At 37.6% G+C, this 270,629-nt stretch overlaps 1 protein-coding gene across 1 annotated transcript; it reads left to right on the top strand.

Annotated features, from left to right (window-relative positions):
* The first annotated feature begins 23,003 nt into the window (after nt 1-23,003).
* On the top strand, nt 23,004-243,210 carry Cep97 (centrosomal protein 97kDa). The gene is made up of 15 exons (XM_090380233.1): nt 23,004-23,016; nt 42,043-42,182; nt 57,268-57,370; nt 72,804-72,859; nt 76,908-77,009; nt 77,312-77,425; nt 91,585-91,667; nt 121,983-122,066; nt 151,702-151,813; nt 159,785-160,022; nt 171,928-172,903; nt 196,269-196,344; nt 204,784-206,298; nt 213,964-214,048; nt 242,921-243,210. Exons 1-15 carry the CDS (start codon nt 23,004-23,006, stop codon nt 243,208-243,210), a joined length of 3,987 nt encoding a protein of 1,328 aa, XP_090236359.1.
* The last annotated feature ends 27,419 nt before the right edge of the window (nt 243,211-270,629 follow it).

Genomic DNA, 270,629 nt, shown 5'->3' on the forward strand with positions numbered 1-270,629 from the left:
TGAGATTTAGTGGGTCTCTTCATACTTTGATGACTATCACAATGAGCTGGATTCTACAGAGGTGGCGCTGCTGACTGATGCTTTAGAACTTGATGCTTATGCTCTAGTTGTTATTTTAAGGTAATGTTTGCATTATAAACTGAAAGAAGGCTTTTCCTATAGCTAGGTGGACGCTATCTAACTTCCTGTGCAAGTTTTGTCTATTTTATCAGGTATTTCCTTTACATATTATAAAGTTTGTCTCATTAGGCTTAGCATTCTGCTGACCGTATGCTAATACGTTATGTCACGGGTTGTTTCACCGTAAACGCAGTGATTAGGCTTAGCGTGTTCGCTACTTGCTACTGCTTTAATACCAGTTATTGAGTCCGCTGATGTTAGTGAATCACTACCACATCCTGCAACATTCCAAAAGCTCAATCCTGACATAGTGGTGTAACCCTGATAATCCGAACTGTTCTCGATTCACCGGATTACACCAAAATGGAGGGAAAACAAGGTAAAAACGGCGATAACCAGTTGCAGAGGAAGAAGGATGATCCTGTCATCATTTACTTGCAGGAGGAGGGGGAGGAGATCCCATCCGGGCTCACCCCAATGAAGCGGAAAAACCGCAAAGAAAATGTCCCAATACCTGAACGGGAAATGCGCTCCAAGACTTAGAACAGGGAGCTGCCAGAAGCTACTTCGCTGCAAAAGAACACCAATGAGGACAAGCAGCAGGACTCACCCCTCGACTCTGCCCTACCACAGGGAACTGTTTACAAGAAGACCCTCTTCCTTAAAACGGCATTAGAAAATATATTTAAGGAGAATTCAAACAGAGTGTCCTCCGGACTTAGATCTCAAATTGTGACAATTTTCCACAAGATGGAAACAATACTACATGACCAGCACCTTGAAAGTGAGCGAGCCACCACTCGACTTCATGCTTACATAGAATGCGGGGCAAGTAAAATGCCACAGCGCGCCCCGACATATTCTGAAGCGCTGAGACATAAAGGCGCCACTGCTGCCGATACCATGACCACTACAACCACAAAATCAGCAACTAGGAAGACGCTGCTCCCCACCCCACATCTCGTGCAACTCAAACCGACCAACTCAGATGCGCTGAAAACAAGTGAAGATGTCAAAAAAAAAGGTTATTGACTCGCTAACGCAGGAATTTAAAACAGCCAGAATCCGCTCCATACGGAAAACTAGAAACACTGGTGTGATAATCGAAACGGAAAATAATGAAGACGCTAAATTGATTATCAACAACACCAAGATCCCTACACTCGGTCTCATGGCGGAAACTCCTAAAGAAAAAGGTCCCTCAGTCATCATATTTGGCGTAGACCCGAATCTGACTCCGGAGACAATCTGTAAAGAAATCTTCATGCGAAATCTGCAACAAGACTTCCCCGACGGAGACTACAAAAGTTTAGTAGTGCCCAAACATCAAACCAGGACCAGGGATGGCAGCTCGAACAACTGGGTGGTCGGATTGACCCCTGAAGCGTGGAGAGTCATCACAAAACAAGAAAGGATCTACATATGCTGGAGCTCCCACCGCTTTAGGGAACACATCGCGGTGCCAAAATGCTCCGATGTTGCCGATTCGGTCACACCACCCACACATGCGCCCAACAGGAACCAACCTGCGGACACTGTGCCGAGAAGGGGCACAACTATGCTAACTGCCCGAACAAAGGAAAAGAACCAGCCTGCGCAAACTGCAAGTGGCAGAAGCTTCCCCACACGCACTCTGTTCGAGACAACAAATGCCCGGTATACGTAAAAGCAAGAAGTGCACAACAAATAAGAATAAATTATGAGAACTCTCCCTAAAAGGTACAATAACAACTGTATCAAATTTCTTCAACTGAATGCGCAGCGGGCTATTGCCGTAGCAGGTCAAATTAGACAAAGCTGAAGAAGAGAACCTGGACATCCTTCTGCTGCAGGAGCCCTACACCTGCGCGGGTGCTGTCCGGGGTTACCCACTCAGCTACAAAATTGTTCAGGTAGAGGGAGCCACCCCCTGGGCTGCGGTGGCTGTTAGGAATCCCGACATAACTGTGACAAGAATAACACACCTGTGCTTGGAGTGGGCGGCCTGCGCTCACATTGTTACTCCACTGGGAGAGCTATATATCATCTCTCTGTACTGCTGCCCAGGAGCAGACATCCAACCAGCCATCCAATACCTTAATCAAGTACAAACAGAACTTGTGGGTTCTAGAATCCTCGTATCTGCGGACCTAAACTGTCGATCGCCATTGTGGCATAGTGAGACTCCTGGACGTCGAGGAACTAGGAATGGCCAATATATGGAGGAATTCCTGGCTAACAGCAGCTTCGTTGTCCTAAATCGACCAAACAATCTCCCCACATTTAGTTCCACTCTCTGGGAGGTCACTCAGAACAATGGCTACCAGATCCCTTGCTGGGCACCTAAATGATTGGAAGGTATAGGAAGACTGGACCTCCTCAGACCACAGGGCTATCACCTTCACGATGCACAGATCGCTTCACCGGGCTCCAACAAACAGCTACAAACTCAACAGATATGCCGTTGATAAGGCCAACTGGAACAACTTTAAAGAAGCCATAATTAGGAACACAGAGAACCTGTCTTTCAATAACCTACACAACCAAACCCCCGATCAACACCAGCGTGCTGTCACTAATGCCATTCTACAAGCAGCGGACCAGTCGATCCGGAGAAAGGTCCCCCCCGGCCAGGCGCTGTGCCGCGGTGGTCGCAGGAACTTGACCTACTTAGGAGAGATATGAACAGGAAAAGACGTGCCTTTCAAAGAGCCAGACGGTCCTGGCCTCCTCCTGAGGTTGAACCCCTCAGACAACAATACAGGGAGGCCAGGAATAACTACACTGTGATGATCAGGCAGCGGAAGAAACTGTCCTGGGAGCATCTGGTTTCCACAGTCGGCAATACAAACCCATGGAGCATTATATATAGAATAACCACAAAAAAGTTACGAAGGGGAGAGGTCACGCCTTCCACCATCACCCCACAAGGCACCATGACAAAAAACTGGCACGACACCGTCAACAACATTCTCAATGCCACCTTCAAACCCATCGAAGAGGACAACACACCTCAACAACATCAGCTGTGCCACGCCAACAAAACCTACCATTCGGCCCGAGTGGACAACCATTCACTCTGCAAGATTTACAAACTGCCATACAAAAAATAAAAAAACAAAAGAACCTCAGGACTGGACATGCTTGAACCAGAACTGGTAAAAAAGGTGGCCGAGTATGTCCCGAACTTGCTGTTAGACTTATATAACCACTGTCTTCGTCAGGGCTGGTTCCCCTCGGACTGGAAGGTAGCCAGCATAAAATTAATCATAAAAAACCCATCAAAGCAGCAACATATACCGGAGTCCTACCGACCTATATCCCTCCTGTCTGTACTCAGCAAAGTCCTGGAACAACTTCTTAGACAGAGGCTTGAAGTACATTACACCGCAGCAAATTTAACAACAGACAAACAATTCGGATTCAAAACGGGGAAATCCACTCTGGATGCACTAGAATATATCATGAATGCCGCGTCAAACTGCCAACGAAAATACCTTCTTCTCATCTCTGTGGACTTTGCAGGGGCGTTCGACGCCCTCTGGTGGCAGAGCATCCTCGCAAGACTAAGAGCAGCCAACCTGCCATCACACCTATATGGATGCATTCAGAGCTACCTGAACAATAGGAAGGTCCTAGTGCAGGCTCCCTACTGCAAGGTTGAACGTCAGGTACACAGGGGCTGCCCTCAGGGCTCTGTACTGGGTCCCCTCCTTTGGAACTACATGCTGGATGAGTTCCTCTCCCTGGAACTGGGGTGTGTGCAAGCGCTCGCATACGCAGATGACCTCTCCCTAATCCTCTCTGCTGATTCAAGAGCACAACTGGAAACGCTTGCCAACTCAGCACTTTCTACACTAAGAGAGTGGACCGAAACTCATCTACCTTAATATCTCTGCCACCAAAACCCAATCTATCCTACTAAAGGGATATCTAACTCCTACCAGACCACCGCAGATAAAAATCTACAACAGAACGATCAAGTTGGCCACAGAACTCAAGTACCTAGGAGTGATCCTGGACCGAAATTTATCATTTACACCCCACTTAAAATACATCCAGAAGAAAATGAAAAACTATGCTGCCATGCTTGCCAGGATTACCCGCCGCGACTGGGGGCTGAAAAGAAGAACCCTTTCAATACTTAACAAAGCAGCCATCATCCCTGCGATTGCATATGCTTCTGGTGTCTGGCACCATAAGGCCTCTACGGCGGTAAATCGTCGGCTACTCAACATCATTCACCGACCGATTTTATTAACCCTCACCAGAGCGTGCCGCACTGTATCTACTCATGCGCTGCAAGTACTCACTGGGACCCTCCCTCTTGATCTTGAATTGATTCGCCTAGGCATGTTACAGAACCTTAGACGCGGAAATCCAACTACCTTCCAGGATCACACCACAGACCCAACTGCAAATCGGACAGTGGAGAAGAAAAGACTCCAGATCTATTTGCGATCGATATGGCAGCAGCGCTGGACGACTTCCACAAAAGGGGAAGTCACGCGGAGGTTCCTCCCCGATCTACAACAAATATACCCACAGTATCCGGTATGGCTTTGCCCTGGATTGTACAGCACGTATCTCCTAACAGGACATGGAGCGATCCGCCACAAATTACACCTTCTCGGACTCGAAAACAACTCAATGTGTGCATGTGGCTCTGTGGAGACCTGGGGACACCAGATGTATGACTGCGGATTTTATGAAGATCTTTGTGTTGAATTAATCATCCAAGTGCGCCTTAATCCCAAAAACCGGGAACACTACTTACTGGAAGATGAAGCCTCTTATATAGCGTTCACCAAGTTTGCCCAGAACCTGTATGCTAGACGCTTGACCATTCCTCTGCCTGCAAACTTCGAATAGATGTGTCAAACAAAGCTTCTCAGAAACCCCCAACCAGATGTCAGGTTTGACTGCTTGATCCTTCATGCAAGACAAAACTGGAACTCTTATGAGAAGTGAGAAAACTCCACTTCCCAGAACATTGACTACCGGACGGGACAACAGTCCCATGAATGACTCACAACTGTGACATTTTGCACAACCTGTTCAGCCAAACCAACATTGGATCGCCTCTGCTGGGCCTCAGGTTTTTCTGGATGGTGCGGACCTCGGACCTGACCCTGCGGTCTGGTTTGCTCCCACCCATGCACACAGGCCACATTGGCAACCTGGGCCAGCTCTCTTGTCTGGCTCACTGTCTCACCTCTTCCTGGCAACTGTCCCCTCCCCACCCTGCCACCCTATTTCTTCCCTCTGGTGGGGCATGGGTATGCCCCACTGTAAACTGGAGTTGCCTTCCCTTTCGGCTCCATATTTCTGTCTATTTGCCCCCCAGTCTTCAGCCTTCACCCCACTCTATCTGATAGCAACGTGAACACGCCCCACACAATCTAAAATCACCAATCTAAATTAATTTTGCCCAACATTTTGGACTTCTAGCGCTCCCCGCGACGCGTACGCGATTTTTTTTTTTTTTTTTTTTTTTAAGGTCCTAGCCACTGAAATCTTAGGAAATTATGTGGCAGGACCTGCCAGAGTGAACTATACACTAGTGAGTACCTGGTCTGCCTCCACGGGACTAAAGTGGGACAACGTCGGGCCTCAGTAGGGGTCTAGCGGCTAAATGACCAGATGAACAACGGTACAAGGCATCAAATATATACAAAGTCCATACACTTTTAAATCTCTGGCTTTTCCAGTCTACTGGTTCACCCACAATGTAAACTACGCGGAGATGGGGGAAACCCCTGGTGCCGCTTGACCCTAAACACACTTTACACTTTACCAAGTTAGGCTTAAGATCAGAAAACTGCAGCGGCAAGAGATTATGCACATGAGAGGCGATCTGGTTCAGGTGTATAAGACTTTGAATGAGTTCACCATACTGAATTCTGATTGGATTCTTCCGCTTGCACAGATTAGAACCTGAGGGAGCATAAATTTAAATTGAAGAAAGACAGTTGTAGAATAGGTGTGCAGAAACTTTTCCTTTTGCGAGTTGGTGAAAATTGCTGAATCAAACTTCCATCTATCGTTGTGGAAGTTAACAGCTTAAATACATTCAAGGAGGGACAGGACAAACTTTTAGAGGGAATGGATGTATGCATTTTTTTTTTTTGGTTGATGCTACATAAGCTCATGGAATTACGTTTTTTGCATCACATATCTCCATTACTACTCTGGTGTGCAAAATTTAAGGACCAGTCATGTTTTCACTTGTAGTTTCTCACAGGAGTGACCTAAATATGGGAAAAGTACACGAAAGGAACCTCATGAAGTACAGAACTGATAAAGGAAACAACACCGACACAACAGCGGAAACAAATCGGTTCAAAGGAACTTTATTCGAAATGTCAACATAGCATTGGCTGCCACGATACAGATGCATCACTGCGAAAGACGGAACAAAGGGAAGGAGTTGTCCTCAGTAGGAGATTGGGGTACCCCTAATATCGATGCAGGCTTTGCACCGCCTGTCCATAATTAGGACAATGTTGTTGATAAGTTCTTGCAGTAACATCGTCCATTCTTCTGTCAGCGCCATTTCTAGCTGGTGAACATTTTCTGGTGGGTGTGGACATGCCACTAGGTGTCTCCCCAGAGCGTCCCATATGTGTTTAATGGGATTTAGATCGGTGGAACGGGCAGGCCAATCCATACGAACAATGTCCTCACTTTCCAAAAGCATATCAACAGCTGCAGTGCATAGGGGTTTGGTGCTATCATTCATAAACATGAACTCGGGGCCAATGGCACCTCGAAACACATGGGGAAGGATTACCTCAGTAACTTTAATGGGCACGGGTTACAGTACCGCCTTCCTGTATCTGGAGCTGTGTACGTCCATTCAAGATAACGCCTCCCCAGACGAGAACACCTCGACCGCCATATTGACTCCTTTCAGTGATGTTTGCAGGGTGATATAGTGTGCCAACCTCTCGCCAGATTAGCTGACGTTCAGAATCGCTGCTGAGACTGAATATACTCTCATCAGTAAAGAGTACATTACCCCATTGTGCTGCTGTCCAGTCCTTGTGTTCGATGCATCAAAAAAAAAAAAAAATAAATAAATAAACTATTATATTTAGGACACCCGAATAATTAAATTTATCTGCCATGCTGTATCTTATATCTATTGATTGCGTGCGTTCTATGATCGATTAGTCTGTTTTCTGGACGAAAAACCCCAGTTTCTTGGGGGGGGGGGACTTTGCTATCTACGCCTGAAGCCACGGAGTGAAAAAAGCCCATTAAAGTTCCTCGCGCCATCGACAGGATTCGAACCCGGGCCTTTTCCACTCGGTATGTGTATGACGGTGAAAATACCTTTGTGCTACTCGCGCAGACTGTTCGATGCACCGCTGTAAAGGGTGTTTCCGGTTTGTTAAAACGGACATAGCGTACTGGCCGTCGCAAAAGAAATGTTAAAATTAGATCTTTACGCACATTTAAGAATAAAGGCATTGTTCAAGAAACCGCTAGTCCTGATGATCTAGACAAGATTGCATCTTCTGAGACAATTATCAAACAAGGTCTCTCTACAGCGAAGCCGAAAATGAATGATCCCACCATACTTGTGTGTGATGTTCCCAAAGAATTATCAAAAGATGATATCATATCTGACATATACCATAAAAACCTACAGAATTTTGGCTTCAAATTTGATGAAGTCAAAGAATCCATCAATCTCAGGTTTAACACTGGATCTAAAGCCAACTCAACAAATTGGGTCATTGGCTCCCTGCAAAATTTCTAAAATGTCTTTTTGAACAGGACAGACTTTATCTTGGATATCAAGCCCATAAATCCCGTCGGTTTACAATAGTTAACAAATGTTTTAGATGTCTGGCTTTTGGTCATTCATCCCACAACTATAATCAAAAAGTAATGGTGTGGTCATTGCGCCATGGGAGGACATGTATACGCAGACTGTCCTCAAAAACAGGATACACCAAAATGCATTAACTGCAAGAGGTGTCATAAGGATTACGATCACTCTGTAAAGGACAATTCATGTCCAAAATACATTAGAGCACTGGAACAGGCTAAAACAAGAACTATTAATGAGTAACATCAACCAGACCTCTGCTCTTAATGTAACTATTCCTAAAAATCAGGATATTACCATACTGCAACTGAATACTCATTGTTCCAGGAATGTCACATATGAAGTCCGAGTTGCCATCACTGAGCATTCCTATGATTTGCTCTGCTTACAAGAACCCTACTTTTCCAGAAGTCTCCATGGATACAACTCAAAATTAATGGGTTTCCCAATCTCTGCCTGGATCATACATGCCGACCCAGAAAATCCAAAATCTGCAATAGTGGCATTCAATACCTCACTTAATATAACAGCTATTTCTTCCCTGTGTAGACCAAATGCTGCCTGTGTACAAATCTCGTCACTTTCTATTTGGTATCACTCTACTGTCCTCCATCTGAAGATATCCAAATCTCCCTGAACTATACAGATTCTGTCATTGAAAAACTATGCTCATCACCAATCATTATAGCTACAGACTCCAATGCCAAGTCTCCATTATGGTTTAGTATCTCCACTGACCACAGAGGACGACAACAGGAGAACTTCATATTGTCATATGACCTACACATCCTAAATAAATCCCATCAACCTAGTACCTTCTTCACAATAAATGATGAGTCTAACATCGACCTGACTCACAACTGCAAACATCACTAACAAAATATCAAACTGGGCTGTGCTTGAGGATCTAACATGTAGTGACCAGCGTGCAATTTCATTTAAACTAACCACCCACAAATTTACAAAATCGAAGGTTACCTCCTGAAGACTTGAGAAGATTTGCTATAAAGCATATAAAATTGCCACTGTTCTCGGAATCAGTTACACATGACTTCCGTGATAAAATTTTAGATTCATTTAATCAGTTTAATGCAGAAGTACAAGCCTTCTATATATCCAACCTCCATTACTACGAGCAACTGAATGCTTGACTAAGAGAATGGCTCCAAAGAAATCATTTGTTCCCTGGTGGAATCCCCAGCTAACAGTTTTAAGAAAAGTGTTCACGGGGCAAGGAAACTGTATCAAAGATGATGCTCGTGGCCTCCCAATGAAGTACAAAGACTGAGAAATGAATACAGAGCCATAAAACATCAGTATAATCTCGAAATCTCAAAGCAAAAAATCCCTACCTCGCAGTCTTTCGTCTCCACGTTGGGCAACTCGAACCCGTGGGGACTGTTCTATAAACTTAGCAGAGATAAAGTGAATACGCATTTCACAAATGGTTATCTATTACGTGCAGAAGAACCCCCAAGATGCCAAGTATGCAATACTATCCAAACAGTTAAACATATACTTATAGAATGCCCAACATATGAAAATGATCGACACCGAATTTTTTCATCATTATATAAAGGAAACCAAAACATCACCCTTAAAGATCTTTTAGGTGACAGGGAACACGTGTCAGATATTTTTAGATTCATACAAACAATGAACATACAGGGTGTTTCAGTTAAACGTTTCAGAACTTCTAAGAGGGGTAGGGTACATCCTGACAACTCGAAATCATATAGCAATGTGGGGTCGGAAATGCTTTCCTGAAGCGGTGTTGTACACAGAAGCACCATAAAGAAAAGAGACCGTAAGTGAGAAATCGTTTTAATAATACATGAAAAGAAGCACAAGGTACATGGATTAAAGTAAGTGTTCGAAGTTTCTTCCACGGGCTACAATGCACGCCTCACATCTCCGACGCATGGACATCCGAACATTCTGAATACTCCAGGCGAATTTCGAATTTCTTGAACAAGAACGCCAAGTTAGTAGGATGGATGATTACACAAACGCAGAGTTAGCCGATATGCATTTGGCGTACGGGGCTGCAAATTGTAGTGGGCCGGCCGCACAGCGTTTGTACGCGGAACGATATCCGACGAGGCGTACTCCCAGTCATAATTTCTTTGCAAGACTGCACCAGAGGTTAGCTGAGAGAGGTTCATTTGAAAGAGCTGACAGGGACAGGGTAAGAACAGCACGGACTCCAGCTGTCGAACAGAATGTGCTGCAGCATGTACAGGGGAATCCAAGAACGAGTACACGAAGTCTAGCAAACGCAGTCGGGGTTTCCCATTGCAGCATCTGGAGGATTCTCCGAGAACAAGACATGCATCCGTTTCACGTGCAGCGTGTCCAGACACAGCAACCGGAGGATTATGCACCTCGTATTGCTTTCGCACAGTGGTACCTTGGAAAATGTGCTACAAATCCCCTTTTTCCTGCTGAAATGTTGTTTTCCGATGAGGCATCCTTCACAAGGGAAAGAATTTTCAACACGCATAACGACCATATCTGGGCGGTCGAGAACCCGCATGCAATACGACGTCGTGCAGCACAGATTCGATTTTCGGTCAATGTATGGGCCGGTATTATGGGAGATCACCTCATCGGCCCTTACCTGTTACCGTGTCGTCTAACCGGACCTATCTACTTGATCTTTCTGCAGCAAGTATTGCCACAACTTTTGAGAGATGAACAGATTTCTGCATCGACGCAACAGACAATGTGGTTCCAACACGATGGAGCCCCTGCCCATTATAGCGGAGATGTTCGTAACTACCTGGATGTCACATTTGGTCAACAGTGGATCGGACGTGGTGGTCCCGTGCGTTGGCCTGCTCGGTCAGCCGACCTATCATGTCTTGATTTTTATTTCTGGGGTCATATGAAATCGCTAGTTTATGACACCCCTGTTGACAATGCTGAGGAGCTGGTTGCAAGAATCGCAGTAGCTGCCGAAGAAATTCGAAATTCGCCTGGGGTATTCCAGAATGTTCGGATGTCCATGCGTCGGAGATGTGAGGCGTGCATTGTAGCCCGTGGAAGAAACTTCGAACACTTACTTAAATCCATGTACCTTTTGCTTCTTTTCATGTATTATTAAAACGATTTCTCACTTACGGTCTCTTTTCTTTATGGTGCTTCTGTGTACAACACCGCTTCAGGAAAGCATTTCCGACCCCACATTGCTATATGATTTCGAGTTGACAGGATGTACCCTACCCCTCTTAGAAGTTCTGAAACGTTTAACTGAAACACCCTGTATACTTTTTGCTGTAAATAATAATATAATACCACAGAAACAGTTAACCTTTTACATTCGAACAAGATTTATATAAAGAGAACATTATATAGCAAATGAACTGGCGCACTATGATCTCTGTTGTCAATGCGCCAATAAACACCAAAGCAACGACAAAACAACTCTCACGATGATCAGTCAACAGACTCTCCCACTCAATCCATAACAAGAACCCTCAATCTTCAATACTCCTCCACTGTGGATACTGACCTGTTTACTCAACAAGAGTTTCAAACAGCTTTAAATAAAATCAATGTCCTAAAATGTCCTGGACCTGACTTGCTGGAGAATACTGTCATTAAGAAGTTCGGAGAAACATTCTAACATCCTGTTAAATCTCTTCAACAAATGTCTTCTCTGTGGTACTTTCCCCCGTCTCTGGAAGAATGCACTAGTCAAACTACTAAGAAAACCCAACAAGCCCCCATCAGAACGCAGAGCCTTCCGTCCCATTTCTCTCCTACCAAATTTGGGAAAACTCTACAAACGACCCCTGGCCCCAAGAATCTATGATCTTTTCCAAGCTCAAGACATCTTTTCACCTCACCAGTATGGATTTGTTAGGGCAAGTCTTGTGAAGATGCACTTCCTGCGTTAAAAAATTACATCCAGAATTCCACATCAAAATATGAAATGGCCTTCTTCATAGACTTTGAAGGTGCTTTGGACTCCCTCTGGTGGGAGAGTGCCCTCGCAAGCGTTCGGAATATCTCATGCTCCTCTCAGTTGTACCAAACTATCCGAGCCTACTTTGTTGACAGATCTATACTGGTTACTTCAAAAACCTGCAGCATAACATGAGCTGTCAATAGAGGATGCCCTCAGGGCTCTTTTCTGGGGCCGCTCTTCTGGATCATTACACTAAATACGTGCCTAACCATGCATTTTGAATTTGCTACTCCATTTGCATATGCTGATGAGCTTGTCATTGTCTTCGCAGGCGGCTACTGCTCCTTAGATTGCTGGCTTGCAAATGTGCTGCAACTTATGTTTATTATTTGTTGTGTTTTCTAGATATAATCTCATAATACCTGATAGACCTCTCCCTCCTAACAAGCACAATCCAACAAGCATGTGACAGAACTATGAAAAAAACGTCAGAAACACCAAAAAGCAGTCCCTTGGTGGTGCAGGGAACTAGAAAACCTAAGGCGCCAAGTCCACACTGCCCGAAAAGCCTTCCAGAGAGCGAGGCACTCCTGGCCTCCTGCTGAGGTCCAGGCTCTACGGGAAGCATATAGAAGATATCGTAACGACTACACAAGCCTCATTCGGCAGAAAAAGAAAGTGTCTTGGCAGAACCTTGTGACAACTACTGGAAACGCAGATCCTTGGGGGGTCGTTTATCGCATTGTTATGAACAAGCTGCCCAGTGGAGAGATGTTAAATGCAACCCTGACTCCTGATGGCAATCCAACACACACATGGGCTGAATCCGTGAATAATATTCTGAATGCCCTACTTCAGACTGATGAGAGTCCCCTCAATGATGAACAAAAACAAATTAAACAACAACCAGGCCTTCTCCAACAATAAAATAGAACCTCCTTTCACCTCTGAGGAAATGAACAAAGCACTAGACAGAACTGAAATAAATAAATGCCCTGGTCATGATAATATTGAGGCTGAGGTCATCAAGAAAGCAGCAACACATCTCCCAAACCACCTATTAGCACTGTTCAACAAATGCCTTGCGAAAGGAATTTTCTCAGATTCTTGGAAACAGGCAGTGCTTCGACTCATCCTAAAAGGTCCAGATAAAGATCCTACTCTACCCAAATCTTACCGCCCCCATTGCTCTTCTCCCGGTCTTGGGAAAGGTAATGAAGCAGCTTCTTCAATCCAGATTATCCACCTACTACCAGACAGCCAACTTAGACTCTCCAAAGCAGTATGGCTTTAAGCCAGGATGCTCCACTGAAGACGCTATGAACAATCTCCTCAACACAGCAAACTCAACCACAGAAAAATATCTACTGGCTATCTCCATTGACTTTGCTGGTGCCTTCGATTCCATCTGGTGGGCCAGCATTGTCAAGAGATTACGTCAACTCAATATTCCACTCAACCTCTACCGCTGTCTCCAGAACTACCTCTTCAACCGCTCAGTAACTGTTCACACAAATTTTCAGAAAACCTCCCGACCAGTTGTTAGAGGGTGTCCACAGGGCTCAGTTCTGGGGCCCTACTTCTGGAACTTGTTACTAGATGAATTCCTTCTTATGGATCTAGGTCCTGTGGAGTGCATGGCCTATGCAGATGACCTAATCCTCCTTATCAAAGCTGATTCTAGAATTCAGCTTGAGCAAATTGCCTCCCCTGCCTTAACGATCCTCCAAAATTGGGCAAACAACCACAAGTTAGTCATCTCTGGGGAAAAAACGAAGAGTATCCTCCTCAAAGGATCCTTGGACATAAGAAGACCGCCCCAAATTAAAATCTCTGGGCAGACATTGCAACTCAAAACAGAACTAAAATATCTAGGAGTAACCTTCGACTCCCGATTAACATTCTTACCTCATCTTAATTACCTCTCCAACAAAATACGTCGTTATACTGCCATGATCGTAAGAATTAGCAGAGCAGACTGAGGTTTGAAGAGGAGGACTCTCATGCTACTTTACAAAACCATCTTCTTACCAGCTGTGTTCTATGGTGCAGCCATATGGTTCCCTCGTGCCATCATTGCCCGTAAAAAAGCAAAGCTACATACAATTCAACGCAATATCCTACTCACTGTGACTAGAGCTTGCCGCACAGTCAGTAATCCTACCCTGCAGGTCTTAGCAGGTACTCTTGCTCTGGACCTGGAGGTTATTCGTCACGGCCTTGCTTACCGCATAAACAGAGGAATTCCCACCACCATTCTGGATATAACACTCGATCTAGCTAATGATCCAAAAAACGAAATGAAACAGATTTATTCTAAGCTCTTCCAGCATTGGCAAAGATCTTGGGAGCAAACAACCAAAGGTGAAACAACTAAAAGATTTCTTCCACAAGTTATGATAACTGCACCAAAACCTCCTCCGTGGTACTCACCAGGCCTTCACGTCTCGTTCTTCCTCACTGGTCATGGATCGTTTCGGGCCAAGCTGCATGCCCTGGGTCTCACCGATTCTCCTCTCTGTACATGCGGTGACAATGAAGACTGGATTCACCTCATGTATAATTGCCCTCTTTATGATTTACCCAGAAGTCTCCTAATTACCAGAACTGGAAATATACCAAGTGGGCAGGAACATCTCTACATAATTGACGAAACCAACTACAAAGCCTTCACTACTTTTGCCCAGACTGTATTTCAAATGCGCCAAATTCACCTACAGCAAACTGTTCAACGCACCCCCATCTTATAATGAACCCAAAACTCAATTCACAGAACATATCCTGAATGGAATCAAAGAAAACACAAACAGGATATTGATCTTTATCCTGACCTTACAGGAACCTCTTGACGTTCACAAAGGAAACTATCTGACAAACCCACGAACCCAAAAAGGACTTTTCTACAATAGACACAAGAACTCCAAGCACTCCTCGAGCTTCATGAATCCATGTGCCTCCTCTTATCCCCTAAGAGAAGATTATCCAAGTCCTCTACCCAGTGTGGGACACTGCTCAATGCCTACAAGTCACCCTTGGATGAAGAAGATTAAATTGCTGACACTGGGCCCCATGCCCAATGTGGGACCCACTCACTTGCCGGCACCTCTTCTCTTCAAGTTGTAGGACAATATCTGATTTTCCTACTTGTGTAGGAACTCATAGAAATACTCCTCTGGGAGTGGGACTGGCATTTGACATCAAATGCAGGGTCATGCTATTAGGCAATCTGACTTTGTGGGTCACTTGACCTCACAATCTTTTCTCTTCTTTCTGAGGTAGGGTGGTAGGGTGAAGGTAAGCAGAAGAAAGAGGGCAAGGTAGGGTGGGCTCCCCCTTTGGGGAGCCCACCCTACCTTGCCCTCTTTCTTCTGCTTACCTTCTTTCTTCACCTCAATCTCTCACCCCTTCTCCTATTTGAAAAAAAAAAATTTTTATTTTATTTTATTTTATTTTATTTATTTATTTATTATTATTTATTTATTTTTTATTTTATTTATTTTTTTTATTTATTTTATTATTTTTTTTATATTTTTTTATATTTATTTTATTTATTTATTTTATTTATTTATTTTATTATTATTATTTTTTTATATTTTTTTATATTTATTTTATTTATTTATTTTATTTATTTATTTTATTATTATTATTTTTTAATTAAATTTTATTTTATTTTATTTTATTTATTTATTTTTTTTTGGCTCTCCCTGGGAAGCTCAGGCGAACCCCAGGGTCGGCAAGCCAGAGTTCTCTTCCCACATACCTGGTCCGGCTCCCAGTGCCAATGACGGTAACAAGCGGTCTGTGGTGTTCCACGAACCCTAGGCCAAGCGGCCAGATGAACAACATAACTCGCACTAAGCAAACATGAACATACACTAACATATGCTATCTGGCCTTGACAGTACTGTACTGTCTTACTTCACAAGAGATTCAAATGCGGAGTTGTGCGAAAGCACCGGTGCCGCTTGTCAAAAAACACTATGTCACTAATACCTGATAGTCAATGGAATCAGCCATAGAAGTGCTACAAATGGAGTAAGTTAATTTTAGTTTTTCTTGTGGGTTTAACTTAGTTGTGTCCATTCTTGTACTCTGCGTTGTCGGCTACGGATTTGACCACGCGGTCGCCGCAGCGATAATTTAGGGGTTTTTTGATTTTTTTTTTTTTTTTTTTGATTTGGTAGTTATTGGCGCATCGGCTTCTGTGGCCATATTGCACCTCCCAAGGTTTTTGCAGTACTTTGATCCAAGCCCGAGGCGGGAATCGAACCCGCGACCTTTGGGTTGCCGGGCAGGTACTTTACCCACTCGGCTAGCCCGGTCGGCTATAATTTAGGGGAGGCAGCTGTCTTTTTAGTTAGCTTGCTACGGTTACAGCTGAGTTTTTACTGGGGAAGGGATTCTCCCTGTGTAATTTGCATTGTACTTGTACTTGTACTTCAAGATACTTTGCTTACTCCGGCGAACGAACTCGAATAATAGAATTCTCAAAGAACAAAGACTTCGATGGCCGCCATATTGCATCGGTTAGTGTTATTACTGCAGTGCCTCGTGGTCGGAAATAAACTGAGTGCCGCTACGAGAGCAAATCAAACTGATTGGAGGGTACCTGTTACGGTTCCTACTTCCTCAAAGTATTCAAAGTATTATTGTAGTATTGCGGTTCCCTGGGTTTCCCCTATTACCTACTTCCTCAGCGGATTGTGCTGCTTTAAACTTTTTTTTTTCTCGTTGGACATATTCAAAGCCCTTCCTGAAACAGAGAACTATTCTCTTTGATCGCCACCATGATAAGCAATATGTCTGAGGAGAAGAACAAATTGTGCAACCCCGTAGTTGTGCTGTTGAAGGCCGCCGAACTGGGACCTTCGGATGAAGAACTTAAAAAAAGGGAATCACTGCTTTCCTCCCAAACGCATACTACAAGGTCTATGGCAAATAAAAAACAAAACAGGCCTGTTTTTCAAATATCTCCATCCAAGGAAGAAATATTGGAACAGCACGAGAATGACTCTATCCAACAAGTAGAAGAGACTGACTAGCCCTGCAAACCTACCTTTCGAGCGCGCATTGATACAGACGCTACATATCCTAATGTCCTTAAGATTGGCACTAAGGGCTACAATGAACCACCACCACAACCACCACCACCACCACCACCAGAGACAACCCAACCAACAGAGGCCAATTTACCTGGAATCATCTTCGATATGTCCACCCTCCCCGAAGGATCCATTATGGATCAAGTTTTCGCCCTCAAGTCAGAGATAGAAGCACTAATGGCCAAATCGGATAATCAAATCACCGCTACTCTCAGAGGAGAAATAATTCAAATCTGGGGTACGATGGAACTCGTTTTACTAAATTGCCACATTGAAAACGAGAAGGCTCAAGCCAAGTTAGAGGCATATCAAGTAGAGCGGAAATTTTAAAAGCAACAGCACTCCTGCTCTTATGCTGATGCGCTGAGGAATTTAAAACCCAGTTTATCTAACATAAATAGGGGACCAATAACAAGAAAGAAGACTCTCATAAAGGAACCACACTTGGTTGTTCTCAGACCCACACACAAAGAAACTACAAAATCCAGTGAGGAAGTAAAACAGACAGTAATTACAAAATTGACAACAGACTTCCAAAACACTAGGATCAAGTCAATTAGAAAGACCCGAAATGTGTGGGTAATCATAGAAACTGAATCTGGCCAAGAAGCTACTGATATTATGAACAACCCGAAGATACCAATGCTTGGGCTCGTAGCCGCGCCACCAAAGAAAAGAGGACCCTCCATTATTGTCTTTGACGTTGACAAAGATCTCACCGCTACTCAGGTGCGGTACGAGCTATACGGAGGAAATATCCAGAGAACACTCCCACACTTCAACCTGGAGGAAAATATCACCCCAAAGTACCATGCAAAGTCCAGGAATGGAAACAGTGTAAACTGGATTTTTGAAATTGCCCCTATTGCTTGGCAAACAGTCATTCACAAAGACAGAGTTTTCATAAAATGAGGGCAGCCACCGTTTCAGGGAGCACTTGGCTGTACCAAAATGCTCTAAATGCTGCAGATTTGTGCACACCACACACACCTGCACCCAGGCTGCTGCTACTTGCGGCCATTGTGCTGAAAAGGGACACGAGTATAATACGTGTCCTAATAAATAAAAGCTGCCCGTCTGTGCAAATTGAAGATGCCCCACGAACACTCTATCCGTGAAAACAAATATCCGATATATTTAAAGGTGAAGAGTTTACACCAATCAGACCGATTATGGTCCAATGTCTTAAACCATACAACACCAGCGTCCTGAAGATACTCCAAATAAATGCACAACGGGCAAAAGCAGTAGCTGAACAGCTAAGAATAAAAGTAGATGAAGACAACTTTGATATTCTGATCTTGCAGGAACCATACACCTATGCAAATCAGGTCAGGGGTACCCCCTCACCTATAAAATTACTCAAGTTGATGTAGAGCCCCCCCCCGGGCTGCAATAGCAACTAGAAACCCTGACATAACTGTCAATTCCCCCATTTATGCACAGCCTGGGCGGCATGTGCCCACATCACATCATCAGCTCCCTGAGAAATTTTTATATAGTCTCATTATACTGCTGGCCAGGGGTGGATATCATTCAATACACGAGGTATCTGGAGATCGTCCTCACAACTCTCCCAAATGAGAAGATCATCATCGGTGGTGAAGCCAACTGCAGGTCGCCTGTCTGGTTCAGCCCTACTGCTGACAGGCATGGCTGTAGGAATAGCTAAAAACTTGAAGATCTTCTGGCAAATTTCCAGCTTACCGTTCTAAACAGGCCGAACAACCTTCCTACCTTTTGTAATACCCTGTATGAATCCACAATTGATGTCACCTTGGCTACGAGAAATACATCAAACTTCATTGTGGGTTGGGCCATCCAGGATTCCTGGACCACCTCAGACCACAGGGCCATAACATACCATATAATGAGATCCTTGGAGTTGGATAGAGTCCCAACTCCAAGATTCACCCCTCAAAGGTATGCCATCTCCATAGCAAAATGGGACATTATCGCGGAGAAGCTGCGCTCCTTAGTCCAGCAGCTGCAAGTTAATAATTACCGTCCCACTAATCCTGATGTCTACAAGAGAAAAGTCATAAATATAATTATAGAAGCTAGCAACTGCGCCATTCCTAGAAAGAAACCCATTTCTGGTGCTGTCCCGTGTTGGTACCCCGAACTCCAGCGCCTCCGGCAGGAGGTAAACTCCCGAAGAAGAGCCTTCCAACGAGCGTGACAGTCCTGGCCAGCTGCAGAGGTAGAGGCTTTCTGCCAGCAATACAGAGAGACCAGGAATATATACATGGCTACTATCAGGAAATGCAAGCAAACATCATGGGAACATCCAGTTTCCACAACCGGAAACATCGATCCCTGGGGTATAGTCTATAAAATCACAGCCAACACACTCCCAAGAGGGGAGGTAATGACAGCAACAATAACCCCTCAAGTTAACATAACAACCTCATGGGACAGATCCATCAATAACATATTGGATACAAATATCCAACCAGCAATGGGTCCTAGTACAAGTCAACAACAACAACTCTGCCAGGACAACAGCATATACAGTCCAGAACATCAAGAGCCGTCTTTCACTATTGAGGAGCTGCACACCGCAACTCATAGACTCCGCAACAATAAATGTCCAGGACCGGACCTACTTGAACCAGTGATTATAAGGAAGACTGTGAGCATTCCCCATACCTCATCCTCAACCTGTTCAATCACTGCCTGCAGACAAGAGTCTTTCCATCTGGTTGGAAGACAGCTAACATACGCCTGATTCTGAAAAACCCAAACAAGCCTCCAGAAATCTCATCTTCTTATAGATCGATTGCCTTGTTATCTGTGCTAAGCAAGCTTTTCGAATACCTACTACACAGTAGAATTACAATACATTATAATGCAGCAAATTTATCCTCTACATGCCAATATGGTTTAAAACAAGGATGCTCAACAGTTGACACACTCCAGAATATCCTCACAACTGCCACAACCTCCAATAGAAAATATTTCCTGATTATTGCCATAGACTTTGCTGGGGCGTTCGACTCACTCTGGTGGCCAAGCGTCCTCGGCCGACATTTTTTTTTAAATTATGATTTTATTTATTAATTTTTTCTCTTTGCTGGTACCCTAAGTTTGGGTAGCTGTGGGTACGGGATTTGCTGGTGCCCACTGGTATAGCACTATCTCTAGTGGGTGCGGGACTTCGCCCTCTTCAGGGCAGACAAAGATTGTAATGGTCTATCTCCGCTTGGCTAAGGACATATCTAGTTGTGGCCCACCTCCTCGTGGTGTAGACGGGCACCGGGCACGCTTTCCAGGAGATCGCTTGCCCGGTGGCAGACGCCAGAAACAACTAAACAAAACATAATATACACAAAGATAACACTACACGTTTTTAGCTGCTCTACAGAGTTTTATATCATCACAGAGTTATAGGGAGGAGATGAACTTATGTTCCTGGAGCCGCTATACAGAAGATACTATATATATATATATATATATATATATAAAAAAAAGTCCACCTTTCTGGAATCGCGACATCCTGTATCATGTGCAGCTGGTTTGCAATGGAACACCCTGTCTGGAGTCGTTCCCTCTTAGCCTGTAGGACTATATGGCGGTCATCCTTGAGCGTTGTTTTTCGTGGACGACCAACACTGGTCCTTCGAACAGCTATACTTGTCGTTCTGGAGACCGACCACTCACGTGAGACGATTCTACTGCCGGTACCGAACTCTGCAGCCACACTCCTCGCACTTCGACCTTCATTGAGCTGCCTAATTATTCGACCTCTGGTAAAGACATAGTGATGTTGTCTACTGGCCATTTCGTTGTCTATGGCACTGTAAGAAACCAATCGAACGTCTGTAACAGTCGTGTTCACCATTCGATAATTTGCACATAACTGCTGAACTGCTGCATTTATCTGTTTATGTGAGCTTTCTCATCACGATACAAATGTTTGCAAGTGCACCAGCTTTCTACTGAAGGCCACAGTTATGCAAATCGCCACAGGCTGTTTCGTTTGATTTCGTGGTTGTAAACTTTAGAAATAGTTTTGGTCTTTAAGTTTTGCACACCAGTGTACTACTACCACTACTACTACTAACTCCGGGAGCCTTACTTGCCTTTATGCTCAAAGGTTTTTCTAATAAATCTGTAATTACGACATCAATAATTTCATATGGATCAGAGTCACTGGCACAGCATCTCAGCATGAAAGGTCTTTCGTTAGTAAAGACCGATGCAAAGTACCTATTTATTTCAATGCCAAAATCAGCTGGGTTATCTAAGAGTTTCCCCACACGGATCTGATTAGCTCTCTTTTTCTCTGTATTCATATACATCAAAAATTCCTTGTCCCCATTCTTGTTTTCACGAGTAGCACAATGGTATCGTCATCGTTATCTCCACATTGGTGGAAAAGGTCCGCGTTCGAAACCCGTCGATGATGCAAGGAACATTCAGGAACATTCAAAGAAGTACATTCAGGAGATTGGCATTTAGTGTTATTCTGCCTCCTCTGTGTGTTTCTTGGGTCTTCCTTGCCTTATCAATGGCCATTGTCTGGAGAGGTTAAGTCCAGTTTAATTGCCTCTAATAGGACTAAGTCACAGTTAGATGTTGATGGTCTAAGTTTCTATTTCTCAAGGACAACCATGGTGCATCTCCAGTGACTGTGCCTGCTCCCGAGTACTACAAGTACACATGTTCACAAAGTAAACGTTGTGAATATTTTATCTTCATGAAGATTAAAATAAATTGGAGGGAGACAATTGCACTCGCCTTGTAAGTAAAAAATGCGTCCACGGTCCTGAGAAGCCATGTCCGTCTTTGAAAGGAATCACCAAAATTCGTCCATGTACATTGGCCACAAGATAACATTGATTTTTCTGGTTTCCCTTCTACGCGGCAACTCCGAATTTTTTGACTCTAGTTGAAAGTAACTTCACTTCATTTTTAGATTTGGCTTCGAATGATACATTTTTCGTTACTTCCCAATAATGTCATCCCAATATTGAGTCCTAGCCCATTTCGAATTGTTTACCACCTTCGGAAACTGGGGGAGGGTTGTCTATATATACCCTAATAGGACAGTGGGTTTAGTTTCATTTTTGTTTTTACTATTTTGCCTATTTAAATTATTAGAAAAATAAACGCACAAGGCGTAATAAACTACGAATTAGAAATTCACTACAGAATTGCCAGTGATATAAACTCAATATTTTGTTCGTAGTAGTGAAGTACAGCAGTAGTGTAAAAGGCATCTATTTAATTTTATCTCATATTGTGACTGCCTTCACAACATGTTACCATGATATTGCACTACCTCGAATAAGATGCACTTCACCAGTGGAGAAGACTATTGTTACTTATTCTCGGACACTACCAAGAAAGCACCGTTTCAAGGCTTATTGACCTATCCCCGGTGGGTGGGTTGGTACTCTGGTGTTGCAATCATGCCAACCCAGTTGTGAGGTATAATTTCACAATATGAGAGATGCCAAATGGTGTTCGTAGTAATAGTACTAGAAAAATAAACGCACAAAGCGTAATAAACTATAATTATCAATTCACAACAGAACTGCTAGTGATATATACACAATATTTTGTTTGTAGTAGTGAACTACAACAGTAGTGTAAAAGTTATCGATTTAATTGTATCTCATATTGCGACTACCTTCACAACGAGTTACCATTTCTAGTAGTAATGTATACCATTCGGCATCTCTCATATTGTGGAATTATATTTCACAACTGGGTTGGCATAATTGCAACACTGGTACCAAAACCCAGGATAGGCCAATAAGCCTTGAAACGGTCCTGTCTTGGTGGTGGTATCCTCCGGAATAAGTAACAATAGTCTTCTCCGTTGGTGAAACGTTACTTATTCGAGGTAGTGCAATATCACGACAACTCGTTGTGATGGTAGTCACAGTATGAGATACAATTAAAGCGTGCCTTTTCCACTAACTGTTGTAGTTCACTACTATGAACAAAATATTGTGCATATATCAATAGCAGTTCTTTATATTATATAATTCTTCTGTACATTATTTTCTATACTCTGTAACCTGGCGGAACTTTTAAAATGGCGGCTGAAGGTATGTTTATGATGTTCAGAAACGCTGATTTTTCGGTGTATTTTGTGTTAGCCGTATTTATTTTTTAGCAGTTTAATTCATTAAATTTTTGTTTGCGGCTGACAGATCACACTAAGTAATTTATTTTTTTAATTCAAAGTTAGCATTCTTTTTATATGAGGAGCAAGCTTAAAAATTAGGCTGATATTTAGCTATATACTATGTAAATATTTATAGTTGTAATTATTTATCACTTCGATTGTCCTTTCCATATAGGCAGTATTTTTAATCATTTCAATTTTTACAAATCTTTGACCTAAACCAAATTTTGAACCAGTGTTCGTGCACCTATTGATCTGACCAATTTTTCCGTCAAAAGAATCTACCAGAGAGATGGGAACCTTGCTTATAAATGTTCTCTTGGTCGTTGAGCGTGAATATAAAATATATAATAAAATGAATGCTCGCTCATGGAAACCTGGTGGATTATTTAATTGAAAAATAAAGTTTTCAATTCTGTACCACGTGTAGCTGTTATCTAAATAGGAGTAATGTGGCATTAGGTCACTGTTATGAATACAGTGATGGTTAAGTGGTTATAAAGGGCCAGTGCTCATAATGAACTAATGTGATGAATGGAATTCTACAGGAGTCGTTGTTGGACCCAGTAATGTTCTTAATTTATTAATGATGATGATGTAGGCTTATCAATTTTAATGTTTCATTTTGCTAATAATAATATGAAGGTGGTCAGGGTGTGCTACTTCAGGTAGATCTAGATAAACTGACAGATGGGCTGAAAATTGGCAATTGACTTTTAAAATTGATAAATGCAAAATACTGCATTTGGGTAGCACTAATGAAGGAATAATTACAGACATCTAAACTTGACTTCTGTTCCAGGAAAAATAATATAGTCACTGGTTACAAAAGGAATGTAGGACAATTACAGCTTTAAACAGTGAATGCAGTTATATGGCAGTCGTGAATTTGTGATGAATGCTGCATTAAAAAAAAAAAAAAAAAAATGGAGGTGACTTTGAACAGCTGCTGTAGAGGTTTGTTTCATATCCGAAATAGACTTTTAAGATTAGTTTATAGGAACTTTTACAAGAAATATGCTTCAACATTTCTTCTGTGCAATTTCGAAACACCCTATATATAAATGGAAATATAGTATAATCTGTTTTAATTTCTTAAAGAGTAAAGGGTTATAGATTATTCTCAGCTGTTTTCTGGTACTTCCTGTATCACTCCTTTTTAATGAATGCTAAAAATGCTATCCTTATTATACTATCAGCCTCACATACCAAGTGCTTGATATGCAAGGCTGATGGTGTAATATAAGGAAAGCAGGTCTTGGTGTGTTAGATTGATGCAGTGTCAATTTGTTCAATTTGACAACTTTGTGGGAAAAAAAATCATTATTTTATGCTATAAATTTGTGGTTTTAGTTCTTAAAAACTGATATGGGTGATTGTGCTTCCTCATTGGTCACTCAGCTTCCCATTTTATGCTGAAAATTTTTCATGGTACATTGAGATCTCCCTTAGAAGACACCACTCTAAAAGGGGCAGTTCGTGTTGTGGACACTAAGGCTTGGGTCCTAGCCAGAAATATTAGAAATTGATGTTAAATGATGACTCCAATATAGACATTCTCTAATACAGATGCAGACACTTTAATAGGTGTCCTTTTGGTATTTTCAACCTCCTTAGATGGAACATTTTCAAGGATAATTGACACACATTTGCATTTTCAGTGGTTGACAGGCATTTGCAATAAATGCAAGTGAAAGTCAAGTTATTTACAGTAACACACTAATTAGATTTACGATGATCATGGATTACTCACAGAGCAGATGGAACAATATTTGTTAGTATGCTCCAATGCATATGAACAAATATTGTTCGTTAATGTTTAGTGGAGCATATTAACGAAAGCCCTACTGCTGGTAATGAATGTTTACAAACTTTTTTTCTTTTCAATGCTGTTCCACTATTGCACATTATTTAGCAATGCAATAAAATAGCACACATAAGAAATGCTGTTTCCAGAATTTTATATATAAAAAATTACTTTTAGCAAGTCTGAATAAGGTGATATGTATATAGGAAAAAAAAAAATGTTTGCGACAGAGCTATAATACATTTCTTTCTAAAAGAAATTCCACCACTGGATGGCATAGATAATTTTGACCAGTATCTAATGGTAATTTTCTGTGTCCATTAATACAAGGTATTCACAAACCTCCTTTACAAACCCCAAACAATATTATGTAAATAACATTAGTAGAGGCATATGATGCAAGAAAGCAAGCTTATGCAATATCAGCCAAGAAAAGAAAAGAAAAGAAACATCTCCCATTTAATCCCTCCGTTCGTTCGAAATACCTGTCCAGCTGAGCCTTAAATTTATTTAGGCTATCAACTTCCACAACAAAAGATGGAAATCTGTTCCACCAACCAACTACCCGCTGGCTAAAGGCAAACTTCCGCACATCTATCCTACAACTGTCTTTCCTCAATTTGAATTTATGCCCTCTCAAGTGATTATTCTGAGCAAGAGGAAGAATCCCATTAGCATTGAGCATGTTCAAACCATTCAAGGCTTTATACACCTCATTCAGATCACCTTGCAGGTGCCTAGTCTCCAGACACTGTAAACTGAAACATTTAAGCCTTTCTTCGTAAGAGCAACCCTTCGTTCCATTCACTACTCTTGTTGCCCTTCTCTGTACTTGTTCCAACAGCTCTACATCCTTCTTAAAATGTGGTATCCACACCTGTATACAGTACTCAAGGTGTGGCCTGACCATTGCCTTATACAAGGGATTAATCACTTCCTTATTCCTGCTAGAAAAATTCCTGTATATCATTGACAAGACACCATGAGCTACTCTTGCAGACCATCTGCACTGCTCAGAAAACTTCATATCTGCCTGCACAATATCACCAGGTGCTTTTCATTCTCTACCACAGAGTTAGGCGCCTCCGTAGCCAGGTGGAAAGGAGCAGCAGTGCGTAGCAAACACTTCTTGATTAGACCGGGGTTCGAGCCTGTCACCACCAAATACAGAGGATGCGGAAAGGTCAGGGAATGACCACCGCATATCCCGGAGCAATATGGCCTTAGTTGCTAATGCTCCTAAAAACCAAATAACAAACAAACAACAACCACAGAGTTGTTATGTTATTCTGGGGTTACTGCTTCCCATATGTAGTACTTATACATTTGTCAATGTTAAACTTCATTTGCCACCTCTCAGCCCATCTGCTCAACTTTTCTAGATCCTATTGCAGCAGCTTACTGTCATTAGTGTCCTTAACAACAACACTGCCAACCTTCGTATTGTCTGCAAACTTGGACATTAAGTTTGATATACCATCATCAATATCATTTATAAATACAGAAAACAACAATGGATCCAACACTGTACCCTGAGGGACTCCACTAATACATTAGTCCACGATGAGCAATGTCTATTGATTACCACTCTGTCTTCTTCCAATCAACCATCTCTTTATTCTTAGCAGCAATTTGCCTCCAATGCCACACTGCTCCAATTTGTGCAACAGTCTTCCATGTGCAACAGAATCAGAAGCCTTTCTAAGATCCAAATATATAATATCAAAGTTATTCCCTGCATCCAGTTCTTTTGTGACTGAATCATAGTATCCAATCAAATTGGTCAGGCAAGACTTTCCCTTAACAAAACCATGCTGTGTCCGAGCTATAACCGAAGTCTTGTCTAGATTATCCTGCAGTGCTTCTTAAACCAGTGCCTCCATTAAATTTCCTGGAAGAGAAGTTAAACCCACAGGTCTATAATTATTTGTGTCAGCCTTTGATCCTCCTTTGTGAAATGGCGTCACATTTGCACATCTCCAGTCTATGGGTACCTCCCCTGAGTCCTAGGAAGCTCTCATAATTATGGCTAAAGATTTGCTTACTTCCTTTGCTGCCTCCTTTAATATAACTGCATAGATCCCATCCACCCCAAGTGCCTTTCTTGTTTTTATCTTCAACAATTTCTCCTCCACTTTCCTCTCAGTTAATTACAAAATCATCTAGCTCACTGCCAGAGTTTAATTCACATCTGGCATTGCCCTCCCGGAATAACTCCTCATGTGTGAATGTAGATGTAAAATACTCATTTAGTTTGTTAGCCACCTGAGCAGGATCATCAACAGTTGAACCTTCAATATTCAGTGGACCAATCTGATTCATCCCTTTCCTTCTAGAGTTTACATAGGTAAAGAACTCTTGGCTGTTTTTCTTTGTATCCTTTGCCAAAGATTTCTTATAATCTGCCTTTGCCTGACTAATCTCCTTTGTGACTTGGTTACAGACCAGCTTATATCTATCATAAGCTTCTATGTCATCCATTAATTTATATGTATCCCATGCATTTTTCTTCTCTGCCATATGTCTCATTAGTTCATCTGACATCCATTTAGGCCTAAACCTTCAGCAATATTTCTTAGTTGGTATGTGAAGCCTAGTAGCTTCCTAGATTAATTCTTTGAATGCCTACCATTTTCCATAGCCTGGTGGGAAGCAGCAGCAGTGCGTAGCACATGCTTCTTGATTAGACTGGAGTTCGAGCCCATCACGACCAAATATGGAGGATGCAGAAAGATCAGGGAATGACCACTGCATATCCCGGAGCAATATGGCCTAAGTTGCTAATGCTCCTAAAAACCAAATAACAAACATAACAAATCCCACTGCAGCACACTGTGATCACTGCCACCTAGTGGTTCCTTTATCTGCAGATTCTTAATGCACGAAGAATCGCTACTGATAATCAGATTAAGAGTATTACTCCCTCTAATTGCCTCCCGAACATGCTAATGTAGAAAACAATAATCCATAAATCCACAAAAGCTTTACTAGTGTGTGAGTGACCAACCCACAAATTCCAGTCAATATCTGGGAATTTAAAATCCCCCATTAAAGACTCTGATTTACTGGTCCATCCTATTTCCCTGTACAGTTTCTTATTATACTCATCAGGGTCATTAGGCCTATAACACACTCCTACTCTCAATTTTGATCACCCAATGCTTATGTCACACTAAACCGACTCGACACTGCACTGTCCAGCGATGTTGACTGGCTGTACTTCCTTGGATTTTGTGTTTCTTAACTAATAGCATAACCCCTCCTCCCTTCCTATCCTGTCTATCCTGCCTGTACACATTGTACTCCCCAAAATCCAGTTCTGCCTTCCTTATATCTGTGTGACACCACATATCTATATCCCAACAATATCTTCCTTTGATGTTTTGAGCAACACCTCAAATTCATCAAATTTATTTACCAAACTCCTAGCATTGGTGTACACGGAAGTATACAAATACCTGTTCCTGTTCTTAGCTACCCTAACACAACCCATGTGTTTACTTGTACCGCAGGTGGGCAGGAGCAGCAGTGTGTAGCACACGCTTCTTGATTAGACTGGGGTTTGAGCCCATGCCCACCAAATATGGAGGATGCGGAAAGGTCAGGGAATGACCACCGCATATACCCGGAGCAATATGGCCTTAGTTGCTAATGCTCCTAAAAACCAAATAACAAACAAACAAACAAACAAACAAACAAACTTGTACCGCAATGACTCCCAGCAGTCTCTGAAATACCCTGCATCTTGTTTTCCAGGTTGCTGCTCATTCCAATAGAAGCAGTGCAAGAATCACTTTCACCTCTGCCAGTGTCTACTGTTAATCTATTAGTCCTTGTATATCCCCAGGCTAGCAGTTTTCAGACCCACCTAACACTGCCTTTATTGCATCAGCAAATATTCTTGCACCCTTTCTATTTAAGTGTATCCCATCCCTGTAGAAGCAGTCTCTCCTGTTAACAGGGTACATTGGGGTACCCTGTAAATAAGGTACATTATACTAATCTGATATCACTTCCTGGTGATACAGAATGGTGTTATAATCACAAAACTGTAACCATAGTGGAATTTACCAACCTGTTTAACGAAATTATCAACACCAAGAAGGCACACTGCATGGGGTTGGTAAATTTGGTTCAACGAGTTGCAGTCTGCCACCTTTGCTATGCATAAATTTCAAACCCAGTTTAAATAGAAGCCACCGAGTAGACCTAAAATTCTGCAATAGTATGGAAAATTCTTAAAGGACACCTGTTTTTGCAATTATTCTGGCAGAGGTGGTGCTGGAACAGAAGTCAGTGAGAGTGCAATGGAGCTGGTTTGAGGAAGTTTTACACACAGCCCAGGGAAATCCATACAACATGTCAAAGTCAGCAGTGTTTAACATGTTATGTCAATGTCTGAGGATGAAACCATACAAGTTACCACTTGTACAGAAGGTTATCGATTGATGACAAAACTAAGAGGATGGATTTTTTAAAAATTTCTCCATTGTTATAGTTTTGTGATTATGTTGCCATCTACTGCAGCCTGCACATTTTCTGATTGGTGAATAAAACTTGAAAATATCCTCGACCACTTGAAAGTTGTTTGAGATTTGTGACATGATTTGTAAAGAATATTTGTAGGCAACTGTGCATTCGATATTCCTGTAATGCTATGGGATGTTTTGCATTACTTGATTAACTGTTTTAGTGATGGTGGTGTCCAGCTTTTTGATTGCGCAACAATGACAGTATTCTCTAACCATTGCATACCACTTTTCCTTGGCAGTAAGAAATAGCTGTCATTTAAGTATCTACATAAGAAGTGTTCATGTATGCAGATTTTTCCTTGGAATATCAAAATTTTTCTTAGGCATTACATTTATCAAAGATTTTTATGACCTAAAGCCTAAAGTTCTTAAATTATTCAACAAATGCTTAAATACTGGAACGTTTCCCAAACCTTGAAAACACACCCTTAATATATTACAAAAACCTGGTAAACCTCCAGACAGTGCCAGATCCTACCGCCCCATAGCCTTGCTCTCTCACCCTGGAAAAGTGTTAGACTAATCGGTACTAAAATTTACCACACTGCAGGGAGCTACAAGCTCCACCTCCTCTCTTCAATACAGTTTTAAGCAAGGGCTTGGATGCAAAGATGCCTTTTAGAACTTCATCACCTCATCTTCCAGGTATGTTCTGGCGATCTTTATCGACTTTGAGGGGCTTTTGATACCTTATGGTGGGGGCGCACCCTCAGTAGACTTCATTCCGATCATTGCTCTCCTCATCTTTATTATTATTATTAGCCATACGGTGCAAGGAAGCCTGAGGCTTATACTGTAATAATGAACTGTAACAATTCATTATTACTGAAACAATAGTAATAATGAATTGTGCATGAATAGGAGTCTAGTCTAGTCTCCATTCCCTGTCTGGAGACCAGGCACCGGCGAGGTGATCTGATAGAGGTGTATAAAGCCTTGATTGGTTTGAACATGCTCAATGCCAGTGGGATTCTTCCTCTTGTCCAGAATAATCACCTGAGAGGGCATAAATTCAGTTTGAGGAAACATAGATGTGTGGAAATTTGCCTTTAGCCAGCGGGTAGTTGGTTGGTGGAACATACTTCCATCCCTTGTTGTGGAAGTTGATAGCCTAAATAAATTTAAGGCTCAGCTATTTGAAATGGACAGGTATTTCGAACGAACGGAGGGGTGAAATGGCAGTTTTTTTTTTTTTTTTTTTTTTTTTGTCTGATGCTGCATAATCTTGCTTTTTTGCATCACATGCCTCTACTAATGCTATTGCTAATAGCACAGTAAGCTCTTGCTGTTTCTCATGGTTATGTTCCTCAGAACTGTGATGAATAACAAAATGAAGGGGCCAATCTGCCTATACAAAGGGTACTAGGAAAGTTTTGCAATATGACACAACAATGAATCACAGGAAGCTGCTTGTTGCTGCATGTTGAGACATGTTCATACGTGCATAGTAGCCGCTTAGAAGAAATGACTCTTGCACTAGATGATGATTGTCCACATCGTACAACGATATTCAGGTGGTATAGAGAATTCCAAAGGGGAAATTTCACTCTGGAGGATTCTGAGAGGCCGGGAAGGCCACGAACGTCAGTTACGGAGGAAAACGTTACTGCTGTGAGGAAAATGCTTGACGAAAACAGGCGAGTGACCTACCAACAGATAGAGGATACTTTGGGCCTAAATGCACCGCAATTCGTTCGATTCTGCAAGATCATTTGCACGTGAAGAAACTTTGTTCTCTCTGGGTGCCGCATCAACTGACTGAAGAGCAGATGACATGACGTGTGACTTGGTGCCGGGAGATGTTAAAAAAGTTTGATAAGGGACAATCTCGTTATGTGAACAACATCGTGACAGGTGACGAGACTTGGCTATACTATTACGATCTGCCGACCAAGGCTCAAAACAAAGTTTGGGTCTTTGATGATGACGACACACCCGTAATTGTCAGAAAATCCCGATCTGTAAAGAAGAAAATGATAGCTGTATTTTTCAAATCGAGTGGAATTGTGGAACGCGTCGTTTTGGACACGCAGAAGACAGTCACAGCTAAGTGGTATACTGAACAATGCCTGCCTAAAGTCATTGGATCTATGAAGAACCTGCGGCCAAAGTCAAGAATGGACACCTGGTACCTCCATCACGATAATGCTCCAGGTCACCGCGCCAAAGCCTGCACCGAATATTTGACCACGACAGGACTGAAACTTCTCGAGCACCCTCCCTACAGTCCAAACCTTGCTCCCTGCGACTTTGCACTGTTCCCGCATGTGAAAATGAAGCTAAAAGGGAGGCGGTTTTCCAGTGATGAGGACCTTCTACGGGCTTGGGACAACGAGTTTGCTTTACTCCCTAGTGAAATGTGGCAGAACTGGTTTAAAGATTGGTTTCAGAGGATGGAGAGGTGTATTGAATGTAGAGAAAATTACTTTGAAAAAATTAAATAAACAAAGCTGTATTGCAAAACTTTCCTAGTACCCTTTGTATATGTATTGATTTGGATATGATGTGTTGCACAAAAGAAATGTTCCAAAGACAAAAAATAAAATAAAATTAAATTAAAAAAATAATTTTTATTACTAAGGAAAAAAAAAAAATTGGTGGCTCAATCTCTCTTGATAGACCTTGAGTTACCATTTTATCTTTAATATAAACTCTGTGTAAAGTAACCTCTAAAATAAACCACCAGTTTATTTTTGCGAGGACTCAGACACTGCTGCCTCATTGTTTTTAAAGAAAGGACTGCTTTTCAGTTGTTTAATTTGCTTTTCTTTCTCTATGTAATGTTCTTTGTAACAAAAAATTGCATGTTCAATCTTCCTTGCCTGCTACGTTTCACATTAGGATCCTTTTCTGAGGCAATTTTCACTTGATTTATTGTATGAAGGAGTTCCAATAGCACTTTGCATGCTGGGACTTTTTCCTGGTTCATCTTCTTCACCTGTATCACTTGTAACCATGTCTTCTGTTTGTCCATTTGCTGGTCTAGAGTAATGTGTATGTGTGTGTGTTTTTTTATAAGCTGTAAAATGTATGTCACAGGTAGTATTCCTTAAACACAGCAATAACTCCCAGGTTTGGGAGCTGCAATAATGATGTATTGGGTAGAAGAAATGCAATTTCAATTTTAACATCTATTGCCAAAGATATAAAATCAGTTGGGTGACTAGAGATATTCTCAAGGAGTTGCAAAACCTTTTTTTTTTTTTTTTGGAAGGCAATTTCTCTTACAATATTGTAACAGTTGGGCAAAAATCGTATAATGACCACTGTTTAAAAATATCTTGAGTAATCCTTGCCCTTCAGCTTGAACACCATATTACAGGTAAGCTTCTAGGCAAAAGGATATATCTCTTTTGGGGATTACCCTGACTTCTAATCTCTCTTGGCACAAGCACATTACAAATGTTGCTTCCTCTGCATCTAAAAAACTTGGTTTTCTCTTTCGCTCTCGCCGTTACTTTTCTTCCAAACAGCTGCTCACTCTGTATAAATCGCAAATCCGCCCTGCCATGGAATATTGTTCCCACATTTGGGGTGGTGCCCCAAAAACCTCTCTCAGGCTTCTTGATTCCATTCAGAAGAGGGCAGTTAGGTTAATTAATGACTCATCTCTAACAGAGTCTCTCCACTCGCTTTCTCATAGACGCACTGTTTCTGCTGCTTGCCTCTTTTACAGATACTTCCATGGGCACTGTTCTTCTGAATTGGCTTCTATAATTCCCGCTCTCTTTCAAAACAGTCCGAACACGTGCCGCCACCGGCCAACATCCATTTACTGTCCAACGTCAAACCCACAGAACCAACTTTTCATTTTCCTCATTTATTCATTCAACTGCCGTTTTCTGGAACAACCTTCCTTCATACGTATTTCCTGAAAATTACAATCTACAGAAGTTCAAGTCCAATGTCAACAAATATCTTCTTTCGTCTTCTCAACCTCCAACCCAAGCACGGTACTGAGTACTATAGGTTCTAATACCTCTCATGTTTGGGGTTCACATAAAAAAAAAAAAAAGCTTTCTTTGTTGTAAGCTCAGCAATGATTCTTCATGCTTTAAGAATCTGCAGATAAAGGAACCACTAGGTGCTCTAGGATTTTCTGCAGGAGAAATGAATGTGGGTTTTAATTTTAAATTTCCTGTTGAGTTTTCTCCAAACAAAATAGTAATGTGATCTGTGGCTACCTTAAAGCTGTGCACACGTTTCTCCTCACAGGCAACAGATGTTTCCAAAGGACATCTGTTTCATCTGCACTGACAACTAACTGAGGAAGATGTCTTTCCTTTTTTGGCATATTAGCATATATGCATAAAGCACATATCTTTGCCATATCCATCCATCCACATGTAATTGCTCAACTCCTAATGGATGGATTTTCATATGCAGTAGATGCACAGAAATGAAAAAATACTCTTAGTTTGCACAATAAATCATTGCATTTTTTTTTATATAAATCATGAATTATTACTATTTGTTAGCATGCTTGAAATGTAATGCACTGCATATATTAACTAATTTGTTTTTGTCCTTAAAAGTTCTAAGATATTCCTCAATTGTCTGTGTGCACTTGTTGCCTCTCCAGAAATTTTGAAAATTTCTCAATAGCATCAGCAAAATTTAGAAATTTTGCTGATGCTATTGAGGCAGTGTTAGGTGGGTCAGGAAACTGCTAGCTTGGGGGGGGAGATTCACAGACTAATAGATTAACGGTTGCCACAGGCAGAAGTGAAAGTGATTCTTGCACTGCTTCTATTGGAATGAGCAGCAGCCTACAAAATGAGGTACTGGGGATTTCAAGGGCTGCTGGGAGTCATCATGGAATAAGTAAATACATGGGTTGTGTTAGGGTAACTAAGAGTAAGAATAGGTGTATGAATACTTGTATGTACACCAATGCTAGGAGTATAGCAAATAAATTTGATGAATTTGAAGTGCTGGTCAAGACATCAAAAGTGGATATTGTTGGGATATCAGAGATGTGTCACCACACCTCCGATATCCCAACGATTTTGGAATATCAGAGATGTGTCACCACACCTCCGATATCCCAACAATATTGGATATAAGCAGTGCAGAATTTGAATTTGGGGAGTACAATGTGTACAGAAAGGTTAGACAGGTCAGGAAGGGAGGAGGGGTTATGCTGTTAGTTAAGAAACATAAAATCTAAGGAAGTGCATCCAATTGATATTGGTGGACAATGCAACTTTGAGTCAGTGTGATGTGACATAAGGACTGGGAAAGGGAAAATAAGAGTAGGTATGTGTGTTATAGGCGTAATGAATCTGATGAGTATAATGAGCAATTGTAAAGAGAAATAGAGTGGGCCAGTAAATCACATTGTGTTGTAATGGGGGAATTTTAACTGGTCACTTGGTTGGTCACTCGCACACTAGCAAGACTTTTGTGTATTTATTGGATGACTGTTTTTTTCAGCAACATGTCCGAGAAGCAAACAGAGGGAGTAATACTATTGATCTCATTATCAGCAGTTATTCTTCATGTGTTAAGAATCTGCAGATAAAGGAACCACTAGGTGGCAGTAATGACAGGGTATTGATGTGGGATTTACTTAAAGATGTAACTACCATCAGGAGTAAGAGAAAGTTTTTGCTTTCGTAAAGGTGACTACAGTGGTCTCAGAGAGTCTTAAATTCTGTACAGTGGGATCAACTGATGATGTTACCAATGGTGAATTCTAAATGGGAGGCCTTCAGAAAATTAATCTTGGAGAGTACTAGGCTTTTCATACCAACTAAGAAATGCTGTTCAAGGTTTAGGCCTAAATGGATATCAGATGAATTAATGTGGCTCGTGGGCAGAAAAGAAAAATGCATGGGATGCATATAAATTATCAGGGCGACACAGAAGCCTATGGCAGATGTAAGCTAGTCTGTAACCAAGTCACAAAGAAGATTAGGCAAGCAAAGGCGGATTACGAGAAATCTTTGGCAAAGGATGCAAAGAAAAACAGCAAAGAGTTCATCTAGACAAGACTGCAGTTATAGTTCAGAAGCAGCATGGGTTTGTTAAGGGGATGTCTAGTCTGACAAATTTGATTGGATACTATGATGTGGTGACAAAGGAATTGGATGTAAAGATTAATTTTGATATCATATACTTGGATTTTAGAAAAGCTTTTGATACGGTGGCACATGGAAGAATACTGTACAAATTGGAGCAGCATGGCATTAAGGGCAAGTTGCTACAATGGATAAAAGGATGGTTGAGTGGGAGAAGACAGAGAGTGGTTATTAATGGACACTGCTCTTCGTGGCCTAATGTTATTAGTGCAGTCTCCCAGGGTTCTGCATTTGGCCCATTGTTTTTTTTGGTATTTATCAATAATATTGATGAAGGTATATCATTGCTAATGTCTGAGTTTGTAGACGATTCGAAGGTTAGCAGGGTTGTTAATGACAGTAATGATAGTATGCTACTTCAACAGGATCTGGAAAAGTTGAGCAGATGGGTTGAGAGGTGGCAACTGAAGTTTAACATTGACAAATGTAAAGTGCTGCATAAGGGTAGCAGTAACCCCAGAGTACCATATCAACTAGGTGGTACTACACTCAGTGTAATGGAGAATGAAAAGGATCTGGGGGTAATTGTGCAGTCAGATATGAAGTTTTCTGAGCAGTGTAGACGGTCTGTAAGAGTAGCTAATGGTGTCTTGTCAATGATGTACAGGAATTTTTCTAGCAGGGATAAGGAGGTGATTATCCCCTTGTATAAGGCAATGATCAGCCACACCTTGAGTACTGTATACAGGTCTGGAGGCATCATTTTAGGAAGGATGTAGAGCTGCTGGAACGAATACAGAGAAGGGCAATGAGTTTGGTGAGTGGAACTAAAGGTTGGTGTTATCAAGAAAAGCTTAAGTTCTGCAAAATGCAGCTTCTGGAGACTAGGCACCTGTGAGGTGATATGCTCGAGATGTACAAGGCCTTGAATGGATTGAGCAAGCTCAATGGTAATGGGATTCTTCCTCTTGCTCAGATTACTCACTTGAGGGTGCATAAATTCAAATTAAGGAAAGACAATTGTAGAATAGATGTGCGGAAATTTGCCTTTAGCCAGCGGGTGGTTGATAGTTGGAATAGACTTCCATCTGTCATAATGGAGGTCAACAACTTAAATAAGTTCAAGGCAGAACTAGACAAACATTTGGAGTGAATGGGTAGGTGAAATGGGAGGGGTGTTTTTTTTTTTTTGGCTGATGCTATATAAACTTGCTTTCTTGCACATATGACCTACTAATGCTAAAGTGATCAAACCATACATAACCAGCATTAAAAGCTTCATTTGCATTTTCAAAAAATTGTTGCTTTACATGAATATGTAGACTTATGCCTTGTCTATAATTATTCTCATGCTGATGAATGCATGTTGTTGATCTGTATCCTCAATCCAGATGGCCAAAAGGTTTTCTATTCCTTCTGTAACATTGCTTCTTGTTCTTGTTACTTTGGTAGCACACATGGAAGTAACATTTTGTGCAGTACTTCTAAATAGCACTGCTTTTTTTGCAAACAGGTCTCATTGTAGTTTGCTGATAAATTTCATGAACTGTCCACCACACATTCACTGGCCTGCAAATAATGGTCATCTTTTTGCTACATTATCATATTTTTAGCCACTTTCTTTTCTAACAAAAAAACTGTCGCTTGCTGTTGCAGGTCATTTAGATATCATAGTATGATTTTCACACTTACGTAAGCTCATTGTTGTAAGTTATGGCCACTTTTCTTGTATAGCATTAAAAAAACTAAGTTTGTTACTTAGTGCATTGATCTCATTGTGAAGGCATCTTTACTATGAGTTGCAGTTGCATTGGCATTGCAGTACTCTAAATAAAACTCACCGCTCCAGTGGAGAAGTACTGTATATTGCTGTTTTTTTTTTTAAGTGTTTACTGCTGTCCAGACTCAAGTTTTAACTTTGTTTGGAGTTGCATTGGTGAGCAGGTAGGCAATGTTGAGGACCTTAGCAACCCACGGATGAGAAATATCCACAATGGATGAGATGCAAGGGGGGGGGGGTACCTTGGATATATTTGCCATCCAGAAATAGCAGTCATATGCATTACAAAACTTGGCGTGACCAATGATGTTATTCTTTAGGATCTGTGTAATTTCCAAAAATATAGCAGAATGGATCTAGCCATAACGTAGTTCTTTGTTTGGTAGCAATAGCAAACTGCAGAAGGCGAAAAAAATTTATATGAATATTACTGGCATTTATATATCACAGTAGTGGTGCACAAACAGGTTGTCCTGCTTGTAGAGGCACAATAGATCATAAATTTCGTCAAATTCATCACTGTGGCTACTTGTAGGAGTATAAACTTGAATAATTTGAAGAGAATGGTAACTATTTTTGCTATTAAGATAAATAGTTGCTATTCGCTTCAAATTATCAAGCTTATGCACCTACAAGTAGCCACAATGATGATGAAGTTAAAGAATTTTATGAAGATGTATTGAGCCGTTACAAGCAGGACGACTACCACTATAAAATGGAAAAAGAGATGATAAAGGCAATCTACTAGTTGAATTTGCGGAGAAACAAAAAATTTTTTAATCGTGAACTTTTTCTTCAAGAAAAAGGTCCGATGAAAATGGACGTGGAAGACCCTTCTTGGAAATACTTAGTGAAATTGATTTCATACTGACAGACAGTAAAACTATTTACTGACTGCTCAGTCATGAACCATTTTATTGTTGGAAGCAACCATCAGTTACTGAGGGCAAAAATCAAAATTGATTGCAAGAAAGAAGGAAAGAAATTGGTCAAGTCAACCGAAGTGAAGAAGACTGTCACTAACCAGCTATTGAAAAATGATCAGTATTTGATGATTTTTCAGTCAATATTTTTCAATCAATATTTTTCAATCAAATAATCAATATTTGATGATTTTTCAATAGCTGGTTAGTGCCAGTCCAATCATTTTCATGTGCTGTAAGACCTTCCTGACACAGATATTTCAACTGATAATGACAGTCCTTGAGACTATCGTAGTCACTACCCACACCCTTGCAGCTACTGTAAAATAAGAAAGACCAACCAGAACATCAAAAGAAACAATTGTCACAATGAAAAAGCGACAAGAAATGGATCCAAGTGGTAACATAAGGAATGAAGTAGAATATGTAGAAATGTGCAAGACCATAAGAAAGTGCATAAATGAAGAAATGTGCAAGTTCAACATTGATCTTGTCAGAAGAACACTAGAAGAAAATCAAGGGCTAAAGGAAGCAAAATGAAAAATGGTTACATACAGCCAAATGTTTTCTTTGAGGATGAGACAACAAAAATGCAACAACAAATACTAAAACGAGAGGAAGAATTTTATTCAAATCTTTATAAGGATAAAAGACGATGACTGGATCCAATACCAGATGCAGAAGCTGTACTAGAAATTTTTGTAGAAGATGCTATAAAATCAAAGAAAAATGGCAAAGCAGCAGGACCCGATAAAGTCACTGTTGAAATGTTGAAAACTGGAGGCCAGCTGGTATGGTATGCAAAGCTCTAGCCAAACTATTTTTCAAAATGCCTTCTGCTTAACAAGGTACCTGTACCATGGAAAAATGCAGAAGCCGTTCTGCTGCACAAAAAAGGTGGTAAGGCAGATTTAAAAAACTGCTGACCAGTAAATCTATTGCCAGTTGTCTACAAGGTTCTCACACATATTTTCAAGAAGAATAGGCACAATACTTGATGTCGCACAATTGAAAGAACAAGCAGGATTCAGAGGTGGTTTCGGTACAGTGGATCACATATAGGTAGAAGTAACCCCCAGAGAAACATACATTTGTGTGGTACCACACTTAAGGTGGTAGAAAATGAAAAAGACCTGGGGATAATTGTGCAGTAAGATATGAAGTTTTCTGAGCAATGCAGACAGGCTGCCAGAGCAGGTCGTGGGTTCTTGTCAATGATATACAGGAATTTTGCCAGTAGGGAAAAGGTATAAGGCTTTGTATAAGGCAATGGTCAGGCCATGCCTTGTGTACTGCACACATGTCTGGAGGCCTCATTTTAGGAAGGATGTAGAGTTGCTTGAGCGAGTACAGAGAAGGGCAACAAGCTTGGTTAGGGGAACAAAGGGGTCCTCTTATGAAGAAAGGTTTAGTTCTGCAAATTGCAGCGGAGACTAGGTGCCTGCGAGGTGAGCTGATTGAAGTGTATAAAGCCTTGAATGGGTTGAGCAGGCTCAATTCTGATGGAATTCTTCCTCTTGCTCAGATTACAAACCTGAGGGGGCATAAATTCAAATTGAGGAAAGACAGTTGTAGAATAGATGTGTGGAAATTTGCCTTTAGCTAGCGGGTAGTTAATTGATGGAACAAACTTCTCTCTGTCGTTGTGGAAGCTGATCTCTTAAATAAATTCAAGAAGGAACTGGACAAACTTTTAGAGGGAATGGATGTGTGAAATGGTGTTTTTTTTTTTTTTTTTTTTGGCTGATGCTACATAAGCTTGCTTTCTTGCATCACATGCCTCTACTACTACAACATCCAAACAGTGCAGCAAATTATAGGGTGGCACAATGAATACAACCTTCCATTATGCGTAGCCTTTATTGACTATGAAAAAGCATTCAACTCGGTCACAAAACAAGCAATAATCAATGCCTTAATCGACCAAGGTGTAGAGAGAACGTATGTCAATATTTTACAATCAATATATGAAAAGGTGGCTGCATCACTATGAGTCAACAGTGATAAAGTTAAGATTAATATAGAAAAATGCATCTGACAAGGGGACACAATCTCCCCAGTGGCATAGCCAGGGTAGGGTCAGCAGGTACATTGTACTCCCTGATGCAGAAATCTGGTATTGTGGCACTTTTTAGTATTAGGCAATTGCCGCCTTTTTTGTGAGTTACTTGCTGACAAAAAATCCTGGCTACGCCACTGAATATCCCCAAAACTATTTTCTGCCTGTTTAGAAGAAATTTTTTGCAAGATAAATTGGGATAATAAAGGACTCAAGATAAATGGAGATTACTTTACTCATTCACAATTTGCAGATGATATTCTCTTTCCAATGATTTGGAAGAATTGCTGCAAAACATTGAAGAACTGCAGAATGAAAGCAAGAAGTTTGGCTTAAAGATTAATATAAAAAAAACACAGGTTATGTTCAACAAATTTGCCAGACCAAAGAAAATCATGACTGATGGATAAGAAGTGGGAAAGGGAAACAAAAGGTACTAGAAGAAGTGGGAAACTTTGGAAAAGAAATTTCAACAGGTGGAAATTAAATGGTACATAAAATTGGAATGGCAAGCATTTTGAAAGCTTAATATAGTCTTCAAGACAAACTTGCCACTCTGTCTCAAACAAAAAGTTTTTGATCACTGTATCCTCCCTGTCCTAACGTATGGTTGTGAAACATGGACGTTGAATGCTAAAACTTGACAAAGACTGAGGGTCATATAGTGAAGTATGGGGGGGGGGGGGGGTGCTGAATTTTGAACATAACAAAGAGAGACCAAAAAACATGTGAATGAATTTTCTAACAGACCAAGGTCTATGACGTTATTTATTGAAAGAACAAAGTGCTTAAAATGGAAATGGGCAGGTCACATATCAAGAACTGACAATAGATAGGTCAAACGAATTTTGGAATGGATATAGCTTAACTCTAAATGCCCAAGAAAAAGACCAAAGAGGAGGTGGATCAATGAAATTGTGAAATTTGCGGTGCACAATGGCAATAGGAAGCACAAGACTGAAGTTGCTGGAAACTTACTGAGGAGGCCTTCATCCTGTATTGATGATGATGATGATTGGTGCGTTTATGTATGTAATACCTATGAAATTTACAAAAAAAAGAACCCCTTTAATTGCCACTATATTGACACTAGAGAAAAACCAACGACCCCTGTTGAGATTCAACACACAAAATACATATAAGAAACAATTAAACATATAACGGAAACCTTATTATTACATAGTATTATGAATAAGATAATTTCTTTAACAAAAAATAGTATTAAAGATCAGAAAAAATACAATTCCAAAATATGGATTTTAATATTAAAGACCAGAAAAAATTCCTGTTGATTATATTTGCATGTATTATTATAAACTTCTAAGTAATAGATAGTATGTGTAAATTAGCTTGCACAACTGAATGTCAGCAGTTAGGTTACAAATAAAAAAACAACAAAAAAAACTGTACATTAAAATATTAGAATCATGATATTGTAATTATGAGTGTAATTGTTAATAGGCCAATAAAAAAAATTGATAACTGACACCTAATTGTTATAATGTTTTTATGCAAATATATTTGTGTGGAGCATTGACAACAACATAGTTCTCTTTATTGTCCTGCTTCTTGTTCATTGTTCAGTATTCAAAATTTTGTTAGTTATGTGTACTTGTAGTCGAGGCTTATAAATCACATCAAATTTCTAGTTTGATATCCATGTTTTTGGGTACTTATGGTGTGATTAGTTAGTGAAATATATATGAACTTGAGAAATGTTACATGAATTTTAAAAAAAAGTATTATTTTTAAAAGCTGTATGAAATTAGTTACCTAATTTGTAAGATTTTTAACATTAAAGACTTTATTTATTGTGTTTTAGAGCGACATGTTTTAGACCTGTCAGGAAAAAATCTTAAGAAAGTTGAAAAACGAGATGGTATTGGAATTAAGAAGCTCATATTGGATAATAATGAACTTTCCAAATTGGAAAACCTTGATTATTTTCAAGATGTTGAAAAGGTAAATTTTATGAATAAAATTAGAATTTGATTCACACATACAAGATTATGCGTGATTATGTTGTCATCTTTATTTACACCTATTGCTTCATTGTGTAGCTAAGAAAACAAACAAAATTTTATGTCATTTTACTCACACTTGTATTTTTGGTCATTCACTTGTCATGAATTCATCTGGATTCTGTTGGGCATATCTGTTTTTATATATGAAAGGTGTTCTGCTAGGTAAGAAAGGTTAATTGATATTCCAGTTAATTTGATTATTGGTTCTTTTTTCAGTCAGAATTACATTATTGATATACACTGTCCTTCCAAAATTAAGTGTAGCCTTTGCAAAGCATACCATCAAACATTTCTAAGGTCAAATTAATTTTTCAAACTAATCAGATTTCTAATTGGAAAATTCCTGGTGAAAGCACTGCCAAAACAACTAAATAGGATAGTGTAAGTTCAGGTCAACCATCACTAATCCGGCAGCGTTGGGACCTGTGGGGTGCTGGATTAGTGAGTTTGCTGGATCACCAGTGGTTATTTTAGCACATACATTTTACCCAACAGCTAACCACCTCTTTCTACCTTTAACACGTTGACTGCCAAGCTAGTTTAAGAAAAAAATTCCCCAGGGGCCAAAAAATATTTAGGAAATAATTTGATTAGTAATTCTAAAATAAATATTGTAATGTTAGTGTTGTCGTTTTTTCGCTTAAAATATATATATAAAAAAAAAAATTTTTTTTTTATGTTGCATGTATGTGGCCAACATGGCCACATATGTTGGTTACTTTATTTTTTGAGAAGCTGTGTCTGCCACATACTTGTGATGCTATTATGGCATACATATGAAGGTCGTTTGTGATTAGTTTATTGCACACGCGGCGAGTGCCGCAATAAAACTAATTACGATAAAATAAACTCTTAAACATCGCAATTAGTTTGTTAGTACTGTTAGAGATTTTGTGAAAACAAGTTCATTAGCGCGCTGTATTATCTATCATATTGTGTTGTGTTTTTCCGCAAGTTTGTATAAGTGTGTTGTAAAAAAAAAAAAAAAAAAAAAAAAATGTAAAAAGCAATGGCTAAAATAAAATTACTAAGATAAGAGGAACTGAGAGAAATTGCTGGAATTTACAATTAAGCAGAGTTAAACTTCTCACAGACACACCGCTGTCGAGTTTTTTCAGAAGTTCAACTCTATCTGTTATGGACAATGTATGGTGTTTGCGCTTTACACCACGAGAGGCACTTCCTTTATGCACTTGAACCATGGCTGGGGCTAAATGTGAGCAGGTTATAATAGTAAATGCAGAAAAACAAGTGGGAATGGCTTGCCAGTGTTTACAAGTTCGCACCAACAGCTGATGCTGCCACCAAAACAGCAGTGGCAGGTCGGTGCGCTGACCCGGGAAATTTGAAATTACGTTCGCGGAAATTATGTCCGAATTAATGGTGGAACCGGATTAGTGATGGTCGACTTGTATTATGATACAAGGATATAACCTTTTAAAGTATCGGCCATTAAAAAAAAAAAAAAACCTTTTCTTTTCTCACCCATTCTAATAATTTGCCCAGTCCTTTTTAAATTATTGATGTACTGTATCAAAAGGTTTACTAACATCTATAATATAATCACAGAGTTGTTTCTTACATGTTTTATGACTTTATATTAGTAATTAACCAGATTGGTCAGAAGAGTTTCTCTTCATGAACATACTTATCAAGGTGGTGCTGTGTCCAGTTAAGAATCAGTATGGTTCACTGGAAATTATAGAGGGGCAATCATATAGGTCATGTTCACAGCTCTCTTCAGAGCCACATGTAGCAAGGATCATCAATGAAGTCAAGGCTGAATAGTTTTGGCTTTAATGAGCTATTCTTTATAATCAAAAGGTCATTTGGAGGCCAGGAGAGAACCATGGATATGTTTTTTTAGATAAGTTATACCTACACTGGGAATTTTTTGTGACTGGGCCTTTAGTAGGATCTTGCCATATGGCTTGCCTATTTTGCTGTAGTTTAGTGCAGATCTCTTTTTTCTCTCTAATCATATCATTTATCAGGCCAATGGTTATGTCCAAGATATTTGTTGGAATACTATGTAGGTGGTGGACAAGGCCATTAAAGATGACTTCCTGGTGTAAAGTGTGGTTAGGGTGTAACGGCACCAGGAGTTTCCCCCATTTCCATGTAGTATACATACATTGCTGTGTGTTACAGTATGCTGTAAAGGCCAGAGATTTAAAAGTGTATGGATATTGTTAAGTGTAGTGTCATGTTTCAGTACAAAATTCATCTGACCATTTAGCTGCTGGGCCCCCTGATGGGTCCCAACTAGGGAAAGCTCTCTGGGTAGGCAAGGTAGGCAGTGCCTAGCCAGACTATTATAAAATAGTCCGGCAGAATTACTTAGCAAGTACAGGTCACTGTTGAAAAAAAGCCGGGAATTACGGTTGAATTTGAAAGTGTCTGCAATACTGCCCAGACACGATAGGAGGGAGTATATGATGAGAGCCTTGTCGATCAATTCGGCCCTGGAGGGATTGTGCAAGGCTCAAGGGGTAGAATTTTTTTCAGCCTGGTCTGTACTTGTTAACAGGAGAGACTGCTTCTACAGGGATGGGATACACTTAAATAGAAAGGATGCAAGAATTTTTGCTGATGCTGTCGAGGCAGTGTTAGGTGGGTCGGAAAACTGCTAGTTGGGGGGGATACAAGGACTAATAGATTAACAGTAGCCACTGGCAGAGGTCGAAGTGATTCTTGCACTGCTTCTATTGAAATGAGCAGAAGCCTGAAAAACAAGATGCAGGATATTTCAGAGACTGCTGGAAGTCATTGCGGTACAAGTAAACACATGGGTTGTGTTAGGGTAGCTAAGAATAGAAACAAGTGCATGCATACTTGCGTGTACACCAATGCTAGGAGTTTGGTAAATAAATTTGATGAATTTGAGGTTTTGCTCAAAACATCAAAGGCAGATATTGTTGGGATATCAGAGACGTGGTGTCACACAGATATAAGGAATGCGGAACTGGAATTTGGGGAATACAATGTGTATAGAAAGGATAGACAGGACAGGAGGGAAGGAGGGGTTATGCTATTAGTTAAGAAACACATAAAATCCAAGGAAGTGAAGCCAGTCGACATCGATGGACAGGGCAGTGTCAAGTCAGTTTGGTGTGACATAAGCATAGGGAAATCAAAATTGAGAGTAGGAGTGTGCTATAGGCCTAATGACTCTGATGAGTATAATAAGATATTGTACAGGGAAATGGAGTGGGCCAGTAAATCAGAGAGTCTTATAATGGGGGATTTTAATTTCCCAGATATTGACTGGAATTTGTGGGTTGGTCACTCGCACACTAGCCAGGCTTTTGTGGATTTATTGGATGATTGTTTTCTACATCAGCATGTTCGTGAGGCAACAAGAGGGAGCAATACTCTTGATCTGATTATCAGTAGTAATTCTTCATGCATTAAGAATCTGCAGATAAATGAACCACTAGGCGGCAGTGATCACAGTGTGTTGAAGTGGGATTTACTCAAGGAGGTAACTACCATCAGAGGTAAAGGGAAGGGTTTTTGTTTTCGTAAAGGCGACTATGATGGTCTGAGACAGTATTTAAATTCTATATAGTGGGACCAACTGATGATGTTACCAACAGCAAACTCAAAATGGGAAGCATTCAAGGAACTAATCTTGGAAGCTACCAAGCTTTACATACCAACTAAGAAATATTGTTCAAGGTTTAGGCCTAAATGGTTGTCAGACATGTGGCAGAGAAGAAAAATGTATGGAATACATACAAATTAATGGGTGACATGGAAGCCTATGATAGATATAAGTTGGTCTGTAACCAAGTCACAAAGGAGATTAGGCAGGCAAAGGCAGACTACGAAAAATCCTTGGCAAAGGATGCAAAGAAAAACAGAAAAGAGTTCTTTACCTATTTAAACTCAAGAAGGAAAGGGATGAATCAGATTGGTCCACTGGATATTGATGGTTCAGCAGTTGAGGATCCTGCTCAGGTGGCTAACAATCTAAACGATTATTTTGCATCTACAGTCACGCATGAGGAGTTATTCAGGAAGGAGAATGACGTAGGTAAAGTAGACATTGGCAGTGAGCTAGATGATTTTGTAATAACTGAGGAAAGTGGAGGAGAGATTGTTGAGGATAAACATAATAAAGGCACCTGCTGTGGATGGGATCTATCCAGTTATATTAAAGGAGGCAGCAAAGGAAGTAAGCAAACCCCTAGCCATAATTATGAGAGCTTCTTTGGACTCAGGGGAGGTACCCATAGACTGGAGATGTGCAAATGTAACCCCAATTCACAAAGGAGGATCAAAGGCTGACACAAGTAATTATAGACCTGTTAGTTTAACTTCTGTTCCAGGAAAATTAATGGAGGCACTGGTTAAAGAAACACTGCAGGATCATCTAGACAAGAATTCAGTTATAGCTCAGACGCAGCATGGTTTTGTTAAGGGCAGGTCTTGCCTGACCAATATGATTGGATACTATGATGTAGTCACAAAAGAACTGGATGTTGGGAATAACTTTGATATTATATATTTGGATCTTAGAAAGGCTTTTGATACTGTTGCACATGGAAGACTGCTGCACAAATTGGAGCAGTGTGGCATTGGAGGCAAATTGCTGCTATGGATAAGGGGATGGTTGAGTGGCAGAAGACAGAGAGTGGTAATCAATGGACACTGCTCAACGTGGACTAATGTTATTAGTGGAGTTCCTCAGGGTTCAGTGTTGGGTCCGTTGTTGTTTTCGGTGTTTATGAATGATATTGATGATGGTATATCAAGTTTAATGTCCAAGTGTGCAGATGATACAAAGTTGGCAGGGTTGTTAAGGACACTACTGACGCTATGCTGCTGCAACAGGATCTGGAAAGGTTGAACAGATGGGCTGAGAGGTGGCAAATGAAGTTTAACATTGACAAATGTAAAGTACTACATATGGGAAACAGTAACCCCAGAGCAACGTATCAACTCTGTGGTACTACACTGACAGTGATGGAGAATGAAAAGGACCTGGGGGTAATTGTGCAGGCAGATATGAAGTTCTCTGAGCAGTGCAGACGAGCTGCAAGAGTAGCTCATGGTGTCTTGTCAATGATATACAGGAATTTTTCTAGCAGGGATAAGGAGGCGATTATTCCCTTGTATAAGGCAATGGTTAGGCCACATCTTGAGTACTGTATACAGGTCTGGAAGCCTCATTTCAAGAAGGATGTAGAGCTGCTGGAACGGGTACAGAGAAGGGCAACAAGATTAGTGAATGGAACAAAGGGTTGCTCTTACGAAGAAAGGCTTAAGTTTTGCAAATTACAGAGTCTGGAGACTAGGCACCGGCGAGGTGATCTGATAGAGGTGTATAAGGCTTTGAATGGTTTGAGCATGCTCAATGCCAATGGGATTCTTCCTCTTGCTCAGAATAATCACCTCAGAGGGCATAAATTCAAATTGAGGAAGGACGGATGTCGGATAGATGTGCGGAAATTTGCCTTTAGCCAGCGGGTGGTTGGTTGGTGGAACCGACTTCCATCATTTGTTGTTGAAGTTAATAGCCTAAACAAATTTAAGGCTCAACTGGACAGGTATTTCGAACAAACGGAGGGGTGAAATGAGAGTGGTGTGTTTTTTTTTTTTTTTTTTTTTTTTTTTGGCTGATGCTGAATAAGCTTGCTTTCTTGCAACATAGCCTCTACTAATGCTAATGCTAAAATATAAAAAGTAAATGATTTCCAATTCATTATAAAAATATTAATTTAATGCATGAAATTTAATGTATTATTTAGTAAATGGGTATATTTTGAGTTTAGACAGGCACAATTCAGGTTGAAAGGCACCCCCATGCCTTTCAACCTCAATATATATATTAACACGTTACATTGTTAAATCACGTGCCATGTTAAGCAGCTCCAGATGCATGAAATACCTTGTTATAAAGGCAGATTAATTCCTGCCTTCGCTTCAGTGTGCCATCAGTCTTTGCAGAGTTAGGAGTGTATGCATGTGTGTTGTTGCATCGTTTGCCTCTAGTGATAGAGCTGATGCTTTATTGCTTTACAAATATTTTATTTCAAAATTTATCCCTTTTCAAATACGGACAGTGAGTCTTTTAAAGAATTTTCTAATCTGTCTTATGAAGTAGACAGATTACTGGATGCAGGGAATAACTTTGATATCATATATTTGGATTTAGAAAGGCTTTCGACACTTGCGCATGGAAGACTGCTGCACAAATTGGAGCAGTGCGGCATTGGAAGCAAATTGCTGCTATGGATAAAGGGATGGTTGAGTGGGAGAAGACAGAGTGGTAATCAATCGACACTGCTCTTCATGGACTAATGTTATTAGTGGAGTCCTTCAGGGATCAGTGTTGGGTCCATTGTTGTTTTCTTTATTTATAAATGCTATTGATGATGGCATATCAGGCTTAATGTCCAAGTTTGCAGACGATACGAAGGTGGCAGAGTTGTTAATGACACTAATGATAGTATGCTGCTGCAACAGGATCTGGAAAGGTTGAGCAGATGGGCCGAGAGGTGGCAAATGAAGTTTAACATTGACAAATGTAAAGTGCTACATATGGGAAACAGTAACCCCAGGACGCCTCCATAGCCAGGTGGGAAGGAGCAGTAGTGCATAGCACACACTTCTTGATTAGACTGGGGTTCGAGCCCGTCTCCCCCAAATACGGAGGATGCGGAAAGGTCAGGGAATGACCACCGCATATCCCTTAGCAATATGGCCTTAGTTGCTAATGCTCCTAAAAAATCAAATAACAAACAAACAAACAGTAACCCCCGAGTAACGTATCAACTCTGTGGTACTACACTGACATTGGTAGAGAATGAAAAGGACCTGGGGGTAATTGTGCAGGCAGATATGAAGTTTTCTGAGTAGTGCAGACGGTCTGCAAGAGTAGCTCATGGTGTCTTGTCAATGATATACAGGAATTTTTCTAGCAGGGATAAGGAGGTGATTATCCCCTTGTATAAGGCAATGGTCAGGCCACACCTTGAGTACTGTATACAGGTGTGGATACCTCATTTTAAGAAGGATGTAGTGCTGATGGAACGAGTACAGTGAAGGACAACAAGATTAGTGAATGGAACAAATGGTTGCTCTTACAAAGAAAGGCTTAAGTTTTGCAGATTACAGTCTTTGGAGACAAGGCCCCTGTGAGGTGATCTGATTGAGGTGTGTAAAGCCTTGAATGGTTTGCGCGTGCTCAACGCTGATGGGATTGTTCCTCTTGCTCAGAATGATCACCTGAGAGGGCATAAATTCAAATTGAGGAAAGACAGTTGTAGGATAGATGTGTGGGAGTTTGTCTTTAGCCAGCAGGTAGTTGATTGGTGGAACAGACTTCCATCTTTTGTTGTGGAAGTTGATAGCCTATATAAATTCGAACGAACGGAGGGGTGAAATGGGAGTGGTTTTTTTTTTTTTGGCTGATGCTGAATAAGCTTGCTTTCTTGCATCATATGCCTCTGCTAATGCTAATGCTAATGCTAAATTTAAGGCTGAGCTGCACAGGTATTTGGAATGAATGGAGAGGTGAAATCAGAGCTTGTTTTATTTTTATTTATATTTTGGCTGATACTGCATGAGCTTGCTTTCTTGCATCGTGCGCCTGTACTTCAACAAAATTAGGTCCACTTGACAAAAGTGTCACCTGAGCATCAATTCCATCAGTGTTTTAGACTTCCTGGTAGCAAGATCTGGCCAGTCATACCTGAGAGAATGTATTGACAAGCCTCAAGGACCAAGCTTCAAGGTCTTGGCATGGACTCCACAAGGTATTGCAGGGGTGGCCTATAGTAGTGCTACCCATGCATTTAACAATAGTTATAGTAATGCTGCACATTGTCAGGTGGATGATTATAGCATTGAATGTCCTTTTCCAGTGGGTCCTAAATATACTCAGTTGTATCTAAAAGATATTTCTTGGCTAAATGCTTGAGTATTAAGGAGTTTACTTATGCATGGGTAATGCAAGCACACACACATATTTATACTACCAAGGTAGTTTTAATGCATTGTTTTAATTATATTTCATATTCACATCTCATATTGTGAATACCTTTACAACGAGTTGCCATGGTATTGCACTACCTTGAATTAATAACGCTTCACCTATGGAGAAGGCTATTGTTACTTATTCTCGGTGGATACCACCACCCAAAAGGCACCGTTTTGAAGCTTATTGGCTTCTCATTGGTGGGTGGGCAGGTACCCTGTTGTTTCTATTAGTGACAACCCGGTTATGAAGTATAACTCCACAATAGAGAGAGATGCCTGATAGTGTGCATGGTTTAATTTAAAAGATATTTCTTGGCTAAATGCCTAAGAGTATGAAGGAGTTTACTTATGCATGGGTAATGCATAAGTAAACTCCTTCATAATTATAGGATATAATTAAAACGAGATATATACAGGAATACCCCGCATAGCACTGATAATTGGTACTGAAACTATTCCATGTTATGTGAAACTGTGCTGATTGAGGTATAATTTTAATGGGTTTTAATTGAATGCGTACCAGAGAAACAGTCTATAAACAAATTATAATAAACTATAAACAATTTGCACTTGATAGCCAATTAAAAGGATTTAAAAAATATATATATTGCAAAAATTTAATTAATGATAAGGTAACAGCATGAGAGATGAGAAAAAAGTTTTATTGTTTATTTAGGTATTTCAATAATGAAGTCTTGTGAAGTAGTCTTTTCTTTTTCTCAGCATACAAGTCTTTGTAGCATTGAACCCATCTTGTAAAATTTGCCGTATCTTGATGCCACGTTCAACTTTCGGATCTCCATTCATAATTGCCTCGCACGCCATGTCAATCCGCTGAAAAACTTTCTCCAATTCTTCTGTTGAAAATTCTTTGGCAGTTGTTTGAACTTGCAATTCAAAACCAGTGAGATCATTTACCAAATGGGGCAAAACATGTTACCAAACAGAAGGCATGTTGTTGGCAGTGATTCTAGCCAAGGTGCAGATATATTTTTGATCATATTTAAAGGGATAAAAAATAAATTGTGAAATGAAAAGTTTGAAAAGCTTTCACGTTGTCTCATCATAATCGAATTAAGAATACTGAACACTGTTGCATGTTGCTGCTGATTGCCTGAGGGAAGCTATTGGCATATGTGCATGTGAGACAATATAATTGACACCGCAGCATATATGTACGTTTACCTAAAAAAAAAAGTAAAGTGCAGCCATTATCAACCCACTGCAGGATGGAAGCCTCCTCAACAATTCATGCTGAGGGAAATGGACCATAATCTGCCACGCTGGTCCAGTGCGGGTTGGCAGATCGACCGTATTCAGCAGTCAGGGGCTTGAACCCCGGTCTACTCAAAGAGCGTGTGCTACTGCACTCCCGCTCCTGACCACTTGGTTACGGAGGCCATGTACCTCTGTAGCCAAGTGGTCAAGCTACGTTACCTAGGCTACAACAACACAGCATATATATAGAGTATATGTCTAGGCAGTTGAATGAGTCTTAATGTGTACAGTAAATTTTCAACTTAAACTTAATTGAAAACCTTGTTATAGTGAAACCCATGCTGTTTGAAGCTGTGCTAAGTGAGATATTTCTGTAATTAAAATTATGCATTAAAACTACCTTGGTTGTAGAAATGATGTGTGTGCATTACCCATGCATAAGTAAACTTCTTCATACTCAGTTGGGTTGAGATCTGCTGAGTTGGGTGGCCATGGGAGGATGATGAATTCATTGTTATGTTCCTGAAACCATTTATCAATCTGCCAAGCCTTCTGGCATGGCATGCTTTCTTGTTGATACACTGTCGTCATGGGGTGCACTTGGTTGATGATGATAGAAAGTTAATGTTCTCATTAAGTCATTGATCAATGGTGATTAGAAGACCCAGGGCATGCAATGAAACAGTCCCTAATCCATAACACCACTACCTCCAGCCTGCCAAACACCAACAGTGCATCCAGGCTCCACGGGCTCATGTTGCTTTTCCAAATGCAGATACACCCACCAGCACGAGATAGTTAGAAATGGGATTCATCAGACCAGGCAATATATTTCCACATGTTGATAGTTCAATGTTAGTTCTGGCATGCCTATGCAAGGTGCAGTTTCTTGTGTCTTGCAGTGAGCATTGGTACCTGTGATGGCTGTTGACTGCCATAGCCTATACAAGCTAATGTCTGGTGCATAGTCCATGTGCATAGGCCTTGCTGTTCCTGTATTGTACTGGGTAGTTATCTGGGCCACTCAGATGCATCGTTGCCATATTACGAGAACGCAACAGCGATGTATTCTTCACAGGCATCAACCACACGTGGCTGCCCCACTTATGACCTTTGGTTGGTTGTTTGACAACTGTCGAATCAGTCATGATAGACTTGTGACACCACAAAATAGGTACACTTAACTGAATTGGCTGTGTCGGGATACTGGCACCTGCATGTCTTGTCCCCCAAGTCATTCCACTTTTGAAGTCAGAAAGATCTCAATGCCTACTCAGTTTTTTTCACAGACACTCAAAAACTGATCTCCATGTGTGAACTATAATCATATATCAGTTGTTCCTGACTTTGATATGTCACCAGCATCACAGACCAGTCCATTCCTACCCAAGGAGGGGGGGGTTGATAATGTAACGGCAACTCAGTGTATGTTCACGCGAAAAAATTTTCACAAATACAATCATGAAACTGAAAGCTATATTTTGGCTGATAGGTATTAACTTTCATTATTAATAATTAACTTTCATTATTAATACCTATCAAAAATACCTATCTTGTAATTTGAACTTAATGGGGGGGGATCAATCTTGCTGTAAATAAGTTTCAACTATACGTTGATACGAACTGTGTGGCTGCCAAAAAAGTAATTAAAATTGCATATGCCTATTGGGGGATGCAAGCAGCAGTGATGTGCAAAACACAGCCTCTCCTACTGAAATACCAACCCCACCTTCTCGTGGTGCATCCTGTTTTTACAAATGGGGATATGGTGACCGAGTATAGGGCGGTATAACCTTACAACAGTAGCATCTGCTTCCATGTCAGGAGTGGCTACAAACAGCATGCAGAAGGCAATGGGAAACCACTGCATTATTTTTCCCAAGACAAGCAACCATGCAAAAGACACAAAATCATACTTCGTTTACTGATCATGTGGTGGAAATCCCAAGATCCGGCAGGAGAATAAGCAAGGATTCTCAGGTCGTCAGCCAGCAAAACCCTTGCAACAAACAGGAAATAAAAATTGGGAACGTGGAATGTACGAACTCTACTGAGATTGGGGAAGCTGGAAGAGGTGAAAAGGATGATGCGTGATAGGGAAATTGACATCTTGGGCTTGTGTGAAACCCGGTGGCAAGGAAACGGTGATTTCCTTAGCGATGAGTACAGAATGATCTACAGTGGAGGTACAGAAACTGGATGAAATGGAGTTGGTATCCTAATCCAGAAAAACTGGACAAAGAATGTTATGAACACCTACCGTGTAGATGACAGACTACTGATGATGAAAATAAAAACATCACAGAGAAACCTAGTAATTATCCAGGTGTACTTCCCAACATCTAACAGTGAGGACCAGGAAATAGAAGAGATGTATGAGAAAATTGAGGATCTCTTGAAATTGACAAAGGATGGTGACAACGTTGTAATTATGGGCGACTTCAATGCCGTGGTTGGATCACAATATGATAGAGTAAGAGTTGGGAAGTTTGGACTGGGAAACAGGAATAGCAGAGGCGACAGGCTGCTCGACTTCTGTGAATAGTTCGATATGGTGACAGCCAATACCTTATTTGAAGTACCATAGAGAAGAAGGTGCACTTGGAGAGCACCAGGTGATATACAACGCTATCAAATTGATTACATACTAGTCAAGACAAGATACCGCAACCAAATTAAGTCGAGCCACATTTATCCTGGAGCAGAAGTTGACAGTGACCACTGTCTAATGATGGCAAAGTGCAATCTTAGATTTAAGAAATTCAAACGAATTGGAAGGACTAGCTGGGATTTGGATAAATTACAATATGAACATGCTAAGAGGAATTACGAAGAGAAAACAAATGAAATCATAGCTAACATAACAGGAGAGATCAACTAGGATTTGATAAAGCAAGGTATATTAAAAGTAACACAGGAGACATTAGAAGGAGGGGCTTTAGTCCGAGGAAATCATTGATCACAGAAGAAATACTAGAACTCATACAAAGACAACAAATATAGGAAAATATCCACAGAGGACGGTCAGGAGAACTATAGATACACAAAGAACCTAATTACAACCAAATGTCGGGAAGCAAAACAAGACTGGATGAATAAAATGGCAGAAGACATTGATGAGGATTTGAGGGAAGAACAGACAAAGCGTATAGGAAGATTAAGTCATTACAATACAATCCCAAAACGAGGAGCACGATGATTAAAGACAAAGAAGAGAACCTACTGATGGACCCAGAGGAAATTGGTGAGCATTGGAAGGAATATCTAGAAGAACTCTATTGTGAAGAAGAAACAATTGATGAGAACGACTAAATTGAAACAGAAGACAAGGTGGAAGAGGACGCTAAAGGCCCAACAATTACAAGGAGTGAATTTGAGTTAGCATTAAATCAATTAAGAAACAAGAAAGAAGCAGGACCAGACAATGTCCAGGTGGAGCAACTCAAGAATATGGAAGGAGACATGAAAGATAGGCTTTATCAAGTGATACAAAAAATTATGAAAGTGGGAAAATCCCAGATGACTTTAATAAAAGCAGAACAATCACTCTTCCAAAGAAAGGAAATGCTAATGACTGTGCCAATTACAGGACTATAACCCTACTGTCCCATGCATCCAAAATCATCTTGAATGTAGTAAAGAACAGGATCAAGGAAAGGATTGAAAAGGTCATCGAAGATCAGTTTGGCTTCAGAACTGGATGTGGGACAAGGGAGGCGCTTCTAGCAATGAGAACAATCCTTGAAAGAAGAATAGAAATGAATAGGAGAACATACATTGCTTTTATTGATATACAAAAAGCCTTTGATACCGTAAATTGGAAGTAGTTGTTCAGAGTCATGAAAAACTTTGGCCTGGACTGGAGAGACAAAATGCTTACCCTGCATCTGTACAAGACACAACGTACTGAAATAGATATTAATGGTACCACAAAGGAAGCAAGGATCAGGAGAGGTGTGAGGCAGGGTTGCTCTTTATCCCCGTACCTTTTCAACATGTTCATTGAGGAATCCGTAACAAAAATGAAGCAGGAAGCAAAGGGTATCAAGATTAATGGACAACAGATTCACTGCATCAGATTCGCAGATGACATAGCATTATTAGCCGACAGAGCAGGAGCTGTGTAAGATGTTGGAAAGGCTATCATTAAGGCTACAAGATTCACATCTAAAGATAAATGCACAAAAGACTAAAATACTTGTTGTCATCAAGAATTATGAAAATGGGGAACAACAAAATGGAACAAGTAAAACAGTTTTATTATTTGGGGAATTTCATTACCCAGGACAACAGGTGCGCTATAGAGATCAGAAGAAGAATCATCCTTGCCAAGCAAGCTTTCAGTAACAAGCAAAATATTGTAACCAGCAGACACATCGACAGGGAGACCAGGAAAAGTTTGCTAAGTCATTCGTTTGGAGTGTGCTGCTGTATGGAAGTGAAACCTGGACATTATGCAAGCAAGATATCAAGAGACTGGAGGCTTTGGAGATGTGGGTCTGGAGGAGGATGTTGAGGATTAGGTGGACCGAGCAACGATCCAATGAATCTGTCTTGAACGAGATGCAAGAAAAACGGCAGCTACTCACAACTGTGTCAAAAAGACAATCTAAATTTTTAGGACACACCCTAAGACAACAAATTTTTAGTGAATATCTCAGAAGGAAAAATATTGGGAAAGAAAGGAAGGGGACGACCAAGGAAGAAAATTCTGGAAAACATGATGAGGAAATGAAACGTTCAGCAGAAGACAGAAGATGTATGGTTGCAGTGACAAGGCGAAGCCTTTAGAGTTTGATGATGATGCCTATTGGGCTTCTATAACATATGATATTGTTACTATGTCATTTCATCAGAGATGAGGAATTCTTAAAGGCTTTTTCCGTCTGCACTCTAGTTTGGTATTTGATGGCAAAAGTAGTACAGTTCCCATATTAATTAGCCAGATTTTTCTGCCTGTACGATGTGCAAATTGATCTGTGAACACACGTTTTCACCAACATGACCCATAAAAATGGCCATAGGAGAGCGTGCATACAGTGTGACTGTATGCAATGTGACCAGAGTAGTTGATTTGAAAAAATCTCTACCAATAACAGCTTTTCTTATTGGAAATACTAAATTGCCTGCAAATAAAAAATGGTTGATATTTTAGGTTTTTGTTAATCTCCAAATTTGCTACCACAGTATTAAAGTATACATGTATATATGGCTTGCACTTAGCTCAGATGTTACAGTATGGCTCTCATTCACAAAAAAAGCTTAGACATTATCGGTGTAGACCATTGTTTCTAGCATGTGGTGAGAAAACAAGAATAGTGGATTATCTATGGAAAAAAAATTAAAAGTATTAGAAAGATTTGATAAAGGTCAAAGTTTGATGAGTCACTGTAAAAACATTGCTTTAGTTGAGGTGTAGAAAAGAATGTGCCAGTTGTTGCTCAGTATCTGTGGCTGTGCTTCTAGCATATCTGTGTGTGTTATGGTTCTTTATTTATTATTGTCATTGATCACTTATTAAACAAAGACAAACCATGGTTTCTATGCACTCCTTATTTATTGTTTCTTTAAGCTGAGTCAAGTCTCCCTCTCCTCTTTCCTCCAGGTTTTTAAGCTGGAAATTAACCAGGTTAAGGAACGGCACTATATATCTATTGTGGTGCAATCTAATGAAGTCAAAGTTATATATTATTAAAAATAGCAGTAACTCAGTAAGTTGTGAAATGTATATGAAGTGTCATGAGAAAATAGAAATTTTTTATATCAGTTTGTAATATTATCCTTATTGAAATTTTAATTTTTTTATCCCACTGTAGCTCTCTGCATGTGAAAATAATCTAGTAAGAATGTTTGGTGTCAGCAAACTTCCACACTTGGTTTCAGTTAATCTTGCCAGTAACAATATAGTATGTATAGAAGGTTGGTGCTTATTTTTAACTTTATAAGATCTTAAAGTTTAGAAGATTCCAGAATTTATGCTTTATGCCAGTGGTTGGCAAAGGTTTGCCATGCTCTGGTAAAAAGTTATTTTATTATTATTATTCTTTTTTTGTAGTTAAACTCTGCAGTGTTGCACCAGTCTATCCCTTTTCCCAAATTATGGTAATAGCTATATTTGGTTTGTTGTTATTATCACAATGTTTATAGATAATATCACAAAAAAAAAATTATCATCACAAACACAAGACAACCTATATGCACTGCTCTGCCTTCCTAATGCATTATTTTTTAATAACAGAAGCTACAGGTAGTTCTCGACATTACGAGTTAATTTGTTCCTAGTGCGCACTCATAAAGCAGGAATTTATTTCCCATAGACATAATGTTAAAAATAGGGGTTACGTTATCAATAATGAAATTAGTTAGCTAATTAGTTTGTTTAAACAATGATTGATTTATCCAAAGAAATGAAAATGTATCCTGTAAAATCAAGCAAATTATAATAATAGAGAAATTATTTATGACTTACAGATGTTAAAGAAGATCAGATGTATCAGATGTAAGGTCAGGGAATGACCACCACATATCCCTAGAGCAATATGTAGATGCAAAACACTCATTCAGTTTATCAGCTACCTGAGCATAATCATCAATAGTCAACCCATCTGTGTTAAGTGGACCAATCTGATTCATCCCTTTCCTTCTAGAGTTAACATAAGTAAAGAACTCTTTGCTTTTTTCCTTTGTATCCTTTGCCAAGGATTTCTCGTAATCTGCCTTCACCTGCCTAACCTCCTTTGTGGCTTGATTGCAGTCTAGTTTATTTATGCCATAGGCTTCTGTGTCACTTGATAGATACTTTATATGCATCCCATACATTTTTCTTCTCTGCCATGAGCCTCATTAATTCATCTCACATCCATTTAGGCCTAAACCTTGAACAGTATTTCTTAGTTGGAATGAAAAGCCTAGTAGCCCCCAAAATCAAGTCCCCGAAGGCTTCCCATTTAGAATTCAACGTTGGCAAAATCATCAGTTGATCTCACTGTACAGAATTTAATGGGTGCTGCTCTTCGTGGATTAATGTTATTAGTGGAGTCCCACATGTTTCGGTGTTGGGTCCACTGTTTTTTTTTATATTTATCATTGATATTGATTAAGGTATATCAGGCTTAGTGTCAAAGTTTGCAGATGATACAAAGGTTGGCATGGTTGTTAATGACAGTAATGGCAGTGTGCTACTGCAACAGGATCTAGAAAATTTGGGCAGATGGGCTGAGAAGTGGCAACTAAAGTTTAACATTTACAAATGCAAAGTACTGCATATGGGTAGAAGTAACCCCAAAGAAACGTACCAACTGTGTGGTACTACACTTAAGGTGGTAGAAAATGAAAAAGACTTGGGAGTAATTGTGTTTTATTTTTTTTTATTTTGGTAGTTGTTGGCGCATCGGCTTCTGTGGCCATAATGCACCTCCCAAGGTTTTTGCAGTACTTTGATCCAAGCCCGAGGAGGGATTCGAACCCGCGACCTTTGGGTTGCCAGGCAGGCACTTTACCCACCCGGCTAGCCCGGTCAGTGAGTAATTGTGTAGTCAGATATGAAGTTTTCTGAGCAATGCAGACAGGCTGCCAGGCAGGTCATGGGGTTTTGTCAATGATATGCAGGAATTTTGCTAGCAGGGAAAAGGAGGTGATTGTCCTTCTGTATAAGGCAATGGTCAGGCCACGCCTTGAGTACTGCATACAGGTCTGTAGGCCTCATTTTAGGAAGGATGTAGATTTGCTTGAGTGTGTACGGAGAAGGGCAACAAGATTGGTGAGGGGAATGAAGGGATCCTCTTACCAAGAGAGGCTTAAGTTCCACAAATTGAAGCAGCTGGAGACTAGGTACCTGCGAGGTGATCTGATTGAGGTGTATAAGGCCTTGAATGGGTTGAGCCTGTAGAATTCTGATGGGATTCTTCCACTTGTTCAGTTTACGAACCTAAGGAGGCATAAATTCAAATTGAGGAAAGACAGATGTAGAATAGATGTGTGGAAATTTGCCTTTAGCCAGTGGGTGGTTAATTGCTGGAACAAACTTCCATCTGTCGTGGAAGTTGATAGGTTAAATAAATTTAAGGAGGAACTGGACAAACATTTAGAGGGAATTGTTTTGTAAATTTTTTTTTTTTGACTGATGTTGCATTATCTCATACACTTGCTTTCTTGCATTACTTGCCACTACTACTACCACCCCTTTAGTCCCCTTTACGATAGCAATAGCCCTTCCCTTTAGCCTTGATGGTAGTTACATTTTTAAGTAATTCCCACATCAGTACATTGTGATCACTCTCACCCAGTGGTTCCTTTATCTGTTGCAAATTCTTAATGCATGAACAGCCCACTGTGATTAAGTGGGCTGTTCTCCCTCTGGTTGCCTCCCGAACATGTTGCTGTAGAAAACAGTCATCCAATAAATCCACAAAAGTCTTGCTAGTGTGCGAGAGACCAACCCACAAGGGCGCTTCCATAGCCAGGTGGGAAGGAGCAGCAGTGCGTAGCACACGCTTCTTGATTAGACCGGGGTTCGAGCCCATCACCACCAAATACGGAGGATGTGGAAAGGTCAGGGAATGACTACCGCATATTCCCAGAGCAATATGGCCTTAGTTGCTAATGCTCCTAAAAAAACCAGATGACAATAACAACAATAACCAATCCACAAGTTCCAGTCGATATCTGGAAAGTGAAAAAGTTATTGTTTTATGGTCGTGACTTCCAGAAATATGATTTAGAAAAATATCACAAAGCCGTTCAAAACTGATTCTTATAACATATGATAATGATGAGAGTGTAGTGTGTTTAATGATTTGAATTGGTAACTAGTACAATTTACACTATAAAAACGACCTTTTAGGGAGTTATATAGCGAAAACTTTAATTCTCGAGGTCGTGGAATGAATTACCAAAAAACAATGTGTTATTGGGTTCACATTACAATATTTTCGCGATACAATGGTAATGGGTCAATATCGTAAAGCAGGGTATACTGTATTGTCTAGCTATGTGCGTTGTTTGAAATGTGGTATTTATGAATGTTTATCATTCATATTTTGCAATTAATGTTCATAGTTTTGATTTTGTTGATACTTGAAAAAAAAAAAAAACCCTCTTAAATCCAGGAACTTGTAAAGAGAGAACTGCCTGTATACACATTAATACAAATAACTATTTTAGACTTTTGTCTGCTGCAGATCAGGATACTTTGTACTTACAAATTTATACAGATATTTTTCCTATCAGAATGTTGTATTCAGAGTATATGAAATGAAATATTTTTGCCTATTGTAAGATGTGCCACAGTAGGATACACACAGTAATCACTGACTTATAATCACCTACCTAATACCATCTTGCACCACCTTTCACTCAGATATCAGCCGCTATTTGCCTAGGTATTGACATCCATTAGATGTCTGTAATCTGTAGGGTTCTACAGCCATGCTGCCTGCAAGGCTTTGTTTTCCACACTGTTGGAATAGATGATGGTTATGTGTCTGATGTTCAATTAGATTGAGGTCAGGCGAATTTGGAGACAATCAAGATGGGGGATATCTTCACTGTGTTCTTTGAACCATTTGTGCACAGTGTGGACCTGATGACACGGTGCATTATTGCCCTGAAAGATTCATTTTCTGTCTGAATAAAAAATGCAACATGGCATGGTGCACCTGGTCTCCTAAAGGTGGCTACACATCAAAGAAACGTGAAATACTGAAACTGATTTCATAAAATAGGAACACACTAATTAGCAATTGAAGTTTTCTTACCAGTGCAGTGCATTTCATGTGACAGACTTCATTTGCTCATAGTGCGTTCCTATTTTATGAAATCCGTTTCGTGTTTCGAATTTCATGTTTCACATTTTTTTGATGTGCAGCTACCTCACCAATGAAATCTTGGTCCATAAGCACCAGAGGTCCTAGTTCCTGCCAGAAAAACATTCCCCATTTTAAGCAACTACCACCACCTACCTGGATGGTCAGCATTATGCATGTTGAGTCCATGGACTTGTGTTTCTTGTACTACACAAGAAGGTATCCTTTGATGTGTTGTAGCAGGTATTTGGACTCCAGTTCTCCAGTATCCAACCAGTATATCGTTGACACCATAGCTTTCACTGTCGATGATGATCAGCAGCAAGAAGAGGGTGTCGCTTAGGTTGTTTGCTCTGAACCTCCATATGTCTGTCCGAGCATGCAGTGCATCGTCATTTGGGATATTATTCTTGCATTCCCCGTATTGTATTGCAATGTCGACTGTTGCACAGTGACCTGCCATAGCTCGCACAGTGCACTGCACCCTTTGCTCACCATGAATATCCACCCTACATAAACTTTTATAGTTCTATTGGTGGGAGGTGATTTGACCTGTTTGACACCATTCTTTGTACACCTTAATTACAGTGAGCCGTGAGAAACCAACAAGACATGCAGTTTCTTATATGGAAGCACCCAACATATGAGCTATCATGGTCAGGCCCATTTGAAACTCCATAATTTTTTTACTACATCCTATATCTGATATTTTATCATTTTGACTTGCATGATGAGATGCAAATTACCACTGCCCTTGTAATTTCTGGTAATGGATGGTAATTTCTAGTAATAGAAATGGATGTCCGATGAACTCATCAGTTCATCGGACATCCATTTAGGCCAATAGCTTGATGAGTATTTCATTATGGGAGACATTACTTACTCTACCAAATCAACGTTAGTGACTGCATTAGCATTATTTAGGAAGTGACGTAATTTGCGTCATTTTCATGACAAATTTGATACAAATTCGTGACAAATTCAGTAGAATCAACATTAGTCAAATGACAGCTGCAGGAAGTATGATTGCAAAAATACAAGTTATGATAATTCGCCTCTAGCGGAAGCTGCAGTCGATGTCACTTTCACGTCGCATTTTTCATGATCGATCGATTTACTCAGTCGAAGTGTCTCCAAGGATGTTTCACATCAAAAACAGTGAAAAAAACATTTTCCTTTTTTTTTATGCAATAATATCTTCCTCCTCTATTTACACAGGGTGTTTCAAAATTGCATGGAATAAATGTAAGAGCTAAAAATATGAGGGAGACTCTTACAAATATCTCAGAAATATTTATTTCTGTGATATATTAAACATTAGTCATAAATTTCAAAACCCTGTGAATTGGCAAAACAAATTTTTATATTCATATTTATGTCATAAAAGTATGAGTGTAAAATGAACTTTAAATAGTACAAAACACATACCAACACCAATATGAATAGCATTGTTTTACTACATGAATCATATAAATTCTCAGTTGTGAGTAACCATTGTGGGCAGAATACATGTGTTATAATGTTAATGTGTTTGTTACTTGAGTTTCAGGTTTTAACGACTGCTTCATTGTTAACAAAAGCCTAATTGCATATGTTAAACTTATATTATGGGAGACATTACAAATCTGTTTACTTTTGTTGATTTAACTGTTATGATTTTAATTTATGGTGAGACTCATAAGAATTATATAGTTGTTGTTCGCAGATAAAATGAAAGATTTCCAAATTGACATGTGGCAAATTGTAAAACATTTACTGCTGTGGAGAGATGGCTTAGAGAAACAGGTATACTAACACAAGAGTCCCCAAAAGGTTGTCAGTTTGCATTAGTGTTTCATATGCAAGTGTATGGAGGATATTACATGAATAGCAGTTGTTCACAGTATGTATGCTCAAGAATTATCCTTACAGTGTATAAATAAAAACAATTTTTTGTCAGTGGCTAATTTTTCTCTGCACATCTAATTCTCAATGTCTCAGTCATGTACAGATGAATCATGTTTAACAGGAAATGGAATTCTCAACTCTCAATACTCATACCTGGGCTGAAGAAATTTACATGATTGTCACTACTCATTACCAACATACTATTTCTTTTAATGTTTGGTGTGGTGTTCTTGGGAAAGTCTTATTGGTACTTATTTTTTACAGCAAGGTTCGGTGTTGGGCCCCATTGTTGGTTTGTATATTTATCAATGATATTGATGAAGGTATATCAGGTTTAATGTCCAAGTTTGCAGATGATACGAAGGTTGGCAGGGTTGTTAATGACAGTAAAGACAGTATGCTACTCAAACTGGATCTAGATAAGTTGGGCAAATGGATCTGAGAAGTGGCAACTGAAGTTTAACATTGACAAATGAAAAGTACTGCATATGGGTAGCAATAACTGAAGAGAAATGTATGAACTGTGTGGTACCACACTCAGGAAAGTGAAAAAGACATGGGGATAATTGTGCAGTTGAATATAAAGTTTGCTAAGCAATGCAGACGGGATGCCAGGGCAGGTCATGGAGTTTTGTCAATGATATATAGGAATTTTGCTAGCAGGGACAGGGAGGTAATTATCCCATTATACAAAGAAATGGTCAGGCCACACCTAGAATACTGTGTAAGGTCTGGAGGCCTCATTTTAGGAAAGATGTAGAGTTGCTAGAATGAGTACAAAGAAGGGCAACAAGATTGGTGAGGAGAACAAAGGGGTGCGCTTACCAAGAAAGGCTTAAGTTCTGCAAATTGCAGCACCTGGAGAGTAGGCACCTGCGAGGTGATCTGATTGAGGTTTATAAGGCCTTTGGGTTGAGCAAGCTGAATGCTGATGGGATTCTTCCTCTTGCTCAGATTAAGAACCTGAGGGGACACAGATTCAAAGATGCCTCCATAGCCAGGTGGGAAGAAGCAGCAAATATGGAGGATGTGGAAAGGTCAGGGAATGACCACCGCATATTCCCGGAGCAATATGGCCTTAGTTGCTAATGCTCCTAAAAACCAAATAACAGATTCAAATTGAGGAAAGACAGTTGTAGAATAGATGTGCGGAAATTTGCCTTTAGCCAGCGGGTAAATAAATTTAAGGCTGAGCTGGACAGGCATTTGGAACGAATGGAGGGGCGAAATGGGAGGTTTTTATTTATTTATTTTTTGGCTGATGCTGCATAAGCTTGCTTTCTTGCATCATATGCCTCTACCAATGCCAATAGTACTTTTGTAGTTTTATTACGCTATTTTTATAGTTAGTTATTTTATGTTTCACTGGTATTTTTATAGTTATTTATTTTATGTTTCTCTGCTATTTTTATAGTTATTTATTTTGTTTCACTGCTATTTTTATAGTTATTTATTTTATGTTACACTGCTATTTTTATAGTTATTTATTTTATGTAAAAATGATTTTGAGGATTTTTCTGGTAAAGAATTAAAGTACTCTGGAAGGAAATAATTTTTCCACATTATGTGGAAAACCTGTTATGTAGGTCCACACTCAGTTTACTCCTCACCATCTCATGCGTAATATTTTAGTAGGGGGTCATCCTCGGTCAGTAAAGTCTCTAAAAAATTAGCTCTTTATTTTAAAATAATTAAATTTTGTGGAAAAAAAAAAAAATATATATATATATATATACAGTAAACCCCCGCTATTCGTGGTCGCTGATTTAATATAAAATGAAACCTAAAAAATAGCGCCGTGAACATTTTCCGCCATAAAAAAACATGGGTGTGGCTAAAATGATCATTCCCAGTCAAAACAGCACTCGGTGGGAGAGAGGGGTGACAAAATCGCGAGCGTGGATGTTTCTCGCTAATCCTTGTTCAGTATGTGTTATTCGCTTGTCATGGAAGGTTTCGTCGTTTGCTTTTAATTTAATGCTTATAAATTGATATGCTTACAAAAGTGATAAATCTACCGTTTTGCAGTGTAAAACAGACTTTTTTGAGCGTGTTAACGGAAGAAAGTGACTTTATTGTGGACAAGTTCTTTCTAATCCGTACAAAAATATGGCTACAAATAACAAGGGAAATGCAAAAATATCAAAGGTGATGACATTAGCGAATAAAATTGAGTTATTAGACAAAATTTCTAATGGTGTAAGTGTCTCCTCAGTGGCAAAACATTATAAAATCAATGAGTGAACGGTACGATCAATCAAAAAATCGGAAGAAAAAATCCGCCGTAGTGTCCATGAAAATGCGCTAATTGCTTCAAAAATTTGCTCTGTAACTCGTGATGTTAAATTAGAAAAATTGGAAAAAGCTTTAAATCTGTGGATAGAAGACTGAACTCAAAATAAAATTCCGTTAAGTTCACTCATCATTCGTGAAAAGGCAAAACTCCTTTATCAACACTTTAGCGAAACTGGTGATAGCACTGGCGGGATAAATTTTTTAGCTAGCAAAGGCGCTGGTTTGAAAGATTTGTATGAAATTTCTAATAAATATTACATTTAATATTAATTTGTTTCTTATTTTCATTTCGATGCCATATGCTTGCATTTCACTATGTACTGTCTATGTACATATTCATATTATGAAGGTATTCTTGTATTGATTGCGGCCTCCAGGGTTACCTCTATATACCGCTGTAGCGTCTGTAGGTTATTTATAGCCGGCAAGTGTGTGTGTAAGTATATATGTGTGTTGTGATGGTTGTTGTTTGCCGGCCCTGGAGTCTTAGCAGCCGGGAGGCAGGGAGGAAGCTACCTGCGTCCCGACTCCCATCCCTAGCCATGTGGAGGCACTCCAGGAACTATCTAAATTACACTAAGTGGAATTCCAACAAGTGGAATTCCGGTTATAATAATAAATAAGGAATAGGGAGGAGAAAGTGGGAGAAAAAGTAGAAGAAGAAAAGAGAGCAAAACACTCTCTCAGGAAAAAGAAGAAATGGGAAAGAGGAAAACATTAGTTGGAAAATCTAACAGGTGAGAGAACTTGAAGAGGTAAAATTTTGAAGCCTGAAGGCTTGTAATTTTGAAAGAAAGATTCTTCTAGCTGGGAAGGAAGCCCAACCTGCACCGACAAGGGGAAAAAGAAAAGTCTCAAGGAAAGAACATAGGTAATGTACAAGTGGCTATTAGATAGCCACTTAAAAGAATAAATTAAGATAAATAATAAATACTTATGTCACCAATATAAAACATAGCAGTAAACATATTAACAAATTACACTGCATAAGCAGAGAGTAAAATATACAATATTTACAAAATAAGTAATTAAAATCTTAGCTGAAAAACCAGTCAACCAAGAAATTAAGAGAAATAGTCAACCAGAAGAAATGCAGAAACACAAAGAGACAAACAGAACTCACCCAAGGCAAAGATATGCCAAAGGCAAAACCAATAAATACTGGACAAATAAATTAATGAATATGCCGAGAAAATTTCTCTGCACAAGTAATCTAATCTATATACATATGTACATTACCAGCAAGTGCAAAGCTGCTACCACAAGCTGCGAAAAACAAAACTTGTTTCAAATAACAAGACACGTAGTATTAACAATAATGCATAGATAAGCATTAAAAAAAAAAAAAAAAACTCAACCTGCAGGGCTGAACAAAAGCTAAAACTATACATTTCCACTGCAACTGACAGTAGAAAAGAAAATAATGGCAAGACTGGGGGAGGAGAACAACACCTTCAACCAGTCAGCCAACAAAGCAATTGGATCTGAGAGGGCAGGGAGAGTTCCATCCCACCCCTCAGAACCAAAACCTATTTACAACTAAAAATGCTAGACCAAGAACTATATGGTACTAGCAAAAACTCAACTTATTGCAGCTGCAATCAGGCAGGAAAGAAAAATACAACAAATAATCAGCCCCGCAGGAAAAGAAAATTAAATCAAAACACAAGTAGCAAGAGAAGCAGCCAGCAGCTCCAGCAGTAAAACAGTCTAGAGAGGAAAATCATCTCACTCAACCAGAACAGCCAACTGAAGGTTGGATCTGAGGGAGCAGGGAAAGGTCCATTCCACTCCTCAGAGCCAAGCAGACAACACAAGAAGAGAAAAACTGTCTCTTCAACATAATAATGAGCTAACTACACAAGTAATCTACAATATAAACATTTAAGATTAACAACTGCTGATTCAAAAACAATAAAATCAGTTACTCTCAATTCTGAGAGCAAACAGCAAATCAAACAAAAGCACCATGATATTAACAAGATAATTACAGTATTTACAAAATGCATACAATTCACAGAAAATCATTTCAGGCAGCCCGGACAGAGTTCGAAGTGGGAGAGGGGAGGTCCATCTCTCCCACTCGGCCAGGCGAAACCTGAAACAAGTCTCCAGGAAAAGAGGCAAAAACTCTGCGTCCAAAACACAAGGTAATTTAGGCAAGGAAGAAACTCCTCTCAGGAAAAAAAAAAAAGAATACAGTAATATATATAAATATTAAGAATAAATAACGAAATCAAGGGTTATTCCTTGATAAAGCCGCTCTTCTCTGAAAGACACTATTAGCAAAAGAAGAGAAGGCAGAAAGAGAGTCCGCCGACCCAACCAGGCGCCAAAAATCATCTAAATTATATACATTTGTACAGATAGACAATTGTTGTCTTAAATCCACATATAAATTACAATGTAGAACAATATGTTCAACCGTCTCCTCAGAGCGAGAAGAGCAGAGAGGAGAGGGGACAAGTCCAAAACTATACAAACGAAAATTAATTCCATGTCCGGTGATTAAGAAAGTGGGAAATAACCCAAGTTGAAGCCAGTTAAAATTTTTATCTTTAATAAAAACACAAGGAAAGAAAGAGTATGTGGCTCTACCGAGAGAGGAATCATCCCAAGAGTGTTGCCATTCTTCCAAAGCAAGATTGGAAAGCCTGGCCAGATCAACATTTGTAGAGTTCTCATAATTATTAGCAAAATCTCCCACCGAGGCAGGAGAGAGAGATTTCCTATGGTAAGACAAGAAATGCAGTATAATTTCCAGGTAGATAGGGAGATGACCATTAATAACAAGCAGGGCATCAGTAGAAACAGTTCTACATGCCCTGCAAGTATACAGAAGGAAGGACCACTGCACCTGCAGAAGGTATTTTTGGACCAGTGAATTAAGAATTCTGAAGCCCCAAGCGCCAGCACCATAGCAGACAATGGGGATGAAGAGACACTTGTAGTAAAGACCAAGAGAAGATGACTTAAGATTCCAGAGGGAACGGGCAAGACGCAACAGCCAGCCGGTAAGAGAACGGATTTTCTGCCGAAGGTACTTGCAATGGGGAATGAAAGATAAACGATCATCAATCACCACCCCAAGGTATTTATATTCACTTTCCAATTTAACAGCCTGGTCAAGAATTTTAACCACAGGGGGACGATTACGATTCAGTAGGCCTTTCAGAAGAACCTGTTTAGTTTTAGAGACTGAAATGGAGAGTTTATGGAGGGAACACCACATGTGAAGATCATCCAAGATGCGGTTTGCTTTAATTTCCAGTTCGAGACGAGAATTCCCAGTGACAAGCAAGGCAAGATCGTCGGCATAGGCAATGTTGACAATATCATCATGAGGGGCATTTAGCTATCCATCAAGGACCACGTTCCAGCAAACAGGGCCAAGAACGGATACCTGAGGACAACCCCTAGAAACCGGCCTTGTAACCGAGCAAAAACCCATGGAGACCACAAGGCTTCTATTATCGAAATAACTAGAAATTAGTTTGTAGATAGGACAGGAAACTTCGGCCTCCCGAAACCTCGCCAGGACCCTCTGTCACCATAAGGTGTCAAAGGTCCCTTTGAAATCTAAAAAGAGACCGAGAACGTATTTAGAAGGAGATGCTCGAACAGTGCCCAGGAGAAGATTAATTGCATCTGTAGTTGATTTACCTTGCATGAAACCAAACTGGGAAGAAGAACAAAGATTTTTTGAGTTATAGTAACCCTTGAAACGTGAAACCAGAAGTTTTTCCAACAACTTGCTGAGAAAAGGAAGAAGGGAAATTGGACGATAAGAAGAAGGAGAGCCAACTGGATTGCCAGGACTCTTGAGAAGGATTTTTAAGTTGGCAATTTTCCAGCGATCAGGGAAAACACCAAATCTAAGGCAAGAATTCATAAGGATAGAAATAAGGATAGGTTTGATTTTCCAGATTCTTTTAATCACAGAAACCTCAATGAGGTCCAGACCTGGACTTTTGCCAATATTAAGGGTATTAATGGCAGAATCAATTTCTATATTAGTGAAGGGATCCTCAGAAGAAGAGCCTTCAAACACAAGATGCTGTAATCTAAAAAGAATTTGTTCATTGCTCTCAGGAACTGAGATGTTCCTGAGAAGCAATTCATCCAAGATAGCATCAACAGATGCCGACCAAGTTAAAGTTTCAGTGGAATTTGGAACATGAATCGAGGTCTGAGGAATATGTGGATGGAGTTTAGAGGCAGTGACTTTATCGGGTAAACCCCAAGGATCTGATTTAATAGTTGTTTCCACAAGACGAGCCCAAGCCTGGGCCTTCTTCTCTCTAATACTGTTAAAATATCTGTTGCAAGCTGCCTTATATAAGTCAACAAGCCTGTTTACTTCAATTGGTGGCCTGTTATTCCTTTTAGCTCTATTAAGATTTCGCCTTGTGATCCTAAGATCTCTTCTAAGAGAGGAAAGACCATCACACCACCAAGGAACAGAATGATTCAACGAGATTTTTTAAGAAAACTAAGGTCAGAGACCTCAGTAATAATTCCAGTTATCTTTTCTTCCAGGGAATTTGGATCCAATTCAGAAAAATTAGAGATGAAATCCTCATTAACTAAACTCAAAAGATTAGAGTCGAAAATGCCCCAGTCAGAACCCTTAGTTTTATAGCGAGGGGAAATCATGATTAACTCGAGAGGAAGAAGGCCTAACAGTGGTGACCAGGTCAAAAGTGATAGGATGATGGTCACTGCTCGACCAAGAATTACGAACCGACCAATTATTTATACCGAAAGAAAAAGCACGATTTGAAAGTGTGATGTCAATGTAAAATTGACCCTGCGAACTGGAAAAGGTTGGGGGATGACCCCGGCCATTATGGACAATTAAGTTTTTTGCAACGATGAAATCCTCAAGGAGATCACCCTTGGGGCTAGAAGTAGGGCTTCCCCAAAGGGGAGAAGAAGCATTAGAATCCGTCATAATGATTAACGGAAGACCAGAAAGTCTGGTTAACAAGAGTTCCAGGTAATTTAAGAACGGCTTAATAGGCTGTGCATACTGCGAACGCGTAGCACACGCTTCTTGATTAGACCGGGGTTCGAGCCCGTCACCACCAAATACGGAGGATGCGGAAAGGTCATTCAGGGAATGACCACCGCATATCCCGGAGCAATATGGCCTTAGTTGCTAATGCTCCTAAAAACCAAATAACAACAAATAACAGCATACTGCGAACATCGCATGTACAAAGAGACGGCATAAATCCTACCGAAGGAACCCTCAAGACAGGCGCAAGCAGCAAACTTGGAGCAGAGACTATTGATCTTAGTAACCGTGATCAGAGGGTCCACGATGACCAGAGCAGCCCTTTCATCAACCGGTGAAATACCACCACTTTGCTTATTGGAGACTTGAAGTGGTGAAACCCATGTTTAGTCTCTAGAGCAAAGTTTCCGGCATCCCCCCCCCCATACTTCTCCTTCAACCCATGCATGGTACTAAGTACTATAGGTTTTGATACCTTTTGTGTTTGGGGTTTTTCATTAAAAAAAAAAAAAAAACCCTAGTCACTGCGTTGCCTCCAACCCCAGAAGTATCAGGGATAGATTGAACTGAGATTGAGAGGGCAAGCCCTTAATCACACCTTTATAGGAATATGGCTCCTGGAGAGCCAAAACAGAAAATTTATGTAAAGAAATTAAACTAGATACATCATTAATAACAGATAAACTTCACTGACAATTTAATTGGAGGAATTTTACACTTATATTTACAACTGTAGTATGGGTACTATTCATAAGATGTCCTGAACCTCACCTGGTCTTGGGCCCTGAGATATTCGGTACAGGAAATGTCCTTGTAAGAATGGTCAGCTTTGTGTTTCCTAATTTTAAGTTGGGACAAACTATGGGGGAAGATTTACTGGGGCAATCAGAAATTTGATGGCCCTGACAACCGCAGTGCCCACAGGTGTGTTTAGGTGACCTACAATTTTTAGATGAGTGGCCATAGACCAGGCATTTGAAACATCTAGAAGATATTATGAAATCCTTAATATCGTGGACTGACCACCCAATATAAATTCTATTATTATTTTGTAACAAAATATGCCTGATAGGGCCAGGGACCTCAATCACCCAGTGCCGGCAGTCCTTCTGCTTGGAATTCATCTTAAATTGAAATTTAACTAGTTTCTTAAGGTCCTCAAGGGAATAATCTGTGCCAATGAAGTTCTTATCATGAAGATCGTGGATGAAATCACCTTCAGAAGTGTCTTTACCATTGTCGTAGATAACTACCGTAGGATTTAATTTCTTTGGAGTGTCAAGAGAAAATTTTAAGTCTTTGAACTTCTGACCCGATTGCAGGGAAACAGGGTCGGCTTTAGAAGCTGTTTCGATCACAATACCACGGTCCCGGACCTTGCGGACCGCCTTAATTTTAATCTTTCTAAATTCGTCCCTGAATTGAGTAGTAATTTCTTTCTTTACTTCCTCACTAGTTTTTAAATCCAAAGATTCAGAAGCTCGAACGATGATTACGTGTTGCGGCTGAATTGGACGCTGAGAAGATTGGGCCGAGGCCCTAGATGCCACGCTGGCATAGGTATTGGAAGCCAAAGGTGCACTGACAGAAGGAGCTGACATCAAGGCACAAACATCCAGGTACTTGTGTTCCAAAACGTTAAAGATCTTAGTAACTTCAATCACAGTGGTTGCAGAAATATTAGGATCTGACTCCAAGACGCGAGTCAGCCAGTCCCTCAAACCAAAAACCGTGTCCACAGAAGCCTTCACAGTAGGGTGAGAGGGAGTAGAAGAAGTAGAACTCCTCTCATTAGAAAATATATCAGGGAAATCTTTACCAATGTCACTAACCATAACTATGGGATTCATATCAGCTCTCAGCTCCACAGGGCCAATAGACAGGTTAGGAGGAGAGGACAAAGTAGAGGTAGAGTCATATTCTTGTGCACTTGAAGAGTCCATTTTATTAATAACTCAATGACGAACTACACTATAATAACCAAAGCTGGTACACTGAAAGATATGGTAGAAGGTACATATAATACACACAGAGACAAAATTTTAGACTAGTTTTCCTTATATATTTCATACTTTGGAACGGAACCTCTTTATAACTATGGGAGCCATAACTCAGTATTTGCGGCATTTCTCAGGAACGTAATCCCCGCGAATAGCAGGGGTTTACTGTATATATAAATATAAAATTGTCATATATATTTTCTTAGACGGGTTGTTTAGAATTGCAGAATTATATTAAACTTAAGAATCTATTCAACATAAATATAAAGTCCAGTGATTATGAATGAATGTATGTTTGAAAATATTAGTGTTCAGAGATCATTGTTATTGTTTTCTGTTTTTAATAGGATTAAAAGAACTTTCTCATCTAACTTGGCTGAATTTATCAGGAAATAATATTAAGGTAATCATGTGATATATGTATTATTAAATTTAGCAAGCCTATTATTATATCTATAATATAAATTAACCCTTTGGTGAGTGAGTTTCTGGTTAGTATGTATGCCATTTGGAGTGATCTTTTTTTGAGGAATTTTTAAAAAATTGAACAACCGTGTGTGTAAATGTTTTTAAATATAATTTCTTTCCTAATTTGGCTTTATATCTAAACAGTTGGATGAGATTATTGTCAAAATTAATGTTGATTTTAGTTATTGATAAAATCAAAATTAATATTTTCATATATCAAAATATATATATTTTTTATCAATATTCATATATCAATATATATGTATTTTTAAATTGAAATATCCTGCATTAATATCCAGACAGCCAACACGCTTGATCTTTTTCTCCAAACAACCCTTCTAAGTACACGGTTGAAGTGAATGGTACTTTAGACATCTGAGATCACAACTTGGTGATTGTCTCTTCTCCAATGGAGCCTTTATCTCATGGCTATTCCCAACCTCGCGTTATTTGGCATTACAAAAATGTAAAATGTGATGACCTGCGAGATTTCTTTTCTTCTTTTCCTTGGTCGGATTACTGTTTCAAAACTTCTGATGTCAACATTTGCTCAAATCGTATCAGTGAAATTATTCTTGTAGGAATGGAATCCTTTATTTCTCACCCCACCTTAAAATATTGTCCTTTATCTAAACCTTGGTTTTCTAATAAATATGCTAAGGCTGTTCAAGAGAAGAATGTTGCATATCATAATTGACTTGTTTCCAATTCTTCAGTTTCATTTTCTGCCTACACCAAAGCTCGCAACAATTGTAAAGCAGTTATTAATCAGTCCAAACTAGATTTTGAACCGACTAAGAGTAGAAAACTTGCTTCTTGCCGTAATGGTAGTCAAGCATTCTGGTCTCTTGCCAAAACTATTGGCCGCAACCTTTGCCCATCTCTACTCCCACCTCTGTCAAAACCAGATAGTTCTATTGTCGTTTCAGCCAAGGATAAAGCTGACCTCCTAGCATCCCACTTTTCTTCCAACTCGTGTATTAATGATCTTGGTAAAACACCTCTGACTATTCCCAGCACACTCCATTCAATGCCTCCTGGTGGTCCTCCATAAAAAAGATGTCAGAATCTTGACGTCTTTTTGACGTCAAAATTGACGAATCTTGATGCTAAGTAAGCTCCAGGTCCTGATAGAGTTTCTACACTTGTTCTCAAAGGCTGTGCTCCTGAACTTACTTCTGTTCTTTAATGGAGAAATCAATTAACTGCCAACTCTTAAACTATCTAGAAACTTTCCATCTGATCAACGATTGCCAGTGGATTGACACTGATTCCATCAGTGTCAATCCAATCCACTGGTGATATTCTGGCTTATGTTACCCATTTATGGACAAATTCAATGGAAAAGTTCAGTGAAACACAAGCTTGCTCTTGACATCTCAAAGGCTTTCAATTGTGTTTGGCATAAAGGTCTTCTAAACAAGCTTCCATCTTATGGTTTGCCAACAGTTTTTTATAATTGATTATCCAGTTTTCTCTGACTTCTCACTGAGGGTGATGGCAGATGGCTCTCTGTCTTCTAACTTCTCCACTAATGCTGGTGTTCCCCAAGGTTCAGTTCATTCTCTCACTCTTTTCTTCCTGTATATTAAGGACCTGCTTCCATTGACTGCAAATCCTATCCATAGGATTATGGATAGTTTTGCTGATGATAATGGCACCTCTGTAGCCAGGTGGGAAGGAGCAGCAGTGCATGGCACATGCTTCTTGATTAGACCGGGGTTCGAGCCCATCACCACCAAATACGGAGGATGCGGAAAGGTCAGGGAATGACCACCGCATATCCGGGAGCAATATGGCCTTAGTTGCTAATGCTCCTAAAAACCAAACAACAGCAACAGCTTATGATAGTACATTGCATTCCACTTTCTAGTTTGAGAAACCTCGCCCTGCTCAATCAATTTCAACTTCTCGAATATCCACTACCAATTCCTTAAATGCTGATCTCCAGTGGGGCAAAGACAACTTAGTTGATTTCAATCCTTCTGAAACTCAGTCTTGTCTTATATCTCTCAAAAAAGGATTCTTCTGCTCCTATGCTTATCTTTGGTGACACTCTGATTTCTAGGTGAGATGATATCTCTCTTTTGGAGATTACCCTGACTAATCTCCCTTGGCACAAGCGCATTACAAATATTTCTTCCCCTGCATCTAAAAAACTTGGTTTTCTCTTTCACTCTTAGTATTACTCTTCTTCCAAACAGCTGTTCACTTTGTACAAATCACAAATACACCCTACCATGGAATATTGTTTCCACATCTGGCGTAGTATCCTCCAAAACCTCTCTCAGGCTTCTAGATTCTATTTCAGAAGAGGGCAGTTAGGTTAATTAATGACTCATCTCTAACAGTCTCTCCACTCTCTGTCTCATAGATGTACTGTTTCTCTTCTGCATGCCTTTTCTACCGATACTTCCATGGGTACTGTTCTTCTGAATTGGCTTCTATAATTCCTGCTCTCTCTCTCTTTCAAAACAGTCCGAACATGTGCCGCCACTAGCCAACATCCATTCACTGTCCAACTTCAAACTCACAGAACCAACTTTTCATTTTCCTCGTTTATTCATTCAACTGCCGTTTTCTGGAACAAACTTCCTTCATACGTATTTCCTGGAAATTACAGTCTACAGAAGTTTAAGTCTAATGTCAACAAATATCTTCTTTCATCTTCTCAACCTCCAACCCATGCACACTGCTAAGTACTATAGGTTCTAATACCTCTCGTGTTTGAGTTTGTAAAAAAAAAGCTATGCTTTTTTAAAATTTATTTTGGAATGATACTTCACTATTGCAGTATGGCTCTTTTGAAGGTAATATGCTAGTATTACATCATGCTGATCTGAAGAAACTGACAGCACCACTTTGCCAGTACTTGTTTTCACCTTTGCCTTATTGGGGTGATTTTGCATGTTTCCATTGTTTTGACGTTTGTTAGTTTTGGAATCATATTGATGAATCCAAGTTTCATCTATGGTGAATAAAAAACATAACATGAAAAAACTCCTCTTGCTTTTTTTAGCACCTCAGCAACATTTCATGTGTACATTATATTCTTCCCTCCTTCTGGTAGAGAGTCAGAAGTCTGGGAACCCATCCGGTAGGCAATTTAGTCATATGAAACTATCGATGGATGATGTAATCCAGAGATCCTACACTAATTTGAGCTCTGCAACTAGTTACTTGATGCTGATATGGTAATATTCCAGGATTAAGACCTCAATTTTTGTGACACTCTTCTGTTACAGCAGATGCTGGACATCCTGGGATTTCTTCGTCATGCACTGAGGTTCTTCCACATTTGAATTGTTTATACCAATGTGCAAAGACTGTAAACAGTGACCATTTATTTGTGGATTGCTTTTGGTCTTTTCCCTTGCAGAAAGGGGAAATGAATCACTGATCTGGATTCACTTTATCTATTGTGACACTTCACTTTATTCAGTGCTGAGGGAAAAAAAAGAAAAAATGAATTGGCAGATCAAAACCAAAATTTGTGTGGTTGCTATAGAGATTTTAAGGTATCAAACAAAAAAAATTCATTTCGACTTTCTATCACAACTACTTTTGGTCAAATACAAATCTTTTTTGAACCCTCCTCGTACATCTCTCATTTATATCTTCATTTTAAATTTACATATTTTAAATTTATTTAATTAAGCAATACTTTTTTTCTCTTGTAATAATAAACATGTAAAAATGTGTTTTTATATTGTTATTGTTAAGTATGATTTTGAATGGCTCAATGCATTACCACTTCTTATGGAGAAAGGTAGGTACAAAAAATACATACTGTGTTATATTCCTTAAATTAGAATTTTTTTACAGGGAACCGGTTAAGATTTTGGCAGCTCATCACTGGTTAATTGTAAAGTTTACTTTGATTTCTCAGAAAAGAGAGGATAAGAAATCTTATGTTTACTGTCTTTAAGTAAAGATAGAAAGTGCCTGAATATGTTAATTTTGAATTTTTTTTCCCTCCCCAGAGTATGCAAAATTTGCAGCATTGTTCCAATCTCACTTACCTGAACTTATCAATCAACAGTATTTCGTCCCTTACAGATATTTCTTATCTTGCCAAATTACAGGTATGATAACCAGTGTTTCTCAGATAATTATTTTTGAAATTAATTAATTACAAAATTTTTTCATATTTCAGTAGATATATCTAGTGAAATTTTGTGTAAACTTTAAAGTTTTGTGGCTTAAGATACCTAATTGCATTCAAGTACCTAGGAATATTTGTTTACAAAAAAAATTAAGTTTATTTTAGTATATTGATTTCATAAAAAGTTAGATATTAAGAGAATGAAAACCATAACTGGGTAAAATTAAATATTCTTCAAACCACTCTTAAATTTCTTTAATATTTTTTTAAAAATATTTTCAGACATTGCACCTTTGCAGGAATCTCATATCTTCCTTGCGACATGCTTCTACTTACCTTCCATCTTCTTTGTGTGTATTATCTCTTTCAGACAACTCTATCACAGATCTAAATGAAGTAAGAAAAGTTGCAAAAATATTTTCTTTTAAGAGATTTTTTTTCAATAATTTTTAGCTTGAAATTTATAGAACACGAATACAACTCTGCATGCAATAAAAAAAAAAAAAAGTTAATTTGGCTACAAATTAATTATCAGTATCACATGATACTGATAATTAATTTGTTTTGCCCTCTATTATATTAATAGAGGGCAAAACAAATTAAATTGGTTTTAATTCAGAAACCCGGAGCAATATGGCCCTAGCACTCATACTCCTAAAACCATACCACAAGAACAAGAATTCAGAAACCAAGATGATTTAAATTAAATTAATATGGCACAGTTAATTTAATTTATTTAGTTTACCAATTTTCTTGATAGCCTTACTGACTTTTAAATAGTTACATTGATGCGTGATGTCAGTCATCATGTCACATGGGTGCAATGCAAGCATGTTTACCTACTGTTAGAAAACACTAACTGGTTGTGGTGAAGTAAACTTATTGTGTGGCTGTCTGACATGCTTGCTGCTATTCACACATGTTTTTTCTGAGGTCACAGTGCTCATGATCATTGGCCTTGTTGAGAAGTTCATGCTGCTGATTACGAGTGGCTTGATTGATTGCAGAACTTGTGTATTCTGTAATCCTCTGTCTTACTGTGGGAGAATCGAACCTATAAGTGGCTGTTGAACCTATAACTTATGTAGCCTATGATTAAGGTTTCTGAAAAGGCCTAACCAGTTGTAGCTGCCCAATCTGCTCTTGTTTGTATTGAAATATATGGCCTTGTGGTGCTGAGCAATAGATTAGATAGAGAGTTGCAGGAGGTTTTTCTGGTAATTTACAAAGATATTGTGGAAAGCTATGTTGCTTCTCCTTGGTTATCTGCCCTGATTTGAGGAGTGGCATGTTCTTTCATTCTTGTCCAGAGTTTATAGTGTGACTGCCCTACATAGCGTTTTCAACATTGACAGTCCATCCTGTATACTATCCCTGAATTCTGGGTGGGGTGTCCATCAGAACTTCATTTAATTTAATCTTTCATTGGATGTGGAATTTCCTGGTTAACCTGGACAATACGTAACTTTGCCTGATGGTAAGGGAAAGTGATGATTGCCCTGTTACTATTTCCTTTTTGCAATAGAGGATTTAAATTGTCTGTGGCTGTTTGAAGTAATACTTTTAGTGAACCTGGTTGAGAGCTGTTTTCTTTTTAAAAAAAAGAGTAATGGCAGAGGGCCCATTATTGAGTTACTGGTAGCTGCAGTTCTGAAGGGCACTCAGTGTCATGCTTTTGACTATGTCCATTAAACACCTTGGCTGATTCCAACTGTATAGTTTTTTGAACATGCAAATGATGACGACATTATCTTGCATTCTTGTAAATACTTCAAGAAATGGAATTGAATGATTATTTTTGAATTCTAGTATGAAAGAAATGTTAGAATACATTTTGGTAAGGTGGGAGACTTTCTTTTCTATGATCCAAAATTATTACAGTAAATATTATGTACATACAGGCCTATAACCTAGGCATATTGAGGTCCTTGAGGATATCACAGACATTCTCTCAGACATGCCAGACAAGCTGTACTGGCTACCTGGGAGTCTAAAACGCTGATGGAACTGATATTCGGGTGACATCCAAGTCAAGTAGACCCAATTTCGGCGATGTCCGGATGGTCTGTGACAGCCAAATCCTCTGCTTGCACCTTCATGATGTTGGGACTGTTAATAATCCTGGGTATAACCTCCATGCACAAGCACACTGTGGATGACCACCCAAGTATGAACCAACGTAATCAGGGATCACACAATGCATTGTGCCCACACCACATAGAGGAATGCTGCTCCTCTGTGTTACCAGGCAATACTAGGTGGTAGATGACTCTCATCAACCGGTGCAACACCACCACTTTGCTTATTGGAGGCTTGAAGTGGTGGAACCCATGTTTAGTCTCCAGAGCTAAGTCCAGAGTTTAGTCTCCGGTCAATCCTTCCCCATCTCTTCCATCATGCAGTATGACTGATGACTTTTGAGGTTATGGTGAACATCACGGCGAGATCCAACCTTCTTTACATTTCGAGGGTACAGCTCTAAAACAGTGTTCGCAGGCCGGCTGCTAGTTACTACACTGGACCAAACCAATTGGTAACTCTTTAGGAGGCTTCCAGATCAGCTAGTGTATAATCTTGCTACCTCTACTCTGCCAGATAATGACTGGAGGGAGTCCGAGTAGTGTGTATGCGGGGAGCATTGTCAAGGCCACATTATGTCATGGATCTGGGTATATTCTTACCATGTGTACGCCCTATCCAAAAATTTTATTACTTAATTTTATTAGTGGGAGGGACATACCTACAGCATGTCCCTCTCACTTTTTCTTACTGTTGAATACACCATGAATTGTCAAACTAATAGAGCAAGCTTATCTGCAAAAAGACCTAAACCTCCCAAACACTTCCTAGTTCATTTAATAAATATACGTGGTGCCTCCGTAGCCAGGTGGGCAGGAGCAGCAGTGCGTAGCACACACACACTTCTTGATTAGACCGGGGTTCGAACCCATGACCACCAAATATGGAGTATGTAGAAAGGTCAGGGAATGACCATCGCATATCCCCAAAGCAATATGGCCTTAGTTGCTAATGCTCCTAAAAATCAAATAACAACAACAAATATACATGGTCTCAGTTCTAATCTCAACAATGTCCATTTTCACTTGCAGTCTGCCAAACCCCATGTACTTTTTCTGACAGAATCTAAGTTATCGGTTGATTCAACAACTGCTCATCTCAGTTGCCCAAATTATTTGCTGTATGATTCCTTTCGCCTCAAAAGTGGTACTTGTGCATATATCCATTCCAATATTCCCTGTCAGAGACTTGGTAATTTGGAATCTCCTATTTTCCATCTTCTCTGGCTTAAAATCTCTCTACCTCATTCTGTGAAATTCATCTGTTGTCTCTACCATTCTCCCAACTCCACTAATCACTTGGAGCTCTTCGACTTCCTCTGTTTGCAACTTGACTTTCTCCAGTTCAACTTTCCTAACAGTGAGGTAATTTTCCTTGGTGATTTTAATGTTCACAACTCCAGCTGGCTTCTGTTTTCTAGTCACACTGACCCAGCTGGTCGAGAGGCTGAGGCTTTTGCAATTTCTAATGACCTTGCACAGAGTGTTCATTTACCTACAGAAATACTGGACAATCCTAACCACACAGCCAACACACTTGATCTTTTTCTCACAAACAACCCTTCTAAGTATACAGTTGAAGTGAGTGGTCCCTTAGGTACCTCAGATCACAACTTGGTGAGTGTCTCTTCTCCAATGGAGCCTTTATCTCATGGCTATTCCCAACCTCGTATTGGTTGGCATTACAAGAATGCAAAATGGGATGACCTGCGAGATTTCTTTTCTTCTTTTCCTTGGTCGGATTACTGTTTCAAAACTTTTGATGTCAACATTTGCTCAGATCGTGTAAGTGAAATTATTCTTGTAGGAATGGAATCCTTTATTCCACACTCCACTTTAACATCTCATCTTTTATATAAACCTTGGTTTTCCAATAAATGGGCTAAGGCTGTTCAAGAGAAGAATGTTGCATATCGTAATTGGCTTGTTTCCAATTCTTCAATTTCATTTACTGCCTACACCAAAGCTCGCAACAATTGTAAAGCAGTCATTAATCAGTCCAAACTAGATTTTGAACAGACTAAGAGTAGAAAACTTGCTTCTTGCCCTAATTGTAGCCAAGCATTCTGGTCTCTTACCAAAGCTATTGGCTGCAACTTTTGCCCATCTCTGCTCCCACCTCTGTCAAAACCAGATGGTTCTGTTGTCACTTCGGCCAAGGATAGGGCTGAACTGCTAGCATCCCATTTGTCTTCTAACTGATGTATTGGTGATCTTGGTAAAACACCTCCCACCATTCCCAACACACTCCATTCAATGCCTCCTGTGGTCTCCCGTCAAAAGGATGTCAGAATGATTTTGACGAATCTCAATGCTAAGAAGGCTCCAGGTGCTGATGGTATTTCTCCACTTGTTCTCAAAACCTGTGCTCCTGAACTTAGTCCTGTTCATTGCTGCCTTTTTTCACTTTCTTATTCCAAAAGTGTTTTTCCTTCTGCTTGGAAATTTGCTCATATCCAGCCAGTTCCTAAAAATGGTGACAAATCCCTTCCATCCTATTATCGTCTCATTGCAATTACTTCTACTCTTTCTAAAGTAATGGAGGAATTAATTAACCGGCAACTTTTAAACTACCTAGAAACCTTCCGTCTGATCAACGATCGCCAGTATGGATTCTGTCAGTGTTGATCCACTGGTAATATTCTGGCTTATGTTACTCATTTATGGACAAATTCAATGGAAAAGTTTGGTGAAACCAAAGCAATTGCTCTTGATATCTCAAAGGCTTTTGATCGTGTTTGGCATAAAGGTCTTCTAAACAAGCTTCCATCTTATGGTTTGCCAACTGTTTTTTGTACTTGGTTATCCAGTTTTCTCTCTTATCGTTCACTGAGGGTGATGGTAGATGGCTCTCTGTCTTCTAACTTCTCCACTAATGCTGGTGTTCCCCAAGGTTCAGTTCTTTCTCCCACTCTTTTCCTCTTGTATATTAATGACCTTTCCATCAACCAGAAATCCTGTCCATAGTTTTGCCGATGATAGCACATTGCATTCCACTTTCCATTTTGAAAAACCTTGCGCTGCTCAATCAGCTTCAACATCTCAAATATCCGCTAACAATTCCTTAAATGCTGATTTCCAGGTAATTCTCCAGTGGGACAAAGACAACTTAGTTGATTTCAATATTTCTAAAACTCAGTCTTGTCTTATATCTCACAAAAAGGATTCTTTTGCTCCTATGCTTATCTTTGGTGACACTGCAATTTCTAGGCAAAATAATATATCTCTTTTGGGGATTACCCTGACTTCTAATCTCTCTTGGCACAAGCATATTACAAATATTACTTCCTCTGCATATAAAAAACTTGGTTTTCTCTTTCGCTCTTGGCATTTCTTTTCTTCCAAACAGCTGTTCACTCTGTACAAATCACAAATCCCACATCTGGGGCGGTGCCCCCAAAACCTCTCTCAGGCTTCTAGATTCCATGCAGCAGTGCGTAGTACACGCTTCTTGATTAGACCGGGGTTCGAGCCTGTCACTGTGAGGATGCGGAAAGGTCAGGTAATGACCACCGCATATTCTGGAGCAATATGGCCTTAGTTGCTAATGCTCCTAAAAACTAAACAAACAACAAACAAACAATCTAGATTCCATTCAGAAGAGGGCAGTTAAGTTAATTAATGACTCTCTCTAACAGAGTCTCTCCACTCTCTGTCTCATAGATGTACTGTTTCTGCTGCATGCCTTTTCTACAGATATTTCCATGGACACTGTTCTTCTGAATTGGCTTCTATAATTCCCGCTCTCTCTTTCAAAACAGTCTGAACACGTGCCGCCAACATCCATTTACTGTCCAACTTCAACTCACAGAACCAACTTTTCATCATCCTCGTTTATTCATTCAACTGCCATTTTCTGGAACAACTTTCCTTCATACGTATTTCCTGAAAATTACAGAAGTTCAAGTCTAATGTCAACAAATATCTTCTTTCGTCTTCTCAACCTCTAACCTAAGCACGGTACTAAGTACTATAGGTATTATAGTGTGTGAGAGTGAGAGAGAGAGAGAGAGATTTGTTCAATCCTTGGCCTAAGGCTGATATTTCTGATAAATTTTAGTAAATCCCCCCCCCCCCCGTGGCATTTTCCACTGAGACAGGTGGAAAATTCTGAATTATTAGGTCTGCTAAAACTTGGCCTGATGCCATTAGAATCATATTTATTAAATATACATGGTTCTAATGGTGTTCATTCATGTTCATTGTCAGGATCATTGCTAAGACCATAGACAAAAACACCATATCCTCTTCTTTCTGCTCCTTTGGAATAGAGAGGATGATGACAACATTTGCTCTCATTTGGATATCAGGAAGTGATTTCCAAGTTAGCTAGAAAATAGAAGGTCTAACTGAGCTGTTATCAAGGGAATAGTAAGTTAAAATAAGTTCCGAGGTCAATCTTAAACCTTTCCCATTCTCAAAAATCCAGGACACAGCATTCAGGGTTGACTTCAGACAACTGTGTTGTAAACTCAACCTTTTTCAGAAACCTCCATTCTCAGGATGCACAGTGGATATAGCTTCATCACCAGAATTCACCCCTTTTCCCACTCTAGGGGAGAGGGCCATAGAACACATAGGACAGCATTTTAACCAGTGAGAATCAGCATAATGGTCCCAAAAAGTGTTTGTATAGCAGCAAGAATGTTAGCAGCCACAAAACAACATCAACAGTTGAATCATCATCACAAGTAATCAGCGTTTCTAGATAGACCAGTTCTCTTTTGGTGTACCAGTTGTTGTTGAGTTTAACAGTACATAGACTGGTGTGCCAGTGTGAATTCATTACCAGCATTAAACATTAATACAGACATCTGATATTCTTGGCTGCCACTTTGAGCAGTTGTGAATGAGACCTCATACCATGAAAATTTAATTTAGTTTAATTTAATGTTTGCATTAAAAGCCAATGAAGATCACAAAATAGCCTTGAAAATTATGATAGTTGTTGTTGATAGATATTTTGTAATTGGTTATGTATTAAATTTATTTTTATAGCAAGCAGAGTTTTGTTCATTTGCTGTAGTTTGACTGTAGTGCCCCATAGTCAACACCTCAGAGCTTGAATTTTATACTTTTTGTTGGAGTTTTGTTTTGAAACCGAAGGTTTTTGTTTAATATTCACTTGGCATTTAAATTAAGAAAATTAGAATGGTTATGAGATATACTTAAAGCATAGTAATCACAAAAATTTGTATCTGCACACTGAATGTTTTATCTATTTGAAACTAAATGATTGCCTAGAAACAGATTTCTGCACAATATAAGATTTTACATGATTACAAACCCACCTCTTTCCTGTAACTGTAAAGGCAAGATTTTGCTAAGGATTATATGGATTTATTAAATAAATTTCCATTTATACCCAGTACAGCCACTGTGGTCAGCGGAGCTTACAATTTCAATGCAGTTAAACTTCAAGAGGTAAAATACATAAATTCCATATATATTTGAAAATTAACTGATTTATTTATTGAGGTGGAAAAGAGGATTTCCTACACCAAGGCACACTCAATTAATTAAATAAAATTGCAATGGGTGTCGATGTTTATTTAGTTAATTGAACTTGCCTTTGTGTAGGAAATCCATTTTCCCACTTTTGTTTCTACTTTGTATGTTAACACGTAGGGATATTGCTTAATTAGATAAACACATAAATTTAATTGTCAATTTTATGATCAAGTAGGAATATTCTGTATATTTTTACACTATAATATAATTTAAATTTAGCATTACCTGGTGTTTTTTTCAGTACAAAATAAAGATTTAATGCAATAGAATAGTGCTATTCAATCAGTGTGGATGGTCCACCCCTAGATTACATAGAATAGATGTTAATGTGATCAGTTTTTTTTTTTTTCCATTCAATTATCTTTCTTTTTCTTTCCCCCATCCCCCCAATGGGGGGGAAACATTTTTTTCCCTTGTTCCTGCCAACGTTTGTATCATCTACAAACTTTGACATTAGGTTTGATATGGCTTTATCAGTATCATTAAGCACATTACAGACACAGTTAGTCCCCAACTTACATAAACCTGAGTTACATAACTTTAGACTTATGTAAATTTTTTTGGTAAAATCGTAAAGATACTTTCTGTATAATTTTTAAGAGTGAAGCCGAACGAAGGAACAATAAGTACAAGTTTTTATTTTCGTTTCCGTACAAACTAACTAGAATCTAGGTAAATAACTAGAGTTAACAATTCATTTCATTTTCTGCTTTAAAAATTCTGAAGAAATATTTGACAACATGCATTTGAGACAGGTGAACTACGTCAAAGCATTTCAGAAAACCCCCCACAATGTTCAAGCCATGTGGACTGTGCCCCATTGGCTATTTCTTTGGAGAATTACACTCTAGCCCTTCGTCTCTATGCCCTTTCCTTCCTTTCTTTCTTTCTGGATTGTAGAGTCAGTTCAGTTTTGTTTCAGAGTGAAGTGAGAGCTTTTTTTTGCCTTTTTTGTATGCAATATTTGTTACACATGTCTGGTTACCGTGGTGAAATTGAAATTCACGTTGTCTTACCATTTTCAACGACTTTGCGTCAAACTATCATTGTGTACTGCACACTTCATTCGCATGTTTTCCGTGGCGCACTGTAACCTTGCTGTTTTTGCGCCACAAAAATCAAAATCAAATCAAATCATTCGCATGTTGTAAGGTGTGATAGCATTTCTTGTAACTTAACCCTGTGAAGTTCGTTACAGAATTTTTGCCATTATCGTGATTCCGCCTAAGAGAATAAGTGACAGCAGTACTAGTAAATCTGCCAAGAAAAGGAAAGCGATCGATCTGTATCAGAAAATTAAAATAATAAGGATGTACGAAAATGGTCAAATATTAACAAGTATCGTGCGGAATTTAGATTTTCCAGTGTCAAGAGTGAACACAATAATAAAAATGGGACTAATAAGCGAGATAGAAAAGTTAGATTATAATTAATTAAATGATACCACTCTTATGCCACGTGAAATGAAATATAAAGTTTATTAGGCTGAACGCTTACATAGCTATACATTACGTGACGTTTCGGGTTTCTTGCCGACACCCATTATCAGACAAGCTGTTAGGGAAGAAAACAAAGAACAAAGAATACAAGGTCACAAAGAATAAGTGGTTACAGGTTTGAATATTACCAATCAACAATTTATGATAAAAATTACAGTTTTGTAGTATTAAATTATTTGAGTTTTAAATTGCTATTGTTACATTATTACAATAGAATTTTAAGTTAAATTAATTTTAGGTTAAGTTAATTCCAAATTCTTACCTGCTGACAGCCTCCTTTTGAAGATTCTCCGAGACCTGAAGTGTATCAGGTGAGAGGGAAGCTGTTAGCAGTCAATTTATAGAAGGATTAATGCAAGTAGCCAATGGGGTAAAGCTGTCGAACTACAATGGAAAAGTTATTTATTGTGTTGATGGAAGACCAGATCCAAAAACACATCCCCTTAAGCCTTCACCTCATCAAAGCAAAGTTCAAGATTGCATATCATGAAATTTATGAAGGGAAAAAAAAAGCATGTGAAACAGATGAAGATTGAAGAGTTCATATCACATACTGCCTCCCTGACCTCTACTCAGCCTACAACACCGTGTGATTAATGTGTCTTATTAATGTTTCAGGTTCGTTTTAAGTTACTTTCAGTTCATCACCTCAAGTGTGTAGACTTTGATTCTCTATGTGGTTTAGACCAATTTTTTTAAGTATGTACACTTTGGTTTTGATTCCCTTAGTAGCCCTTATAAAACCTACATGGCATACAAAATACATATTAGTTTTTACAGTACAATAACATGCATATTTTCTTCCTTTTATGTTTTCTTTTCTTATGTGTCACTCTGACTACTTCACCACTGTCCCCCAGACAAAGTTTTTAATTGTTATGGTATATAACTATTTTCCTTCATTCTTCTGAGGATATTATATGGTTTTTGTAATTTTGGCATATCAGGGATATAGTAGCAATATTTTATTAGTCATTCCCAAGTTGTGTAAGAAGTCCTGGAATGTATCTCTTATGTATGTTGGAGACAGACTGTGTTGCTTCCTCTGCCTCTAAAAAACTAGGTTTTCTCTTTTATTCTTTGTACAGCCGTTCACTCTGTACAAATCGCAAATCAATCCTACCATGGAATATTGTTCCCACATCTGGGGCGGTGCCCCCAAAACTTCTCTCAGGCTTCTAGATTCCATTTATCTCTAACAGAGTCTCTCCACTCGGTCTTATAGACATTCTGTTTCTGCTGCATGCCTATCTAGATACTTCCATGGGCACAGTTCTTTTGAAATGGCTTCTATAATGGTCTCTCTTCCAAAGCAGTCCAAACATGTGCTGCAACCTGTCAACATCCTTTTATACTGTCCAACTTCAAACTCACAGAATGAACTTTTCTTCTTCATTTATTCATTTCACTGCTCTTTTCTGGAACAGCCTTCCTTCATACATATATCATGAAAATTACAGTGTACAGAAGTTCAAGTCTAATGTCAGCAAGTATCTTCTTTCATCTTCTTAACCTTCAACCCATGCACAGTACTAAGTACTATAGGTTTTAATACCTCTTGTGTTTGCAGTTTTCATTAAAAAAAAAAAAAAAAATACAGTAAACAGCAATGGCATCAGCACTGAACCCTGGTGTTCACAGTGCCCATTGATAACAACTCTGTTCTCCTCCCATTTTACCAGCCCTTTATCTAGCAGTAACTTGCTTATAATACCACATTTCTACAATTTGTACAGATGTCTTTTATATGCAACAGTATCAAAAGCTTTTCTGAAATCTTCAAAAATATCAGAAAACAGGAGAAAAAAAGTCATAAATTTAAAAATAATGACATTTTTCCCCCTGTTCTCTGATATTTTTGACATATATTACTATCAAGGAAAAAAGTGCAAAAGGCAGATTGGAACAGTTTAAATTAATTCATGCTAATTAAAAAGATTTTGAAAAGTGTTACAGCTAGCTATATTTGGGTAAATGTTTAGGTAGACTGGTAGAATCGGGCTAATCTCTAAGAAATATATTTTTAGAATAAAATTAAAAGAAAGTGATACGAGCAGTCTTCAAAGTTTACCATATTAAAAATTGCAACAGGCATTCATTAGTAAGTGCACTGACTCATATCCAAATTTGTTCATGATCCAAAATAAGTTTGGAAAAAAGAGAAGTTAATGTAGTCCTCAAAGAAAATAACTTCTGCATCTTCAGATGTAAGCATCTAAAACATCCAAGCAAGATGATACCGTAGGTGAATTATCCTCACTTTCATGGAAAGTCTATATTCCTCTCTTCTTCTTCTTTGGATAAAGCATTTTTCTTGTTCCTTTTAAATGTTATGTTAACATTTGAAAATCTGAACATAGTTCTTCAGGCGCCTCCGTAGCCAGGTGGGAAGGAGCAGCAGTGCGTAGCACACGCTTCTTGATTAGACTGGGGGTCGAGCCCGTCACCACCAAATAAGGAGGATGCGGAAAGGTCAAGGAATGACCACCGCATATCCCGGAGCAATATGGCCTTAGTTGCTAATGCTCCTAAAAACCAAATAATAACAACAACATAGTTCTTCACTCAAACATGCTGCACATCTATTTACTGTGATGCTTACTCTGTAATATGGTGTGTAAACTTTTTAAACCAGCAATTGTTAAATCTTCCATTTTCCTTTTGGAAATTGATTACCATGGCAGATTAAATCAGAAGAATTAGTGTGATTTAATCATGGCCAGCTCTACTTCCAGTGGTTCTTGGTGAGTTTTAAACAAGGGGAGAAGATTCCGATCTATGTTCATTGAGTATGTATTTTTTTGCTGCCTCTGACTAATATATGAAAATATAATATAATATAACAATGAATAACATATTGTGTTTTCCAGATAGCAAAATGCTGTTGTTATTTTATTTTTAGGAGCATTAGCAACTAAGGCCATATTGCTCCGGGGATATGCGGTGGTCATTCCCTGACCTTTCTGCACCTCCGTATTTGGTGGTCACTGACTCGAACCCCGGTCTAATCAAGAAGCGTGTGCTACGCACTGCTGCTCCTGCCCACCTGGCTATGGAGGTGCCTCATAGTAAAATGCACCTGATCATAAGTTTGCACCCACATTTCAGATTTCGTAAAAAATATTTTATTGCATATATTTGAAACAGAGCTTCACAACTGTCTACCAAAGAATGTCAGTATAGTATAAGGCTTTTATTTGTAGTAGAATGCCAAAATATTGTCACCACTATAACAAAAAGTTTTTGTTTAGATTATGATCTGAACATTCACATTCTTCAAAGACTTGAATATCATCAGTTCCATCAAAAGGCAGACATTCCAAATTTCTTGAAAGATGGCACCCAAAAGGATCCAAATAAAATGTACTAAAAAATGTTAATGTAGAAAAACTTTTATTTGTAGTAGAATGCCAAAAGGTTGGCTGCTGTACTGTGACAACTTTTTGGCATTCTATTACAAATTTGCATTCTTTTGATTGTGATCTGAGCATTCACATTCTTCAAAGATTTGAATACCATCAGTGCCATCAAGGGCAAGCATTCCAAATTTTTTGAGAGAAGGTAACTGAAAGTGTCCAGAGTCATGTAACATGTCTAGTGAGATTAGCAAAAGGGAGTCCACACAAAAAAAGGCTTTGAATTTGTGGGTTACAGAGCATGGTAACTAGGCATCTTAGAGGAGACCTGATTAAGGCCCTGTGAGGAGAAAGTAAAACGAATGGGGTAAAATTTTGACTGTTATAAGTGATTCCAGAACCTAGGGGCCATAAATTCAAAATTGGTGGGGTTGAGGTTTATACTGGATTGTGGGAAGTTATCTTTCAGCCAGCAAGTTCATGATTATTGAAAAAGTTGCTTTCATGGGCAGTTGAGGCTGACAGCTTGTGAAATTCAAAAGTTGGCTTAATAGCTACCTATGCAAGGAGAGATTCAAGTAGGTAGTTTATTGTATTATTTATTATTTTTTAATTAATTAATTTTTTTTGATTGGCAGAAAAAGTCTTGGGCTTCCTTGCATCATATGACTAATATTAATTTTAATTGTCGTGTTTCTCTAACTTTCACAGCTTTTCACCCATTTGCTCCATTTTGTAATTCATCCTGTTGGTGTCAAATTAAGATTTGGTACCTCTATCTAGTTGGTCCATTTCTCACATGTGAATTCTCTAAAGGGTTTGTTAATTGAGATGTCAAATGCTTTCTAAGATCTTCTGGAATTACAGCTAACTTAATGTTTAATTCAGGTAAAATGTCCAGATGGCCTTCTGGATAAGCTAGCTTTTTAGGAAGGCCACTTGGATGCTTGAAAGAGATAAAAATATCAGTAGGGGCAGTGATGTTTATATCTCTAGTATACCTTCAGACTTTAAGATGTAGGGGAATTTTAGGTGATATTTTCCAAGAAAAAAAAAAAGTGTCTTATGGTCTGAAAAATATGGTAATATAATACAGAAATTATATTATATAGTTTGTTGGAACAGTAAAGTAAGAAAAATTTTATAAAGTTCCTTAGCATGTATGGATGCAATTTATTGCATACATGCAATTTTTTATTGCATGTATGCAATAAAAAATTGCATTTCATGGTAACAAAATTTGGTTACTTCATTCATCCTGTTGGTTATTCATTATAATATTTTATATAAAGAAATGTTATGTTTTCTGATGAAAAATTAAAAAATTTAAAGATGTGTGTTTTTTTATTCTTGTGTTAATAATGTTTTTCTTTTTTTAATAAAAGAAAAACATTATTGATGTGAAACTAGTTCTTTCCATTTTCAAATTTATAAAACCATAAAACTCGCAAACTGTCAGTTGATGCAATGTAAACAACCATAATTCATGTAAAGCTGCAGACAAATATAATTTCAATAATGCTGTTGCCTCATCTACCAGCACATTTCATGAAATATGTAACTGTGTAAACAACCATGTCACTTTCAAAATCATTAAGGAAGGTAAACAGGTCAAAAGCCACCAATTTAGAATAAGCAATTAATTGCCCAGTTAGTAAATCATCACTTTTGTGCTAACTCCTTATAGCACATAAAAATTACATTTTGTTATTAGCAAAATAGTAAGAGGAGTTTACCTCAATATAGTGCGTAGAACACTTCCGTATGATACCCTCCAGAAATTTTTGGGTTATGCTGCTCTGAAATATTATCTAACCTTAGTTTATGTAAATCATAACTTTTCATATAAAGAATTTTAGGTAATCTAGAAATCTAGGCAAAATTTTAAATTATATATAATGTAGGCAAAAGCCTTGTAATTTAAAACAGTTACAAAATATTAAAAATATATATATAACTGTCCCTTCCTGCATGGTTCAAAAAGTGTATACATTAAAACAAGCTCAGAAGAAATTTTACTGTATTATTAACAATGTTACTCTATATTAGCAATTGATTTTACTGTCTGACAGTAATTATATATCAATTAATGTATAATTATTTTCTTATAGATTTCTTACTTATCTGGACTTCACTGCTTGGAGCAACTTACAATTGCAAATAACCCGTGTGTGCTTATGACTGGTCAGCTTCCGTATCCTTTAGTAACATATTTTATTCTACTTTTTTATTTAAATATAATTTTAATTAAATTATTGTATTCTACAATACTAGAGATTGCATGGCTATATTTAGACATGGGTAATGACATAATTTAAAAATGTATGCATTTTTATGTTCAATAAAAACCTCTGGGGATGCTTTAGTCTCTCCATTTATGATGGCTACCTTTCAGCCATCAAAGCTTGGACTTTGGTCATATTAGAGATAACACCATTATCGTGTATTGACTTAAATTACTAAGCCCAGTACTGAACCAGTAGCTATGGCAATGGTAGAGATTTAAAGAAAACAACAAAAAAACTCAAAATTTTTAAAAATTAGATGCTTGACACTACTTTTTATGCAATTTTCAATATATATATTTTTTCCCTAAAGTGGAATAATTTAAACCTATTTCCTACCAATTACAGATATACTGTGTGGTCTTCAAGAGAGGGGATTATAACGAATTGTGATATAGCTTGGGCTCTATTAACTGGGGAGACTACTATATGCTGTTGGATATGAGTTAATTGTGGGAGGTATTAAAGGGTATGTACATGCACACACTTGTTCTGGTGGAGAAGTTCTGTAAAAGAAACATACCCCAGTAGGTTACAAATTAGGTTAAGAGTTTAATTGAGCAATTGTTACAGGCTTTTGCAAGAAAATGATTTATATTAGCATATGGCGCCTCCGTAGCCAGGTGGGAAGGAGCAGCAGTGCGTAGCATACGCTTCTTGATTAGACCGGGGTTCGAGCCCGTCACCACCAAATATGAAGGATGTGGAAAGGTCAGGGAATGACCCCCGCATATCCCGGAGCAATATGGCCTTAGTTGCTAATGCTCCTAAAAACCAAACAAACAAACAAACAAACAATATTAGCATATATGTAACAAACCACTGATGGGTTGTGACAGGCAAAAGCTGAAAAAACAAGAAATAACTAGCAAAGAGAGCTAAAAATGGAGACAAAGTTTCATATGTGAATACAAAAAAAGAAGAGAGTGAATCAAATAGACCTCTACTTGTGGAAACAGGAGTCATAAAAAGCCGAGACCACCACAAAAAGAATCCTGTTGATCATTCTGCCACCATGGAAACATAGAATACAGAAGAGTTCATTTTTGTTTGGGTGTTGGGAGCATTTGCAATGCAGGGTTGCTATAAACACATACTGGTGGCGGAAACAGAACTTTGCAGAAGTAGTATTAGCTGCTTGCATTTACAAATGTATGTTTTTTCAATTTTTATTTTAGATTTATTTTGCATTCTACAGTTTGAAAAGTGTTTTTATATTTTTGTAACAACATATTTTAAAAGGGCAAAGGCATCCATTCCCAAGCAAGGGAAATCATTGACAATGTGATAACATTTTGTGAAAAGGAAGCTATCAACAATGCTCTTCAAATACCAATCTGCCAAGCTAGAAAATGTGCTTTGGCAATAATGGGAGTTTCTTTTTCCACTCTAAAGAGAATAAAATGTCAGGCAGATGAACTTGAATGTAGTATCAGTAGTGGTAATCAACACTAGGAAAACCCTGAAAAAAAGTTGAACATCTGAAAGGAAATATAGATGACTTCGTAGGTGCATTATTCGTAATGTAACGAATTTATATAAAACAAAAGAGAGTGCCAACAATTTGTGAATTGTTGCCTGTTTTGAAATATAAAATAGATTTTACATGGTAAAGAGAAGTTTTGAGGAATATTGTGTCCATGAATTACTCGTACCATTGGCAAAAGTGCGCCAACAAGCAAACAGTTTTAATTGAAATGCCAGATCTTGTTGCATGGAGAAATAAATATTTACGCACAATGAAGTACAGACAGTAAAGAAGAAATATTATTAATTAGATGAAACGTGGATTGACAGTAATTTTGATTTTCCAAAAATGTTGGCAGAGCAGCATTACTGTTGGAATTGAAATGGATGCAAATTCTAAAAATCAACTTATAGTAATTCATGCTGGTACATCATTTGGTTTTATGCCCATTATTGACCTTGTGTACAAAGCTGGGACAACTGTAGGTGATTACCATGGGCAAATGAACTTTTTAAAAATGAGTGTTATAAAAACTACTTCCCAATATTCCTCCTCATTCCATCATATGTATGGACAGTGCACCTTACCATACCAAAAAGGCTAATCCAGTTCTCACAAAATATTCAACTAAAAAGGATATGACTCCTTAGCTCGAGATCATGATACCCCAAAAAGGAAGCCTGAACTTCTTTGATATGATAAAACAGCATGCACCAAAAACAAATATCTGCAAACTATACATCTTAAATTATAAGAGAGAACCTCATACCTTTTTAGTAGGACTGTAATTCTCTCGACACTCAATCATGGATGATTATATTATATTATGAACCTACCCCATGTGCATAGTCATAAACAAATCAAATTTAAAATGGCTATTAATTAAAATCATCATGCCTTCAATTCTCATATCACACCAAGCGAATCGGAAGATGGCGGCCACCAAACCCCCAAAAAAACAACCAACATCGCATGCTATCATGAGAATTGAAAAACAGTTGTCGCAAAAAAAATCTAAAAACTACGAAACAAAATAAATATCCATTAATTCACATACAATTTAAACTTTAAAACCGTTTTATAAGTCCTTTTAAGAGACCAACTTATTCGGTTTGTTACCGTGTTCACGAGAGCACAGAAGTGATTTGTGAATGATATCCCCCCAGTTTTATATAAAATTATCAAAACCTGACATGAGATTATTTATATAGACCAATGTATAAATTACTGTTCATACATGCACGTAAGCGTCCACAAGTCTGAAATATTATAAGGTCTGCATATATTAATAGGGTTAGCATTTAATCTCATTTCTAATGTTTCAGCAATTAATAATTTAAAATATTCCCGCTGTTTATTAAGAACTGTCGATTCATTAAAAAGGAACACATGTCCATCAGTGATTTCATGAAACGCAAGCTCAGAAGCACCCGTCCTACCTGCCCTAACTGATGCCACATGCTGCTGTATCCTTACTGAAAGTAAATTTTGGGTCGAGCCAATATAAGCAGAATTGCACCCACCACAGGAAATATTGTAAACAATATTGTGAGCTTCCATGGTAGGAACTACACCCACTGCCCTATGTTTCAAGACGGCATGGAGCTTACTCATGGGTTGTGCAACATTTTTAAATTCAGTGTTCTTAAACATGTTAATAAATTGTCTGTAGCAATCCTGTATATACGGAACTTTAATAAAATGTTTATGATCCACCCTATCATTTTTTTGTACCATTGTCCAATTTATATTTTGCCTGTTGACTAATTTGCATAATGGTAACTAATGAATAACCCCTATTTAAAAATCTTTTTGTCAGTTCCGTAAGCTCATCCAATAAGGAACCTTGAGTAGAACTATATCTATATGCATTATGAAAATGATTAAAAATAATGCTCCATTTATATGTGAAAGGGTGATAGTGCAAAAATTTTCCAGTATTTGTTGGCTTCCTATAAATTTTAAAAAATATGTTTTCATTAATCCTGGTTAAAGTAAAATTTAGAATTTAAATATAAAAGAATATACAGTACAGACTATACAAGATCACTAGTGACACAGCACAGGCCATGATGCCATTAGTATTCCACCATATCATTATGATCTGAATGTTATTGAATTTGTTTGTCTTCAGTAAAATGGCACATAAGAAATAAAAATGTGTCTGCAAACTTGAGTTTGTTCAACTATATTTGGCGCCTCCGTAGCCAGGTGGGAAGGAGCAGCAGTGCATAGCACACACTTCTAGATTAGACCGGGGTTTGAGCCCGTCACCACCAAATACGGAGGATGCGGAAAGGTCAGGGAATGACCACTGCATATCCTGGAGCAATATGGCCTTAGTTGCTAATGCTCCTAAAAACCAAAATAACAACATAACAACCAACTATATTTAAGTGAGGTGTTCACGGAGATAGGACAGAACTAATGGGGAAAAACACTGAATACATTGCACGTTTAGAGAAAAAGTATTGGGTTACAGATGGATTTGTTGAAGTGACAGATGAGCTTATACAGCTCAGTGAAAATGAAGAAACTTCGGATGAGGAAAGTTTTAAATGATTCTATAAGTGAAAGTGAATATAATTATTAATTTGATTTTTATTTCAATTTATTAAATTTTACATTTTAACCACTATGCAAAATTTTAAGATTTTATTGACCAATTATACCATCCATATATATCAAAAACTTCTTGTTAATATTTTTTTAGCTATGTTTCTTTAGCTAACTTTCAGCTTGATGTTAATAATCATCTTTTTGGTTCATTAAAATTTAAAATGTAAAAAATTATATAAACCCTTTTCAGAGTAACTTTGACCAGCACCTTATAAGTCTGCCAATCTAAGGGAAACTGGGATGTATTTCCATTTAACATAAACTTAAATATTTTTGATAGAAAATACTTCATTTTTTGTTATTTGTTAGTAAAATACGTGTTTAATGTCTGTTACAGTGTTTTGAATTTTAAATTTTTATCTACAAGTTTATAGCTGAATACAAGCTCTTTTTTTTATTATTATTAATGTTTGTTGTTCAATTTGCCTACTAGTTGTATTATTTTATTTACTGATTTTAAAATTTAAAAATATCCGTCAATTAATGCCATGATAATGTAAATAGTAGTAATGCCAAAGTGTGGTAATTCAATGTCTGTGGTATCTTTGTCTTGCCACTTACCCAAACTGAAATGAACTATCTGTTTCCATGGCTGCAAAATAATTGACAGGGCTCTTCTCATTGTGGTCAGACAATAGGTACTTTTTAAAAACATTTACAGTTGAAGGACCATCCAGACCACAAGGGAAAAGTGACAAGGAATCAGTTTGTTGTAAATTAAGTGATATGGCAATCTTAGAGAAGTTTGTTGGAAAACTACTAAAGTTTGGTGAAAGCTCAGGAAAATAATTAATATTAAAGTCTAATGATTATCTCATTAATGTCCCCAAAGGATAATACATTAACATGCAGCTTTTTTTAGTACGACAGGATGTATACATCCTGTCGTACTAAAAAAAAAGTGTGTGTACATGTGTGTGTGTGCGTATGCCTGCCATATCTAAAAATTTTATCAGTTTACATAACACATCTCTAATTCTTATGCAGTTTCTGTGGTAAAATGCTATCACAGCAGTTCTTGACTAGATCTGATATGCAAAGATGCTCTGTCTTGCATAAAAAAATTGTTTTCAAGCATTGTCATTGTAGTTGTGGAATGACAACAGGGGCTAAGTTGTCTTGTATCATAGCATTAGGTAGTAATTTAACATGTGAAAACACATCATACAGTACCTTAGTTTCATTTAAGGATATCTCCTGTGTTGCATGATATAGGTCTGAGCTCCTTATGAACATTCCATGCCACTAAGTGTCTACCTCCATTCATGCTAACAAGTTTAGAGCAAATGTTAGTCAAGTTTTGGTGTCACACACTTGCTGTTGTTGCTTGTGATGTTGTTTTGGTAGAACTACAAAACATTAGGCAACATGTTCCACACTGTCACATCTTGCAGTTGCACCTGCATTGGTATGACATCTGGTGCCAATACCAGTACACTGCCTACAGATCTTTTCACAGCTTCAGTAATGATATTCGTGTCCTCATCTTCATCATCTTATACCTTCCATTCTGTATTTATGTGTGGTGGATGGACTGGGGTATTGAAATTGTTTTCAATACAACTTTTTTTCCTGATGTTTGTTTTTCGAATACAGTGCAACCTCACTATATACATGGATGTCAGGGACAACATTAACACCCATATTATGAGCAAAGTGCATTATAGCTGAAAATAAAGTGTACGCAGTTTTTCCCAATTTTTTAACATAAATACACAATGATTAAAATACAACCTATTAAGCAAGTCTTTATATAAGAAAAATTTCATGTTGCATTGCAAAATTGTAAAATTACAATTACAAAATTGTAATTTTGCAATTTTGTTGTCAGTAGATGGAAATGGGATAAACATTTTAAATGGCAAGTGCACAGTTGCTGTAGTTTTTTTTAATAATTCTGAATTTTAAAATGAAAATATTAAACTGCAATGTGTCATATACTTAAAACATAAAATTTCAAACTTGTTCATTTGTTGTTATGATTCCGTGTTTCCAAATTAGCATTAGTTGAGGCATACAATGCAAGAAAGCAAGCTAATGCAGTGTTAGCCAAAAAAAACCCCTCCCATTTCACCCATCCATTCACTCCAAATGCATGTCTAGCTCAGCCTTAAATTTATTTAAGCTATCAACTTTCACAACAAGAGATGGAAGTTTGTTCCAGTGATCAACTACCTGCTGGCTAAAGGCAAATTTCCGCACATTTATTCTACAACCGTCTTTCCTCAATTTGAATCTATGCTCCCTCAGGTTTGTAATCTGAGCAAGAGGAATAATCTCATCAGCATTGAGCGTGCTCAACCCATCCAAGGCATTATACTCCTCAATCAGATCACCTCACAGGTGCCCAGTCTCCAGGCACTGCAATTTGCAGAACTTAAGCCTATCTTGTTAAGAGCACCCCTTTGTTTCCCTCACCAATCTTGTTGCCCTTTTTGACCTTCAGACCTGTACACAGCACTCAAGGTGTGGCCTGACCATTGCCTTGTACAGTGCGATAATCACCTCCTTATCCCTACTAGCAAACTTCCTATATATATCACTAACAAGACTCCATGACATGCAGCCTCCATGACTCTGGCAGCCCTTCTGCATTGCTCAGTGAACTTCATATCTGACTGCACAATTGCCCCTAGGTCTTTGTATCATTCTCCACCTCCCTGAGTGTAGTACCACACAGTTGGGGTAAATTTCTCTTGGGTTACTGCTACCCATATGCAGTACTTTGCATTTGTCAATGTTAAACTGCAGTTGCCACTTCTCAGCCCATTTTCCCAACTTATCTAGATCCAGTTGGAGTAGCATACTGTCTTTACTGTCGTTAACAACCCTGCCAACCTTCGTATCATCTGCAAACTTGGACATTAAACCTGATATACCTTCATCAGTATCATTGATAAATATACAAAACAACAATGGGCCCAACACTGAACCCTGGGGAACTCCACTAATAACATTTGTCCACGAAGAGCAGTGTCCTTTGATTACCACTCTCTATCGTCTCCCACTCAACCATCCCTTTATCCATTGTAGCAACTTACCTTTAATGCCATACTACTCCAATTTTTACAGCAGCCTTCCCTGCCAAACTCTTTAAAAATCTTTCCTGAAATCCAAGTATATGATATCAAAATTATTTTTTGCATCCAGTTCCTTTGGGACCACATCATAATATCCAATCAGATTGGTCAAACAAGACCTCCCTTTAACAAACCCATGTTGTGTGTTAACTATTACTGTAGTCTTTTCTAGATGATCCTGCAATGCTTTTTTAAACAGTGACTCCATTGTTTTCCCTGGAACATAAGTTAAACTAACAGGGCAAAATTATTATGTGATCTTTTTATGAACCCCTTTGTGAATTGGGGATACATTTGCACACTTCCAGTCCATGGGGACCTCCCCTGATTCCAAGGAATATCTCATAATTATGGCTAAGGATTTGCTTACTTCCTTTGCTGCCATCTTTAATATAATTGGAAAAGGCAATTTTTATTTCCTAGCCATCAGTGACCCAATGACACCATTTAGATGCAAACTTTAGGCATTGTTGGTGACAGGTGGTTGTAAGCATGGGTACCTTGAAAAGATCAGGCTCATACAGAGGAGAATTTTTTGGATCGTCATCTTGAAAACACCACTGGTCATTCCTTGGTTGAAGTCCATGGTTAGCTGCGCACTGTTTTCCATTTGTTGGCTTGCTCAAGGCAGGACAGTCTATGTTTACCATGACCATCAATGAGACATGGGTGCCTGAGAAGTGCTGCTCTGTCCACTCTTGGAACACCTTAACTGCAGCACTCTGCAAATACCCCACAAGATTTGCAGTTTCTGTAAATACTGCCCGAGGAAGTTAGTGTCAGTAGTGGTAAATGATGCAGGCTTATGGAGCATCAACCAAAAACACCATCTGTCCATCCCCTCTTATAATTTGTGTTACCCTTCCTTATTTTTATTCAAGCTGCCGACTGATGCTACACCAGCTGGAAGTTTGTTCCAACAGTCAGTTACTCTGTAACTAAAATAAAAATTTAACCATCCTTTTCCAATTTAAATTTCATGTTCCTTTGTGTGTGTGTGTGTCTCATCTGAAAAAGAATAAGGGTGCCACCAGCATATAGTTTACTCTCATTTAAAATGAAACTGAACTGTTCTAACAGATATCTTTAGAGGTGCCTAGTTTCCAGATGCTGAAATTTGCAGCACTGAAGTCTTTCTTGGTAAGAGTATCATTTTGTGCTCCTGACTAATCTTGTTCTTCTCTGTACCTATTCTAGTAGATCTACATCCTTCACAAAATGAGGCTTCCAGACCTGTATGCATTATTGGGGATGTGGTCCAACCGTTTATTATACAACAATATAATTGCATCCTTATTTCCCTGCTAGAAAAATTCCTGTATATCATTCACAGAAACCCATGACACACACACACACACACACACACACACACACACACACACACACACACACACACACACACACACTCTCTCTCTCTCTCTCTCTCTCTCTCTCTCTCTGTGTTTGTGTTGCTCAGAGAACTTCACATAGGATTTGTACAGTTTCACCTAATCTTTTTTGTTTTCCATTACCTTAACTATGGTAACCATCCAAAGTAATAGAAAGCATTTTATACCAGAATGACATACAAGTTGGTATGTTATTCTGAAATTACGTCTAACCTTATTTGCAGTAACTTGCATTTATCAATGTTAAACCTCAACTTACCTGCCTAATTTCTTTAGGTCTTGTTGCAGTGGCACACCTTTATTCCTCTCATTAACTATCCTTACAACTTTTGTATCATCAGTACACTTGGACATCAAAATTGAAGCTTTCATCAGTATTAGTAGAGGCAAACTATGCAAGGAAGAAAGCTTATATAACATCTGCAAAAAAAACAAAAAAAAAAAAACAGTTCCCTCCCTTCTAATACGTCTAATTCTTCCTATGTAAAGATGTTCAAACTATTCATTTCTTCCATAATACCAGTGGGAAATTTGTTCCAACAGTCAACTTTTTTTTTTTTTTTTTTTTAAATGAACCCCAAACACGAGAGGTATTAGAACCTATAGTACTTAGTACCATGCTTGGGTTTGAGGTTAAGAAGATGAAAGAAGATATTTGTTGACATTGGACTTGAACGTTTGTAGATTGTAATTTTCAGGAAATACGTATGAAGGAAGGTTGTTCCAGAAAACGGCAGTTGAATGAATAAATGAGGAAGATGAAAAGTTGGTTCTGTGGGTTTGAAGTTGGACAGTAAATGGATGTTGGCTGGTGGCAGCATGTGTTCGGACTGTTTTGAAAGAGGGAGCAGGAATTATTAGCATTAGCATTAGCATTAGTAGAGGCATATGATGCAAGAAAGCAAGCTTATTCAGCATCAGCCAAAAAAAAAAAAAAAAAAAAACACACCACTCCAATTTCACCCCTCCGTTCGTTCGAAATACCTGTCCAGTTGAGCCTTAAATTTGTTTAGGCTATCAACTTCAACAACAAGTGACGGAAGTCGGTTCCACCAACCAACCACCCGCTGGCCAAAGGCAAATTTCCGCACATCTATCCGACATCCGTCCTTCCTCAATTTGAATTTATGCCCTCTGAGGTGATTATTTTGAGCAAGATGAAGAATCCCATTGGCATTGAGCATGCTCAAACCATTCAAAGCCTTATACACCTCTATCAGATCACCTCGCCGGTGCCTAGTCTCCAGACTCTGTAATTTGCAAAACTTAAGCCTTTCTTCGTAAGAGCAACCATTTGTTCCATTCACTAATCTTGTTGCCCTTCTCTGTACCTGTTCCAGCAGCTCTACATCCTTCTTGAAATGAGGCCTCCAGACCTGTATACAGTACTCAAGATGTGGCCTAACCATTGCCTTATACAATGGAATAATCACCTCCTTATCCCTGCTAGAAAAATTCCTGTATATCATTGACAAGACACCATGAGCTACTATTGCAGCTCGTCTGCACTGCTCAGAGAACTTCATATCTGCCTGCACAATTACTCCCAGGTCCTTTTCATTCTCCACCACTGTCAGTGTAGTACCGCAGAGTTGATATGTTGCTCTGGGATTTCTGTTTCCCATATGTAGTACTTTACATTTGTCAATGTTAAACTTCATTTGCCACCTCTCAGCCCATCTGTTCAACCTTTCCAGATCCTGTTGCAGCAGCATAGCGTCAGTAGTGTCCTTCACAACCCTGCCAACCTTTGTATCATCTCCAAACTTGGGCATTAAACTTGATATCCCATCATCAATATCATTCATAAATCAATATCATTCATAAATCAATATCATTCATAAATCAACATCAATATCATTCACCAAAAACAACAACGGACCCAACACTGAACCCTGAGGAACTCCACTAATAACATTAGTCCACGTTGAGCAGTGTCCATTGATTACCACTCTGTCTTCTGCCACTCAACCATCCCCTTATCCATAGCAGCAATTTGCCTCCAATGCCACACTGCTCCAATTTGTGCAGCAGTCTTCCATGTGCAACAGTATCAAAAGCCTTTCTAAGATCCAAATATATAATATCAAAGTTATTCCCTGCATCCAGTTCTTTTGTGACTACATCATAGTATCCAATCAAATTGGTCAGGCAAGACCTGCCCTTAACAAAACCATGCTGCGTCTGAGCTATAACTGAATTCTTGTCTAGATGATCCTGCAGTGCTTCTTTAACCAGTGCCTCCATTAATTTTCCTGGAACAGAAGTTAAACTAACAGGTCTATAATTACTTGTGTCAGCCTTTGATCCTCCTTTGTGAATTGGGGTTACATTACAAAATGTTATTACAAAATCATCTCCAGTCTATGGGTACCTCCCCTGAGTCCAAAGAAGCTCTCATAATTATGGCTAGGGGTTTGCTTACTTCCTTTGCTGCCTCCTTTAATATAACTGGATAGATCCCATCCACCCCAGGTGCCTTTTTTATGTTTATCCTCAACAATCTCTCCTCCACTTTCCTCTCAGTTATTACAAAATCATCCAGCTCACTGCCAATGTTTACTTTACCTACATCATTCTCCTTCCTGAATAACTCCTCATGCGTGAATGTAGATGCAAAATACTCGTTTAGATTGTTAGCCACCTGAGCAGGATCCTCAACTGTTGAACCATCAATATCCAGTGGACCAATCTGATTCATCCCTTTCCTTCTTGAGTTTAAATAGGTAAAGAACTCTTTTCTGTTTTTCTTTGCATCCTTTGCCAAGGTTTCGTAGTCTGCCTTTGCCTGCCTAATCTCCTTTGTGACTTGGTTACAGACCAACTTATATCTATCATAGGCTTCCATGTCACCCATTAATTTGTATGTATCCCATGCATTTTTCTTCTCTGCCACATGTCTCATTAGTTCATCTGACAACCATTTAGGCCTAAACCTTGAACAATATTTCTTAGTTGGTATGTAAAGCCTGGTAACCTCCAAGATTAGTTCCTTGAATGCTTCCCATTTTGAGTTTGCTGTTGGTAACATCATCAGTTGGTCCCACTGTATAGAATTTAAATACTGTCTCAGACCGTCATAGTCACCTTTACGAAAACAAAAACCCTTCCCTTTACCTCTGATGGTAGTTACCTCCTTGAGTAAATCCCACTTCAACACACTGTGATCACTGCCGCCTAGTGGTTCATTTATCTGCAGATTCTTAATGCATGAAGAATCACTACTGATAATCAGATCAAGAGTATTGCTCCCTCTTGTTGCCTCACGAACATGCTGATGTAGAAAACAATCATCCAATAAATCCACAAAAGCCTTGCTAGTGTGCGAGTGACCAATCCACAAATTCCAGTCAATATCTGGGAAATTAAAATCCCCCATTATAAGACTCTCTGATTTACTGGCCCACTTTATTTCCCTGTACAATATCTTATTATACTCATCAGAGTCATTAGGCCTATAGCACACTCCTACTCTCAATTTTGATTTCCCTATGCTTATGTCACACCAAACCGACTCGACACTGCCCTGTCCATCGATGTCAACTGGCTTCACTTCCTTGGACTTTGTGTTTCTTAACTAATAGCATAACCCCTCCTCCCCTCCTGTCCTGTCTATCTTTTCTATACACATTGTATTCCCCAAATTCCAGTTCCGCATTCCTTATATCTGTGTGACACCTCGTCTCTGATATCCCAACAATATCTGCCTTTGATGTTTTGAGCAATACCTCAAATTCATCAAATTTATTTACCAAACTCCTAGCATTGGTGTACACGCAGGTATACATGCACCTGTTTCTATTCTTAGCTACCCTAACACAACCCATGTGTTTACTTGTACTGCAATGACTCCCAGCAGTCTCTGAAATATCCTGCATCTTGTTTTTCAGGCTTCTGCTCATTTCAATAGAAGCAGTGCAAGAATCACTTCCACCTCTGCCAGTGGCTACTGTTAATCTATTAGTCCTTGTATCCCCCCCAACTAGCAGTTTTCCGACCCACCTAACACTGCCTCGACAGCATCAGCAAAAATTCTTGCATCCTTTCTATTTAAGTGTATCCCATCCCTGTAGAAGCAATCTCTCCTGTTAACAAGTACAGTCCAGGCTGAAAAAAATTCTACCCCTTGAGCCTTGCACAATCCCTCCAGGGTCGAATTGATCGACAAGGCTCTCATCATATACTCCCTCCTATCGTGTCTGGGCAGAATTGCAGACACTTTCAAATTCAACCCTAATTCACGGCTTTTTTTCAACAGTGACCTGTACTTGCTAAGTAATTCCGTTGAAAAAAAACCTCATGAACTGCCCTAGCTGCATGTCTGCACTACTCAGAGAACTTCATGTTTTAGCAGCAGCAGTTTTTTCCCATCGTCTTTACCATTATTATAAAATCATTTAACTTCCAGTCTATATTAGATAGAATTCTGCTAACCCTGTTTGTAACAACATTCTTCATATTTGAAGAATGTTTGAAATGAATGAAAAATACCCAGGTATTTTTCATTCACTACTTCCTCGATTGTGTTGGTATGTTTTTCTGCAATTACTGACAGCCGTATGCAGTGCCATGCATTTTTCAATGTTAAACTTCATTTGCCACTTCTTAGCCCATATGCCTAATGTTTCTAGATCTTGTTACTACTGTAATTGGTCATTAACCACCCAGCCAACTTTTGTATCATCTGCAAAATTTGATACTAAACATGATATAGCTTCATCAGTATCGTTATTAAATATTGAAAATAGTGGGCCTACCAGTGGATCCTGGGGAAACTTCACTTATGACATTAGTTCAAAAAGAGCAGTGCCCATTAATAACCACTCTGTCTTCTGCTTCTTCACCGTCCCTTTATCACAACAGTGACTTTTCGCTAATGCTGCACTGCTGTAATTTGTATAGCAGTCTTTTATGTGGAACATTATCAAAAGCTTTACTGAAATTTAAGTATGTGATGTCAAAATAATTATGATGCTTTGCACTGAGTTCCTTTGTTACTGTGTCATAGTAGCCAATCAGATTACCAGAAAAGATCTGCTCTTAACAGATCCATGCTGTGATTGCCATATAACTCCATTCCTGTTAAGATGATCCTTTACTTCTTTCACTAGTGAGTCCATTATTATTTTCCCCTGAACAAAAGTCAAGCTTTATGGTCTCTGAGTAACTTAATTCACCCTTTATTTACCCTTTAGAAATAGGAGAGATATTTGCATGTTATCTGCAGATACCTTTCTTGACTTCATGGGCACTCTCAAAATTATGTTAAAGGTGTATTTACCTCTTATGCTTTTTCTCTTAATATAATTGGATGGATTCCATCAGTTCCCCTAGGTGCCTTGTTCATTTTTAGCTTCAACAATTTATCTTTCATTTTCCTCATTTACACAAAATTATTTAACTCCCACTTACAACTTTATGTACTTGTGAGATTATTTTAGTGGCATGGTGTGCAGGTATATCAAGAACTGGAAATTGGTGAAATAATGAGCACTTAAACCTGCATGGAGTGTAACCTGTCTTTAATTTTTTAAGAAATTACAAAATATTCTCATATGTGTCGTGGTACTTCCTTCTTAAGTGAATATGGTGATACTGGTGAATTATGGTGATATGATTCATATAAAGTTGTTAATTTTGATTACACATTAATTTGGCTACACAGTATTATATGTTAATTTGATAACACATTTCTTATTTGGTGAGGTTTAGTCTTGAATTGCTTAACAAATACTGTTAGCATGCATCAGGCAAAGAATCAAGTTTACAGTTTTAAATAATTATTAATTTGTTATTAATTTGTTATTAAATAGTTATTAATTTGGTTAATAAGATTAATAATAAATCAATTAACATTAAGTAATTGGATAATTATGAATACTTACGCTCCTGTAATACTGTCAGCCTCATACCTAGATGATGGTTTACAATTCATTATATTTATATGTTCTGTACTGTACTCTTAAATGAAAAAGTTTGGAATTAAAACTGCAATCAGGGTCTCCTGGGACCAAACTTAGGTTAGATTGTCACTGAGGATAAGGGTATTTAGAGTGGGAGTAGGAATTTGGATGTTGTCAGGTTAGACCTCTGTTTGGCGGCTAATTTTGTTGAGTATCTTAATTATTTATTTATTATTGTTTATTTGGTTTTTAGGAGCATTAGCAACTAAGGCCATATTGCTCCGGGATATGCGGTGGTCATTCCCTGACCTTTCCGCATCCTCCGTATTTGGTGGTGACGGGCTCGAACCCCGGTCTAATCAAGAAGCGTGTGCTACGCACTGCTGCTCCTTCCCACCTGGCTACGGAGGCACCAATATCTTAATTGTGTGGCTTGGTTCAAGATGACATTAGAAGGGGATGGGGATTTTTTTTCAGGATATACTTATTGTGGTTCTTATTTTTGCTTTTTATCTGCTCTTAGTACTCTACTTTTGAAAATACAGGATTGTGAAAATTAAAGTATGCCTATGTAGAGGGCTCTGGAGTGAGTTCTAAGGCTTGTACTGAAGAGAAATTTGGACAACAGGTACAATAAAGAATGCGCTCGCCATTTATTGGAAAAAAAAATTAGTTAACAAAATTTGTCACTGTATGGTGCGTAACTATCTTAGTTACGATTATGCAAATAACTTAAGTTATTTGCATAATCGTAAGTTATTGTCACAGTGCCACTACTCAGCTCTACTGTACTGTATAAAAGCAAAGCAGTCTCTTCAAAATCATTCAGTTTGCCTGCACTACAGCAGCAGTGCGAACAATGTTGCTGGAAAAGGTGCTATTAGTGAAGCTGTACTATCAGAACAGCAACAAGGCAGCAACGGCTATCAGAGAATTCTGGCGTCAGAAGTGTATAAGGCATGCACCTATGACTGTTTGTGCTGTCTGCAAAATTTGAAGATCTTGGTGTTTAACCAGGTAGAGGTCGAAAACGAGTGGACTCCTCCCGTGTTGAAGATGTGGCTATGGCTGTCGTGGATTTATCGTCAACCTCCATGTGGTAGCGAAGTGTGCCAGCTGTTTCTCGTGAAGTGGACATGCCATATTCCACTATAAGGCTAGTAATGCATCAGGTGTTGCGGTACTATCCTTACAAGATGCACATGCTACATCAGCTAAAGCATGGTGATGCAGATATTTGTTTCACATACGCACTTCAGTTTCTGGCGCAGATGATTGGATACCACTTGGCCATGGAACATCCTTTGGAGTGATGAAGCCCAGTTTAAATGGACAAGTGAATATGCACACCTGTCACATTTGGGCAACAGAAAACCCTTGAGTTATCCAAGAGGTCCTAAGGTCCTGTTACATTCTCCAAAAGTGACAGTGTGGTGTGAACTTACGGCCACAATCATGATTGGGCCATATTTTTTTGAACAGGTAACACCGACTGGATCCCACACCTGTTCTGTCACTGGACAGCGATATTATGAATTGTTGGCAAATTTCACAGTACCAGAGTTGCAATAACGTGTGTGCCTTCAGGATACCATATTCATGCACGATGGTGCACCACCCTCACATTCACCATTGTGGCAGATCTGAAGGACAGCATTAGACGTCATGTGCTGGCTATTCCAGTTGACATGTTACATTCTGCTGTAGAAAATGCTGTTCTTCGAATGAAAACTGTTGTTGACCAAAATGGAGGACACATTGAATGATTGTAGTGCTGTTCAAGTGATTTGTATTCCCACAGCGCCATATAGTGACAAATTTTGTAACTAATTTTTTTCTCCCAATAAATGGCAAGTGCATTCTTTATTGTACCTGTTGTCAAAATCTCTTCAGTATGAGCCTTAGAACTCACTCCAGAGTATTCTACATAGGGATACTTTAATTTCAACAACCTGTATTTGTGTGTTATTGTCTATCTGCATGCCTTTGTTTCATTTAATATTGTTTGTTATGCTGATAATGAATGATTCTTTGTATAGTCTGCATTTTCTGTATCTGTCGGTTGTTAGGGCCAAGGTGTTGAAATCTCATTGGTGATACTTGCACCAGGCGTGAAAAACTGGATTTATGTTTTTTTAATTCTTTTGAACAATCCCTTACTTATTTGTCCAATATATGATTTTTGGTAGTCTATACTTTGTAAATGGTATACAGGGCGTTTGGTGGCAGGAGTCTTTGTCAGAGGTGAAAAGCGAGGGGGGGGGGATTTTTACTATATTTTTAATGGTGTTCTTGTAAAATCTGATGTGTGACCCATATTTTTTGGCAGTGCTTTTAATCTGATTGCTGATTTGGGGGACATAGGGTATGTAATGTACTTTTTTCTTTTTCAGTTCTTTGTTAGATACCTGTGTATTGAGATATTTCTCCTCTGTTGTTTTAATTGCCTTTATTATGAGTTTTTTGTGGGTATCCATTGTCGCTAAATATTTGGAAAATTCTGCTGATTTCTTTATTGAGTGCTTGATCTTTACATAGTCTGTACGCCTTAAGGATGAAACTTCTAAGAATGCCTACTTTTGTGTTTATGGGATGATTTAGAATTCAACTTTATAAATAATCCTCTGTGTGTTGGCTTTTCTGTACATTTCTGTTAAGAGAGAGTTATTATGCTTCTTTAACAGGAAATCTAGGAATGGTATGCTATCATCTTTTTCTATTTCTCTTTTTAAATTCTATGCGTGGATGTAAAGTGTTTAGGTGGTTGTGGAAGTTGTTTAATTCCCCAAGTGATCAAATGGTTAGAATGTCATTGATATATCTACCCCAGTATATAGGTTTTAGAGGGAAATTGTTTAAGCCTATATCTTCAAATGCTCTCTTGAAGATTTCTGCTAGGAGGGGAGAAGAGAGGGGGTTGTCCATGCTTAGTCCTACTTTTTTGTTTGTATAGATTTGATCTATCAATTGGGGATGGCTATTTCAGAATCACCAATACTCTATCAAACCTATGGAATCACTTGCCAGCCTCCCAGACAGCTGTATCAGTTTTTTGGCAGTTCATTAGTGAGGAACTAGGCATTGACAGAAAGACCAATGTTGAATAAGCTATTTCTGTTTTATTAAACTGGGTGCAACTATTTTAAACACAGGTAATAGAATTGACTTTAGTATGATCCCAATCTATTTTTCTAACCAGCAACCCTTCAAAGTACATGGTCAATATTAGTGGTCTTCGAGGCACCACAGATCACAATTTTGTGATTGCCTCTTCTGTGGTGGGTCCTCCTCTCTCTCATGGCCATGCTTGACTTTGTGTTGTTTTGTATTAAAGGAATGCAAAATGGAATGACGCATGATTTCTTTTCTTTTTCTTGGTTTTCTTAAATATTGTGATCCCAATTTTTCTCAGATTGTGTTAGTAAAGTTATTCTTTTACAAATAAAATCCTTTATTCCAACATTTCACCCTGAAATCTCATACTTAATCTAAACCTTGGTTCCCCAATAAATGTGCTAAGTCTGTTGTTATATAACATATCACAATTTGCTTATATCTGAATCTCCAGATACATTTTCTATCTATATTAAAGCTTGCAACAATTGTAATCATGCACGATGGTGCATGATTACAATTGTTGAAAACTAAGTATGTTCAACCCATACTTAGTTTTCTACAGGCTGAATAGAAAATTTGATACTTATCCATCTGGTAGTTGAACATACTTTGGCTGCAACTTCTGTCCGTCTGTACTTCCACTACACTTTCTTGTTCTTTGCATTATGATTTTATTAAATGCAGTTCCTTGTGCTACATGGTTTCAGGTGGATTATCTATTGTTTTTCTCAGAATGTACATTTCAGATGGCTCAGTAGTAATGTGCAGTTCCTAGTGCTGTGGCAGACTCAATGTGTCTTAGACTTATAAATATATCAGATGATTTCAGTAGGATCATGCAGTTCCATGCAGTTCTTTGTTCTCTTCACGACTTGGATTACTCATTTCTTCTTGGAGTGTTCCTGGACAGATGGACTTTATACATTGTTGCCTATTTTTGAATGTATGTACCTTATTCTCTGTATAATATCATGAATTGTATCTGTAATACTGTATATGGTATTGTAAATATGGCAGGGTTGCCCGAATTTTGCAGGGACTGCCTCGTACAATAAATAAAAAAACGTACTTTCACTTCTGTTACAACCTACTGGTTTTGTTGCATTCTCAGCTAAAGATAAAGTTGACTTACCAGCATCCTACTTTTCTATCAGTGATCTTGGTAAACCACCTCTTAACATATCCAGTACACTCCCTTCAATGCCTGCTATGATGTTCTAACATCAAGATGTTAGAAGAATTCTGAACAACCTTGATGCCAAGAAAGCTTAAGGTCCTGCTGGTATTTCTCCATTTGTTCTCCAAACCCTTGCCTCTGAACTTGCTTCTGTTCTTTGTCGCCTTTTTACACTTTCTTATTCCACAATGAATGTTCTGTCTCTGATTTTTTTTAAAACGTCCATTGCTTTTCTTATATCTTTGTTCTTGACTCTTTCCAATTTAGATCTTCATGCTGATCTTCTCCAAAATTGATAGTCATGTTGAATGAATACTAAAATTCACATTAATCAAATTCTCAGTAGATATTTCAATTTTTAAGTTTTTCTTTTATATTTTGGTTATGAAAATACTGTTTTCTCACTAGATGGTTACAGGAACAAAACGTATGAAGTGTCTCAACTCTGTCTCATAGATGTTCAATTTCTGCTGCCTGCTTTTTCTGTAGATACTTCCATGGTCACTTTCTTCTGGACTTCTCTGAACTTCTCTGTTTCCCACCCTCTTCCAACCGAATATATGCCTCAACCAGTCAGCATTCATTCACTGTCCAACTCCAAACTCGCAGAATCAACTTTTTCTCTTCAAAAACTTTTTTCTCACTCATTTATTTATCCCTTTTATTTCTGTTTTCTGGAACATGTACTTCCTGAAAACTATAATCTGCAGAAATTCAAATAACATTATGAAGTGTCTTCTGTCTTCCCAGCTTTCAACCCGTGTACAGTACTAAGTACTATAGGTTCTAATACCTTTTGTGCTTAGAGTTTTTATTAAGAGAGAGAAAGAATCAAAGCAGAAACCAATGTTTTACAGAAAATCAACAGAAGACAGATGTGGAATGCAATTCCTTACACCAGCATGGAACTGTAAAGAATTTTTTATGGCTGTATTTATCTACATAATAAATAGCTAATGTTGGAAATTAAAATAATTGACAGTCACGTTGAACGAATACTAAAATTACATTAATCTAATTCTCAGTAGATATTTCAATTTTTGTGCAGCAGTCTTCCATGTGCAACAGTATCAAAAGCCTTTCTAAGATCCAAGTGTATAATATCAAAGTTATTCCCTGCATCCAGTTCTTTTGTGACTGCATCATAGTATCCAATCAAATTGGTCAGGCAAGACTTCCCCTTAACAAAACCGTGCAGTGTCTGAGCTATAACTGAAGTCCCAGGGGCTCACATCTGGTGAGTATGGGCTTCTCACACCCAGGGTCCTGAGCTGGATATCATCATTCTTCTCTTTCTTGGTGATTCCTTTCTACTTTTGTGTGTGTCTCTCTCTCTCTCTCTCTCTCAGGGTAACTTGGGATTTTTTTTTTGGCTGGTGCAGCATAAGCTTCGGGTTTCCTTGTACCATATGGCTAATAAATAGTAATAGTAATAGTAAAAAAAAAAAAAAAATCAACCAGAAATCTTATATAAAATTCAAGTAATAAATAGAAAGGTATAAACAGATGTTTTGCAAGTCGTAAATAAGCGACAAGATGCGGTGTTATAAGTCATCATTGGGGGATTAGTGTAATTATTAGTGTAACGTATTAACTTGCAATCCCCCGCTGTTTTCACATCTGCCGCTCAAAAACTTTGCTCCACGAACATCATGCAAGCGGTGCATGATGTTTATGGAGCAATCGGGTATGGGACATGATATTGCCATGGGGAATGTCTTTGTGTGTGTGTGTGCGCGATGTAAGGAGTGTAAGGAAATCAGGCAACAACTCAGAGTTGTTATGGGCCTATATTGAAGGACAGAGTGGATGCCCTCGAAGGATCTAAATTGAGGAGCCCATCAAGCTCTCAGCTGCCCACATCAATGCCAGAGCTTGCACTTGATCATCACCAAACACAATGGCAACCCCCAAGGCAGAATGCACTGGTCCCACAGGAACTAGTAGTTGTTGATGACTCTATTATCAGGGAAACAGGGAACATGGTATGTAAAAAGGATAGGTGGAACAGGACCAGGGTATGTCTGCCAGGGGCAAAGGTTGATAACGTTGTAGAGTGGATATCATCTTTTAACGACACAAAATGTGATATTGTTGTACACATTGACACTAATGATATTAAGAGTAGGAGACCGGCGGAATTACTTAACAAGTACAGGTCATTGTTGAAAAAAAGCCATGAATTAGGGTTGAATTTGAAAGTGACTGCAATTCTGTCCAGACATGACAGGAGGGAGAATTCGGCCCTGGAAAGATTGTGCAAGGTTCGAGGGGTAGAATTTTTTTCAGCCTGGTCTGTACTTGTTAACAGGAGAGACTGCTTCTACAGGGATGGGATACACTTAAATAGAAAGTGTGCAAGAATATTTGCTGATGCTATCGAGGCAGTATTAGGTGGTTCAGAAAACTGCTAGCTTGGGGGAATACAAGGACTAATAGATTAACAGCAGCCACTGGCAGAGGTGAAAGTGATTCTTGCACTGCTTCTATTGGAATGAGCAGCAGCCTGGAAAACAACATGCAGGGTACTTCAGAGATTGCTGGGAGTCATTGCGGTACAAGTAAACACATGGGTTGTGTTAGGGTAGCTAAGAATAGGAACAAGTGCATGTATACTTGCGTGTACACCAATGCTAGGAGTTTGGTAAATAAATTTGATTAATTTGAGGTATTGCTCAAACAAAGGCAGATATTGTTGGGATATCACAGAAGTGGTGTCACACAGATATAAGGAATGCAGAAATGGAATTTCGGGGGGTACAATGTGCACAGAAAGGATAGATAGCATAGGAAGGGAGGAGGGGTTATGCTATTAGTTAAGAAACACACAAAATCCAAGGAAGTGAAGCCAGTCGACATCGCTGGACTGTGCAGTGTTGAATCAGTTTGGTGTGACATAAGAATTGGGAGATCAAAATTGAGAGTGGGAGTGTGCTATAGGCCTAATGACTCTGATGAGTATAATAAGAAACTCTACAGGGAAATTAGAGTGTGCCAGTAAATCAGAGTGTCTTATAATGGGGAATTTTTATTTCCCAGATATTGACTGGAATTTGTGGGTTGGTCACTCATACAATTAGAAAGGCTTTTGTGGATTTATTGGATGATTGTTTTCTACATTAGCATGTTTGGGAGGCAACTAGAGGGAGTAATACTCTTGATCTGATTATAAGTAGTGATTCTTCGTGCATTAAGAATCTGCAGATAAAGGAACCACTAGGTGGCAGTGATCACAGTGTGCTGAAGTGGGATTTACTCAAAGAGCTAACTACCATCAGGGGTAAAGGGAAGGGTTTCTGCTTTCGTAAAGGCGACTGCGATGGTCTGAGACAGTATTTAAATTCTATACAGTGGGACCAACTGATGTTACCAAGAGCAAATTCAAAATGGGAAGCATTCAAAGAATTTATCTTGGAAGCTACAAGGCTTTACATACCAACTAAGAAATATTGTTCAAGGTTTAGGCCAAAATGGATGTCAGATGAACTAATGAGACATATGGCAGAGAAGAAAAATGCATGGGATACATATAAATTAATGGGTGACATGGAAGCCTATGATAGATATAAGCTGGTCTGTAACCAAGTCACAAAGGGGACTAGGCAGGCAAAGGCAGATTATGAGAAATCCTTGGCAAAGGATGCAAAGAAAAACAGAAAAGAGTTCTTTACCTATGTAAACTCTAGAAGGAAAGGGATGAATCAGATTGGTCCACTGGATATTGATGGTTCAACTGTTGATGATCCTGCTCAGGTGGCTAACAAACTAAATGAGTATTTTGCATCTACATTCACACATGGGGAGTTATTCAGGAATGGGAAAGGCAGAGGTGAAGTAAATTCTGGCGGTGAGCTAGATGATTTTGTAATAACTGAGAGTAAAGTGGAGGAGAAATTGTTGAAGATAAACACAAGAAAGGCACCTGGGGTGGATGGAATCTATCCAATTATATTAAAGGAGGAAGCAAAGGAAGTAAGCAAACCCTTAGCCATAATTATGAGAGCTTCTTTGGACTCAGGGGAGGTACTCATAGACTGGAGATGTGCAAATGTGACCCCCATTTCACAAAGGAGGATCAAAGGCTGACCCAAATAATTATAGACCTGTGGGTCGACCTGCTGTTCCAGGAAAATGAATGGAGGCACTGGTTAAAGAAGCACTGCAGGATCATCTAGACAAGACTTCAGTTATAGCTCGGACACAGCATGGTTTTGTTAAGGGAAAGTCTTGCCTGACCAATTTGATTGGATACTATGATGCAGTCACAAAAGAACTGGATACAGGGAATAACTTTGATATCATATATTTGGATCTTAGAAAGGCTTTTGATACTGTTGCACATGGAAGACTGCTGCACAAATTGGAGCAGTGTGGCACTGGAGGCAAATTGCTGCTATGGATAAAGGGATGGTTGATGGGGAGAAGATAGAGAGTGGTAATCAATGGACACTACTCATCGTGTACTAATGTTATTAGTGGAGTCCGTCAGGTTCAGTGTTGGGTCCATTACTGTTTTCTGTATTTATAAATAATATTGATAATGGTATATCAAGCTTAATGTCCAAGTGTGCAGATGATACAAAGGTTGGCAGGGTTGTTAAGGACGCTACTGATGCTATGCTGCTGCAACAGGATCTGGAAAGGTTGAGTAGATGGGCTGAGAGGTGGCAAACGAAGTTTAACATTGACAAATGTAAACTACTACATAAGGGAAACAGTAATCCCTGAGGAACGTATCAACTCTGTGGTACTACACTGACAATAGTAGAGAATGAAAAGGACCTGGGGGTAATTGTGTAGACAGATATGAAGTTCTCTGAGCAGTGCAGACGGGTGCAAGAGTAGCTCATGGTGTCTTATCAATGATATACAGGAATTTTTCTAGCAGGGATAAGGAGGTGATTATTCACTTGTATAAGGCAATGGTCAGACCACACCTTGAGTACTGTATACAGGTCCGGAAGCCTCATTTCAAGAAGGATGTAGAGCTGCTGGTACGAGTACAGAGAAGGGCAACAAGATTAGTGAATGGAACAAAGGGTTACTCTTACGAAGAAAGGCTTAAGTTTTGCAAATTACAGTGTCTGGAGACTAGGCACTGGCGAGGTGATCTGATAGAGGTATATAAAGCCTTGAATGGTTTGAGTATGCTCAATGCTGATAGGATTCTTCCTCTGAATAATCACCTGAGAGGGCATAAATTCAAATTGAGGAAAGACAGATGTAGGATAGATGTGCGGAAATTTGCCTTTATCCAGCGGGTAGTTGGTTGGTTTTTGGAACAGACTTCCATCCCTTGTTGTGGAAGTTGATAGCCTAAATAAATTTAAGGCTCAGCTGGACAGGTATTTCGATCGAACGGAGTGGTGAAGTCGAAGTTTTTTTTTATTTGGCTGATGCTGCATAAGCTTGCTTTCTTGCATCATATGCCTCTACTAATGCTAAAAGCATCCTTGGATTCAGAGAAGGTCCCTACATATTGAAGATTTGCAAAGCTTTTCCTATTCATAAAGGAGGGGGAAATCAAAGAGCAAAGTGAGTAATTACAGACTTGTAAGTTTGATTTCTGTTCCAGGGAGAATAATGGAGTCGGTGTTTAAAGAAGTAATGTTGGATCATCTTGAAAAGGAAATGGGAGAATTTGTCTGACCAATATTATTAGCTACTATGATGTAGTAAAAAAGGAACTGGATGCAAAAAATAATTCTGACATCACATACTTAGATTTCAGTAAAGCTTTTGGCACTGTTCCACATGAAAGATTGCTATAAAAATTAGAGGAGCACGGTATTAGGTGATGTTTTTGCTATGGATAAAGGGGTAGTTGAGTGGCAGAAGACTGTGATTGGAGTCTTGAAGTCTCCCAGTTAATCCGATCCCAGTAAATCAAGAGTCTGCTGTATCTTCATTCTTGTCTCCAGTTTATATCTTCAGTCTGATAATACTGCGCTCAGCATTCTCAAGACCTTTCTTCTCTCATTAATTCTTCTTGCAATCTCATCTTCAGATGAGCTGTCTATCTGCACAATAACTCCTAGATATTTGAACTGCTTCCATTCTTTATTGGTGTTCCATTAATATTCAGAATGTCCCCTGTTGAATTCATATAGCAGACCTATTGATGTTTTGAATTTTCTTGTTATTTCTAATCCAACTTTAATGCAGCAAGTGTTATTTTCATATATTTTTCTCATTATGTAAATCAGTGGTTGTCGTATTGACATTTTTTTCATGGCATTTCACGGCATATTTCTTGAGACACTGTCGGAAGCTTTTTCCAAGTCAATAAATGCTAATCCTATATCCTGTCCAGTAGCTTGGCATTCTTCCGTAATCTGCTTGTCTGTAAATAGATGGCCAATACAAGAACATCTGGCTGCAAATCCACACTGCTCCTCTGAAATCCTTATTTCTTTCTCTAGTTTAGTTTTTAGTATCCCATTAAAAAGCTTAGCAAATTGGATTAAAAACACAGATTCCTCTGTAATTTGAGCAATTTCTTCTATCTCCGTTCTTAAACTCAGAAGTGGTGTTCTTTATCATTTTGTGAATAAATTCTTCATCAGATTTCAAAAGATATTTATTCCCTTCCGTTTGTCTTGTAATTTTGATCATCCCAGATAAGTTGTGCTTTTGTGAATCAGTTAAGAATTGTATTTACAGTTATGTCATCTAGAGCCTTTTTTTAATATATGAACTGCATCAAGTTGGAATAAGGGGAGGGAACTCACCATGAGGAAAAGCTTTTTTAAATAAACTAGATAATTATTATTTGTAATAGCATGTTGGAGAAAATACTAGGTGTGAGAATATTCTTCACTTCATCATTATTCATGAATCAGATGACATAACAGGGCTTAAAGTACAGGAACCACTGTCAGGTAGTGATCATGCAATCATCAGTTGGAAGATGAAGAAAGATGTTGCAGTAGTTAAAGGTAAAGGCCCAGGTTTTAATATTGCAAGCGGAGGATACCAAAATAGATGAATATGGAGCTGGCTGGTAAAATTGAGCAGAAAAAGATAGTGGGATAGTTACATGGTGACGAAAAGTACTTGCAACAAGTAAAGTTAATCTGTAATAGTACCACAAATTAGTATTAAGGGTGACAAATGATACAAGAAAGCAAGCTCATACAGTATCAGCAAAAAAAAAACCCATTTCACCTATTCATCTTCAGTAGTTTGTCTAGTTCCTTGTTATTATTCAAGCTATCCACTTAAACAACATCAGACGAAAGTTTTTTCCAGCAATCAACCACCTGTGGCTAAAGCCAAACTTGCACACATCTATTCTGCACCCATTCTTCCTCAATTTGAAATTATGCTCCTTAAGAGGAAGAATTCTATCAGCATTGAGCTTGTTGAATCCATTCAAAGCCATAAACACTGCAATCAGATTGCCTCACATGTGCCTAGTCTCCAGACACTGCTGTTTGCAGAACTGAAGCCTTTCTTGATAAGAGCACCCTGTATTCTCTTCGCCAATCTATTCGTTGCCCTTCTCTGTACCTGCTCCAGCAGCTCCACATCCTTTCTAAACTGAGGTCTCTAGATCTGTATGCATTACTCAAGATGTGGCCTGTCCATTGCCTTATACAATGGCATAAACACCTTTAGCAAAAACACCTCTTCCTCTAGCAAAATTCCTAAATATCATTGACACAACTCCATGTGCTGTCCTGGCAGCCTTTCTGCACTGCTCAGAGAATTTCATATCTGACTGCACAATTATCCCCTGGTCTGTTTCATTCTCCACTACCCTGATTAATGTACCACATAATTGGTATGTTAATCTGGGATTACTGCTACCCATATGCAGTACTTTATATTTGTTGATGTTAAAACTCAATTGCCATTTCTCAGCCCAACTGCCTAATTTTTCTAGATCTTGTTGTAGTAACATACCATCATTACTGCCATTAATTACCCAGCCGACCATCATGTCATCTGCAAACTTAGACATACCTTCATCGATATCATTAATATCATCGATATTAATGATAAATATAGAAAACAATAATGAGCCCAGCATTGAACCTAGGGGAGCTCTGCTGATAACATTAGTCCAAGAAGAGCAGTGCCCATTGATAACAACTCTGTCTTATCCCACTCAACCAACTTGCCTTTGATGCCACACTGCTCCAATACATATGGCAGTCTTTTATGTGCAACAGTATCAAAAGTTTCTTTGAAATTTAAGTATATGATGTCAAAATTATTTTTTGCACTCAATTTCTTTGTTATGTGTTATAGTGTCCATTAGATTGGTCAGGCAAGATCGCTCCTTAACAAATCCATGCTGTGACTACTGTATAAATGCACTCATGTCTAGATGGTATACTTGTTTATCCATTGACTATTATTTTCCCTGCAACAGAAGTTAAGCTAACAAGTCTGTAATTTCTCATGTCACTTTTTGATCCCTCTTTGTGAATTGGGGATACATTCACACATCTCCATTCCTCACCTGAATCCAAAGATGCTCTCATAATTATGACTAAAGGTTTACTTATCTCCTTTGCTGCCTCCCTCAATATAATTGGATAGATCCCATCCACCCCATGTGCCTTTCTTTGTTTAACTTCAGCAGTTTCTCTTCCACATTCCTTTCAGTTATTCAAAATCATTTATCTCCCTGTTACAATTTAATAAACTTCTGGCATCCCCTTCCCTAAAAAATGTGTGAATGTAGATGCAAAATACCTATTCAGTTTGTGAGCAAACTGAGCAGGGTCATCAACAGTTAACCCATTGACATGAAATGGCACAATGAGATTCAACTCCTTCCTTCTACTCTTAATATAAGAAAAGAATTGCTGATTTTCTTGGCTTTCTTTGCCAGAGACTTCTCGTAATCTGCATTGGCTTGGTAAATCTCATTTGTGACTTGATTGCAGACTAGTTGATACCATAGGTTTCTGTAGCACCTGATAATTTATATGCATCCCATGCATTTTCTTTTCTGCCATGCAACTCAACAGTTCATCTGACATCCATTTAGGTCTAAGCCTTGAACTGAATTTCTTAGCTGGTATGAAAAGCCTAGTAGTTTCTATGATTAATTACTTCCCTGAATGCTTCCAATTTAGAATATGATGTTGGTAAAATCATTAGTTGGTTCCACTGTACAGAATTTAAAAACAGTCTGAGACCACTGTAGTCTTCTTTACTAAAGAAAAAACCCTTCTCTTTACTCTTGATGGCAGTTACGGTTACCTCTTTAAGTAAATACTACATCAGTACACTGTGATTGCTGCTACCTAGTGATTCTTTAATTTGCAGGTTAGGTAGGCCAAGGTTACATATAAGAAATCATTGCCTAATAGAGTAAAGAATAACAAAGAGGAAAGTGAATTAGATCTGAATCTAAGTCTTATATAATCCAGCTGATGTTTCAGATGAATTGAATAGGTACTTTGTATATGTCTTTACTGATGAAAGACCTTTTGTTCTGAGAAGAGGCTGTGCCAATGAAGCTGAGTGAAATTAGTGATTTTGAAATTACAGATGACTGTTTATTAGAAAAACTTTCAAGCCTTAATGCAAGTAAGGTTCCTGGAGTTGACATATATCCAGTAATTTTGAGGGAGGTGTCTACAGAGTATATTGAATCATTGAGGTTAATTATGAGGGCATTTTTGGACTTGGAAGAGATTCCTTTGAATTGGAGAAGTGCCAACATATTGCTAATACCTAAAGGCGATTCAAAGAGTGAAGATAGTAACTACAGACTGGTTAGTCTGACTTCAGAGGGAGGGAAAATCTTAGGATAATGATAAAGAGTGAAATTCAGGGACATTTAGAAAGAAATGACATTCTAAAGAATACACAAATACTTCTGTTAAGGAAAATCATGTTTGTGTGCATACTGTCCAGTGGCCTTTGTCAGGTGATCTCTGTACAGTATGCATGACATTTTTAGGTATTGGGAATGGTGATAATGCTGATATAAAAGCTCACTTAAAGTGAGTAAAACATAAGAAAAATGTGACCACTGCAGGCACTCAAAACCATGTAGTCTTCTTAAGTCTGGAATTCAAAATACCACCCCTCATTACATGAAAAGGCCTAAGTAATAATTCTGTTTCATACTGAGTGAGAGCTGGTGCCTGGTCACAGTAGCTTGCAGACTTAATTCTTCAGTATTCCACTGAAGAAATAAAATAAAGCATTGCCAGTCTGAAAATTTGTCAAACTGCATCATATTGCCATTTTCTGAAGGAATTAGTGAATTTACAGAAGGCTTGGGCTATTGAGATGTGGAGTATTGATATCAATACTCCACATCATGACAATGCAGGGCTGCATATACCTGAATGCAACCCAAGCGACCATTAAGGATTTAGAATGGGAACTTATGGATCATTCTTTTGGAAACACAATTGGTTATGTTGTTATTATTATTATTAGCATATGGTGCAGGGAAGCCCGAGGCTTATTCTGCACCAGCCAAAAAAAAAAAAAAAAAAATTCTGAATTACCCTGAGAGAGAGATCAAGAATCAGAAGTAGAAGGGAATAACCAAGAAAGAGAAGAAAGATGATATCCAGCTCAGGACCCTGGGTGTGCCAAGCCCATACTCACCAGATATGAGCCCCTGGAGTTTGGTGCATTTAAACAACAGGTTGGTGGCAAACATTTTTCTGAAAATGCAGTGGTTAAGCAGCAGGTTTTTAGAGAAGGGAATCACCAATAAAGCAGTGGGACTAATGTATAAATGATTTCGGTGATTATACTAAAAAAAAAAAAAAAAAAAAACTTTTTAGTCCAGTTTCTTGCTTGATTCTTTTTCTCCTTTACTTTATGACTTACTGCCTGACTCTACTTTGTAAAATGTATTTTGATATTTATGTTCCTAACATTTACTTGTATAAAACATTATAATTGTCTGGAATGTGTTATCTTAATACAGATAATTCATTGATAATTTTACTTGAAACAAAAATAAAATTATATATCTATTTGTGCACTGTTTTGTGAAATAATATTAGGTCATCTTAATTTGAAATATTGGATGTCCTAGAAAAGTTAGGAAGGTAGAACTTTTTATAACTTGGTCCTGGAAATGTCCCAATTTTTCTTCTTTTGGATTCATCTTGCACTATTTTCATCTATAGAATTTTTTTACCTGATTTTCATCCCTGAAAATATGGTCACCCTACTCTATACTCTTAACTGTAGTGTAAATAAACCAATTTCCATTATAAAAAATTAAGTTCCTCTTTTATTATTGAAGTGCAAGAGAATTCCAGATTCCTGTTAAAAATCATAATTGCATTTGTGCATATAATCAAAAAGATATGTCCCACTGTTTATTCTTTCATAATTTTATTTTTACCCTTTTCTGTAAACATAACATAAAAAAAATAATTTTTGATGAAGATCAGCATAGAAAATCGCATTATAATGAATTCATACATTACTCAGACTAGTTGTGCTTTCTGCTCTTTCTTTAACACTGCTTCCCAGAGGTTTTGATTTTCGGCCATTTATTGTTAACTGGTGTTTAGGTATTAGATTGCTAGATGGATTTGTTGTTACACAGAAAGAAAGGTAAGTCTTAGTTGAATCACAACCATTGTTTAGCTGCAGACTTTCCCTTAGATTATTTTTATAGATATCTTGGTATGCATTTTTGCAGTAGTTCCATTAAGACAAACCACATTTGAAGAATAGTGGACTATAATTCTTAAATGAAGTAAAAATTTCATAATGCTAGATCTTTTTTCATATTAGATTATACAAAAAATCCTGTTATAAAGGTTACACAAGAAATTTTTATTATTATTCTCCCCTATCTTTTTATATAATTAATGCCATCTGAATAAATTTACATTCTCCACAATAAAAGTTTTCCTCTCAGGAATTTGATGATATGAAAGCATTACACAGTTCGAATGTAATAAAATGCAAATAGAGATTGCAGAACCCTGGCATTCACCCTTGGAGGTTAGTTATTAGATGGCAGTTAATATATAGTGTTCCTTGGTTAATTTATGGATTAAATAATCAAATAAATTTTGATTATTTAAGTTTTTCTCATTTATATCACTTCATTAATTTTTTTTTTTTTTTTTACATTACAATACTAAAGCAGCCATTTTATACAACTTGGCAAGAGAAGCAATTATTCAGTTAAGTAATTTCATAATTAAAAATTAAATAATTTAATTCTGTTTAATATATTAGAAACTCGATTCCTTATTAAGATCTTTAGAATGTCATATTCTTAAGTTCAGGCCACACCTTGAGTACTGTATACAGGTCTGGAAGACTCATTTCAAGAAGAATGTAGAGCTGCTGGAATGAGTACAGAGAAGGGCAACAAGATTAGTGAATGGAACAAAGGGTTGCTCTTACGAAGAAAGGCGTAAGTTTTGCAAATTACAGTGTCTGGAGACTAGGCACCGACGAGATGATCTGATAGAGGTGTATAAAGCCTTGAATGGTTTGAGCATGCTCAATGCCGATGGGATTTTTCCTCTTGCTCAGAATAATCACCTGAGAGGGCATAAATTCAAATTGAGGAAAGATAGATGTAGGATAAGGATAAATGTGTGGAAATTTGGCTTTAGCCAGCGGGTAGTTGGTTGGTGGAACAGACTTCCATCCCTTGTTGTGGAAGTTGATAGCCTAAACAAATTTAAGGCTCAACTGGACAGGTATTTCGAATGAATGGAGGGGTGAAATGGAAGTGGTTTTTTTTTTTTCTTTTGGCTGATGCTGCATAAGCTTGCTTTCTTGCATCATATGCCTCTACTAATGCTAATGCCAAAGAATTTTAGAATAGCTTAAGCACTGTTTAATAGATTCTGATCTTAGTATAACTAAGTAATTCTTGGGATTCAGGATGTCGCATTATAAATGTTATAGTAGATACCAGCTACACAGTATAAAAACAGGAATTTATTAAAAAATAAAAAAAAAAACCAGGAAACAATACCATCATTACACACCAGGTTTGTTCCTCTTCATTTATTTGCACATTTTCCTGTCCAACATGGCCTAATTGATTAAGCCAACTTTTTTTTTTTCACCCTGCTGAAATAATATTAGGTTGACCTAAATTAATTAGGACGATCTAATATTTCACACTTGATTTTCCTGGGCCTTTATATTCCATCCATGATCAGATGGATATGTAAATGATAGAATCTCTTTTCATAGGCCCTGGGTGCCAAGTGTTCCGTGACCAAGCGATTTATGTGTGTTCCTCAAAATGTTATCCCCAAAGAGCCTTCAAGTGATAGATTATATTTTGTTTCAACAACTGTTTTCTTTATTTATTAATTAGTGTAGCTCTTTCGCACTATAAGAAGTAGGTGAAGGCCCAGAAAGGAAAGTTAACTTTCTGTTTCTATTTCTAATAGTACTAACTAACTAACTAACTTAGCCGCTTGGTCACCTCGTGGCACTACTCCTGTCTTTCTGTGGCGGGATTGGAAACCTGGGTGGTAAAACCAACCCCCAGGGTCAAAAGGAGCAAAACATGGACTGTGGCAATTTTCCACTGATTAGGACTGCAAATTCAAATCCATTGGATTTGCACCCGATAATGAGTAATCCAACCCAAAGAGACTGAGAACGGATGCTCCCCGAATGGAAAACTCAAGTTTTCTCATTCTGCATTCCCTAACTAACCAGTCGTTAGGTAATCTATCACCATTCCTCATTCAAAAATGTCTTGAGAGCATTGCTGGCTCCCCTAAAATGGTACGACGACTGAAATCTGGCGACCTGCTTGGTGAGACCACCAACTCCAAACACTCTGAGTCTCTACTCAGACTCACCTCATTTAGTGAAGTTCCAGTTAAGGTGTCCCCACATGCCACACTTAATTCATCCAAAGGTGTTGTTTCTGAATGAGACTTCGTGAATGTCTCAGAAGAAGAAATTGTTCAGGAACTGCAGGATCAGAAAGTCACACAGGCAAAATGAATTATGATGAAAAAAGATGGCAGACTCCCTCCTTCATCAGTAAAAGTAGGGTATTTGCATTGTCGCATTCGTCCATATATTCTGAACCCAATAAGATGTGTCAGAAATTCTGAACTAAAGTGTCAGAAATTCGGACACTCACAAACAGTCTGTCGAGGTGACCCCGTATGTCCTAACTTTGGTTCAAAAGATCATTCCCAGGCTGACTGTAATGCCCAGGCTCTGCTCTACCCCAATTGTAAAGGCAACCATCCAGCCGTTTCTAAAAATTGTGAACAATGGAAATATGAGAAAAAAATCCAGAAATATAAAATAGAAAAGAAAGTTTCATTCCCAGAAGCAAGAAAAGCAAGTTCAACTAATGACAATTAGATGCACGTATGCTGAAGTCTCTAAAAAGTTTCAATCAGTGACGGTCCAGACTGATAGATCAATTCCTCCAAATATCTTTATTTCGGAATAGGCTCGTTCCCTGCTCAGCTCTGTACGTCAACCCTCAAAGCAACAGATTTCAAGCAGAGCTAACAACACACCAGTGCCGATACCACCTTCTGCTGATGCAGCTTCTGTAAGATCCGTCCAAGCACATAACGTAGATTCTAATCGAAAACAGACACTTAACTCCTCCCTTATGGATACTAATGAAATTTCCAGTCAAGGTGGTACCAAAACCAATCTGGAGATCCATCCAGAGGATGAAATAGACAAGACATGTTTTCTCAAAAAGAGATGAGATGAGATTAAAATTGACCGTGTCAGACTTCCAAAAAGCAGTTAGATTCAGTTCCTTCATCTAAATTGAAACAATGAACAACGTTGTCCAGTGGAATTTTAGAGGCTTTAGAAGTAATATTGATGACATATATGATATAATTAAGCAGCATAATCCAGTAGGTGTCTGCCTACAGGAGACATATTTGATGCCTCAGATATCTCCCTTGATAAAAAATTATACTCTTTTTAGACAAGATAAACCTGTTGCAAATAATGCTTGTGGTGGAGTAGCCATTCTCATAGATTTCCTTGCAGACGCATTTCTTTAAAAACCTCTATAGAATCCATTTCTACCTGAATAGCAATTGGCATCACTCTGACTTTTGTTTCGATCTATCTACCGCCCAATCATCCTTGTACTATTCATGAATTTGAAGATCTTATCCTGCAGTTGCTAACCCCTTTCTGTCTATTGGGTGACTTCAATAGACACCATCCATTGTGGGGGTTCTCCCAATGTAGATGGACGAGGACAAGTCATTGAAATGCTTATTGACAGACAAAATTTAACCATCCTAAATACTGGTTCACCAACTTACATCCATTTCCCAACAGGAACAGTGTCTGCAGTAGATCTATCTATCTGCTCTCCGATCCTCTTTCCTAGTATTGAGTGGACAGCTCTTGATGATTCACCAAACAGTGACCACTACCCATTAATCTTTAAAATTCAAACATCACACTCTTCAACTGTAAAAAACCACATAAAATGGAAATTTTCCAAGGCAGATTGGGCCAAGTATACCTCTCATGTTTCATTTGATAAACAGATCATCGAATCTTTCCCAATTGACACAGTCACTGATCATATCACCAAACGAATTCTAGCAGCTGCATCTATTGCCATCCCACAAACACAGTCAGACATCTGTAGACTCATAAACTATTGGTGGAATGAGGATTGTAAGAATGCCAAAAAAGAAAAAAACCAAGCGTGGAATCTATTCCGCAAATATCGTACCATCAATAATCTTATAAATTATAAGAAACTCAGAGCCAAGGCCCGACACATCAGAAAGAAAGCTAAAAGAAACTCTTGGATCCGATTTGCAACTTCAATCAATAAAAATACTGATGTAAGAATAATATGGAAAAAAATAAGACAACTAAATGGCAAATTTCCTCCATTATCCTCGCCAATTTTGAACTGGAATGGACAGGAGCTCTCCACTCCTGTAGAGATTGTGAATACGCTAGAGACCGTATTCTCCTAGTTGTCTGCCTCGACCTCATACAATCCATCATTCCAGAAGATCAAAGCTTCAGCTGAAAAATCAAAATTTAACTTCAAAACGACTGCTTCTCTACCATACAATCAGATACTTACTATGATCGAACTTCAAGAAGCTGTATATACCTCAAAGAACGGTGCTGGTGGTCCCGATGGAGTGTATTATATAATGCTTCCACACTTAGATAATAAATCATTATCCTTGCTGCTGACTTTTTACAACCACATATTTATTGAACATTCATTCCCTACTCGCTGGCATCACTCCTATGTACTGGCAATTCCCAAACCATGGAAAGATCATTCTATCCCTCACAACTAGGAGTTTAGAGGGGAACAGGTATTCTGTGTGTTATCAGACACTCAGTCTAAAACACTGATGGATCCAATATCTTTCTATTACAGAAGATTTAGGAGAAGTCCGGTAGGCCTGCCTTCCTAAAATCCACTCATGCACACCTTCTCGATGGTAAGCCCCGTTACATCACTTAGGTGGCAGTGAACATGTAGAGTGGTTCTCTTCAAGACGCCTGGTCAGCGTGAAGAGGAAAAGACCAAACTCTATTCACCTGTTCCTATTCTTAGCTACCCTAACACAACCCATATGTTTACTTGTACCACAATGACTCCCAGCAGTCTCTGAAATATCCTGCATCTTGTTTTCCAGGCTCATTCCAATAGAAGCAGTGCAAGAATCACTTTCACCTCTGCCAGTGGCTACTGTTAATCTATTAGTCCTTGTAACCCCCCCCCAAGCTAGCAGTTTTCCGACCCACCTAACACTGCCTTGATAGCATCAGCAAATATTCTTGCACCCTTTCTATTTAAGTGTATCCTATCCCTGTAGAAGCAGTCTCCCCTGTTAACAAGAGATATAATATTCTCAGAGTTCTTTCTTCTACAACATGGGGTGCAGACTGCTATACCTTACTTCACCTGTATAGAACTCTAATCAAATCTCGTCTTGATTATGGGATTCTGGTGTATGACTCTGCTAGGTAGAGTGTGCTAGTATGGCTTGTTGCTATTCAACATTCTTCCCTCAGGATTGCTACAGGTGCTTATAGAACATCGCCAGTACAAAGTCTCTATGCTGAAGCCCATGAAGTTCAACTCTATCTCAGAAGTAAAGCGTTAATTTTGAATTATGCTGCTAAAATACAAAGCATGCCTACCCATCCCATTTGGCCAATACTTAGTGATCCACAGTTTAAAATGTTCTACAGAAATAAACCCAGAGCAGTTCAACCTACTGGTATCAGATTGCAGGCACTATCAGAAAGTTGGAATGTATACGTGGAAAAAGTCCTCCAAGATCCAAACACTTTAGTTCCCCCATGGTCCTGTATTAATCCAGCCTGTGATAGTTACTTCCTAAACTGGGGAAAAAGATTTCCTTGCAAATATCAACGTGACAACTTTATACTGCTCACACAAAATTAACCGCATTTCACGAAAATATACGCAGCTGGATCAAAGTGTGATAGTGGAGTAGGTGCTGCAACAGTTTTCTCTTTTAATGTATCTCTGCCTACTGAATGCAGCAGTTATACAGCTGAGTTATTTGCCATCAAACACGCCCTAGAAAGTATTCTTCATCTGTCCATCAAAAAAAGTATAATATATACCGACTCACAGAGTACACTTATAGCCTTTCAAAACACCTCCTCACCAACCAGTCCTTTAATAAAAATCATAAGAAGTAAGATGATTCATATTAGTATTAGTATCGGCCGCATGGTGCAAGAAAGCCTATGGCTTATGCTGCACCAGCCAAAAAAAAAAAAAAAAAATCCGAACAAAACAATGATAAAAACAAAAAAAAAAAAAATAAATAAAATAAATAACTAAATAATAATAATTAATAAATAAAAAAAAAATAAAATAAAGTATAAATAAAAAGGAAATTAAACCTATCATCCTATGCTCATCCCTTACCCGAAAGTACTATCCAGATGACCTTTGAATTTCCCCAAACTGTCGGCCTCTACCACCCATGAAGGCAACTTATTCCAGTAATTTATAACTCGCTGGCTAAAATAAAACTTCCTGCAGTCCAATCTAAACATTTCCCCCCGTAACTTGAATATTCAGGAACACCAGCAAGTAGTCATCTTCTGCTGGATCCCAGGCCACACTGGGATATCAGGAAACGAATGCACAGACTATGCTGCAAAACATCCATCTAACTCAGCATCTTCAAGTTTTTGTGTTCTATATGTTGATTACAGATCTACGATACAAAGGATATGTAAAGAACAATGGACACTTCTATGTCAAGCTCAAACGAATAATAAGTTATTGCAAATAAAACCAGAACCACAGTTATGGACTTATAGTTTCCATGCTAACAGAAAGGAAGAAGTAATCTTAGCTAGAGCATGAATCAGTCACAGTCAGTTTACTCACCTATGTCTCCTCACAGGAAATGATCCTCCACAGTGTTTTTACTGCAACTGTCAGCTCACAATGAAACATATTCTTGTTGAATGCACTCTGTACAAATAAGCTCGGCAATGCTCATTCAGCTTCCTTTTAAAACTCTCTCATATCATAGGCAACGATTTTAATCCCATAGAGTTCTGCTTTCTTAAATGAATAAAATTATATGATCGTCTCTGACTGTTTTCATAACAGTCACCATTGATAACTTTCATATCACTGATAGGCACAATATGGCCTAAGTAGCCCTTACGCCAAAAATAACAACAACAACTCTTTTCATATTTTCCCCATTTGGTGGATTACTTATCGCAGTATCCTCTTCATGCCACACTCATTTTCTCCAGTGGTGTCATTTCGGAATGGGACTTAGTGTTTCAGAGGAGGAAATTATCTAAGAGAGTTACATGAGCAAAAAAGTCACACAGGCAGAAAGAATTATGCTGAAGGAAGATGGTGAGCTTATTCCCACTTGTAGCATCATACATTTTGTACACCAAACCTTCTTTCAACAGTAAAATTTGGATAATTGAGCTGTCACATCTGTGTATTCCATAATAGTGATGAGTATAATTAAGAGGTCATTATCAATTACTTTGATTATACTGATATCATTTGATTATTTTGACTATACTGATATCATTTGTTTATTTTGACTATACTGATATCATTTGATTATTTTGTTTATTGAACTCTCTTGATTACTAATTATTCGATTATGCCCATTACAATTCCAAACCCAAAAGGATATATGTGCATGAAATTTGGGTACTCAAATGAAGCATGTTCACTCTGACAACAGTTGAAACAACATAAATATTCTGTGTTGTGTTGTTTCAACTGCAAAAGCAACCATTCAGCCTTCTCTGAAACTTGTGAATTGTAGAAATATGAGGGAAAAAAAAAAATCCAGAAGTACAAATTTAAAATTAAGTCTCATATCCAGAAGCAAGAAAATAAAATACAAAGCATATACCAAAAAGTACATATTCTAAAGCCTCACAAAGATTTCACTTAGTATCAGTTCAAACTGATACATCAATTCCAACAGATATTTCGGTTTCTGAATGGGTGCGGTCACTGCTTTGTCCCTGCCACAATCCTGAAATCATCTAACATCAGATAGAACTAATGATACATTAGGCTCGAAACTGCCCACTGCACATACAGCTCCTGTAAGACCAGTTCAGATGGAAAGCATAGATTATGTTAGGAAGATATCAACACATTCCTTCACAGAAAATTCTCGTCAAGATGAAGCCATTCTAGAGATCTACATATGAGGGATGGATGGTCAAAAAGTCTTGAGAACAGGGTATATAAAACGTATTAATAAAGTATTATAATAAATCTAAATGCAAAAAGGCATAATATTATGAGCTTAAAATTATCTATTAAATATCGGTGTAGATGGCTCTTGAATGAAAACTACAATAGTAGTGTAAAAGGCATCATTTCAACTATCTCATATTGTGATCATCCTTCACAGCGCATTATCGTCAGTTGCACTACCTCGAATAAGTAATATTTCGCTAATAGAGAAGACTATTGTTACTTATTCTTGGTGGGCACCACTCAATTTTTTCATTTAAGAGCTATCTGTGGTATATCTATACCAATATTTAATAGATAATTTTAAGCTCTTACAATATTATGCCTCGTTGCATTTAGATTTATTATATTATCACGTACACCTTTTGGCATCTCTCATATTGTAGGGTTAACTTCACAACTGGGTTATCATGATGCAATACCAGGGCACTTGCTCACCCACCGATGAAAGGCCAACAAGCCTTGAAATGCCACTATCTGGGTGGTGGCGTCCACCGAGAATAAGTAACAATAGTCTTCTCTGTTAGTGAAGTGTTACTTATTCGAGGTAGTGCAACTCATGGTAACTCGTTGGGAAAGATGATCACAATATGAGATACAGTTGAAATGATGCCCTTACGCTACTATCATAGATTTTATTTAAGATCTATCTATGGTGTATCTACACCGATATTTAATAATTAATAAAGTGTAGAATAGGTTATTTTTATAGCTTAATGTTTTATGAAATACAATGAAAAGAATTCATTGTCAGTATTTTATGCATTTTCTCAAATTAAATTTTTCATGGTAGTAGTAGTAGTAGTAGTAGTGGCATGTGATGCAAGAAAGCAAATGTATGAGCTTATGCAGCATCAGCCAAAAAAAAAAAACAAATCACACCATTCCCTCCAAATGCCTGTCCAGTTCCTCCTTAAATTTATTCAACCTATCAACTTCCACAACAACAGATGGAAGTTTGTTCCAGCAATTAACCACCCGCTGGCTAAAGGCAAATTTCCGCACATCTATCTACATCTGTCTTTTCTTAATTTGAATTTATGCCCCCTTAGGTTCGTAATCTGAACAAGTGGAAGGATCCCATCAGAATTCAGCATGCTCAACCCATTCAAGGCCTTATACTCCTCAATCAGATCACCGCGCAGATGCCTAGTCTCCAGCCACTGCAATTTGCAGAACTTAAGCCTCTCTTGATAAGAGGATCCCTTCATTCCCCTCACCAATCTTGTTGCCCTTCTCTGTACATGCTCAAGTAAATCTACATCCTTCTTGAAATGAGGCCTCCAGACCTGTACTGCGTACAGGTCTGGGCTCTGTAGATGGGAGAAGAATGAATATCTGGAAAATCTGAGTGTTCAGTAATCAAATTTTTGACCAAAGAGGTTACAAATGCTAAAGAAATTACATAAAAGAACAACTAGAGTGTTTGGGGGAAGTATCACCCAGTTATGCTACTGTTTGCAAGATGGTCGGCAGAGTTAAAATGGAAACAGGAGTCATTTGAGGATGAGCTGAGGTTTGGTTGGCCCTCTGAAGCAGTCAGTTTTGAAACAATTGCCATTGTTGAAGAAAAAAGTTTAGAAAACAAGAATTAAAGTGACTGAACTTGAAAAAGTACATAATATTTCCCATGGAAATATATTAGCAGTAATACGCAAGCATTTGGAAATGTCCAAAGTTAATGCAAGTTGGGTTTCCAGAAATCTTTCCATTCATGACAAACATCAGATGGTGGAGTTATCAAAAGAGAATTTAAAAATTAATTTTTGTTAATGTGCATATTTATTCTATTGGTGATGAAAGTTTGTGATATTCTAGCCTGTGTGAGTATATAACAGGGAGAATCCATATTTCTATAGAGAAATACTGAAATTTTGCAGCTGATAATGGAATTACATCCTAACCGCATTTCTTTATTTTGCCTCTATTTTTCCTTATTGGGCATTCAATAGAACCAACCCCATTGAATTAGCAATGTCAATTATGTGATTACTTTTTCAAGGCATTTAAGCAAAGTTTTACTTATAAATTAATACATTTCCTCTTGCCAGCACAAGGAGTGAAGAAGATTGTCTTTTTGAAGACATAATGAGGGATAAATTCCTTTAAAATATGAATTGAAAATAATTTTTAAAAATTCACAGAGTAGAAACATAACAAGCAATTTTCACATGCACATACACATACAATAAAAGGCTGACATGCAAGTTTAATTATCAATAGTTTTTTACACATTTTAATATATTTGGCTACTTGTATCATGATCACAAACCATGAGCAGTGCACACATTGCCACTGACCCCAAAATCCACAACAAAACGCCATATGTGTATCATTTTTTCCCTACATGCATGAATTATTTAAATGGTGACAGAGTGCAATCTAAAACTTAACCTCTAGATCAACTAAGCTTCAATTGAATTCTGTTGGTGCAACATTAGCCATAGTGATATGCAAATTAATCTTAAGGTTGAGATTTAGTAAATTAAAACCTTTGATTCAACATGTTGCCTATGAAGAAAAATAGAGATGTGTGCAATTTTGATATTTTCATAATAAGTTCTGTGGCAAAAAAGCATGCAAAAGAAAAAATTATGCAGGGTGTCCATAAGTTATCAACCACATTGCAAATTATTATATAATAGGAACTACAAGAGATATTAGTAAACAGTTTATTTCAATGGAAAGGACAACTCAAAAAGCTATTAAATTTCCACATGGGCATCATTTGTAACATGTAGGATTTCTAAACGGTTTGCAATTTCATGCTAAGTGTTTTCTAACATTTGAGGCATCATGGAAGCAATTGCATCAGTGATTCTCTCATGAAGTTCATACAGATTTACAGCAGGCATATGATACACCCAATCCTTCACATAACTCCACAGAAAAAAGTATAGTGGGGTTACATCCAGTGATTAAGGGGAGCCAGGGAATTGGTCCTCACTATCCAAATCCATTGGCCTGGAAAATGCTCACTGAGAAATTGTTGCACCATCTTGCTGAAACATGTTTGATTGATGTTCTGTGGAATCACAAAATGCTCTAGCATGTCCAAGTAATTGTTACTATTTATGGCGGTCCCAGTGAAGAAGAGTGAGCTGGTTATGGAGAAAGGGTGCAGCTGGATTTTAGCATTAGCATTAGTAGAGGTATATGATGCAAGAAAGCAAGCTTATACAGCATAAGCCAAGAAAAAAAAAAAAATCCCATTTCACCAGTCCATTCGCTCCAAAGGTTTTTTCACTTTTTCCTTCAATTTATTTAAACTATCAGCTTCCACGATGACAGATTGAAGTTTGTTCCAGCAATCAACTACCCGCTGGCTAAAGGCATATGTTCGCAGATCTGTTTGTCAACTGTCTTTCCTCAATTTTATTTTATAACCACTCAGGTGCACAATCTGAGCAAGAGGAAGCATCCCATTAGCATTGAGCAAGGGGAAGCATCCCATTAGCATTGAGCAAGGGGAAGCATCCCATCAACATTGAGCAAGAGGTTTGTTTGTTATTTTGTTTTTAGGAGCATTAGCAACTAAGGCCATATTGTTCCGGGGATATGTGGTGGTCATTCCCTGACCTTTCCACATCCTCCGTATTTAGTGGTCACGGGCTCGAACCCCGGTCTAATCAAGAAGAGTGTGCTATGCACTGCTGCTCCTGCCCACCTGGCTTTGGAGGCGCCTTGCAAGAGGAAGTGTCCCATCAGCATTGGGCAAGCTCAATGCACTCAAGGCCTTATACACCTCAATCAAATCACCTCGCAGATGCCTAGTCTCCAGACACTGCAATTTGCAGAACTTAAGCCTTTCTTCGTAAGAGCACCCCTTTGTTCCCCTCACCAGTCTTGTTGCCCTTCTTTGTATTCATTCTAGCAACTCTACATCCTTCCTAAAATGAGGCTTCCAGACCTGTACGCAGTACTCAAGGTGTGGCATGACCATTGCCTTATACAAGGGGATAATCACCTCCTTATCCCTGCTAGCAAAATTCTTTTATATAGCATTGACAAGACCCCATGACCTGTTCTAGCAGCCTGTCTGCACTGCTCAGAAAACTTCATATCTGAGTGCACAATTACACCAGGTCTCTTTCATTCTCCACTACCCTTGAGTGTAACACCATACAGTTGGTACATTACTCTGGGGTTACTGCTGCCTATATGCAGTACTTTGCATTTGTCAATGTTTAACTTTAGTTGCCACTTCTCAGCCCATCTGCCCAATTTTTATAGACAACCTTTATATCATCTGCAAACTTCGACATTAAGCATGATATATCTTAATCAATATCATTGATAAACATACAAAACAACAATGGTCCCAACACCACTAATAACATTAGCCCACGAAGAGCAGTGTCCATTGATTTCCACTCTCTGGCTTCTCCCACTCAATGATCCTTTTCTCCATTGTAGCAACGTGCCCTTAATGCTATTCTGCTCCAGTTTCTACAATAGTCTTCCATGTGCAACAGTATCAAAAGCTTTACTGAAATTCAAGTATATAATATCAAAATTATATTTTGCATCCAATTTGTTTGTGACCATGTCATAGTATCCAATCAAATTGGTCAGACAAGACTACCCTTTAACAAACTCATGCTGTGTCTGAATTATTACTACTGTCTTGGGTAGGTGATCCTGCAGTGCTTCTTTAACCAGTGACTCCATTATTTTCACCAGAACAGAAGTTAAACTAACAGGCCTGTAATTACTCATGTCACCCTTTGATCCCCTTTGTGAATTGGAGATATGTTTATACATCTTGAGTCCGATGATGCTCTCATAATTATGGCTAAGGGTTTGCTTATTTCCTTTGCCACCTCCTTTAATATAACTGGATAGATCCCATCCACCCCAGGTGCCTTTCTTATGTTTAACTTCAACAATTTTCCCTCCACTTTGCTCTCAGTTATAACAAACTCATTTAACTCTCTGTTAGAGTTTGATAAATGTCTGACCTTCCCCTCCCTGAATAACTTCTCATGCGTGAATGTAGAAGGAAAATACTCATTCAGTTTGGCAGTTATCTGAGCAGGATCATCTACAATCAAACCATCGGTATCAGCTAGACCAATCTGATTCATCACCTTCCTTTTAGAGTTTATATAATTAAAGAAGCTTTTGCTGTTTTTCTTTTCATCCTTTGCCAAAGCGATCTCATAATCTGCCTTCGCTTGCCTACCTCCTTTGTGTGGTCCGGTTTCAATTCTTGCACAAGCTGGATTTTGTATGCATAAAGTTTCAGGCAGTGCCAGAGAAGTTTGTGAATGGTTGATCAGGGCATTTCTAGTTCACTGCTAGCATGATGGATTGATTTTTTTGGGCTGTGTGGAAAACTTTTGCAAACGCACTCAGCATTCTTGACACTTACCACAGCCTGACCTGCACCCTTCTTATGCAGGACACTGCCAGTTCCCTTAAACTGTTTTACCCATTGCTTAATGGACTTGCCTGAAGATACCTCACCTCCATATTTTCAGTGGTACTGCCTTTCTGTAACTACATATTTAAACCCTATACATACATTACTTTCTATTGTATTGTTGCCAATTTAATGGTTATCGTGTGGCACAACTGTTATAAACAGTAGCAACATCTACACAATGCTGTATAAAACTCTTTGAGCAGCTCTTTCAAATGACATAAACATTATTCATATATCAGCACTAGTTTACACTTAATAAGTGTTTGTAATGTGGTCAATAATTTATGGGCACCCTGTATGTGTACTAACCATAAGTTTTTTTTGTGTGAAAACTGTGCAAAAGTGAAATCATGTTAAATGAAAACATGCTAAATGAGGGATATCTGTACTTCATGTATAGAATTCTAACCAGGTCTCAACAGGACTATACACTGGGGTGTGATCCTGTAGGAAGAGCATGTTACATGCCTTCCTGTGAGAATTCTGCTCCCAGGTTGCCATAGATGCATATATAAAAGTATATACAATATTGAGTTCTATGAACTTCCACATCATTATCAGAAGAACAATGTTACTACAGAACTATGCAGCTAAAATTCAAAGCCTGTCCACCCACTCCATTTGCTTGATACTCAGTGATCCACAGTCTACAATCTATTATAGAAACAAACCCAACCCAGTGCTATTCAGCCTACTGGTAGATTTCAGGCACTAGCAAAATCTGTTTATATCCCATGTGGTCTTCTGATACAAACACTTTCTTACACCTTTCTGTGACAGTTATTTCTTAAAGTTGGGGGCATTCCCTATAAAATGTTAAACAATTCATATACTCCTCCTCTCTACATAAAATTATCTGCATTTTGCAAAAATTTATAACTGAAGAAATCAAAGTGTGACAATGGAGTGAGTGCAGTAGCCCTTCTCCCTTGTACAACACTCTGTGTACCACTTTAGGGACGCCTCCATGGGCAGGAGCGGCAGTGTGTAGCACACGCTTCTTTATTAGACTGGGGTTCAAGCCCGTGACTACCAAATGCGGAGGATGCGGAAAGGTCAGGGAATGACCACCACATATCCCCGGAGCAATATGGCCTTAGTTGCTAATGCTCCTAAAAACCAAATAACAACAACAACAATCATTTTAAATATAAGTTTTTTTGTTTTATTTAGGATATTTTTGCTCCACAGAACAGAGTTTAACATGCCATTAGCCTTTCTGCCATCTGCAATTCTCTTATTGATCTCTGCTTGGGATGATCCATCACTTTGTAAGATCGATCCCAAATATTTGAATTTATCTACTTGTTTGATTTTAAAACCTGCAATATTTAGAACGTGTCCTAGTTCTGAAGACAACATTTCAGTCTTACTAAAATTGATTTTTAGACCCCATTGTTTATATTCCTCAAACAATTGACGATATGCATACTTTGCATCTTCTAAGTCTTGTGCTGTCACCACCTGATCATCTGCAAAAAGTAAATTGTGAATATAGGTGTTCTTATTAATCGGCAATCCCATTTTATTGCATTTTTTTGACCAGGATCTTAGGCAGATGTCGATATTAAAAATATTTAAATTTTTTTTTTAAATTTTAAATATAAAATAAAAAAAATACTAAAAATGCATGTACTAGTATTCAAAAATACTTTAAAATACTCTGTATTTTAAAGGCAGATTTTTTTTTGTTAAAATAGGAAATACTGTTAGAAATTATGTTAGTACATACGAGGGGGGGTGCCGACCGGGCTAGCCGAGTGGGTAAGGTACCTGCCCGGCAACCCAAAGGTCGCGGGTTCGATTCCCGCCTTGGGCTTGGATCAAAGTACTGCAAAAACCTTGGGAGGTGCAATATGGCCACAGAAGCCGATGCGCCAACAACTACCAAATCAAAAAAAAAAAAAAAAAAAAAAAAAAACGAGGGGGGGTACAAAAAGCTCTTAGCCTTACCTAGAAATAATACCCTAGAAAGTTGAAACTTCACAGGAACTTTAATCCTTTTCTATGTGTTCTCCATGTATAGTAACACATTTCTCCCATCTTTTAATCAGTTGTTTAATGCCTTGATCATAGAAGCACTTTTTGCCTGAAATCATGATTCCCCCTCATTGATGACTTCCTGAGATGAATCAAAGCAGCATCCACGCAATGGTTTCTTCATTTATCAAAAGAAGAAGTCTGACGGTGCTAGGTCAGGAGAATAGGGTGGGTGCTGCAGTAGTTCGAAGCCACACTGAGCAACAAAATTGGTGGTGGAAACAGCCGTGTGAGCTGATGCACTGTCTGACAGAAGATGGACACCTTTGCCTAACATTCCACGCCTTTTCACCTTCAAAGCATCGTGTAACTTTTTGAAAAGATTTCTGTATTATTCTCCAGTAAATGTGGAACCACAAGGTGGGTAATCTGTCAGGATAACCCCTTTTCTGTAACAAAACACAGACAACATCATCTTTATCGCAGATGGAATGGTCTTTGCCTTTTTTGGAGGTGGAGAGGAGGTGTGCTTCCAGTTCTTTGACATGTCTTTAGTCTCTGGATCATACAGGTACACCCAGCATTCGTCATTTGTCACCAACTAATCAAAAAGTTCTCAACATCTGCATTTCACAAATCCAACAGTTAGCTAGAACATTGCTTCTGCAAAGGCATCAGCAATCTTGGAACCCATTGTGCAGAGACCTTAGACATGTGCAGATGGTCATGTAGAATGCTGTGGGCAGACCCATAACTAATTCCCACTGCATTTGCAATGAAATGAATTGTCATATATCTGTCACTCAGCACCAGCTGCTCAACGTTTGCAATCGTCTTACTGTCTGTGGATGTTGATGGCCTTCCTTCTCTTAGCTCATAAAAGACACTTGTATGACCACACTGGAACTCCTGTTTCCACTTTTTTAGTGTCATAGAATGGACAATTCTGCCCATGCACAGCTTTCATTTCTTTGTCAATTTCCTGAGCTTTCTTGCCCTGCAAATGCAGGAACTGGATCACTGCTTGATACTCCACTTTTTCAACCATAGCTTCCCTCCTCGGATTCCTTTACCTCTCTGGTGTAAAGGAATCTGAGGAGGGAAGATCGTACACCAGAGGGGTAAATTTCATGGTAGTTATTGAATATGTAGACAACTTATATTAAAAATGGCATCTTCCTACCGGGTTTTTCCATTAAGAAGCCCATGGGCTTGTATTTGGTTTTTGCATTTTTAAGGTTCTCATGTTGTCCCTAAATAGAAGCCCCTGGGCTTCTTAACGGAAACAGGTTTATTTTGAAATAATATTTATTTGATTAATGAAAGGTTATTTTTATTTTAAATGTTGCAACAATAGAACAGTATGAAATTAAAAATTATTCTTATTATCTTAAAAAATATAAATATATAAGACAAATAATAATTGCAAGAAGAGAATTATTTATATTAGTAATTTTCATTCACAACCTGTTGTATCAGAGCAATCCGAGTTAGTAGTGGAAGAATTGTTGTTTTTGTTTTCATCCGAGTTAGTAGTGGAAGAATTGTTTTTTTTTTTTTTTTTTTTGGTAGTTGTAGCATCGGCTTCTGTGGCCGTAATGCACCTCCCAAGGTTTTTGCAGTACTTTGATCCAAGCCCGATGCGGGATTCGAACCTGTGACCTTTGGGTTGCTAGGCAGGCACTTTACCCACCCGGCTAGCCCGGTCGGCGGAAGAATTGTTGTTTTCGTCTTCATCCAATTCCATTAATTCTTCATCACTTCCATCACTAGCAGCCAGATTATCAGATTCAATTTCAAGTCCATGATTGTTTTCAAGGATAATTCGCAATTTTTGATTTAATATATTGGTTGCTGGTACTTGTCCATTTGCAGCAATGCCGCAACATTCAAATGCTCTTTGAATTGATTTTGATTGGATTGTATTACAGTCAGAAATAACTATTTCAACAATCTTTTGGTAAGATGGTCTTTTTCTATATCCTTTTGGAGTAAATTCAGCAGTTTCTTCTCTTACCCAATTATCCCATTCCTTTCTCATAGCAGCTTTGAAACTGGAATTTATGGCAACATCTAGGGGCTGTGTGTAGTGTGTTGTCTTTTCTGGAATTATTACTGCCTTTGAGCCATAATTTTTAAAAATATATTTTAAAATTTCTTCTTTCTTATGAGTTCCATAAGGATCCCAAATAATTACTGATGGAGTGTTACTAAAATAAGATCCTCTCTTGCAGAAAACAGTATCCATCCATGTCTTCAGTAGATTTGTGTCCATTGATCCGCTTTTGTTTACAGCAACAACTGCTTTACCAGTGGGGATTGTTACTTTGGGAATTTTCTTTAAGCCACGAAAAATAATCATAGGTGGGAGTATGCGTCCATCCAATGATATTGTCAAACACAGTGTATCGATTTTTTTCTGAACCCTGTATCCGCACCATCAACATTTTTGCTCCCAACAAAGTGAAGAGTGCAATCTCTTGCCATGTCAAAGTAACATGGAGTTTCATCCAAATTAAAAACACGATCACTTGTCATTCTGCTGTAGCGTTATTTACTTGAATTAAGTATTGCTTTACTTGTTCCTGCGTTTCCTTTGGATCGCAATTATCCAGTTGTCCATGATGAGTTATTTTACGTGATCTAATCTGATGTCTCCTGGTCCATCCAAATAAGAACTTGTTGCTTACTTTAAAAGCAGGTGGTATTTTAAGGCCAAATTCTGGTGAGAAAATATAGTTTCGCAATGTGTTATAGGTAACTGATCGGTGGTTATTTCGTTCCTTTTTGAAAAATTCAAATAGTTTTTTCTCAATTTTGGGATAAAATGCCTTCCTTCCTGCGCCCTCAAGACGTTTGTGTTTATGTTTTTTAACCAGCTTCAATAATTCTGCTTCTTGTTGCAACCAACGGCGAAGATTTTTCCTGTCAATGCCTGTTTGTTGCGATATCGAATTTTGACTTTCCCCCACTTTTAAACATGTCACAAACTGTAGTTTTTCCTGGATAGTATACGATTTTCATTTACTAGACACTTTATTTTCCATTTTTAGGGTTAAATATTCTGACAACGAGTAAAGATGTGCAGTTGACATCTATTGAATGACATCTTGGGCATGTGCAGAGCACCAATATACGGTACGTTACAAGAAAGCGCACTATTATTTGTCCCCAATAAAAGCCCATGGGCTTCTATTTGGAAAACAAAATCCTAATATAGGCCCAGATGGGCCTATATTTGGGTGGGCCTCTTAACGGAAAAACTCGGTACTGATATTTTATCTAGGTCAGGGTACAAACTTTTTGATACCCCCTTGTAAACTTCTCATAACTGTAGTAGATCATGCTGGCTTAACAGTGTGGGTACAGAAAAAAATTATTTAGAAAAGTTTCTGAATTTGGAAGTGAATGGTCTAGCATTGAAGAGAGAAAAAAATATCTGATAAAACTGCTGGAATAATTGTGTAGTGTTTGCAAAAGCAACCATTTTGTGTGTCAACAGGTAGCAATGATTAAAATTCAAGGGAATATATCATTGTATAACATTTTATAATGACAAAATGAAGAGAACTTGTGAGTTCTCTACTTTATTTATCTGCCTTTTAAGGTGATTCCATTAGAAGGAATATAGGTGAGTTGATGCATTTGGAATTTTAACACCAGAACATTGAACAAGCTAGCATTCTTATAGGCAGTGTTACTATAATGATACAATGGCCACAATTTGCTGACTGGGCTAGCCAGGTGGGTAAAGTGCCTACCTGGCGATTCAAAGGTTGTGGGTTCGAATCCCGTCTCGGGCTTGGATCAGAGTAAAATGCAAAAACTTTGGGAGGTGCATTATGGCCACAGACGCCGATGCACCAACAACTAACAAAAAAAGGCCACAAAAATGTCATTGTATCACCATTAAAATAAAAGCAAAGTAACTCATTGTCATCTAATTCATTTAGCTGCAGTAACGATAAAGGTTTACTAGTCAGATCGTGTGAATTTCTTGTTAACATTTTATTTCTTGGAGGTTGGAGGATAGAGGCTGCAGAACTTTCATAGCAAAGAGACCAAGAAGATACAGATACTAAAACTTGACTGGAAACATGTGAAGATTGTTTTTTACCACTGAGAATCATTCATTAGTTCTTGTTGCAGACTACAACAAATGATACCCGAGAGCTGCTAACTGCTACTTGCCGTCAAGCAGCTAAATAATCAAATTAAATGAAAGACTACTGTGCAAATTGGAGTAATATGAAATTAGGAGCAAGTTACTTCTATGGATTAGGGCAGCGATTCCCAACCTTTTTTAACTCGCGAACCCCTTTCAACATAATGTTTTTTAAAGTGAACCACTAAGCCTATATTCTCTGAAATCATATAATATTTCTGAATTTTTATTACAAAATATTTCTAGTACTACGTTTTATAAGCAATGTAGCATAATAATAATTATTTTTATTAAGTATCATTTATACTTTGTAAAGCAGTTATTAATCGGTCCAAACTAGATTTCGAACATGCTAAGAGTAGAAACTTGCTTCTTGTCCAGTGGTAGCCGTCCATTCTGGTCTCTTTCCATAATTATTGGCTGCAATTTTTGTCCATCTCTGTTCCCACTACTCTCAAAACCAGATGGTTCTGTTGCCACATCAGCCGAAGATAAAGCTGACCTGCTGGCATCCTATTTTCCTTCCAACTCATGTATGGATGATCTTGGTAAATCACCTTAAACCATTCTCAGTACACTCCATTCAATCCCTCTTGTGGTCTTCTGTCAAAAGGATGTCAGAAGGATTTCGATGAATTTTGTACTAAGAAAGCTCCAGTTCCTGATGTTATTTCTCCACTTGTTCTGAAAACCTGAGCTCCTGAACTTACAAACTTTTGTACTTCTGTTCTTTGCCGCTTTTTTCACTTCCTTATTCCAAAGGTGTTTTTCCTTCTGCTTGGAAATTTGCTCATATCCAGCCAGTTCCTAAAAAAGGGTGACAAATCCCTCTCACCAATTATTGTCCCATTGCAATTACTTCTACTTTTTCTAAAATAATGGAGAAATCAGTTAACTGCCAACTCTTAAACTATCTAGAAACATTCTGTCTGATCAACAATCACCAGTATGAATTCCGTCAGTGTTGATCCACTGGTGATATTCTGGCTTATGTTACCTATTTATGGACAAATTCAATGGAAAAGTTGGGTGAAGCACAAGCAGTTGTCCTTGACATCTCCAAGGCTTTTGTTCATGTTTGGCATAAAGGTCTTCTAAATAAGCTTCCATCCCATGGTTTGCCAGCTGTTTTTTTAATTGAGTATCCAGTTTTATCTCTGCCCACTCACTGGTTAATGGTAGACGGTTTTCTGTCTTCTAACTTCTCCACTAATGCTTGTGTTCTCCAAGAGTCAGTCTTTTCTCCCACTCTTTTCCTCTTGTACATTAATGACCTTCTTCCATTGACCGAAAATACTATCCATAGTTTTGCTGATGATAGCACATTGAATTCCACCTTCCAGTTTGAAAAACCTTGGCCTGCTCAGCCAGCTTCAACTTCTCGAATATCTGCGACCATTTCCTTAAATGCTGATCTCCAGGTAATTCACCAGTGGGGCAAAGATAACTTAATTTCGACCCTAAAACTTATACCTCACAAAAAGGATTCTTCTGTTCCTCAATTTATCTTTGATGACACTCCGATTTCTAGGCAAGATCTTGGGGATTATCCTGACTTCTAATCTCTCCTGCCATAAAACACATTACATATATTGTTTCCTCTGCATCTAAAAAACTTGGTTTTCTCTTTTTCTCTTGGCATAAAGCACATTGCATATATTATTTCCTCTGCATCTCAAAAACTTGGTTTTTTCTTTTTCTCTTGGCGTTACTTTTATTCCAAACTGTTGTTGAGTCTGTAGAAATTGCAAATCCGGCCTACCAAGGAATATTGTTTCCACATCTGGGGCAGTGTCTCAGGCTTTTAGATTCCATTCAAAAGAGGATAGTTAGGTTAATTAATGTCTCGTTTCTAACAAAAAAAAAAAAAAAAAAAAAAAAATGATATTAGGGTCACTTGAAATTCCTCGCTTCGTCGATGGGATTTGTACCCGAGTCTTTTCCACCCGGTGTGGGGAGGACCGTGACGATACCACTGTGCTACTGCTCAACAGTTTTATCTCTAAGTGTCTCTCCACTCTCTGTCTAATAGACCTTTCTATAGATACTTCCATGGGCACTGTTCTTCTGAATTGGCTTCAATAATTCCCGCTCACTCTTTCAAAGCAATCCGAACATGTGCCGCAACCAGTCAACATCCTTTTACTGTCCAAGTTCAAACTCACAGAATCAACTTTTCATCTTCCTCGTTTATTCATTCAGCTACAACAACCTTCTGGAACAACCTTCCTTCATACGTATTTCTTGAAAATTGTAGTCTACAAAAGTTCAAGTCTAATATCAACAAATATCTTCTTTCAACTTTTCAACCCATATATGGTACTAAGTACTATAGGTTTTAAAAAAAAAATAAAGAAAAAAAAAGTACCTTACATAACAGTGGTCCTTGAGAATCAAAAAAAAAAAAATTAGTATAATAGAAAATATTTAACGTGATATACTAAGATAGCAAACTAATTATAAGGAATTGTGGGAGATGTGGTTTATTTCTTTGGCAATTCTTTACTTTTTATTTAATTTGATTTTACATTATTGTTTGTTATTAGTTATATTTTGTTGTTTACAACAATTACCTATGTAAATCTAAACACACAGTTTACAACAATTACCTATGTAAATCTAAACAGATGCCATTATAGGATTTTTAGTATGAACCCCCAGGGATTCACGAACCACTGGATTTTGGAATGGTTGAGTGGTAGAAGACAGAGGGTGGTTTTAAATGGGCACTGTTCTTCTTGGACTGATGTTAGCAGTGGAGTCCCTCAGAGTTCATTGTTGAGCCCCTTATTGTTTTAAAATATTTATTAATGATATTGATGAAGGCATCTTGAGTTTATTGTCTAAGTTGCAGAGTGGTTAATGACAGGAATCAAGGCATACTGCAGACCTAGAAAAATTAAGCATTGATATACACAGCAACTGTGCCAGAAATAAGGCACAGTTGCTGTGTATATCAGTGCAGCAGAATTCAGCAGAAATAAGGAGGTAGTTATCTCATTGTGTAAGGCAGTGGTTAAGCCACACTTTGAGTACTGCATTACAGGTCTAGAGGCCTCATTCTAGGAAGTATCTGGATCTCTTGGAATAGGTGCAGAGAAGAGCAACAAGATGAGTGATTCAGAACAAAGGGGTACTCTTACCTAGAAAAACTTCAGTTTTGCAGATTGTGGCATCTGGAAACCAGGCACTTGCAAGGAGATATGAGCGAGGCAGCTAAATGCCATCAGCATTTAGCTACCTCAATCCATTTGAAGCCTTTCATTTTGCATGAAAGGCTTAGAATGGATTGAGAAAGCTAAATGCTGATGGCACCCCTACTCTTTCTGAAACAACACACATAATGGGACATAAATTGAGGAAAAATGGTTGCAGAACAGATGTGTGAAAATTTGCTTTCAGCCAGAGGATAGTTGATTGTTGGAACACACTTCCATCTGGTGTCGCAGAAGCAGGGAATTTGAATAAATTTAAGAAAGAATTAGACAAATTATTTAGAGGGAATGGATAGGTAATTTGTTTTGTTTTTCTTTTTGTCTGATGCTGTATAAGCATGCTTCCTTGCACCATTTGTTACTACTAATAATATATAACAGAACTTAGGGAGGAGGAGAATTAAAGTACTTTTAGTACTTTAATTACATTTTTTTCATGTAAATGAAAGAAATAAATTTAAAATATGGTTAACCCTTTGCAGTCTGGCATTATTTTTGCTGTCTTCCCCCCCCCCCCCCTGCAGTTTAGCTCTATCAATCAAAAAAGTGACTAGTTGAAATGTGATGTTTAAAAATTATTTATTTTCTGGTTTACATGAGCTAATATATAAAACACAATGGCAAAACAGTTTAAAAGCTCTAATGCAATATTTATTCCTGGAAGAAAATATTCACAAAACCTTCCTTCTGAATAATCGAGTATGTTATTTTACTTTAGAGCCCCTACTTTGAATTCCTTGTTTGTTCTTTTGTGTTTGGGCAGAGATACAACATCCAAAATATCTGCAGAAATGTCTTCCTGCTAAATACAGTCTTGAAAAATTTGATTCTGTCTGTCCTTTCTTCAGACCATTATTTCTTTATATCAGCTGTTTTAATTTAGTCCCATGATAATAACTCCAGAAAACTTCTTTAGTTTGTTTAATTAAACCTAAACTGAGTCTCACCATATACATGGAACAGTCAGAAACTGTCATACTTGTAAGTTTCCTTTATTTCTCCTTCAGTTTCTTCAAAAGGTCTAGCAATTTTTCAATTTTACTATCAGAAAGGTCTTTACTCAATCTTGACAGCACATCTAAATACTTCACTCTAACACAATATAAGTTACTCTGTGACTTTGACACTGAAAAAAACAATGCCAACTGCCATTATAATTGAATATAAACATGAATGAACGTCAATGTAGGTTTTCATATAATTTATATGAAGTATAAATGGATGGCAGGTGGCATTGTTTTTTCCAATGTCAGAGTCGCAGAGTAACTTATATTGTGTTAGAGTATAAGTTACTCTGTGACTGCTTGCCATTAACTATTGAATATAAATATCAATTTAGTTTTTCAGATTGTTTATAGAAGCATAAATATATGGCAGTACAGTAATCAAGCCTGTACATCAGGAAAGCAAATTTCACGATCGGAAATGCCAACAGTTGCCCCTTTTGAGACATTCAGACTTCAAGAAGTCAAAAAAAAAAAAAAAAAAGTATGCTGAACAGTTGAATTCTAAACATGGATTCAGTTTTTCCAGATTCTGTATATGAATTATAAATAGATGGCAGTACAATGGAAAAACAATTTCATAATCGGAAATATGAATATTCATGCTGACTGAAAGAGAACAAAAAAAAAAAACAATGCCACCTCTGCTTAATAATTGAATATAAACATCAGTAAACATGGATTTAACTTTTCTGATTGAAATAGATGATAATGCAATAATTGTGCCAGCACAGTTGAAAAACAAATTCATAATCGGAAGCATGGATGGAAGCACTGGATGCAACATTGGATTAGAAGCGGAATCTTACATTGCACTGTGCACGACATTGAACCATAATGGGTTAATTTCATTTCATAATGATACACAAATTTTCTCATTGTTTTTTATGACAGTCATTATTTGTTAATTATTAATTTGGAAGCAATGTTCCAGAAAACTATTTTGATGCTAAGGTAGCTGTAAATGAAAGTTCCATTAATTTCTATTTCTAAAAGTTGGCAGCTATGCAGATTTTTAACTGTGTTACACAAAATGCAGCTATGCCCAGAATATCCTCAGCTTGTACAGTGGGCATAGACTGTGTTTCTATCAGAATGCTAATAAACCAGTTGGTGTTGGAAATGGATGAGTAGTGCACGTTGCTAAACAAAGTTGTATATATTGGAAGAACATTTTCAAGATAGGATTATCTCTTGGCAGTTTCCCGATAGGTTACCCCATTCCAGTTTTTCCTAGGTTGCTAGACCTCACAAATTGGGCTTATCTTTACTCGGAAATACCAAAAGATGTATGTACTGGGGAAGCTACACTATTTGTCCAGAGTGAGAAAGTTGCCCTTGTAAAGGATGCAGTATTATGCATATTATGCAAAGTGAGTTGCACATTGCTGCCACCATGTGCATAGTTCTACATATGCATTGCATCCTGAAATTCATCCATTTCTGAAAGAATGTACATTAAGTATGATTGCTGTGCATCACATGTGTACAGCCATAGCAGTACCAGTGATAGGTCAACAGTCTGCTTTAGAGTAATATTGGGCAATAAAAGTATCTTTATCAGAAAAGAAAAAATTAAATTTTGATAAAAGATCAAAGATCTTTTATCAAAATTGAAATTTTATGTAGTCAAATGCTGACACAAATTTATAAATTATTACAGGAAGGATGGAGTGAGTCAGCCATAGATTGTAGCAAGATTTCACATTGGTTTTAAAGGTTTTTGTCAAATGCAGACCAGTGTTGTCTATAGAGGTTCCTGGTCTACCTGAGCACACTGCTTGTGCTCAGGTAGACCAGGAACCTCTATAGATCTTTACATCATCTGCAAATTTAGACATCATGCCCTCTGTCCCTTCATCAATGTCATTTAAGAAAATCAAAAACAATACTGATCCTTGGGGAACCCCACTTCTTATATTAACCTAATCTGAGGAATAACCATTTATCACTGTGTGATAAATGAAGCCATCTTGCTATCCACCTAGGGATTTTCCCTGTGATCAAACCTGTTCCAGCTTATAACATAACCACTCATGTGGGACTGATTCAAATGCTTTGCTGAAATCCAAATAAACAATGTCGAAATTATTCCCTAAATCCAGCTGCAGGAATTGCAGGAATGAATAATTTAAAAATTGCTGGATTGTTACAAAAAATAGTCACAAAAAATATAGCTACAGTGTGTTTTGGAACAGAGAAAGACGGCTTTTGGTTGATTTTTTAGAGAAAGTTTAGACTATGAATAAGGAAAGATACCACAAAAAATAAAATTCCATATATAAATAAGTTAACTGCTCCAACAAGCTTACAGAACTGCATATGTTCATAAATGTGGTATTTAGAGACAGATACACTGGCCACATCTTATAGTCCATTTTTTTCCCGCCTTCTTGTGGCTAAATTAAAAGTATCAAAAAGTTTTACATTGTCTAACATCCTCGTGTATTGGTATATGACTTGGCTCTGTTTCTCATGGGCAGTAAAAGGAAAATAGTCTTTTTTGACATGGGAACAGAAGGTGGACGTTAGTGCTTTTCTGATTGGATGATACTTTTCCCTCTGGTCCCATATCAGAGTGACTAGTGCCTCTGTAGACTGCTGGTTTTGCATTATAGTTGATTAAGGGCTCTTATTTGGAGATAAGGAATACGAAAGTATAGTTTCTTATATTTATGAATAAGGTGAGTGGAGACGGGATAATGAGTCCTCCCATTTCTATTTATATTGAAACTTGGGCTATGCTGCACCCAGACTGCTTTGATTTCCCCCCCCCCCTTGTGTCACAATGGATGCTTAAGATCTGATACTGTTGATTATGTAGCATCGAACAAACTCCGATCAGTGATATTTGAGAAAGGAACCTCTCTCTCTCTCTTCCCCGTGCTTTCCAGTTTAGTGTTAATCTTGTGTTCACTAATTTAACACCGACTGGGCTAGCCAAGTAGGTAAAGTGCCTGCCTGGCGACCCAAAGGTCGCGGGTTTGATTCCCGCCTCAGGCTTGGATCACAGTAAAATGCAAAAACTTTGGGAGGTGCATTATGGCCATAGAGGCTGATGCGCCAACAACTAAAAAAAAAAAAAAAAAACTAATTTAACACCTCAGTTTATAATATGATTTCCTGATGTAGTAGCATTTGATACAGTAAACTGTATAATAAGCTACTTTTAGAATACATTACTTTTCATGGTATCAACAGAGAACAACTGTTCAATTTAAACAGCCCTAACACAAAAATAACCTCCACAAAATCTCTTTCACAAAGCGTGAAGTAATGTGAGTAAATCTGCAATAAGGCCTCTGAGGTTGGGATTATTCATACCACTAATTTTAAACATACACACCAACTGTTTATGACTGATTGAATAATGAAATAAAATAAAATAAAATGATAGAAAAGACTGTAAAATAATATTTACAAAAAACTTTTAATTATTTACAAAAAACTAAACTATAACAAAAATAAAATAAGTAAATAAGTTAAAATGCATTAAAATATAAATATAAAGGCGATAAAAAGACGATAAAAAACACTATTAGAGCTTTCGGAGGTGTCTGCCTCCTTCCTCAGTAATAGTGAGACTTAAGCGACACACCCTTAAATACCAGGTTCATCCTTAAACTAATGTGAGTAAGTTTCATGGAGGCATGAGCCAAAGCACAGCCCAGGCTTTGATATAGCAGGAAGAGACTAACTAATTCCTTTCTGTCTCACCTTATTCAGAAATACAACAAGCTAATCTCATTAGGTTCTCCATGTTGAAAAAAAGCTGTGAATTAGGGTTGAATTTGAAAGTGTCTGCAATTCTGCCCAGACACGATAGGAGGGAGTATATGATGAGAGCCTTATCGATCAATTCGGCCCTGGAAAGATGGGCCGAGAGGTGGCAAATGAAGTTTAACATTGACAAATGTAAAGTACTACATATGGGAAACAGAGCAATGCATCAACTCTGTGGTACTACACTGACAGTGGTAGAGAATGAAAAGGACCTGGGGGTAATTGTGCAGGCAGATATGAAGTTCTCTGAGCAGTGCAGTCGGGCTGCAAGAGTAGCTCATGGTGTCTTGTCAATGATATACAGGAATTTTTCTAGCAGGAATAGGGAGGTGATTATTCCCTTGTATAAGGCAATGATCAGGCCACACCTTGAGTACTGTATACAGGTCTGGAGGCCTCATTTCAAGAAGGACGTAGAGCTGCTGGAACGAGTACAGAGAAGGGAAACAAGATTAGTGAATGGAACAAAGGGTTGCTCTTACGAAGAAAGGCTTAAGTTTTGCAAATTACAGCATCTGGAGACTAGGCACTGGCGAGGTGAACTGATAGAGGTGTACAAAGCCTTGAATGGTTTGAGCATGCTCAGTGCTGATGGGATTCTTCCTCTTGCATAGAATAATCACCTGAGAGGGCATAAATTCAAATTGAGGAAAGACAGATATAGGATAGATGTGCAGAAATTTGCCTTTAGCCAGTGGGTAGTTGGTTGGTGGAACAGACTTCCATCCCTTGTTGTGGAAGTTGATAGCCTAAATAAATTTAAAGCTCAGCTGGACAGGTATTTCGAACAAACGGAGGGGTGAAGTGGAAGTTTTTTATTTTTTTTTGGCTGATGCTGCATAAGCGTGCTTTCTTGCATCATATGCTTCTACTAATGCTAATCTCTAAATAATATTCTTTAGTCATCCATAATGTGGAACCAGCAGTCTACAGATGCACTAGTTTCTTGCCTGCTGATGATCACTCCCCAGCACCAACATAAGTGGATTATCTTATTTAGTTAGGACAGCATGTACCCTTTGTTGCAGCACGAGCGAACCTTTTTTAGAAACTTCAGGAGCAGATCCAAGATTTACACCAGTGCAGAATGAAGTTATGTTTATATCTTCATGTACCAATATCCTTCAATACACATCAGGTGGTCTGAATCATACTGAAGTGGTATTTGTATACTGCATAGTGGAATATATATCATTGTACTGATTTATAGGAATGTACCAGTTTTGCATTCATAGTCTGGCTAGATTGGATGTGGATTCCATTGTCTTCCAGAATATTCCAAGACAAATGAAGGCAAATGGAATAGTTGTTCATCAGAGCATTTATTTTATTTACGCCATTAAATTTTATTTTTCGCAGATTAAATTTTAAGTTTTCCATCCATTCACTAAGTGTCCTTCAGTGCATACAGTACCAGGCAAATTAATAGAAACCTGCCTATTTCAACTTTTTTTGACCAGGCTCATTGACATATTATAAAATGTCAATGAGCCTGTTCAAACATAATACATTATGTAAACATGTATTAAGTTTACATAATGTATTATGTTTGACACATGTTATGTTTATGTAAACATGTATTATGTTTGAAATAAATCTGATATTCCACTTACTAGTTCTGTATTTATTATTATATTGTGTTCAATTTAATTACTGTTTGGTTAATGTATGGTACTGGTACAATTTTCATCTTTGACATTTTTGAGTCAATTTACTGTTTGAACATCATTTTTGAAATCTCGGTGCTATCTAATTATTTTTACTGTGTCCAGATGTCCAAAGTGATATACTTTGTTTATAATAACCCTGCTTACAGTTTAGAGACATAATTCCATTGTTTCTGTTGTGTCCCAGTTAAAAAAAAACAAACAAACAAACTGTTTTTCATTATTTTAGTCTTAAAGCTGAATGGCTTTACAGTCAAGGAAGAGGACGGCATTTTAAACCGGGGGAACATTTTGAGCTCGTGGAATATTTATCACAAGTTTGTCCACTTAATTCAGATCCAGTAAGTAATCTGTATTCTTATATAGTTATCTATTTATAATATCCATCGTATGTATCACATTTATATTTCATTCACATTTATATCACATTCTATATAATATGATAGAAATACAGTCAGTCCTCGTATAACACGTGTTTACACTAAACGAATTCGATCATACACGATTTATAAATAGGGGAACGATATCTTATATAACACGAACAGAATTCGCTTATGCACGATTTGCCTTTGTGTTAACAAGAAATGGCAGTCGAACGCGGAATCACCCCAACTGAACGCAACATGATGGGAATGAAGAGAAGATTCTGAAAATGTATTTATGTTTTTTATATCAGTGAAGGGGAAACACATTTAACCATAATAACATAAAAACCCACACAATTCCAGCTATCGGTATTATCGCAAATGCAATTAGATCGAGTTTACTACCAGTTTATAACAGATTCTACTAGCAGAAACGCAACTGGAAATTATTTTTATTGTTTCATGGTAGTAACCCCCAGAAATGTGCTTTAGTAAAATGTGAGGTGTTAATAATGTGTCTCTGCCTTATGGTGTGGTTTATTCAGTTGCTACATGCGCGCAGCTTTATGTGCATCAAGCGTGTCTCCTCATTTTATAATTGTGCTTTATTCCCTAAAAATTAGTAAAATACTTAAAAGGTGTGAAAAGGAAGCGTCCTGGTGAAGACACTGCAGATTCAGAGAGAAAAAGAAAAGCAATATCAATAAACAGAGGCTGACTGGGTCAAAAATTCTTACCCGGGAAAATTTGTAGTGGCCTCGTACTAGTGTTTATGGCCAAAATCACACCGGCCTTCGGCCCACCGGGGTTTCCCCGGTAAGTCTCCCCTCGACGTGGGCACCTGTACGTGGTGAGAGGACCTCCCAGTGACGCTGCTGGACTTCCAGACTAACATCACTGGGATCCAACGCCACAGCCCAGGTTCCAGGCTTACATCAATGGAATCCGGTGTGTTTGCCGTGCGCTGCGACCCGTGGAAATTCAGAAAGGGGGATCCTGGTGGTTGAGGGGCCCAGCTTCAATACACCACTTTGGCCCCTGCTTCGACAAGACGGGTGGTCCTGGAAGGCCCAGCTAGGATCAATCGGCTAGTAGGTTCGCCTGCGAGGGTCAACCATGTCAATGCCACGCCCCTACCCTCATGGTCCGAGGGACAGGATTCAGGCTGGCGGCGGTGCGGGTATAGTGTCTGGGTAGCCCTGGCGTTCCACTCCCGAGCGCATTTATTGCATGCCGGGTAGTGGGCGTCCCTTTGGGCTCCGTGGTGGGTGGGGAGTCCAGGCACTGAACAATTTAAAAAACTCCACGAATCCTGATAAACTCACTTCTTCAGGGGCCCCAACCCAGTCCCTATCTGAAATCAATGAAAAGGAGACAGATAGCATTATTGCTAAAAAGAGGCAGCGAACCGAATTACCATCAGGGCCTGTCCCACTGTTTTTAATTATGCATTCTACCAATGAGACACCGATTGGTAAAATGTCGCCCTTTTTTATCCAAAAAGGGTTAGCAGGTTCACCCAAATCAGTTAAGAGGCTTCGTTCTGGAGACCTTTTAATTGAAACAAAAAATGACAGGCAATCAGAACATCTCCTCCGAGTAACATCAATCGGTGGAATACCCATAACAGTGACACCACACAGAACACTCAACTCATCGAGAGGAGTCGTTTCGGAGTGGGACCTTCTCGACGTAACCGAGGAGGAAATCTGCTCCGAATTAAAACCCCAGGGAGTTATTGCCGTCAAGAGAATTACTGCGCGAAGGGATGGAAAAATTGTTAAAACCAAGAGCGTTATCCCGACTTTTAACTCTCCTAAACCTCCTGACGAGATTAAAGCTGGATACATCAATTGTTCAGTGTGTCCATATGTCCCGAACCCTTTATGGTGTTTTAAATGCCAGAAGTATGGACATTCTCAAATGGCCTGCCGTGGAGTCCTTGCATGCGCTCGATGCGGTGCAAAGGACCACAAAACAACAGCATGTTCAGCCGCAAAACCCACCTGTATTAACTGTGAAGGCGAACACCCGGCCTACTCACGAGCATGCCAGAGGTGGAAAGAAGAAAAAGAAATTCAACGAAGGCAGAGCTAAATATATCATACCAGGAGGCAAGGAAATCGGTCAAACCCCTGAATATCAACAAACCTACCTACGCCCAGAAGGTAGCAGGGAGATGTTCTGTCGAAACTCAGACTGACATGACCATTCCTCCAAAGGAGTCTTTCACTCCCATCGCGCGTTATCTCTTAAGCTCTCAAAAACCTGCACAGAAAAACCAATCAGCTGCCACTCCTATATCGGTACCTCCTAATGCTCCACAAGTAACCAAAGTAACTATGAAAGAAAAGAATAAGAAGGGGGAAGTCCCCCCTAGTACCCAAGAAAAGATGGATGTCGAGCAGAAGGAGGTACCCGAAGATTCAGTCTTGGAACTCTTTGCGGAGGAAGAAATGGACACGGGACAGCGTCCATTCTTCCCCAAAAAAGATAAACCCAAGACTGATAAAAGTAAGCCCTCAGCACCTCGGAAGCCGCCTGATGGACCCACCAAGCCAAAATAATGGCTCAATTCCTACAATGAAATTGTCGTGGATTCCGGCAAAATATTGATGACATCAAGGCCCTCCTGCAAAAGCACGAGCCAGTTTGCTTTTGCTTGCAGGAGACGTATCTAAAGGCAAATGATGATCCCACCATGCACAACATCACAATTTTTCGAAAGGACAGAATTGCTGATGTCTCTGCTCATGGGGGAGTGGCTATCCTTGTGGGTAACCAGACCCCAGTGCAGCCCTTGCTAATTACAACTAGCATAGAAGCTGTTGCAATTCGCCTTACGGTGGGATTTTTATTAACGGTCTGCTCTATCTATTTGCCACCTGGGACCGACATCTCCCAGGAAGACCTTGATGATCTTCTAACGCAGTTGCCTCCCCCTTTCTTACTTCTCGGGGATTTTAATGGACATAACACCCTGTGGGGTAGTGCTAACAGCAACGGAAGGGGACGAGTCATAGAGCGTATACTCAATGACAATGACCTTTCCCCTTCTAAATACTGGAACAAACACCTTCTTCCACATGCCTACCCGTACATTTTCTGCCATTGATCTCTCTGTCTGCTCCCCTTCTCTACTCCCTTCACTCACTTGGGAAGTGGAGGAGAATCCATACGGAAGTGATCATTTCCCTGTGATAACCTTGTTACACAGTGGAAGCCCATGTCTTCCTTTTAGGTTACCACGGTGGAAGTTTGATCAGGGTGACTGGAATGCCTTCCAACATCAGGCAAATTTCAACCTCACTACAGTCAGTCGGGAGCCGATCAATCACGCAGTAAAGTACATCACAGAAATCATCGTCCAAGCAGCTGCTAATGCTGTCCCAAAAACATCTGCCCGTTTTCCACCATTTCCCAAACCTTGGTGGAATTCACAATGCACAACAGCAAAAAAGGCTCAAAACAAAGCGTGGGGGATATTTCGCCGATATCCTACCACGACCAACCTTATAGCCTTTAAACGTGCACGAGCCAAAGCACGCTACATCCGTCGTCAGAGTCAAAAGGAATCGTGGATCCGTTTTACATCATCTATTAACCAGTCTACCAACTCTAAGGTAGTCTGGGATAAAATCCGGAAAATGGGGGAAATATACATCCCACCCTTCTTCAATCCTAGATTATAATTGATGCACTATTGCAGATCCAACTGCAATAGCCAATGCTCTTGGGGAAACATTCTTTAACATCTCCGCCACATCCTCGTACTCCCCAGAGTTCCTGGTCCTGAAACATAAATTGGAAAAACAAGCACTTAATTTTAAGTCCAAGGGCCTCTATCCCTACAACGGGGCGTTCACTATAGAGGAACTGAAAAGAGCCCTCACTCTTTCCAAAGCAAGTACTGTTGGACCAGATGGCATCCATTATGAAATGATTAAACATCTTTCACCAAAATCTATGGATTGTCTGCTCCTTCTGTATAACAGAATCTTTATTGAAGAGCAGTTTCCAGACTCCTGGCGAAAGGCAATCGTTCTTGCCTTTCCTAAGCCAGGAAAGGATCCAAAAGTCACCACCAACTATCGTCCTATTGCTCTGACTAGCTGTCTGTGCAAAATCATGGAGAGAATGGTTAATTCTCGTTTAATATGGTATTTAGAATCAAATGACCTTCTCTCCAGCATTCAGTGCGGCTTCCGAAGGAACCGGTCCACTTTGGACCATCTTATTAGATTGGAAGCATCCATCCGGGATGCTTTCCTAAAACGCGAACACTTGGTGTCGGTGTTCTTTGACATGGAGAAAGCGTATGACACAACTTGGAAATTTGGCATCTTAAAAGATCTGCATAGCCTTGGTCTTAGGGGGCAACTCCCAATTTTTATTAAAAACTTTTTGCCAATCGATCTTTCCAAGTTTGCGTGGGATCCTCACTCTCTCCTTCCTTCAGTCAAGAGGAGGGAGTACCACAAGGATCAGTATTAAGTGTCACGCTTTTCGCCATCAAAATAAATTCAATCACAGAACAACTTCCTCCAACGGTAAACAGTGCCCTCTATGTTGATGACTTTAGCATTTTTTGTCAGTCGTGCAACATGAGGGTTATTGAAAGACAACTGCAGAAAGCCATTGATAATCTGAATGTCTGGGCACTTGCTAATGGCTTCAGGCTCTCGCCGGAGAAGACCGTTTGCGTACACTTTTGTCGTAAGCGTAATCTTCATCCTGAACCCGAATTAAGGCTCGGACAATATGCTATTCCAGTAGCAGCGAACATAAAATTCTTGGGACTCATATTCGATAAAAAACTGACCTTTTAGCATTAGCATTATTAGCATTAGTAGAGGCATATGATGCAAGAAAGCAAGCTTATTCAGCATCAGCCAAAAAAAAAAAAAAAAAAAAACACACACACACACCACTCCCATGTCACCCCTCCGTTCGTTCGAAATACCTGTCCAGTTGAGCCTTAAATTTGTTTAGGCTATCAACTTCAACAACAAGTGACAGAAGTCGGTTCCACCAACCAACCGCCCGCTGGCCAAAGGCAAATTTCCGCACATCTATCCAACATCCGTCCTTCCTCAATTTGAATTTATGCCCTCTGAGGTGATTATTTTGAGCAAGATGAAGAATCCCATTGGCATTGAGCATGCTCGAACCATATAAAGCCTTATACACCTCTATCAGATCACCTCGCTGGTGCCTAGTCTCCAGACTCTGTAATTTGCAAAACTTAAGCCTTTCTTCGTAAGAGCAACCCTTTGTTCCATTCACTAATCTTGTTGCCCTTCTCTGTACCCGTTCCAGCAGCTCTACATCCTTCTTGAAATGAGGCCTCCAGACCTGTATACAGTACTCAAGATGTGGCCTAACCATTGCCTTATACAAGGGAATAATCACCTCCTTATCCCTGCTAGAAAAATTCCTGTATATCATTGACAAGACACCATGAGCTACTCTTGCAGCTCGTCTGCACTGCTCAGAGAACTTCATATCTGCCTGCACAATTACCCCCAGGTCCTTTTCATTCTCCACCACTGTCAGCGTAGTACCGCAGAGTTGATATGTTGCTCTGGGGTTACTGTTTCCCATATGTAGTACTTTACATTTGTCAATGTTAAACTTCATTTGCCACCTCTCAGCCCATCTGTTCAACCTTTCCAGATCCTGTTGCAGCAGCATAGCATCAGTAGTGTCCTTAACAACCTTTGTATCATCTGCAAACTTGGACATTAAACTTGATCAATCAATAATTAATAAAACATCAATAATCAATAAAATAATCAATAATCAATAAACATCATCAATATCATTCATAAACACCGAAAACAACAATGGACCCAACACTGAACCCTGAGGAACTCCACTAATAACATTAGTCCACGTTGAGCAGTGTCCATTGATTATCCATAGCAGCAATTTGCCTCCAATGCCACACTGCTCCAGTTTGTGCAGCAGTCTTCCATGTGCAACCGTATCAAAAGCCTTTCTAAGATCCAAATATATAATATCAAAATTATTCCCTACATCCAGTTCTTTTGTGACTACATCATAGTATCCAATCAAATTGATCAGGCAAGACCTGCTCTTAACAAAACCATGCTGCGTCTGAGCTATAACTGAATTCTTGTCTAGATGATCCTGCAGTGCTTCTTTAACCAGTGCCTCCATTAATTTACCTGGAACAGAAGTTAAACTAACAGGTCTATAATTACTTGTGTCAGCCTTTGATCCTCCTTTGTGAATTGGGGTTACATTACAAAATGTTATTACAAAATCATCTCCAGTCTATGGGTACCTCCCCTGAGTCCAAAGAAGCTCTCATAATTATGGCTAGGGGTTTGCTCACTTCCTTTGCTGCCTCCTTTAATATAACTGGATAGATCCCATCCACCCCAGGTGCTTCTTTTATGTTTATCCTCAACAATCTCTGCTCCACTTTCTTCTCAGTTATTTCAAAATCATCCAGCTCACTGCCAATGTTTACTTTACCTACATCATTCTCCTTCCTGTATAACTCCTCATGCGTGAATGTAGATGCAAAATACTCGTTTAGATTGTTAGCCACCTGAGCAGGATCCTCAACTGTTGAACCATCAATATCCAGTGGACCAATCTGATTCATCCCTTTCCTTCTTGAGTTTAAATAGGTAAAGAACTCTTTTCTGTTTTTCTTTGCATCCTTTGCCAAGGATTTTTCGTAGTCTGCCTTTGCCTGCCTAATCTCCTTTGTGACTTGGTTACAGACCAACTTATATCTATCATAGGCTTCCATGTCACCCATTAATTTGTATGTATCCCATGCATTTTTCTTCTCTGCGACATGTCTCATTAGTTCATCTGACAACCATTTAGGCCTAAACCTTGAACAATATTTCTTAGTTGGTATGTTAAACCTGGTAGCCTCCAAGATTAGTTCCTTGAATGCTTCCCATTTTGAGTTTGCTGTTGGTAACATCATCAGTTGGTCCCACTGTATAGAATTTAAATACTGTCTCAGACTATCATAGTCACCTTTACGAAAACAAAAACCCTTCCCTTTACCTCTGATGGTAGTTACCTCCTTTAACATAACACACTGTGATCACTGCCACCTAGTGGTTCATTTATCTGCAGATTCTTAATGCATGAAGAATCACTACTGATAATCAGATCAAGAGTATTGCTCCCTCTTGTTGCCTCACGAACATGCTGATGTAGAAAGCAATCATCCAATAAATCCACAAAAGCCTTGCTAGTGTGCGAGTGACCAATTTTTTATAATATTAGAATTATAATATGAAATTATAAGAATTATAATATGGAATTTATTATAATATATTAATATAAGACTTCCCACACCCAATGCACAAGGATCCAATCTAATTTTAATTTTTTTTCCTTCCTTGTATTCACATACGTGAAAAATTCCTTGTCCCCATTCTTTGATCTCTTAGCCAATGCTTTCTGATATGCAGCCTTGGCCTCCCTGACCTTATTTGTGGCACTATTACAGATCAACTTGTACCTCTTATAGGGTTCAGTACTTTTCATTGCTCCGTAACTATTCCATGCTATCTTTTTCTGCTCTATTTGATGAGCCAGCTCTGCAGTCATCCATTTCAGCTTCTTCCTCCTCCTGTAATATTTTCTTAAAGGTATGAATGCATTCATGGCTTCCATGGTTTTTGCTTTAAAAGTATTCCATAATTCAAATGTATTCACCATCCCTCGGCAATCTGCCCAGTTCACAGATGCCACATAGTGCCATAAACTGTCAAAGTCTCCTCTTCTGAAGTGGTATGACACTTTGATATTCCTTAGTGTTTTGTAGTATAAAATTGTTTATCATTTATTAAAGCATTGCTTACATTAATTGTGCATTTTGTTTTTAATATTAAAAATATAAAATTTGTTTATATCCATAGTTTTAAATTTATTATGTTACAATTTTAGTTGGTTGGAGAGGAAGATGAAAGACTGACTCGTATTCTTCAAATGCAGCGGCAACATCGAGAACAGCTTTTGCATGAACTATCACATTCACCAGTTCCACAACGTAAAATATTTGAAAATCTCTTACAGAAAGGTCAACAGGATATTACAGTTGATGTTGAAGAGTATTTGGAACTTTCCAAAGAAAAAGGGAAATGTTCTTTATCACCGAAGTATCCATCCACTTCCCAAAAGAAAGGTATTTTTTTTTTATTTCGCATGAAACAATTTGAATGAAACAGTTTGTAAGAAAAATTAATTATCGCTGACATTCCTGTGAAATCTGAATACACATTTTTCCTGTCACTAAATACACAAAGCATTCATTTGCAAGGAGATATTGCTCCTTTAGAACATCACTAAATTGCTATAGTGTTTTAAATTAAATATATTATAAAATTAAACATTTAAAATTTATTAAAAATGTTCATTTAGTCCTTCGGCAAATTAATCTTGAGCATTTTCCTAATTTTAATAGAGTTTCAGAGAAATAAATTATTTTCATAATTTCATTATGTTGGAAGTGTTTCAGAAGGATGTGTTAGAAAATTCTTGGAAGTTTTCTTGGGTCTAAAAAGTAATATTTCAGAGTTATTCCATTAAACTTTTAAAAAAGCATACAAAAATAAGAGTCCTTAATTTTTAAAGGTTTGCATGTAATTTTATAACAATTGTTCAAATGACATCTTGCACTTGAATGTATACTCAGCTCATTAGTGACTGTCGAACACACTAGAACATTTCTGCAGCGGTATGGATTATTTCACATTTGCATTCTACTCATTACTGTATTTCTACACTGTTTGACTTTCACTTTGTGTCAGGCTTTTTAAATGATCTCACAGAAAGTAATTGAAGGTGTTTATGTCAGGTGATTATACTGGCCAAGCAACAGGACTTTCCTGCATTGGACAAGTCAGGGAAGTCCTGTTGCTTGGATAAATATGATCACCTGAGAAGTAGCATTGAGGTAAACTCACATCAGTTCAAATGGCAGAGGTGCCATTTCATGTAAACCACTTCATCTTGTGCAGAGAGAAACATCTTCAAGCAGTCTAGGCAAAATAACTTCCATAAAGTGTTGGTAAACTTGCCAATCAGCCAAAAATAGAAGAAACTGTGGCCTAATCAACTGATCAGTGATACCACAACATATTAATAAAAAATTGTTCTTGACAAATTCTTTCCATTAGATCATGTCACTTTTCTTCTGCCTTTCTATGCAAGTTGTCTGAGTTGATGATAACATTACATTAAAGCTTGCTTCATCCATAAAAAGGATCAAACTTATTAAACCGGGATCTTGAGTGTGATGATGGCAGCGCCATCAGTGAAACTGGACAATGTGTCAGTGATTGTTCTCTTTGCAGATGGAAGAGATAGCTGTTACTGTCACTGGAAAATGCACCAAACAGACATATGGGAATCTGTAGAGTTTGTCAGGTACTTATCCGTGGATCTTATACCATGTCAAGAGTTTCATAACCATCATCTTACTATGCTTGTGATTGAATTGGCAGTCTTGCAGTTTGATGAAATGCACCACTTTTCCTCAAGCACTTATTGATAACTAAATGTTCAAAAAATCAACAGTCTTTTGTTAAGAAAATTTTCATGGATGTAATCATCTTGTTATAAGTTAATTTCTTTCAGTGTAACCATATAAGAGGAGCATATTTGAATTTTCAATATTGGAAATGAAGCTGTTGCTATGAAATTAAATAGCACTGTCTCTGAATGATTGATGTTTATATGCAAAGTATATACATAGTTTTGGCACTTGGCCTTAGGTGGGGGTAGATACAAGCAAAGGCTTCCTCTCCATTTTGAGATTGGATTAATTTGAACAAAGCAACAATATGGAAGGCATGGATTTCTGGAGCTGCTGCAAACGTATAAGTTTTTTTTTGAAATTTTATCGTATTTTTGATTAATTAATGTATTATTTTGTGTTTTACAAATAGATTAAATAGGCTTAGCAGAGTTCGTTAGCGTATTTTTCAAATTAAGCTAGTAATTTTTTAAGTTACAACTCGTTACTCATACTGCTATTGTATAGGTGTTTTGGCGGGAATATCATAGTGTAACCAGTAGCGCAGAAGAATAGTAGAGTTTTAATTGTAATAAATAAGTATTTTGGACGGTTTAATCACGTTTTGGGCATATATCTTTTGTATTTAGCTAAGGATATAACTAATTTAACATTGTGATCATTACAGTATAGCATAACTTGATAGCATATATTTCGAACTTGATACCTAAGGTATAACGTAAAACTATATAGTGGAATACACCGATGAACCAAAACATTGCGACCACCTGCCTAGTATGATATTGGTCCTCCACATGCAGCCAAAACAGCTCGTACCCGGCGAGCCATGGAAGCTACAAGATTTCTAAATGTGTCTTGTGGTATCTGGTATCAACATGTAACCAGCAGATTATTTAACTCCTGTAAGGTCCGTGGTTGAGACACGGCAGATCAGAGTTGCTGTTCCAACACAAACCACAGATGCTCAGTGGGATTGATCTCTGGCAAATTTGGAGGCCAGGACAATACCTGGAAGTTTTCCTCATGTTCCTTGAACCAGTCTCGAATAATCCGGACGGTGTGGCATGGCGCATTATCCTGCTGAAAGATGGTACCACCAGAGGGGAAGACCGTTGCCATGAAAGGTTGTACCTGGTCAGCAATGATGTTTAGGTAGGTGGTAAAGTCAGAGTGACTGACACATGGATGACTGGACCCAGGGTATCCCAGCAGGACATCGTCCAACACATTACAGCCTTGTTTTCCACAGCAGTATGTTCGAGAGGCAACCAGAGGAAGTAATACTCCTTATCTCATTATCAGCAGAGATTCTTCATCCATTAAGAATCTGCAAATTAAGGAACTACTAGGTGGCAGTGATCACAGTATACTAATCTGGGATTTACTTAAAGATGTAACTACCATCGGTAATAAAAGGAAGGCATTTTGGTCTCAGAGATTTTTTTAAATTCTATACAGTAGGACCAACTGATGTTGTTACCAATAGTGAATTCTAAATTGGAGGCCTTTGGGGAATTAATCTTGGAGTGTACTAGACTTTTAATACCAACTAAGAAATACTATTCACGGTTTAGGCCTAACTGGATGTCAGATGAACTAATGAGGCTCATGGCTGAGAAGAAAAATGCATGAGACATACAAATTCTCAGGAGATGCAGATGCCTGTGGTAAGATATAAGTTAGTATTTAATCAAGTCACAAAGGACATTAGGCAAGCAAAGGCAGATTACAAGAAATCTGTAGCAAAGGATGCAAAGATAAACAGTAAAGACTTCTGTACTTATGTAAACTGTAGAAGGGGATGAATCAGATTGGTCCACTTAACATTGACAATTTGATTGTTGATGAACCTGCTGAGGAAGCTGACAAACTGAATGAGTATTTTGCATCTGCTTTCACACATGAGGAAGCCTGGAGGGAAGTGGAAGCCAGAAGCTTATCAAATTCTGGCAGGAGCTAAATGATATTTTAATAACTGAGAGCAAAGTTGAGGAGAAATTATTGGAATTAAATATAAGAAAGGCACCTGGGTGGATGAGATGTATCCAGTTATATTAAAGGAAGAAAACAAACCCTTAGCCATAATTATGAAAGCTTCCTTGAACTCAGAAGAGGGTACCATGGACTGGAGATGTGCAAATGTGTCCCCAATTCACAACTAGGGATCAAAAGGTGACGAGTAATTACAGACCTGTTAGTTTAACTTCTGTTCCAGTAAAAATAATGGAGTCACTTGTTAAAGAAGCAATTGTAGGATCATCTAGACCAGACTGCAGTTATAGGTCAGATACAGCATGGGTTTGTTAAGGGGAAGTCTTGTCTGACAAATTTCATTGGATACTATGATGTGGTCACGAAGGAACTGGATGCAAAAAATAATTTTGATATTATATACTTGGATTTTAGGAAAGCTTGTGTTACTGTTGCACATGGAAGACTGCTGTACAAATTGGAGCAGTATAGTATTAAGGGCAAGTTGCTACAATGAATAAAAGGATGGTTGAGTGGGAGAACACACAGAGTGATAATCAATGGATATTGCTTTTCGTGGACTAATGTTATTAGTGGATTCCCCCAGGGTTCAGTGTTAGGCCCAGTATTGTTTTCTGTATTTATCAATGATATTGATGAAGGTATATCAGGGTTAATATCTAACTTTGAGGACGATATAAAGATTGGCAGGGTTATTAATGACAGTAATGATAGTACATTGCTGCAGCAGGATCTGGAAAAGTTGAGCAGATGCACTGAGCAGTGGCAACTGAAGTTTAACGTTTTACAAATGTAAAGTACTGCATATGGGTAGCAGTAACCCCAAAGTAATATACCAACTCCACTACACTCAGGTAGTGGAGAATGAAAAGGACCTGGGGATAATTGTGCATTCAGATATGAAGTTTTCTGAGCAGTGCAAACAGGCTGCAAGAGTTTATGCTCATGGTGTCGTGTCAATGATATATAGGAATTTGGCTAGCAGGGATAGGGAGGTGGTCCCATTGTATAAGGCAATGGTCAGGCTACACCTTGAGTACTGCATACAGCTCTGGAGGCCTCATTTTAGGAAGGATGTAGAGTTGCTGGATGAGTACAGAGGCAACAAGGTTAGTGAGTGGAACAGAGGGTTGCTGTTACCAAGCAAGCTTAAGTTCTGCAAATTGCAGCATCTGTAGAGTAGGCACCTGCGACATGATCAGATTGAGGTGGTGATAAGGTCTTGAATGGCTTAAGTAAGCTCAATGCTGATGGGATTCTTCCTCTTGCTCAGATTACTCACCTGAGGGGCATAAATTCAAATTGAGGAAAGAGAATTGTGGAATAGATGTTCAGAAATTTGCCTTTAGCCAGCAGATGGCTGATAGTTGAAACAAACTTCCATCTGTTGTAGTGGAGGTAAGCAACTTAAATAAGTTCAAGGCAGAACTAGGCAAACAATTGGATGAATGGATGGATGAAATGGGTAGGTTTTTATTTTTTCTGGCTGATGCTATACACCGATGAGCCAAAAACATTATGACCAGCGAGTCGTTATGTAAATTGAAGCAACTGCCGGTAAATTACAGCTTGGGTCGGGACACGGTATAAAAAACATCTGATACTGAGCTGCATTAATCAGTGTTACTCTTGTTTTTCAGATGGGAAAGGCAGCAGACTTAAGCGAGTTTGACAAAGACCAAATTGTAATGGCCATACAACTGGGTCAGAGCATATCCAAAATGACATGGCTAGTTGGATGCTCAAGGTCAGCTGTGGTTAGTAGCTATCGGAAGTGGTCTGAGGAGAGAAAACCCCACGAACCGCCAGTGAGGTGTTGGACGATCACAGCTCATCGATGCTTGAGATGAGCAAAGCCTCTGCCAGATGGTATGTAGCAACAGATGGGCGACTGTGGCACAACTCGCTGGTAATTGGAATGCCAGTGATGGAAATAATGTGTCACAACACACCGTACATCGAACCTTGCTGAAAATGGGGCTGCGTAGCTGCAGGCCATTCCGAAGGCCCATGCTAACCACAATTCACTGGCAACAGCACCTAAAATGGGCACGCGAGCATCGAAACTGGACCTTGAGTGATTGGAAGAAGGTCGTCTGGTTCAATGAATCGCATTTCCTGTTGCACTGTATGGATGGCCGGATATGTGTGCATTTACAGGGAAGTGACGGTGATGCACCGTGGGATGAAAACAAGCCAGTGGCGGTGATGTCATGTTTGGGCAATGTTCTGCTGGGATACCCTGAGTCCGGTCATCCATCTGCTGGGCTCTCTGATGTCTACCACCTACCTAAACATCATTGCTGACCAGGTACACCTTTTCATGGCAACGGTCTTCCCCTCTAGTGGTGCCATCTTTCAGCAGGATAATGCGCCATGCCACACCGCCCTGATTGTTCGAGACTGGTTAGTGGAACATGAGGAAGACTTCCAAGTATTGCCCTGGCCTCCAAATTCCCCAGAGATCAATCCCACTGAGCATCTGTGGTTTGTGTTGGAACAGCAACTCCAATCTGCAGCATCTCAACCATGGACCTTACAGGAGTTAAAGAAGCTGCTGGTTACATGTTGGTACCAGATACCACCAGACACATTTAGAAATCTTGTAGCATCCATGTCTTGCCGGGTACGAGCTGTTTTGGCTGCATATAAAGGACCAACATCATATTAGTTAGGTAGTCATAATGTTTTGGCTTATCGGTGTATAAGCTTGCTTTCTTGCATCCCATGCATCTACTAATGCTAATTTCAATGTTTTATTTACCACTGTTTTCGGATATTCACACTTCTATACCTTCATCTTTGATTAAGGACGTGACTTCGTTGATTGTTGTTAACTGTTGTCGCATTTTAAATTAGAAAAGTGCAGAGTTTCATTTCACTGCAGGAGTGATATAATATAATAGACTATGTTCTGTTTTTCTGTCCTTCTTCTGTGGAGATTTTGTTCCCTCCATTGACAGTGCTCACTTACACTGAAATTACATTGTTATCCACTAGTCATCCCAAAAACTGCGACTTTCATGCACAGTATTCTGTATAACGATTTCATCTTTGTTATTAAAAACCTAATAACTTACGGTCACAAACCTGGAAATGTCAAGCAAGCAGTAAATCATACTGAATTAAACAAAACCTTAAAAAAAAAAAAATGAAAAAGCTTTGATTAAATAAATGTGGTGTGGTGATACTATCTGGGCTATATATTGGACATGTATTCTTCTGCTAAAGCCTTCTGCTAAATGTTGTTAATACTTACACTAAAGCGTCTAATTGTAGAACATCTGCTTCAACAAACTTACATAGCCCATCAAACAGCTTTTCAGTTCCATGCATTGCTGCAAGACCTTCTAACTTCTAAGACTTCAGTTATAGCTCAGACACAGCATGGTTTTGTTAAGGGAAAGTCTTGTCTCACCAACTTGATTGGATACTATGATGTGGTCACAAAGGAACTGGATGCAGGGAATAACTTTGATATCATATACAGTCTGTCCTCGTATAGCACGATAGTTGCGTTCCTAGAAACCCTCGTGCAATGCAAAATCGTGCAATATAAACAACAGGCCCTATGGGAAAAGTAGGGTTAGGTGCCGACCACCCAAGATTGAACACACATTTGGAACCAAAACATTACCAAACACAATAAATAATCGGGTAATTTTAATCGTTATAAAATACTTACGTATTTTATAACGATTAAAATACGTAATAAAAATAATATTATATTATAATAAAGTATTTTTAGTATTTTTTAATACTAAAAAAGAATTTTTTACGGATAAAATACGTATATTCGTAAAAAAATTTATTAAATTAAATAAAATAGTCGTAATAAAATACTTACGTATTTTATAATACGTAAGTATAAATTATAATGCGTAAGTCGTAATAAAATATTGCTAATGCTTTTGCTTCTATCGTAAGCAAACTTGCTTTTTGTTTGATTTTCTATCCAAAGAGATGACAGCCGTTCCATCTCTTCCAATTCTTTGTGTCTTAATCTAATGGATTTTAATTACACTTTGAGTTGTTCCCGCTATGAAAGTTGTTTTTATTTTCTCTGCATTCTTTGTAATTCTCCGTGTTTCCTCATTTAGGTCTGTAGCACGTGCAATATCACATGGTCTTTCATTTCGCTCAAAGCGTTTCACAATTTCATATTTTTTCTCTATCGACAGAAGCGGACTGGCCATAAGCCTTACGGGGGAAACCACGGTGGGCCGGAGGCCGGTGTGATTTTGGCCATAAACCGTAGTATGAGGCCACTACAAATTTTCCCGGGTAAGAATTTTGGACCCAGTCCGCCTCTGTTTATCGATATTGCTTCTTTTTTTTTCTCTCTGAATCTGCAGTGTCTTAGCCAGGACGCTTCCTTTTCACACCTTTTAAGTATTTTACTAATTTTTAGGGAATAAAGCACAATTACAAACGAGGCGGCACGCTTGATACACAGAAACAAAGCTGCGCGCGTGTAGCAACTGAATAAACAACACCGTAAAGGCCGAGATACACAATTAACACCTCACATTTTACTAAAGCACATTTCTGGGGGTTACTACCATAAAACAATAAAAACAATTTCCAGTTGCGTTTCTGCTAGTAGAATCTGTTATAAACTGGTAGTAAACTCCATCTAATTGCATTTGCGATTATATCGATAGCTGGAATTGTGTTGGTTTTTACGTTATTATGGTGAAATGTGTTTCCCCTTCACTGATATAAAACACATAAATACATTTTCAGAATCTTCTTCGTTCCTATCGTGTTGCGTTCAGTGGGGTGATTCCGCATTCGACTGCCATTTCTTGTAAACACAAAGGCGAATCGTGTATAAGCGAATTCGGTTCGTGTTATATAAGATAACGTTCCCCTATTTATAAATCGTGTATGATCGAATTCGTGTAATGCAAACACGTGTTATACGAGGACCGACTGTATTTGGATGTTAGAAAGGCTTTTGATACTGTTGCACATGGAAGACTATTGCACAAATTGGAGCAGTGTGGCATTGGCGGCAAATTGCTGCTAAGGATAAAGGGATGATTGAGTGGGAGAAGACAGAGAGTGGTAATCAATGGACACTACTCTTCGTGGACTAATGTTATTAGTGGAGTCCCTCAGGGTTCAGTGTTGGGTTCATTGTTGTTCTCTGTATTTATTAATGATATTGAAGATGGTATATCAGGCTTAATATCCAAGTTTGCAGATGATACGAAGGTTGGCAGGGTTGTTAATGACACTAATGACAGTATGCTGCTGCAACAGCATCTAGAAAAGTTGAGCAGATAGGCTGAGAGGTGGCAACTGAATTTTAACATTGAGGCACCTAACTCTGTGGTACTACACTGACAGTGGTAGAGAACAAAAGGACCTGGGGGTACAGGCAGATATGAAGTTTTCTGAGCAGTGCAGACGGTCTGCAAGAGTAGCTCATGGTGTCTTCCATGGATATACAAGGAATTTTTCTAGCAGGGATAAGGAGATGTCTATCCCCTTGTATAAGGCAATGTCAGGCTGCACATTGAGTACTGTATACAGGTCTGGAGGCCTGATTTTGGGAAGAATGTAGAGCTGCTGGAGCAAGTGCAGAGAAGGACAAGATTAGTGAATGGAACAAAGGGTTGCTCATACAAAGCCTTAAGTTTTGAAAATTACAGTGTCTGGAGACTAGGCACCAGCGAAGTGATCTGATTGGTTTGAGCATGCTCAATGCTGATGGGATTCTTCCTCTTGCTTAGAATATTCACCTGAGAGGGCATAAATTCAAATTGAGGAAAGATAGTTGTAGGATAGATGTGCAGAATTTTGCCTTTAGCCAGCGTTCCAGCAATTCAGTTGATTGCTGGAACAAACTTCCGTCTGTTGTTGTAGAAGTTGATAGCTTAAATAGATTCAAGGCAGAACTAGACAAATATTTGGAGCAAGTGGATGGGTGAAATTAGAAGATTTGGTTTTTTTTGGCTGATGCTATATATAAGCTTGCTTTCTTGCATCATGTGCCTTTACTAATGCTGAGCTCTCCTGCTCATTCTTGGAGACCAGCCAAGTACTTTAAGACAGCAAATATCAGCAGCAGCAACTTGGCATGATTGGAAAATTTTAATAGGCAGTATAGTTAGTAACTTTTGCACCATAAAATGCTGAACAATAACAAAAAGCATATAAAAGACATGACAAAAAGGAGGTGGGTTGGTGATAACCAAATCCTAAAGGTTAAAAAATATGAGTAAGGAAGTGCTCGTAAGACAGCTTAAATGACTGGTGGTGGCATGTCAGCATCATAGGTATAAGAGATGAAACCCTACTCCTTACTAAATGTACTAGAGATGAACCCTACTCCTTACTTAAGGTACTAGAGATGAAATCCTACTCCTTACCTTTGAAATTGGCAGAGGGTATACAACAGTATTTGACCCCAGGCCTCACTAAACAAATGTGCTAAAATCACTATGCTGTTGTGAATGTTTTCATACAGTAGATCGCAGTCTGTGGTGGTATGCCTGAAATCTAATACACCTGCCCTTGATTATAAAAAAAATTGATTGTACATAACTTCAATATATATAATACCAAAATGAATAACAAATGTAGTTTCATTTGGAATGAGATGGAGTAATCAGTTAAAAAAGTAATCAGCTTGCCTCCAAAAGCTACCATTTTGTCATATTGAAATTAGAAAAATTAAATGCTAATGACTGGTTAATAATTTTTTTAGCAATGCTCTACCAGTTAAAATTATGGTCCCATGATAGCTGGTGCATTACTGAATTTTCAGTTTTCAGATGAATGCAAGTTGTTCAAAAATACCAAAAAGTCCTATATATGGAGGTAGAGTCACTCACTTCAGTTCTGTTTTGAAAGAGAAAACAAAGAACCGTAAAGTGAATCTTTAGTTGATATTTGCTGAAATGCTCCTCACCTAAACTGTACAAATGGATTATATAAATATGATTTTTCAAAAGTTTGTGCCATTATTAAGTATTTGAATTTAATGAAGACCTAGAAAAAGATGTGATACATATCATCTGATATAATCCATATATTATAATAGAGTATAAATTAGATTACACAGTATTAGTCTGTTACATAACTTTCAGTTTACTGTGGTAGCTTCTAAATGTTATTTATTTTTTTTTTAATTAGAATTAGTAAGAGAGAACTTTCTAGCATTTCATTTCTGTAGCAAAAATTCCCATTTCAACAAATACTGTTGTAATGAAAATTTTACTTTTTAGAGAAAAAGAAAAAATTTAGAGAAAATATTTTCAGATCTCAGATATCAGATTTCCCTTATTGTAAGTCAGGTTTGACTGAAATAATTCTGACAATTTCAGTACAACCTGTTATTTTCCAAGTCCCACCATTGCACGAAATGTATTAGTTTTCAAGGAAATTTTTTTTTTTTTTTTTTTGTTCTCCTGCTGTATGTAATGGTATACCATTATGGTGGCCAGTATGCCAAAGTATACTGGCCACCATAAAAAAAAAGGATGGTGTGGTTTGTGATAAAAAAAAATTTGAGTACTTCCTATAATCAGTTCACTCTTTTGTCAAAAATGGCATTAAAATTAGTAATCAAATTCAACTTAGTGCAGTCAAATCCTTACAATTTCAATTGTGTTAAATTTATATTTGTATTAATTAATACATGCAAAAAATTTAATGGTATACTAGAAAAAAAAAATTTAATATTTGACCCATTGAATACATAAATAGAACACATCCGCTCATGTGTCTGGAAAATGTTGATTTATTTTATAAAAATATAATTTTTAGTTTTTTTGCAAATGAAAATGGTATTTTATTAATTAATATTTGCAAAATTTATTATAGTTCTTTTTTACTTTTTGTCTGGAGCCCCCTCTTCTTTGAAAAAAAAAGGGGGGGGGGGGCAGTTTTTAGAAAAATACATACAGTGGATAAAAAAAAAACCACATTGTACTATACTGTTGGTGCAGATGTATTACCAATAATTCATGACATAGTGAATGGGAAAGAGTGATGTTTGTATATTCCTTGTAATTCTGATAAAAAGAAATATATTCACTTATGTGACATCTGTCAGATGCCAAATACTCAAACTCTCATAAGTCAATTAAATCTAAACAAAAATAGGAATATTGTGTCATTATTTAGAGGATATTAGTGGAGAAAGATATAGGTAAGGATTCGATTTTATTCTCAAAATTTAAAAAAAAAAACAACAGAAATTTTACAAAGTGGCATCTGTAAGATGCTATGTGGGCTGCCTTGGGTTAATTGCCTCTCTAGTTGCATGTGTAGCATCTTAACAGGAATATAATGAGGACCATCAGTAATGAAGGTGGATATATGAATGGCTGTCAGTTATCACTCCAAAATCTTTTTCTTTTCAAAATTACAGGACAGATCAATAAATGCTATAACATTTTGTTATAATTTTATAATAAAAAATTGAACACAAATTTGCTGTGAGAGAGAAAGAGTGAGCCATTTTATTTTGATAACTTGAAATGTTTTATTTATTATAAAGGTTTTTAGCAGTTAGTAAGTTATAATTAATGTTTTATATTTGTAGATAATGTTGGGAGCAATCTGGAGTCCCAAAGAAACTTGCTTACTCCAAATAGTGTTCAGTCCGGAGAACCTGAGACTGTTATGAATGCTTCACCGTCCACTTATACAAATTCTTATACAGGACCCACACAGTGTGAAACAACACATGTTCAAGTAAAGAGTCCTGTTACTATTGAACAAGTTGTCATGAAATCTGATATTTGTAAAAATAAACCTAAGAGTCCATCTAAAACTCCTTATCAGTTTTATGAGGAAAGGATTATCCGTCCTGCACAGGCTAGAGACTCAAATGTCTTTTCAAGAGCAGAAATTTCCATCCAGTCAAAAGGGACACCTATACGTAAAGTGAGCAAAAGATCGACCTCACCGTCCACTTTATCGCCCTCTCTTCATAGATCACGACCACCAAAATCGCCCACCCCAAGAAATAGGACTCCTACTTCAAGAAGAAATTCTTTGCAAGAGAAACAACAAAATAAATTTTGTAGTGGACATCATAACAGTAGTGATATATACATGACAGAAACAAGATCAATAAGAACAACAGATAGCTCCTCACTTCCAGCATTTCACCACTGGAAACATAATTCGTCTGATAATGCTCTTCATCATACAATTACACTGTCAAAAGAAAATCAGAAATCTACTATTTGTCATAAGAAGGCAGAGTATCTAAATAACTTTAGTAGCATTACTTACACTAATCTCAATAAAATTTTTCTTCCTCAAGTGTCTGTATCACCTTCATTCAGTACTCATGCTGTTACTTTACAAGAAATTGTTTCAAAATATGGCAAAGAACTTTACGATTTAGAGAAAGCAGCAACAAAAATTCAGGCTGTTTGGCGGGGCTATCATACACGTAATCGCAATCAGAAGGTGCTTGGCCTTAAGCAGGAAATTCGTTTTAGAAGAATGGAAGACCATATTCGACATCTTCATGGACATCTTTGTCGCCTAACAGATTTTGTTCTCAGGTTAGTTTGAAGTATATGTAGAAAATCAGTTTTTAGATTTTTATACTTTTTTCAACCTTAGTTAAAGATTAACTTTCAATATATGTGCTTCCCCTTTCTTCCCCTTGTATTTCCTTGTCACATTGTATCTCATAAAAACCAAAATAAATTTTATCAGATGAATAAGGAAGCATTCTGGTGGAATGAAAATGGCTCTGAAATATTCACTAATGGAGGTCCAGCCATGAATATGTATTATGATGCTGGATGACATTTTGTTAGAATTATATGCTTACAAGTGGTATGCCTATTTTAAATACAAGGGATACACGTATTTCTTCATTTAATTGTATTTCCTTGACCCAGTTTATCTCAAAATAAAAACCAAAAGGAATTTTATCAGATGAATAAGGAAGCATTCAAGTGAAATGAAAATGATTCTGCAATATTCAAAAATATTTAGTGTGATACATCCTGCTTTGTTGGAATTGTACGGTACAAGAGTTATACTGATTTGATGATGTTATTAATGAAATAATTAATACTAATTGTGAAACACAGTTCACTATTTAAACTGAGTAATGATAATATAAATTTCACACCAGGAATACCCAGCTGGTAGTTCATAGGCCATGTAGCTCATCACGTGCCTTAAGCAAGAGTTTGTGGCTGTTGCTTTTTTTTTTCTCCATCTACTTCAGAGATTTATCATTTGTTTACAGCTTTACATCCGCACTTTAAAAATAACTTTTCTGTTGGCAATCACTTTCCCACTCTAAACATTTAACACCAATTTTCTTTTGCTTATGAGGAATTTACAATTTCTTGTAAATTCCTCGCAAGCTCTTTAACAAGTTCTTTAACACCATCAGTTAACTTATCACTGAAAATGCTATAATTAGTAATTTCTGTTCATTTAAGCAGTGTCACTATTTATCCATTTAACCTGTTGTTTCCACGTGTATTCAAGATTACTGTATTTCTTTCATTATGGAAAATCTTGAATTTAATTGTGACAATAGAAATCCTTATAGTGGACACGGAGTTTCTTTTTACCACAGAGATTCTGAATAAGTTCAGGACTTAACTAGTGGTTCTGTTTTTTTTTTTTTTGTAATGCAACTAGGTATATACAAACAGTGAAGGTTTAACCATACCTTAAAGATAATCATACCTTGCCTAGTAAGTACACCGTCCCCTTCCACTATAATCATAGTTAACAATTCTGGATTTATTATGTAGACTGTTTTTTCACCTTTTCTCCTAACAGTTTTTCTCTGTCATTTTCACACACACACTCACTCACTCACTCACTCACTCACTCACACACACACACACACACACACACACACACACACACACACACACACACACACACACACACACACAGAGAGAGAGAGAGAGAGAGAGAGAGAGAGAGAGAGAGAGAGAGAGAGAGAGAGAGAGAGAGCCATACAGCTCTGCTGTTAACATCTGAATTTTTAAAATAATTCTGCAAATTTATGTTTAATTTGGTCTTGTCTCAGATATGCTGTACAGTCTATGGTGCATAAAATACGTCAAATTCTTGAAATTATGTTCAGATAGACTACTCTGTGAGTGTTCTAATGCTAAATGTGTTATTCACATTAAGCAGAGTTTTTTATTTTTTTTATTTTCAATACATGTATGTGGTACAAAGTTAGTTAATTTAAAAATCTTTGGCATGTTGCCAAAGAAATATGAAACATATTTTTAGAAGATATATAAGCAAGATTTTCTGTGTATTGCTCTGTAAAGGAAAGGAAAAGGTAACATGTTTGGTTTTTTTATACTGTAGATGTAATTTTTCAGTTTCAAGGTAATTCTTCAGTTTTCAAGACAGGAAATGCAATGTAATCAGATATTTGCAAACAGATAAGCTTAAGAATGATGTAAAGTGCATAGAAAGAAATGTGAAAATAAATGCACCATTTCAGAGCAAAGATGATGGTGTTCAGTGCTGTTTGTAGGTTCCATAATACATGCTGATCTGTGTCAATTCTCCTCCATTTTTCTTATTTATCTCTTTATCTTATAATTTGAAAAGGGTTCTTGTTATATTTCTATTCTCTGTTGGGTCATTGGCTCCACATTCAGCCAATTTACCATAGAGACTAATGTAGTAATATTAAGACTTGTGGAAAAGGAAACTCTAAGCCACATTACAAAACCCCAGGGGGCTCACATCTGATATGGGCTTGTCACATCCAGGGTCCTGAGCTGGATATCATTATTCTTCTACTTTTGACTCTCTCTCTCTCTCTCTCTCTCTCTCTCTCTCTCTCTCTCTCTCTCTCTCTCTCTCTCTCTCTCTCACTCAGGGTAACTCGGGGAATTTTCTTCTTTTTTTTATTTTTTTGCTGGTGCACCATTTAGCTAATAATAATAATAGTAATAATAAAAAATACAGCAAATTCCTGCTGTTTTTTTTTAAAATTAAACTTTGTAAGGAAAGACTTTGATTATGTGGGCTACAGAGCTCGAAAAACAGGCATCCTAGAGAGGACCTGGTCAAAGTCTATAAGGTTTTTGAGAGGGGGTTGTAAAATGAATGAAGGTCGTAAAATGAATGAAGGTCAAATTTTCAAATTATACAAATTCAAATTATGCAGGAAAAAGTTGACTGGATTGCAGCAAGTTTTCTTTTAACCAATGAGCTGTTGGTTACTTGAATGGGTTGCCTCTGCAGATGGTTGAGGCTAACGTCTTTTAGAAATTCAAAGGTCAACTATATAATTACCTACATGAGGAGGAAAGCACATAATCAGCCTGTTTTTTTTATCCATTTTTTTTAATATATATATTTTCTTTCATCTTTTGCTGGATATATTGGATATACACTGAGTAATCACTGAATTATGACCACCCCTATGAAAACTGAAATGCAACCCGTTGACCCTGTGAGGTACGAGAGTGCGCAGTTAGTTGAGCTACATAGCACAGATAAGGTGTCAGTGGTTCAGTAGGTAGTAAAATTCCGAGCAGGATGGGTAAAAGGAAGGATTTATCAGACTTTGATAAAGGACAGATTGTGGGAGCTTGATGAGCTGGTGCCTCGATTTCCCAAACAGCTGAACTGGTGGGGTGTTCAAGAGCTGCCGTTATTAAAGTGTACCAGGACTGGCGTTAAAATTGTCAAACAACGACCCGACAACAAAACTGCAAAGGTCAGCGAAAGGTTGATGTTAGAGGTGAGCGCTGGGTCCGACGACTCATACAGACAAACAGGTGCAGTACTGTTGAAGAGTTGACTACCCAGTGCAACATGGGCCAACCCGGAACAATATCTGGCATGACCATGCGTCGCACGTTCGCACATATGGGCTATATCAGCAGACGACCCCTACGGTATCCTCTCCTAACCAAGGTTCATCGGCATAAAAGACTTGCCTGGTACAAAGAGCATGCAAGTTGGACATTAGAAGACTGGAAGAAGGTGTCCTGGTTGGATGGGTCACGTTATTTACTCCACACGATGGATGTTCGTGCACGGATTTGGCATCAACAACGCAAGGCTCTTCATCCATCATGCATGGTATCAAAAGTGCAGGCCGGTCGAGGCATTTGCAGTTGTAGGGTGTGGAGCATGTTTCACTGGCAGGAACTTGGACCCCTGGTGCATGTGGAACAACGTATCACTGGTCTCCACTATCGTCAACTGCTTGCTGACTTTGTACACCCCACTATGTTACACTTTTTCCTGAATGGCGATGGTGTCTTCCAAGATGACAATGTGCTGAGCTATCGGGCACTTGATGTGCAGGAATGGTTTGAGGAACACAGTTTTGACTTCCAGCATATCAATTGGTCTCCGAACTCTCCCGATATCAATCCCATAGAGCACTTGTGGGACACTGTGGAAAGGCATATCAGGTGTTTGGATACACCAGTTACCTGCATATCTCCATTGCAAGCCACATTACACACAGCTTGGTTGGCCATACATCCCGAACATTTCCAACATCTTGGGGAATCAATGCCTCATTGGATAGCTGCTGTACTGAGGACAAAAGGAGGACCTATGAAGTATTAGGTAGGTGGTCATAATTCAGTGATCACTCATTGTATAGTGCAAGACAGCCCAGCAAAAGTCTGGGGCTGCCTTGCACTATATGGCTAATACTAAGGATGTGATTCTACTCCTACATACTAAGCCAATCAAAAAATAAATTTAAAGCATTTAGAGGAGTTAGACTCTGATGTCTGTTTCTGCAACTGTGAGGAATGTTGCATGAAAAAATGAACTGTGTCCAATATTGTAAAAAGTAGAACTAAGCTTAACTCTGTAGATTCATCAGTATCTCAACTTCAACTTCTTAGCTCCAACTCTGAATAAGTTTTTTTTTTAGGCATTGCCACAGTCATGGTAAATGATATTTTACTAATTGTATACTAATCAAATGGAGACTAAACCAATGCAAATGTACAAAATAACAGTGAACTAAATCATAATCAGATTTAATGTTCATAACTAAATGAAAATCAAGTGATTACTTAGTTAATGTAAACTGTGTGATAGAATACATTTAAATGTAATGAAGAAACAAATGTGGTTGACAAATAGAATAGAAGTTGGGTTATAAGAAATCATTCATCAAAAAAAGAAGTGAGGGAACTAATATATACAGGAACTCCCTGACTTATGGAAATTCGACATTACGTAACTTTTTGCTGGCTGGTGCAAGCTTAAAAAATCATGGAAACATATTTTGCATCCCAAAATAGGAATAAATGGAGGTATCGGGAAAATATCGTAATCTGACCCAAAAAAATACTGTTTTTTTTTTTTTTTGTAATTCGTTCTAATTACTTGGAACGAATTACACTTTCATTTTACACTTAAATTTCACTATATTACTAAGCTATTTATCTCTCTAAAAGGTTATATTTATAATGGAAATTGCACTATCCTCTAATCATTATCATATGTTCTCATTATAAGAATCAGTATTTGAATGCCTTTGTGATTTTTCTAAAACATATCAGTACCGTAAAAAAAGGAGGTCACTACCGTAAAATAGTAAAAACAATTTGCACTTTCTGGTTTATTGGGCTCTTCTGTTAGTGCATCTAATTATAAATGGGTAGTAAACTCGATCTTATTGCATTTGCGATAATACCGATAAGTGCAATTGTGTGTGTTTTTATGCTATTATGGTGAAATGTGTTCCCTTTCACTAAAATCTTCAATCATATAAAAAACAAATTTTCAGAAACTTCTCTTCATTCCTATTTACGCATTACAATGATGAAGGGAAAGCAACCAACAAAAAGTGCAAGTTGTGGTAGTGCTAGGAAACGAAACAAAATTGATTTAGAAATGAAGATGAAAATGATTAAGAAGTATGAAGTAGGACAAAGTTTGTCATCTATTGCAAGGGAATTAGGTCTCGCTGCTTCAACAGTGAATACTATTTTAAAGGACATTGCGTGTATAAAAGAAAACGTCAAAGGATCAATGCAATTTTTAGCTTTAGTAGAGGCATACGATGCAAGAAAGCAAGCTTATGCAGCATCAGCCAAAAAAAAATAAAAAAATAAATAATAAAACAAAAAACCACTCTAATTTCGCCCCTCCTGTCCAGATCAGCCTAAAATTTATTTAGTCTATCAACTTCCACAACAAAATATGGAAGTCTGTTCCACCAATCAACTACCCACTGGCTAAAGGCAAATTATTCTGAGCAATCCCATCAGCATTGAGCATGCTCAAACCATTCAAGGTTTATACACCTCAATCAGATCACCTTGCAGGTGCCTAGTCTCCAAACACTGTAATTTGCAAAACTTAAGCCTTTCTTCATAAGAGCAACCCCTTGTTCCATTCACTAATCTTGTTGCCCTCTCTACTCATTCCAACAAGTCTACATCCTTAAAATGAGGCCTCCAGACCTGTATACAATACTCAAGGTGTGGCCTAACCATTGCCTTATACAAGGGGATAATCACCTCCTTATCCCTGCTAGAAAAATTCCTTGTATATCATTGACAAGACACCATGAGCTACTCTTGCAGACCATCTGCACTGCTCATAAAACTTCATATCTGCCTGCACAATTACCCCCAGGTCCTTTGTTCTCTACCACTGTCAGTGTAGTACCACAGAGTTACTCTGGGGTTACTGCTTGCCATATGCAGTACTTTACATTTGTCAGTGTTAAAATTCATTTGCCACCTCTCAGCCCACCTGCTCAACTTTTCTAGATTCTGTTGCAACAGCGTACTGTCATTAGTGTCATTAACAACCCTGCCAACCTCGTATCGTCTGCAAACTTGGACATTAAGCCTGATATACCATCATCAACATCATTTATAAATACAGAAAACAACAATGGATCCAACACCGAACCCTGAGGGACTCCACTAATAACATTAGTCCACAAAGAGCAGTGTCCTTTGATTACTACTCTCTGTCTTCTCCCACTCAACCATCCCTTTATCCATAGCAGCAATTTGCCTCCAGTGCCACACTGCTCCAATTTGTGCAACAGTCTTCCATGTGCAACAGTATCAAAGGCCTTTCCAAGATCCAAATATATGATATCAGAGTTATTCTTTGCATCCAGTTCCTTTGTGACTACATCATAGTATCCAATCAAATTGGTCAGCCAAGACTTCCCCTTAACAAACCTATTCTGTGTCCGAGCTATAACTGAAGTCTTGTCTAGATGATCCTGCAATGCTTCTTTAACCAGTGCCTCCATTAATTTCCCTGGAACAGAAGTTAAACTAACAGGTCTGTAATTACCTGTGTCTCCCTTTGATCCTCCTTTGTGGATTGGGGTCACATTTGCACATCTCCAGTCCATGGGTACCTCTCCTGAGTCCAGGGAATCTCTCATAATTATGGCTCTCATAATTATTACTTCCTTTGCCACCTCCTTTAATATAACTGGATAGATTCCATCCACCCCAGGTGCCTTTCTTATGTTTATCTTCAACAATTTCTCCTCCACTTTACTCTCAGTTATTGCAAGATTATCAAGCTTACTGGCAGAGTTTGTATGGCACCTCCGTAACCAGGTGGGCAGGAGCAGAAGTGTGTAACACACACTTCTTGATTAGACCGGGATTCGAGCCGGTGATCACCAAATACGGAGGATGCGGAAAGGTCAGGGAATGATCATCGCATATCCCCGGAGCAATATGGCCTTATTTGCTAATTCTCCTAAAAACCAAATAACAAACAACAAGCCAGAGTTTAATACACCTCTGGCATTCCCCTCCCTGAATAACTCCTCATATGTGAATGTAGATGCAAAATATTCATTTAGTTTGTTTTCTAAATCAGCAGGATCATCAACAGTTGAACCATCGATATCAAGTGGACCAATCTGATTCATCCACTTCCTTCTAGAGTTTACATACGTAAAGAACCCTTTGCTGTTTTTCTTTGCATCCTTTGCCAAAGATTTTTCATAATCTGCCTTCGCCTGCCTAACCTCCTTTGTGACTTGGTTACAGACCAGCTTATATCTATCATAGGCTTCTGTGTCGCCTGTTATTTTATATGTATCCCATGCATTTTTCTTCTATGTCACATGTCTAATTAGTTCATCTGACATCCATTTAGGCCTAAATCTTGAACAATATTTCTTAGTTGATATGAAAAGCTTAGTAGCTTCCAAGATTAATTCTTTGAGTGCTTCCCATTTTGAATTTGCTGTTGGGCTTAAGATCAACAGTGATCACAAAACAGCGTTCAGGTGCTATATTGAAGATGGAACAGTTGTTAATAATACGGATGGAAAATCAGATTCAGAAGCAACTGCACCTGAGTGTAGTGACCATTCAAGCAAAAGCAACATGTATTTATAAATATATTAAGGATAAGTATGGCAAACCCCAACCCAAGTTCATGGCAAGCAGCGGGTGGTTTAATAGGTTCAAGCATCGCACTGGTTTCCACAACATTAAAGTATGTGGTGAAGTCGCCAGTGCCGATTCTGCAGCTGCAGAAAAATTTTGTGATGTGTTGGAAAAAATTATCGGTAATGCCAGATCGAACATACCAAGTGTAGTTTTAAAAAGACAGCAGGAATTTGCTGTGTTTGTAACATGGTTTAACATTTCATGAATCTTAATAGTACCATTTTGGCCCCCACAGTATAGTATTGTATAGTGATGGCACATTATACTAGACTCCCCACCACTCTCTTTGATTTATAATTTCTTCCTCCCTAACTTTTTTCTATTTTATTTAGATTTTCGTGGCTACCACCTGATCTGTTATGTTTTAATGTATTCTATCCTTTTGTTTTCATTAATTAATTATTTGATTCTAATTTATGTTTATATTATAGCAGCTGCCTGACATCTATTTATTTTCCTTTGAGCCACGTTAATCAAATAAAAAAAAATAAATGGATGAGTGAAGAGCAAAAACAGAAAGCATTGTTAGTGAAATCGGACAGTTAGTTAAAAAGAGGTAAGGACAGATTTGAAAAGTGAGCTATTTTAGATTGTCATGGCTGGCAGTGACCAAAGTGATTCAAAGTTATATCCTATTGTGGTGACCTTAAACTGAAAAAAAAAAAAAAAAAAAAAGTTGTGCATTTCATCACTGATTGGTCTTTTAAGTCGGTGTACTGGACGAGTCAATTGGAAACGCTAACTTCTAACTAAACATATTTCAATGCTTATGAAGTTGATGTATTTGCAATAGATCTGTGTTCATCTTCTAATTATAATTTACTGATGAGAATATTTTTCCGGCCCGAATGCAATTTACTGATGAGAATAGATCCATGGTGTGGAATTCAGCTTTCCAGGTGCTATTTTGTTTATTAAAAAGACTTTTCTTTCTCAGACTGGATGCTACATTGAAATTGTATGCACTGATGGCAATTTCTCACTAGCTACTTTCCACAGCAGGGACTACAAATTCTTTTTATATGAACTGCAGTATTTCAATGTCTTATTGTGTGGGAACATGAAGTGCAGAACTTCAGTATCATTTAATGGAACGGGAATTAGTGATATAAGTCTGTAAATATCTGTCCAGTACTGTGCTTAGTGGCGGAGATGCCGGAAAGCTGGCTGGAACTGCCTAGTACAATAAATAAAAAAAAAAAAAAGTACCAGTATTAGAAGGTAGCTCTACAAAGTACAATATTGGGTGTCTTCTTTTGACTAACTTGAAAGATATGGGATTCCTTTAGAAAGCCGTCTCGCACTTAGTGTTGATTATAATGCCCCTGTTACAGGAAGAATAAAAGAGTGGCAAGGGTACTAAAAAAAGGAGTAGGCTATCTTTGTCATCTGATTAAGTTGTTTGCTGAAAAAGTGATTGAATGTCTTCTGAAAGCAAATGAATATTTAGTATACATTTACTACTATCTAGAAAGAAGTACTAAAAGGAAAGATAGGTTGAAACAGTTTCAGTTAATGCATGTCACTGAAATGAAAAGGTTTTGAAACTTATATGTACATAAATGCAAATGGGCCTGTGGTACTGGATTCCATGTCTTAAAGAAGAAAATAATACAGTATATATCCAGTAATTAGAATTTTAATGACAAAGAATGAAGCAAATGGACCCCTTCCTCAGCAAACTTATACAGATTATAACAGAATATGGACGTTATAGATAAAATTTCAATAGATATAAGAGCTGTGTGTGTGTGTGTGTGCGCTCTGATGCGTACCTGGCCACGAGATTGACATTCATCTACTAAACTGGTGTTTGTTGTTGGTACACGGACTTGTGTGGGTTTGCTGCCAGTGTTTATCAAGCTTCAAGACTATTAATTCCAAGATAGGGTGTAGCCTTGTGCCCTGGCAGCAATTCAAGGTTTTTGAATTGCATGATACGTTCAACGATTCCAGCCAAAGGTGGTGGTGGAAGTGTAGGGATTGGTCGATCACTTCATAATCATGTTTAGTGTTAACGTCATGGTAGATCAACCAGAAATGTTCCGCGATTGCAGAGTGGTCAGTTTACCAAGGTGAATTGATCTGTCATGCTCTGCAAGGTGGTCTTGAAGGCGTCTCGAGCTCTCCCCTATATAGCAACTGCCCACAATCTTTGCAAGTTACGTGGTATACCACTTCGCCGTGCAAAAGAGGGAGTGCTTGGAGTTTTCATGTTGGAAACCAGAGAACGCAAGCTCCTACCAAGTAATTGTACGTATTTTATGCAGTATTCCCAGAGGATTTTCGAGATCTGGCCTGACATGCCCGGATAGTAGGGAATATAGGCGGTAGGCATATTGTCATGTGGGGATGATGGCTTCGGGCGGGTCATAAGCTACTGCAATAATTACACTCAAACACCAGCCAAGCGATTAAAAATTTTACTATAAAATAAAATAAAATACAAAAATAAAATAAAATAAAATAATATACTATGATATCGGGAGACTAAACTATCTTTATCACTAGATAAAGAAAATTGTGAACTCATGCACCAGAGTAGTCACTAGCAAGTATCCCAGTCTGTTTGTGGATGTGCTTGCTATCATATCATTAAATGCGTGCATGTGTTCTGTTTTTTATATTATAACCCTGCTTTCAGTGTATCATAATAATCCCTAAGAAAAGTCCTAAAAAGTGAAAGTGTGTGCATCTGAGTGCTGCAAAGAAATCACAGCTTTTAGAGAAGTTAGACTCTGGTGTCTGTTTCCCCAGCTGCAAGGAATATGGTGTGAAAAAACAAACTGTCAAATATTGTAAAAAGTAGGACTAAGCTTAAGGAGTCTGACTCGGAATATTCACCAATAACTTAGCTTCTTAGCTCCGACTCGAAGTTTTTTTGAGGCACTTCTATACAAACACGGTAAATTATCTTTTACTAACTATATACTATGTATGAACTAATAGATTTAAGGTAAATAGAAGCTTGTATTTTATTATTCAACTTTATTTCAATGTTTCTAATATATACGTATATAGTAACTTTAAATTGTCAATTATGTGGGGTACAAATGGTCTCGAAAGGAAACTTAATGTAACAGATATTCAGGGCAATATTGGACATCCCTTCCTCCATTACTCTGTAAAATCAAGGATTTATTGTACAGTAAAAACTGGTTAACTTGAAGTTCAGAGGAGCAAAATACGTCAAATTCTGTATTAATATTGTAGAAAATTTTCACATTTTCTCATTTAAAAATGTTTAAAAAATTTTTAATTATATATTTTTATGAATAAATGACCAACTTGTTAATTTAGTCAATATGAGAAAGATAACAATTGAACCATGGAGAAGATCAGGTTTCTCGCCGGTAATAGCAGCTGTTGCTAAGTTTCATTTTTGCCATCATTAATAGTCATCTTGCTTGATGTATATGAGCTGTGTATTAAAACTTATCTTATGCTGTTTATTATGTATAAATCTGCTAAATACTTATATACCTGCTACAAAGAGTATCCATATCTCTGGATATTTTTTGCTATTTAATTCTTGTAATTCATGTCAACAAGTATTTTCTCACCTATGAACCTACAACTTATACATGGTACTAAGTCATCATTGGGAGATAATGTGCCTATTATCTTGCAACCCCAGCTGTCTTCACACCTGCCACTCAAAAAAAAATATAAAAAAGAAAAGTTTAGTTTGTTTTAGTGCGTCGCGGTGATTCTTGTGTTCCGTTGCATCGCAAAAAGACAGTTTGTTTCATTATTTATGTCAGGGATGCCGAAATTTTTTTTATATAGTAAATATTTTTACTATAAAAAATATGATGGGTAAATTCAAGAGTTGCACTTTCAGTTAAACAAAAACTTGATATTATTCAAAAGTTTGAAAACGGTGCATCCGTTAAATCTCTAATGAACCATTATAATGTTGGTGACCAAACCATACGCGACACTGTAAAAAATAAAGGAAAGCTATTAGATTTAAAATCGACATTGTAAAAAATTATGGGAAGTATCGTATTGGACACACAAGTAGTACATGGTAAGTGTTTTCGTTTTTTTATCTATTGCCATACTTTTTAAGTAGGTTGCTGAACATTTTTCGATACAGTAAGTCCTTGAATTACATAGCTTCAGACTTACGTTACATTATTTATATTTTTTTTATATGACTGAAGATTTCAGTGAAGTGGACACACATTTCGCTATAATACTGTAACTTAAAAACCCACAGAATTCCAGCTATTGGTATTACAGTAAACCCCCGCGAATAGCGGGGGTTACGTTCCTGAGAAATTCCACAAATACTGAAAACGTGAATACTGAGTTATGGCTCCCATAGTAATAAAGGGGTTCTGTTCCAAAGTATGAAATATATAAGAAAAACTAGTCTAAAATTTTGTCTATGTATGTATTATATGTACCTTCATAATATGACTATGTACATAGTGAAATGCAAGCATAAGGCATTGAAATGAAAATAAGAAACAATTTAATATTGAATGTAATATTTATTAGAAATTTCAAACAAATCTTTCAATCCAGCGCCTTTGCTATAGCTAAAAAACTTATCCTGCCAGTGCTATCACCATTTTTGCTAAAGTTTTTGATAAAGGTGTTTTGCCTTTTCACGAATGAGGAGTGAACTTAAGCGAATTTTATTCTGAGTTCGGTCTTCTATCCACAGATTTAAAGCCTTTTCCATTTTTTCTAATTTAACATCACGAGTTACAGAGCAAATTTTTGAAACAATTAGCACGTTTTCATGGGCACTACAGTGGATTTTTTCTTCCGATTTCTTGATTGATCGTACCATTCACTTATTGCTTTTATAATCTTTTACCACTGACGAGACACTTTCACCATTAGAAATTTTGTCTAGTAACTGATTTATTCGCTAATGTCATCACCTTCTTTGATCTTTTCACAATTCCCTTGTTATTCGTAGCCATATTTTTGTACGGGTTAGAAAGAACTTGTCCACAATAAAGTCACTTTCTTCCGTTAACACACTCGAAAAAGTCTGTTTACACTAACACACTGCAAAACGGTAGATTTTTCACTTTTGTAAGCATATCAATTTATAAATTGATAAAAATATTCAATTTATAAGCATGTAAATTAAAAGCAATCCACGAAACCTTCCATGACAAGCGCATAGCACATACTGAACAAGGATTAGTGAGAAACATCCATGCCAGCGATTTTGTCACCCCTCTCCCCCACCCACTCAGCGCTGTTTTGATCGGGAAAGATGATTTTAGCCAACCCCATGTTTTTTTATGGCAGAAAATGTTCACGGCGATTTAAAATTCATATTTTTTCAGGGTTCATTTTATATTAAATCAGCGACTGCGAATACACAAAACCGCAAATACAGATACCGCGAATAGCGGGGGTTTACTGTATTGCAAATGCAATAAAATCGAGTTTACTACCCATTTATAATGAATTGCAGTAACAGAAATGCCCAGTAACCTGGAAAGTGCAAATTGTTTTTATTGTTTTATGGTAGTGATCTCCAGAAATGTGCTTTAGTAAAATGTGAGCTCACGTGGGGTGATAATAGTGAGTTTTCACCTTAACCCTGTGAAGTTCTTTTCAGAAAATTTTATTTTGATTGTTATCATGGTGCCGACTAAGAGAATAAGTGACAGCGGTACTAGTAAATCTATCAAGAAAAGGATCAGAAAATTAAAATAACAAGGATGTATGAAAATGGCCAAACATTACCAATTATCGCATGGAATTTAGATTTGTCAGTGGCAATGGTGAACACAATAAAGGAGAAAGATAGAATACAAGAAATGGTGAAGGGATCAGCACCAATGAAGTCAACTGTAATAACCAAGGCTATGAAACATATATCAGTTTTTACAGTACTGACATGCGTTTTTTCTTCCTTTTATGTTTTTTTCTCTTATGTGCCATTCCAGCTATTTCATCACTGTCCCCAGATAAAGTTTTTAATTGAACTAATTAAAAATATATAACTATTTTTCTTCATTCTTCTGAGGATATTATGTGGTTTTTGTAATTTTTGCATATCAGGGATATAGTAGCAATATTTTATTAGTCATTTCCAAGTTACATAAAACTCGACTTACATAAGAAGTCCTGGAACGTATCTCTTACATATGTCGTATGCATTTGTTGAGCAGTGTGGTTGTTTCATTTAGTTAAGTTGTGACAATGCCGAAAATTACATTGACTAAACATGTTCAAAGATTTCGACATAATCACAAATCTAATGTTGAAAAGCAAGCACATTCCTCGATTTCATGTAATCAACATTTGATCTTAAACTCACATCAGATCCTACAAAATCTACTATGCATGGTCAATCATGTATCTACTTGGTCTTCAATCGCAATGTTAATAGTTTGAATAGTTTCAACTATGTATCCTACTTTAGTTACTACAAACCTTTACTGTTGATTGTAAATGAAAATACCAAATAAAATTAAACTGATTTTATTAAGCTTAAATTGTATTTTTTCATTTCACATAACGTTATTCATGGATCCACCTTCGGCTCCATGGAGCCAACGTCGATTTTTTTATTCAATGTTATATTGTTGATTATATGTTTTAAAAATGTTGAAAATTCTTTGACGATATCGTCTCACCCTCAACCGTTTCTCCCTATCTGTTTCTTTGAATCAGTTGATGGCGCTGCTTGAAAAGATGCAACAAACCATTGCTGAATAAAAATCCCTTGATTCCTATCTGTTCTCCTATTAATTTTGTCTGCTCCTTAATTACTTCATTAGTTACCATTCCATTTCTTGCATCAACTTGTCCAATCCAAATAACTAATGCATTAATACATCCTTCCAGCTTTCATGTTTTAGTCCCTTAAGCATGCTTCACTGATTCACTTTTTTGATTCAGCCATTTCTTATTTTCACTGAGAATGTTTCCAACAGAACATGGACTTATTGGTTTACCCCATACAGCAGAAAAATTGCCTGCAATCATCTTCTGGCTGTTGCCAGGATATTTTTCTTTGCAGCTGCACACCTCTTTCTTTTCAATTACGTTCAGCACTTTCCTCTTACTCATTTTGAGAAGATCAGTAGTCTTGAATTAACTTTAATGAAAATGAAGAAAAAAGTTACTCTCTAAACTAAATATTTAATAGTATCAATACCAAATTATATTCAATAATAATGTTCAGAAAAATACCTGTTTAAAGCTATAACGAATGCAAGAAGGCACTTGAAGCACAAAAGTAAGATGTTCTTTCTTTTGCATTAGAACTCCTGTTCTCACAGTATGAGACAAGCTTGAGGAATGCTTAAAATGTGAAAATGGTGGAAAACTAAGTGGCGGGGAATTCCTTGAGTCCACTTTCTTATTTACAGGGCCAAAAATGATTTTCATGATGGTTTGAAAAATATTATTTGACGATTTTATATCCCATAAATATAAAGACAAGGCAGACTGGTACGTAGGTTTGGCATTAAATTGGGTTCATTTGCAATGAAAAATTGTACATTTAGTAATTCACAGATAAGGCATGTAGTGCTTTACCGAGGGATTCCACTATTAATGAATATAAAACATGTCCAAACAAGGAGCAAGATCCAATCTGTACAAACTGTAAGGCAGGGAAAATGGACCACTCGCATTCTGTCACAGACCGAACTGTCCAGTTTATCTTAAAGTAAAAGGGTTATATCAGTCACGAACCAACTATGGAGAGATGCCCTAAAGAGTACAACAGATCCAAAATTGCAATAATACAGCATAATGAGCAGAGAGCTAGAGCAGTGGCCCAGCAACTTAGGGTCATAGCGGACGAGGAAGCAGCTGATGTCTTACTATTACAGGAACCGTATACCCATTCAAAACGAGTGTGCAGATATCCGGCAGCTTACAAAATAGTCCATGATGAGAGTGACACCCCATTGGCTGTGGTTGTGGTCCGCAATCCCAATTATACTGTGACTAAAGTAATACAGCTTTGTGCACCCTGGGTGGCATGTGCCCAACATCTTAATGCCATTGGGCCAAATCTATGCTGTGGCCCTTTACAGCAGGCCGGATGACGATATCGCACCTATCACCAGGTACTTGCAGGCTTTGACCGACATGTTCCCTGATCAAAGAATCATAATTGGGGCAGATGTAAACTGCTGTTCCCCAGCCTGGCACAGTCTGACCCCAGACAGGAGAGGTACCAGAAATGGACATATTTTAGAGGACTTTCTTTCAAACTCCCGGTTCGCTATCCTGAACAGACCACACCAGATGCTTACATTTTGTAATACCCTGTGGGAGGCGACTATTGATGTCACATTGTCCACCAAAAACCTTGCAGGGTACATTAAGGATTGGATCGTCAGAGACTCGTGGACGACTTCTGACCACAGGGTGATTACCTGCCAAATCAGAAGATCGTTAAACAGGTTCCCGATATCTAAACAAACATTAAATTGCATCGACATTCGCCGGGCGAACTGGGAAAGGTTCAGAGAGGTCTTAATGCCCGCTGCGGCCCAACACCTGGAAACAACAAACCAGAATGGGGACCCAGACAAGAATCAAAAGAGGGTAACGGAAATAATACTTGCAGCAAGTAAAGCATCAATGAAGAGGAGAAATCCTAAACCGGGGCAGTCCCTTGGTGGACTTGCGAGATCCAGAAACTCAAGAGGGAGACCATGAAAAGAAGAAAACCCTTTCAACAGGCACACACATGGCCTGCTGCTGAGGTCCAAATACTAAAGGAGCGCTACGAGAAGCAAGAAACAGATATATGGATGCGATAAACAAGAGCAAACGAAGAGTCTGGGAAATCTTGGTTGGCATAACAGGAAATATTGAGCCCTAGGGTGTAGTCTATAGGATAATCACGAACAAACTCCCCAGGGGAGGAAGTTATTTCTACCACATTGACACCACAGGGGAGCCAAACCACCACATGGCAACATTCAATCACAAATATTCTGGGCACTATTTTCCCGGAGACTGCTGTGCCTACTTCACCTGAACAGCATAGAATATGCCAAGAAAATGACATGTACACCACTGACTCCTGTGAACCACCCTTCATGCTTGATGACATCCTTCTCGATTACCTCGAGCTGGAAATTATCAAAAAAAGTAACGGAACTTACCCCCCCCCCCCCAAACTACTCCTAAATTTGTTCAATAACTTTTGGATCAAGGCAGTCTTCCAGTTTCTTCTCAAGAAACTGGAAGACTGTGAGACTGAAGCTGATCCCAAAAAAAACCCACGAGGCCTCCACAACAGCCAACCACCTACAGAGCGATAGCTTTGCTACCGGTGATCAGCAAACTATTTGAGAGAATACTGCACATGTCTACCCAGTTCGGCTTTAAGCCCAAGTCTTCCACGGTAGAGGCACTTAGACATCTGCTGCATAGTGTGGCCAGCGTAAATACTACCTAATCATCTTCATTGATTTCGCTGGAGCGTTCAACACCATTTGGTGGCCAAGCGTCCTGCCGAGACTAAGGCTTGTCAACCTTCCCTGCAACTTGTATCTTACTGTCAAGTCTTACCTTACCGACAGGAGTATTAGTGTCACAGCACCCTATGGTAGGGTAAACCACCATGTCTGCAGGAGTTGCCTCTAGGGTTCCGTCCTGTGGCCGCTCCTCTGGAACATTGTCTTGAATGAGTTCCTGGCCATGGATCTTGGTGACGTCCAAAACCTAAGCATTTGCTGACGACTTGACCTTGAAAATTGCTGCCGACAGTAGAGCACAGTTGGAGGTAAAAGCAAACCATGCCATCAAGATACTACAGGACTGCATTCCTCACTGCCTGCCTCTTACACTGCTTAAAAATCTCACCTACTAAGACATCCTCAATCTTACTGAAAGGCACCCTTGACCTGCGCAGGCCACCTCAAATAAAGGTGAACAATACCACAATTAAATTCTAAAACCAGCTTAAGCTGGGGGTGATATTAGATTGTAATCTTTCGTTCAAGCAGCATCACACATCTAAGGAGACAGATAAGGTAGTATTCTGCACTGCTAGCCCATGTGGTTTGTCGTGACTGGGGACTTAAACGTTGCATACTCTCCTTATATTATAAAACAACATTCCTACCAGTTATAACATATGCCTCTGCAGTTTGGTATCACAAGACATCAGCCGACAGGGCTAGCCGGGTGGGTAAAGTGCTTGCCCTCAAAGGTCGCGGGTTCGATTCCCGCCTTGGGCTTGGATCAAAGTACTGCAAAAACCTTGGGAGGTGCATTATGGCCACAGAAGCCTATGCGCCAACAACTACCAAAAAAAAAAAAAAAAAACACAAGGCATCAACCGCCATAAATAGACGCATAATCGACTCAATCCACGGAACTATCCTGTTAACCATTACCAGAGCCTTCAGCACCGCTAGCACTGTTGCCCTACAGGTCTTGGCTGGAGACCTTCCCCTTGACCTGGATATCATATGCATTGGAATAACCTATTATATAACCCAGGAATGGTCAACTTAATTTGTGATGCAATCTACTTTTTTCCTTCAAAATGTGCCGTGATCTACCATCTCAAAAATTTCATTGCACAAGGTGCACAAATTGGGGGATGACTGTATATTTAAAATTCATCGTGATTGACCGAAATTAAATCTGCGATCGACTGGTAAATCACGATTGACTCGTTGGCCAACCTTGATATAACCAAAGGAATGCCTTGCACCAATCTAGACTACACAGTGGATAATAGCACAACCCACAAGGCTGAAAAGAACAGGCTGCAGAAATACCTAAAGCAAACCTGGTAAAACCACTGGACAAACACAACAAAAGGGAATATCACCAAAAAAAAAAAAAAGTTCATCCTGGACGTAGACAGAGTATACCCCATTCTCCCAACCTGGCTGCAACCCGGACTTTGCATGACCTACCTCCTTATGGGTCATGGGGGCTTTCAATGCAAAGCTCACAGCAATGGGAATAGTGGAGGATCCACACTGTACTTGTGGGGAATAAGAAAGCTGGGTGCACATTATGTTTGAGTGTGCCCAGTAAGAAGACTTTAGATGCAGACTAATGACTAGAGTTCACTATCTACCGAGGGATCTTGAGTCACATCTACTAGGTATGCAAGAGGAATACTTAGTCTTAACTGATTTTGCCCAGGGATTATTTACCAGGGGCCAAACACTAACCGCCATATACAGAAGACCTTAACAGAATGAGACAAACCACTGGAAAAAACAAGTGACAATATATTGTCTAACCACGAGGCATAATTACTGCCAATAGAAGTGAAAAACACCTTTAAATAGTCATGACATCAGAACAAAGGGACAGTGCCCCAAGGCCTTGCAGCATAGACTCACTACATAATGACAAAAGGTAGTGTAAAGACTAGTAAACATCACGGAAGCGATAAATCCCCTTGATTATGACCCCAGGTTGTAAGACCCAAGATATTGACTAGAAAATAGGACCTAGACTATATGCACTCTGGAAAGATAACATCCCAGATGTAACCCCCTATTAGTGTCCCACGAGACTCAACGGCCAGCTTTTCGGGCCTGCAAACTGACGGAGACGATATACGGTGGCACTCTCCCGCTGGGACAGCCCATTGGCAACCCAAATCTGCACTCTCTTGAGCGGATCTTTCTTCCAAACTTCTGGGGAGGGGGGAGAGGCAAGTCCCCTCCTCACCTCCCCAATTTTCTCACTCTGGTGGGGCACGGGCATGTCTCACTACCTGCAGGGGTCATCTACTCTATCGGCCCCTTCCAATTTCTTTCCCCAGTCTTCAGTGCCCCCCCCCCCCCAAAAAAAAAAAAACTTTTGTCTTCCACAGCATTTAGCCCAACACGTCAAAAATTAAAAGGGAACATCAAAATTCTTTCCCAAACCTATTTGGCTTTTAAAACTCACTTTTACCGCACAGCATCATGTTGCATACCATTAATACTAACTTGTTAAGTATCACTAATTTTGACCCCGATTTTTTTTTTGGTCCTAGCCACTGGAATCGCAGGAAAGTAAGTGGCAGGACCTGCCAGAGTACAAATATTGGTAACACCCAGCCAGCCTCCCTGTGGCTGGTATTGGTAATGTCAGGTCTCATTAGGCGACCAGCGGCTACCAGGCCGGATGAACAATGGGCACAATATACTACATGGTATATACCTCACACTCTTTTAAATCCCTGGCTTGTCTGATACATAGAACATAAGTGGAGATGGGAGAAATCCCAGGAGCCGTCAGACCCTCAACATACCTGATATTAATATTTATTGGAAAAATCAGTTCACAAGTATTCATTGTTGCTTTATGGGGGTGCGTTATATTGAGGTTTGACTGTATTTAGGAATTAGTTACAATCCTACATAGTGGAGACTTTTAATTTGACTGATCAAAGAGGAGCCTCAAAGGTGTGTTGCTCCACAATGGAAATAAATATGGATTAATTTTAGTATCTCACTCTGTGAATTTGAAAGAAATATTAGAACTTGAAGAAGTTGACAAATATTAAGTATGAAGAACATGGTTGGTTGGTCTGTGCTGGCTTTAATCTGATAGGCACATTACTTGGACAGCAATCTGGCTACACAAAAATGCTTTGTTTTTTGTGTGAGTGGAACAGTTGAGCAAGGAATAAGCACTGGGATGTAAAGGTCTGGCCAGAGAGGGATAGCTTGGGGTCTGGATCAAAGAACATAGTTTATAAACTACTGGCAGACCCCAAAACTGTTCTCCTTCCACCCTTGTTGCACATCAAACTAGGTATGATGAAACACTTTGTGAAATCTTTACCTCAGGAAGGCCTCAGCTTCAATTACCCTTGTACAAAAGTCTCATTGATCACCCAAGAGAAGCTAAAACAAGGTATTTTTGTTGGACCTCAAATTCTCAAACTGATGAGTGACCGAGATTTTGAGGAAACTATGAATAAAAGAGAAAAACAGGCATGGATTAGCTTCAGGTGTGTTGTGAATTTCTTAGGGAACAACAAGGATCCAGACTACAAGAATATGGTTAAAAATATATTGGCAAACTTAAAGAAGCTGGGCTGAAATATGAGTGTCAAGGTACATTTATTACTCTCCCACATCAACTACTTCACAGAAAATCTAGGAAATGTTAGTGAAGAGCAGAGTCAGAAGTTTCACCAAGACATTAAAGACATGGAGATGAGATATTAGGGGTGGTGGAATGCCAACACGATAGCTGACTATTGCTGGATGCTGAAGTGGGACTTTAAAGTAGAAGGATCTGCAAGGAAAAGAAACAAAAATTTGATCTCTCATAGATTAGTTTTTAAAGGAGAGGTAAGTGTTTAGTGGACTTTTTACCACACTGCCCTTTTTAATAGTGTTTTCAATCATGTATTTACGGTTTTTTTGTTTTTTGTAATATTAATTCTAGTTCTTCCATTGTTATATTTTCTTCATCTTTGGTTATCACAGATTCATCTTCCAATTCCCTAGTGCCTGGGTTATACCATAGTTTGGAATAGTGTTGCTTCCATTCTGCTTGGGAGATGGAGTTGGTTTTTATTTTATCATTTGTGTCTAGTTGTAATTTCTTAAAAAATTTAAAACCTCTACTCTGTGGGCCTGTGATATCACATTCTAAAGATTTAACAAATTTATCCCAGTCATCTCGTCGGATTCTTCTGGTTAGTTTTCTGACTTCTGCTCTAAGCTTTTTATATTTTATGTGTAGATGTAGGTCTTTAGTTTGTAGGAACAGTTTATAGATCTTTTTTTTCTCATTGATTGTTTGTTTTTATTTTTTATAGGTTTATATCCAAGACTTTCTTCAGCAGCTCCCAGAATTGATTTTTTTCATGTTTGACCAGATTTCCTCAACATTATCACTTTCATCTAATTTGAGTTTATCTTTCAATCAACTTTCATACAGGAATTTAGTGCTTTCGTCTTCCAACACATGTATTTTTAATTTCTTAGTAGTTTTTGTTGGTATTTTCTTCTTTTTATTAAAATAATTTCTTTTTATTTTGAAAGTGCTTTATACTAGGTAGTGATCACTGTCAATTTCACTGCCTCTGAATACTCTAGTGTGTCTAATTTTGTCATTTAAATTTTCATTAATGATAATATAATCTATTATAGACTTTGTGTTTCTTGCTTCCCATGTGAATTTATGGATATTCTTTTGTCTGAAAAAAGTATTTGTAATTTTAAGTTTATTAAAAATGCAGAAATCTATCAGGCATCTTCCATTATTGTTGACCATGGGTTCGCCTTCTGATCCCATACATTTGTCTACTGATTGAGCACCAACCCTTGCATTAAATTCTTTGTTATAACGGCAACTCCCAATGATACCCACATTTCACTTGGTACGCTGGAGTATATCATTATGAAGTTACCTATTTCTTTGGATCCTTTGTTCTTCTTTTTTGTTTCTGTAATGACTGCTATGTCAATATTTCTATTTTATAGTTCCATGGTCACTTCATCTAATTTGTGATTTATTCCCCTAATGTTCCAAGTTGCTACTTTAAGTTCCTTAATTGTAGTCCTATATCCATTGCCTAGGTTGTTACTCTTGAGATCTATCCAGTTTTTTCCCTTAAGCTTATTTCAGGTATTTAGAATGTCCCCCGGATAGGTTACCAGCCTTTCGCGGGGTAAGTCTAGTGGTGGGGCTGCCACCTTATAGTCTCTAGACAGGCTTCAGGTACAGCATTTCCTCTGTATGTGATGGGACAGTTATACCGCTGTGACTCGGTCGCCAGAGCCTTGTCTGTGAAACATGTCAGTTCGCCCCGAGAAGCTGATGTTGACATTTTGGTAGGAGAGGTTATGGAATGCACGTCACCACCCCTTGAACACACCCCACATATGTTTACATGAACTTTTTTTATTGTTTTTAGTCCTAAATCTATCCCTGAAGTGCGTCCCACATGTTACAATACACCCAGTATTGTTGTACTTGTATGCTTTTTCAGAGGTGGATTGAGTTGTCATGAATGACAGCTCAATATAGAGAAACCAAAATAATTTAATTAGAAACATAGCAAGCACCATTCTTCCTCATTAGATCGTCCCTAAAAGATAAAACTGACCATATGTAGAATGACAACCAGTTTAGTGGAACCGAAACTTTTCCATGTTCTGCCCTTTTGTTTCCAAAAAAACATTTTTGGAAGCATTGTGCCTAGCTTTAAATGACCTTTTCTATGTGTTAGTCAGTAACCAGGTTATCTACTAATTTTCCTTTGCAAGTAATTTTATTTTAAGTTTTGTTTCAGTCTCTATGGCTCCTCTGTTATTGTATTAATCTACATTAAATAAACTTAAGCAAATGCAATAATCGTTTTTGTTGATAATAATGCACAAGTATATTTTCAGATTTTAATATGGAATTTTCTGTATTAAAATCTCAAGAATTTTTAAGGTATATTTTTATAAACTGCATAAATTTCTTATACCAATTAACATACTGAGTTGTTGTAAGAAAATGTCCTAAATAAATTTTATGTATGACTCGAATTGTTTTATTATTATTATTACAGGCAACAACAGGACTTGCAACAAGAGAAAGATTTAAGGAAGGTGCAGGCTGAAGATATTGTAAAATTATTATCAGAGGTAATCAGTAATATTATTAAACTTATTAGATTCCATTATTTTAATTCATTGGGTAATTTATGCATAAAATGAAATAACTTAGTGTATCAGAGTGAAAGATGGGAGGTGATTAAATTCCTGGAAGGTCCAAGCAGTAAAAATAAAAATAATGAAAATGCATAGTTCAAAATGTTGGCAGGTTAGAAATACTGATTGATTGAAATTTTATAGTAATAGGTTAAAATGACATTGTAAATTGCGCACTCTCTCTCTCTCTCTCTCTCTCTCTCTCTCTCTCTCTCTCTCTCTCTCTCTCTCTCTCTCTCTCTCTCTCTCTCTCTCTCTCTCTCTGGCCACAGAAGCCGATGTGCCAACAACTAACAAAAAAAAAATAATAATAATAATAAACATAGGCAATTATTTCGCATGAAGTAATGGGACTACACTTAAAATTCACTATTGAACGGTCAGTACTTTTGCACCATGTTTTGTCCATAGCAAACTGTTCAAGTCGATAATTGGCATCGTTTTAATTGTATCTCATATTGTGAATCAAGCTTCACAACGAGTTGCCGAGGTATTGCACTGCTTTGAATAAGTAACAGTGAAGAAGAAGACTAATGTTACTTATTCTTAGCAAATGTCACTGTATCCATTGAGAATAAGTAACATTAGTCTTCTTCACTGGTGAAGCATTACTTATTCAAAGCAGTGCAATACCTCAGCAACTTGTTGTGAAGGTTGGTTCACAATATGAGATACAATTAAAACAATGCCAGTTATCAACTTCAATGGTTCACTAAGAACAAAACATGGTGCAAAAGCACTGACTGTTCAATAGTTAAATAAACATGCACAACACTGCATTTTTTCCCTTACTTTAGATTCGTTTAATAAATTTAATGACATTGAAGAAACAGGATATTTCAGAGGTCTTAGCTGCTTTCTTCCATGGTAAAAATTCATAACTTAACAATAATAAATTAATAATATTCTGATGAGAAGGCACTATATCTTCATCTAAAGAATGTGGTAAACACAGTGAAATGGATTGAAGGAGAATCTGGGTCATTTGTCATGCACTGGGATGGAGTTTCATTCTATTGTTCAGTAGTTTTGGCTGTGATATGCTTGAGGGTGTGTGGGATGAAGCCTTTGCTTTACAGTCAGTGTTCCAGTTACTCCATGTTAGCTGACAGACATATATCTATCAGCTAACATAATTGCTGTTATTGATTGGTTATTTCTTGCTGTGAATTCTGATTGAGCCTGTGAGTGAGGCAGTAATATTGTTGTAGGGGTGGTTTTTTTTAGCTTCTTCATTGTGTTCATGTTCTTTGGATGTAGTTGTGCCTCGACATCAGAATCTTATTAATGTTTTATTGTTGAGTTATATATTTTTACCATAGAAGAAGGAAAGTTAAAAACATTGCAGTTTATTTAATGTATCCCTAAATTTATTGAATTAATGTAAAGCATGAAGAAATAAAGCAGGAAGCGTTAAAGGCCTCCTTTGAAGCCTTTAACGTGCTGTGAGCATATTTTCTTCCATGCGCCATTTAAATAACTTTTAGTAATTTCTGCCCAGGCCTTATTAATGTTTAAGATGGCGTGATAAATATTGTAAGATTTCCAAAAGTGTCTTAATGTAAAATTTTTGTCATCGTCTACTGTAGACAATGCCTGAGCAAATGTTGTGCGTAAATACGTTTTTTAATTCGAAATAACATCCTGATCCATAGGTTGGATGAGTGAAGTCATGTTTGGCGTAGAAACATGACTCACTTTCAAATTGAAATCATCTAGATGCGTAGGATGTCCGGGAACATTATCTTATAGAAGCAAAATCTTGAAAGGAACATCGTTGTCTTTACAATATTTTTAAACCTCGGGAATGAAGCAGCATTTAAACCAATCCTCAAAAAGAGATATTGTTATCCATGCTGTCTGGTTCGATCGGAAATGCACGTGTAGGGTGGTATTATTGATGCCCTTAAATGCATGAGGAATTCCAGAATGGTACACAAGCAGTGGTTTTAATCTGTAATCTCCTGCTGCATTAGCCCCAAGCAAGAGCGTGGCACTACCTTTTGATGCCTTGAAACCTGGCATTGTATGTTCGATCCGGCATTTTTTTCCAATATAGTCTCGTCAGTGTTACAATTGCTGTGTTCAATAGCCACCTTCATCAATAATTTTTTCCAACACATCACAAAATTTCTCTGCAGCTTCAGAACCAGCACTGGCAACTTCACCACATAAAACATTATAAAGTATGTTTTTAAACTTTTAAAAATATATTTTGCCATAATATGCTTAAACAATGTTCCACAGGATATCTCTGTGTGCATTTATATGCTTATGAAAATATCTAAATAGTTGTTTTGATGATTTTTAATATTGGTTTAATGTTCATGTATAAAAAAAATAAATTAATTAAAATAATAATAAAAAAATATTATTTCTTCTTATATCCATTATACTGTCAAGACAATGAATAAATTTAGAAGTTCCCAGTTTTAAATGATTTATTGCCTTTATTCCAAACATTTCCATGGTATCATAGAAGACTCAGATGCACCTGTTTGTGTGACTTTTATGAAGGCTCCTCTGTAGCCAGGTGGGTAGGAGCGGCAGTGCGTAGCATACGCTTCTTGATCATACCAGGGTTCCAGCCCATGACCACCAAATACGGAGGATGCGGAAAGATCAGGGAATGACCACCGCATATCCCCGGAGCAATATGGCCTTAGTTGCTAATGCTCCTAAAAACTAAATAACAACAATGACTTTTATGAATGTGCCAGCTAGTTGTTTAATTGGTAATGCTTACCAATATGGATTCTTCCCTGTGTTTATCCACTGGTGATATCTTGTCTTATTGTAATCATTTTTGCATAAATTTCACAAACTCAAGCTTGTTGCAAAAAAAAAAAAAAATTTTTTAATTTGGCATAAAGGTCTTCTAAATATGCTTCCACCTTATAATCTGCTTATATTTTTTGAAATTGGATAGCCAGCTTTCTCTCTGAATGCTTGTTGTGGTATATGAATGTTTACCTTGCTTTGTAACCACTCTTTTTTTCCTTGTATATTAAAAACGTTTTCCCATTGACCAAAAACCCTGTCCATAGTTTTGCTGTTGATGGTGCACTACATTCCACCTTCCATCTCAAAAAAGCCTACTATTTACAAATAGACACACTTCTTGATTCTCCACTACCATTTCTTTAAATATTGATCTTTAGGTAATTCACCAGTTTATAGAAAAACTCAGTTAACCTCTATTCTTCTAAAACTTAGTTCTGTCTTATTTCTCACAAAAAAATAGCTGCTGCCCCCTGCTCTCATTTTCAATAATACAGATTTCTAGACAAGACCACATCTATACTTTTAATGAAGTTGTTTTTCCTTTAAATAAAGGAATAACCTTTTAAAGGAAAGATGGTTATTCTTTTAAATAAAGGAATAACCACCTTTCTTGATATAAGCATATCAAAAATATTGTTTCCTTAGCATTAAAAAACAAAAAAAAAGTTTTCTGTTTTGTTTTTGTGTTACTTTTTCTCTAACCAACTACCAGCTTTTTAGGAACCAGAGATCTGCCCTACCACAGAATACTGCTTTGACATCTGGGGTGGTGCCTCAGAATCCCCCTTGAACTCTTTGACACATTCAAAAAGAGGACAGCCGTGTTAATTAATGATTCCACCTTAGAAATTTGCTTCACTGCATATCACACAGATTTTGTTTGTTGCTGCATGCCTATTCTGCTGATATATTCCATGGGCACCGTTCTTCTGAAATTGTGCCTCTTTCTCTGAAGCCAGTCAGACCACATGTCACAGCTAGTCAACGTCTATTCACAGTTGAACTGCAAATTCACAGAACCAACTTTTATTCTTCCTCATTTATTACATTTAATTCTATTCTTTGGAACCTTTCTTTGCACATTATTTTCTGAAAATTAAAATCACCCAGTCTCCAGATAACAAGAGTTCTACTTGTACCAATACAAATTCAGTTTAACACTTATTTTAAAGTAGGCTTGGTTTTCTACTAATTTGGTGAGTGGAGCAAAGGGGTGCTCTTACCAAGAAAGGTCTGCAAATTGCAGCATAAACTAAACACAAGGTGATCTGATTAAGGTGTTTAAAGCTTTTAATGGATTGAGTAAGTCTGGTGCTGATGTGATTCTTCCTCTTGCACAGACCACACACATGAGGGAGCATAAATTCAAATTGAGGAAGGGTGGTTACAGAATAGATATGTGGAAGTTTGCCTTTAACCAGCAGGTGGTTGAAAATTGCTGGAACAAACTTCTGTCTGTTGTTGTTGTGGAACTTGATAGTTTAAATAAATTCAAGGAGGAACTAGACAAACTATTGGAGTGAATGAATAGGTGAAATGGGAGGTGTCTTTTTTTTTTTTTTGGCTGATTCTGTATAAGCTTACTTTCTTGGATCATTTGTCATCTAATGCTAATGTAAATATAATTTATTTTTACACACAATTTCTTCATGACTTCTGTGATTGTATAAAGTTGCACAAACGTGCTTTTCCACCATGTATACTTCTTTATGCAGCATCCCTTGCCTCTTGCAACCCATAATTCAGTATGCTTCTTACTCTGTTTTCATCCACATCATGCTGCTCATTTGGTCATTTAAAAACCACCGTGATTTAAGTTATTAATTTTCATAACTTCATGTTATATTCACCCTCAAAATGAAATTGCAAGTGGTAAGAATCAGAAGTGTGAAAATGGAAGTAATGAATACGGAAAAGTTATAATTAAGCAAACATTGGATGTTCTTAAGTGATATGAGGATAGTAAATGAATATGCTATATTGTTTGTGATGCAGGTCTTAATGAAGCAACATTTTGAACCATTCATACTAATGCCAAGAAGATTAAGCAAGCTGTGCACGTGCAGCTTCTCTGGGTGCAAACCATATGTCCCAGGCAAGATCTATGAGCATGGAAAGCGTGCTTGTTATTCGAATAGATAAACTGGCGAGGAGAAGTTCATCGGTGAGTCTCTTGGCTATAAGAGTAAGGGCTTTGTCTTTTTTTGAACCTTAAGTCAAGATTGCCTGAGGAAACTGAGAAGAATTCATGGCAAGCAGTAGCTATTTGAATCACTTTAATGCTTACAATTAACTGAGGCGCCTCCGTAGCCAGGTGGGAAGGAGCAGCAGTGCGTAGCACACGCTTCTTGATTAGACTGGGGTTCGAGCCCGTCACCACCAAATACGGAGGATGCGGAAAGGTCAGGGAATGACCACCGCATATCCCGGAGCAATATGGCCTTAGTTGCTAATGCTCCTAAAAACCAAATAACAAACAAACAAACAAACAATTAACTGAAATATAAAAAAATAAAATAAAGAAGATAGTTTTACAAAGAAGTAAGTCATCATCATCAGCCATTTTCAATCCACTGCAGGATGAAGGCCTCTCCAGCAACTTTCCAGTTCCTTCTGTTTTGTGCAATGGCCATCCATGTACTACCCACAAATTCGTGAATTTCATCTGTCCATCTCTGCTGTTGTCTTCCAGGTTTTCATTTAGCTCTTCTAGAGTACCATTCTGTTATTTTCTTAGTCCATCTGTCATCATGTTGGGTATGATTCTGTTATTTTCTTAGTCCATATATCATCATGTCTTCAAGCTATGTGTCTTGCCCAAAACAAATAAAAGACAATGTCCTTTATTTGTTTTGCTGCCTAATTCATGTTTCTCTTCTTATCTAACAGATAAGAAGAAAAACAAAGAAGAGTTTAATATCAATGAGACAGGTGTTTTTTTTTGTATAAAAAGGATTCCCACAAGGGCACTAAAGGACTTTATCAGATGTATTGAAAGTCAAAAAAAAAAAAAAAAAAAAAGGTTAGATTTCGAGTTTGTGAAGTGTGGTGTAGGGTTGTATCGTTCATTTGGCTGGTTAGCCTTTTGGGCCCCCAGTTGCCCGTTCCCTGCCATGTGAAGGTAGGCCCTGCCACCTAGTTGCCTGAGCTTACAGTGACAGGACCTTAAAAAAAAAAAAGCAATGAGTGGATGAGCTAAGTGCAAAGAGAGGGAGGGAACAGATAGAAATATTGAGGATATAGGAGAAGGCATCTCCAAGGTTAGGGTGGAGTAAGACTCCACTAGGCAAAAGGGGGTGGTGGGGTAGAGGTGGTAAAAGACACCAGGCAAGGGTGCCTGGTGTGAGATTGCCTTGATCTCTTAACTGTAGTGTTCGCAGGTAATGTCTAGTCTGGTTTATCAGTTCATGATAAACCGGACGAATCCAAGCCACATCCAATTCTTGATGGTTGTCAGTTCCAGTTATTAGTCAGTTAGGCATATCCTATGCTCAGTCTATGGTAGTCAGCCTTGGTATCCAGGTTTTCATGTAGGTTTGTCCTGTTTTGTTGCCTCTCTGCTTCAGGAAGGGTACACTTGTTTTATCTCTGTCCTGTAGGTCAAATTAGAAAGCTATCAAGTTATTAGTGTAGGTTATAGGATTATTAATGGATTGGTGGATTATTAGCATTGTGTGGCTTCCAATTTTAACTTTACAGTTAAACAACAGTTAAAAGTGTTAAAATTCTTATAAATGTAAATAAACAGTATCATGTATGAAAATTTTTTTGTCTCTACCATTATTATTATTATATTAGCCATATTGTGCAAGGAAACCTGAGGCTTTTGCTGAACTAGCCAAAAAAAAAAAAAAAAAAAAATTCCGAGTTACCCTGAGAGAGAGAGAGAAGTAGAAGGGAATCACCAAGAAAGAGAAGAATGATGATATCCAGCTCAGGACCCTGGGTGTGCTATTAATTTTGTTTTCCCTAAAAAAAGTTACATATTAGAAATGTACATAAATGAGTAAGACAAGGAAATACAGTATACACAAACATAAAGCATTACCAAGATATAGACATAATGAAGGATAAATTTAAAAATAATCAGGTTAGGATGAAGGAATGCATTTCTCTATTTACGTTATTTCTTATGGAATTTGTGGCTGATTAACACAATTTCATCTTATATGTTTTTTTTTATGAACTATCATGTTATTTGAAAACTGGATATTTAATATCAGTGAGACAGGTTTATTTCTTTATTTTGAAAAAGACTTAGCAATAGAAGTGATTCAAATAAAATGTTAACAAGTATCTTCTTTCTCAACTGTCAACTCATACATGATACAAATACTATAAGTTGCGATACTTTGTGTTTGGAGTCATCAAGAGAGAGAATTGGAATTTAGTAATTGGTGAGTAAGGCCACAAATCTGCAAGTATATTTTTTTGCTTTTATTATTACTCAGTATTGTTTTACATTTAAAATTTTAACCACATATTAATAACTTTATCACAAATGTTAATGGAAAAATAAATAAATAAAATAAAAATAAGAAGTATGAAATTCAGTATAAATAAATTCTGCTTGTAATTATTATAATGTTTTTTGTTTTCAAGAAATTAACACTTTATAAGCATTTTTATTAGGGGGTTGGGGAATTAGTAATCATTTATTAAATAGATTGGTGCTGTGATTCATATTTTTAGATATAGTCTGTCCGTTGTAAGAAATGGCATGAATGTGATATTAAATGTGCTGTTTCGATGTCATTTCATCTAAAATGATATTGTATTTAGCGATTGATCAGCAAGTTGGGATGTAGTGAACAAAGTAACAGAATTTTTTTCTGTGAAAATAAACATATGAGAAATAAAATAAATAAAAAATGACAATAAATAAATTACAACAAATTATAAACCAAAATCAGTTTTTATGGTTATATCTTTTATTTAAAAAAAAATAATAGTAAGTCTTGACTCATTTAGACAGAATCTGCTTAAGCAAGCTGCTCTAACAAATAACCTCTGCTTCATTATTGACAGTGACATTTTTCTATATTCTTTCTCAAAGTATTTTTTGATGATTATGTCAAGTTCTCTAGCCTTTCAGTGGATAATTTTACAGCATATTCCAACTAAAATTTCATTGCATCCAAATTGTAGTCTTGGGTGCCTTAATAAATAAATGACAACAAATTATTAACTCTCACCATAGTCAAAATGGCATTTTACTGAAAAATAGATGACAGAAATGGAGAAAAGAGTAACTAATGGAAAAGCTTGTTATGTGATTGGCTAAAATATGCTGGACAGACTATAGGGGCTGTTAATTATTACACTCAGAAGATTGATAACGAAAACTGCTAAACTAATTGAGAGATTGTAAGCATCATAATAGATTAACAGATTATATTGTTATTAGATAATAGGTTATATTTAATTTGACATTTTTGTACTCTTCAGAGAAAGACACCTGTTGAATAAGTAGGTGTATCCTATTTCTGTTACTGTAATTATATTTTATATTATGAATAAATAACTTAATGTATTGTATACTTGTAATTTTCAAAACTTCATAATTTTAAGCTTCTGGTGTTATTATAGGTTCAGCAACTCAAGTTGGCACTTAGAAGGGAAAGTTATGATCCAACTTCACAGATTATGTCACCAATGTCTCCTCTACTTCTGCAGAATGAGATGTCTAAAAAACAACTGCCATCTCCACAATCTGAACATGATGTTACTAAAGCCCTTCAGAATCCTAAAGCTGATTTTTTGACATGTGCTTTAACTCAAACAACACAGACTTTTCAAGAGAATTCAGGGACCTTTTCACCTTCATCACAAAGTTCTTCAGTTGTTACTTCACTCTTTGAGTCAACGCTTAATAAACAAAGTAGTTATACTGATTCATTGTTGCCGCTTTTATCAGACACATCAGAAACAGATCAGGCAGATTCTGGTTTGCAGAGTATTAGTTCTAATCTTCTATCAGAGACTGACAGAAACTCCTGTGAAAAGAAAGAAGCAAGTTTACATAATTCTGAAACTTCTAATGTATTCTCAAAGTCTTTTACTTCCATGCATCTTAAACAAATCTCTGAATCAGAGGCACACAATGAAAATGGCCTGTTGCTTGTTAAGCACAGAAGTAATAGTGTTCCTTTTTCAAATCTTAATGCAACAGATGTATTTGCACGAGGTAATATAAATTATGTACAGAAGTATGCAACTGTAAGTGATCTACCATCTTCTGAAAACAGAGATAGTTCAGTAGTATTAGATAATTCTTCCATTAAATCAAATTACCTTCCAGATTGTAATATCAATAATAATTCATTATGGCACTTTCATTCCACTGAAACTTCAGATAATACTAATGGTAGCCAATTAGTTTCTGAACCTATTGTGGCAACTACTGAGTCATTTCTTCACTTGCATGAGGATGGAAAAGTTATGTCTTGTATGTCCAGTTCAAAACAGGGTACAGAAGTAAATACTTGCATACAGAGTGAGGAACAAAATCAGAAATTTAATTTGCCACTACCAGATAACTATAATGTAAATTCTTTCCAAGAAGCCCAAGATAAAGAATACACCTCTGAGCAACAAAGCAGTAATAAACAGAATTCCACCTCAAATAATGGGACTTCAGAAAAAGAAACAAAGCAAGAAAATTTGTGTTCAAAAGAACGATTACTTCTTAAAGGAATAAAAGCCCTTAATCTTCAAAATAAAAACAACTTTCCTGCTAACAGTACTCAGAAAACAGGTACCAGTAAGAGCAAACCTCCTACACCCTTAGAAAACTCTGGAATCCTTGAATCTCCTCAATCACCTTGCACTGTTAAAATGAGTGGCAGAATATCTCATTCGTGTTCATTCCAGTCTGGAGCATTTACTGCAGAAGAAGTGTCAGCCACAGCCTTGGTAAAGGTATTTTCTGCAAGAACTCTAAGCATGGAAATGGCCAATGGTTCACTTAGTCCTCAGAAATCTCTCTCTGTTAAAGAGCCCTCTCCACCATCAACAGTTAGAACACCTCTGTCAATTGCAGCAGCACTCTGGGAAAAACAAGTGCAGGAAATTCAAAGCACTTTTCAGCAACTGCAGTCACAGGTATTTCATAACTTTTTAAATATTTTAATTTAAATTTAACTAATTTTTAATATTAATATAAATAACAGTTTTAATTTACTCTAATCATCATGTAATATAAAATAGTAAAATTCAGAGGTGCCAGTAGAAGTTTATCATTCATTGAATTTTGTGTAATTCAACTTCTCCTCCAATTTTACATTTCTCATATCTACAAGGCGTGATAAACGCATGTATGAACACACATGGTGGTTCATAAGTAAAGAAACTATTATACATATATTATTTGAAATGTAGTTTATATTTTTTTTAATGTTTCAGAATAATTTGAACATAGGAAAAGTACCGTGAGTTTTGTAATTAAGAAGATTGAAATTGCAAGTGGCATGCAAAATATGAAAGTTCTGCAGACGTTGCACTCCATTTCAAGGCATTTTTTGTTATACAACACCCAAAATAAAGACCATAAAGTAAATTCTGAATGATTTTGAAGTGGGAACATTGTACAGTCTACCAAAACCTGGTAGACCTTGTATCTTAAAGACATCTGCCAATTTGGAATTTGTAAGAGAGGATAATGAAAGAAGATCAAAAAATCTCAAAGAAGTTTGGAACTTGAAACACCTAAAAGAAGCTGAAATAGAATCACATAGAAACTTAAGTACAAGGTTCATCATTCCATGTTGCTACAAAATTTGAATGAGGATGTGACCCAGATAGAAGATTGGAATTGGCAAAATGGTTTAGTTTTTGGCCACGAGTGTTACAAACCTATAATATCTTTAACAAGGATTTAAATGTTCCTAGATTGACAGTCTAGGCAGGAATTTAGACAGGAGGTGTTCTTGGATCTTGTTCTCTAAGGGAACTGTGATGGGAGAAAGCTACCTCAGACTGATAAATGACAAAATCATCCCATTAAATTGCATTGTTATTTACAATCCAATATGTTCCTTTACTTATTTGCCACACACACACACACACACACACACACACACACACACACACACACACACACTCTCTCTCTCTCTCTCTCTCTGAGCTAAATCCACTAAGTATGATGGATGGATGGACAATCACAGCAGTGATTGTGTGATCCACGAGAAATATTGAACGGAAAGCACAGCATGCAGGAGTATTGGCATGATGCAAATACCAATTCCTTGAATCACATATTTTGCTGTTGTCTCAGAATAGTATTTCTTGATTTCTGATGATGTGGAGGATGAAATTATTCATGTCACTATGACAGCAACCACTACCTTTTACACGGTGAGTTTTCAGAATTTGATAAAATAAGGGATACAGTGTATTAATGTTTACAGTGATTATATAAAAAATAAATACTATGATCAGTTTCCTGATCATGGTATTTATTTTCTAGTTTCCTGCTTTTTTTTTAACATGCTTTTAGATATACTGAATCATCCTCATTTCATAAAAACTAATTCTGTGTGTTGCCAATCTTGATTTAATTTACCTTATACAGGGTGTTTCAGTTAAACGTTTCAGAACTTCTAAGAGGGGTAGGGTACATCCTGACAACTCGAAATCATATAGCAATGTGGGGTCGGAAATGCTTTCCTGAAGCGGTGTTGTACACAGAAGCACCATAAAGAAAAGAGACCGTAAGTGAGAAATCGTTTTAATAATACATGAAAAGAAGCACAAGGTACATGGATTAAAGTAAGTGTTCGAAGTTTCTTCCACGGGCTACAATGCACGCCTCACATCTCCGACGCATGGACATCCGAACATTCTGAATACTCCAGGCGAATTTCGAATTTCTTGAACAAGAACGCCAAGTTAGTAGGATGGATGATTACACAAACGCAGAGTTAGCCGATATGCATTTGGCGTACGGGGCTGCAAATTGTAGTGGGCCAGCCGCACAGCGTTTGTACGCGGAACGATATCCGACGAGGCGTATTCCCAGTCATAATTTCTTTGCAAGACTGCACCAGAGGTTAGTTGAGAGAGGTTCATTTGAAAGAGCTGACAGGGACAGGGTAAGAACAGCACGGACTCCAGCCGTCGAACAGAATGTGCTGCAGCATGTACAGGGGAATCCAAGAACGAGTACACGAAGTCTAGCAAACGCAGTCGGGGGTTTCCCGTTGCAGTGTCTGGAGGATTCTCCGAGAACAAGACATGCATCCGTTTCACGTGCAGCGTGTCCAGACACAGCAACCGGAGGATTATGCACCTCGTATTGCTTTCGCACAGTGGTACCTTGGAAAATGTGCTACAAATCCCCTTTTTCCTGCTGAAGTGTTGATTTCCGATGAGGCATCCTTCACAAGGGAAGGAATTTTCAACACGCATAACGACCATATCTGGGCGGTCGAGAACCCGCATGCAATACGACGTCGTGCAGCACAGATTCGATTTTCGGTCAATGTATGGGCCGGTATTATGGGAGATCACCTCATCGGACCTTACCTGTTACCGTGTCATCTAACCAGACCTATCTACTTGATCTTTCTGCAGCAAGTATTGCCACAACTTTTGAGAGATGAACAGATTTCTGCATCGACGCAACAGACAATGTGGTTCCAACATGATGGAGCCCCTGCCCATTATAGCGGAGATGTTCGTAACTACCTGGATGTCACATTTGGTCAACAGTGGATCGGACGTGGTGGTCCCGTGCGTTGGCCTGCTCGGTCACCCGACCTATCATGTCTTGATTTTTATTTCTGGGGTCATATGAAATCGCTAGTTTATGACACCCCTGTTGACAATGCTGAGGAGCTGGTTGCAAGAATCACAGTAGCTGCCGAAGAAATTCGAAATTCGCCTGGAGTATTCCAGAATGTTCGGATGTCCATGCGTCGGAGATGTGAGGCGTGCATTGTAGCCCGTGGAAGAAACTTCGAACACTTACTTTAATCCATGTACCTTTTGCTTCTTTTCATGTATTATTAAAACGATTTCTCACTTACGGTCTCTTTTCTTTATGGTGCTTCTGTGTACAACACCGCTTCAGGAAAGCATTTCCGACCCCACATTGCTATATGATATCGAGTTGTCAGGATGTACCCTACCCCTCTTAGAAGTTCTGAAACGTTTAACTGAAACACCCTGTAGATGTAGTTAAAGTCACCCATAACAGCATTCATATTTCTTGCTCATTCAAATTGCCTAAAGGGATTTTGATCACACTCCTGGTTATTTTGTCTCTAACAGACTCATATAATCATCTATCCTTTACCATCTGTCATTATCTCAAATGACCAGATTCATTCTCCACCTAGGCTTGTTCAGATTCTGGGAATGAACGTAATCCTCCTCCACTCCATTTCTTTGAATATGCTACTGCAGATACTCGAGTGCAAGTCTGCTTTGCGTATAAGTCACTCCCTATTTTTGGGCCTCGGGAAGTCAGAAAATGTAGTGACGTGTGTATGCGTCAACACGAATATTTGCTTTGGGGTATAGCCAGTACTGCCAAAGTTTGTATATTTTAGCATAATGAAAGTTGTGCCAACCCCTGTGACTGCCCATATAACTGCATTGCTGTCTGGTTCTGCATTATTTTTTAAACTAGTGACTCAGTTATCTTTCCTGGAACAGAAGTCAAGCTTACAGGTCTATATTACTCATTTCATCCTTTGATCCTGCTTTGTTAATTGGAGATACTTTCACAATCTCCAGTCCATGGGGACCTCTCCTGAATCCAGAATTCTCTCATAATTATGAATAACGGTTTGCTTACATCTTTTGCTGCCTCTCGTAACATAATTAGATAAATCCCATCTGCCACAAGTGCCTTATTTACATTTAGCTTCAACAGTTTCTCTTCTGCTTTCATTTTAATTATCATAAAATCAATTAGCTCCCTGTAATTTGTATAGTTCTGTCATCATTATCATCCCTAAAAAATTACTCGTGTGAATGGAGATACAAAATATCTATTCAGTTTGTCAGCAACCTTGAGAAGGATCTGATTTATACTATTCATATTTAGCAGACCAATGTGAGTCGTCCCTTTCCTTCTAGAGTTTATGTAAGTAAAGTAATCTGTGCTACTTTTCTTTGCATTCTTTGCCAGGGACTCCTTGTAATGTGTTTAGTTTGCCTAACTCACTTTGTGAATTGATTGTAGAGTAGTTTATACTTGCTGTAGGTTTCCGTGTCTCCTGATAATTTATATGCATCCCATGTATTTTTCTTCTCTGCCACTAGTCTCATAAGTTCCTCCGATGTCCATTTAGGGCTAAGCTTACTAGATTCTACAATTATTTCCCTGAATGCTTCCCATTTAGAATTTGTGTTCTTTTACTTGTGTTGTATAAATAAAGCTAACGAACAGTGTCTTTCAGAAAGGTGCCAAGGAAATGCAATGTAAAATTTCAGAACACATATAAACACAAGATTTTTCATGTGTTGTGAAAGCTGAAAAAGGTAACATGTTTGCTATGTGTATATCACATTCCCCACTGCTTGATTTTGAAAAATCAAATCTACAGTGTAAATCTGATTTTTCAACCTCAAGCAGTGGGGAATGTGATGTAATCAGACTTTTGCAAACAAATAATAAAGACAGCATGCAGTGCATAGGAAGAAATGCAAAAATTGTTGCATTTCATGGTGATGATGATATCTTACATGCTGAATATCCATTTGCATATTTTTTCATAGCACATAATCTTCTTCTGAGTTGTGCTGGTCATGCAGATGCTTTATTTAGAAATGTTTTCCAATAGTGAAATAGCAAAATTGCAGTTGCTTTTACCCCTGATGGTAGTTACATCTTTATGTAAATCCCACATCAGTACACTGTGATCACTGCCACCTAGTGGTTCCTTTATCTGCAAATTCTGCATGATTAATCACTGCTGATAATCAGATCAAGAGTATTACTACCCCTGATTGTCTCTCGAACATGCTGCTGTAGAAAACAATCATCCAATAAATCCACAAAAGTCTTGCTAGTGTATAAGTGACCAATCCACAAGTTACAGTCAATATCTAGGAAGTTAAAATCCCCAATTATAAGGCATTCTGATATGTTGACCCACTATTTCTCTGTACAGTTATTCATTGTACTCATCAGTCATTAGGCCTATAACATACTCCTACTCTCATTTTTGCTTTGGAAATGAATGGTCCTGCATTCACATACTTGCAAGAGAAATTCCCAAGACTTAGTACAGTCTGTCCTCGTATAGCACGTTAGTTGCGTTCCTAGAAACCCTCGTGCAATGCAAAATCGTGCAATATAAACAACAGGCCCTATGGGAAAAGTAGGGTTAGGTGCCGACCACCCAAGATTGAACACACATTTGGAACCAAAACATTACAAAACACAATAAATAATCGGGTAATTTTAATCGTTATAAAATACTTACGTATTTTATAACGATTAAAATACGTAATAAAAATAATATTATATTATAATAAAGTATTTTTAGTATTTTTTAATACTAAAAAAGTATTTTTTACGGATAAAATACGTATTTTATTCGTAAAAAATTTATTATATTAAATAAAATAGTCGTAATAAAATACTTACGTATTTTATAATACGTAAGTATAAATTATAATACGTAAGTCGTAATAAAATATTGCTAATGCTTTTGCTTCTATCGTAAGCAAACTTGCTTTTTGTTTGATTTTCTATCCAAAGAGATGACAGCCGTTCCATCTCTTCCAATTCTTATGTCTTAATCTAATGGATTTTAATTACACTTTGAGTTGTTCCCGCTATGAAAGTTGTTTTTATTTTCTCTGCATTCTTTGTAATTCTCCGCGTTGCCTCATTTAGGTCTGTAGCACGTGCAATATCACATGGTCTTTCATTTCGCTCAAAGCGTTTCACAATTTCATATTTTTTCTCTATCGACAGAAGCGGACTGGCCATAAGCCTTACGGGGGGAACCACGGTGGGCCGGAGGCCGGTGTGATTTTGGCCATAAACCGTAGTATGAGGCCACTACAAATTTTCCCGGGTAAGAATTTTTGACCCAGTCCGCCTCTGTTTATCGATATTGCTTCTTTTTTTTTTTCTCTCTGAATCTGCAGTGTCTTAGCCAGGACGCTTCCTTTTCACACCTTTTAAGTATTTTACTAATTTTTAGGGAATAAAGCACAATTACAAACGAGGTGGCACGCTTGATACACAGAAACAAAGCTGCGCGCGTATAGCAACTGAATAAACAACACTGTAAAGGCCGAGATACACTATTAACACCTCACATTTTACTAAAGCACATTTCTGGGGGTTACTACCATAAACCAATAAAAACAATTTCCAGTTGCGTTTCTGCTAGTGGAATCTGTTATAAACTGGTAGTAAACTCCATCTAATTGCATTTGCAATTATATCGATAGCTGGAATTGTGTTGGTTTTTATGGTGAAATGTGTTTCCCCTTCACTGATATAAAACACATAAATACATTTTCAGAATCTTCTTCGTTCCTATCGTGTTGCGTTCAGTTGGGGTGATTCCGCATTCGACTGCCATTTCTTGTAAACACAAAGGCGAATCGTGTATAAGCGAATTCGGTTCGTGTTATATAGATAACGTTCCCCTATTTATAAATCGTGTATGATCGAATTCGTGTAATGCAAACATGTGTTATACGAGGACTGACTGTACAGAGAAGATTAAGGTAGGCATTTTCATTGGTCCACAAATAAGGCAACTTTTCAAAGATGAAGAGCTCGAATGCGTACTTAGTGATAGCAAGAAATCAGCGTGGAAAGCCTTTCAAAATGTTAAAGCCCTCAACTACAGGCAGCTTGTGGAAGATCTCATTACTTCTTATGAAAAACTGGTGTGCAACATGTCATTGAAGATGCATTTCTTGCATTCACACTTGGATTTATTCCTGCCAAACTGTGGTGCCATCAGCAATGAACATGGTGAGTGCTTCCATCAAGACATCACAGCAATGGAACAAGGATGTAAAAGCAGAAGTGCTGCCATGTTAGCTGATTACAAGGCAAAAAGGTCCCGTGTTTGATACAAGTATGTTGGTAGCTACATCCTACTGCCTTATAAATAAAAAATACCCTGTATAAATAAAAAACTACTTTTTTCGAAAAGAAGAGCCAATTTCTGTGTTTAGCACCCCAAAATCTTTAAAGTAAACTTACTTTCATGCCCGTAACAAGATATGACCCAAAATTTGTTGTTCAGTGTTACTGCAATAAGTTACCTCCATGGGTAGTTGAGGCTGACAGTTTGGGAAAATTCAAAGGTCATCTGGATCAGCACCTGTATGATGAGTGGAATACTTAAGACGGGTTTCATTATTATTATTTTTTTTTATTGTTATATTTTATTCGTTTTGCTGGTGTAGAAAATGCCTAGGGCTTTTTTGTGCCATATGTAATACTAAATACAAACTGAATTAAAAATTAATGAAGTGAGTAATTAAAAAAAGTAGTTAAGAAGTTGCGTAGTTCATTCAGTAAGATTTGATCAATCTGGCATCACTAATAAGGTATAAGCTTATTTACACATAAACGAAAACAGTTTATTCTTATATACTTATAAAAAGTAATTAGCCTTCCTAGGCTGAAAAATGGCAATTCACAAAAACATTACTAGAAGGAAAGGAATTTTTTTGTAGTAAATTAAAATGTTTGCTAATTAAATACATTAATTTAGATATTTTTATATATTGAAATTAGTGAATAAATAGCAGTTATTTTTTCTTTTGATTCTCTTATAGGTTAAAGATTTAGAATGTACATTTGGACAGATTTTTATTCCTACTGTTCCAGAAATTACAGAAGATTTGAAAGAAAATTCACAATGTAAGCATTATTTACTACTTTTAGTGTTACATTTCAATGTTTGTTTAAAGTTTAATTAGAATTTATTGATAGAATTTTGTTACAAGACCACCTGGGCAGTGATCCCTAATGCCATTATTATAATTAAACAGTAACTATTTATGTATATATAGTGAAATTATAGTAGTCTTATAATACTGTGACAAACTGACTAAAAAAATTGAATGGCAAATGCCTAAAAAACGGTACTCACTTTGTATAAATCTGCAATAAATTTATTGGTATATGGTGGCTGAATTTATTTTGGAAGAAGCATTAAAAAGAACTAAGGCAGAGAATGGGGTAAAAATATTTTTAAACAAATTTTAAAAATGAGCGCAAGGAAGTAGAAGTGCAGATCTCCAATCCTTGGTTGTCATAAAAAGGTTGAAGGACGCGAATGAAAGAATGAAATAAAAGAATGAAAAAGAAAAATGAAAGAATGAAAAAAAGAATGAAAAAGAAAAATGAAATAAAAGAATGAAAAAAAAAAAAGAATGAAATGAAAGAATGAAATAAAAGAGAAGACCGGTGGTGCTTGGCACCACCGGTCTTCTCTTTTATTTCATTCTTTCATTCGCGTCCTTCAACCTTTTTATGACAACCAAGGATTGGAGATCTGCACTTCTACTTCCTTGCGCTCATTTTTAAAATTTGTTTAAAAATATTTTTACCCCATTCTCTGCCTTAGTTCTTTTTAATGCTTCTTCCAAAATAAATTCAGCCACCATTTACCAATAAATTTATTGCAGATTTATACAAAGTGAGTACCGTTTTTTAGGCATTTGCCATTCAATTTTTTTATGTGTATATTTTAACGCAAATGCAAAAAATACATTTTAATCCTATATTTTGATATCTATACATCAGAATAGTCCCAGTGAAATGATGATAGTTGATATTGGATAGAGCAAGTTGCATTAAAATCATGTGGTCTCTAAATTAAAAAAAAATTATTTAAGTATATTATTGCAACTGCTTTAAAAATGATAGGATATTAGTTTAGGATATTGCGCAAAGATGGCAATATGATACAACACAGCCCATTGTTTGCAACACTCCAAACAGCATAGCACATTTGTAATACTTAAAATGGCAGTTTGCTAGCCATCAGCAACAATTTATAATTATCTGGTATTTCATGGGGGGGGGGGGGAACTCTTACTGGAATTCATCGGGAAATGGCAGAAATTTGTACTGACATCATTATGGACATAAAAAATATTCAATTGGGTGCAAAAGTTTTGTGAAGGACCAGGAGCCTTGTGAGAATGAAGCTCATCAACCAAGACTTTGATCTAGTTGCTTGAGGTTAACATCCTCCAGTAGAGGGAATTGTTTTCCTCCAGTGGAGGAAATTATTTTGGACAACAGGAGATCAACATTGGATGAAAGTGTAATAGATACAGTTATTTTATGTTGGTTCTGTTCTTGAAGATCTCAAAATCTGTCAACCAGGTGGCTTCTACAGAAGCTTTCTCAGGAGCAAAAAGACATTCTTGTCAAGTTGTGTGAAACGGTGCTTGCTCAGGATGTTTCAGTGAATGGTTTTTTTTTCTCCTTGATTGTATGAGATGTGGATTCCACTGTTCAATCCTGAAGCCAAATGTCATTATGCCCAATAGAAGCATGTCAAGTTACAGCCGTCCAAAAAGTTGTGTTGCTATAAGTGGGGATAAAATGATGGTTGTTGTTTTCTAGGCTATTGATGGAATAATCCATATACATGCATCCCGAGGGTAGAGAGGAAACACTTATGAAGAAACTCTGAAGAAAAGATTTCTCTCAGCATTTCAGAAGAATTGTCCATTCACGCCATGAATCACATTCATGAACAATGCTCTGCTCCATCGTGTCACTAAGGTGTAAATTTTTGGAGACAACAAAATTGAGGTTATCCAGTGTCCTCCATACTCACCTGACCTTGCACTTGGTTTTTTGTTGTTTCTAATGGGGAAGGATGCTTTTCTTAGCTGACAAGCAGCTGCTTTTGAGCACATGGATCTGGGGGTCCTTTTGTACTAAAAGGGGTCTACAAAACATTTTTCAAGTTAACAGGAGTCGGGGGGGGGAGTCCTTATGTCAATAAAGTTGAAGAATCACTGTTGTTCTAGGAGATTGTTAAAAAATTACTTGTTTCATTTCTGTACCGTGTGTATGTATGAAAGTCTCTTTATGAAAAATAAATTTGGAGAGATTATAACTTGAATGGACCTCATAGTTTCCAAATGACATGCAAGACAACCATGGCATGTAATACAGAAACTGTGTCTACTAACTAAGCCAAATATAAGTCAAAATTTGAAATAAACACATTGATAGGCATTTGGTCTGGGACCAAATAATAAGTAATTATTATTTATAACTGCATAAATAATAAGTAATTACCTTAATTATTATCTGTTTTTTGTGTGTATTATCTTATACACGTATTACATAGGTCTGATTATGAAAACCTTGAATAATAGCTTTATTTGGTGGGCCGATATAAGAAATATAATTTTCTCTAAATAATTTTGTATTTTAATTAATTTTTAACATTGGGGAGAGAAATGATTTTTTCCATTCTGGCATAAAGGAATCATCGCTCTGACAGATAATAGATTAACTTAAAATTAAACAAAGAAAGTCGTAATGCATATACTTATCAATTAGAGTCCACCAAACTGATATCCAAGTTTAAGAATCGAAGTAGCTCCTATGCAAACACTATTGCACACCTGTACTTTTTTTGATAACAGTGATCACTCCAATTTAACTGTATTATTTTGACTATTAAATATAATAGTAATATTGCAAACAATTGGCCATAATTATGGGAGCATCCTTGTAATCAGGGGAAGTCGCTATAGACTGGAGATGTGCAAATGTCTTTTCTATTCACAAAGGGGGATTTAAAAATGAAGTGAATAAGTATAGACGTGTAAGTTTGACTTCTGTTCCAGGAAAAATAACGGAGTCAGTTACATGGAAATTACAGCATGGATTTGTTAAGGGGAGATCTTGTCTGACCATTCTGATTAGCTACTGAGGTTTGACAACAAAGGAACTCAGTGCCTTAATGCAAAGAATAATTATGACCATACCTAGACTTCAGCAAAATTTTTCACACTGTTGTTCCACATAGACTGGTATACAATTTGGAGCAATATGCCACTGGGGGAAAGTTACTGCTGTGAATAAAGGGATGGTTGAGTGGCAGAACATAGAAGGTGGCCATAAATGGGCACTGCACTTCTTGAACTAAATTTATTAATGGATTTCCTCAGGGTTCAGTGCTGGGCCCCTTACTGTTTTCAGTATGTATTAATGATATTGATGAAAGTGTATAAAAATTTGTAGCTGATACAAAGGTTAGCAGGGTGGCTAATGATGTGAATCAAAACTTAATACTGAAAAAACACTTAGAAAAATTGGATAAAGGAGCTGAGAAGCGTAATACAGGTAACCCTCATATAACACGGTTATACGAGGGTTATACACCTTACACTTTATACACTTTTATCAATATCATTAATGCCGACCGGGCTAGCTGGGTAGGTAAAGTGCTTGCCTAGCAACTTAAAGGTCGCGGGTTCGATTCCCGCCTCGGGCTGGATATCACGATGGTGCCAAACCAACCGGTTGGTTGGATATCCCGGCCACAATACACGAGGGAAGCAAGAAAAAAACTGGTTCCTTTGTGTATTGATCACATCATACGAAATAAATAACATATCATTAATACATACTGAAAACAGTAAGGGGTCCAGCACTGAACCCTGAGGAAATCCATTAATAAATTTACAAAAAGGGGGGTTGTGTTCCAAAAGCTAACAAAAATACACTATTTCGTTAACAAAATATTAACAAAAATTATAGATTTCATGTATTTTCCTCTCTTTAAAAAATCAGTAATCTGGGTTTGTTTGCTTTTGCTTGATAAATCTTTGTGAATTTCATCGTATGGAACTAAACATTTTTGAAACTCCCTTTTGAACTGGCCCTGGGTGCCAAGCGATTATTAGTGTAGCCAAGCGATTTCCAAGCGATCTATATATTGTGTGTGCAAAGCAAATAGTTTTCTTTAGGTTTTAAACACAATTTTCTTATTTATTTGTATTGAGAAACTTTTGCACTACAAAAAGTAGGCAGAGTTCCAGGAAGGAAATTCACCTTTCTGTTTCTTGTCAATCTTACTAACCAAACTAACTCAGCCGCTTGGTTACCCTTGTGGCACTGCTCCTGCCTCCCCGTGGCGGGGCCGGTAACCCGGAAAGAAAAGCTATCTTTCCGGGGCTAAAAGGAGCAAAATGATTTCTCCTACAGGACACAGGGATCCTAATATGGCTGCTCATGAGATAGAAGACTCTACCTCATGCAGTGCCAAACGCCAAAAAACTGACAGTGTACAAAGAAGGCATCCAATGCACCTTGTATTGCATTCGACGCAAGAACAGTCTCTTGGTAGTCTCTCGCCTTTTAAAATACAGAAATATCTAGAAAATCTAATAGGATCTCCGAAAACAACTAAACGTCTTAGATCGGGCGACTTGCTCGTTGAGGTCTCAGATGAACGGCAATCACAACGGCTCCAAAAACTAACATCCTTTGGAGGATTATCGATTACTGTCTCCCCTCATGCTACTCTAAACACCTCCAGGGGTGTGATAGCTGAGTGGGATCTCATAAATCTCTCAGAAGAAGAGTTGAAAAATGAATTGCAAGACCAGGGAATTGTGCATGTAAAGCGCATATACACAAAACGAGACAATGCTCTAGTTCCAACTCGGAATATAATACTAACATTTGACAGTCCCAAACCTCCAGCATCCATCAAAGCAGGATATCTGAATTGTCAAATAAAATTGTATATTCCTAACCCTACACGCTGTTTTAAATGTCAAAAATTTGGGCATTCCCAAAACGTGTGTAGAGGTTCAGCCACTTGTGCCAATTGTGGTTCACGCGAGCACAATCACTCAGACTGCAAAGCAGAGCAGCACAAATGCTCAAATTGTAATGGGCCACATACTACCTATTCCAGAGATTGTCCCCTTTGGAAAAAGGAAAAAAACATTCAACGGGTCAAAGCCGAAAAAAACATCTCGTATCAAGAAGCTAAAAAATCTGTACAGGCTCAATTTAACACTCGACCTAGCTTCGCTGAAGTCGTACAAAAGCCAACTGCGGTAACCAGTACTCTGCAAAGAAAAATAACGACTGGTACTCAAACTGAGGTAACGTTTCCCCCAGACAGATCAATGTCAGATTGGGCTCGGTCAATATTGGAAGCTGTGCCCCTTTCTGGTAAACCATGTAAATCAAACAAGGCTGTTAACACACCAATCACTGTTCCGCATTCTACCAATAACCCAGTGTACTCAAAAAGTGTTGATATTACTAATAGTGATTCGACTGAAATGGAAGGAAACACTGACCGCGAAGACCCCGTTCTCGATCTCTTCCCAGAAGAAGAGATGGAAACAGGAAGACCGTACTTCCCAAAAAGAAAATCTGGTCACCATAAGCTAACAGTACCTCGGACAGAAACCGAGGACCACACTTTACCCAAATAATGCCCAGTTTTCTTCAATGGAATTGTAGAGGGTATCGCACCAACCTTGATGATATTCGGGATCTCCTTCTCCAGTATAACCCAGTTACCTTCTGCCTCCAAGAAACTAACTTAACAGCTTCTGTCACTACCTCACTTAAACATCATGTTATCTACAGAAAAGATCGAGTTTCTCATTCAAGCAATTCGGCGCATGGAGGGGTTGCACTTGTAGTCAACTCCAATATCCCTTCCAGACCATTAATGTTAAAAACAAATCTAGAAGCAGTAGCTGCTCGAATATCCTTTCGTTTTTCTTTTACCATTGTCTCCTTATATCTTCCCCCAAACCAAGACATTTCTTCCACTGATCTTGAAACTGTTATATCTCAGCTCCCTCCTCCCTTTTGCATCATGGGAGATTTTAACGCTCATAATCCTCTATGGGGTGATAGAATACACGATAAACGAGGAAAAATACTAGAAAAGCTTTTAGATAAATTTAATCTGACACTACTGAATACTGGTTTACCCACTTATTTTCATCTACCTTCTGGGTCGAGCTCAGCAATTGATCTCTCCATATGCTCACCAGTCCTTTTTCCGCTGTTTGATTGGTCTGTTCATGACAGCCTACTGGGTAGTGACCATTATCCAACCGTCTGCTGTGTAGAATCAAATTCACCACCTTGTCATAATCAAACTGTCAAATGGAACTTTACCAAAGCTGATTGGGTAAAATATAGGCAACTAGCCATCCTGCAAAAAACAGCTGTTTCAAATATGTCAATAAATAATGCGGTTAACTATGTAACAAATCAAATATTGCTGGCCACAGAAGCAGCAATACCAAGAGTGTCCACAGATCATAGAATAAGACCAAAACCCTGGTGGAACAATGAATGTAATCAAGCTAAACGAGAGAAAAATAAAGCCTGGAATAAATTTCGCAAAAACCCTACCGCTGCTAATCTAGTACACTTTAAGAAAGCCAGAGCCAATGCTAGACGCATTCAGCGTGCAAGTAAAAGAGAGTCATGGAAACGTTTTGCCTCAACTATTACGCGGTCCACTAAAACACAAACCATCTGGAAAAATATTAGAAAAATGTATAATAAATATCCTCCTTTGCATCTATCAATACTGAATATAAACGGCAATGATGTTTCACTACCTCAAGACATAGCCAACACTCTCGGAGAATCCTTTGCTGAAACCTCTGCTGTATCCTCATACTCGCCAAACTTTCAGAAATTAAAGTCCCTTGCTGAAAAGCAGACCCTAAATTTTAACACAGACCAATATCAAATGTACAACTGTCCCTTTACCATAATTGAACTACGGCTTGCTCTTAAGAGCTCGAAACACAGTGCTGCTGGACCTGACGGAATACACTATGTCATGTTGAAAGAGCTGAGCGAAAAGTCGCTTTGTGTCTTACTCCAGCTATATAATCGGGTTTTCACAGAAAATACTTTCCCTGATAACTGGCGACACTCGTTTGTCATAGCATTATTAAAACCTGGCAAGGATCCAGTCAACCCGCGTCACTATCGACCTATCGCCCTCACCAGCTGTATGGGAAAAATAATGGAAAAAATGGTAAACTCTCGACTCACCTGGGTGCTGAGCAAATACAACCTCATCAATTCATCGCAGTGTGGATTTCATACAGGTAGATCAACTTTAGACCTATTGATACAAATGGAAAACCAGATTCGCAATGCTTTCTTAAGGAAGGAACATTTGACTACAGTTTATTTAGACGTTGAGAAAGCTTTTGACACAGCTTGGCGATACGGAATTCTCCGTGATCTACATGCATTAGGCTTCAGGGGTAATATGCCAAGATTTATACAGAACTTTTTGAAGCAGCGATCCTTCCAGGTCCGTATTCAATCCACTCTTTCCCGAAAATTCATCCAAGAAGAAGGTGTTCCACAGGGCTCAGTTTTAAGTGCCACTCTATTCATTATAAAAATCAACTCAATTACCAAGGTCATTCCAGCCACTGTATTTACTACCTTATATGCAGATGATGTCAGTATATCTTGTCACTCACAGAACATGAGAATGATTGAGAGACAACTGCAAGGAGCTCTTAACAAGATTACAACGTGGGCCACAGATAACGGGTTCCGTATATCACCTGAAAAAACTGTTGCAGTTCATTTCTGTAGAAGACGTAATCTCCACCCTGACCCACTTCTACAGCTGGGGAACCATGATATACCTGTTGTGCCTACCATTCGTTTCCTTGGATTAACGTTAGATAAAAAATTGACCTTTCTTGACCATATTAAAGAACTTAGAACCACCTGTTTCAAGAAACTAAACATTTTGAGAGTATTATCAGCTACAACATGGGGTGCTGACCGTCAAACACTCCTTCATTTATATCATGCTATTGTAAGATCAAGGTTAGACTATGCGTCACCAGTTTACAACTCTGCTAGACCTAGCATTTTGAGGGCTTTGGACCCTATTCACCATAGTGGCCTTCGCATTGCTCTTGGAGCCTACCGCACATCTCCTGTGCAGAGCCTGTACGCTGAAGCTCACGATCCCCCACTCTCTCTACGAAGGCAAATTTTACTGCTAAATTATGCCGTCAAAATAAAAAGCCAACCCCTGCATCCATCGTGGAAACATCTATTTACACCAGATTGGGAGAACTTGTATGCCGTTTATCCATCAATAAATCGACCCGCTGGCATACATCTTTGCTCACTACTTGATAGTTGGCAGCTTGACCTTTCTAAAATAGCCACCACTAGTTTCACGACTCCTCCATGGGCATTTTGCCCTGCCACCTGTGATCTGTCCCTTCAAGAATGGGGGAAAAGTACTCTTTCTTCACAGAATGTAAACCAGCTTCATAAATCTCTACTTGAGAAATATGAATCTTATACCATGATATACACAGACGGTTCCAAAACTGATCACCACGTCGGTGCTGCTGTTGTTCTTCCGTCATCAACAATCTCTAATCAGTTACCCTTAGAATGCAGTATCTTTACTGCTGAACTTCATGCCATTCAGATGGCGCTAGAAACTATAAAGTTGAAGCAGTTTACCCATAGTATTATTTTTACGGACTCTCTGAGTGCCCTTCTCGCTTTACAGCAACCAAGAAAGCATCATAACTACCTACTTGGCAATATTCAAAACTTGCTGGCTCATCTAGCTAAGAACACGAAAGTAATAAAATTTTGTTGGGTCGCTAGCCATGTTGGCATACCTGGCAATGAGAGTGCTGACCATGCAGCCAAATCTACTGTGCAACCAATTCATGACTTTTTCAAAATTCCTTTCACTGATTATAAAAGTCTTATAACAAAGCAAAGTATGTTTCACTGGCAAACCATCTGGCAAAACCAAGAAGGCAACAAACTCCTTCGGATTAAACCGAAACTCCAGTCTTGGCCATCTAGTTTCCGCTCGAACCGAAAGGAAGAAGTCACACTTGCAAGATTACGAATAGGACATACACACCTTACTCACCTTTATCTTCTCTCTTCCTCAGACCCGCCTTCTTGTCCGAACTGCCATGCTCAAATCACAGTCCAGCACATCATTGTTGACTGCCCTCTCTATAATGGAGTACGGCAGACCACCTTCTTATCAAACTATGCAGCCCACACCACACCTACTTTGGAACAAATATTAGGCGACAGATCTGATATTAATGCAGTTTTCACTTTCCTAAAAAGGATAAAATGCTATGGCAGAATATAATGCTTAAATCCTCACATAGTGCACATATCTCACTTTTAATAAAGCCTTTTGCCTCCTACCATTGCTTGGCGCATAATGGCCTATAGCTGCCGTTGCGCCGTAAAACATACATCAACAACAACAACCCTTTTGAACTTTGGGCTCCTTTCATTCAAGAATCTGCATTCAAAAAATAAGATTCTAATTGCTCAGCTAACTTTATGCCTTCCTGTATGCTTTTTAGTATAAAATTTGGAAGTTTATAATTTTCATGTGTGCTATCATCATCTGAATTGATTTTATTTTACCTCCGATGCCATTTGCACCAAATCCGCTATGCTGGCCTGTTTTCTATCAGTAATTCTTGCATGTCTTCAGTAATCATTTCTTTTTTTATTTTTTTAGGAGCATTGGCATCTAAGGCCATTTTACTCTTTGTATATTGTCTGTAAATTGCATATGTCCTGAGGTTGATTTTCTGTTTTTCTGGACAAAAAACCCAAGTTTCCAGGAGAAAAAACCATGCTACCCTCGCCCAAGCCAGACTAACTCAGCCACGTTGTGATAAAGACCCGTAAAAATTGCTCCCTTCATCAATGGGATTCGAACACAGGTCTTTTCCAGCTGGTGTGGGGAAGGAGGACAATTCTATCAACTGTGCTACCCATGAGGACTTCAGTAGTCATATCATCAAAACCTTCCATTCCTACCAATGTAGCAAGTTCTACTCTTGCATCGATTCCATTTTCTGCCCATTCGATCATATTTCTTGAATGTGAACTGACTCTGACCATACATTTTTCCCCACACATTTAACGTTGACTGTTTTACTTCTTTCAGTGATAAAGCTATGATTCTGATACAGTCCACAATTGAGAAATGTTTCCATGCCTCCGTTACTTCAATAGATTCGGAATCAATTTTTTTCAAAATCCATTGTAATGATTTTCTGATGAAATGAGTTTTAAAGGTGAATATAATGTCTTTATCTAATGGCTGAATGAAAGAAGTATTAACCCAGTACAACTGTGGCGGTAGGAATATAACTTCAACATTTGGATGACTTAAATCTTTTGGATGGCCTGGTGTGCTATCCAATAGTAATAAAACTTTGAAATCTAGATTTACCACAAGTTCAACAAGTATACAAGTTGAATAGCACAGAACGTAAAATGGGAATTTCCCAACAAAATAAAATACAGGGATTTCTCAATATTTTTTTTTTTTGACTAGCGAGTCAACAGCGGGGATTCAAAAAGAGTGGAAGCGTTGAAAAATTACATCCAACATGATAGCAGGTTTTACCCTGCACAAAAGCTCAAAAATACCCTGTTACGTGAGGTTTCTGAAATTCTCTAACCGTGTTATATAAGTACTGTGTTGTGTGAGGATTGCTGCAATTTATTAATCATGTTAGAGCAAAACCGTGTTGTAGAAGTACCGTGTTATATGGGTGTTGCCTGTATTAAGAAATGCAAGGTACTGCATAAAGGCAGCAGTAACCCCAAAATAACACACCAGTCAGGTGGTATCACATTCAGGGTAGTGGAGAATAAAAGATGCCTATTATTAGCAAAGAAAGACAAATTATTAGCATTAGTATTAGTAGAGGTATATGATGAAAGAAAGCAAGCATCAGCCAAAAAAAAAACAAAAAAAAAACCCCTTTCCATTTCACCTATCCATTTGCTCCAAACGTTTTGTCCAGTTCTTCCTTGAATTTATTTAAGCTATCAACTTCCACAACAACTGATGTAAGTTTGTTCCACCAATCAACCATCCACTGGCTAAAGGCAAATTTTCGCACATCTGTTCTACAACTGTCTTTCCTGAACTTGAATTTATGCCCCCTTAGGTGTGCAATCTGAGCAAGAGGAAGAATCCCATCAGCATTGAGCATGCTCGAGCCATTCGAGGCCTTCTATACCTCAATCAGACCATCTCGCAGGTGATATTGAAAATGGCGATACAAACATTGCTATCTTTCATTTCTACATATTTATGTGAGGTTGGTTTCTCAAAATTAGCAGCTATAGAAACAAAACAGCATTCTAGACTTAATCCAGAAGATGACATGAGATTAGCAATTTCAAATATTGCGCCAGATATCGACCAAAAATTATCAGTTATCCAGGCTCATCCCTCTCGTTAAATGTTTCCTTTTTAATTGTTAATTTTTTATTATTTTGTAATCTTAACTGAAGAATAAGAATTTGATTTATTGTTTTTGCTATATTCAATTAAAATATTAAACAATTATTTTAATGCATAAATTAAAAAGGAAACAATTTTTTTATTAATTTCTCAGTACTTGAATAAAATCTTCTACTACATAATTTATAAAATGCTATTTTGCTTCCCTAAAAATCTGGTCGTCCTACTTCGGATTTGCGAGTGAAATAAATTTGCACATAAATTCTTTAAATTCTTTAGTACTACTGGCGCCTCCGTAGCCAGGTGGGAAGGAACAGCAGTGCGTAGTACATGCTTCTTGATTAGACCGGGGTTCGAGCCCGTCACCACCAAATACGGAGGATGCGGAAAGGTCAGGAAATGACCACTGCATATTCCCGGAGCAATATGGCCTTGGTTGCTAATGCTCCTAAAAACCAAATAACAAACAAACAAACTTTAGTACTGAATACAGGTCTGAAAGCCTTAATTATCGAAAATATGAACATTGATTGCAAAAAATGAATGTTAAACATTCATAAATACTGCATTCCAAACCACGTGCATAGCTATAGAATACAATGTACCCCGCTTTACGATATTAATTAGTTCCAGAGACACCATCATATCGTTAAAATACCGTAATGTGAACCCAATAACACATTGTTTTTTTGGTAATTCGTTCAAGATCTCGGAAGTTGAAAATTTCGCTGTACAAATAAGCTATTTATCTCTCTAAAATGTCATTTTTAAGGTCACGAGTGTGACCATAAGGCCATATAAAAGGTCGTGAGCGTGGTTTGTAAATTGTATTAGTTACCAATTCAAATCATTAAAATGCACTACACTTTCATCGTCATCATATGTTCCGTTATAAGAATTAATTTTAAATGCCTTTGTAATATTTTTCTAAAGCACATTTCTGGAGGGCACAACCACAAAACAAAAACAATTTGCACTTTCCGGTTTATTGGGATTTTCTGTTACTTCAAGCAATTATAAACAGGTAGTAAACTCGATCTTCTTGTGTTTGCGAAAATACTGATAGCTGGAATTGTGTGGTTTTTTTTACATTATTATGATGAAATGTGTTTCCCCTTTACTGAAATCTTCAATCGTATAAAAAACAAATAAATTTTCAGAATTTTCTCTTCATTCTTTTTATTTTAAGCTTCGTAAACTTGTTACTTCAACCAAATTGTGTTATTTGCGATTGTGTGTGCCATTAAAAAATGCTTATGCATCTATTGAAATTTATAATTAAAAGAGAAGATTATCTTGGAAACAAATGCCTCTTGAAGCATTTCTGAAGAAGACGACTCCTTGTGCAATAAACCAACGAGTGCTGAGCCAATAATGAATGATCGAGTGTGCATTTAGTTGATGATGATGAAGAATAAACATTCTTTAACATTTGTAAGTTGTAAATAATTTCTCTATTATTATAATTTGTTTGATTTTACAGGCTACGTTTTCATTTCTTTCGATAAATCAATCATTGTTTAAACATAAACTAATTAGTTAACTAATTTCATCGTTGAGAACGTAACCCCTATTTTTAACCTTATGTTTATGGGAAATAAATTCTCGCTTTACGAGCACACGCTAGGAACGAATTAACTCATAAAGTCGAGAACTACCTGTAATGCTGATCTGTTGAAATGAGTACAGAAGAGTAACAGGATTAATTTACAGAAAAGGGTACTCCCACAATGACAGATGGCAGTTCTGGAAATTATGGCATTTGGAAATTTGGCACATGCTAGGAGACCTAAGAGTGTTTAATGCTTTAAAGGATTGAGTAAACTGAATGCTGTTGGGATCTTTACTTTTTCTTGGATGTGAATTGAAAAAGGATGGTTGCAGGATAGATGTGCAAAAATCTTTTTTTTTTTTTTTTCTTTTTTTTTTTTTGATGCTGTATAAGCTTGCTTTCTAGCATCACTTGCCACTACTGAAGTAACATACTGTTGAGTCTGCTAGACAATAATAATAATAAAGCTAATTCATACCCAACATATCCCACCACTCCTTTTTTGTGAATGTAGTAGCCCATACCTGTCCACTGACACAGTTCAGTAGGTAGTCTTCAGGCCATGGAACCACAGATGTCTGTATAAACAGAAGTTGTCTGTGATGGACATTGCCATCATAATCAACTCCAGGATATTTTCTATAGCCATTCCTCTATTAATCACACTGGAAGTTGTAGTGCCTTTAGCTGTTGGAATTACTTTAACTTGTTTCTGTTTACCTTCTACCAAATTATTCCTTTTCTGTAAAAAAAAAACTTCAACCTTTTTACACAACTGCTACCCAACTTTGCCTCTAATTGAGTCAAAAGACACATTAGTGCACTACTTTCTAATGCAATGAATGATACATAATCACCCACTGCATTCAGACACTTAATTTGCTGCATCTTGACTGCTTCATGAGTATGGTGCTGTGGTTTTACTACTTGTGACTAATTTGGAGATGTCTGTATTTAAATCCTGTCAAAGACCATGATATTCTTAGTCCTCTTTAATCGGAGCTATAGTTAATTTTTTTTAGTCTGCACAACATGTATGTTAACCTACGAACACACACTTGTAGAGATAGAATGCACAAAAAAACTGTATGAACTAGATTTCACTGGAACCAGTACAATATGTCCCTGAGTAGCTAATATGACAAAAATTTCCCAAGAAATTATGAGTTCAGTTATACTTCTGTTATCAAATTTGGGAACATTTGCTTTTAGTGGATGCTGTTAAATTCTGGAACAGACATTTCAAGGTGTCAACACGTTTAATGTCATATTCACGAAATCACTTCCCTGCCAAATGATTTTTCAAAGACCCAAAGAGATGAAAGTGAGAAGGGATAGGGTTTGAGTTGTGTGATGAGTGATTAACACCCCATCTATAATGCTGTAACTGCTTTTATATGCAGGTGACGTTTCCCTTTTTTTTTTTCTTTTCTTTTTTTTTTTTTTTTTTGTGGCAGTTTCATAAAAAAAAAAAAAGTGTTTCTTGGACATGGCTATTGTACCACACAACTTTTAGTTGATGAATTTCTGTTGGTTTAGCACCTAATGTAAACAGAGGTGCATAGGGTCCTATTACAAGAAGAAAAGAAATTTTACATATTTGCATGTATTCATGTGATGTTTTATTAATGGGGTAAACATAGTTTCTCCCCAAAAAAACATCTGTTATTACCTCACCTTTTCAGCCGTTTAACTTGAAAAGTTATGTCGAAGCAAATTTTCACAATGTATCATGGGCCACTTTGCAAGGATTACTCTGATTTTCTTTCAGTATGACATTTAAATTCAGTTTATGCCTAAGAACCACCAAGAAACAAAGCAGGCCTAGTTAGTTTTTTAAAAATTTCTTGTAATACCTTATATATATATATATATATATATATATATATATATATATATATATATATAATTATGAATAAAAATTAAAATTAAGTAAATAAAGAAAATGGATTTGAATTTGAATAGAGATAAAATGAAATATCAATAATATGAATTATGGATCAGGGACACTGCAAGAGCAAAGGTACCCTACAACCATAATGTATATATAGAAAATTATTTTAATGTTATGTGCAAATCTTTAATTTAACTTATGCCAATAATGAAAATACCGTGTACCCTGGGAGCGATGTATGTTGAATAAAGGGGGGAAGAACGGAAAAGAGTAACGTTATAAACAAAGTGCGAATTTGGAAAAATGCAAAATTTGAAAAGAATGACCAAGGTAGAAATAGCAGATTTTTGAAAAGAAATAGCATTGCAGTATCTTTCATAATTTCTGTGTCTTCTTCAGAGGTCATCCACCTAAATTATGAAAAAGAACAGCAATACTCTTACTTCTGTTTCTGACATGTTCTGTATGTCAAAAAACACGTGTACGCGGACACGTTGTAAAAAATAATTTAGAATATAAATTTTGAATAAATAAAATACAAGTTAAGCCAAAATATTATGCCAAAGTATAACATACAGAACATGGATGACCTTACAGAAGTACGTAGCCCGCCAAAAAGAGAAGACAAAGGAAGCGAGTGTCCGAATGACAAGAATGACAAGAATGCCAATAACTTACCGCTACGTGACCGGTCGACAAAAAAGAAAGAGCCGGAGGCTAAACCGTGTATATATGTGAAGAAACGCTAGCGGCACCTAGCGTTAGACGAATTTTGGTGTATGTATATTTTGTAATTTACGTAAGCGGTGGAGCTACGCTAGGTTCAAGTTAAGTACATGATACTCAAACATCCGGGATAGCAAAGAAATATAATTGCTTACAAAGTAGCATAAGAGTAGCTAAACTTTGTTAAGGCGAAAAATTATGATTGGGTATAGTTAGAAAAATAGTACTCTGATATTGCTTTCGTTACACTAATCGCTCACAGAGCATAAAATGTAGAATTTAGTAAAGCAAAAAGATGATGAAATTAGGGATATGAAGTTGGGCTAGGGTAGTTCGGGGTTGCAAACCCGTTCCTATAGTTAGGACCCTGAACGACTGTCCGAGAGTAGGTGCATCATGTACTTAAGTCAGTTGTGTTAAAGTGTAAGATATATATAAGTTACAATTAACAAATAAATAGATAAATAAATTAAGATATAATCAAAATTAATTAAGATATAATTAAAATTAATTACAAGATAATTACAAGGTAATACACTATGTTAGACCAACTTGTACCCACCGATTGGTCTAACATAGTGTATTACCTTGTAATTATCTTGTAATTAATTTTAATTATATCTTAATTAATTTTGATTATATCTTAATTTATTTATCTATTTATTTGTTAATTGTAACTTATATATATCTTACACTTTAACACAACTGACTTAAGTACATGATGCACCTACTCTCGGACAGTCGTTCAGGGTCCTAACTATAGGAACGGGTTTGCAACCCCGAACTACCCTAGCCCAACTTCATATCCCTAATTTCATCATCTTTTTGCTTTACTAAATTCTACATTTTATGCTCTGTGAGCGATTAGTGTAACGAAAGCAATATCAGAGTACTATTTTTCTAACTATACCCAATCATAATTTTTCGCCTTAACAAAGTTTAGCTACTCTTATGCTACTTTGTAAGCAATTATATTTCTTTGCTATCCCGGATGTTTGAGTATCATGTACTTAACTTGAACCTAGCGTAGCTCCACCGCTTACGTAAATTACAAAATATACATACACCAAAATTCGTCTAACGCTAGGTGCCGCTAGCGTTTCTTCACATATATACACGGTTTAGCCTCCGGCTCTTTCTTTTTTGTCGACCGGTCACGTAGCGGTAAGTTATTGGCATTCTTGTCATTCTTGTCATTCGGACACTCGCTTCCTTTGTCTTCTCTTTTTGGCGGGCTACGTACTTCTGTAAGGTCATCCATGTTCTGTATGTTATACTTTGGCATAATATTTTGGCTTAACTTGTATTTTATTTATTCAAAATTTATATTCTAAATTATTTTTTACAACGTGTCCGCGTACACGTGTTTTTTGACATACAGAACATGTCAGAAACAGAAGTAAGAGTATTGCTGTTCTTTTTCATAATTTAGGTGGATGACCTCTGAAGAAGACACAGAAATTATGAAAGATACTGCAATGCTATTTCTTTTCAAATTTTGCATTTTTCCAAATTCGCACTTTGTTTATAACGTTACTCTTTTCCGTTCTTCCCCCCTTTATTCAACATACATCGCTCCCAGGGTACACGGTATTTTCATTATTGGCATAAGTTAAATTAAAGATTTGCACATAACATTAAAATAATTTTCTATATATATATATATATATATATATATATATATATATGATATTACAAGAAATACCTTATAATTGTTGAAATGGACTGAAACGCTTAGACTGAAGTAAAGTTAAAATACAATCCACAAGTTTATTAAAATGAATTGCACACATTACGGCATCTTCATTAACTAATGTCACTTCCATAAAATGAAGTATTTCTGCTCGCTCATCAGAAATAACCAAACTATCGTGTTTTAATTTGTATAAAATTTTTATATAATATCGGTGTAAATGCACCATAGATGACTTTTAAATGAAAACGCTTCACTAAAAGAGAAGGCTCTTTTAGTGAAGCGAGGGTATAAGTAAGTGAGAATTTTAGTGAATTCTCTTTTAGTGAAGTGAGAATAAGTAAGCTTATTCTCGGTGGGCAGATAAACTGGTATTGCAGAATAAGTAACAATAGCCTTCTGTTTTAGTGAAGCATTACTTATTCGAGGTAGTGCAACTTGTTGTGAAGGAGGTGCTCAATATGAGATACAGATAAAACGATGCCCTTTTTACACTACTATCATAATTTTTTTTGTTTAAGAGTCATCTGTGGTGTATTTACACTGATATGATATAGATTATTTATTCTCTTGAACATATGATGCCTTGCAGCATTTAGTTTAACTTAAATAAAATTTTTAGCAATTTTAGCAATTTATTGATTTTGTTTGCACTCAAAGTTAAGAAGAATGTATGTTTACCCAATTGTCTGACCATTGCAAACAAATCTCTTTTATGTTGTGTCCAGTAATAAGTTGAATTACGTTGTGTTCAGTAATAAGTTGAATTAGGAATTGATTTCAAAAACGCTAAATTCTTTTCAATGCAGTTATTGACGTATTCTCAAGGTTGGATTTGTTCTTTGGTGAGCTTAGTGTCTTTTCCGACATATTTAAAAACAACTGTTAACGAATCTCGAGTTCTTAGTCTCATTATTTCCATGGCCATATAAAGAAGATAAGGTGTCACTAAACACAGATCTGAATGACGAAGTTCACTCAATGAATGGTCATCATAAATGGTGTAACTTTTTAAATTATCTGTAAACTCTCGATACTGACCAAGGTAAATTCTAGGAAAGGACAATGCTTCAGCATGTTCATCAAAACCTTTGTGGAACATTTTGTTCACCGGGAGCTATGCATAAATATTTGTCATCGCTCCACAAAGAGTTTGTTGCAGAGCAACTAAACTTTCTTCCAGAGGTATTTCAGGAGATTCGCTCATTTCATCATGTATAGGAGCATCATCATCATCATGTTCCATGTCTTCGTTGAAGAATGCTCCTACACAATAATTGCAGTAATCGTCATCTGTTCTCCTAGGCAAATAATCGATCATCGAATTAACATTTACAGGAATATTTATAATTTGGCCCAAAATTCCGTATTGGCTGAAACCATGTCTTAGTCTTCTAATTTGCATGAATGGTATATGGGGAGAAGTGAACCCCTCTGTCACTAAATCCAGTCGAGGCAGATGAGGTGGAATAGCAGGATAAACGAAACCATTGCTCTTCGAAAATGTTGGAATGGAATCATTTTTGAGAGATGCTTGACAAGTATTACAAGCCTTCATAGTCATTACATCTGCAGTTGGAAATTCTAGAAGTAACAGGCTCCAAATGTTTTTTCAGAGTTTAATAAAAGTTGCTTCTCAAAATATTGAGAAGCACATTTTATTAAACTGCATTTCTCTGTTTTTGAACTTGTCCTTTTGTCGACATGGGAGGCTTCTTTGGTGGCTTTGAAGCTTTTATTCTTGCATACTTCTCGATTTCACTCACCTGGAGTTTTAGCCATCTTCGAAATATTCTTATAGGTTGTTAACTGAAATTAGATTTGGTAATTTTAAAATTCAATAGTTAGCGAAATCCATTTGTAGACTAGTATGACATCATAACCAAAAACTACTGCAAGAAGTGATTGTTGTTTGTTCAAGTGATTGCTTTATTGTTGCATTCTTGAATAAAAACCATTTTAAATTTTTAAATGGTTTAATTGAAACTTATGCTACTTAGAAGGTTGATGTTGATCAAAATCCTGAGAAGCAGTTTTATTCAAGTCTACATTTGTTTTGTTCTCTATGTTTTTGAACTCGTTACTTTTCTACATGAGAGGCTTCTTCAGTGGCTTCAAAGTTTTTCTTCTTGCACAATATTACTACCTGCTGCTTACTGTACTGAATCAACGTTAATGACCGAGTTAGCATCATTTAGGAAGTGATGTCATTTCTGTCTATTAGTATGAACGATGCAATGTTTTATTCTCACGCCTGCTACTTACTCTACCGAATCAACATTAGTGACTGAGTTAGCATCGTAAGCGCCATTTAGAAAGTGATGCCATTTAAAACAGCCACCAAATAGAAAGTGATGCCATTTAAAACAGCCACCAAATAGAAAGTGATGCCATTTAAAACAGCCACCTAATAGAAAGTGATGTCATTTGTGTCGTTTCTGTAAGAAAATTTTGTTACCAACTGGTTTTACTCCAGTGTCGCCATAGATGTTTTCACATCAAAAAGGCTGCAGAAATTCCCCTAACTTTGAAGCCGCTATCAACTGCTTCAAAGTTATACTCTAAAGAATAATCGTAATAAATATAGTGAACAATTCTTAGAAGAACAACAATATGGGTTCAGAAAAGGAAGAAGCATAATAGATGCGATTTTCTCATTACAACAAATTTTGGAGAAAAGAAGAGAATTTAACTTACCAATATTTGTGCTGTTTATTGATATTGAAAAAGCATATGACACTGTAAACTGGGAAAAATTTTGGTAGATTTTACATGAAGTAAATATTCCAATCCAATTCTGGAAAGCGATACAAAGCCTATGTAAAAAGTCTGCATAAAATATGCCAACTATCAGACCCAGTTAACACCAATAAAGGATTTAAACAAGGATGTGGACTATCACCAAGCTTATTTAATATCTACATCAATAAAATTATTAAAGAATGGAAACAAACAATTAACAATAGAATACAATTGAACAACAGGAATAAAATCCAAACTATATTATATGTTGATGATCAAGTTATAATTGCAAAATCAGAAGATGAACTACAGATAGCAGTTGATGAACTGAATAAAATAGCAAAAAGTATGAGATGAAAATCTCCACCTCAAAAACAAAATCAATGGGATTATGTGGAAAAACATACAAAGAGTCAAAATTGTTATTGATGACAAAATAATAGAACAAATATCTGATTTTACCTATTTGGGAAATTTAATATCAGATGAAGGGAAAGACATCCACACTAAACCACAAAAATATAATAAAACGAACAGAACGATTAAACGCCACTTTGGTAAAACAAATGACAACTGAAACAAAATTACGACTGCACAATGTCACTTCAAAATCTTCTACAGCTGGTAGATTTGGGTAATAAATAAGAAAGATACAAAAAAACTAGAAGCAGCACAAATGAGATATTTAAGACCGTTATTAGGCTTTACAAGACTGGATCATCAAAGAAATTCAGACATTCGTGAGAAATTAAAAGTAGATGGTATAGTAAATGACATAAAACAATATTAGAAAAAATGAATCAGCCACATAGAAAGAATGAACCCAAACTGGATCCCAAAATTAGCCTTTAACTACGAACCTACAGGCAAGAGAGATGTGGGTCAACAAGACAATGATGGCGAGATCAAGACCACCTCTAAGAGCTACAATGGAACAGGTCTTAAATGACCTAAGCTGGATCAAGCTCATGATGATGATATATATGTTGGTAGAAAGTGGGGAAGAGAATAGGTAATGAGCTCACAAAATGGGAATCGAAACTACGGAAAATCTGGAAGGTACATGAAGAATAAAAATAAATAAAAAAAAGTACTTAATACTGCAGATCCCATGATTTCAGCATCTTCATCAAGGGTCAATTGTCAAAACCACATGAAAGACAGCAAGAAGTAAGGCCTCTGTTTTTGACATGAAATATACGTAGCATGTGGTGGACACTGTTTTATCATTTCTTTTCTCTCCTGGGTTGTACTACTTCATTTGTTTAATGCCAATTTTCCAACATACCCTCACAATTTTAATTTTGGCTGACTTACTGTCTCCTTTTTTTAACACACGGGGTTGTTGTGACAAGCTATAAATACTTTGAACTGGCTATGAGTAATCTTTTTTGGCTTCGCACCTCTGCAGCTCGGAGACTCGCTCCACCGCCCCTACACAGACTTGACTGCTGCTTGGTATTCCAGTAAGTTATTTCCTTTTTCTTTTTCTATCTCTTTTTTTCTGCCTCTATTGGGTCAGCCATGTAGCTGTAGTCTCCTACCTACAGCTACTTTTTCACCTTCTGCTGTCACTATTTTCAGAAATCAATATGGCTTCACAATTTCCATCAAATGCTATGTATATTTCATGTCAGAAACAGAGGCCTTTCTTCTTGCTGTCTTTCCTGTGGTTTCGACAGTTGATGATCCTTATGAAGACATTGAAATCATGGGATCTTCGGCATTAAGTACTTCTTTTTATTTATTTTTATTTTTTATCTACCTTCTAATTTTTTCCTAGTTTCGATTGCCATTTTGTCAGCACATTACCTATTCTCTTCCTCACTGTCTACCAACATATATTCATTCCATTATGGTCGTTGGGTTCATTCTGCTATAAATTGCACTGTCCCTGGTCCATAATCCATCTAAATAAATCTATTGTAACTTTCCTCTACAACCTCTTATTAATGCATATACATTCATAATTAAATAATGATTGTACACCTTTCTTTTTGTTAATTAATTAAACAGACAATGTTTTGTCTAGTTCTGCACAATGATCTTTGCTTAATGTGATCAAGTCATGCCCCTGTTTGTAATAAAAACAGTTGTGCAGTACCTGACAGGGACCCAACTTTCTTTTTTTATTTCTGTAAAAAGCTCTATTAATACAAATTAATTACAATATCTATTAAATGTGACTTTTTATTTATTATTATTCTTTTAATGAACAGTTTGAAAATTTAAAAGTAATGTTTTTTTTCATATGTTATTTTCAGTGAAATAGAACTTATTATTATTGCTGAGGGATACCTTTTTTATGTTTTTTGACTATTAGTTTCTTGTTTACATTTTACAGTCATAAAATATAAACATGAAACTAATAGTTATTTTCCTTTTCCAGTTCAGATATCTATTGGGGGCATGAATAATAATAATAAAGAAGGAAAACAGGAAACATTTATAATAACACTAGCCAACAGAAAATATTTATTATGCCTCCTAATGAAAATATGTGATTCTGGAAGAAATAAACACGCTCATTCTGAAAATCAGCATAAAAAGTTTATCATGACTACATCAAAAGATGTACCAATGTTTAATGTTAAAATAAAAGGATATATATATATGTATAATTCAAGTTTGTAATACAAGTGTAAAAAAAATATGTTCTCTATAACTCATTTAACTTCGGATAAAATATAAATCATAGTGAAATAGTCATATTTCAATAATATTTAATCAACATACCTGTAATTGTCCTTAAAAATGTTTGCTACTAAGGGATTTTCTCTTGTATTCCTGCTTACTCTCCCTCACAAGGAACCAGCAGTAATCTCCCCCCCCCCCATCATTACAGAATCCTAGTGACCTTGATGCCGCTTTTCCACCATGGACTTATCTTGATGAAACCGCTCACCTTGTACCATCAGGGATAAAGGAAGGGGTTTTTTTGCTTCCGTAAAGATAACTACAGTGGTCTCAGACAGTTTTAAATTCTGTACAGTGGAACCAACTGATGATGTTACCAACAGCAAACTCTACGTGGGAAGCATTCAAGGAATTAATAGTGGAAGCTACTAAATGTTTCACTATTAAGAAATATTATTCAAGGTTCAAGGTTTACGCCTAAATGTTTGTCCAATGAACTAATGAGACTCGTGGCAGAGAACAAAAATGCATGGGATACACAAGCCTATGATATATATAAGCTAGTCTGTAATCAAGTCACAAAGGAGGTTAGGCAGGCGAAGGCAGATTGCGGGAAATCTTTGGCAAAGGATGCTAAGAAAAACAGCAAGGATTTCTTTACTTATGTAAATTCTAAAAGGAAGGGATGAATCTGATTGGTCCACTTGATATTGATGGTTTGACTATTGATGATCCTGCTCAGATAGCAAATAAACTGAATGAGTAGTAGTAGTAGTAGCATGTGATGCAAGAAAGCAAGTGTATGAGCTTATGCAGCATCAGCCAAAAAAAAAAAAAAATCACACCGTTCCCTCCAAATGCCTGTCCAGTTCCTCCTTAAATTTATTTAACCTATCAACTTCCACAATGACAGATGGAAGTTTATTCCAGCAATTAATCACCCGCTGGCTAAAGGCAAATTTCTGCACATTTATTCTACATCTGTCTTTTCTTAATTTGAATTTATGCCCCCTTAGGTTTGTAATCTGAACGAGTGGAAGGATCCCATCAGAATTCAGCCTGCTCAACCAATTCAAGGCCTCATACACCTCAATCAGATCACAATGCAGGTGCCTAGTCTCCAGCCACTGCAATTTGCAGAATTTTAGCCTCTCTTGGTAAGAGGATCCCTTCGTTCCCCTCACCAATCTTGTTGCCTTTCTCTGTACACACTCAAGCAAATCTACATCCTTCCTAAAATGAGGCTTCCAGACCTGTATTCAGTACTGAAGGCGTGGCCTGACCATTGCCTTATACAGAGGGATAATCACCTCCTTTTCCCTGCTAGCAAAATTCCTATATATCATTGACAAAAACCCCATGACCCGCCCTGGCAGCCTGTCTGCATTGCTCAGAAAATTTCATATCTGACTGCACAATTACTCCCAGCTCTGTTTCATTTTCTACCACCTTAAGTGTAGTACCACACAGTTGGTACGTTTTCTGGGGTTACTTCTACCTATATGCAGTACTTTGCATTTGTCAAGGTTAAACTTCAGTTGATACTTCTTAGCCCATCTGTCCAAATTTTCTAGATCCTGTTGCAGTAGCACACTGCCATTACTGTCCTTAACAACCTTGCCAACCTTTGTATCACTGCAAGCCTGATATATCTTCATCAATATCATTGATAAATATACAAAACAACAATGGACCCAACACCGAACCCTGTGGGACTCCACTACTAACATTAGTCCACAAAGAGCAGCACCCATTGATTACCACCCTCTGTCTTCTTCCACTTAACCATCCTTTTATCCATTTTAGCAACTTACCCTTAATACCATTCTGCTCCAATTTGTACAATAGTCTTTCATGTGCAACAGTGTCAAAAGCTTTCCTGAAATCCAAATATATGATATCAAAATTATTTTTTGCATCCAGTTCCTTTGTAACAACATCATAATATCCTATCAAATTTGTCAGTCAAGACTTTCCCTTAACAAATCCATGCTGTGTCTGAATTATTGCTGCATTTTTGTCTAGATGATCCTGCAATGCATCTTTAACCAGTGACTCCATTATTTTACCCGGAACAGAAGATAAACTAACTGGTCTGTAATTACTCGTGTCACCCTTCGATCCCCCTTTGTGAATTGGGGATACATTTGCACCTCTCCAGTCAGTGGGGACCTCCCCTGAGTCCAAGGATGCTCTCATAATTATGGCTAAGTGTTTTGCTTAGTTGCTTTGCAGCCTCCTTTAACATAACTGAATAGATCCCATCCACCCCAGGTGCTTTTCTTATGTTTAACTTCAACAATATCTCCTCCACTTTGCTCTCAGTTATTACAAAATCATTAAGCACCCTGATATAATTTGATAACCTTCTGCCATTTTCAAACCTTAATAACTCCTCATGTGTGAATGTAGATGCAAAATACTCATTCAGTTTGTTTGCTATCTGAGGAGGATCATCAACAGTCGAACCATCAATTTCAAGTGGACCAATCAGATTCATCCTTGCTGATTTTTTTTTAGCATCCTTTGCCAAAGATTTCTCGTAATCTGCCTTTGTCTACCTAACCTCCTTTGTGACCTGATTACACACTAGCTTATATCTACCATAGGCTTCTGAGTCACTTGATAATTTATATGCATCCCATGAATTTTTCTTCTTTGTCACAAGTCTCATTAGTTCATTTGATAACCATTTAGGCCTAAACTTTGAACAATATTTCTTAATAGGTATGAAACTTTTAGTAGCTTCCACGATTAATTCCTTGAATGCTTCCCACTTAGAATTTACTGTCGGTAACATCGTCAGTTGATCCCACTGTACAGAATTTAAAAACTGTCTGAGACCACTGTACTCACCTTTACGGAAGCAAAAACCCTTTCCTTTACCCCTGATGGTAATTATATCTTTATGTAAATCTCACATCAGTACACTGTGATCACTGCCACCTAGTGGTTTCTTTATCTGAAAATTCTTAATACACAAATGATCACTGCTGATAACCAGATCAAGAGTATTACCCTCTCTGGTTGCCTTTCGAACATGCTGCTGCAGAAAACAATCATCCAATAAATCCACAAAAGTCTTACTAGTGTGTGAATGACCAAACTACAAGTTCCAGTCAGTATCTGGGAAGTTAAAATCCCCATTATAAGACGTTCTGATTTACTAGCCCACTCTATTTCTCTGTACAATTGTTCATTGTACTCCTTCGAGTCATTAGGCCTAAAACACACTCCTACTCTTATTTTTGCTTTCACAGTGCTTATATCACACCAAACTCAACAGTATTTTGCATCTACATTCACACATGAGGAGTTATTAAGGTTTGAAAATGCCACAAGGTTATAAAATTGTAACAGGGTGCTTAATGATTTTGTAATAACTGAGAAGAAAGTGGAGGAGAAATTGTTGAAGTTAAACATAAGAAAAGCACTTGGGGTGGATGGGATCAATCCAGTTATATTAAAGGAGGTGGCAAAGCAACTAAGCAGACCCTTAGCCATAATTATGAGAGCATCCTTGGATTGAGGGGGAGGTTCCCATGGACTGGAGAGGTGCAAATGTGTCCCCAATTCACAAAGGGGGGATTGAAGGGTAACACGAGTAATTACAGACCAGTTAGTTTAACTTCTGTTCCGGGTAAAATAATGGAGTCGCATTGTAGGATCATCTAGACAAGACTGCAGCAATAATTCAGACACAGCATGGATTTGTTAAGGGAAAGTCTTGTCTGACAAATTTGATTGGTTATTATGATGTGGTTACAAAGGAACTGGATGCAAAAAATAATTTTGATATCATATACTTGGATTTCAGGAAAATTTTTGACACTGTTGCGCATGGAAGACTACTGTAAAAATTGGAGGAGAATAGTATTAAGGGTAAGTTGCTACAATGGATAAAAGGATGGCTGAGTGGGAGAAGACAGAGGGTGGTAATCAATGGGTGCTGCTCTTCGTGGACTAATGTTATTAGTGGAGTCCCACAGGGTTCGGTGTTGGGTCCACTGTTGTTTTGTATATTTATCAATGATATTGATGAAGGTATATCAGGCTTAGTATCGAAGTTTGCAGATGATACAAAGGTTGGCAGGGTTGTTAAGGACAGTAATGGTAGTGTGTTACTGCAACAGGACTTAGAAAATTTTGTTCAGATGGGCTGAGAAGTGGCAACTGAAGTTTAACATCGAAAAATGCAAAGTACTGCATATGGGTAGAAGTAACCACAGAGAAATGTACCAACTGTGTGGCACTACACTTAAGATGGTAGAAAATGAAAAAGACCTGGGAGTAATTGTGCAGTCAGATATGAAATTTTCTGAGCAATGCAGACAGGCTGCCCGGCCAGGTCATGGGGTTTTGTTAATGATATACAGGAATTTTGCTAGCAGGGAAAAGGAGGTGATTTTCCCTCTTTATAAGGCAATGGTCAGGCCACGCCTTGAGTACTGCGTGCAGGTCTGGAGGCCTCATTTTAGGATGGATGTAGATTTGCTTGAGCATGTACAGAGAAGGGCAACAAGATTGGTGAGGGGAATGAAGGGATCCTCCTACCAGGAAAGGCTTAAGTTCTGCAAATTGCAGCAGCTGGAGACTAGGCACCTGCAAGGTGATCTGATTGAGGTATATAAGGCCTTGAATGGGTTGAGCACACTGAATTCTGATGGGATTCTTCCACTTGTTCAGATTATGAACCTAAGGGGACATAAATTGAAATTGAGGAAGGACAGATGTAGAATAGATTTGCAGAAATTTGCCTTTAGCCAGTGGGTGATTAATTGCTGGAACAAACTTCCATCTGTCATTGTGGAAGTTGATAGGTTAAATAAATTTAAGGAGGAACTGGACAAATATTTAGAGGGGATTGTTTTGTATATATATATTTTTTTGGTTGATGCTGCATAAGCTCATACACTTGCTTTCTTGCATCACATGCCAGTACTACTACTACTACATCTGTAAAGTTTTATTGATAGTACTAACTAGTAAAACGCCTTGCACCGGTATTCCCAGGTAACCCTCCCAAATACTAACCAGGCCTAACACTGCTTAGCTTCGGTGATCAGACAAGAACCGGCACATTCAGCCAAAACTTACATCTGGTGAGTATGGGCTTGGTACACCCAGGGTCCTGAGCTGGATATCATCGTTCTTCTCTCTCTCTCTCTCTCTCTCTCTCTCTCTCTCTCTCTGTCTCTCTCTCTCTCTCTCTCTCTCTGTCTCTCTCGGTAGTTTAAGTTTGGCATATGTTAAATTAGGAAACACACGTCTGAAGTATGCAAAACCATTACCTTCTTTATCTAGTCCCTTCACGAAATTTTTCATCAATCCAAGTTTGATGTTCAGAGGTGGAAGAAAAACTTTGTTTGATTGCACTAAAGGAATATATTTTATATTACATTGTCCTGCTTTTCCCAATGTTGCGCATAATGTTCTTCTGTCACACGGCTGTCCCACACACACACAAAAAACAACATTTTGTGAAACCCTCTTGCCCTGCAAACCAACAAGAAAACTAGTAACCTTAGACATGCTTTCATTAAGTCCAACTGAATGAAACACAAGAACTGATGGGAATCCATTGCCATTATGAAGCAAAACTTCTTTTAAACTTAATTTTGAGGCATCTGTGAATAAACACCATTCATCTGACTTATACATGACACCTGGTCATGCATAAGTTAGATGTAAATATATTCCTTTTATGCATGTCAAAAGTCTAATAACGTCTTTGCAAAAACACATACTGTCCTCCGTAGCAAGATATTTTGGAAAACGTTGGCACAGCCTACAAAAATCCTCACCAAAAACGCTGTGTGCTCTCTTCAGATTGTAATTTTTGCATCAGAATTTGAACCTATGAACCATAGGTAGAAGTCTGATTATGTTTATCACAGAAAACCGAGGCCAGAATCGATTTCTAAAATTAAGAGAATTCGCTTATATCTGTTAAATAAATCTGTGTGTTATACATTACTGGCTAGATTATGTGAAATTGGCATATTTTAGTAAAACGTCCCTCTATATTTAATAACTATGATGTGAAACTACCATGGTGATTTTCGAAATCTACACATAAAAATTGGTTAAATCAGCATTTAAGTTCTTGGAGGTAAAAATCTTGTTGGCTAGTGTAATTAAATATAAATACTATATATTTAAATTTAATTTCAGATTCTAATTTCATACTTTATTCTTGTAAGGGCCAGGAGCAGCTTTAACCCTAGACATGCCAAGGATTCATTTTAAGCATGGCGATAATGGAAATGCAAACAACCTTCATCTCCAAGCCCAGTTTGCTAGGCAGTTGGAAACCAAGCTTCCATTTCTAACTTCACATTCAATTGCTTCACAGGAAGAAAACATTCCAGAACAGCAACATGAACTAGATACACAGTCTTTTGAAACCAGTAGCCCTCTAGCAAAGCATGATAAAGAAAATAATTTGGTATCTCATAATAAAGATTTAAGTAATGATACTTTACTTGAATAATAATATCTAGTTATTTATTGAAATGCTTATGTACACAATAAGCTTTGAAATACATCACTTTTGGCAATATTTTAGTGAATTCTAATTGAATAATTACTTATAAGTTTCTTGGACAGTCTTCACACATATAATTTAAGTGCTCCATGCTTTGTTTTTAAACATTTAAAAGAAATATGTGTTGTTTTTAACTTATGATATTAGAATATTGCATTTTGATTAGATTGTGTTATTAGAAAGGTATGAAGAACTTAAGGAAAATGTAAGAAATTTGATAAAGTATTAATAGTAATGTATGAAAATAATTGTATGATTTACATTACACCATAAAGATAATTGATATTTTTGTTAATATCTTTGCTGTTTACGGGTTCATCTTTGAAATTTTAACAGTCTAAATATTTACTAGTATTACTGGAAATATTCTCTGTTAAACTTCCTATTTTCATATCTGTATAAAAAAAAACACAAGGTAAGCATTATTATTTAATTTTGTTAGACAGCAATTATTTTTTGTAAAAGTGAATAAACAGAAATTCACAATTCACTCCATTTATCAATTATACATTAACTGTAGAAAGATAAATGATGTCAGGGAAAGTTTTTTCTGATAAATTTTCCTTTGGATTGAAAAAATGGTTCAGATAAAGGAACTTTTCTTATCACCACTTTTCTGTCATTAGATTTTTTTTTAATTGTTGAAGTTTATAAAATGATGAAAATTATTGGTTGAAAAAATATTAACAAATTACAAAATTATGTTGCATTATATCAAATTGTATTGTATGTATATAATTTTATTATTTATGGTTCATTTTTTTTTTTGTTTATTTTGTAAGGTTGATTAATTTTTATGATAATGTAAAGATAATAATATTATTTTTACATCCTTTTATATATATCCCAATTAAGGAATTTTCTTGGTGAAAATAAAACAAAGTGATATAATAAAAATTGCAGAGAAAAACAAATAAGTCATTAAGGAATAAAACATATTCATCACATAATTCCTTGCTAATTTTTAAGGAATTCTTATGACATATACCTTCTTTGTTTTGGTTAATATTAAATGATGATCAAAAATAGTATCCTAGGAAATGATTGAAAAATCTTAAATAATATTTTAGTTTGAGCTCTCAAATAAGATGCCGATACCAATATACAGTGAAAGGCAATTATAATGAGATGAGAAAATAAGAAAAAAAAAAGCTTGTTAGAAAGGAATTATTTTAGTAAAATTATTGATTAAAAAGTGCATAAATTCAGAATAAAACGCAAAATATGTTGCATTGAAAATATATGTGGGGTCTTGCATACAAAATTTTTTTAAACCTTGATTGCACAGAATAGTTTCACCAGAATTCATTCAGCACCTTGCAGTCTTTCCCTCTTCCCCATCACAATGAATAGCATCCTTAATTTTATTCTTATTCATAAAGATAATGAAGAGGCTTTTGCTAATAATTCTAATGACATGCACAACTTCAAATTTTGTAAGTTCAGATTTCTGTTTCTTTTACATCCCTTTTGCCTCATTTTAAAATGTAACTTATGTAATACTGCTGTGTTCGCAGGTATTTTTTATTTCAAATTTTGTAAGTCCACACCATACCAGTAAGCTTTATCCTAAAATGTACCTTTATATATATTACCATGGAAATAAAAAAAAAAAAATAACTACAACATAATATTATGTTGTAGAGCAAGGCACAGCTTGCTCTACATCATAATATTTACATCTAAATGTCGTTGGCTTCTGATCAGAATAAACATAAACAAAAGGCAAGTCAAGTTACACTCTTGCACACACAAAGTAGTTTCAATAAAAAAAAATAATAATAAAACAAGATACATGTATTTTCAAGAACATATATGAAAAAAATTGCATTAGTATTACTGTGGCAAATAATGCATGGAAGTAAGCTTATATAGCATCAGCAAAAAAAAAAAAAAAAAAATGCTAAATAAATAAATAAAATAAAATAAAAAATAACATTTCATATTTATATGTATAGTAAAACTTCAAAAATCTGACACTTTTTGAATATTTCTCTAAGGGTAGTTGACTGTACAGGAACAGAGAGGCAATAAGCTAACCATAAATTTAGCTAGAAAATAGGCTAGCTAAAAATTTTAAAATAAAAAAGAGGCCGCAATATTTATTAATGTTCCATTAATAATTTCGTGAGACAATTTCTTTCTGTTTTATGTATTTCCTAGACTATGTCACTGTTGCTATGTATTTTCGATATATAAAATCATACATTCTGAAGAAGTACCTCAAGAGTCTTCTGTTTTCTTTATAAATTCCATGATAGCATGCATAAGCATTTTTTAAATCTGTAGCAATTTTTCTAGTGCATTTGACAGGACAGCGAAAATGAAGAGCAACACAACCACTCTTTGTAACGTCAGCGTGGTAACTGCCTTATGTTATGTGAGACGCTCTCGTCTGCCTAAACAAATATATGCACAGTATTGTACAGCTACGCACATGGCTTGAAATGCTATATTTATGAATTTTTAGCATTTATTTATTGCAGTTAATGTTTATACTTTCGATTTTTTTGATACTTGAAAAAAAGAACTCATAAAGCAGGAACTGCCTGTATATAAATACAGTAAGCCCCTGCTATTCGCGGTATCTGTATTCGCGATCGCCGATTTAATATAAAATGAAACCTAAAAAAATTTGAATTTTAAAGTGCCGTGAATATTTTCCTCCATAAAAAAACATGGGCGTGGCTAAAATTATCTTTCCCGGTCAAAACAGCGCTCAGCGGGTGGGGGGAGAGGGGTGACAAAATCGCAAGTGTCGATGTTTCTCGCTAATCCTTGTTCAGTATGTTATGCGCTTGTCATGAAGGTTTCGTCATTTGCTTTTAATTTATATGCTTATAAATTGAATAAATTTATCAATTTATAAATTGATATACTTACAAAAGTGGTAAATCTACCGCTTTGCAGTGTAAAACAGACTTTTTCGAGTGTGTTAACGGAACAAAGTGACTTTATTGTGGACAAATTCTTTCTAACCCCTACAAAAATATGGCTACGAATAACGAGAGAAATGTGAAAATATCAAAGAAGGTGATGATATTAGCGAATAAAATTGAGTTATTAGATAAAATTTCTAATGGTGAAAATGTCTTCTCAGTGGCAAAACATTATAAAATCAATGAGTCAACGGTACGATCAATCAAAAAATCGGAAGAAAAAATCCGCCGTAGTGTCTGTGAAAACGCGCTAATTGCTTCAAAAATTTGCTCTGTAACTCATGATGTTAAATTAGAAAAAATGGAAAAAGCTTTAAATCTGCGGATAGAAGACCGAATTCAAAATAAAATTCTGTTAAGTTCACTCATCATTCGTGAAAAGGCAAAACTCCTTTATCAACACTTTAGCGAAACTGGTGATAGCATTGGCGGGATAAGTTTTTTTGCTAGCAAAGGCGCTGGTTTGAAAGATTTGTTTGAAATTTCTAATAAATATTACATTTAATATTAAATTGTTTCTTATTTTCATTTCGATTCATATGCTTGCATTTCACAATGTACATAGTCATATTATGAAGGTACATATAATACATACATAGACAAAATTTTAGACTAGTTTTCCTTATATATTTCATACTTTGGAACGGAACCCCATTATTACTATGGGAGCCGTAACTCAATATTCGCGTTTTCGGGGGTTTACTGTATATATAAAATAAAGTGCAGCAATAAAGAATGCATCAACAATAAAAAAAAAAAAAAAAATTTGCATGCATCCCTCATAATGCTATTCTAGAAAAGGACATGAAAAAATTCAATTCACAAAAAACAATTTATAAAATTTACAAACTTCTGACTTGCATGCATCTGAGAAATGCACAATTTTTGTTAAATCACGAGAGTATTGTATTTAACAATATAAAACCATCATTACATTGTTACAACAAACTTTATATAAACCATACTCATAATAATAGACTTTCACTGTATATATTCTGCCTGTAAATGACATTTCCTTTTCTGCCTGTAAATGACATTTCCTTTTTTCTACTTAATGAAAAAAAAAACTAAAACATTGCCATCAGCTGTTTTAGTTTTCCTTTTGTTTTGTTTTTCTTAGTTTCTTAAATAACATGCAAAAATAGAATAATTGACTTTAAGGAGGCAGTCATGTACATTTAGCCAATGGCAAAGGCTCACAACTCATGCCTTATTTGGTGCTATTGTATTAATTTTCTGTGATATTTTCGAAAATCTTTTTTGCATTTAATATTGTTGATGTAAATTGTCCTGTGTGTCTATATGTATTAAATTGTTATGAAAAGAATGTTAATATGAAATTTGTATGGTGTGTAAAAATATGTACAGTATGTTTTACCTAGTTTTATTCCTATAACCTGAATTTTCATACTGTTCAAATATGCATTTATTTTTTTTGTACAGCATGTCCAAATGCATATATCACATACATTCCACAGTTCCTTACTCTTCAGAACTGGCACTCTGGAATTGATGGATAGCTGGATCTTGGATGAATAAAATGTGTTCACATTGTGATAAATAATTTAGTCAGCTGCTTTAAATTTAGTACATTAATTCTAAATAGTCAATACTGACATTCTGATTGAAGTCCAACAAAAATACAAATGCAGTGTTGTGTTATTTCTTAATTTTTTAAAAATTATTTGATATAAAATATTAGTATAGTGAGGTAGGCATCAGCTCATTTACAGTAATTTGTTTGATGTATAATATTTAAAATTATTTGAAAAAACACTAAATTTGTAGTCTTCCTTCCAACTCTTGTAGACATAGTATAATCATTACTTAATATGTATTCTTTACCTTTAAATGTTAAATTTGATAGGTTTACTTGAAATAGAGATTACATTAAAATTTGTTGATTTAAAATTTTTGATGCAATATGTGTTCATCCATTTCATAATTCTTCCTGTTATAATTCAGGGCTAGAACAGGATGAAGAAATTTATCTGAAATTTATAATAGATAACAAAGGATTACATAAATTGACACACTAATGCAGTAACCTGATCAAGTAAGATTATATTCAGAAATAATAACTAGCCACATGGTACATAAGTTAGGAACTAGTTAAAAAGATTCTTAATCAGAGATCTTGTATAATTATATTTGCATGTCGACAGACTAATGAAAAATTGGGGAAGAAAATAAATTTATTAGTTTGTGCACACTTTCCTATATGATAATCTCTGTACAGGGACAAATTATAAATATGAATTAATTTAAATTATAGCTTTCAATGTACTGCACTGGAATTGATTATTTGGGTGTCATTAAATAGATTAGGTAACAGGAGTTTATTATTCAGTTAAAAACATATTCAATATATGATTCTCCTGTGAAATGATATGTGGATTATCATGTACACAGTTCCTTCAGGGATTCAGATCTGGCAATTACAGTGGCCAAGACCATCCAGTTCCATATAATCCGGGATTCAATTAGAGATGAAGATCCTATTCTCCATATGTGATTCTGCTCCACCATGTTGGCAAAACTCTTCCACATTCCTTCCTATGCCTAAAAGATTTGGAACAAAGTGGTCTTAAGGGAATTTCAGTTGATGTTCCATATTACTGTTTCATTCAAGAAGACTGGTTCAACAATTTCAGGGTGGAGATGCCATCCCTGATGCTAGGCCAAAAGGTCATTCCTCTTTTTTGTCATGAATTGTGTTGACTAGTTGGTTGCATTATGATTAATATGTTGATTAACATACTAACCTTGAAAGGTTTCTGATGCAATCACAGTTGCGAACTAGTTGCATATGGGCAGGAGCCCAGGAGGCAACTAGGATAAAGGCTCACACAAATGGCAAATGTCCCATTCAGACTTTCACATCATCTGATACAGTATTCTGTATTAGATGATATGAAAGTCCTGTCAATGAGACCTATCCATGATGGTGTTGGTGGAAACATTGACAGAAGAAGACTTGAACAAAATCTAATCTCTTCTTGTATCAAAGATACTGAACTGGACATGGGGGTTAACGGGCCTTCAAGACTGAAACCTAAAGTGGTAGTTTTTGATATTGATTGTTAGATTACTAGTCAACACCTTTTTGACCAGCTGTGGATGAGAAACCTGAAAGATTCAGGTATTCCAGAAGAGCAGTATTGATCTATGTTTCAGGTGGTAGTCAAAAACAAGGCAAGAAACAGTCAAGACAATAACCTTTGTGATTCAGTGCCCAGGAGTGATTCAGAAGATTGTGATATATACATTGTGCATAGATTTACATAGACTGGTCTTTGCACAGGGAGTGAGACTTCCTGGTTCCCACTCAATACTACTGCTGTATGACCTATTTACATTTAACAGGGCAGGTGGGATGACATTGTAAGAGTGATGCCTTTTGTAGTCATTGTGCAGGCTGAGATCACGTTTACAAAGCGTGCACAAAATTACATGATTCTCCCAGTTGTGTGAACTGCTAGAGGACAAAGCTCCCCTCAGAGCATCCTGCTGTCTGTAGGACGTCCTGACTTTGAACGTGCATTGATGCAGTTCATAGGAGGACGGATGATGAATGAGTTGCTTTGAAGGTGAGGTGATCCAGTGGTTCACCACTGGAGAGGCCTGATGGACTGGGTGAGGGTTGTTTTATGAAGCTTGTGTTGGAGTTGCATGGGGTACGTAGGTAGCTTACATATTGCCATAGGATTTATTGTCCTATTCTTTTGGGCTGGAGGTTCCTACACTGTGTTGTTTAATGTAACATCCATAGGACTACAGGTGTTTGGTCTATATGTGACTGACCATGTACATTATGAATCAAGAAGCTTATGAGAGCTTAGATAGTAGTAACCTACCTCCTTGTGGTGGGGTGTGATGACCCATCCCCACTGCGAGGCTAAAGGTTGGTTTCACAATCAAATCTCTTATTTTCTTTTACTTTACGTTTAAGTTGACCCAAAGATGTGGGGTCTCTGCTTTTATAAACCTACTATGTTATGGTTTGGATATTGAAAGCAGATGAGCTCTAGTTGCATATTCACTTAAACAGAATGTAAATGTCCCATTCGTACAGTCTGTTTGTTAATTTTTATAGTACTCACAGAAAAGTTCCATGATTTGCTATATATGTCTATTTGGTATATATCCTGAAACAGTTTGATGTACAATGCAATGCTCTGTATATATTTTTAAGACATTTGGCTTTTTGTAGCATTTATAAGCAATTCTTAATACTGCTAGAAGATGGCAGCACAGAATTTAAATAGTGTGCATTAATTTTTTTGCTCATTACATATTTTAAATTGCAACATACTAGTAATGGGTACTACTGATGTGGTTGAAAATAATACTGAAAAAAAATTGTGCATAGAGTAACATGTGAGTATTTTGTGATTGAAAATGAACCGGATAGTGATATTAGTTTTGTGAAAAATGAATTTGAACATGATTTTAGCAATATCAGCATGGATGGAACTAGTGACATTGAAATTAATGACATACAACCAAGTTGGTTAGCAATTATGAATCAAAAAATTACTTTGATATTGTATACCTATATTTGAGTGAAGCTTTATATACTGTTCCACCTGAATGTGGTACAGCATCATCACAGGTTTATGGCTTTGAATGGGCTCAGTAAACTAAATACTGATAATGTCTTTACTCTTTCTCTGTAAATTGAAGCAGTGTGCATTAGGGATAAGTTGCTGCTATGGATGAATGAATGGGTGAGTGGCAGAAGACGGGGTAGTTATTAATGGCCATTGCCCTTCACAGATTAATGTCCCAAGTGTCCTCAGGTTTCAGGGTCAGCCCACTTACTGTTTTCAGTATTTATTAGTGACATTGCTCTAGACATATCAAGTTTGTTGATGATAGAAAAGCGAGAAGGGTAGCTAATGATAGTAATCAGTGTATAGTATAGAAGTAATTTCCAAATTATATACTGTTGGGTGGTATACCACATTGAAGATAGCAGGAAATGAAAAAGAACATGAATTTTTCCATCAATGTAGACAGGCTGCTAGGACAGCTCATGGTATTTAGCCAGTGATGTGTGTGAATTTTTACAGCAGAGATAAAGTTAATTATTCCATTTCATTAGGCAGTGGTTAGGCTGCATCTTGAGTACTGCATACAGGTTTGGAAGTCCCAGTTCAAGAAAGGTTGAAAGGTGTAGATCGGTTGGAATGGGTTGCTGAGAAAAGCAACAAGATTAGTCAGGAGCACAAAAGGGTGGTAGAGAAAAAGTGTTGGGGAACATATCAACAATAAATAAAGAAGGATAAGTAAAATTAAGTTAAAAATAAAATGAGAACAAATACATATAATATACTAATAATAATAAAAATATAAACAGGATAAAATGTGTTAAAAATCAAAAATGGAGTAGCTTTCGAGGTGGTATGCTTCTTCAACTAAATAGTGCATGGCACAATGAAACATAACCAGGAAGTCGGTCATGTGATAGAGAAATGAGGACAACGCTGCCACTCGTGTATGTGTTTGCGCGCGCATGCACGCACACACAAAAATGCAATTAATCAGGAACTAACAGGACAACTACCTCTGTAGTTGGCAGTTTTGCATATCATCAACAGAAATACATGGCCTGTCATAGCAGCTTGTTTGTACTACTCGTAGAATTATACATCAGACTGTACAATTACCCATAAATATTTGTCATATTCTACTACCTTCACTTTGGTACCACCAAGATGTTATTTTATTCTGAGATAATCCTTGCACTTATCACTGTTAAATCTCAATTGCAATTTTACAGCTTCTCTGATGAGTTTTTTTATCCTGATTACTTTTATTAATCATTATGACCACCTTTGTATGATCAGTAAACTTAGACATTAAACTTGAAATACCTCCATCAATGATAAATATAAACTACTGGGACTAATGCTAACTGCTGTTGAACCCCTCATGTAAATCCACAAAGAGTAGTGACCATTTATAATCACTTTTCAAGATGACCTTGCATAGCTTTAACTATTGATTCCATTATTTTTCCCCAGCACAGTGGTTAAATTTACAAGACTAGTTGCTAAGCATTGTAAAAGGGAGATGCTATGTGGACACTGTGCAAAGATTGGTCCTTCTTTTAAAGATTGACCTGATCGTGGTAAAGAACCAATTTGTTGTAATTGTAAAAAATGAGGTCATGGCTGCTCGTGTTGCAGTGGATAGAGATTATTCAGAGTACATTAAGACTGTGGAGATTTACAAGAGGAAAATAAATTATGGGTAGGCATATAAAAATATTGCAGTTAAATGCACAATGTGGCAAAGCTGTAGCAGCTCAAGTAAATCATGTAATGGAAATAGAGGATGTGGTAGTTGCCTTGCTGCAGGAGCCATATGCTGTACAGTGTAAGAAGGTATCCCAAGAGATATAGAGATGTTTCTGAGAGTGAGAATTCTGTGACTGTGATAGTGATAAGAGATAGAGATTTAGTAGTTACTAAGGTGATATCTTTATGTGGTGAGAATTATTTATGTTGTGAGATAATTGAGAAATGTGGAACATTATATTTGACAACAGTGTATTGTTCACCATCTGTAGTTATAGAGCCATATGTTAGTTGTTTAGAAAACTGTGCAGGATTGTTGGTTCTTGCAGTGTGGTGGTGGTGGCCATTGATTCTAATGCTAATTCTCCGCTCCGATGACAGAGGTATAATGCTAGAAGACTTTTTGCTGCTTCAGGGGCAGAAATTGTGAATGTTTCTGAACATAATCCTACTTACTCATCTGTACATGGGCAGTCTTATATTGATATAACGATAGTGACACAGCCTATTATAAGAAAAATTAGGGATTGGAGAGTGGAAGGAAGTTATACGAGTGACCACAATGGTATCTCCTTTACTACTGTAGTTATATTAGATTTTATTATGATGTTGATAGATATGTGGCATGGTCAAGATTTTATGTTGAGTTTGAGAATGGTGTTGCACAAATTGATTAGACAGGCCTAACATCTGAATAATATGTAGGAAAATTAACTGAGATATTACTGAGATCCTGTAAGAAATGAAGATAATGAGATGTGTTAATAGACCTGTGTTTCGGTGGACGGTAGAAATAACTCAACTTAGACGAGAAGAGGTGATGGTTTCAGAGGGAAAGAAGAAATGGTGATAGTGAACTTTGCGAAAGGTATAAAGAACAATATTGTGAGTTAAGACGTAACTACATTCGTACTGTCAGTAAAATTAAAGTATTGAATGGAGAGAATTTGTGAGGGAGCAGGGATCCAGATCCATGGAATTCTGTATTTAAGATTATAACTAATAAAAAACAAATTTTGGATGTGCCATATACAATTGGATATGGAGAAAATGAAACTCTGACTTGGAAGAATTCTGTGGATAGAATCTTGGAGGGTCTCTTTCTGGATGATGTGGAACAAGATAGTCTTTTACAAATACAGATAACAGAAGATAATTCCAGGTATTATTCCCAGGAAGTGGAAGAAAAATTTACTTTGTTAGAGGTAACAGAGGCAGTGGACCATGCGAAGGATGGCAAATCGGCAGGCCTGGACAAAACAGAGGTTGTAGTTCTTAAAAGAACTTTTAGGAAGTTACCTGAGTTATAAATTTGTATAATAAGTGTTTAGAAGAGGATGCTTTCCCACTGGGATGGAAAATTGCACAAATAAAACTGTTAATAAAAGGCACATTATATGTTGAATGAATCAGGATCGTATCATCCCATTGCTCTTCTTTCTGATCTGGCAAAGATATATGAACAGTTGTGTATAAACCGATGATGATTATGTATCAAAATTAGACTTTATTAGACTAGACAAAGACAGTAGCAAATTTAAAATTGAGAAAGGAGTTCGACAAGGACAATTTCTCCGAAGCTGTTTACTGCTGCCCTTGAGGAAGCTTTCAGAAGATTAGACTGGTCGCAGAAAGGAGTCAATGTGAATGGAGAGTACCTAAACCATTTACAATTTGCAGTTGACATTGTGGTCATAAGCCATGATCCCAAAGAATTAGAGGAAAATCTTAATCAGTTATGCACAGTTAGTAAGGATTTTGGACTAATGATGAATATGGCTAAAACAAAAGTAATGATCAACAAGTATGCCACAGAAAGGGACATAATGGTATCAAATAATGATTTACGCACTAACATCGAGCCATCGTGATGAAGAGGTTGAAGAAATGTACACCGAAATTGAGAGTCTTCTAGATGAGAAGAAAATGCACTACAACACTATTATTATGGAGGACTTCAATGCTAAGGTTAGAAAAAGACAAAACAGTGCATAAAGGGGAACTATAGGAAATTTTGGAATTGGTGAAATAAATTAAAGACTTGTGGAATTTGCAGAATCTCAAGGATTGTCAGTAATAAACACTTTTTTTCAAGAAAAGGGTGAACAGAAAGTGGACATGGAAGAGCCCAAATGGATTAACAACTAATGAAATTGACTTCATCCTCACTAACAGAAGGTATATCGTGAATGACGCTACCGTCCTGAATAAGGTAAATGTTGGAAGTGATCACAGAATGGTAAGATGCACACTTGATATAGATGTAGGAAAGGAAAGGAAAGGAAAAAGCTGACTTGAGTAAATAATACGAAGGTCTTTAAGATAACAGAAGAGGAGAAAGAGCAGTATGTACTGGAACTTAAGAACAAGTTTCAGCTTCTGCTGACTGCTCAGGACCAAGATATCGACGAGGAATATTACAACTTTCTGAAAGTGATAAAGCCCAAGAAACCTATAGGAAAAAAGAAATCCCAAGAAGAAAAAATTAGTCAAGAAATACATGTTATGATGAACCGAAGGCAACATATGAAGAGCAAGATAAACACTGACAAGGACAAAATTGAGTATACTGAGTTATGCAAAGCCATTAGAAAGAGGCTCAGAGAGGACATAAGAAGATTTAACACAAGAAAAGTAGAACAAGTATTAAGGGAAAACAAAGGACTTAAATCAGCATCCATGAGCAGTAATACAGAAAGACAAATGATACTGAAACTGAAGAATAGCGATGGTGTACATATAAATAGCAGAGAAGGCATAATTCAAATAGCAGAAGACTACTATAGAGAATTATACAAGGAGCGAGGGAATGATGCCAGCAGTGGGGAAGATGGATTGCAAATTAGCAACACATACGACATACCCAATATTCTTCCTGTTGAGGTAGAACAGGCATTGAAGAAAATGAAGAATCAGAAAGCCCCAGAGAAGATGAAGTTACTGTAGAGTTGTTAGAATTGGGAGGAAGAGACATGGCACAAAAACTGGCAAGACTCTTCACAAAATGCATTAGAAAAGTTGTGATGCCTAAGGAGTAGAATAATGCAATCATAGTTTTGCTGCATAAGAAAGGAGATAAATCAGAAATTGGAAATTATAGACCAATTAGCTTGTTATCCCACATCTACAAGTGGTTCACAAGGGTCATTACTAACAGATTAGAAAGAATACTTGATGAGAATCAACTGAAGGAGCAAGCTGGCTTTAGGACAGGATTCTCAACTATGGATCACCTTCACGTAATATCACAGCTAATGGAGAAAGCAAATGAATATAAAACACCATTATGCCTGGCATTTGTGGATTATGAAAAGGCATTTGACTCCACACTGCGTAAGGCAATGTTTCGGGCACTCGAAAGACAAGGAATAGATACCCCATATATTATGATTTTGAAGAAAATATATGAGAATGCTAAATCCTTTATTAGACTAGACAGACAGTAGCAAATTTAAAATTGAGAAAGGAGTTCGACAAGGAGACAATTCTTCAAAGCTTTTTTACTGCTGCCCTTGAGGAAGCTTTCAGAAGATTAGACTGGTCGCAGAAAGGAGTCAATGTGAATGGAGAGTACCTAAACCATTTATGTTTTGCAGATGACAGTGTGGTCATAAGCCATGATCCCAAAGAATTAGAGGAAAATCTTAATCAGTTATGCACAGTTAGTAAGGATTTGGACTAATGATGAATATGGCTAAAACAAAAGTAATGATGAACAAGTATGCCACAGAAACGGACATAATGATTGAAGGAGCAGTAATTGAAAAGGCGGAGTAATATACTTATCTGGGACAAGCTGTTAGCTCTAAATAATGATAAATGGCTGGAAGTCAAGAGAAGAATAAATTTTGGATGGATAGCATTCATGAAATATAGTCACATACTGAAGAGCAATATCCCAGTTTGTCTGAAACGTAAAATAATGAACCAATGTATACTCCCCACCATGACTTATGGAAATGAAACTTGGGCACTCACCAAAAGAATGAATGAGAAGCTGAGAACTACACAGCGAAGGATGGAACGAATTATATTGGGAATCAGACTGTTAGATAAGAAGAGAAACACATGGATTAGGCAGCAAACTCAAGTAAAGGACATTCTTATCAAAACTAAAGAACTAAAATGGTCTTGGCAGGACACATAACTTGAATACATGATGACAGATGGACTAAGAAAATAACAGAATGGTACCCGAGAGGAGCTAGAAGAAAACCTGGAAGACAACGGCGGAGATGGATAGATGAAATTCATGAGTTTGTGGGTAGTAAATGAATGGCCAGTGCTCAAAACAGAAGGAACTGGAAAGTTGCTGGAGAGGCCGTTATCCTGCAGTGGATTGAAAATGGCTGACGATGATGATCAAATAGCCAATATGGCTTTAAAAAGGGTTATCGACCAAGGATGTCACTTATAAAATGGTCCAAGCAGTGGAGAGTAGTGGAGCATGGTACGTTCTTGGAATTTTTGTAGATTTCAAAGGTGCATTTGACCGTATTTGGTGGGGGGGGGGATCTTAAGTAGAATATGAGAAACTGGACATTCTAAAATATTATATGAAGTATTTAGAAGCTATTTCTCAGGCAGAAAAATTATAGTTAAAACAAGATATACTTAGGTTATTAAGAAGGTAACAAGGGGATGTCCACAAGGTTCTGTGATAGGCCGCTTTGCATGGAAAATTATATTTGTTGAATTTTTAAATGAGGAAATACCTGATGTGGTGACTATTGCTTATGCAGAAGATCTGGTTATAACTGTACAGGGGAATGCCAGATCTGAGATTAAAAGAAAGGCTGAGTGGGGGGACTTGGGTCTGTTACGGGAGTGGACTAAGAAATATAAATTGCAAATATCTAGAGAAAAAAACTGCAGTTGTTACTTAAAGGCAAATTGAGCATAAATCAAGCTCCCACCGTGAGGCTTCTGGGTGATGCGGTTCAACATGTGAAGGTTACTAAGTATTTAGGACTTAAAATAGAAGAAAAGAAAAGAAGAATATTTAACATGTTCTTCACTGAACATGAAAAGTAAGGACACTATGCTAAGCTCTGGAGAGTCGTGAGAGCAGATTGGGGCATAAAGGGAAGATCAGTAAACTTGTTATGTGAATGTCTCTTTGACCCACTGTTACTGGGGCTTTGGTTTATAGAGTGTCAAATGTTATTATTCAAATTTATTTAATACAACCCCAAAGATTTGCTTTATTGGGCATAACTAGAGCATGTCGAACCATCTCTTCAGAGGCTTTGCAGGTTATCTCTGATAGAGTCCCAGCTTATTATGCAGTATTACTGTTAGGAATAATGTTCCTAACAAAACAGAATGAGAGGAAAACATATGGAAATAACATCCTGCCCAGATGAGAGTAAGATATATACAGTGAAACTTCCCTTTAACAGACAGCCATGGGGAACGAAAATGTGTCCGTTAGAAGTGTCCGCTAACAAGAAGTCTGAGGGAGAAAAAAAAAAGAAAGAAAAATCGTTAAACGTTTAATGTAAAATTAAATTAAAATATATACAGATTTTGAACAATATTTTTGTAAATGATATACAATTACATACACAAGAGATAAAGAAAAATCGTTAAACGTTTAATGTAAAATTAAATTAAATTATATACAGATTTTGCACAATATTTTTGTAAATAATAAACATACAATTGTGCTATGCATATTATGACTTTATCTTAAGAAAAATACATACAGTAATCACTTATTTTCTTCTGCACCTTCTTCCGGCTGATAATTTTGTTTTCAACATTTGTTTGGAGTGAACAAACCATCGAAAGTCCTTCAGTATTCGGCAAAAAACATTTTTAAACGATTGATTTGTATGAGCGCTTCTTCTATTTTCATCGGTGGTTCGTCGTTAATATGTTCGTTAATAAGATATAAGAACTGACAATGGCAGATGTGATATGAGAGAAACCAGAATACTGTATTTGCAACCTAGTTGAGTTAGCTGGTTTCAGACAAGGGTTGTATTGTACCCCCCCCCCCCCCAAAACTCAGGTTTTCCTTCCGGCAAACTACCCAAAGAATACATGCAATTACAAATATACTGATGCCTCATCACTTAATACACATCCAAAATTTAAAGATTGCAACTCGTCCTATTTGACCATACCTTTATGACCCTGAATGGACAGCTTCACTTTTTTGAGTTTATGAGATCGCTTTAAATTGGAACCTTCACATTGACAAAATCTATCAAAATATGGACCCATCTGGCTGTGCACTGCAAGCTTTGTTAAATGTGATAATTATTTTAACCAGTAGGAAAAGAAATTACTTGACAGCATGAAATTGTCTAAATATTAAACAACTTCATGCTTCCCACAACTCTTCTCAAAGGTGAAAATCCTCTGCAAAATATTCATTGCCATACTGTTCTTACAGAAAAATATATTTACAGTGTGCCCTATCAGCAAGAAAGAAAAATTCTCTTTTAGAAACCTATATTAACAGCCTTTGTGCCAAATTCCCTGCAACAATCCACTATTTCTTAAGAAATAATTAAGTGATTAAAAAGTTTTATCTTTTTCTGAATGTTCCAATATAGGGGTTATAAAGCATTTTTTCCTACTTTTTAGGGTCCGTATGCTAACGAAGGACCCTTATAATATCACTCGGTTGTATCTGTCAGAGCATTGTATCTCGAACCACTCAACCTATTGACTTGAAATTTTGCATGGGTTTGTACGTCATGTTGATCGTTGTTGACAAAAATATGTCTGAGAAATGGGGGGTAAAATGTAGGGGGACAAAAATGTCTACAACTGTAGCTTATTATACACCATTGGAAAGAGCTCAATGAGTAGGTCTAAAATATAATTTTAAAATATTTTTAAATTAAAAATGGCAGTGACAGATAGCAAAATTAGTAATTTTCGTATCCCCTCCTCTATTTCCGTTGATAATGGAGCTAAAAATTTAAAAATCACATTAGCTATGCATTATTTGATGCTTGTCAAGGGAAAACTATTCCGATTGAAATCTATCATTTACTTTCTGTGTTAAAATTAAAAAGCCAATTTTTTATTGCACTTCGATAGTGCGCTTCTTTGTACTAAGTAACTCTCCTTTCGGTGACAAAAAGGTTGCTAAATAGTTAATAATTCTCTAAAGGTCGTTTATAAATTTTGCAACAAGAAGTATTTTTTAACAATTTTCAAAGCTGGAGTTGTCCCAGCAAGAAGATACTCAGAGGCAGTGGTGGAGAGGCACCTGCACGGAGTCATGCATGGCCCTCACCTGCCAGTCGCTTCTCCCTCAAGACTTTAATCACTTCTCCAGGAAGAAGCCAGAGTCACTTCCCCCACCTTGTCATTCACAAGAACTGGAAAGACTCAAATAGATGTTTTTGTTAGTTCCTCAGTTTTAGGCCTAGCTGAGGTACTAGAAACTTTTTTCAGTTACCATCAAGCTTTTTGAGATACTACACTAACGCTCATTCCTGACTACAGACTCTTCTTCCTGAGTGCTCGGTGCTCAGTAGTTGACTGATTTATTACAATTAATAACTCAAAAACTACATCTATGTCTAAAAGAAATGTCTTTTGCATTGCAGTCAATGTATTGTGGGATTTTTTTTAAACACCGTAAAATTAGTACAAAATTTTGACCACCAGGGGTTAAGCAATCAATTTATTCACTCCAGTAGACAAATTAGCTTTTTTTTTTTTTTTTTTGCATTATAAAAAAGTATGACACTGATCAGGGACAGTTTGCTTTTAGCATAGCCAGGAGCAAACTACTGACAGCACTTTTGGTATAGTTGTGTAATATTGTTAATAATACTGACAGATGATGCATAAAAAGTAGGTATGTATGTAGTTTAAGATGATGCTTTAAATCGGTGTTTCCCAACCTTTTTTTTAACATGCCCCACCTGATACCCCCTATGTAACATATACATATTTTTTATATTCAAAACTTGAATTATTCCCTAAATGACACCTAATTACAACTTGTTCAGGACACAAGACTTAGGTTTTAGGAAGAATTCATTAGGAAATTATTAAGAAAAAAACAGTAAGTAAATTTTCAAAACATATAATAGACAACTAAAATTCAAGTACAAAATAATTTATATGAAAGATTTTTCTATAATATTTTAATTTTTAGTAATTATTATTTGTTTAATAATTCCAACATTCCATGTGAAGTCACTTCTAGATGAGTGCACTAAATTTAGTGAGACCCTTGTGTTGCTGCAGAGAGATTTTATATTGAGTTCCAATTTAGTCAGCTTCAGTCTCAAGTCTCTCCGTTTTGTGATATGCAGTTGATTTCTTTTCTTTAGTAACAAATAATTTATGGCACTAAATCCACATTCAACTAAATATGAAGGCGGAAACAATAGCTCTCTTGCAAAGTTGGTTGAATTGGGGTATTTAATTTCTATTTCATCACAAAGCCATGCCATCGCTCCTTTTATATTGAATAAAGTTTTAACTGACTCATCATTTTGAATTTCTGAGAGTTCTTCTTGGTACTGCATTGATACATCAGACAAATCCACTAACATTGGTTGCATCATCCAGGTTGGAAAATCAATTTGTTTTAAATCAGAAAACCTTTCTTTTAAATCAGCAGACAGAATTTTCAGATGATTGACAATAACAAGTACAGCGGTATCAGCCACTTCACATTTTTTCAGCCAACGAAACTGTTCAAAATTTTTGTTACAAATATATTTTTGACATAATTCAATAAATGTAATGAAACCAAATATATTTTTTTCGCTTTTGCATCGACGAGAGTTTTATTTGTTCCTCGAAGTTGTTTATTTAATATATTTAGTTTTTCAAAGATATCGGCTAAATAACTCACAAATGCTTTACCATCGACCATTAACAGATGCTTCATTTCAGGTTTGTCACTTAAAAAGTCACTAATAGTATCAAATAGTTCCATAAATCTTTTCAAGCAGTTCCCTTTCGAGAGCTACCTTACTTCAGTGTGAAGTAAAAGTCTCACATGGTCTGCATTTTGTTCTTCACAAAAAAGCTTGAAGAGACGCGCACATTTGGCATTAGCTTTAATAGCATTGGCACTTTATAACTGATTTTAGTACTTCATTAAGAACAGGCGAAATATTTTTAGCTACCAAGTTTTCCCTACGAATAACAAAATGCACAAGAAGCATTTCTGGATTTTCATCTTTCATCAATTTTAAGCAGCCATTTTTCTTGCCCATCATATTAGGAGCACCATCTGCAGCACAAGATGTTATATTTTTCATTGGTATATTTTTGTCAACTAAGTAATTTTTTAGATTATTATATATATCTTTGGAGGTAGTGGTGCTCTCTAATGATTTACAGAATAACATTTCTTCAGCAAAATTACCTTTATCAATATATCTTACGTAAGTTATCAGTACAGCTTCACTGTCTCTCAAAGTTAATTCATCCATTTGCATCGAGAATTTTCTTGTTTTCAGCTTTCCAACAAGTTGTATTTCAATATCTTCACTCATTTCATCTATTCTTCTACTAACAGTATTGTTATTGAGTGGCATAGCTTTCACATCTTTGTCCAGAACTGTTTTGAGAAATGCTGATATTGATGGTTTGATTAAATTCTCTCCCATAGTATGATTTTTCCCAGATTTAACGAGTAAAGAAATTTCATAACTAGCCTCAAGAGTACGATTGACAGTTGCAGTATGAGCAATAAACAGAGACTTTAATGTTTGCTCTTTTTTCAAAATTGTTCTTTAAAGTTTGAAAATAATTTAAATCTGAATTTACATAAGCATTGTGTTTTGCCTTCAAATGCACCTCAAGATGACCTCGCTTCATTGATTCGTTGGTCAAGCATCGTTGGCATAAAAGACAAAAAGGTGCCCTTTGATCGTGGACAACGGGGATGAAACCAAATTTAAAGTATTCCTCTGAATACTGACGAACTGTTTTTTTTTTTACTTGCACTACTGATTTTACTGTGCAACTGAAAAAAATAAATACATGTATAAGATAAATCAAAAACTAAAAATAAACTATGCATTAAAGTTAATTTTAATATATCAAAATTAATTATTTGCATGCTTTTTGAATGAATAAATCACACAAATTACTGAATTCGGGCTATTAAATCTGTGGTCTCTGTGAACAAGCAGATAAGTCTAATTTGTCAAAAATGAGATAAGTGCACTATAATAAAGTATTTATTATTTACTATTATATGGCATGCAGATATCTTCGTTATTGTAGTTTTAACATGAGTAATAAATATTTGTATATTCGAATATATGCATGTTTATATGAGAGTGTGAAGTTTATTTTTCCTCTCCTGCAAATTCGAGTTTTTGGACTTATTTACTGAGAAATATACAAAGGGTACTAGGAAAGTACAAATACAAAGGGTACTGTAAGTGTAAGTGTAAGTGTAAGTGTGTGTTGTTGTCTTACGGCACCAGGGGTTTCCCCCATCTCCGCGTTGCTTTCATTGTGGTGAACCAGTTCACTGGGAAATGCCAGAGATTTAAAAGTGTACTAGGAAAGTTTTGCAATATGACGCAACAATGAATCACAGGAAGCTGCTTGTTGAAACATGTTCATACGTGCATAGTAGCCGCCGCGCCAAGTTGATGGGCTCAGTTATTCATTAGTAGTGAGAGTGTAAAGTGCTTGCGATGGCATCGTGGTCACGAAATGAGATAAGGACAGTTTTGCGGTATAATTTTGTGCGTGGTTTAACCATAGACCAGTGCTTAGTGGACAATCATCATCTAGTGCTCTTGCACTAGATGATGATTGTCCACATCGTACAACAATATTCAGGTGGTATAGAGAATTCCAAAGGGGAAATTTCACTCTGGAGGATTCTGAGAGGCCGAGAAGGCCACGAACGTCAGTTACGGAGGAAAACGTTACTACTGTGAGGAAAATGCTTGACGAAAACAGGCGAGTGACCTACCAACAGATAGAGGATACTTTGGGCCTAAATGCACCAGCAATTCGTTCGATTCTGCAAGATCATTTGCACGTGAAGAAACTTTGTTCTCTCTGGGTGCCGCATCAACTGACTGAAGAGCAGATGACACGACGTGTGACTTGGTGCCGGGAGATGTTAAAAAAGTTTGATAAGGGACAATCTCGGTATGTGAGCAACATCGTGACAGGTGACGAGACTTGGCTGTACTATTACGATCTGCCGACCAAGGCTCAAAACAAAGTTTGGGTCTTTGATGATGACGACACACCCGTAATTGTCAGAAAATCCCGATCTGTAAAGAAGAAAATGATAGCTGTATTTTTCAAATCGAGTGGAATTGTGGAACGTGTCGTTTTGGACACGCAGAAGACAGTCACAGCTAAGTGGTATACTGAACAATGCCTGCCTAAAGTCATTGGATCTATGAAGAACCTGCGGCCAAAGTCAAGAATGGACACCTGGTACCTCCATCACGATAATGCTGCAGCTCACCGCGCCAAAGCCTGCACCGAATATTTGACCACAACAGGACTGAAACTTCTCGAGCACCCTCCCTACAGTTCAGACCTTGCTTCCTGCGACTTTGCACTGTTCCTGCATGTGAAAATGAAGCTAAAAGGGAGGCGGTTTTCCAGTGATGAGGACCTTCTACGGGCTTGGGACGAGTGTGCTTTACTCCCTAGTGAAACTTGGCAGAACTGGTTTAAAGATTGGTTTTGGAGGATGGAGAGGTGTATTGAATGTAGAGGAAATTACTTTGAAAAAATTAAATAAACAAAGCTGTATTGCAAAACTTTCCTAGTACCCTTTGTACATACCATTTTGTATCACGGTTCTTCATTAACAATAATTCTCTACGCAGATAAAGTAATTTTTTATTTTAATCTGAGATCGGCAAACTTATCCAAATGTACAGTCACGACGCCCAAATGAGTGTTTGTATGAAAGGAATTACCTATTGTAGGCATTGTTTTTGTATATAGTGATAGGGAATTCAAATTTTTAATTGAGGTAGTTAGGTAGCTCTAACGTATAATTATAGAAACAGTAATACGCTTCACTCTTTCTATTAGATAGCGTAGTATTGACATTTAATTTAATTTATTGATCTTATTAATTTAAAATATCATGCCCCAAACTAGAGCAGCAAAGCAATGGGCACAAAGTGGCAGGAGTGCTGTGACTCGGGGAAGAACTGCGGGGGGCGATTCTCCAACGCATCACAGCCTAAAAAAATGTGCAACTTGTGAAATGTTTGCCGAACTATCTGGAATGGAACATGATATTGCCATGGGGGGATGTCTTTGTGTGTGCGCGATGTAAGGAGTGTAAGGAAACCAGGCGAAAACTCAGCGTTGTTATGGGCCTATATGAGAGTTTGAAGGACAGGGTGGATGCCCTCGAAAGATCTAAATTGAGGGGCCCATCAGGCTCTCAGCTGCCCACATCAACGCCAGAGCTTGCACTTGGTCATCACGCAACACAGCGGCAACCCCCAAGGCAGATTGCGCTGGTCCCAAAGGAACTTGTAGTTGTTGGTGACTCTATTATCAGGGAAACGGGAAATATATTGTGTAAAAAGGATAGGTGGAACAGGACCAGGGTATGTCTGCCAGGGGCAAAGGTTGATGACGTTGTAGAGCAGATATCATCTTTTAAGGACACAAAAGGTGATATAGTTGTACACGTTGGCACTAATGATATTAAGAGTAGGAGACCGGCAGAATTACTTAACAAGTACAGGTCACTGTTGAAAAAAAGTCGTGAAGTAGGGTTGAATTTGAAAGTGTCTGCAATTCTGCCCAGACACGATAGGAGGGAGTATATGATGAGAGCCTTGTCGATCAATTCGGCCCTGGAAAGATTGTGCAAGGCTCAAGGGGTAGAATTTTTTTCAGCCTGGACTGTACTTGTTAACAGGAGACATTGCTTCTACAGGGACGGGATACACTTAAATAGAAAGGGTGCAAGAATATTTGCTGATGCTCTCGAGGCAGTGTTAGGTGGGTCGGAAAACTGATAGCTTGGGGGGATACAAGGACTAATAGTTTAACAGTAGCCGTAGGCAGAGGTGAAGGTGATTCTTGCACAACTTCTATTGGAATAAGTAGCGACCTGGAGCGTGGGGGGTTTCAGGGACGGATGTCAGTCATCGTGAAACAGGTAAGTATATGGGATGTGTTAGAGTGGCTGGGAATAGGAATAGGTGCATGTATACCAATGCTAGAAGTATAGTAAATAAATTTGATCAATTTGAAGTGTTGGTCAAGACATCAAAGGTGGATATTGTTGGGATATCAGAGACGTGGTGTCACCCAGATATAAGGAATGCCGAACTGGAATTTGGGGAGTACAATGTGTACAGAAAGGGAGGAGCTGTTTTGCTGTTAATAAAGAAAAATATAAAATCAAAAGAAGTGCATCCAGTTGATATAGATGAACAGTGCACCGTTGAGTCAATTTGGTGTGACATAAGCACTGCGAAAGCAAAAATTAGAGTAGGAGTGTGTTATAGGCCTAATGACTCGAATGAGTACAATGAACAATTGTACAGAGAAATAGAGTGGGCTAGTAAATCGGAATGTCTTATAATGGGGGATTTTAACTTCCCAGATATTGACTGGAACTTGTGGTTTGGGCACTCACACACTAGCAAGGCTTTTGTGGATTTATTGGATGATTGTTTTCTGCAGCAGCATGTTCGAGAGGCAACCAGAGAAAGTAATACTCTTGATCTGGTTATCAGCAGTGATCATTCATGTATTAGGAATTTGCAGATAAAAGAACCACTAGGTGGCAGTGATCACAGTGTACTGACGTGGGATTTACTTAAAGATTTAATTACCATCAGGGGTAAAGGAAAGGGTTTTTGCTTCCGTAAAGGCAAGTACAATGGTCTCCGACAGTTTTTAAATTCTGTACAGTGGGATCAACTGACGATGTTACCAACAGTAAATTCTAAGTGGGAAGCATTCAAGGAATTAATCGTGGAAGCTACTAAAAGTTTCATACCTATTAAGAAATATTGTTCAAGGTTTAGGCCTAATGGTTGTCAAATGAACTAATGAGACTCGTAACAGAGAAAAAAAATGCATGGGATGCATATAAATTATCAAGCGACTCAGAAGCCTATGGCAGATATAAGTTAATCTGTAACCAGATCACAAAGGAGGTTCGGCAGGCGAAGGCAGATTACGAGAAATCCTTGGCAAAAGATGCTAAGAAAAACAGCAGGGATTTCTTTACTTATATAAACTCTAAAAGGAAGGGGTTGAATCTGATTGGTCCACTTGACATCGATGGTTCAACTGTTGATGATCCTGCTCAGATAGCAAACAAACTGAATGAGTATTTTGCATCTACATTCACACGTGAGGAATTATTAGGGTTTGAAAATGGCAGAAGGTTATCAAATTGTAGCAGGGTGCTTAATGATCTTGTAATAACAGAGAGCAAAGTGGAAGAGAAATTGTTGAAGTTAAACGTAAGAAAAGCACCTGGGGTGGATGGGATCTATCCAGTTATATTATTAAAGGAGGCGGTAAGGCAACTAAGCAAACCCTTAGCCATAATTATGAGAGCATCCTTGGACTCAGGGGAGGTTCCCACGGACTGGAGATGTGCAAATGTATCCCCAATTCACAAAGGGGGATCAAAGGGTGACACGAGTAATTACAGACCAGTTAGTTTAACTTCTGTTCTGGGTAAAATAATGGAGTCGCTGGTTAAGGATGCATTGCAGGATCATCTAGACAAGACTGCAGCAATAATTCAGACACAGCATGGGTTTGTTAAGGGAAAGTCTTGACTGACAAATTTGATAGGATATTATGATGTGGTTACAAAGGAACTGGATGCAAAAAACAATTTTGATATCATATATTTGGATTTCAGGAAAGCTTTTGACACTGTTGCGCATGGAAGACTATTGTACAAATTGGAGCAGAATGGTATTAAGGGTAAGTTGCTACAATGGATAAAAGGATGGTTAAGTGCGAGAAGACAGAGGGTGGTAATCAATGGGTGCTGCTCTTCTTGGACTAATGTTATTAGTGGAGTCCCACAGGGTTCAGTGTTAGGTCCACTGTTGTTTTGTATATTTATCAATGATATTGATGAAGGTATATCAGGCTTAATGTCGAAGTTTGCAGATGATACAAAGGTTGGCAGGGTTGTTAATGACAGTAATGGCAGTCTGCTACTGCAACAGGATCTAGATAATTTGGGCAGATGGGCTAAGAAGTGGCAACTGAAGTTTAACCTTGACAAATGCAAAGTACTGCATATGGGTAAAAATAACCCCAGAGAAACGTACCAACTGTGTGGTACTACACTTAAGCCTAAGGTCGGTACCAGCACTTGTGGCTCACCACAACAGGCTTGTACTCACCGAAAGATTTCTGCCCAAGCAGATGCTTGCTGCCCTCAACCGTGTGGACGCCGACATCGACACCATAATAAGTAAAAAGAAGGACAGACACAAGTTTATCAAAGCTCTTGAAACCTGAATCACTGCCAACTTGTATTTGTTTTTCTTTATTTGTGTTCAGCTCCTTGTTTTTATGATGTATTTGTATTTCTTTTTGCATTTGTAATCTGTATTTTGTAGCCTTTTGTATGTGTTCGCTATGTTTTGTAGCCATTTGAATTTGTATTTATGTTATCTATATGTGAACCCCTGGCGCTCGTCGCCGTGATGGGATATTGTGCTGTAAATCTACTTCACAATAAAGATTTATTTATTTATTTATTTTAAGGTGGTAGAAAATGAAAAAGACCTGGGAGTAATTGTGCAGTCAGATATGAAGTTCTCTGAGCAATGCAGACAGGCTGCCAGGGCAGGTCATGGGGTTTTGTCAATGATATATAGGAATTTTGCTTGCAGGGAAAAGGAGGTGATTATCCCTCTGTATAAGGCAATGGTCAGGCCACGCCTTGAGTACTGCGTACAGGTCTGGAGACCTCATTTTAGGAAGGATGTAGATTTACTTGAGCGGGTACAGAGAAGGGCAACAAGATTGGTGAGGGGAATGAAGGGCTCCTCTTACCAAGAGAGGCTTAAGTTCTGCAAATTGCAGTGGCTGGAGACTAGGCACCTGCGCGGTGATCTGATTGAGGTATATAAGGCCTTGAATGGATTGAGCACACTGAATTCTGATGGGATCCTTCCACTTGTTCAGATTACGAACCTATGGGGGCATAAATTCAAATTAAGAAAAGACAGATGTAGAATAGATGTGCGGAAATTTGCCTTTAGCCAGTGAGTGGTTAATTGCTGGACCAAACTTCCATCTGTTGTTGTGGAAGTTGATAGCTTGAATAAATTTAAGGAGGAACTGGACAGGCATTTGGAGGGAATGGTGTGATTTTTTTTTGGCTGATGCTGGATAAGCTCATACATTTGCTTTCTTGCATAACATGCCACTACTACTACTATATGCGGTAGGCTACAGTAGACAACCACTTTGCTTGCGCATGCCATAAGCAATCATCCAATACAGTACGTACTATTCCTTCACTAGGCATAGTAAGCAATACTCTCTGAGCAAACTGTAGTTGATATTACTCCAAACTTTGAAGTGTGGCTCTATAGAAAGTATAACATTTAACAAATGCTTATTTCAAATTGAGATACCAACAATTCTTCTTTTGTACAACTTAAATCATAGTAGGTGGTTGTTTTAAACTGTAGACGAGCAATTTTTGAATTGCCGCCCCCCCCCCCTGAACAATCAAATTTCCACCATGTGGGGCGTGGGACCCACGTCGGGAAACACCGCTTTAAAATAGTAGTATCAGGAGGTGATACTAACTGAATGCTTTTCAGTACACGCGTTTGACTTGACCATAGGCTGAAATGAAATCAGGAAAAAAATTTAATTTATAATTTCTGGTGTTTGTTTTTCTCTTGGTAGATGGCATTAATTGTAATTTCAGAATTTAATTTTCAGATTATTTTTGTTTTTTGGGGTCAGGGCACGAACCAGGGTTATGCTTCATGTGCGGTGATCTTTCCTCGCAACTGTCTGGGTACCCCCCCCCCCCCGTTAGATTTGGATCAGATGTGGTCTTTGAATGTATCGATTGTGACATAGTGAATAATTTTAAAGTTAATTTTGTGGCAATGCATTGTGGGTGTTAATTGGGAAGGTGTATTTTGGGGATGCTTATGCTGTGGGGGGAGGGTCACTGCCCTTCCCACCTACTTCGTTTTTTTGTCTTTTAGGGCTATCCTTTGCTTCACTAACCTGTATTACTGCTTAATCTGGGTGGCCTCTTCCCCCCATTTACTACGGATTAGCAAGGGTTTACTGTATATATATATATATATATTTTTTTTTTTTTCGAATGAAACAGAACTATAAATTAAAGGTTAGACATTAGTATATTGGCTACTTTGTGAAAGAAAAAGGCTGGAGCGTATCATACGTCAAAAGCCCAGAAATGTGTTAGCAGTATAGCCACATTAATCTTATTGTACCTCAATTATTTCAACAGTTTATAAAGGCCTACAGGAGCAACATTTTTATATTATAAAATGCTGGTGGCATCTTTACTTTTTTTCAGATAACATCCACAATGGGAACATATATTTAAATTGGAAAAGGTTGGTTGCAAGGTAAACGACTGTAAAATTGCCCCCAGTGATTGTAACTTGCACTTAGTGTTGGGGAAGTGGGTAGTACTTTTTTTTAAAAACATCGGCTTTACTCCTTGTTTCATTTTGCCTCCTATTATCAGTTACTTATATTGCATCACCAACTATGACTGCAATTGAGAGTAGTATTTTCAACTAAAATTACTGGTGTAGTACTTAAGTGGATATATGTACAAAGACCTGCATTTTTTGACTCTACAGGTATTTTAGATTCTACTCTGTTACAAAGATTCAGAAAGAAATAGGTTTGTACTCCAATAGGAACCTGGATAAATTAGGCAGATAGGCTGAATAGTAGCATATCGGTCTTAACATTGATAATTACAAGGCATATTTTGGAATCCTGGATAAAAATACCCCTGGAAAATCAAAATACCCGGGAATAACTCTTCCTGACAAAATAAGTGAAAATCGTAATCATAAAAAATTTAAATTTCTTTGTTTACAGTACTTTTCAATGTTTATGCTTCAGTATCTTACATTTGTCCTGTACAATTATTTCAGTTCGAAGAGGT

The sequence above is a fragment of the Mastigoproctus giganteus genome, chromosome 8 (assembly GCF_048544385.1).
Source record: "Mastigoproctus giganteus isolate SK-2022 chromosome 8, ASM4854438v1, whole genome shotgun sequence".
NCBI lineage: Eukaryota > Metazoa > Arthropoda > Arachnida > Uropygi > Thelyphonidae > Mastigoproctus > Mastigoproctus giganteus.

What these genes read in the sequence shown, in the direction of transcription:
- Cep97 (XM_090380233.1), top strand. An exon ending in CTTATGACTGGTCAGCTTCC is followed by an intron (nt 91,668 to 121,982) that starts GTATCCTTTAGT and finishes ACTGCTTCCCAG; the next exon opens with AGGTTTTGATTTTCGGCCAT. An exon ending in CTAACAGATTTTGTTCTCAG is followed by an intron (nt 172,904 to 196,268) that starts GTTAGTTTGAAG and finishes TTATTATTACAG; the next exon opens with GCAACAACAGGACTTGCAAC.